This window comes from Mauremys mutica, chromosome 4 (assembly GCF_020497125.1).
Source record: "Mauremys mutica isolate MM-2020 ecotype Southern chromosome 4, ASM2049712v1, whole genome shotgun sequence".
Lineage (NCBI taxonomy): Eukaryota > Metazoa > Chordata > Testudines > Geoemydidae > Mauremys > Mauremys mutica.
Window position 1 is genome coordinate 94985987 of NC_059075.1, and position 224484 is coordinate 95210470.

Below are 224484 nucleotides of genomic sequence, written 5' to 3' on the forward strand. Positions count from 1 at the left end.
ATCCACTTCTCCCGCCTCCCAGGCTTGCAGTACCAATCAGCTGTTTGGCGCTGCAAGCCTGGGAGGAGAATTAGAACAGGGGCTGCGTGCTCAGGGAGGAGGCGGAGCAGAGGTGAGCTGGGGTGGGGAAGTGCCGCATGGCTGCGGAGGGGAGCTGCCGCGGGGGGGTGCCTCAGGGCGGGGGGGGAGCTGCCACGGGTGGGCGCCTCAGGGCGGAGGGGAGATGCCGCAGGGCTGGGGGGGGCGGAGCACGAGGTGGAAGTTTCGCCTAGGGCGCGAAACTTCCTTGCACCAGCCCTGAGCATAAGCTTTCGTGGATGAATACCCACTTTGTCAGACACATGCTCCAATACTTCTGTTAGTCTAGAAGGTGCCACAGGACTCTTTGTTGCTTTTTAAGGATTCTTTAGTTACTCTTCTCTCTCTTTCTCCAACCAGCAATGACTTGCTCTTGATCAGTATGTCTAGGACTTCTAAATGGACCAAATCAGGGGAAGGAAGGTGTCATGGTGTGGGACATGTACATGATGTTCAGTTCCAGGTATTTCAAGAAACCTTGGATATGGGTGAGCTCAGTGATAAAGGATGAATGCACCTCTATGCAAGAAATGCTAGCTTGTGTTATGTAGGCAGAGCGATGAAGCAACTCACGCCCACAGCTTTTGGAGCATGTTTGTAGGGAGAAGAGAAGAGAGAATCTATGAACACAGGCATGTAGAAGTTATTTGCGCTTCAACTTGTATGCCTCAGCTTGGGTTGTCCACCATCAGTAAACTAGTTTCTATCCATTTTTCTTGCTCTGAGAAACATAAAGATCCATATAGATGGGGGAGAGAACAGAGTAATTTCATAGCTATTGTACTGATATATCTACTTCCTCCTTCATGATTATACTTTGTGAATTGGGCCAAAATTGTAACCACAGATCTAGACCCGCTCAATTTACCAGGGTGTTCATATTCAAATTCCAGGATCCAAATCTAACGCTATGGTATTGGTTTCAAAACGACAAGCACATGAAAACTCATCAGCATGGCTGATCTTGTGACAACCCATAATTCAAAAGCATCACACCCTAACCCAAAGTTCTGAGTGTGTGGCAAAACGACATCGCTCCCAGCCACAAATTACAGCTGGTACGCCAATTAGTCCCAATAAAGATGACCACTAGAACAACACTGGTATGTCTCTGTTCTCCGGGCCCGTCTGTCATTCTTACTTACAGAAAGCTGTTTTGTAAACTCTTTGCAGTCTGACCGCTGGGAGGAGATGCCGGCCAGCCGAGTGGGTGAAACTGACAGCAGGCTAGCGACTGTCTGTAGGGTCCTACATGCCCCCCATAGCCACGTTAACAGAGGCCGGATGAGCCAAGGATCATCGTTCTCAAGCTTCTCGTCCTCCTCACCCGCTACCATCACCAAGGCCGCCAGCTGCCACGGAGAACTAAGAATCTCCCGGTTCTGAGGTTCATTCCCGCCCCCCATGGTCTGTAACCTGCTGCGCTAAGAGTGAGGGGGCAGCTCCTGCCCGTCAATCTCCCCCGGTCCACGCGCCCGCTCGACTCCCCCGGAAAACCTCCCCTGCGCGGCACCCCCAGGTCCCGCTCTCGCAGCCCCAACTCCCCCCACCCGCTCCTCCGTCGCTCACTTGCCGCTGCACCGCCCCCACACTACCTCCCCCGGCCTGTCCCACTCCTGCTGCCAGCGGCTCTGGGCACCACCCCGTCACCATGGGAACCGGTGACCTCCCGCTGGCACATCCGGCTGCCCAGCCCAGCCCGCCCCCTGGGGCGCCGAACGTCACACGGGAGACAGACACGCGCCTCGACCCGGGCTTCGCCCTCGCTTTCGGTTTCACCAGGCAGCGCCCCCCACCCCCTTCCGCCTGGAAAGCAGCAAGCCCCCTACAGTCCCCCGCACGATACCCGGCGTTCGGCGCAAACCTCGCGATATTTCACCCCTTTCCCGTTTCCTCCCTGCTCTCTCGCGAGAGGAGGAGCTTGCAGCGGCCGAGCCGAGGCCGAGCGGCCTGGAAGGTGCAGCAGCAGCCCCAGCCTGGTCGCGAGGCGGCCGTTGTCCCGGAACCTGGCGTGTAGGTGGGAGGTCGGCCGGGCCCCCCAGGGCAGGCGGGGGCTGACAGGGTGGGGAGAGCGGCTGGATGGCTGTGGGGGCGGGAGTGGGCCGTGGAGCCGGGCCGAGGGGGAGCGGAGCTGTGGGGGGGAGGAGGCTGGAGGTCCGGGCGGGGAGCGGAGGCTGCGGGGTTGTAGGGGTGACCAGATGTCCCGATTTTATAGGGGTCCTTTTCTTATGTAGGTTCCTATTACCCCCCACGCCCATCCCGATTTTTCACACTTGCTGTCTGGCCACAAGTGGGGTGTCTCGGGGGCTGGGGGTGGCGTGGCGGGGGTGTAGATAAATGACCCCCCCCTTCAGTTTCCTGCTTTGGGCCCTTTAAAGCACTGACCATCTCTCCCCCGCCCCCCCCCCCCCGGTAGTAGGTTTGCTGTGACTGTCTATAAGGTGCTACTTCGTTATAAATGACCGTTCCTTAGGTACTCCGCGTACACTTGATATCTTGCTTTCGGGGAAGATGAACAGTGGGTTTGTTTCCTGATGCCCTTGGTTGGCGAGTCAGACTAGTTGCTTTTGAATGAAGTGGTTGGAGATGCTATTAATAAATAGTGCTAATGAAGGTTTTCTGTCACGTGTCAGTTGCATTTCCTGTTGGGGATTGAAAGGAGCTCTGTTCTCTTGTGTGCCAGTGATTAAACTGTAAAGGGCAGTTCTGCAGGTTTCTATGAAATTAACATCCCTTCCATCCAGTGATGACTAGTGAACAGTGAAACATTCCTTTGTGTATAGTCACTTAAAGCAGGGCACTTAGCTTTTGGGGCTGCTCTCTCAACACCAAACTGAATTACTCTCAATGAGTGGCTAGATAAAAACAATGAGATGGTGGGGTGGCGGTAAGCCTGTAGCCTGTCCCTGATTCTTCTGGATTTGAGATTTGTTTTTGGTGATGCTGACTTTGTCAATATTTTACAGTGTAATCTGAAATTCTATTCTAGTACCATAAGACAGTGGTTTTCAACCTTTTTTCATTTGCAGACCCCTAAATTTCAAATGGAGGTGTGGACCCCTTTGGAAAATTTAAACATAGTCTGTGTGGACCCCAGGGATTCACAGACTACAGGTTGAAAACCACTGCCATAAGATATATAATGGTGAATGTACTGATTGACCAGCAACTCTGCCTTACCTTGATGAATTCTTAGTTCTGATGTTTTCTTCAGCAACTCCAGCTTTTCTGCTGAGCTTCCTGAAACTATTGAGAGTGCCTCCTTGCCCTGAAGTGTCTGTTTTCAAAGAGTTGCTTAGTAATGCTGTGGTGACACCTGAAATGTACAATGTTGTATTCTGACAAAATTGCTTTGACAAAATGCAATTGCAAGTTTTTGGATGAGTAAAATGCAGTTGATCACCAATGCTGCAAGCAACATAGCATAAAAACCCACTCGCAACCCCACTCACCTCTCCAGCTGTCACTTCATCTCCTTCCTCCATTTCAACTCTAAGCTCATGGAATGTCATCTAACACCTGTCTTGAGTTCTTTTCCTTCAACTCCATCCTTGACCCTCTCCAATTTGGGAAATGCCCACTTCACTTGTTACCCGGGGTTCTTTCAACTCAAAGCTCTTGGTAACTTTTACTCTGTGTGAAGTGGTGTCAGGAAATAAATCGGGAGACACGGCTGTCCGACCGATAGATGGCTGGCACAAACAGGACAACGCAAGAGTGCTTTCACTTAAAGCTAAACTTTACTTAGTCTCAAGCACTTACACACGTCCGCAACAGGTTAGTAAAACACCCCCAACCCTTGATGATTTCCAAAGCTGAGTGTGGCTCTTGAGGGAGAGAGAGAGTCCAGAGGGAGAGTCCAAAAGAGTCCAACTACCTCAAACTTGCTGCATGCTGCAAAACGTCTGTTAGTCTATAAGGTGCCACAGGATTCTTTGCTGCTTCTACAGAACCAGACTAACATGGCTACCCCTCTGATACTTCTGATTATTGATTAACCAGGTGTGGGTTTTTCCAGAGTTTGCAGCCCTGAGGCCCCAATAGACATTCCTGAGGCACATTCTGCTCTTCTAAAATGCATGTATCAGCAACTTCAACACAATTCTTATCAGGAAGGACGCGGGGTCAAGCTGCCCTTTCTGTGGCACCCCAAACCTCCTCCCCTCCTGCCTTGGTTAATCTGAGACTGCTGACTAGGCTGCTTTTAGCAATAAGCCATAGCTGTTTCACGCACTTTACTGGTTTTCCAAAATCTCCCTGTACACACTCATCTGACTAGTTCTCACCAACATTCATGAATAAGTACTCCATCTTTGTCATTCTTATCTGTTGACTGACTTTGACATCAGTCATGCTCTTAAAATCTTGTCCTTCCTTTGGCTTGCAATGGCTCTGCCCTCTACTGGTTCTCCTCTTACCTGAGACTGCTTCTTCAATGTTTCATTCACAGGATACTCCTCATCCTTGCTCCAACATTCATTGGGGGTACTACAAGGCTCTTGGATTCCTCTTGCCCCTCTACACATTATATCTGGATGATCTAATTCAAAAGCAAGGCTCTAGTTATCATCTTTATGCAGATTTACAGATCTTCCTTGCTACTTCAGACCTGCCTTTTTCTATTCAGACTAAAACCTTTGTACTTCACCTTATGTATATGCATCTGAGAGAGACAAGGTAGGTGAGGTAATGTCTTTTATTGGACTAACTTCTCTTGGTGGAATGGACTAGCATTCAAGCCTAATCTACCTTGTGTGTCTCATATCCTGGGACCAACAAACTACAGTAACATCACAAACAATGATGGTATATACATTTCTCAGTTCAACCTGACAGTGCAGCCAAAACTGAACTGTTTATCTTCTCCCCTCACTTCCCTACATTTCTCTCCCCTTTCTTAGTGCCGTTGTTGTCCACAGCTGCCATCTCTTTTACTCAGGACTGCAGTCTCGGTTTCATCTCTGACTTATTCTCTTTCCACTCCGACATATCCAGTGTGTCTAAATCTAGCAGTTTTTCCTTGTATGGCATCTCTAAAACGACATTTTCTTCCATCCACACAGATAAAACGTTTGCCCAAAGCCTTGTGTATGTCTACACAGCAAAGAAAAACCTGTGGCTGGCCTGTGCCAGCCAGCTTAGGCTCAGGGGCTGTTCCATTGCTGTGTAGACTTCTGGGCTCAGGCTGGAGCCTGAGCTATGGGACCCTCCTCCTGGAGCCTGGGCTTCAGCCTGAACCTGGCTGTCTATGCAGAAATGAAACAGCCCTGCAGTCTGAGCCCTGCAAGCCAGAGTTGGCTGGCATGGGCCAGCCGCAGGTTTTTCTAAGCTGTGTAGAAATACCCATTAGCTCATTGATTGCTGAAACTTCCTCCTTTATAAACCCTTCCTGGCTCTTGGGCAGTGAGTCAAAGTTTATGCCATGATCCTTTTGTCACTGGTGTTGAGTAGTATTGAACTAATTATGGTTCTGCTGGAATGGTATTCTCGCTTATTGAGGCAGTTGAACTGTTGATAGCTGTGACTGGCCTTTTGACATCTAGCCCTGCATATAAGTTTGGAGATGAGTGATTAACCTGTGAATTGCTATTCTATTTGGTCCTGCAGTAGCAGGCAAGATTTTGCTTTCATGTAGGATGAGCCCACTCCGGCTTCCATTGAAATCAATAGGAGTAGGCTGAGTGACTGAATTTCACAGAGCTGATTTAGTGATGTCCTTTGAAAAGTAGGAGGACAAGCTTTTAGGTGCGTGCTGTTGTGTGACTAGACACTTCTCTTCCATGACTCCTGCAGTAGGAATAAAGTGAAACTTAAGACTGTTCTTCTACATCTGCTGTTACACAGGTGAGAATGTTGTCAGTTTTACTCTACTGCCACCTATTGTTTATTCATGAGGGGAAGTTTTCTTAACATCACTGTAGAGTACATGGCTGCTATTTTAAATTCTGAATTACTTGCATCTCACCTAACCTAATGGTAGTTAATGCTGTATTGCAAGGGATGTTTATCAATTAGGCTTTGATCAGTGTCAATTTAGTAACATTTTATAAGTAATTATGATTGATATACAACCACATGAAGTAGCTTTTATATAGCTGATGTGTACTTAAGTCTACAGCAAATTTATTCAACAGACATGTATCTGCACTGTAGGTGGGTTAGGATGTGTGCGCCCACCAATGGCAAATGCTCACTTGGAACGTCTTATAAAGCCGATGTCATTGGGACTATAAGCATACCTGCTTATCTCCTCATCTCATCCCAGCTAAGGATATATAAAGGAGTGCAGTTCAACTGCTATTCATATTCTTCCGACAACTGTAGACAGTGAGCAGCAAATTGACTGTCTGTCCCTTTTTGGAAGTTTAGTATTTTAACTTAGAAATTTGGAATATTTAATAGTGTGACTTTTGTCAAAATTTTGGCCTCATTGGGCATTCCATTTTCCAGGCTCCAGTGAGACTTCCTTGTGCGATTGTGAGTCTGTTGTTCAGCTTTAAGATGTATACCTCTGAGGGTACTGTGTCTGCAACAGATGAGTTTTCTGTACCTACTCTGCTTTCTCTGTATTAGATTTTTACCGATCATACATCTAGGGCTTGGGGTATTAGCCTTAAATTCCACTTGTTGGCTAATTGAATATTGTCCTCTTACTGATCAACTGGAGCAGTCACTGTGCAGTACCTGGCCCCTATCTGGTGAATCAGGAACAGGCATCCAGCAGACTTCCTTGCCAGCAAAAGCTTGATGTCCAAGGACTTATCACTTACATTTGATACTGAGGGTTAGGCTAAGCTACCACCAAAGAACTCTTCAATCTCATAGTTGCCTTCCCCAAAATCTGACACCTAGAGTTGGAAGATGTCTGCTCTGTCAAGCTCAACACTGGCTTCAGTGTCAATGTGGAAAGACCTATTGAACCTTTAGAGGATTATTTGCTTGCACAGTGTTTATTTGGAGTTGAAGAAATGGAGCCATGTGTCTCACAACTTGATTTGATGTCACAGCCAGTGTAACAGATTAGTGTGCCACTGGAGGCCCGGTGCTAGCCGTCCCTGATTACAGAATCAGCCACACCTTGGCGAGATCACAGTGATTGCCCTATAAAGAGCAGTGGAAAGCTCAGTAAATTGTGGAGAAACTGCATAGTGTGTGAATAGCTCCTGCATGGAAGACTTGAGACCAAGGGAGCTGTGACAGAGAAGCACAGGGAGCAGAAGGCTCCTGTGGGGAAATTCAGATGGAGTTTGACCCTAGAAGTTTGGAGGTCTAGGAAGGTAGGCTCCAGATAGGAAGAGCTGGGAGGATGGGCTGTGAGAACAGACTAGGACAGAAGGAGAGCTCTGGCTGAGGAAGAAGACACCAGAGCAAAGTATGGACTGTAGTGTGGTGATGAACTTTTATTTTGGGATCCTGAGGATTGTTGAGCCATTTTTGTTAACACCCTTGCCTGGGGCTGATTTAATATCTACATGAAAATCTGTGTGCAGCAATTAAGTGGCTCACATGAGGAAGGTTAAAAGTGGCAGGGGGCCTGCAAAGTGACCTCTGGCTATGGGGGGGTGCTCATTAAATGGCCACCCCATTACAGCCAGCATGGTGCTGCATTATCTTCCATGCCAGGCACTTCTCTATGTTAGAGGCCTTCTAGCATCCGCTCCATCTGGTTTTGGACACCTTTGCTTCATTGGGTTTCAGTGCATCTGTATCAGGCCTCTCAGGGCTTCAGCATCAGTGCCTGAGGGAGGATTGATAGCATTATGTCCAGCTCCCAGGTGCCAAAGAGTCTGTTTGTTGCACTGAAAATTCTGACACTTCCACTCCTTTTTTTTTTCTTTCTTTTCTTTTTTTCCCTAGGATGGGTAACAGAGAGAGTTGTTATTGGGAGTTAAGTCTGTCTGCTGCCATTTTTACTCGGTTAGTTTTTTTCCTTTGTGGCACAAAACAGGGAATCTTCTCCTGCCTCTCCCTTCCATCTGTCAAATATACCACACCTTGGAGAGATGGATTCTAGTGCCTGGGATCAACTTCATTGCTATTCAGCATGGAGTCTGAGGTTTAGCCTGTGATGCTTTCCTTTCAAGAGCTATCAACTCTTTCAGTTCAGGTGATGCTGTAAGCACTTAAAAGGCCATATGTGGAATCCCTCTGCTTTACAATTAGGTGGCTCTGCTATACAGATGACTAGTCCTCTGGCCCTTTTGGGAGATGTGGGCTCAATGCCTGGAATCCAAAAGACAGATTGCCTCAAAAAAGCTGATAAGAGTTCATCCTGTTAGATTTATATATTGGAGAAAAATGGCTGCATCTTCTCAGCAGACGTCTTTGCCTTAACCCTTCAGGTTCATTTAGCTTTGAAGTGGAAGCTCAAGAGCTTAGATCATTGTTCCTCAAACTTTTTTGGTGATGTGCCCCCCCCTCCCCCAACCTGGTCCTTCTCACCGCTCCCCCCTCCTCCCCCAGAGTGGGGCTGTGGCCTATGGTTGGGAGCAAGCCTGTGGTTGGGAGCGGGGCTGGCACTGCAGTGGGGACCAGGGTCACGGTTAGAGTGGAGCTGGGGACAGAGCGTAGCTGGATGGTGCTTCCTCCCTGCTCCCCATGGGGGCTGGCCTGGGCCCTGCTGTGCCCCCCGAACATTCCTCTGTGCCCTCCTAGTGGGTGTGCCCCACAGTTTGGGGACCACTACTTAATATAAGCTTTTCATAAACTTCCTGCCACTGTTGTTATCTTTAACTCCAGGCAATTCTGTGGTCCTAATGTCAGTCTCTCCATCTCATATTTCATGAGTTTCCAGGAACATCTGAGAATGGCTGATAGTCTCTGGCTCTGGAGTCAGTGGTGATGGGAGGGTGCGGGAAAGAGGCAGAAATAGTCTTTCTGTTACCTCCAGTGAAAGAGGCTGTGAGAATAGCCAGCCAGTGAACGAAAGCACCAACTGTAGACTTCTTGTTGAGCCTGTACCTCCCCGTAATTGAAAGCTGACCAGCATTACCAGGTTACACAGAAAAGGTTCAAATATTCTTACCCAATCCCAAGTTTCTCAGTTGTGCAGTGCATACAACTCATGATGGGTCGAGAAAATCTGTTCCTTCTCTCCTGATCCTGATTGCCAAGATAAGATGTAGTATTCTGTCAAATGTGCATACAACTATCAGTTTGTTAGCTAATTTATGTCTTCCATATCTGGAATAAACTATCCCCCTTATTTTATCAACTGCTTGAGGAAGCTAAACCCAGGGCATCTAGAGACTAAGTTGCTGTTGACGCTGCAGTGAGAACAGAGGCAAACATAGTAACCACACACCCATCCTGGCTGAGGTATTCTGATTTGCCAAATGAGGTACAGAGTGCAATAGGAGTTCCTCCCCTTATGGACTTACTTACATTATTCATTGGCAAGACAGAACTCATTTTACCATCTTAAAGGCTAATTAGGTCCATATCAATGTCTGACCCTCTATGTATGCGGCTGTAAGTATATCTTTTGTGCACATCCCAGATTCTTACTGAAGATGATCCCTGGTGTAGGTGGAAATCTGTCATCATTTTTAATGTTGTTTTTCCCCAAGCCTATTTGTTACCAGGGGAGACTAATTGCAATAAAAGTGGATTTGCCTCAGTGAAATGTTAGCAAGATTAGTTATGATTTCTCAACTTGCAAATGTTTTCTCATTCAGTTCAGACTACCACACAGCTTCTCTCTGTGGTATCAACACCGTTTTTTATCTTTTGATACATTTCTCTTATGACCTGGTCTTATTAGAGCAGTAAGAGGTTAAATATGTCATTTGGACTGGCATAAACTTGAATAAAAAAAGCTGATGCAAGCAGCAATTTAGATGAGTAAAAATAACATCTGTACTTACACTAGCTATGATTTAAAAAAATTACAGTGGCACAAATCCTCATTCTTTAGGGCGTCACCTGTTTGCTAACTATAGTCAGGAAGTAAGTACTTTCCCCATGGTATAGTAATGCCACAGGCATTGTAGAGTTTTTCCTGTCTCTGAAGCATCCAGTTAAGGACAATGCAGGATCCTGGGAAGAATTCCTGTGTAAGAGGTTATTTATTATGTGCTACATTGAAACATTATGTTACAGTATATGATTGGGGACACTGGTAGGTTGGGCTTTCTTGGTGATGACGTAGCTGCCCACTGTCTCCCAGTGGTACAGAGATCTAGTATCTCAAACTTACTTACAATCCCTATGTCTGTTACATTAAATGAAGGGAGAGAGGGAATAGAATATCAGGGTTGGAAGGGACCTCAGGAGGTCATCTAGTCCAACCCCCTGCTCAAAGCAGGACCACTTCCCAGACAGATTTTTTGCCCCAGATCCCTAAATGGCCCCCTCCAGGATTGAACTCTCAACCCTGGGTTTAGCAGGCCAACGCTCAAAGCACTGAGCTATGATGGAGAGAACAAAGATGAATGTGGTGAGAGGGGTAAGGGAGGATGAGGAAACTGAAGGAGAAAAGGCAGATTTTTAAATTGCTCCTTTCCCTCCAGAAGGTTGGCTACCACTTCAGCTGCAGTTTAGTCCGTTTGACCTCTTTTGCATCACTTTCCAGTGTAAAAGTTAAATTGAGAGCTGTTTAATATTCAAACGTTAATTTTTATAAAAAGTTGAAATTAACTGCTGCATACTTATTCTGATAGGGTAGCTGGCTTGAGCTGGAGGGTAAGGTGCCAAGGCTAGGATATTTGTTGGCATGGCTGTGTCAGTCAGGAGTGTGAAGAGGCATGATCTCTGATGACACAGCTGTAAAACAAGAAGCCCCTAGTATTGACACAGTTACACTGGGCTGGTAAATCTGTGCTTTTATGGATATAGCTTGTTTTGCTCAGGGGGTGGTGTAGATTTACTATACTCATACAAAGCACAGTTTTGCTGTTCTAATTCTGTATGTGCTCTGAGCGCTTTGCTGGTATAAAAGTATACTGGTATACCTATACTTGTAAAGTTCTCCTAGTGTAGATATAGCCTAGAATAGTATAGGGAGCCTGTGATGGGTTAGACTCCTCCACCCCCTGTCCGGGATGCCACCTGATGTATTTGGGTTTCACTGAGCCTGCCTGCTTCGCTAGCCTGGGCTCCCTCTCCCTGTTTTGCTGAATCAGGCTCTCTGGCCTCTGGCAGCACACACACACAGGTAAGGACGCACCAGTTGTAGAATCACACAGAGTCTGCAAGCAGCTCTCTCTGGGAAGATTCAGCTAGGAAATTGCCCAGCACTCAAGTGCACACCCCCTTTTGGGGAGTAAACCCAGTGCATAGAAAAGTCTGCACAGTGCAAACTCATAAAAATTCACCCTCTCCCTCAATGTGGAGAGATGCACAGCTTCTTGCCTCCCCCTCTCCCCCCGATATGAATTGCACAAACTGGGTTATGTTATAAACAAGAAATAAGTTTATTAACTGTAAAAGGTATAAAAGGTAAATTTTAAGTGATTAAAAGGGATAGCAAACAGAAGAAAGCAGATTACTAAGAAAATAAAACAAAACATGCATACTAAGCTTAAGATCTTAAAGAGACTGGTTTCAAGAAATAATTTCTCACCCTAAATGTTGCTTTTGGAACAGGTTGCAGAAATTCTTAAAGGTTAGCTACCCTGCTTGCAGCTTAAATCTTCAGGTATCTTATTCACAGACCAGATGGATCCCACTTCCAGCCTGGGTTCAGTACTCTGCCCCCTTTCCCTTTGTCCTTGTCCCTTAGGTGTTTCCAGCAGTCATACTGAGTGGGGATTCAGTGAAGAGTGAACCAAGATCAACTCGCTCCCCAGCCTTAAATAAGATTTACATAAGGTGGGAATCTTTTGTTTCCCAGTCTTTACCTCCTCCTCCTTTTAGTGGAAAATTACTAGAAGTCCAAGGTGGTGTTTAGTACCAGGTGACAGGACCACCTGACCTATTAGTGTCACCGCAATGTCCTAGGATGCCATTTAGGAAGAAGAGAGATTAGTATCTTCAAAGTCTTATTGTTTCTTCCTAATGGCCCATCAAGGCTGTTGTCTGGTGGGTGTCTCCCATATACACATCCATACATAGTCAATATTCCTAACTTTAGATACGGAAATGATACATGCATAAAAATTGGATAATCACATTCATATAATAAATTATAACCTTTCCGACGATACCTTACAAGCCCCATCTTGCATCAAATATATCTGTTATGCCATATACATATCATAAGCATATTTCCATAAAGAATATGGGGTGCAAAGTGAGCAAGTAATTTGGAAAAACAACATTAACAGTAGTTATGGCAGGAGTGCTAGAGTATATAGGGTATAGGTGTTCTCAGCACCACGTCATGCTCAGAACAGATCTAAATGAGACAGGCTTTCAGCAATGATGGGGAGACAATACCTATGAATAGGGGTATTGGTGTTCTGGCCAAATTCTAGTGTATGTGACTATTTACGCTTCTGTCTGCCTGCCTAAATTCCTTGTGTAGTTTCAACTGGAAAAAGTACTCTTTACTTCCTGTCCTAAACTACACAGATACATTATTGCTAAACTTGCTGCTTATCATTCCAGAGGTGAGCCCACATTAATAATGGAATCAGTGATGCTTACAGTTTGTATCAATTCAAGGTGAAATGTGGTATGTAAAAAGTTCTTTTATTAATTAAATACTATTTGGGGGCTGAAAATATATGGCATGCTGCACCTATGAATTAACATTAAACAATGCTTTAGATTACTACTAAATTCACCATCAGCTCATACAGAAACAGACAGTATCTTATCCATATTTTTCTGAGTCTGAACTAGATTGCAGGTTCCTTTATTAAGCACCAAAAACATTGCTGTTTGATAAATGGTAAATACAGTAATGACATACATAACTTTAGGTTTGTTGTAAAATTGTCACATACACTTCATGTTTTGGCCACCTAAATTTTCAGTTAACATGTAAAATGAGTCATTGGGCTCTTTTACTGCTGCAGTAACTTAGCATCCCCTAACACAGGGATGGGCAAACTTTTTGGCCTAAGGGCCACATCGGGGTTCCGAAACTGTATGGAGAGGCAGGTAGGGAAGGCTGTGCCTCCCCAAACAGGCTGTCCCCTATCTGCCCCCTCTGACTTCCCACCCCCTGACTGCTCCCCTCAGAACCCCCGACCCATCCAACCCCCTCTGCTCCTTGTCCTCTGACTGCCCCCTCCCGGGTCCCCCCGTCCCTAACCGCCCCCCCTGGACCCCACCCCCTATCCAACCTCCTCTGCTCCCTGTCCCCTGACTGCCCCGACCCCTATCCACACCCCATCCCCTGGCAGGCCCCCCGGGACTCCCACATCTATCCAACTGACCCTGTCCCCTGACTGCCCCCTGGGACCCTCTGCCCCTTATCCAATCCCCCTGCTCCTCGCTCCCTTACCGTACTGCTCAGAGCACCAGGACTGGCAGCCATACCACCGCACAGTCTAGAGCACTGTGGCAGGCCAGCAGGAGGTTGCAGCCCCACCGCCCAGATCACTGGCGGCATGATGAGCTGCGCCGAGGAGGGACAGCAGGGGAGGGGCCGGGGACTAGCCTCCCCAGCTGGGAGCTTAAGGGCCAGGCAGGACGGTCCCACGAGCCGTAGTTTGCCCACTTCTGCCCTAATAACTAGATAAATTTAAGATTTTTTTTTCTTCCTGCCTCTTTGGGCAGACACACATTAACTTGTTTATCTTGACATCTAATTGTGAATCATGAGAGGTAGCAGTTTCAGCTGCTGCTTTAACCAGGTTTGACACAGATACTGTCAAAATGCTTTTTACTACCGAAAACTTGAATACTCTTGCTTCTATGTTTGCTTTGTGTGCTATACAGAGATGTTATGTTGATTTGTAGGATATGCTATAATTCTCTTGGTTTCACAAAGCTACGATTTCAAAAGTCAAACTGCTATGACTACAGGGCAAATTGCACCTTAGGCCCCTTTAGCTGTCTTGAGTGCACTACTTAGGTGACCTGCCTGGCTTCCTGCACCTCACTCAGGGTGTAACTGCAGTCAAACCACTCTTAAATGGGATTTCTGGGCTTCAGCTCCCCGATTCATGACCACGAAGACACAACTTGGTTTTGAGATCTGCAGTGGTTTCCATTCGAGAAGCTGTGATAGTATAAGTTTTCAGTGATATAGAAACAGTGTCTTCAAAACAAAGCGTTATTTATTTGTTCCTCAAAGGTATGAAGTGTGTACAGCACAGGGTAAAATCAATAGGGCTTACACACATGGGGCTTACACCTTAAACTTTCCTTGCCAGCTTTGTAAGTTCCCCTCAGCCCAGCTAACTGTCTCTGTCAGGGAGAAACAGCCTATCCTGTGGCAGCAGGCTCCCTGTCTTTGCATTTGTCAGTCCCTTAGCTTTCACTGATACAACTTGGGTAGCCTTTGGCTACTCACTCAGTCCCTCCTTTTTCTAGCATCTATGACGTTTGAGGATCATCTTTGATCCTAGGTTCAGCTGTGGGAAGGAGAAGCCATTCTGGCCTGGTTGAAGCCAGAGGGTTTTTTTTTGATGTCACCACCTCCCATTGTTCCCTCAAGGAACGTTGTATTTGCCATTGTTTGGTTTCCTGTGGATTTTTCCCCCTTCACAGCATCCTTTGATTTAACCTCTGGTGTTCAGGCAGGTTAATATCAGTGCATATGATGTTTATATTAAAAATTACATACAACTCCCTCCCTCGTTCTTCACACCAACCATTGATTTTTGTTAGTCTGTGTGTTTGGTGAAGAAGTATATGGAGGAGTTGTTGAACATTTAAGATACTAATCCTATAAACGCTTATGCATGTGCTTAACCATGTGTTTGAGTGGTCCCATTGAAGTTAAAAGCTTAAGCACATATATGTAAGTACTGATAATGGTGCAGACTAATTAAACAGCTAGCTGAAAAAGATCTTACATGTATTAAGTAGTTTTTCCAGTAAATATTTTTAGAACTATTTGTTCTTTTCATTTGTTAGAAATTGACATCACAAATTAGAAAACATACTTCACAAATTAATTTAAAAATGAATTGTGCTTTTCCATTCCTCTGCACTAACCGAATTCTGTCTTCTAAATTCTTAATTAACTCTGTCCAAGAGTCTTGTGTTTTACTGTTTATCTTTATTGGAAGTTTTTCCAAGCAACAAGACATTTTAAATTCTTCTTGGGCAATAGAAACTTCGACATTCTCATTAGTTTTGAGAGTAATTTTTCATTATTCAAGTTTCATCTTTTATATATTTTAATAACAGTGAAAAGGCAGAGGAAGACAAGATCACAGAATATTCAGCTTAATCTGGCCAAACCAATGTAGCAGATTCTTTCTGAAATAATTTTCTCTAGGCTTTCCATATCTTATGAAGACTAGAAATAAATTATGTTAACTGCTTACATGATTGGTAAAGCATGTCCTCCTCCTAATGGCGAAGAATTACTTGATTGATTGGAAAACTTTGCAAATCTCTCTAGAATGTATTGTCTACTCAAGATGTAGCTTGTTTTATGTCACTTGTTTTGGATTGACTGTGTCTTTTATCAGTCATAAGTTTAATGTTTTACCTAAAAGTGCTCTTAATGGATGAGTCACATACAAAACCATTTCTCAGTTTGAGAAACAATTTAAGCATGCAGGTTTGCAAAGTCTTTACTTTAAGATATTCACATCTAATTCTTATGTCTGTTCTAGAATTTGTAGGATTTTTCAGTATATTTAACATTTAAATAATTATTTCTGATGAGATTTTGAGTATAGGCTATAATGTCACTATTTGCTAACTATAAAGTTGGTGCTTTTAATTCTGTTTCAGCTGGATGAACAGTTAACTGTTCATTAACTGTTAGATGATAACATTTTATACCTAAGAAAATCCAAATCTGTTTCTATTCAAGGATTCCTGTAGTAGACAAATGGTTTGTTTCTGAATTATTTACTTTATGTAGTTAAAATTATATTGAAAAGTTTCTACTGTGCTTGTAACATCTAATTAATAACCTTTTGTCTGCACACAATGAAATTAATTAAATCAAATTTAAAGTTATTTACTAAAGTATATAGGATTACACTTCTTATAATGAAAACACAATTTTAGTGTCGATATCAGCAGGCCAGGTAGGAGATATAAGCTCTGTTTTGCACCATGGATACTGAAGAATATAAAAACTAGAATACACTGTATTCATTAATATAAACTAACAAAGAGCACTTTGAATTCTTAATATTTCTTTCTGTATGGCATTGTTAAAGATCGACACTGCTCTTTTAATGTAGGTTGAGTGCTGCATGTGTGCTTTTCAGAGCAATAGTGTGAGAAAGCTTGCAGTGGGATGGCAGGACGGCCTCATCCTTATGACAGTAACTCCAGTGATCCAGAGAATTGGGATCGGAAATTGCAAAATAGACCCCGTAAGCTTTGTAAACATTCAAGGTAGGTGCCATATACAATCTATCGCATCTCAGAGCTACAGTAAATCTCATTCTAAAGACAACTGTATTTGGCTGTGGCAAGTCCTGTCATGAATGTGGGAGTTCTTCTCTTTTTAACTCTAGTTAAAAATGTCACTTGAAAGAATTAGTTTTATTGAAACAATTATCAGTCTTCCTAATCTTCACTTGTATTTGTTTGTTTCTTAGTCTTCTCCAAATTAAATGAATTATGAATTTACTTAGTTGGTCGCTTTTGATGTGGATACCCGAATAGTTGGGATGGATACCCGACAGTTTATTCCCTGGTAATTATTTCAGTGAGCTGGCACTGTTTAACAGCACACTTGGGGTAATTGCAGCTTGCTCATGGGGATGAATTAATATTTGCTTATATGAATTTCACTCTTTATGGCTCTTTGTTTGCTTAGCAAACTTGCTTGCTTTTGACTGCTAAATGAGTTCTTTACCTAAATACAGATTTTTTCAAGTTGAGATGCTTTGTAAATACTCAATTTGAAGACAGTTTAGGGAGTAAATTTATTTTTCTGCTGTTGTATTCAGAATAGAAGCTAAACGAGACAATAGTTTAAGTTGCAAACATTTTTCTAGCAACATTTCTCTTCACATATATGTGTCTGTTCAAGGATTTGAGCCGTTATTAAACATTACTGTAATTATACCTCACAACATTCTGCTCAGCTAGGTAAGTGTTAGACTATCCATTTTACAGGTAGGGAAACTGATGCATTCAGTTGTTAAATGATTATCAAGTCACACAGTGATTCAACAGTTGAGCTAGAAATACAGTTCATAAGACCAGATTGTTATATTCCCATTATAATTGCTAAACCTTCCTCCCTCAGTAACAGGATATTGCTGTATCAAATAACTTAAATTTACAATATAAAGTTTAATATTACATTAGGAGATGTGGAAGACATGCAATTGGCATAATTGTTTTTCAGCCAAATATGCATCTGGTAAAACAGTTGAATGAATATTATTGAGCACTAATGTCTCTAAAATGAAGCATAAATTAAAGTAAGTTCAAGCAAATAAATGTTTTCTCTTAAAGATAAATAACCTGGTAGTGCTAAGTGCTCTACAGGTTATAGATCTGTATAATATGCCAAAAATATTCTAATGTACATTTTGAAGGGAAAACATTCAGACTAACATTTGACCATTGGATAATATAGCTAGCTTTTGGGAAACTTTGAAGGAGAAATTGACTTAATTGTTTCAGCTGACAGGAAATAACTTACATTGAAAAAGAGTCTGTGTCTTTGCCACATTGAGACATTGAAATATATGAAAAGTAGTGTGTTAGGGAAAAGGACTGAATTACTAGAAAACAATGTGTGCACCATCCAAAAGCTGAGCTAAAGAATAGAATTAGTATTTTTAAGTGACCAGTCTATTCAGTATGGCTCTTAACTTACTGGATGCTCTTTGCAAAAGAAGAACCTAAAATCTGCATAGAGCTAGTGGTGGTAGAAAAATGCTTTTTAGGGCACAAACTTAAGGCTTTCACTCACAAGGCACAAGCTTGTTATGAGGATTGGGTACCCCAGCCTCATTCATGTTGCACTTTATAGGATATACTTTACATCATGGTAGGGAAAAAATGTTTTGAGAAATTGCACATGGTAGTAATGTAACTAGACTGTATTCTACTCCATCTGAACAAGGGAGTAAAGTTAAAGTTGCATGCACAAACAAACTGGCATTTCCTGATTTGAGTGTGTAACCAACCAACCTTAGCATTTTTTATATAGTTTTTATACAATTTACTAGGTGTAAAAAAGAGACTGTATGATCTGGAACTATTTGCAAATTGTCCTGCACAAGGTTGATAATCGGACAAGGGCTACTTCAGAATTCTATCTCATTCACTTTGTGCCTTGCTAAATGCAGCAAATAGAATGTCGGGAATGTTGTTGGGTTATTTTTTGAACACAGAGAGAGTGTAAAAAGAAAATGGCTGAACAGATTTTGCCCAAGTTTAAAATATAAAAATAAAAAGCCTACAGGTAGAACCCAGATCTGAAATGTTTCAGTCCCATAAGTGAAGTTAATGCCTGTGTGTTCCCTTTCTGAGCTCAGTATTCAGTTGTGGTAGCTCATCACAGGGTACATCTACACTTCAAGCTGAGGGTATGATTCCCAGCTTGACAAGATGTACTCATGTTAACTCTCATCAAGCTAGGATGCCGCTGCTTCTGGGAGCCATGCAGAGCAGGGCAAGCCCCGGATCCCGTTCCCCGGTGGGAGCTCGAGGACCAGATAAAAGCATCTGAAGGGCTGGATTTGGCCCCCGGGCTGTAGTTTGCCTACCCCTGCCTTAAGAGCAGAAATTTCATGGTGCTTTATGGACACCCAGATTGCAATCCTGCCAGAAGAGCGAGGTAATTGTGACTGTCTTGTGTGATGTTTTTCTAATGTAATTTAATTTTTTTTGGAGTTGTCCAGTGTGACAGGATCCCTGGGGTACAACCAGGTACTGGGGTACTGCTGTGCCCCTTTAACTCTTCATCCTGAGCTGTCTCTCAGAATGATTTGCTAGTGGCAAGCAGCAAAATCAGCCACCTGCTGTTATCACTTAGCACAACAGCATGTGGAGCCCCAGCTAAATTGCCTGAATGCTCCCTGAGCCATTCACAAATCACACAGAGAAAGGCACCAGCAAATCTCCCATGCCCCCAGCCTTGCAGCCCCTGAATATACTGTCTGTCCCTGGTCAGAAGCCTGACCAGTATAAGTTCATTACCCAGTCTGCCTGTCCCTTGATGTGGAGTGGACACATGCTAGCCTTTGTCAGCTGAGAATTCCCAAGCACTTCAACCAAAACACACTGTTTTAGATAAAATATAAAAACACATTTATTAACTACAGAAAGATAAACTTTAAGTGATTATAAGTGGTAGGCAGAAAAGGTCAGCGATATTTACCAAAGAAAATAAAAGGTAAGCGCACAGTCTGAATCTTAAACCTTATTAGACTAGGCAGTATTTGGATCAAACAGTTTTTCTCACCCCACTGGATGTTGCAGGTAGTTTACAGTCCTTAATACACAGGCTTCCCCTTTAAGCCTGGGACCAGTCTCCTCAGTTCAAGTCTTTGTCTTTCCAGCATTCTTTTGCTTCCAGCATCCGTGGGGGAGGAGAAAGGTAAAAGCATGATGCCACTGTCCCCTATTTTGTATCGTCATTCCATGTGTCTGGAAAACACTAGCCCAGACATGTTCTGGTGGATTTTGAGTCAGATTTGAGCAATTACCCATTGTGTGATGCTTGCACAATTCTCTTCTAGAATTGTGAATCCCTTGCTTATAACTCCCCTGTCAATTAATGGTTGTTTAACACCCTCCTGGGTGTGGATCACCGCTTTGCTGTCACTGGAGAACTAGTGGTGGATGACTCCCAAACTTACAACATGTTTAAATGACAACCGTACAGCAAAGTCTCATAACTTCATACATGCTAATGATATACATATTTTGACAGAACAATGGGTTTCAGCAGAACATGACTTTTCATGTGATATCTTGGCATGCTTTGTATGAAATATCACAACCATATATGAATGATGAATATGGGGGTTGTAGGATGCTACTTTGGGGTACAGTATGTCACACCAAGGTAGGCTTTGAAAGTGATTGGGTGCCTACTGGATAGTGGGGTGGATGAATTTGACAACTCTATTCACTAGAGTTTGCTAATCAAGGATGCCACAGAAAGTTGTTGTGTTCTGGGCTGCGGTACTGAGTCCGGAAATGGAAAGAAGAAGCAGTTGGAAGGACAAGTTGAGGCTGTTTGGTTAGGAGCAGGAAGTTGGGATATGGAGAAGGCATGAGGGGTATTGAGTGCTCTGTCTCTCTCTTGTAGCTTAGTATATATGGAAAAGGGGAAATAGATATTCAGACTCTTGCCCATCCTATGGACAAGGCATCTACAGGATGAGTTGCTGCTTTCTTTACCCTGTTGTAGAGCTCTGGCTTGTTTTAATTCTGGGGGAATTCTGCACCACTGCACACAAGCAGAATTAATGTGCTGCACAGAATTCTTTTTCTGTGGCCCCAGAACAGAGAGCAGCAGCTCCCAGGTGGGAGCAGCCCCAGCTGCAGATAGGGAAGAGAAGAGGCTGTATTCCTCACAGTGCGCTGTCTGTGGGGCCAAGTCAGGAGGCACGGGATATGGGGGGACAGACAGTGTGGGGCACATGGAGCTGCTGGGGAGTTACAGACTGGAGTTCAGAAGGGCTAGTTGGGGGGACATTCTGGGATGGAGCTCAATGGGTGTGCAGGGACACATGGGAATTGGCAGAGAAGGGGTGCCGGCTCCCATGGGGAAGGGGTTGCTGAGTGGGGACATAGGGCCAGATAGGGTAGATGAGTGCAGGGATACATGAAGGGAGGGGGCTGGCTGAGTGAGAGTGCAGGGACACATGGGGATGGGGGGGAGGGGTGCAGAGACGTAGGGATGGGGGAGGAGGGGTGGCTGAGTGGGGTGCAGGGACACATGGGGATAGGGGCAGATGTGCCTGACTGAGAGAGGCTAGGAGTCAGCCAGGGTCTGCATGGGGAAGGCTTCCTAACAATCTCCCCTCCCCACAGCTCCCCTCCCCCCCTGCTTGCAAAAACAAACAAACAAAAAAACCCTGTTCAATAGCTCTCCCACCCACAACCCAACAACTCTCCAAGTTAACACTCAGGCTCTTTCCCAGCAATTACTTCCCTCTCCCTCAGCTCCTCTGTTACTCCTGACTCCCCCCAAGTCTTTGCACTGCTTTTGAAGGGTGCAGGAAATACATTTCTGTATTGTAGTTGAAATTAATTATTACTCAAAGTTCTGTATTGATATGCCTAGTAAGGACTCTATTTGTCCAAAAAAGATTCAGGAAATGTGGTTGTTTTTTTTTGTCTGTATTGTTACAGACATACTGACAGGTATTTTTAAATAAATTACCAAAATAATTGAAACTGGCTTTATTGTATTGTATTATTTTCATGAGTAAAATATGCAGAATTTTAAAACGTGAGCAGAATGCCCCCAGGAGTATTGTTTAAGCAGCAAACTGGTCTAATTTTGGAATCCATCAGTGGCTGTAGATTCTTAAAAATACTGATTGGGCCAGATCACATTTGCTAAGTGAATCAGTTCTGAGTCGGTTGACCTAGATATTGAGTGTCTCTACCAGATGTATGGCTTTGGTAGTGCTGCTGACTTACAAACAGAACATAGTAAACAATTTGCAGATCCAGTCGGTGCCACTTTTAAACTTGTCTAGCTCATAAATCTTGGGCTGAGAGGTTGTTCAGGTTGCACCCAGAGCATTTAGACTGGACTCCATGACGAACCCATAGTGGATAACATCAATAGAAATTGTGCTGTGAGGAATCAAGCAGCCTAACAATTCCCTGACATGATGCGATGGCAGATGGAACTGTTGCGGTCTCTAAGGATGAATGAGTGAAGAAGTGTTCTGAAATGAAGTCTCTCAGTACTGAACCAGTTAGTATGTCTACAGCGGTCTCAAAACAGAGGATGTCCAATACTATTGGATGAGAGGATCTGAAGGGTGGTGGTCTTGTAAACTACTGTAGGCATTCTTGATGTGAATGAACCTTCCCCTTTACTGTCTTGAAATGGGCTACCAAATGAGGGAGAGGCCAGTCCATCCTACAAACTTTTGCTAGCAAAAGCTGTGTCATGGGTGTAATGAGGGCTGATTTTTTGATGGACATGATTGTGCCAGCAAAAGGCCCTATAGTGGACACAGTTCAGACTGGCAAAACTTCACTTCTGCTTGTTTCACTAGGGGAGGGAGTCTGGAACTGTGCCAGCAAAATGAAGTTTTATTGGTATAAACTGCATACACACTAAATGTGCATTGCCAGTCTAGCATACCTATACCAGCAAAGTGCATCTACTGTAGATCTGGTCATAATGCTGGGGGGAATGGATGTGCAGAGAGCTCTTATCCATGTCTATCACAAATCCCAGAATGAAGAGTCACTGAACCACTAGGGAACACTACATCTTTAGTGGTGGACACTAACTCCTTCACCAGCTATACTTCCAAAGAAGGGGTTGCCTGAATGGTGCTTTCCCTATGGGCTGCTGTCACAACAACTAAAGTCTTTCAATATTCACTGTGCTGAGATGAGACCAAAATGAGAGGGAGGAGTACTGGAAATGACCCTTCCCATGGGCAAAACAAAGACCTCTGAGTGTATTCTAGAATATATATTTGAAGGTGAGCATCTTCTAATATGTAGACATTTGAAATTTGCCCAAACCACCCTGGATCAGAGGGATTATACTTCATATTTTTTGTCATGGGTAAAGTGACTCAGTCCCTTAAGGTCTGGGACTGGATAATTTGGCACTGATCTTCTGCTGACTGTAGATAGGATAGACTCTGAGGAACATGAGGTTTCTGCATCTTTTGGAAGATGAGTAAGAGGATGGCACTAGGTTTTTGAGAGAAAAGGAAGAGAGGACCCACTGAAAAGTATTAAAAAAAAATATTGAAATTTAATGTAGCCATTTGTTTGTTATGGATAAGATACAGCAGAGGTCGGCAACCTTTCAGAAGTGGTGTGCCGAGTCTTCATTTATTCACTCTAATTTAAGGTTTCGTGTGCCAGTAATACATTCTAATGTTTTTAGAAGGTCTCTTTCTATAAGTCTATAATATATAACTAAACTACTGTTGTATGTAAAGTAAATAAAGTTTTTAAAATATTTAAGAAGCTTCATTTAAAATTAAATTAAAATGCAGAGCCCCCCGGACCGGTGGGCAGGACCCGAGCAGTGTGAGTGCCACTGAAAATCAGCTTGTGTGCTTCCTTTGGCACATGTGCCATAGGTTGCCTACCCCTGGGATACAGGCTCAGAAGCAGTACTTGGTGCAACACGGACTGATCAGTTAGCAGATGTGTGACAGATATATTAGTTTGGAAGTTGGCCATGAGATATCTGGAAACCTGGAGCCTGGATGAAATTCAGGAAAGTCAGTTCCTAGAAGATTTAGCCAAGGAGGTCCCAGGTTTTTTTGGCTTATCTGAAGAAAGAAACATATTAGGATCAGCCATGTCTTTCATGTTCTGTCCCAGGGTATCCCTTCAAAGAAAAGGGCCACGAAATGGATGTTGAGTCAGTTGTTCATGATCTCTGCTGGAAGTGGCTGGCCCTAATGATGCATACCACTACCAGATTCAGGATCTTAAACTGAGTCCCTGGCAGCATTGTAAGGCAAATGTGAGGTGCTGTTTTAAAAAACTTTCTAGGCAGTCAGGATTGAATTTCCAGGTTTCTGAAGAGGTACTGAATCCATTTTGCTTTCAGAGGAGATACACAAGGAGAAAGCATTGATGTGCATATGAAAATGTAAGTGACAATTCATGCTGTTTTCTTAAGGTAGAGTCCAGTTCTCTGGTCTCAGGTTTTGAGAGGCAAACTCTAGTCTCTTACTGGAAAAGAGGAGAACATTTCTCAGATTGACCGACCACTGGGTCAATCTTTGCGGGGGGACTGCCGCTGTTCTGTTGTATCTCAGAGGATGTTGTAGAGCTTGTCATAAGTAGGAGAGATGGAAAAATAAGGATCTAGATGCTTCCAAGTCTCTATCTTGGAGTTCATGGGGGAGGGGGGAGTTAATCCTATAAGTCTTGTTAAGAAAGTATTCTTTCCTGTTCTTCTGTGAATCTTTGTTCTGGCAGTTCCTATCAGTTGTTGGAGTGTTAGTAATGGGCTTATTAAGGTTTGGGCCTTTGCTTGAACCTGGGTTGTCAGAATTGAAATGTCTGAGTTCTGGTCCTTCTGGGGAGTAGGCATGTCTACACTTAAAACACTGCATCAGCACAGCTGCACCACTAGCACTTTAATGAAGACTCTATGCTTACGGGAGAGAGCTCTCCCATCGGCATAGTTAATCCACCTCTGTGACAGATGGTAATCCATGTTGGTGGGAGAAGCTGTTCTCGCTAACATTGTGTTGTCTGCACTGGCACCTAGGTCGGTATGTCGCTCAGGGATGTAGATTATTCATATCCCTGAGTGATGTAATTATACCGAACTAAATCTGTAGCATTGACCTGCCCTAAGAGATTTCCTCTTCCTGTGGGTTGGAAGTCCCTACATCTTGAGTTCTTCCTTTTTTGGGCACTTACTTAGTGATTGGATTGGGAAACAGAGGAGGAGCCAAAGTACAAAGAAAGACAACAAGCAGACTTTCATGGAGGATGGTGCAGAATGCTGGATAACCTGACTCACTGAAGATAGGGTTTCTGTGTAAATCAACCTCCAGAAAATATTCCTCACTACTTGAAAAATCTCCTTCGTAGGGACCTCCGTTGACAGTATTTTGAAGTGAAGTAGATCTGAAGCTCTGAGTAATATGGTGGTACTCCATCCTTGGTGTGGGATACTGCCCTGAACTAGGGGTGGGGAACCACTAAAGGTTCTGTGGGTGCTTCAGGGTCCCAGGTCAGAAGGCTCTTTAGAGTACTGTTCTCTCTTGGTGAGGGAAAAACTTGTGGCACCACCAAGAAGAAGTGTAGTAGGTGCTTTGGAAGAGTTATTTGTGGGAGCCCTAAGGAGAGATGGACTTCTGCATCATACCTTTGAGACATCTTGTGGAATACGCTACCTGGCCTGAGAAGCGAGAGGGATCTGGAGCCTGACCTCTTAATGTTGACTACTCTTTGAGGTGCTAGGAGAGGGCATGTATTCACCTGAAACCAAGCAAAAAGGAGTTGTAGCCCAGTGCCCCTTGCATGGGTGTTGCTGTAAGAGGCCCTTTTGTTTGCCCTGGAAGGGGGAAGAGACTCCGAACTTGGGCTTACTCCGTTGCAGGAGGGTGAAACAAGGGTCTTGCAATTACAGCATTGTGAGCCTGTGGCTGAAGGAATTTGAGTACAGTTGCACCTGTGTTTCCTATCAGTTGACAGCTTCATAATGAGACCGATGACATCTTAAAATATGGCAGAAGACTACCTGAATAAGGTATGGAAGCCAGCCTGTAGAGGGCATAGGTCTGAGAGGGAGAAAAAGTATTGGAAGCCAGTGATAGTTGCTGTACCTGACAAATTAGAACAGCAAAGGGAACCCCATTGATCTAGATTTTTGAACCTATATGAGCAGAAATCTTTCTTCAACCCTTTGTAGCTTTCCACCTAGACTGTTGTTAGTCCCTTTTTTATTGTTCTAAATCCATATTCTTTAAATCCTTCAAGAGGTCTGGAATGCTGCAAGCTATTCTCTTGCCCCCGGTAGTAAAACCGTATTGTCTTGTTTCCTTTACTGGTTTTCTTTTTGTTTTAGAAATTCAGATTTGCTTTCCTGGCTGCAAATGCTTGATGAATTCTTAACTATATCTATTACCTAACTTCCATCATCTGCCCTTTAACCTTCTTTACTTTCCATATTATGGTTGTCTGTTTCCTGGGATTTACCTCCCTCTTTAAATGTAATGTGACTGTAAAGCAGTAGTCTGATATGATATGAATCAATTTAAAAAATAGTGTGTAGCATTCAGATCACCAAAAAACTTTCGGAAATATGGCCCTGAAACTGTTAAATATAGGCTTGGGATGCTTTTACCCAGTCCCGTTTTTGCATATGAGAAATTGGACTTGCAACCAAAAACTTAATGATCTATTTTGTAAGAATGCACTGGTCAGGAGACAATGAATTTGTTTTGTATCAATTACATACTAATATGCTTAGTGACAGGGAAAAGTACCATACTTTGCTATATAATCTCCTCATTCTCACATGCACTTTCCTAATCTGGATTTGCCAGAAGAAAGATTTCTGGGTCCAAAGGTGGGAGCCTATCGTCCCTCTCCCTCAAAAGTAAATTGCAACACATGTTTGTGGTCTCAGCAAAAGACTGTTTTAGTTGTAAATACTAATTTAGTCAGATTGTAAAATACCAAATGAAAGCTTTAAACTAATGCCTTGAATAGCCATAAAACCAAACATGAAAAATGTATGTATGATAAGAGAAAGTTAGCAACAACCTTTTCAGTGTGGTGTTTGCGTGCTGAAACCTGACAAACTGGCAGGACTAGAAATAGCTTCACAGATGGTACTTGGCAATATATCAAGCAGCTCTCCTCTCGCGCGCTCTTTACCCCGTCTGTCAATTTCATTATCCAATGGCTGCTTAGAGATGGCGAAATGGCAAGCATGAATTCAGCTCACAGGAGGCTGCGAGGTCAGACGTCAGTACTGCACTACGCACGGCTGAGTCAGTGACTGTGAGAAAATGAATCGAATTAATATCTAGGGGGGCTTGCGTCTCTGAACACTTAATGGACTGAATAGCTGCAAAAGGATTGTCAATCTTGAGAGAGAGAGGAAAATAGAAGAAAAAAGTAAGACTGGCTAATGGTGCAGTGGGCTACTGAGGAGATGATGGAAATATCAAATATGCTGAACTTAGCAAGTAATGCCAAAGGATGCTGAGCTGGCTTCCAGAGCTGCTTTCTTGGAAGGAGCAGATTTCTTTTGTACTCTGATTTCAAAATTATTTCAATGTTTTTGTATTTCTTCCTTGGTGTATACAACAGGAAGGTGCGTAACCATTGATAATGGGATAATCTGTGAGCAATACATAACAGGACGGACAGTACAGAGATGGAGATGCATTGTCCTTTGTGTATCCTGGTCAATTTAAACGAGCAGACTTCCAAGTGTGTGTGAGACTATTTTGTTACTTCTAAGATAAGTCACTATAATAAAAGCAGAGAGGATTTTCTCTTTTCAAAAAAGCCTTTCAAAAATGCGATGGTAACTTTGTGTTTAAAGATTGGCCTCCCTTTTCTGAAAGTGTTGATTACATGAATACAGTCACAATTCCGTGCAAGAGGTTAGCTATACATTAATATGTTAGGAAAAAAATTTAAATAAAAGCCTTAGAGAATATAGCAAGAAGATAAATTGTATTAAAGTTGGTTTTGTTATTGGCTCACTGTCATTGAACTGATCGTAAATTTTTGCTGATCATAGACATCAGTATACTATGATTCTATTTAAGTGATGCAATAAATTGCTTGTAAACCATTACATTTTATATGAGTCCATTAGAGTGTGGATTAGGTTGGCAATTTGAAATCTATGGCAGTTGCTTTGATGATAAAATTAATCCTTCTTCTTTAATTGTTTGGTATCTATCAAATGAATAATATTTTATTCCGAAAGGATAACATTTTTCTTTCACAATTGCATCCAGGTTTTAAATTGGAATAGGACTTTTGGCATTTATAAAAAATAATCAACTCTTGCCTGACTGCAGAAATACAAAACATACACATCATGACACTTTGACAAACCTGCCATTTTGACAAATTTAACGCTTTTCTTCCACCCAACTCCATTATCTAGTTTTCTGTGTTTAAGTAAAACTTTGAGCATGTTAAGTTTTGTTTGTAATGCAACTGCTTTTAAAGCACTTTAAAATATTTTATATATTTTAATATTTTCTAGAGGCACATTCAGTAGTGTAGTAGAGAGTAGGCACCAGTAAACTGAGTTTACCCACTTCTCATTTGGGGAATATGTTGTTTAGGTTAGTTTACCCACTTCTTTTTTTACCACTACACTACGGGGCAAAACATTCTAATCCAGTGATTGAAGGAAAAATAAATACTCCAGGTAGCCTGGCCCAAAAATTTTGGATGAGTGCACCAGTATTGTCCCAACATTCATATATATATTTTTTTAACTTCACTAGTTCTGAAAACAGTATAACAGACTATGCTGCTGTTCTATGTTGGCAACTTTAAAAAGCCAAATTCGTTTTATTGCCTTCTATAATGTTGTTGTTCACTTCATTTTCAGTATTGGGTCAATATAATTTTGATTTGGATCAAAACCGACTATGCAACAGTTGATTTCAAAATGTTAACTTTATTTAAAAATCAAAATAAGGAGACTCTACATTCCAAATTATGCTTTTAAAATTTACTCTGTTCCTCTACTGTGACCCAAACATGCAAAACTACCAAATCTAATTACTTTTTAAAATCATTTATTGATTATATTCAAAGGTGGGTTTTTTTGTTTTTTTTTTTTTTTTTTGAGAGAGAGAGAGAGAGAAGGTCAGAGGTGATTGTTGAATAAAAAAAGCACTTTCAGGTCTCTGTTAACTGAAAGTTCCCAGTTGCAAACTCTCCAAGAGTTTAGAATGAAAGAGAGACGTGCAGTTAAAGCGGGTCATCTGGACACTTGCTACAGTGTGATAAGCAAAACACCATAGCTTTCTTGAAGTTTGAAATTACAGATTAATGCAGTGTGACAGCTTGGTACCGTAGAGTAATAATTATTCTGGGGGTATTGGCTGTTAGTGACCGGTCACTGGTGTAGCTGCACTCGTGCAACTCCTTAGTGTAGACATGCCATGTGGCTATAAATTTAATTTATGTTGGCATGGCTTATCCTTGCTCGAAAGTGGGATAGGCCCTACTGGTGCAAGTCAGTTTTTCACCAGTAAAGCTCACTTACACTAGGAGTTTGCTGTGATAGAGATGTATCACTGTAGCTCTACTGCTGTAAAAATCCCCAGTGTAGACCCCTAGGGCTTGTCTGCAGCAGTGCAGTTATGCTGGTGATTATCCTCTCTATGTCAGTGGTCCCCAACCTTTTCGTCTGGCGGGCGCCAGACGAAGGACCGTTGCGGTGGTCAAGCATCTGCCAAAATGCCATTGAATTTCGGCGGCTTTTCGGCGGATGCTCAACCGCAGGCCAGGACGCGGGCGCGTTTAGATGCCCCCGTGGGCGCCATGGCACCCGCGGGCACCGCATCGGGGACCCCTGCTCTATGTGGACAAAGCCTAAGATTTGATTAACAAAATATACTACAGTGCATTTGCTAGTACACTTGGTAGTGTTCTCATTTAAACTATACCACGGTGGTAAAATTAATACAATGCATTTTGTGATGCGTTATTTTTGTTGTTTTTGTGCATTTACTAACGAGTGTAATTCATTAACTAAACCAGTCTCCCAGTGTTTGGTGTGAAACAGAGAGATTCTACTACATATGTTCACTAAGGATACAAGTAGCGATTGTTTAAAACTGGCATTTTTTTTTGTTTTAGTTTGAGATGATGATCACTTTCTGTATGTTAAGATTTTTGCTTAACCAGATTTGTTTTGTTTTTTTTAATCTATTTCTGATGGTTCTGGTATTTTAAATTATTTGTGTTCCTATTTAACACCTTTTACTGCTAAAACAATTTTACAAATCAAAATGATCACTGAATCACAAGTCATGTGGTTTGTTTTTTCTGTTTCACTCAACTTCACTTTCCATAGGCTCTTAGACTAGCCTCATGCTGCAATGTTCTGGCTCACAGTGTTGCAGGGCAAAGTCCAGTAAACTCTCTTAATTGACATTTATTTTTCTCCTAAATCTAACATATTAGGGTTTTTACCACCCTTTTCATTTATATAGCCCAAAATTTGGGGGTTAGCTTCTTGTCTCTTTTAACTGTCTTGCTTACTGATGAATATGCCTGTTTCAGTAATAGTATTCTATTTTGTAGTGTATGTGTTCAGATGAATAGAACTTTAAATGTTGCCAGGTATATTAACTGCTCAAGTAAATGCATTTTCTGAATTCGTCTGGATATGATTCAACAGTAACATTGACGTTTAAGTGGATGTAATTAAGATAAGTGTTCATGTTTCAAGTGGTGCTGTTTCAATCAGTCTGGCTTGTGTACTTAAGTCTTACATTTATAGAGTACCTAGCAGCCAAAAGAACAGGATTCTACATGTGAGAGTCTAATCTGTATGTGCATTAAAAATGGAAACGAGAAACCTTCAGCAGCCTATTATAGAAGAGGAGTGAAGGAACAGCAATTCCAGTTGAAACTACGTGGAGAATGTAGGTGGAATGCGAACATTGGGCCTGGAATCTTATCCTTTGTGACTCCCTACTTCTGGCATAAAGTGCCTTGGTACCTTTTAAAAGATCAGAGTACTGAAGATCTTGGTTTTACCACTTGTGTAGAAGAAGGCATTTCCAGTAACATAATGAGTGCTGTCTCTTTCATTAGGTGTTTGTTCAGGACTGACAAAGAGGAAAATATATGGCCTATTGAGTCACCAACACTGTAGCATTGAGAGACTACAGTGTTGGTGACTCTCTTTTCCTTAGAGAGTTCCCATTGAAAGATTAACCAGGGTCAACTTTGCTTTGCTGTGAGCTCTAAGAACATTGCCTGGGAGGTGGTGGTGGCTGTAGATATCTTGATTTGTTTTTTGAAGGACTTTGCTTCAACCTGAAAGATTGGGCCTTCATGTACAAAGGAATTTTAATTCCAGAGAATACAGTAAGATCTATAAATGTCCTTCCTTGAAGAACGGACTTTTCCATTGGCTCATGTCTCTAGAGTGCCAAAGCATGTAATCTTCAGGTACCCTGTTATAGTCTTGTCTCATGTCTCAGTAGTGCATTTTATTTGTCTAAAGAAATGTATTTCGAAACCATTATCCAAAAAGAAACATATCATGATGAATACTGTTACTATGAAATGAGGCACCTTTCACCACATGGTTAAAACTATTAAGTCAGGTCTACATTACCACTCACTTCAGTATAACTTACATCACTCCGGGGGTGAATAATCCACCCCCCTCCAGGACATAAGTTACATCAACCTAAGCGCCAGTATGGACAAAGCTATGTTGGCGGTAGAAGCTCTCTTGCCGACATAGCTACTACTGTCTCTCATGGAGATAGATTTTTTTTTTTATGCTGACGAAAGAGCTCTCTCCTGTTGATATAGAGCATCTTCACCAGATGCCCTACAGTGGTGCAGCTGCACTGATGTAGCGCTTCCAGTGTAGACTAGCCCTTAGTAACTTAGATGGCTAAGTGTTTTACTCCTGACACCTGCCTGGTCATGTACATGGTTGTATTCCTGTAATCAGTTTAGCACAGATTTTGGGGAACTGTTTCCAGGATAGGCAGGCCCCAGCCCCCCCACACTTCTCCCAGCCATGTTTGTGTCTTTCCTGCCTTCCAGCTTTTTTAAATTAGGACTTCCAGAATGTTTACATGCAGGGCACTCTTTCCCCTGCTGAGGCACTATGGGACAGCTGCTCATACTTTCCCATAATGCACTGATATATAAACCCAGTTAAGCAGTGGAGTAGTAGAATGCACAGTGAGATGGCAGAGAAGTGGCTGTAGGGACACTAACTAAACTGTTATTTGTACTGTGTTAGAATGATTCTTTATCAGTGGGTTTGTTTAAACTTGATTTTTTGAATGTTAGCATATGTTAATTAACATGATTGTGAAGTCTAATGTAGACAGGACAGACTTTTGTTGCTACCATGTTTTTAACCCTAGGTTGTAGCCTGTCACTTTTAATTTTTGAAAATATTTCATAGTCTTCCAGTGAAAGTAGCTGAGTTTATAAATGCAAATACTTAAAAGAAAAATAAGGCATTTGCAGATGTTCCCTCCCAAAATCTTCATGGAATCTAAAGGGTGGGGTTACAGATTCTTGTTTGCAACTTCTGCTGCAAGTCTCATTTTCTTGAAGGGCCAGTCTTATTTTACTTCCATAATGGGGGAGGCAAATACAAGAAGATATTTTTAAAGTCCTGAAATTTTGACATTCTAGAATACAAATTTATTTTATTACTTATTTTTAAAGTAGGCACTGTCTTCTGAAATCATCATTTGTTAATGAATCCATTTAGAGCTTGTTCATTTTGAAATGTGCATCTAATCCTTGCTACCCTCCAAAAATCAAGACTTGCAGTTTTTTACCTTATTCAGTAACCTCTTAGCCAACTTTACATCCAGAAAATGTGTCGTCTTATTGCAGCATATTTTAAGCTTAGCAGAAAAGTTTTGCAGTATTGCAGTAGTTTCTCTGCACCAATTTTTTGCCTCATTGGTAGAAACTTTTTCCTCATGGTCTGTATTTAAGTAGGATGTGGAGAAACTCTAGACCCCTTAAATTCTTTTTAAGATGTAGATTTTTAGGATTTTCTTGGATGTCTTTTAACTAGCATTGACCAACTCCTCTTGGAGAGTCACTATCCTTTTTTTAATTTGGTGGGGGTCTAGCATCAAGATTAAGCAGTGATGGCATGAGGCTTATCATTCTGTTGTGTTTAGGCTCTTATGCTACACCCATCACAGAAGGGGAAACATCTGTTATCTGCTGGCTACTTACCTTTTGAGTAGTCTTTGAGTCTCATCTCCACTTGGATAACTTCTAATCAGCCTTTTAAAAATATTTCAGAAACTGGCTTGTCAAGTTTGTGCCTCTAATTATAGTGGAGTGCACCGTCTAGTTTGGTAGTTCTTAATTGGATCATAATTCCTACCACCTTTTCTGGTGAGGATTGTTCTTGAATCTCTTCGCTTTTCTCAAGCAGTCCTTTCTTTAAGCTCTCTTGGTTGAGAGTACTGTTGTTTGTGGCAAGCTGGCAAGTAAGGGGATAATTCAAGCCCCATCTCTTGGGCACAAACAAGTAGGAAAGAGTGATTTTCTTTATCTGATGTAGGCCTCCTAGGCTGATTCTTTATGCCTCAGTAATTCAGTACCTAATTTTTAGAAAGTTGCTTGCATTCTATTATCAAATATGAAATCCTATAAAAGGATCAATTCATATCTTCATTCATGTCTATATTGGCAGCAAAGAGTCCTGTGGTACCTTATAGACTAACAGAAGTATTGGAGCATGAGCTTTTGTGGGTGAATACCCACTTCATCGGATGCATCAATCATGTCTATATTGATAGTCTTCCTAGAACTTTCAACTAAGTCAAGAGTGCAAAAAAGAAACTATGTGGAATCACTCCCATGCCAAGCTGTCACAGTAGTAATCTAAAATTTTGATGCATTTAAAGTGCCGTAAATTAATATAAGATTAAGACTATTATTAGGTAATTTTAGCTACCCTCTGGAATTATGGAGCTTGAAATCCAGTTCTTAGTACAAAAATATTTTCACTTGTATAAATAAAACTTTTTGTTTAAATGCTAAATGTGCCAGTATTAAGAAAACACATTCTGTTTATTTAAACAAAGAAATGTAACATATGACTTTTTATGTTGATTAAATCTTTGATCTTACACTTACAAGTTAAAATATTTTAAAACAAATTTCCTTGTCTGTTACTAGCACTGTAGATTTTTAAAAAACTTCTCAGCTTTAAGAAAGTAGCTTACTACTTTGCTTGCTGGGTTGCTGTGATTTGCGGGTTTTCATGTTTCTGTTTCTCTCAGTTTTGGATATCAAAAATTGAAATCATTTTCAGGTTTTCTTCAGTTGCTAGCACGAGGCTGAACACTTCAGGGGAATGTTTACTTCAGGGGAAAAATTAAATTTTAAAATAGTATGGTAATGTTTGTTAGTCTTACATTTTATAAAAGCTTTTTTTTACAAAACTCATTTTTTTGGGGCTAAACTTGACCCTTTTTAATTTCATGTTTTTTCTTTTGAAGGTGCATTATGCTATTTTCTTTTGTTCATATATTTTGTTGAAGTAATTAAAATATTTTGTTTTCACTTTAAAATGTGCTTCACTTGTAATGGTTGGTTTATCGGAGATCTGCAAGGGATTCTGTGAATTCAGGTTTTACAAACCAGGAAGTGATCAGTAGCATTTTTCTATAGGTTGATTTGCAGTGATATGAGAATAATTGTTTGATTCTCTAAATGATACTGCATAGATACAGAAATATGTGAATAATATAGCAATGAACTGGAGGTAAATAAAATTAATCTAGTTTTGTGTATCTTGAGTATAAAAATATTTAAAATTTTATATAGAAACATACTGGGTTATTTTTCAAAATCTGAATGGTCTTACAAGTTGCTCTAAGATTGTCAAATGCTGAATAGATTGTTTTTGGGTTTTTTTGTTTTTAGTACACCATCTCGTGTTGCTAAAGGAGTAGACAATACCAGAATGAGCCTACATGGTGCTAGTGGTGGACATGAGAGATCACGAGACAGACGCAGGTCAAGTGACAGATCACGAGACTCATCCCATGAAAGATCAGAGTCTCAACTCACTCCATGTATCAGGAATGTAACTTCACCAACAAGACAACACCATGGTGGTATGTTGGAGATTAATTTGTGTTTCAAAAACGTAATCTTTTAATCTACTCCTTTTTTTCTTTTTGTAGAGCAGACTAAGGAAAATTTTTCTTACAAGCAATGATGTCAGAATTATGGTATATATGTGCTCAAATTCCTCAGACTAGGAAAATGCCTCTCATGGACTAGAAAGTAATAGTAGTTTTAGTCCAAAACTCATGTTTTCCACTTAGGCATACTGTGTTGCTGATTCATGTTTGGCCTGTGGTTCCTGTTTTGATATGATGCCCTAGTACATAGGATCTGCACTATTCTGTTGAGTCATAATAACCAGAGAACTCTGCTGAAGCCTGGAGTGGTTAATAAATATATTTTCCCCTACTGTAGCACCTTAAATATTTGAAGGCAGGGAGTGTGTCTGGTAAATACTTCCATTAAAAAAACAAAACATTATCTTGTTTTGTAAATTGGTGAACTCTTTGAGGTATAAAGTTTTAAACTCTGGAGACTGTGTGATATAGTTGGCTTTTTTTAAAAACGAAAATTCAGCCTCTCCATACCTTTCAAAGACTGGCTCCCTGCCTTCTAGGAGGTGACATAGGAGAAGGAGCTGGTGTACCAGATGGAAACAGACATCGTGGGATGAACAAAATGCTAAATGTTTCTTTGAGTCTGGCACAGCTGCTGAAATATAGCCAGAATGACTTGTTGGATATGATTAGCCCTCATGTCATGTCAGTAATAGAAACATAATGTCAAACAGCTGGATTTTTATAGGATCTCAAATTTACACATGAAATCTTACTTGATTCTAGCTCTGAAGTAAACTGCATTTTTCCAGTTCCAAAAGCAAGCTTGGAAATGAGCATCCCTACCTTGCTGTTTGTGGGGTGTAAAACAGTCTAGTCCTACTAAAGTTTGTGCGTTAACATTTTAAGGCAATAGTGGAACTGTTGCAATACTGGGCAAAGCAGACTTTGAATTGGACTAACTTACTCCTAAATTCTGAACGCGCTTTCTTTCTGAAGAGCACAAGTAGCATTGCTTCCCCTACTACTATAGGGTTGAGAGTGAAAGTGAAGGTTTATGTTCACATTTTCATTCTTTGTTCCAGTAAAGCCATTGTTACTATTCTGCTTTAGCCATTGAGAACTATTTTCTATGAGATAACAGTAGATTGCGACTTATAAATAAAATCTGGTCTCTGGGATAATCCTCACTAGCAGAATGAGGAAAGTTAAATGGTGTTGGTGGAAGGACTGCTGTAATTTTTTCCCTTCAAAATGCTGTAATTTTTTCCCTTCAAAATGATCCTCCATAGTACTAGTGGTAGACATGAGAGATCACGAGAGAGATGCAGGTCTAGTCACAGATCATGAAAGAGCAGAGACGCAACTTACTCACATGTTTTTATATTTAATAGAGGTGACATTTTAAAGGTTTTTAAATATTTTCTGCAATTACTGGGCTGTATTTTCCTTTGCTGCACTGAGTATGATTTCAAAAATAGGTGATTGCGTATAGAGATGCTCACTCCATGTGGTGATTACTAGAGAGTAGCTGTTCAACCTTCTGTTTAGCTGTGACACCGAGTACCTTGCCCAGACTCTAAAGCTTGTCTCTCTCAGCAACAAAGTTGGTCCAATAAAAGATATTACCTCCCCCACCTTGTCTATCCAGAATTGAGGCAATTGAGAACAATCCTTAAGTCCCCAAATCCAACAAGTGCCAATGTCCTCTTCAGCAGTGTTCCATTCATTGTCAATTATAGGAATATTATCTGCCTCCCAGAACTTGAAGGATGCAAAGTCATCTGCCTCTTTGCTTTTGACAAAAGCTATCAGTTTTCTAAGTGCTACTTTAGGAACAATCCTGGCCTTTTCTAACATGCAATTTTCTGTTAGTTGCCAAGAAATGCAGTATTTGGTTTAAAAAAAACCCCACACACTTTCATTTCTTTTTCAGTTGGAAACAGATGACGCATACAAATTATAGGCCTGCATGTAGGGCCCCATCTTCTGGAGTCATGTGATTATATCAGAATCTGAGCTTTTATTTTTTTTAAGAAATATCAAATATCTGGCTATCACAGTTGTGAAGAAGAACTTGAATGAATGTAATCAATGCAGTGAGGTCTGCAGACTCAGGCAGGCAGAGTGAAATGATAGCTCTGAGAGGCGCAAACTTCCCATGCATCTCAATAGTAAGCTTAAATACAAAGTTCCCCCTTCTAGAGTAGGTATGTATGGGGGTGAAGGCGGTCCCCTGTCACCACCATTTTCTCTGTGGGTGGGAGAGAATACCTGCTACTACTCCTTCTGTTCCTGAATGGAAGTGGGCCCCTGTGCTTCTGCCCCTAAGAATGGAGGGGGTGACTTGGTCACAGTATAAGAACACAAAGCATGGTGGGTAAAATCCATGATATATATCTATTTTAAAACAAAGAAGCCAAAGCTGCTTTACTTCCCATTTTGTACTAAATTGCTAAAGTGGATGTTTTGTACTTGTAAGATTCCTAATTAGTGTCACTTTAGATTTTACATGGATTTTTTTTCTATGGAGAAATGTCATACTTAAAATACTCAACTGTGCCAAAAAAAGATAACTCCAGGGTCTCATTAACATTCTTACTGTGAAAGCAACAGAAAATTGATAAGTAAATAGCCGTTGTAGCTTTGTAATTAAATCCAACTTTTGACCTATAGAACATCCACAAATTAAGAAGGCTGAAATGATTCAACCACCCAACTCCTCCTCCTTCGTGCTTCTGAATCGCTTCAGTGCTTTTGAAAATACCAATCCTAGGGGTCTGACTTTACATGCCTGTTTTCAAACTTTTGGATTGTATATAAAAAAAATTCAGTAATTTTGCTAATGTATCAAGTCTCTAAACATTGCATTGTTGCTTATATTGTTCATTTTGTTTTGAAATGACAATGATTTTATGCTAGAAAGAAAGCTTTTAATAAAAATGTTAGCCCCTGATGCTAGAAACACTTACGGTTCGTGTTTAATCTTAAACACACAAGTTGTCCCATTTAAATCAATGGGATTATTCATGTGAGTAAAGTTGTGTCATCTGGCTGTTTGTAAGATCAGGGCCTTAACATTTAAGTTTTTGTTTTTTGCCTACAGCAGTTCTGTAATCTTAAATAATATATCCTATCATTAGTGATACTTAATACAATTATAAATGCTGTATTTTTATTATACATTTTAGTGTAAAATTCCATAGCACAGATTTTCAAATTAATTTTTACAAAGCCTCAACCTGATTTAAAACAGATTAAAAAAAAAAAATCAAGCGACTTTTAAATCATTGGTCCAAGTGGTATAAATGGTTAGAGGCATGGAATGGTATAAAGAGGGAAAAGACTGAGAAAGTTTAGAGAGGAAACACACGACAAGGGATGTGAGGTATACGAAATTAGGACTGGTATATAGAAAGTAAATGGCAATATTACAATGAAACTGAACGGCAGATGTTAAATTGATTCTCTCACCCCCACCCATGTATAAATGTTGCAGTATTTTGTCGCAAGATCTCATTGAGGTCAAGAGTTGCTTAGAAGTCAAGAGATTAGAGATTTTACAGATGAGCACATCCACAATAATAGCGAGGATTAAAATCCTTTTTTATAATGGATATAAATCCTCATGCTCCAGGGCTTAAGTTAACCACTGACTGATAGGGTTAGGTAGAAATTTCCCCTACAGGCATGTTATTCCTCATTGTCCACTATGGCCTTTTTTGTTGCTTTTTGTGAAGTATCTGCTGCTGGCCTCCACTTGGCAGGTAACGAGACTACTAGGTACACCACTAGTTGGAAGCATATAATAAGTCCTTTGACAGTTTCTGGTCGTTAGTGACTCACCAGAGAATAGTAACAGGGTTGATGCAGATGGTACAGAACACTGCAAAAGCTTAACTGCTGTTACAAAGCAGTATTTTTAAAATATGATGCCTTTGTTTTAATTTGCTGGAAACTCAACTCATACAATGCACTGAACCTCTCCTCTGAAAATGGAATGTTAAATTTTCTCAGGAACTCTTTCTGGGAGAAAAGGATGCTTATATCTAGGAAATGGCAACTTTGGTTGAAAATGTAGCAGGATTTGATGTGTTGTCAAATGTAAAATATTTGGGTTGTCTTATTAGTCTTTAGCTTTTAAGGGCTGGCTCTGCAAGCCAGTGTGTGAGTCTACTGCATACCAGCATGCTGCTCAATAACTTCCTATGTGGAAGTATTGGTATGTTAAATTCCACCCTGGGACCTCCACTGTGCTGCAGCAATGTCCACGCAGGATGTTACTGCATAGTAAGCTAATGTGCTTGTAAGCGAGTGGCCGGGGCTCGACCCTCTCCGGGGGGATGAGGGGAGCCACCCCGGCTCACTATGCTCCGATTGGTCCAGGAAAAATTGCCCGGCAGTCCTAGCGGTAGTTGCCTGCCCGGTGGGCAAGGGGCTCGGGGCCTCCGGCAGGGCGGAGCAACAGTAACAATTGAGGGCCCGGCCTAGGTCAGGGCAGGCAACAAACACAGAATCAAAAAGCTCAGGCCTTTGGTCCAGGCTGAGCAACGGCAACAGTTTTAAGGCCCAGCTCTTGGTCAGGGTGGGGCAGCAAACACAGAGTCAGAAAGCTCAGGCCTTTGGTTCAGGGCTGAGCAACGGCAACAGTTAAGGTAGTGGCCTCTTCAGGCCAGGGAGAGGGGGAGTCTGCCACCCCGGGGTGGGGTGGCAGGGGGGATGCAGGCCCTCTCACTCCACTGCGTCCCAGCCCGGGGCCCTAGCAGCGGCCATCACTCCGCTGGTCAGTCAGTGGGGATCCTGACCGCAACACACTGACATAGGCTCCGGTAAGGCTGCAGCCTGACTGGGGTCGGCTGCCCCCGGGCTACTTCCGAACTCCCCCTTGGGGCCTACCTGGGTCCTAACGTTGGCCTCTGGAGGGTCCACGAGCATGGGCTCGTTGCGGCCGGGGCTGGGTGACAGGTCCGGCAGTTCCTTGGGGTAGTCGGGCCAGGATAGCTCCGGCGGCTCCTCCGGGTAGCAGCAGGCGCGGGGAAGCTCCGGCGGCTCCTCCGGGTAGCAGCAGGCGTGGGGAAGCTCAGGCCAGTCTGGGCGGCTGCCCTGAGTCGCAGGGGCTTCCCAGTCTCGAGCTCGCTGAGGTACGTCCGCTCTTTCCGCCGGCTGGGGCCTGACTGAGTTCTGAGGGCCGGCTTTTATAGTTCCGGGTTGCCGCCTGACCCTTTGAGGGGCGGGCCCAGCGCTCTGTGGCTCCGCCCACTCTGGCCTCTGGCTGGGCTCTCCCTCCTCTGGGCAAGAGTGGAGCCACCCCGCCTCACTACAGTGCTATACTTGCCATGCAATAACTTGTTGTGTAGACAAGTCCTAAGACTTTTTTCAGTTAATCAGGCCACCACGTTCATGGTTGTTTGTTTTTGTTAAATAAGGTAGATGGTCTGACGAGCTCTTGTAAACCTAAAATTCTGACTTTCCTTCCCCTCCATTTCTGTTTTTAGATCGAGAAAAGGATCACAGTTCATCTCGGCCAAGCAGTCCTCGTCCTCAGAAAACTTCCCCAAATGGTTCCAATAGTAGTGTTGGGAACAGCAGTAGAAACAGTAGCCAGTCAAGTTCAGATGGGAGTTGCAAGACTGCAGGGGAAATGGTATTTGTATATGAGAATGCAAAAGAAGGAGCCCGGAGTGTAAGAACCTCTGAACGAGTTACTCTTATAGTGGACAACACTAGATTTGTTGTAGATCCTTCGATTTTTACTGCACAGCCTAATACAATGTTGGGCAGGTTGGTATCATTATTACTCTGCACGATACAGTACTCTAAACATTTCTTGAATCTATTTGAATTGCTTTTTTGTAAACAAATGTTGAACACTAATGTTTTTGTCTGCTAATGTTTTATCTTTAATTGTTTTAATATTTTTTTTAAAAACATAGTTACTGTGTAAGTTCTACTTTCCTGTATTTCACTTTGCATGATTTTGTGACTGAGTTAGTAACACAATTAGTTGTATCCAAGAGAGAACATCCTTGTGAAATGAATAGTTAAAAAGGTAGTTAGGAATCTGTGAAATGAAAAAAATGGCAAGCTGTTTCTCAGAGAGGAAATGAAGCATTCATCTGTTAATGGAAGCTTTGCTTCCCCTTCTCTTGCCGTACGTTGCTTTGAGCCAGTCTGTTTTCTCATTTTTCAGAAATGCAGTCCTGCACTGTAGTCAGTTTACAAAGCAACTGGTTTTGCATTGAACCAGTGAGCGTTGGGATTATCTGGACACTTGCCCTTCTTAATTCATTTTTTATGATAGCAAAGCAATGAACCATACCTAACCTCTGGGATAATAGAGTGAAGGAAAGCCATTCAGGAAGATATGGATTATCTTGTTCTAGTCAGTTGAAAAGTCAGAATGGTGCTCAACACCCACAAATTCCTGTCTTCTAAAGTGACATGCCCTGTTTCTATGAGACTGAGTGACATGGCCTTGCAATGCAGATAGTTGGCAGTGTTTATTAGCAAAGAGAATCAAAACACTTAAAGAAGTGGTAAATTGTTGAATGAAAAATTATCAGAGGCATTGCTTTAATATTCAGTGTTGACTTTAATATTTTGTGTATTTTTAATAAATTTAATGGGTCAGAAAAGAGCCTTTGGGTCAACCTGCCTGGCGCCAGGCACTTTCCCATTTCCTATGTTTAAGGGTTACTTTTTCTTCTTGATGAGACATTCAGGGGTCTCTCATGCTGGAGTACCAAATTGTTGTGCTACTCTGTATTTACCCTTGTGCGACATGTTCACGTGAAACATGGCTGTGTCTCAGCAGAGCACTCATGCTGTCATATTTTTAAATATGTCTGGATGGAGGTTCTTGCCAAGGTGTAGGTGGTAAAAATGATATCTCATGCTTTGTTCAAATGACCAATGGGAGGATTAAATAGTAACTTTGTTGTTGTCCTTTTGTGATTATGTGCCAAAAGAACAAACACAATGAAACAAAACAACTGGAATTAAGGCAAAACCAGTCTCTTTAACCGTCTTTATTCTTTATTATGAGGTGGCATAATAGATGAAAGGAAATGTTTTTGACATATGTGGGGAGTGGGTGGGAAACAAAATGCATTTCAGTATATAAAACAGCAAATTTGTCTCCTTTGTCATTGACTTAGGGGATAGACACCTAGTGAAAAAATACTAAAGCTCTTGTGTAGTTGAGACATCATTAGGTTAGTCTCTCCTCTAGGGATTGGTCTAATGAACAAGCTTATTCTGTACTTATTCTGTAGTTCAAAAGTAGGTTATTAGTAAAAATGTTGGTCTAAAAATAACATGTAATGTTGCTCCTTCTCCAGCACCAGTTGGCAGGGCATTGAGCAAGAACCACTTAACCAGAGTCTACTTGGAATTGAAAGTTACCATGGTGAAGACTTATTCTTTGCCTAAAGCCTAATAGAACCTATTGGACTCTCACTTTCATAAATTAAAAATATTAAACTCACTCATTAAACAAGGGCATGGATATGAATGTAAAGGCTGCCCTCCTATATTAATACAAAAGTGACTCAGACTAGGCATTTGCCCTTGATATGCAGAACCTTTTTTTTGGGAACTGGGTGCATTTTTAAAGTAATATGTCTAATGGTATAAGATGGATAAAAGCATAACACTTTATGCCTTAAAGCCTGTTTGTGGGTTTTAAAAAAAAATAAAGCAGCGTTTCAGCTTTGCGTCTGATATAAAATAATGGATACAGCTTGATGTTTATGAAAAGTGTAAAAGCAGTAGCTGGAGTTTTCAAAACTACTGAAAGTCTATCCTCTTTAAGATTGTGGTCTCCCTTATTAATGAAGATCGGCAGTTTTAACTGGGAAGCACAGCTAGTAAAACTGTACTTCATAGGAGATATTCTTCCATAATATGCACATAACTCCTATTAATACATTGAGTAGAGTTTTAAGAGCACTTGGATCACTATTTCCCCATGTTAAACTTACATTTTTAAAATGATAGCTCAGGAGAATTCCACAGTGGAGAATTGTGTCGGTGCTGTTTCACCACAGAATGCTTTCTCGGTTACATTAGGCTGCTACCAGCAGTGTTAATTGCAATGTGTGCAATCCTATTTACTTTCCCTTTACTGCTGCCAGTACTTGTCGATGTGCTATGTATAGCAGTGGCACAAGCAAAATCCTCCACTGGAAGCACTTTATGGGGGGAAATGGTAGGAACCAGAAGCAGAGGTAGGAGGATGAACTAAGAGATGTGAGCAGAGCCCAGTAGAATGGGGAGTATAATGATAATATACCTGAGAATGAGCTGGATACCCCACTTTGAAAACTGGGAATGCTGCAGAGGCAGTGCCCTCAACCTTCAGGAAGAATGTGTTCCTCTTATTATTGTGTACAACCACTCTCCGATCATCAACATGAAACATCAACATGAACGTTTTGTTTCAACATGAAACGTTTGAATTTTTTTTGATAGAATTTTTTTTCAGAATTTTGTTTTGCAGGAGGTTTTGAAATTACTTGTTTTCATTCCAGTTTGGAACTAAATCAAACTTTGAAATGTCCATGAATGGAAATTCCAAGTTTTGGCCAGCTCTGCTGAACAGTGCACAAATATCTCCTCTTGTATAGGGTCAATAACTTTCAAGCTGGAGTGTGAATTCTTTGCCATTACATCTGCAGTTTTAGCATGTTGTGCTTCATCTAAGTTCCTTGTAAATCTGAAGTGAGTTCTAACTGAATTGTCATTCTGTTCAATAGGATGTTTGGATCAGGCAGAGAACATAACTTCACCCGTCCCAATGAAAAGGGAGAATACGAAGTAGCTGAAGGAATTGGCTCAACTGTGTTTCGTGCTATTCTGGTGATCTTTTATTTTCAATAGTACAATTTAGCCTACAGGCGGTGTGGATTTTATAATCCCTGAAACTGGAAAAGCTGAACACTTTCTATATTTAAAAACTACACAGGCACATAATAGAAGTTTGACAGAGATCCTGGTGAGGCAATATTTCTCTGCTTGATGTGACTTTTTAAATACAATCTTCTATAAATAAGTGATTATATTTCCTTTTGAAAGAATACCTTGATATGGAAATGCTCCTTTTATTTTTAAGTGCAGTTGTGCTTCCAGCCAGATACTCCAGGGGTTTGGCTAAGCCTCAGGAATCAAGGATTATGAAAGATTTCACTTATTTTTAAACAGCTTTTTTGTAAACTTAAAATTCAAAAAGCCATTGTGGCTTTATTTTATCAGTTCTTGTTCTTGATTCTTTTGCAGTGGATGAAACAAGTTATTTCAACAGAACATACTGTAGGTGGCAGTTACACTTGCAGAAAAATGCGAAGTGCAGTCTGCAAAGAAAATTAGACTGCCTTAAACATTATCACAATGCAGTCCGGCTGCAATACTGCTTTGTTGGCTGAGCTAGAGTGGTAGAAGCTGAGTGACGTGTAAATAGTAAACCGTATAAATAAATGTCATACTTAAATGTTCGGTTTCAAGAATTTGAAATTTAAAATAAACTTAATACAGCTAAAACTTTAAAATGACTTTTCACTTGAGAGTGGCCCTTCTATTCTGGAAGCTCTGAGTCTGAGGATAAACATATTTTGAACATATTAATCATGTGGTTCAGTCTTTGTTTTTGAAGATTGCAATACAAAGCATTAGGATTTATGAATGTGGAAAAAGTCCTTTATTGGTGAATGAAATGTTTCTATCAGCAGACAGTTTAGTCTAATATTTGTGCTTTTTCTATTTTATAAGGATTACTATAAGACTGGGATAATACGTTGTCCTGACGGAATATCTATTCCTGAACTAAGAGAAGCATGTGACTATCTTTGCATCTCCTTTGAATATAGTACTATCAAATGTAGAGATCTCAGTAAGTATGGAATTTATTACAATAATTGTAGTGTACATTTGTCAATTAAAATGTACACATAGTTTACTTAGTCTTGATGTTACTGTAAAATATTGCAAGAAAATCAGATGCATAATCTGGAATGTGTAAAATGTTGTGGGGGATCAAACTTTCTCTTTTCTACTCCCTCCTGTGCACCAGATCAGCACAACCCTTGTAACAGGTGCCTCTTTAAAGTCCTTATTTATTCATGTATATCCTTGTGTAGACAAGTTGAGAAAGATCAGCAGTTGGTTGACAGCAGAGATCTTTTGGGAACAAATTCATAAGGTGAAGTTAATGAACAGATCTCCCCATCATTTGTTACTTAGAACGTTGGTCATTCTCTAATGTCAGTGTTTTTACAGTAAAAGTGACAAGCTGTCTTGATGAGACATGGATGTATAAAATACAGTGTTTAGCATCTATGACGTATTTTCCAGGCTTAGAAGAGCCAATACTTAAACAAGTCTTTTGGTCCAAATAGAGTAGGCACAAAATTTTTAATAAATAAAAAGTGTATCCTAGATAGTATTTCAAGTTTTTAAGCAATATACTGGCACACTCGTTTTTCCATTCATGAGTCTATATTTCTGATAGTTGTAATTTCATATTAGTGTAAATATCCCACCTAGAGGGAATTCCTCAGAATTGAGACCGGAAGAAGAGCTCTGTGTAGCTTGAAAGCTTGTACCTTTGTTAAGTAAAGAGATTCTTTTCCCCAAAAATCAGGCAAGCACAGACAATACTTAAGGGGGTTTATTCACGGTACCGGGAAGACTGATAAACAGCTTCAAAGGTGTGAAGTTACAGTGACCAATTATATACCTTTCTTTTATCACTTCATTTGCATTTATCTTGTTCTTACAGAGACAAGACAAACGTTTCAGAGACAGAGACTGCATTTAACATGACAGTGACAGGGACAGAACATAGGCATCAAACTGTTTTGATTACATCAATTATTCATGAATACCTTAAGGCGAAGGGGTGGGGTGGGGAGGGTGTGAGGGTTTACAATATCCAGAGGGCTGTGAAGGGAGGGTTTGTTCTGTTCTAAGAGCTGAGTTACTGGGCGGACATTTGACCATATAAGTTTATCAAGTATTTACAGTTGTCAGTATCCTTGGGCTTCTAAAGCATTCCTGCTTGATATGTGGTTTCTCTCTTAGCTGTTAGCTAAATTTTAACTCTTGCCTGACACCTTCTACCAACAGAAGTTAGTCAGATAAAAGCTATTACCTTACATACCTTGTTTCTCTCCTATCCTGGACTGCTAGGATACTGTAAACTTTTTTTTTAGCAAATACGAGGAGAATTTTACAAATCACTATCATACATGTACCAGAAATACAAGAAAAATGTTATCACTTAATGTAGAAAGACATGGTTGCATAACCTAGTTATCAGGTTACTCTGTTTGACAGGAGAATATCAAATTGCAAGACAATCTTTCCTACACAAACCTTGACACATTATTTCTGGCTATTTAAATTGAAAGGCAGTTCTGCTTTAGCTCTTACTAATAAACTGAAGGAAATCTATCAGGCCACTTAACAGTCAAAGAAATTGACTTATGCCTTGTTTTTTTCGTTATGGGCGGATGTGTGCCGCTGTTCAGTTTTAATTCCAGCCTGCAGTTCTCTACCACGATTCCCAATGTCAGTACGCTTTTCATGGGTTTGATTTCAGGTGCTCTTATGCATGAATTATCAAATGATGGTGCTCGCAGACAGTTTGAATTTTACCTTGAAGAAATGATTCTTCCACTGATGGTAGCTAGTGCCCAAAGCGGCGAGAGAGAGTGCCACATTGTTGTGCTTACGGATGATGATGTGGTTGATTGGGATGAAGAGTATCCTCCACAGATGGGAGAGGAATATTCTCAAAGTAAGTCTGATTTTATACTTGTATTGAATTTAGCTCTACCAAAGTGCTTTGTTGACAATGCATCAGTATTAAACTCAGGTACTATCAGAGTTTTACAAGATCCTCACTGCTACTAGTGTGCAGATGATTTGTATTTGGTGTGATGATATGCTGTATCAATTGAAGTCAAGAAAATGCAGCCATGTTAAATTGCACTCTGTTCAAAGACCGGAATAAAATAAAGGACACAAGCAGTTGAGGGGAAAAATACTTTCAAACAGAGCTAGTTGGAAAGCATTTGAAGAATGATTCCCATTTTTGGCCAGTTCTACTTTAAAATGAAGAATTGGTTTACAGAAGATAAATGGATCGAGTGCACGAGCCAGTGTTCTCTTACTTTGTTATGAAAACATTTTTAACATTTTGGTCCATAAATAAGTTAGAAGCAATTGATAACGAATTCCCTTTTGCTCATGCGCAGTATCTTTGTGCAGTTTGAAGTTCCTTTCCAGTCTGAGTACATGGATTCAATTTATTTAAAAAGTTGACTTTTTTGGCTCTAACAAAATAAAAGGCCCTCAAAGGCTTTCTTTAATCTGACACTATGCAAACCTCTCAAGTATCTTTTTTGTTAAAACTTTACCAAAAACTCAGTCAAGGTGAATTTTAATCTTGAGAAACTTGTGTTTCTTCTCTCTCCCTCCCACCCCCCTCTGTATATGAGGGAATGAAAATAGTTTAGTTGAAAATAATTTCAGACTGTATGTGTAGGCATGGCAGAATTTGATTTTTATTTTTTTTAATTTCAACGGAAAATACTAATGTTTATTTTTAACAATTTTTTTATTTTTATTAATTTAAATTTTCACAGTTGGAATTTATAGTCAGAGAATAGAGGGGTCAGACAATGACAGATGTTGAGATTCAAAAAGTTAAAGCTTTATAACTGTTAAAACACATGGTCAACGTGTCATGTCAAAATATACAAAATAAGTAAACTTAAATCACTAAGTTCTCAAACAGCATTTTTCTTTCTTTGCTTGTCTATAAATTTTAATTATTAATGGAAATATTTTTGTCAGTTTGTGTACATGGTGACATTGATGTTTACTGACATTTATCAATAAAAATCTAATACTTCCAAGCCCAAGTATAAGTAATGTCACTGTTCTAGCAGAGCAAAGCAAAGAAGACTGGTCAGACGTCTAGCGATCTTAAGGAGGCAATAACTGTCTCAATTAAAAAAAAAAAAAAAAAAAAAAGTAATGAGTTCTGCTTTACCACCAGGGCTCCACTCCAGCTCCAGGCAAAAACCTGCAGCTCCACTGCTCCGGAGCTGCTCCACGCTCCAGCTCCGCACTCCACTCCAAAGCCCTGTTTATTACACACTCATGTTTTCTCTGGGAATCCTAAACAGCTTGTGAAGGGGTCTTTTTTGTGTGTAAATCTCTGCAATTCCTGTTTTTCGAGAAGTAACATAGCTTGAAAACAGGAAAGGGTCGTGGACTACTAACCTAAACTACTGATTAGTCTCCTCTGTATTTAGTAGGCTACTTGTCAATGGAGTGTCTGCCCTTTTAGGAAACTTTTTTTCTCTAAAAGAAATAACCAAAGCTTAACTCTAATCCACTTGCTAAGTAGATTGCCCTGCACACATGTTAAAATGCTTGCCAATCTGTCCAGCTGCGGAACACATCTTACCTTTCTTGGGATTCATTGTAGTTTAATTTACACTACTGACTCTGCCATGTCTCCATTCTGAGTGCCTTCAAGAAAACATCAGTCTATAAAAACATGAATGAAATCAGTGGGAGAAACCATCCAGACCATCAGTTGACAATACCCTGTAACTGTTTTTGAAAATATGCCTTTATTTTTCTCCTATTTCAATCTTAGTTGACTTATAACATCCTAGGAACTTTTTCAAAAGTTTCAACTGGAATTATAGATTTAAATAGGATGATGGAATATGAGCTCATGATCCACCCATACGGTTGAATTCTAGGTAACTTTACATTGTGGTGTTTATCAACCCCCTCTGGCCTCATTTGTAAACACCTCTTAGACCATCTTCATTGTACAACTAACTAGAGGCTAAAAACTTCCAGTACAACTTTTTATTAATCTCTGAAATGCAATTTCCCCAGTTATTTACAGCACAAAGTTGTATAGATTCTTCAAGTATATTGAAAACAGAGATGTGGCCAAATCAGTTCTGAAGGAAAGGGGGCTCAAGAAGATTCGATTGGGTATTGAAGGTAAGAGTAATTTTCATTGCTTCCAAGCTAATCCTTTGGCAAAGGGTATTTCTGGGCTTCTGCCCCTCTGTACAGCCACTGTCCCTACCTTGCTATATGAGCTATTGTAAGTCAGTGGTATTAGCCTATTAGTCTGTTTTATGGTGGAAACTAATTTGTTCAGCCTGTTGACTTATCTTGTGTCCAAATTCTAACACACCTTCCCACTGCAGAGCTTTCTTTGACTTATCAATGAGTGGATGGTTGAGCTGCATGCTGTGATCTTAATTCTGGATTTCCTAACTTTCAAGTGTTTTCTTTGCAATCTAAATAATCTCATAATGGAGCTTTTTAATGTAAAATTATATATAAAAATATTTCCCATGACCTGCTCACATAGACAAACTGACCCCTCTCATAGTCTTCTATAGAAGAAAGCTGCCATGAGTGGGCTGTGGGGGAAGAGAGAGGAAGGAAGGAATTGGGTCACTCTGAACTGTAGAGAGCTTTAAGGATCTTGTCCTCTGCTGTCTACTCTGCTCGTAGAAAAATAGGAAAAGCTTTTTAAGCTTACTGAACACTGGTTTTCCATAAAGAAGAATTTTGTAACTCAAAAAAGCAGTAAGTCAGATTATGTGGAAATTGTCTAGAAAAATTCTCCCTCAAAAGTAGTTTGAACAGTGTTGGCCAGCTGTATTCATGACGACCTTCTTCTAGCCTAGAAGGGCTGGACTCTGTTCCGTTTAGACCTCATTAGCACAACTTTGGTCAGACAAAGGGTAGCTGAAGTGTTTAGTGTCCCTACATTTTTAGAGCATGAGTGCAGGAACAAGAACTGAGTTAGTCTTGAACTTGGCTCCCAGAAGCCCAGTAGTGGTGATTTAAGGAAAGTGAACTTGGTTATGATCTTAAATAAATAGTCCCACAAATGCAGCGTCTGGGCCCCGCTGGAGACAACTTTCCATACTTAGTAATGAGAAATAAAATATCACTTGACTGCATCTTTCTCTTCCTACCCCCAAAACAAATATGGAAACCAGTTTTGCTTTGCTGCAGAATTTATAGTAATGTACTATTGTCACTAGTCAGTGTTTGAAATGAGGGGAAAAATGCTTGGGACCCAGCCTGGAGAACTCATGACAGTATATTATTGTTTCACCACTCTGGGGGTTCACATCTCAAACCTCATCCCTTGCTCACCAGGCCAACAGTGCTATGAGGGAGCATACCAGCATTCTGTCTGGAGGGGAGAGTTACTAACATTACTTTTGCAGGCACTCTCTTCACTAGGTCTAGAAAGACTTACTTTAGTAGTAAATGGCCTTAGCATTTTTTCCCCTTGGATTTTGGCTAATGTTTATAAGTTTTTGTGTTTGGTTTGTAAACTGGGGAATGCCTGGTGTTTAAAAAACAAAACAACAAAACATGGTGGTGTCGGCATCATTCTGTATGCTAATCTGGAAATGGACTTGCTTATCTACATTTTGTCCCAGCCTTCCGGCTGGGTGGTTGTGCACATGCTCTGAATTTGAGCTGGTGAAGGAGAACTTTGAGCTAAGTAGTACTGGAAACTTTAATTGTCATTTTGTTCTAATATTTTTAGGTTACCCCACATACAAAGAAAAAGTGAAGAAACGGCCAGGTGGGAGGCCAGAGGTGATTTACAACTATGTCCAAAGACCATTCATTCGGATGTCTTGGGAAAAAGAAGAAGGAAAGAGTCGGCATGTTGACTTTCAGTGTGTAAAAAGTAAATCTATTACAAACCTAGCAGCAGCTGCAGCAGATATCCCCCAGGACCAGCTAGTGGTAATGCACCCCACACCACAAGTGGATGAGCTGGATATTCTACCTATTCATCCTCCACCCAGCAACAATGATGTGGACCCGGAGGGACTAAACCCAGCACTCTGATTCAGATTCTTATTCAAACAAAAGCATGCTACTTTGAAAAGTGACTCTCTCTCATACTGCACTGCAATTCCAGCTTTTCTTCATTGTGTAACACAGTGTTTAGGATATTGCAGAATGGGCTTTCTTAGAGACCAAAGGAGTATCTAATCGTGGTTTTTAAAGAGTACAACTAAAACATCCTGAAGTTCCAGTTATGTACATGTATTTGTTTGAGTAGGTTTGCGATATTGGTTATTTGTATGCTGGACTGTCCTTCTCATGCTAGGCCCATCAAAAAACAATGGGATCTGCTGGCTACTGTACATTCAATATTGTTACATGGAAGGCAAAATGCAGAATCAGAATTGATAGTAGCACTTTATGAATGGCTGCTTGATAAATGGATTCTCAAAGCCATGTTTTATAAATGTGTTGCACAATGCTAACTCTAACAAAGTGCTTCTATCAAAATCTTTCTACTCATTTAAATGTAAATAGTTTGCTCTGAATAGATGGATTCTTAAATGTATTGTATATGATTGAGCACAAAATGATTACCACTGGGGTTTTTGGATTGAGGATATTATTAAATTACCCGTTTAACATCCTGCCCAACTCAAATTTCTCCAGTGAATTTTTTCACTTGTTTGTAATGTGAGCTATGTTCAAGGATTGTGAACAACTGATAGGGGGATTTCTCTTAAATTTTGCCTTACTTGAATTTGTTGATGGAAATATTTATTTAGTAAAAGTTTGTAATAAGTGTCATGGAATAGAAAAATGCAGATGGTTCACTCTTCATTTATTAAATGATTGTAAATTCAAGTTTTTCATTCAAATAAAATTTCCATTATTTTAATCAGTTTGACACGAGTTATCCCTTACCAAAGATTATGTATACTAGGTAGAAATTCCAGTGACTGACTGTGCACTTACTCCTTCTCCACCTCTAGTCTTAGAGGAGGAATATAATATGTTAATGATGGAAGGAATGGTGTCAGTCTTCAATTTTTCCCTTCCTTATCAGCCATCAAATACCAATTAGGAATCCCAGCACTGGGGAATCTACCTTCTGAATCAAAATATTAAAAATTGTTCGCATCTTGACACCAACTAGATAAGAGGTTGTATTGCTGGGGAAGCTCCTAGAGAAGCTGTTTCGACTACAGGACATACTTACATGAGGCAAAAATGTCAAACAATCTGTTTCTCCCCCCAAAATAAAAACCTGATGACATTCCTCCATTAGGAAGTCATCGGTTGTGAAAGTAAGGCAATACAGTTAAACTATAATTCTCTCCATTTTTCAAATGGATGCACTTCCAAAGATAGTTCATGATCATTTTTAAGTTACTGGAATTATAGAAGAACCAAATCTATAAAAACGCTAACATCTTAGAAATGTGTATATGAAATTAGCTGAAAGCAATGAGCTGAGGATGAAGCCTTGGGACTGAATGTTTCTCTTTTTTTTTTCCATTTTGAAAGTAACAAGGCACAATCTGTGACTTCTACTGTACTTAAGCGGGGTCTTATCAGAAATTTTTTATTATAAAAAAGTAAATGCTGCATTTTAGAACAAGGGAAACGTATTTATTTTAAAAATATTTAACTGTCTAATACATTACACTTTAACAATATTTATAGTAAAGGATTCTGACAATAAAGAATAAACAGCTTTATGATACAATTAGTATAAGAAATATCCACATGGGGGACTTTTTTGTAGTGTAAAAACACATCATACATCTGAAATGACCGTTTGCATATAAAAGCTACCAATGATAACAGTGCTGAGTTGCACAGTGATTAAAAAAAATTCAAAAAGAACAGAATCCCAAAATATACAATTAATGCAAGCTATACACAGCTAACTAAATCCATAATGCAAGAACACTGTAGCATGTTTTATCTCCACTTTGTCTGAAATGACACATAGTAGGATGAGTTGTGTGTTCTGATATGGCTTTTATGAAATTCATACATAAAAGCTATTCTCATAATCCAAGCTTCACAGACTGTAGAACTCCACCAATAATGCACTTTGATATTCAGATGCTGAATTAATATGTAGCATTTACAAGGGCCATGGTAAGTCGCTAAAATCCACAGGGCCTCCGAGGCCTGCATCTGCTTCCAAAAGACTCATTATAACTGCCATTGCAGCTTCATCGTTGCTGGGGCTGCTTGATCCTTGGTCGTTGTCTATCATATCTATGCCTATGTGAGAGTTCTCCCCTGTGAAAAGTATTAAAAGAAAACTGCAGCAAGCATTTAAAATGATTTTGTATGTTGTATAAAGTGGTTGCTCAGAAAAATGTCAATCGTTAACTGTGTTGGAAGTGAGCATGCTAAACTACATTCTGATAGGTGGCAGGGGGGATGTTTGATGGCAAATGCCCTCTTCAGCATACAGTACAGAGCTGGGAACTCACTCCGATGACCAGAAAAAATCCCTATGGGATTTGTGCTAACTATGGGGCTGAATGGGGAGTTAGTGGAGGACAAGGGCTGTGGGAGGTGTCTGAAAGGGGGAGAATGTCAGGGTGAGCAGTTTCAAGTAACTAATGTGCCAGCCTGGTGGGGGGCCTTGGCCACTTCCAACTCACTCTATTTAAAAAAAATCCAATTTCATTTTTTCAGTAGAATGAGTTGAAAATGGCCATTGGGCTGTTGAAAAGAAGCCGAACTTCTGAAGGATAGTAAGTGAGGGGCTCAAATAGTCCAAGGAAAATGTTTGTGTTGAAAACCATACAGGGTAGATGTTTATAACACTATTTTCTTATCATTTTCCTAGGAATTTTCCTTCATATGGGAAAGATTCATTGTATAAACTACCATTTTATGTATTTTAATTGTTTTGTGAATGAGCAAGAGATCATGCCAGGGTGTGCATAGAGCTGAGGTATGTCAGACACCAGGTAAACAATAGGGTTTGCTGCTATAACCAATTAAGCTGTAACGTATTTATCAGCACCGAGCTTTAAAGGCATTTATTACTAATTTCTTTTTGAAGACTATTACTTGGTCTTTATGTCCTAAAATGTTCTTAAGCCTAATTTTATTCTAGATAAAGTTTTGTGTAAAGATGATGCTTGGAGATGGTTAGAGTTATGTTTGTCATACCTCTCCGAACTACAGACTTTAATTGTATGACTGTGCTTACCAAGAATGGAGGAGTTGTCGGAATATGGATAGCCAGAATTATCCTGGATCTGCCCAGATAGTAAACCAGCAGAGGGAATGTCTGGAGTTCCACCATTCAAAATCTAGAAACAAATGAAAAATGTAAATTTCTAGAGTCCTGTGGTACTCATGCTGCTCTCAGCCTTAACCTATGTAGCACATCTGAAAAAGGGAGGGCCTACAGCAAGTCTTAGGATCCAAACATATGAACTTAAGCTGCGGTCCAGTGAGACTTCACAGCAGGGTACTTTAATATTAATGTGGTGAAGATTGTCTCGCATCTCTCCCCCAATCTACTTGCAAACCAACTTTGTTAGAAGTTAAACACCACCTACAACATAAAATTATCTTAAAATGTTTCATGCTTACTATTGTATCAATAATTTTAAGCCTCAGTGAGGAATAGGCAAAGATTATTTGCCCAGTGAAGGTGAGACGTGTCAAAGCAATGTCAAACACTGGAAAGTAAAGGAACTGCTATAAAAGGCACTGTAACCAATGACCTTTAGATGGCACTGCTGTCTTCAGAAACACCTGCTTTTTATAAACAACATTGCTTAATTTTTTAATTTTTTTTTTTTGCAGCACTGGGTTCTTGCTATGGAATTTCTAAGTTCCACCATTTGTAAATTTCAAATAGAGCCATTTATAAAATGCATTTGAACTCCCACTACACACACCGCAAGGCCAACACTTTTAGAGATTGTAATGATTTTGTCTAACTCCTGATTCCTAGAAGGCGAGTATTTATTTGTAATCTGGGTAGTGCCTAGGTGCTGTGTGAACATACAGTTTACAGTCCCAGCCCTGAAAAGCATACAATCTCTAGTGTAATCCTCTTGCTACAGAGTGCCCTGGGGTTGCTCAGCGTGTTCTGGCTAGTAACATTCCATTGGTGAGTATCTGCATTACAAAGACCCTACCGGATGCCCTGAATAGAGATGGAGGGGGGTTGTTTTTTTGCCCCAACAGGAGCCTCTGCAAACAGCGGTAGCTATGTCCGCAGGAGAGTTTCTCCCGCTGACACAGCATTGTCCACACCGGCACTTAGGTCAGGGTAACTTATATTGCTTGGTGGGGTGGCTTATTCTCATCCCTGAGCAACATAATTTATACCGCCATAAACTGTAGTATGTACGTAGCTTGAAGCACATTCACAGGTAGAGCGTATCATAGAATTCAAATTCCCTAGGAGAAAATACAAAAAGCATAAAAAACCTCTTCCTTGGGAGGAGAACTCACCCCTCTCCAAACTAAAGTAAAATGTTACAACCTCTACCTATATTACATAACAAAACTTAAGTGATTGTAACCAGATGCTGTTTCTCTTGCCCCATGAGCCGCTGTTTGCAAAGGCTCCTGTTGGCTTAGATCATCTGCCCTATTAGCACTACAGCGGCAAGCTATGTAGTGTATCCATAGCTGTAGTTTGAAGGGATTTCTATGCTTCTGATGCCACTGCAGGGATATTTATAATACTAACTTGTTTAAACAAAGAAAGAGTGAAGTACATGGCTGCTGTCACTCACTGATTTGTCTTAAGTAACTTTATTCTCTTTCATAAGCATTTATTGAAAATGGAGCAAATAACTTCTGTTCTCTGTCTGTCATCTAGACCCATGAAACTGATAATCAGCTATAAATTCAGAATTTGAAGTATCAAAATGTTGTGCTCTCTGAGTCACTGTGGTTTATATTAAAGAGACTGCATTGCCAACCTTTTGAAAAGTAATATGAAATCAGCTGTACTATAGTTTACTATTTTGCACTACTTTGAATGCCTGGCTTGCAAACTTCTGTGCCTACTGATTTAACAGCATGATTGTTGTTGTTTTACAGTTATATTTTCCTTTTATACACTGGCTTAGAGATGTGTGAACTGCTATAGTTAGTACACTGCTGCCATTGTGGGTACAGGGAGAAGAAATTAAACTAGTAATTATTAAAATTAAATGTAGGGCACCACATCTGTATTGATTCTTGGCAAGGATATTTTCACACTGACATGTCTGGGTTAATACCTTAGCTATTTAGCTAAAGAGACGAAAATTCACCTCCTGACCAAGGTCATACTTAATCTCTAGTCTCTACCCAACCTTCTTATAAAACCACGATACAGATCAGCATGATTGGCTTTCAATGTTCAAGAGTACAGGACAGGCACAGCAAGGCTTATGTCCATTAGGTTACGTGACTCCAATCTCATTTTCATGACTCCTACAGTTACCACAAACCTAGCAAAAAATAAATCAGACTTGTTGAGTAGAAGCCTGGGGTTGTCATACCCACTCAACTTTGCAGCCTAAATGGATGGATCATCCATAGTCAAATGTATTTGTTGGAATGCAAAATCTAGACGAACACCTAGGTTCCAGGTGGTGATGGCTTGTAACTGCTACATGCTGCCTGAGGTGATACTATCCCAACACTGAAGCACTTTGAGTTTTAGTGCCTGAGCGTATGATTATGGAATTAAATTTTTCATAAAGAAAAAGCAGTCGGCTGCTTTTACTCCTTTTACTTTAGGTAACCACTGTTAAAGGATATACATGTATCCTAATGAAAGAATATAGCTAAATAGTACTTCCAAAGAAGCACCAAGGTTGCATGTAAACTTCTTAGTCTGCTTTCTCAGTCAGGCTCAGCATGTCCATGTCCTTTTCTAGCTGCAGCCCTTCTGTGCCGGGATACAGCACAGCCGGGAGAGGTACTGTGCAGCTCCCCAGCACCCCTGCTCCCCGTGGAAAGCCCCAGCAAGGGGCTTTACCTTCCTCCCCTCTGCTGCTCTGTCCAAAGCCACCCCCCTCCCAGCCTGTGGTGCCAGGCCTCCAGCAAGGGCTCCTCCTTTATGTGGGTGGCAAGTCCCCAGCCACAGGCAGGTTTGCCAAGCGCTTCCTTCCCTGGTTGCAGCCCCAGAAACCTGCCTGCAGCTGAGGCCTTTCTTCCCAAAAAAGTTCTCCATAGGCATCACACTATTGCCAATATCCAAATCTCATTAACATTAAAGTCAGTGGGATGAGACTGGTTCCTGGCAAAATGCTGCTAATAAGCAGAAGTTGTTAATAGCAGCATTGCTATTAAGAGGAATCTACTGTATTTTAGGAAACTTATTTGAAATAATATCTCTACTTTGATAAAAATGCATTTGGGGATGTGAGAACTGGCACACTAAGTGTTCCCTAGTAGGTGGCGCAAGACAATTTTCTTTGAAAGTTGACAATTCTTCAGCAAGAAAGATCTTGTGTTTATTTTCAGAAAGGGCAGAAAACATTATCCCTAATTTCAAAACAATGTCCAAATTTAAATAGCTGACCTAATTTTATAAGTTTACCTACCACCTGCAGCTCTCAATGAAGTAAATAGGAAATGCAGGTGTTCAGCATCTCTGAAAGTCAGATCCCTTCTTTAGTAGCCCCACTGTCAGCATCCATATTTGAATATTTGTTGGTCTGGGTGTATGTTTTATCATATTGAGACAATGTTTAAGGTGACCAGTTTTGTAATAATCTGGAGGTCTCATTAGTAGCTTGTTCTGCTGTAAGCTTCAGACAGTCACTGTACATAACAGAGTTTCTACATGAGAAAGCAAATGAATGGAATAGATAAGAAAACTATTTACTTAATGAGATGAGCCAAACCCAACATGAAGGTGATATCCACTATTGCTTAGCGTGTGTCTTTTGCTTACCTCCAGCAAAAACATGTAATCAGGGCAATGTTCTGCTATTTTCTGGGTCATTCCCTTGAACTGATACAACATTTGCAGTCTTGCATGCAGCATACATTGTTTAGTTCATTCAATAAAGGGACTTTGTTAAAAAAATTTTTAGAAGGGTACTAGAATATTTAGTATTCAGCATGCTTCCTATGGAAGTGCTTTTATTTCTGGAGATATTTAGCACAAGGTTTTTTACCATACGGTTTTTCAATTACCATTTTCACATCGACTCTTGTTGATATAGGCTTTTTTGTTAAGTACCTAATGCTTATGACACAAGGCATAATGGGAAAACATCAATATTCTTGTGTAGATCTCAGAATCCAGATTTATTCTAGCACACTAACACACCAATGCACATGGAAGAATCTGGATATCAAATGATAGAGTAATTTGATACATATGTAAATCCAGCGGTAAAGAGGCAGAATCAGTGTTGGGATATAGCATATAGCTCTTGATGGAATACACTGCTTTACCAGGCAGGACTGAATTAAAAATTCTTGGGGCCCTGGGCACAGAATATCTTGAGTTCCTCTCCTCTTCCCAACAGGATTAAAAGACATCATTTGAAGGATTAACAGAATAAGGGAACATCGCATGCACATATTGGTCTTAGATTGTAAACTCCTTCGGGCAGGGACCATCTTTTTGTTCTGTATTTGTATGGCACCTAACACAATGGTGCCCTGATCAATGACTGGGGCTCCTATGTGCTACAGAAATACAAATAATTAATAATTGCTTTCCTTCCTGCAGCTACAGCCGTTCTGGATAATGGCCTACTTCCTTACTTTTTCCCCACTAGCTGCTCTGGGAGATGGAAGCTAATAGTGGCTTGCAGTTCTATGATCTCTGATTAAATGCCAAGTGGTTTCACCAACAGTATTTTCCACAGCTCCTTGCTACAGAGAAGGCCCCAGGTAATCAGCAGCAAAATGAGCCTAAATTCTGCAGCAGTTTGATTCCAATATGGAGGTTTTTCATTAATTATGAAAATATCAGGACAGTAGTTTCATTGTTGATATTAAATTAAGTTCACACTATTTGTAGTTTTCAGTATGTCATGTTTTTGTACTGACAATGTATAATTGCACCAGAATAGTCTGTGGGAAAATTGGATCTGGACCTGTTGGGGTTTTGTCACCCGAGCAGGTATGTTAAGCATTTTGAGATGGTGCAATAAGCACATGTTGGATGTATCATCTAAAATGATAAATGGTGTTGACACTCTTAGGCCTGGTCTACACTACAAGTTTATATAGAATTTAGCAGCGTTAAACCGCATTAACCCTGCACCCGTCCACACAACGAAGCCCTTTATATCGATATAAAGGGCTCTTAATATCGATATCTGTACTCCTCCCCGACGAGGGCAGTAGCGCTGAAATCGGTATTGCCATTTCGGATTAGGGTTAGTGTGGCCGCAATTCGACAGTATTGGCCTCCAGGCGCTATCCCACAGTGCACCATTGTGACTGCTCTGGATAGCAATCTGAACTCGGATGCACCGGCCAGGTAGACAGGAAAAGCCCCGCGAACTTTTCAATTTAATTTCCTGTTTGCCCAGCACGGGTGACCATGCAATCCCAGAATCAAAAAAGAGCTCCAGCATGGACCGTCTGGGAGATACTGAATCTGATCTCTGTATGGGGAGATGAATCTGTTCTATCAGAACTCCATTTCAATAGACGAAATGCCAAAACATTTGAAAAATCTCCAAGGCTATGATAGACAGAGGCCACAGCAGGGACTCAACACAGTGCTGCGTGACAAGCGTAACGGAAAGCCAAAGAATCAAATGGATGCTCATGGAGGGAGGGATGGGGGACTGAGGACTCGAGCTATCCCACAGTTCCTGTAGTCTCCGAAAACCATTTGCATTCTTGGCTGAGCTCCCAATGCCTGAAGGGTCAAAAACATTGTCCCGGGTGGTTCAGGGTATATGTCGTCGATCTCCCCCTCTCCACTCTCCCCCGGTGAAAGAAAAGGGAAAAAAATCGTTTCTCGCCTTTTTTCAATGTCACCGTATGTCTACTGGATGCTGCTGGTAGACGCGGTGCTGCAGTGCTGAACAGTAGCATCCCCTCCCCTTTCTTTCCTGATGGCAGACAGTGCAATAGGCTTGAAAACCATCCTCATCATCCTGTGAGTGCTCCTGGCTGGCCTCGGTGAGGTCGGCCGGGGGTGCCTGGGCAAAAATGGGAATGACTCCCGGTCATTCCCTTCTTTAAGCTTTGTCTCCTGGAGTTTCAGTCCTGCCTGGAATATCATAGCAGCTGGAGGCTGCCTCCCCCCAGTTTTATCTCAATAAAGTCAGTGTTTCTTATTCATGTATTCTATTATTACTTCATCACACAAATGGGGGGATAACTGTCACGGTAGCCCAGGAGGGGTGTGGGAGGAGGGAAGCAACAGGTGGGGTTGTTGCAAGGGCACCCCCTAGCATGGCATGCAGCTCATCATTTCTGCAGGATGTCTGGGGCTCTGACCCGGAGCGGCTGTGCTCTTTGGTTCTTTAGTAGGCTTGCCCGATATTCTAGGACTGACTCTACCTTTAGACAAAACGTAAAGAAGGGAATGACCTGGGGAGTCATTCCCATTTTTGTCCATGTGCCCCCAGCTGACCTCAGCGAGGCCAGCCAGGAGCACCCATGACAGCAGCAGACAGTACAATAGGACTGGTAACTGTCATTGCCAATTTGCAAAGCAGCAGATGGTACAATAGGACTAGTAACCGTCTCTGCTACCTTGCGAAGGCAAGTGAATGCTGCTGTGTAGCACTGCAGTACCGCGTCTGTTAGCAACATCCAGTAGACATACGGTGACAGTGACAAAAGGCTAAACAAGCTCCATGGTTGCCGTGCTATGGCGTCTGCCAGGGCAATCCAGGGAAAAGGGCGCAAAATGATTGTCTGCCATTACTTTCACGGAGGGAGGATTGACTGACGACATTTACCCAGAATCACCCGTAACACTGTTTTTGCCCCATCATACATTGTGATCTCAACCCAGAATTCCAATGGGCGAGGGAGACTGCGGGAACTATGGGATAGCTCCCCACAATGCAACTCCGGAAATCGACGCTAGCCTCGGTACATGGACACACACTGCCGAATTAATGTGCTTAGTGTGGCTGTGTGCACTCGACTTTATACAATCTGTTTCCAAATACCGGTTTCTGTAAAATCGGAATAATCCTGTAGTGTAGCCATACCCTTAGATTTGAGTTAACGCCCTGTTCAGATTAACTGGAAATTCACACCTCTGTGGAATATTGTTATAGACTTTCTGCAGAAGTTAAGGCTTGTCTGCAGTTGAAGCACTGCAGTTGTACTTTTTCAGCGTAGACAGGAGGGGTTCTCCTGTCAGTATAGGTAATCTACCTCCCCAAGAGGCAGTAGCTAGGTTGACGGAAGAATTCTTCCATTAACCTAATGCTGCCTACATTGGGGGTTATGTCAGTTTAACTACATTTCACACCCCTGCACAATGTTATTTACCCCTTTGCATAACACAAGAAACAGAGATCACCCAATGAAATTAATAGGCAGCAGGTTTAACACAAATATTAGGAAGTACTTCTTCACACAGCGCACAGTTAACCTGTGTAACTTCTTGTTAGGGGATGTTGAGAAGGCCAAAACTACTGGTTTCAAAATATAATTAGATAAGTTCATGGAGGATAGGTCCATCAACGGCTATTAGCCAAGATGGTCAGGGACCCAGCCCTATGCTGTGGGTGTCCCTAAACCTCTGACCACCAGAAGCTGGAACTAGAAAACAGGATAGATCACTCGATAAATTGCCATTTCATTTATTCCCTCTGAAGCATGTGACATGGGCCACTGTTGGAAGACAGGATACTGGCCTAGATGAACCACTGGTCTGACCCAGTGTGGCCGTTCTTATGAAATAATTTTATAAAATGAAAAGTTTAGATGCTGGAGCACAGTTCTGTCACAAGGAGAAGGGGGATTGCATGGCCACAGAATTCTTGCATACAAAGGGTTCTAGAGCATCTGTCCAGAGATTTTCAAAGGCAGAGGTGCACAGAGCCCATTGAAAAATCTAGCCCATAAATGAGATTAAGCAAATACCAATCTGAAGCTTAAGGTATTGTAAATGCATTTATAGTTCAAATAAAGAACCAATGAAGGGAGAAAGACATTAAAACATTCCATTTAAAATCAGAAATAAAAGTTTGAGACACAGTACTAAGCAGGTACTACAGCTTCTCCATTATTGGTAAACATGTAACTTTAGGTCCCCATGTGACAGATCACCTCAAATTTAGTCTAATCCTCTCTTGCTGCAGCTCTGAAACAGCCACTCTAGCAGGACTTCTCCGTATGCATGAGAAGAGGAGCTAGAACAGGGGTCCCAAACTCAAATCACCACGAGGGCCACATGAGGACTAGTACATTGGCTCGAGGGCCCCATCACTGACACCTTTTCATATAAAGGTACAAATCCCACCTCCCACTGCCCCCGCCCCCACTCCATCCCTTCCATGAGGTCCTGCCCCTGCCCCCATTCCAACCCTTTCCCCAAAGTCCCTACCCCAACTCTGCCCCCTGCCTCCCCTATTCCAACCCCTTCCCCAAATCTCCACCCCTGCCCCGTTCTTCTCCACCTCCTCCCCGCTCCCTCCTGGAAAGCGATAAGCGCTGCCAAACAGCAGCACTTGGAGGTAGGCAGAGGAGCGGGGATGCGGCAAATAACTCTGCGGGCTGCATGCGGCCCACGTATTTGAGACCCCTGAACTAGAGGAAGAAATGAATGCTCATGCAGCTCTTGGAGGGCAGATGCAATGTGCTTGCTATAAGAAGTGCTGCTCAGCAGCCTTTATCTGTATGTACTGAACTTTCTTGGAGGGCCTGTTTTATCTCTCCAGATCTGTCCCCGCTCTACTCCAGTCCCAATATAGGTCACACTGTTCTAGACTTCGGCTGTCAAATGATATAAAAAATTAATCACGATTGATCCCGAAATTTAAACAAATAGTCCCGATTAATCACACTTTTAATCGCACTGTTAAACAACAACAGAATACCATTTATTTAAATATTTTTGGATGTTTTCTACATTTTCAAATATATTGATTTCAATTACAGCCCAGAATACAAAATGTACAGGGCTCACTTTTTTTTTTCTTTTTAACAAAATATTGGTGTTTGTGTGTTGGGAGAGTGCTGCCTCTTTAAGCAGAGCAATCAGGAACCTGACCACTTTTTCAGCCAGCAGCAGCTGCTATCAGCAGCAGATAGGCTCCCCCCTGTTCCCTGACCCCAGCTCAGCAGCCATCGGGTACATGGGCTGGGGGAGACCTACGCAACAGACAGGAGGCAGTCTCCCAGTCCAGAGCAGTTTGGCTGGGGCAGCTCTATGGTGGGGGTGGGGAGGCAGGAGCAGCAGTGGAGCAGGGCTGCCGCCGAGTCCTATCTTCAGAGGTGTGCGATTAACTCTTGTTAAAAAAAATAACGTGTTAACTATAAAATAATGCGTTAACTGCAATTAATTGACAGCCCTATAGGACTTCCAATTTTAGGGCTCAAGCTGATATGTATCATAGCAATGTGGGGGTCATTGAACAAACCAGCCAACCTACTGTCTTCATTTCTGATCAATCCTAAACTAAAATGCTTTGGTTTTCTCATGAAACAAACAAAAGCAGGCATTGGGTTAAACAAAACATTTCATTTTGATCTGGGGCATTTTTAAACACTTTTTGTTGTGTAAAAAAAGGAAATTTGGAAATGCTATTCCCAAAGCCACAAAAGGAGATTGTGCGCCCCACTTGCAACACCCTATAGCCCTGTGGTTAGAGCACTCACCTGGGATGTGGGAGACCTAGATTCAAGTCTCCACTTTGCCTAACTTGGAATAGAAATTTGAACTTGAGTCTCCCATATAGCAGGTAAATGCCCAAACCAATATGGGGCATTCTGGGACGGGTCTCTCTCAATCTATCCTGTTGAAGCTGTTTCATTATGTATAAATACTCAAAAACTTAAGTATGCTAGGTTCTGCTACCCCAGACTCCGGCAGCCAAGGGATCAGATACTCAGATTTATGAAACACGTGACAAAGAATTCAATTACTACTACGGATTCTAATTTTAAAAACTTTTATTCTCACCTTTTTGCCTCCTGGAGAAGACGTATCAGGGGGTGGTGTGCTGGTAATGTTCAATGGACTGGAACCACAGCTGGAAGGTGATGACCCTCTTATCCTTTCAAACCAATGTCATTAAAATTAGAAAGAGGCAATGCAAAATGATGCAATTAGTGTACTATTCATCTAGAGAACAATGAATCATGTTGGTGGATACTAGAATGTTCACTGCCAGCAACAGACTAATGGTCAAGTGAATCTCCAAGTGCAAGGCCTTTAACGTCAGGTTTATCCTCTGTGATCACTCTTTTTCTGTTGGTATGAGGTCGGTAGTGCTAGTCCGTCCATTAATTAAACACTGCTGCCACTATTACCCTCAACTACGTAGGTAGCTGAAACAATTACTTGAATTTGGCATATTCAAATTTGCTCAGATTATAAACTTCAGCTCTCCCCTACACCATTTTCTTGCACAGCCTCTGTAGGAAATATTTGTAAGCAGTACACAGAGCCAGATCCTCAGCTGGTGTAAATTTGCATATTTATATAAGCTGAAGAAAGGTCTGGCCCACAATGTCCAAACAATAAAACTGCTGTACAGGAGACCCAAAAAAGAGCCAAACTTACACAGTTTCTATATGCTTTGAGATGTTAGTAGGACAAACTTCTTCCTTATATTTTCCTTCCTAATATTTTTTTTCAATAAGCTATCGTGACATAGGTATACTCGTCATTTTTTTTTTTTAAATCCCTATGGTGTAGTGAGCATGCAGCAAAAGAGATGTTTCAAAGCCACACTATTTTTACTTAGTTCAGGGTTTCCCCAACCTGGTATACTAGCATTGAATGTTTTGCACATTAGCGGAAATGCTAGGGAGTTGTAGACTTGCTGGCTGTACAATTAGAGAAAATAGAGTGGGGTAGTTCCATGTGGTAATTTGTAAAAAGGATCCTCTTAGCATCAGAAGTGCCAAACTTTTAAAAAAAAAGTGGGAAACTCATTTACCATGGCAGAGTTTCAGTGGGAAGGTTGTGAACAGAAGGCAGTAGAGGAAAATAGAAACAGCTGGTGAAAGAGCACTGGAACTAAACCAGGGCTCTCTCCACTTGAAAGGAAAACAAGAGTGGTGGAGTGTATACAATCCAAAGTACTTTGTTTCTGTTAGTAAGATGAATAATAGTACAAAATGCTATTTAAAATGAGCTTCAATAGACCGTTTTACAGCTATTAAAAGTAGTGGAAACTTTTAAAGTGTTTGCTCAGCCTTGGATTTGGCTTTTTTAATTTAAAAAATGGGGGAGGGGGGAACGGGACAGGGAGGGTCACAAAAGCAACTATGTAAAAATGTTATTTTTCCTATATAACATTTTGTGTATCACTGAAGTGATAAAAACATTTCACTAGTTTTTACTCCTCTTGTGCCTTTAGCATCAACAAAGCTATGGGAGAAGGATCTGGATTTTTTCCTGGCTCGTGCATCAATCATGCAGGATTATGAACTAAAGTAAAGCTGCAGAATCATTATTGGATGTGTGAGATTTTCTTGTTTTTTTCCACTGGAGGATTCATGCAGCAAGAAACCTCATGTGCCAGAGAGCTCATTGTAACAGGTCCTGTGACAACCACCATCCCAGCTGCTAGTGAAGGGGAATTTAGCTGGGTACAGGGAACATGATAGGGGCCTCCTTTATGGCAGCTGGGGACCAGCCATATAAAACAGCCCCTTATTTAAGACTGTTGACAGTAGTGTAAATTAGAACAGCCTTCATGTTTGGGGCTTGACCGGTGGAAAGATGGCCCCTGAACTGGGGGTGTCTGCAAAGCCTTTTTTAATCCTTTCTGCACCCCGTCATCCCCATCCCGAGTCAGCAAGCTTTACTTTCAGAACCCAAGCTGAGTTTACAGGGCTGGCAATTCTAAAACACATTCAACTGACCAAATTTGGGCTGGAGTCAGACACACACAAACATGCCACCCTCCCATGCCAATTTTAAAGTCCCTTCACATAACATAACCACACTTCAAACTGGTCTTAGTCTAATTTTCACACTTCAGAAATGAATGTCAGAGAGTAAAATAATAGATTATTCCTGAAGTACAAGACAGTGAACTATTGTCTCCTATGGAGGACTAATTAGTGGTCTAATGCCATACCATTTCACTTTTAAATCAATTGCCACAAGACATCTGGTAGTCAACTGCATCCAGCCCATTGTGATTTGTGACCTCCAGGCCACTAACAATTCACTAACAAGCCATTTTATCCCAGCATGAAATATGGCATGGCTTGTGTGGCACCTGTGGCCACCTACTGGAAATATTTAGGACTGACATTCAAGCATAATGGGAAATTTTAATGAACTAAGACACATAACAGGAATTTATTCTCCATTGTTCCAAAAATGTTTATCCATTTTGCTACCTACTGGTATTGCCTGTATGAACAGAACTGACAAGGGCAGATACTATTATCTTAGAGCAAGAGGAGAAGGATGGTCCAGTGGTTAAGGCACTAGCCTCCTAGGAGATCTGGGTTCAACTTCCTCTGCCACAGACTGCTTGTGTGACCTTAGTCAAATCACTTAGGGCTAGATTCACAAGGAGTTTTGATGTCTAATTGAACCTTAAGTACTTAATTTCAACATTTAGACACCACTAGTGTTCACAAAATTGAACTCCCTTTGGGGGTGGGGCTTAGGCCATACCCCAGTATTCATCATTTCCTCCTGGCTAGCTTAAGTGGCTCCCCACTCAGCATGCTGGTTTCTGTGAATCCCAATTTTAGGCACCTAGCTCTCTCCATGCATTATATTACTCCTGGGGGAATTCTGCACCAAAAAATTAAAAGTCCTGCGCACAGTATTTTAAAATTCTGCATATTTTATTTGACAAAATAACACAATATAATCACGCCAGTTTCAATTATTTTGGTAATTTATTTCAAATTACCTTTCAGCAAGTATGTCTGTAACAATACAGACAACAAACATTTTCCCCCGGGAGTAGTGTGTTAAAGAAACTCCTGCGACAACCCAGTTCCTGTTTCTTTGTTATGCTTTTGTTGGGTGACTCAGTCTGGATGTGTCACACATGCCAGCTGGGCACATCTTGGGGGGAAACTCTGCCCCTCCAATCTTAGACACCCACAACCCCTTCTCCCCAGAGCCCAGCCATGGGGCACCCCCTGGCCCAGACCCACACCCCTTATTCCCCCAGAGCCCAGCTGCGGGATGCCCCCCAGCCCAGACAACCCTCCAGCTCTCCCTCCCCCGAGCAGTATCCTGTATTTGAGTCCTGAATGTAACTTCCATCAATTGATACATCAATTGATATATCACCTCTGCATTTGGTCCTAGTACTCCTTGTTCTGCTACAGGTTATCTATTAATCTTTACTTCTTGGTACCTATTCAACATTCTTTGGTATTCAGGGGCCATACAGTTTATGCCTGTGAAACTTAACTTTTTTTCCAGACTATTTTCTTCATTGACCTCTCTCCAGAGCTAACCTCCTTCACTGTTAGCTGCTCTCTTTCTGCCTCTTCCAAGGTTATTAAAATAAGTGATTACAGTGACTAGTAATCAGATTATTACAGTAATCATGCACACAGATTACTCTAAAAGACTAACCATAAGAAGAAACTAACTGAAAACTGAGAGCAAATTATATTTCTCGGTAATGTTGTAATTTCTGACTTGACTATGTTCGAGTACCCTTAGTACAGATAAAGTTCCACTGTAATGGAAAATACCCACTACACTGCAACTGCATAGTAATACTTGGTGCTTATGGAAATCAAAAAGGTAGGGTATTTCTTACTTTCCCCTTTAAAAAAAATATTATCTATTAAGTTAGAGCAGAATACCAGTTTCTCTCACCTATGAATCTCCATGATTTCCTCAGCAATCATTCTACCTATTTTACCTGCCCCAGCTCTTGTTCCACCTGGAATACCAGGAACTGTAGGATGGGTCCTTTTTGTGCCACCTAAAATATGGAACAATATTTGTAAGATCACACACATAATACGGGAAAGAGACTATGCAAGGTTTTTAAAGGGGAGGGAAGGAGAGGAGGCCCCAGGGCTGCTCTAACTTACGCTGGGGGTTGGACGCAGAATATGATGGGTGTAAATTCTGGGCCTAGCTAAGCTGTGCCTCTTAGGAGATGCAGCTCAGACTCAGGACTTATGTACCTAATGACACATCTATAATAACCAATGGCTTGCTGAATGAGTGAGCTGGCCCAGCCCAGCTGGGTGCACCTTGCCCAAACTGTTAGTGCTGAAGACTTAATTTATTAATATTAGCTGCTCATCTATTGTCTATACACATTTCAGTCAGGGGGAGGGAGGATTGACACACACTAAACACAGTAGTATCATGTCAGCATGTTAGCGGAACACCACTGCCAACACGGAATAATTCACGGTTACCTACTAAACGTTTAAATCAAGTCCATTAGGGTAACTGTAAATGTCTGACAAGGGAGTAAAATGCAACAGGGGCCCTGAACATTATGTTCTTGCAGTTTAAAATTGCTGTTTGTTATTCTAATACGGACTTCCCACTTGAATAGCACTTATGGGGAAGCCAAGAGGAATTTGCTCTATTCTAGGACACAATGAAGGAAGTAGAGGAAGGACGGACATAAAATGAACTAAAATAATAAGGAAGTGGTAAAGTATTGATTGTGTGCAATTGTTAATGGTCTTCTGTGTTAACAATTCATACTCAGACCTAGCAACCTTCCCAGGAACCCTTTAGGTCAAAGTCAATGGGAACTGGGGAAGCTCAGCACCTTGAAGAATCAGGTCCTTAAAGTCAGCTGTACAAATGACATCTCAACTCAGTAGAGGGCTGCGGGGAACAGAGTGGCTATATGGCAGGGCTTTGCCCTGCTTGCAACCACAGGACCACTCCTAGTCCTGCCTCTCTCTATGCTCCAGAGCCACTGCCAGTGGGAGTGGTATCCCCAACCCCGCTTCTACCTTTGGGTTCTTGGCATGGTGAGCTGCCTCAGGCCCTGCACAATGCCAGTGGCGCTGATGGTGGGATCTGGGCCCAGCCAGGGTGGTAAAGTCATTCTCCGCACTACTGATGGCAGGCATAAACTCTGAGCGGCACTGAGACCCCAATGCCACTCACCCAAATTTGGCCTGGCTGTCCTTCCATCATGATGGAGGGGTGGGTGGGCCAAACTTGAGTGGTGCTGCAAGCTTGTGTGCCAGGTCACAGCACGAATCACTGCTGGCCCAAACTTGACCTCATAAACCCATGCTAACGCCACCTCAACTTTTCCATCTGAAATATTTTGCTGCATATTTTCTAATAGGATTTTTTTCCTAATCTAAGAAGAAAAATAAATTTGTATTACAGATTTTAAAATAATAAAGCCTCTTATAAACCACCTTTCATCTTCAAAGATCCCAAACACCACATACTAAATGCAGCCAGAATTACTTCAATAAAGCCACATCCCTGCCTACACAGCTCAGCTCCTGTTCCTTTCCGCACCACCTCACAGGTCATACATTCTTGGCTAATCCTCTCTTCTTAGTGGCCAGTGCCCCTAGTCTTGACTCATTTTTCAGTACTTTGGGGCAGATTTCTGCTGCTCTATTTCATACAAAACTGTTGTAAAGCCAGCTAAACTGGCTACTACAGGATTTCCCCAGAACAGAGGGATCCTCATGTGGCATACAGTCACAATAGCAGCTCTTATGTCACCAAGCCTCCCAACCCTGTTGGTATGTGCCAATGAAATGACCAGGGTATCTCCTACGTATGGCTGATCTCTAGCTGCCCTAACGGCCCTTTGGGACTGTTGGCAGGAACAAGCACAAATTAGAGCAGCTTTTGTGTCTGGCACTGGACAAGTGGTAGGACAGATCTAGAACTGGGGGGATCTTAAAGATAGCATTAGGGATGCTAAGGATTAAGCTGAGTTGCACTATGTGCTCCTTGGCCACAACTCAGGATCAGAACAGGTGTCTTTTCCAAAAATAAAAAAGTGACCTACATGTGGAGCTGTCCTCATGCGGCAAACACCTCTCCTCTCCTCTCCTCCAAATCTTTCCTTACAACCTTCCACCACTGAGCCCTATGAGTGCATGCACTCACTCTGGCTCCTCAGTCACTATTTGTATGTTTCTATCTAAAATAGATTTAAACTCACTGGGGCAGAGCCCTTTCTGGAACTTATATATGTTAAGTTCAGTGTACACCTATCATCTTCCAAGTGATTAATAATCTCGGGTGGACGACAGAAACAAACTGGAGCACACAGGGTTAATTCAGTAACCAAGGAAAGTCTATTAATGATTGCTGTCTAGCAAGCCCAGTGTCTCACTATACTGTAGTTACCTTCTCCAGCCTGAAGTACACTGTCCATGCTGTGAGGAGAAGCTGCAAGCTGTGGAAATGCTGCATCTCCACCATCAAGTACATTGGTGCTGAGGAAATCAACAGGAATAAACCATGATAAAATAGCTGTAAGTGCTAAATATACATAGCAAGTTATAAGGGGGAAGCTTCAACGTTTGTGATTTATAAGACAAATTTAGTCATCACCATGGAGGTAACCATAGTGAATGACACATACGGTAGGGCTATATAAATCAATAAGAGTTCTGTAGGACACATTAAGTAGCAACAGCTGCATAATATACTAAAAACAATCCCAAAGGAAAAACAAAAACCTTATGGCTTGTCAAGCGTGCATTACTGAGCCCAAACTGCTTTTCTCCTAACAGGAGGGAGTAGCTGATCCAGAATCTGATCGGACAATTCATTGTGCAGGGGCACCCCCCTGCAACGTCACAGAATTCCAAAGAAGAAAATGGAGGCTCCATGTGGGTAAAGCAATGCACCCATGTACAATCAATGAAAAGATTAGGGGCCCAGTGTCTTACTCTGTACATTTATTTATTTAGATTTATACAAACTGTAATAAAAGATCAGTTAATTTCTAGATTTCATTCCTTTTGTTGTAAGGCTAGCCATTATTAAGCTCATACGCTTTATGTGATATACGATGTGTACACATTTTTGGAGCAACTCCCATGATCTTACACTTGAAGCATGGTTACACTCCTGATGTTCAAGGGCATCTTCTAGAAGAAAATACTTACGAAACAACTGTATTTGTTGAGACGATGTATTCTACTTCTTTGGTCCAAGGGTTCATGAAACTGAACCAGCGACTTCTCAAGGTAATAAAAGAGCCATCTTTTATTTTAAACTTGTAACAATTAGTTGTAATTTTTTCTCTTGTCTGTAAAACTAAAAATAGGGAGACGTAAAGAACAACCCTAGTTTTTCAGACCTACACACTGAATACATGAAGAGTAGAGATTTGATGCAGATCCTCCCTGTTTCATTTCCCTTTTTTTTTCTTGATGCAGAGAACTGTACTATTTCTAATAATTTTTTTAAATCTCTGTACCTGAAGTGCAAATTAGAAGACTCTATACTAATTTAACTTTATCTTAGGATATTTACACTTTTCAGTGCATATCAAACAAAGTCCTTTTCATGCAAGAAAAATCTAACATGGACTTTTTCTAGTCCAGACTTGAAGAAGAGCTCTATGTAGCTCGGAACGTTTGCAAACCTGAAAAAATCTTATCCCGTTGTTGTTATTTTTGTGTGAAATATCAGGAAGACTAATATATATTTTGATTGTTTTGACTTGCTGAAACCAAAACCCTCATTCTTAACACTGAATTATAAATCATTTTACCTTGTCTGTGGCATTCTGCAAGATGTCCTATATCATCTTGATGAAAATATTCATAACATGAAGTGCCTAGAAGTTCCTGTGGTAAATATGCCAGAATGGCCGTTGCCCTAAAAAAACCAAAACCAAACAAACAAACAAAAAACACCCCAAACAACAATTTTTTAAAATAAAATGGTACGTCAGTATTATTAAAATGTACCCATGCCCCCTACTCAGTTATAAAACAATACCGTAGAATATATTATTTGAACTTAGGGGAGAAACTGAAAGTTTCCATTATCTGTACCTTAATTTTGAAATACGCTAAAAATGACAAAAGCAAAAAACACATAATACCAATAACTTTCTCTGAAATAGTTTATACTGATGGGTCATCTACAGATACAAAACCACTTCCAATTACCAAGCCTTGGATGTAAATTGTAATTTGGAGTGTTTAGAATTGGCTAAAGCCTTCTGGTAGCAGGCCACAAGGTACTGAGGAAGCCTGAAGACACAAAATGCCATCTTAGCTAAAGATACAAGGTGGGTGAGGTAATACTTTTATTGGACCAACTTCTGTAGGTGAGGGAGACAAGCTTTCAAGCTACATAGCACTCTTTTTCTAGTCCAGACTTGAAGAAGAGCTCTATGTAGCTCGGAAGCTTGCCTCTTTCACCAACAGAAGTTGGTCCAATAAAAGACATTACCTCACCCTCCTGGTTCCTCTCATTTCCTGGGACCAGCACAGCTACAACACTGAAAACAATATTTTAACAAGAGCATTCAGGTTTCTAAAGTTCTAAAATCTGTTTTCTTCCTTTGTGTACCGAGGATTCTGTTGTGTCATAAAGCCTGCTTTTGTCAATGTCAGTATTTTAGATAGGAGTGTTTCCCAATCTTTGCTGAAAGGCCTTAAAGAGGAGCAAAAGATGACTGAGAATGAAAAAAACACACCTGAAAAAGTAAAGAGGAGATACGATGGATACATTTTACTGATTTAGCACTGATACCCCTGACTTTACGTCTTTACTACCACTATAATCAGACAGGAATATAGGAATGTGTGACATTATACAAGGCTTTTGTTTCACTAGAATTTTTTCTTCAAAGCCAACCTATTTTCACTTCCTCATCAGAAAACTTCAGAATTAACATAGCAAGATCCTGGAGTGCTTGGAGAGAGGTTTAGGGATATCTGGGTTTGACATTCCAGTAACAAGGATCTATATATATACTAAGCTTTGAGTCAATGCATGCACAGAAAATCCTAATGCATGATGGAAGTATTTTTTTAAACTGCTCTATACCTGTGCAGAATAATAGACTCCTGAATGTCACAAGACTACAGATTAAGGACTGAATCTTGCAATGTGCTGAGCACCCTTATTCTGATTCAACTTGTGCTTAATTTCTTTTCTGGATCAGGACCAGAGTGTGCAGCAACTTCCACGATGATCCTCTAATTTTTCTATGTATTGCTTTAGAAACTCTACATTATAAATACTCCTTGCAACACAGAGAACTGAATTCAAAATACCATACTCCTTGCATTACTACTACCGTGCATTAGCATGGAAATTACTTGCGCGCGAATAGTTTTACATTGTTAGGTCACTGAAACCAAAACCTAAGAAGGAATAAAATCAAACCATATTGCTGATATCACTAGTTTATGTGATTTTTGCTGAAGTATTGCAGATAGTTTCCATTTCAAAGATTCTGATACTTTCAGATTATTCATCTTTTAAACTCTATACCAGAGTCATTTATGAGAGATTCCCTATTAAGGCACGAATTCAGCTGAGCACTTTAAAGCACATCCTTAACTTTAAGCATATGCTTTAACTTATAAACTATTATTATCGTATATCTCCTTAGAATTTTCTATATGGAATGATCTATCAAGCATCTGCACAGCAGAATTCATCTTTGAATTTATTCATCTTTGTGGCAACCCAGGTTCCCAGCCCTTGTATTATTTTGTTTTTAAAATGTACAACATAATTTTGCTTTGGTTAGACTTGTTAATGAGTCAGTAGTGTATGATATGAGGGCATAAATAATTTATAATGCAATCCCATTGGAACTATCTTTACATGAAAGTAGTTTGTGATTAGTATTATTTATGAAGTACAACAGAAGAGTGATGATTTACAATTTTATTTTCATACTGATACAATGACTCTCTTGTGAACAAATAACTTACCAGGCTATGTAGCAAATAGCATGATACAATTACTCCAGTTACCAAGAAAATTGCAAACTTATTCTTACCTCTGATCTACAAAAACAAACTTCCCATCTATTGCATGTCGAGAGACATATTCTGTAGGTTTAACCCGGATCTCGCCATTGACTGGTTGAGGAACTACATGAGGATGTAACCGTCCAATTGCAACAAGACAGCTTAAGTTACAGCCTTCATTATCTGGCTCATTGTCCTCATCTAGTCCCATTTTCGTTGGCGGCCAGCTTTTTAAATATCCTGTGCTATGAATCGTGCAAAAGCTTTTGCGGTCTGCTATAAAAGAAAAGGTTAACATCATCAGCATTGCCTTCAGATAAATTTGGCCCTCAATCAGGTCTGCTAACTTGCAGTACTTCTCCTTTTATCTTGGAAAACTAAGTTGCTGCATACTCAGAAACCAATGCAGAAGAGGCATATATCAATGCACACTGCATATTAGAGACAAGTCAAATGTTTAGTGTGAAATTTACCATTGTGATACCACTGCTAATATCAGAACCCAGTCCGATAGTTCAACAATTGCAGTCAATATAAATTTTGCATTTTCCCGCAAATGACAAAGTTGCAATTTTAAGAAGTCACACTATGAGCTTTTTCATTAATAATTCTTAGCTCATATAGGACAAAACAAATCAGTGTGCAGAGGCATAAGCTATGGAGGAAAATATAATCTGAAAGTAAAATATTTTAGTTTTAAATTTCCAGAGGTTACAAAATAACAGAAAAGAGGTTTCAATTAAAAGAGAATACCACGGCAATGTCCTTCAGAATATATACTGGCATTCTGTACACAGGTTTTTAATTGAAAACAGTTTCTGTTACCTTTTGCAACAGAACAATTTAATATTGTCACATCTTCAAAAATATATTAATTAGGGCTGTCATGAGATTAAAAAAGTAATTGTGATTAATCGCACTGTTAAACAATAATAGAATACCATTTAAATATTTTTTGATATTTTCTTCATTTTCAAATATATTGATTTCAATTACAACACAGAATACAAACTGTACAGTGCTCGCTTTATAAAAAAACAAAAGAAATAGTATTTTTCAATTCACTTAATACAAGTACTGTAGTGCAATCTCTTTATCATGAAAGTTGAACTTACAAATGCAGAATTATGTATAAAAAAAACTACATTCAGAAACAAAACAATGTAAAACTTCAGAGCCTGCAAGTCCACTCAGTCCTACTTCTTGTTCAGCCAATCGCTCAGACAAACAAGTTTGGTTACATTTACATGCTGCCCACTTGTTTACAATGTCACCTGAAAGTGAGAACATGCGTTCTCATGGCACTGTTGTAGCCAGCATCGCAAGATACTTACGTGTCAGATGCTCTAAAGATTCATGTCTCTTCACGCTTCAACCACCATTCCAGGGGACATGCATCCATGCTGATGACAGGTTCTGCTCGAGAAGAATCCCAAAGCAGTGCGGACTGATGTATGTTCATTTTCATTATCTGAGTCAGATGTCACCAGCAGAAAGTTGATTTTCTTTTTTGGTGGTTCGGGTTCTGTAGTTTCCGCATCGGAGTGTTGCTCTTTTAAGACTTCTGAAAGCATGCTCCACACCTCATCCCTCTCAGATTTTGGAAGGCAGTTCAGATTCTTAAACCTTGGGTCGAGTGCTGTAGCTATCTTTAGAAATCTCACATTGGTACCTTCTTTGCGTTTTGTCAAATCTGCCATGAAAGCATTCTTAAAATGAACAACATGTACTGGGTCATCACCCGAGACTGCTATAACATGAAAATATGTCAGAATGCAGATAAAATAGAGCAGGGGACATACAATTCTCCCCCAAGGAGTTCAGTCACAAATTTAATTAACGAGCGTCATCAGCATGGAAGCATGTCTTCTGAAATGGTGGCGAAGCATGAACGGGCATATTAATGTTTTGTATATCTGGCACGTAAATACCTTGCAATGCCAGCTACAAAAGTGCCATGCAAATACCTGTTCTCACTCTCTGGTGACATTGTAAATAAGAAGAGGGCAGCATTATCTCCTGTAAATGTAAACAAACTTGTTTGTCTTAGCAACTGGCTGAACAAGAAGTAGGACTTAGTGGACTTGTAGGCTCTGAAGTTTTACACGGTTTTGTTTTTGAGTGCAGTTATGTAACTAAAAAAAAAAATCTGCATTTGTGAGTTGCACTTTCACGACAAAGAGATTGCACTACAGTACTGGTATGAGGTGAACTGAAAAATATGATTTATTTTATCATTTTTACAGTGTAAATATTTGTAATAAAAATAATATACACTTTAATTTCAATTACAACACAGAATACAATATATATGAAAATGTAGAAAAACATCCAAAAGATTTAATAAATTTCAATTGGTATTCTATTGTTTAATAGTGCAATTAAAACTGCAATTAATCACAATTAATTTTTTTAATCACTATTCTTTTTTTTTAGTTAATTGCGTGAGTTAATTGCAATTAATCGAGAGCCCTAATATTATGCCAGCCCTAATATTAATTGAAGATGGGTATACCGAATATTTTCGCATGATGCATTTGGCTGGAGATCACGTTCACGCTGAGGCAAAATCATCAGTGCATGAGACAGAGTAACAGAATATATGGGTTCTACTTCTGCTTTTGCCATTGGCCCATTCCATGACCTTATCCAAGGAAAGTACGTGTGAACCTGAGCATGCCTACTGGTTTGGGCCCTACTGGGGTGCTGTCCAGGGCAACAGTTAGTTTGACAATGCCCCTGAGGCTTAGGAATAAGTGAGGGCTCTAACCAGCCTGTTAGCAGTTGGGCAGCATCAAGACTTAGGCAGCTTTGAACATGCCTATCAAAGGAAACCTGGGGTGCCATGGGGACTTTAGACGCCTATAGTGTTAGGCAGCTGCTGAATAGTGGTTTTGAGAATGTCAGTGGTGCCTAAATGTTGGATTTAGGCACCCAAACAGGCAACTAGGCACGCAAGTACCTTTGTGAATCTATTCCCTAGGTACTTAAGAACTATTAACTTTGAAGCTTAGGGCTTACAGTTAAATTCAGACCCCCAAGTAATTGCACACACTACCATCGATTTCAACTAAAGCCATGCATGCTTCAGAGAGCAGAATTTTGCCTTATCCACTAACAAAATTTCTTTTTCAGCTCACGTAAATTTAGGACATCTACTTTTAGGGAGCTACAAAGAGAACAAGAGAGTAACAGACAAACCTTTACACACTCGCAACAGTGATGACTGCACTAAACACAGAGCAGCTCTATTCAGAAATTCTTTATAATTAACTGAAGGTTGTTTTGTTTTTAATCTGACAGTTACTCTTGTTGCTCTGGGAGGTGTTTCATATAGCAACAGTACAGAGAAAATAACTGTAAAACCACCATTATATTTGATAAAATGTACAAACATTACCTTTTTTCTTTGAGCAGGTGGAAGGAAAATCCTTGTCTTCTACTTTCACTGAAGGTCTGTTGCATTTCATCCTACAAAAGAAGGAACGTCTTGCTCCAGAACAAAGTCTTGATGGCCCAGGTGTTATATCTGTTTTAACTGGAAGTCCAGCTGCATGAAACAAAAAATTAAACTCAGTAAATGTTGTCTTTACTAAAATTAAACAAACTACATTCTCAACTCTCCAGTTATTTTAGTAATGTCTTTGAGGGGGAGAGTAATGTGCTCAGAAAATCTCATGGCATCTCAAATTGATTTTTAATGATCAGATTATATCCAATGCTGAGTTGCTGGGATTCACAGAGATGACACAAATACTTCTTGCTCCTTTAGAAGTTAAGAAGGGCTATTTTGTTGCTGTATGTTTCTTATTTTTTAAAAGATGTGTTAACCAGCCAAGCAGACAGCATAAATAAACAAACCAACCAACCAACCAACCAACCTGGTTGGCCACACTGGGTATAGGAACACCAACCTAGAATTAAGGGGTCCCAAATATGAAAGTCAGAGAATTGTTGTAAAAACCTACATTGTCTTGGCAATAGATTTTGTGATTCCTTAGAACTCTATAACTGTGCAGTTGGCCCAGACACTACAAATCATTAATAGGGCCTGTGGTAAACTTACAAGATATGTATGGCATTTGGGATTCCTTATTTGAGAACTTGGTGCAAGCATAACTCTATTAATGTCACTGGAGTTGTGTCTGCTTACACCAAGGCTGAATCTGGCCCTTAGAGTTCCTGGCACCCGGACTTCAAAATAATGCATGGGCCAAGATCCTGATAATGTGAGATGTTAATAGTATATATGGTGTTCAAATGTTTTCCAGTGTATACTGTTAATCCCAGGTTACTGTTAGTGGCTACCCCAGGAATTTGGAAACTTGACACGTCACAAAAAAAGCAAATTATGAGCTCATACTTTGTCATGTTTTTATATATAAATGTGGCATTAAAGTGGTATATGATGTACACAGTAACAGATACATTTAAATGATTTCAAAATCTCTCTCTCTCTCTCTCTCTAAATACTCAGGATATATGATACTTTCAATGGATCAGCATGTTCCTGCAAACATTTAAGCATATGAATATCTTTGTGCCTCACAAAAATAATTGGCCTTGATCCTGCAACCACAGAAGTTATTTATACATGTGCTTGCGAGGAACATAGACTTACTAGGTCAAATTTTCCTAAGTGGCTTCTAAATTTACAGCTGCAATTTTGTGTGTGCAAAGCACCACAACTGAATACACACAGATAATTTGCACACGAGGGAACCTATTAATTTCCCATCCTCAGAAACCACTCTAATGAACTTGCATGTGCTGCTAAGAGATTAGATCACCACTTTAAATAGGAAAATTTGCTTAATAAAACAACTTTCTTAAAAGTTAACCAGATCACAACATTTTAAAACAAAATGGTAACCTGGTTATAAAACTACTTATCCCAAAAAGCCATAGACCTAGGGTCAAAGTTCACACTACTCTGCCAAGTGCAAGAAGCTGCAGCTTCCTGCCATTCTTCCATTACAAGGATTTCCAATCTACAAAAGATGACAGCCAGGGTTAGTAGTAGCTTCCTAACTCACTGTTTTTTACAGCAATATGGCCAATCACAAAGTTCACTAGCTACCACCAAATTCAGGTACCTTTAACTGTATAAAACTCATATATTATCTGACTATACTATCTAAGTTGGATATATGTTATTTATATTGTCAGTTTCTTTCTCTTCCCAAGAAACAAGTCACTCCAAAGGTCACAAGTCCTTTAAAAAAGATACAGAAACTTTGAAACATTCCTTACTCCCTGCCACAGAGTTGTTTCAGGATTACTCCAGAATACATTCCCCCTTAAAAAGGGCTTCCAGTCAACAAGGAACAAACAAGTCATCCACACTGTTTAATTGCATCACCCCAGCCTCATACACGGGGTGCTTCTTCAGTAGGACGAAGGGTGTGTTCTTACTTCCAGTTAACTAACAAGAGGTAAAATCCTAGTAAAGACAATGTAGTTTGTAGTTTTCACGTGAGTTGGCAGGTTCAAGTGAACTCTAGTTTCTACCATAGTGTTCAACTCGACCAGCTAACTCACGTGATAACTACAGACTGCCTTGTCTTCTTTAGGATTTTACCTCATGTTAGTTAACTGAAGTTTACCAACATGTGGTAAAAACACATTGTTTTTCTTAGCAAAAACAAGGCCTTAGTGACAATGAATTCGTTTCCTTGAATATGCATTTCTCTCCTTTTCTGGGCAGTTATTCGATGCTACATTTTAAGCTAGCATTTAGACCACGAACAAGTTGGTTAAAGGCTCCTGTACCTAACAGATAATGTGAATAGATTAAGAAAAGGAAAATCTTAGGCTCAATATCATCAAGATCATACTGACTGCAAGATCTGTTTTAATGAGGATTGATGCTAACAGTTTCCCAATCACCACATCCCCCCCCCAAACCCTTTGAGAGGTCTGTCACAAAGATTAATAATGACCTGCATCATAGAATCATAGAATTGTAGGACTGGAAGGGACCTCAAGAGGTCATCTAGTCCAGTCCCCTGCACTCATGGCAGGACTAAGTATTATCTAGACCATCCCTCACAGGTGTTTGTCTAACCTGCTCTTACAAATCTCCAATGACGGAGATTCTACAACCTCTGTAGGCAATTTATTCCAGTGCTTAATCACCATGACAGTTAGGAAGTTTTTCCTAATGTCCAACCTAAATCACCCTTGCTGCAATTTAAGCCCATTGCTTCTTGTCCTATCCTCAGAGATTAAGGAGAACAATTTTTCTCCCTCCTCCTTGTAATGACCTTTTATGTACTTGAAAACTGTTATCATGTCCCTTCTAAGTCTTCTCTTCTCCAGACAAAACAAACCCAATTTTTTCAATCTTCCCTCACTGGTCATGTTTTTCTAGACCTTTAATCATTTTTGTAGCTCTTCTCTGGATTTTCTCCAATTTGTCCACATCTTTCCTGAAATGTGGTGCCCAGAACTGGACACAATACTCCAGTTGAGGCCTAATCAGCGTGGAGTAGAGCGGAAGAATTACTTCTTGTGTCTTGGTTACAATACTCCTGCTAATACATCCCAGATTTATGTTTGCTTTTTTTTGCAACAGTGTTACACTGTTGACTCATATTTAGCTTGTGATCCACTATGACCTCGAGATCCCTTTCTACAGTACTCCTACATAGGCAGTCATTTCCCATTTTGTTGCAATGCTTGCAGAAGAATTATCTTGTAGTTAAAACAACAGGAAAGGAAGTCTGGAGATCTAGATTCTATTCCTGGCTCTACTAAAAAGAATTCCTGTATGACCTTGTGCAAGTCACTTGACCTCTCTGTAACTCAGTCTCTCCATTTGTAAAATGGAGAAAATATTCATTAATCCATTTGTACAAATTAATTCATTAGTACTTGTAAATATTAATAGTTTGAGATCCTTAATTGGAAGGCACTATGGAAGTGAACAGTATTAACCAGCATTTAATTGATGTACCTGGTATTAAAAAAAAAGATGATAAAAATATATAAGTTTAAGATGCACAAACATTTCAAGGAAAGAAATACTCACTTTTTGCATCTATAAGCCTTTCTCGTGGTGCAGTATCAGAAGAAGAGAGCTGCTCCTTAACTTTCGCAATATCCTTAGGATGAAGGTAGTCAAACAAACTCTGACCAATCAGATCATTCTGTAGATATGGAATATTAAATCAGAAATTAAAAATAAACACATATGTTAAAATTTTTGAAATATTGTATAAATTTTTAAAAGAGTCACTTAGTATGTCAGTCTACAATGACAGCCTGTTCAGTCTATTACAGTCAAAGTTTGGGCCTCTTTTTCCCCCTGGAAAGGTTTATTCCCAATTATATATCAAATACTCATTGTAAAATCACAACTAAAACATAATCATGTCTCCCAAAGCTTTTAAAATATGTACCCTGAATGAAAGGCTGGCCAAAAGAATATTTTTTTGAATTTAGTTTTGAAGTTCATAGAATTTTAATGATGGAGAAGAGGGTACAGAAAATTAAGGATATGGTAGTATCACAAGAGGTTTGGTAAAAGTCAAGCCTTGTGTTAAGTGTACATTAAATCTGACTTTGGTATGATTATGCTGATTATTTTTCAATATAGCTTGACCTGTTAGATGGCAGCATAAGAGTAATTTCTACTTTGCTCAGATTCCTCATCTTGTCAAATCTCACCCATATTTAAATCATTCTCCCTTACACTGCTCCTCATAAAATACTGGCATTTTCACCCATATCCAGCTACTATCAACTCAAATGCATTTTGATTTGTTGGTAAACTGATTTAAATGCAACATAGTTTACACAGAGGGTTCCTGTTGCCTGATGGCAAAAGTTGACTCTCAGTACAAACGTTATGTGACTTTACTTAATTAACAAGAAGGGAAGGGCAATCAAGTTAGATAAAACATGAACTAAATGGAAATATTTTCCAGAACAAGAGTAAAATTTTCAAAAGTGTCCAACTGATGTAAGAGCCTAGGTACCACTTTCAAAATTTACTTAGGAGCCCAAGTCACTTAGGCACTTTTGATAATGTTATCCCAAGCCTTTTTAGAGGCAAAACAAAACAAAAACAATAGTTTTGTAAATGGTGAAGTAGAATAGATATTCCTCTGCACTTCCTGGTGCAGCTGAAACCAAAAGCAGTATTACCAAAAGAAGTTTTTTTCCAATCCAGCAAAAACCAGAAATTGTTGTAAATCTTGCAAGTTAGCGTGTTTCTGAAATAATTCTAGACTCAAACATAGACATTTCAGATGAATACTCCAAAGTTTAGATGTGTATCCAAACAAAACCTTTCAATCTCTTGAGGCCTGTCCATTATTAGTTCCAAAGGTACAGAACAATACCTGACTGTAGTTGAGGATCTTGAAGACAGATTCTGAAACAAACAGTATCTTCCCTCTGTCACAGCCCACAACAAACAGAAAACCATCTGCTGCCTAATTAAGAAAGATATTTGTATTATTTTAAAAAGACAATTACATTTTTTAAGCATTTAGGTACCTTTGTTACACAGTAGGATTTCTATATTAACATTAATATAGTTACATCTATACAAATAATTGAATTAGCAAAGTATGACATTATGATAAAAGCTTAAAAATCTTTTTGCACTTGGAATTAGATTTTTTGGCACTACTTTCCTTAATAATGACAAGAATTTAAAGACAATTTCAGAAGTAGTAAAAGCTCATATCTTCTCATGTAATATTATAGTTGTACACTAAGCAATTCCTTAAATTAATTTTAAAAAAATCAATAACTAATCTTCTTGTGTTCGACCTATGTTTATTTCATTTTAAATTCATTTGACTTCTTTTGGAAACTAAGTATGGCCCGGATCTTGCAGGCATTTCTATGCATGTGAGTAATTCCACTTAATTCAAGGGGCCTCATGTACAAGAGCATTTGTGAGGATCAGGCCCTAACTTTGTAAATTCATATAAATCACAGAACCATTTAAATAACTCAGTCCTGCATATACTCTATTTGGTCATTTAAATGAGATTTGTGAAGCACTGAAAGCCTATTATATCAATTTTTAAGTCTGTGCTTAAGTATTGGAACAAAAAGGCTATAGCTTATGTTTTTATAGTGCTGATAGAAGTATATAGATTTTATTTTTACAATCAGTTTAAATACACTTATTATGTTGTTTCCTCACCAATCTTAGTTATGACTTTTATGCATCAACTGATTATACACTGAAAATTGTATCAAATGATCAGGGCCATGAGCCAATAAGAAAAGACCTGAAAACAATGGTGTTCATTTATTTACTTCTAACTTAATTAACCCAACAACTGAAAATCCTAATGACTAGATGGTAAAGTGCTTTTATGTCAAAATGCTTTTATGTGAAAATATTTTGAACTGGCCACTTATTTTTTGGTCCCTCGATTTTTAGGTGCCCAGCTTGATACCCGTGGCTTGATTTTCAGGTGTTGAGCATCCTCTCAAGTTCCACTGACTTCAAAGTGGAGTTGAAGGAGTTCATCATCTTTGAAAATCAAGACTATCTGTCTCAAGTTGCACCATGGGTCTGGCTAAAGACATAATTATTGGGGTCTTTCCCTTCATGAGAATTAAATTCGTAAATTTTTTACAACCAAAGTTTTAAATCTAGCATTTTTAAGTTGAAACATACCCTGAGAATAAGATGTTTTAATTCATCATCTGACAGAAAAGCAGGTTTGTAGTTTGCTTCTGTATATGGGTTTGTGGCACCTTAAAGAAAAAAGAAAAGAGTGACTACCCCATGTAAATAAACTTAATATACATCCATTTATTATATATAATATACTCTTGTTTACAAACACTTTTTCTTCCATGCCTTTGGATGCTCCCTCATGTTTTTTTCCAGCTGTGCTCTAATTGCAAGTATCTTTTGCACAAGTGGAACCCAGCTGAAGACCACTCAGGAAAGAACAAACACTGGCTGGGAAATACACACTGAAGACAAGAACAGGCAGTAATTCCAAACATTAATAACCCTTTAGGGCAGGGTTTCTCAAACTTCAGTGCACCGCGACCCCCTTCTGACAACAAAAATTACTACACAACCCCAGGAGTGGGGACTGAGCTTGCCCGAGCCTGGCTGCCCCAGTTGGGAGGGCGGGGCGGGGGGGGAGAGAGGTGGGGGAAAGGGGCAAAGCTGAAACCCAAGGGCTTCAGCTCCAGGAAGGGGGTCATAACCTGAGCCCCGCTGCCCAGGGCTGAAGCCACTGGGCTTTGGCCCCAGGCAGTTGGGCTTGGGCTTCAGCTTCGGCCATGGGTAATGGGGCTCGGGCTTTGCCCGCAGGTCCCAGCAAGTCTAAGTCAGCCCTGGCGACCCCATTAAAATGGGGACGCAACCCACTTTGGGGTCCCGATCCACAGTTTGAGATCCACTGCTTTAAGGAATAAGAATATTCGTCTTCATGCAAACATGTTTTCCAAATGTTGTGCTGTGCCCTGTCCAAGTGTGCTCTCCACAACAGAACAAAAACTGAGACATTATTAAAGGGACTGATGTTTTCCATCTTTAAATAATTTCTTGCATGTAGACTCTAGTCAACAGTGGCTGAAAGTCATTATTATCTGATGGCTACTCAGTGGCCTATGTGAAATGAATTGGTGATCTCAATCCAATTCTTACTGTTCATGTCTCAGCAGAGGCCAAGAATTTGCATAAGAATTGAGAATGAAACTACCATTCACTTCTACAGGTGAGGCAGCTTCCAGTGCTGTCATGCCACCCAGGTTGTACCAATTCTAGAGTAATTCTTCTGACGTTATGTCCTTTGAAAAGCAATAAATTGAGTTAAACTGGTAATGAGATTGCTGATGGAAGATTATAGCCTTACCAATTAAAAGTAGCACAGGAAGTTAGGTTCTTTAACAGGGTGAGAGACAACAAATGTAATGTAAGATGTAATGCTTGATAATTCACAAGACAGAAAAAAAAAAACCAATGCCTCCTGGTCCTCCCCTGAGCCACCTTCCCACCTCAACTCCTGACAATAATGAAAGTAACCTGCATAGTAATGGTTCGTTCTCTCTCTCTCTCTCTCTCTCTATATATATATACACACTCTAAATAGCTGTCTTAAATAGCTATCTCTCTCTATATCTTTTCATTAACTTAGTTTCACTCTGTAACATCTCTGCAGTAAAACCCATACTAACTGTTTATATACAATACTTAAGTGCCATCCTCCCCATCCTCAGAGAAAAGCAGGCCAATCTTGTAAATTAATAAAAATTAATAAAAATAGACAGAGAATGCTATAGTTAGGGTTCTGTTATGAAAGTCTCTATTTAACCTTGTTTTGAGCTGCCATTAATTATCTCCAAAATTGTTCTTTTGGGTTAAAGATATCCATACAGTCTCAACTAAATTACTATTTCTTTGAAAGTTTGGCCAAAAGAGCTGGTCAGCTGTCTGAGTTAGCACAGCACTGAATTAATATATACTTTCCTGATTAAAAATTATCTAGATCTTGTGCATGGATAACTCAAACAATTAATCATGTAGATAAACATCTCTGAGGAACTGTCTTCAAATTAGTTTTTCAAAATAAAAAATCATCTATAAATTGTTTTTGTGCATATAGTGCTAAATTTCTAGTGAGTCGTTATTATTTGTAGTACTTTACATGACCATATTGTTCAGTAAATACATTAGCATCGATAGTTACATTGGGGTGGTTTGGGGAATCTATTCCACTGAAAAGTTCGTTAGTTGTATACGGTTTCCATTTTGCAGAACTTTAGCATTTATTTTTTCTTCTCCCTCTCTCCTGGTCTTTGGTGTTTGTTTTTCAGATTTTGTTTTGTTTTGTTTTAACAAAATAGATGTTAAATGTTAAATACTTGTTTTGATAAAACTATAGTTAAAAAGTTAACCACACAAATCTCAAAATTCAAAAGGTAATGCTCCTACAGAAACCTTAACTGTAATATTTTATACTTGTAGCATTTTGCAGTCCTGTTTTTTCTGGTTAAATATATATAATAAAATATACATTACAGCTGAAATTCACCCAGCTGGCATAAGAGCTTCAGCAACATATTAAGCCCTGGAGGGCCCAGCCTATGTGTCACAGAGGGGTCTCTGAGTGAGGATCTACTGGATCAATGATTAAATGGATCCAGAGACCCTAGTAGCCCATTTCTGTGATATGAAAGAGCAGGAAATGGCAGTAAACCATCTTATAGATCAGTGCTTCTCAAAATCGGGCCACCGCTTGTGCAGGGAAAGCCCCTGGTGGTCCGGGCCAGTTTGTTTACCTGCTGCGTCTGCAGATTAGGCCGATCGCGGCTCCCACTGGCCGCGGTTCGCCGCTCCAGGCCAATGGGGGCTGCGGGAAGGGAGGCCAGCACATCCCTCGGCCCGCGCCACTTCCTGCAGCCCCCATTGGCCTGGAGCGGAGGACCGCGGCCAGTGGGAGCTGCGATCGGCCAAACCTGTGGACGCAGCAGGTAAACAAACTGGCCCGGACCACCAGGGCTTTCCCAGAACAAGCGGCGGACCGGTTTTGAGAAGCATCATTATAGATGATACTCTTCTGTACACTGATCCTGGGTTTTGAGGGTGGATTTTTCCTCCCTACACTATGCATTATGCACATGGGTGAGTTACCTTTCCTGTAGAAAACCTGCCTTTATGTTGCCTGTCTTCCACATTGTTTAGCTGCAATCTTACATTGCCTTAATTAGTAAGCCAATTTCAGACTGCTTTTGGTGTCAAAGCAGAGTCAATTTGTGCCAGGATTCTACTACTCTATCATCCTTCACAGAGATTATGTCTGACAAGAGCATGAGTAATCCAATATAAATAAGGGATTCTGCAGAAGGTACATTGTTGTCCATGCTAACACATATGAACCATGCTCTCAGTTCATAAGCTCTAGACCAGAACACACCTCATAGCTCAATGAAGAACAAAGATAAGAATTTTTTTTAACTCACCTCGTAATGTTTTCATATGCTGAACAGCCATTCTCAGTACAGTAAGTTTATCTAGCTTTCGGGACATAGCATTGCACGTTGGTACCAAAGATGCCAATTCATCAATAAAACTGTTCATTTTATCTCGACGTCTTTTTTCAATCTGGCTATGAGCCTCTCTAAGCAATAACAAAAAATTAAGATTGAATAGCGTAATGAAGTTTCAAATGGTCAGAAAAAATAAAAAACAACTGATTTTAAAGTAGTAGACTACAAGGCCCAGCCTGCACCCCTTATTCATAAGGCCACACACACAAAAGTAGTCCCACTGAAGTGAATATTAAAAGTTAATTACTTGTGTGAATAAGGGTTATTCATGGGAGTAAAGGTGGCAGGATGGGGCCCTAATTTAGCATCAGATACTCATATCACAGGCAGCACTGAATGCTACCTTATTTACAATAAATACTGAAATTATCTGATAAGCAGGTTCGTTCTATCTTCAGGTTTTTATACTGCTGCCTTGGTATCTAAGCACATCTACTGAGGTACTACAGGAATTATGTAAAAATCAAGCTCAAGATCATAGATGCATTAAGTACCAGTGTGTACAGAACTGGATGAGATAACAATTTACGCCCAAAAATAGCATTAAAAAGTGTAAATATTATAATTCACTATAATATTCAAATTCTTTACTGAAGCATGTGCTTTATGTAAATAAGTTTCCTATTTCATCCTATAAATTACTGTTAAGAATATTTTGGAAAACAGGTCTAAACTGGGCTTTTCCTATTGGTTAGAAAAACTGTGAGGAGTATCATATCATTTTGACATTGCATGTTCAAATTCAAAGTGGCCTTTTTGTTTGTTCTGTATATATTACATAGAATGATAGAATCATAGAATATTAGGTTTGGAAGAGACCTCAGGAGGTCATCTAGTTCAATCCCCTGCTCAAAGCAGGACCAACACCAACTAAATCATCCCAGCCAAGGCTTTCTCAAGCTGGGCCTTAAAAACCTCTAAGGATGGAGATTCCACCACCTCCCTAGGTAACCCATTCCAGTGATTCACCACCCTCCTAGTGAAACAGCATTTCCTAATAGTCAATCTAGACCTCCCCGACTGCAACTTGAGACCATTGCTTCTTGTTCTGTCATCTGCCACCACTGAGAACAGCCTAGCTCCATCCTTTTTGGAACCCCACTTCAGGTAGTTGAAGGCTGCTATCAAATCCTCCCTCACTTTTCTCTTCTTCAGACTAAATAACCTCAGTTCCCTCAGCTTCTCCTCGTAAGTCATGTGCCCCAGCCCCCTAATCATTTTCCCCTTCGCTGGACTCTCTCCAATTTGTCCACATCCCTTCCGTAGTGGGGGGACCAAAACTGGACGCAATACTCCAGGTGGGCCTCACCAGTGTCAAATAGAGGGGAATAATTACTTTCCTCAATCTGCTGGCAACGCTCCTACTAATACAGCCCAATATGCCATTGGCCTTCTTGGCAACAAGGGCACACTGCTGACTCATATCCAGCTTCTCATCCACTGTAATCCCCAGATCCTTTTCTGTAGAACTGCTGCTTAGCCAGCCCCCAGCCTGTAGCAGTACATGGGATTCTTCTTTCATAAGTGCAGGACTCTGCACTTGTCCTTGTTGAACCTCATCAGATTTCTTTTGGCCCAGTCCTCCAATTTGTCTAGGCCCAATCCTCCAATTGTGCTACATGTACTGTAGCACTTTACAGCCTGGTAATGCTATAACACTTATAGCATGCAATGCTTTTGTTTCAGTGTAAAGGGAGTTAGCCATGCTATTTCTATTTAATGTTAAGGGGAATTGCTTTTTAACTACATATTTCCAATAAAAATATACCATATTAGTATTTTAATAAAATTGCATGCAGTTCATAAAAGAACAAATCTTTAAAACTTAAAACAGATGGAAAAGCCAAACAGAAAAAAACCCAAACATAAGCTTTTACTTTGGTGCACGAGGTCCCTAACATGATAGGAAAACTAGAATATCATCTTTTTTCAGAAAGTTAGTTAAGAAATAAAATAGTTTACCTTGCATTTTTTATTCTGCCTTGTTGGTCCGTATATTCCAACCTGAGGAGGAGGAAGTTAAATTACAAAATCACAGATTTATTGCCATTATTTTCTACATAATTTTCTAATAATTCCTTTTGTATACACTAAGTAGCTGTTGGTCTTTAGTTACAACAATATTTTTGGGGGTCATACTGAGTTAAACTGAGTTTAGAAAGGATTTTTATTTACAGTAGGTTTTCACGGCAAGTTTCATGTTACTTTATATTCTAGCTTTAACATTAGGCCCTGATCCTGCAAATTCTCAGACCCACATGGAGCCCAACCCCTGTGACTTCAGTGATATGCCACACAAATGAAAGAGTTCACCCATAAGGATCTGGACTCTAATTAAATCTCTTGGAATGCACATTTTAGTAATAGTGTAACAGTACCTTCCGTGTTGGTCATCTTTATCTGTATCCATACCTTCTCTACAAAAATAAAAACAAAACAGCATGTCAGAAATACAGTGAAATTAGCAAATGTCAACTTGTTTATGAAATAAGCATTTATTCATGCTTCTTAAAGGAAAGTCAGCCACAGTTATTGCAAAAAGTCATAATGAAATGTTTCTTTTGTCTTTAAACCCTTTAGTACAAAAATAATGCATCAATTTATTCAAAGAGAACATAAAAATGTTTCTGTGAAATAGTATGAGGGGACCACATCAATGGAATAAACCAAGATGTTCAAGTAATTGTACCAGGCAGTAAAACAGGCTTCAATTCAGAGAAGGCATCAGTGTTATTAAAATTTCCTTTAATCTACTGATACGTACTTTTAAGTTTTTCTTCTAAGCAGAAATACTTTTAATCCATTAACAGTCAACTTGCATTGGCAAAACAGAAACAAAAGATTCACAGTAGCAGATTCATTATGGATTCTAAAAATAGTCACTCTAAGTTCCACATCTTCAAACTTCAAAGTCTTCAGCTAACAGTCAACAGTTCTTCATGTTCGGTCTAATCTTTACTTCAGGTCACTTCTACACTGAACATAACTAAGTTATTTAGACTTCTCATTCTGTTTTAGATTCCTTTTTGACTCTTGGTGTTCACATTCTTGCATGGAGTCTGCAGGTGCAGATCAATGAAAGAGAAAAATTCTTTCTTTATACTCCTTCCCCCACCCCCATTCATTTAAAGATTTGTTCTTGATCTCTTATTTCAGAGCATCACAATTCATTTTAAATTCTTTACTATATCAGTTCCAGTGGGAATCTGGAAGTACCTCTCAAAATAGGGTTTGCTTTGAAATTCATCTGTGAGCTAATATTCATAGAGGACTTCAATACATTGATGCTAGGGAGCTCCTACCAGTGGATTCTAACATAGGGGTCTACCTGTAAAGATCTGAGGGTGCAGGTTCTCAGTTTCAGTGGGTCTAGAACCTGGGATGGTGGGGACCCTGAGGTCTGACACTCCCTCATCTCCACAAAGAGAGACAGATGAAACACCACCTCACAAATCCTGGAAGGTCAGACCCCCATAGGAAGTCCTATCAGAATGCCCAATTGGCTCATGCCCATTACGTAAGCCCGGAAGTGACCAGGGTGGGCTGTCCAAGCAACCAAGCAGAATGTATGCTGCTACCGGGTCAGATCCCGCTCTCACCCCTCCCCTGAGATCTGCATCCAACCCATTCCCAGTTCCTGCTCTGCTCCAGTTCTGTTCCTGCACTTACCCTCTGTTCCTGCCTTGCTCCATGCCTGATCCTTGTCTTCTTTCTGGCTGCTGTCCCTACACTCCTTTTCTAACAATTGGCTATCAGTTCCAGCTCTGACCCCATCTCATCTTCTTGCTACTAACTTCTGACTCTGAATCTGGCTCTGACACTTGGCTTGCCTCCTGATGCCTGCTCTGACCACTAGTTAGTTTGGGTCCCCGCTCCTCGCAGTACCGGAATGGAGGAGATGGGCTTCTCACTACCCATCAGTCCCTCTGTGGCATTAGACCCACAGGAACAAGTTAACCTGCTCCAGACTGACAATCTAGCATTGCATACCCAAGTGGCTTAGCCTGCAGCAGAAGTGTGGTCCCTCCAAGAACTACTTGCTTGCTCTCACAGAGGGCCTCTCTCATCCAAGCAGGGTCCTGCAGTCCCCCTACTGGGAGGATCACTTTGATGGCAAATCCCAGAAATTGAGGGGATTTTTGAATCAGTGCCATTTGCTTTTCTTACTTTATCCTTGCACAAATTCAATGGATCAGGCAAAAGTGGAACTGGTGGTGAGACAGGAGAAGCGCTGGACTGGGCTTTGCCCCTCTTGGAGGAGAGCAACCCAGTTCTGACCAACTGGGGTGCTTTTTTTGCAAGCAGTTTCTATTAATTTAATTTAATTCTAATTAAGTCTGTACCTGGGAAGCAGCACTACAGAAATTTTGGCAAGGGTAGGGATCCACCATCCAATATCCTGCTCGCTTTTGATGACTGGAGACAGATGTGGAATGGAATGAGGTGGCCCAGTTACACCTGGGGCTTGAGTGAAGAGGTGAAGGACAAGCTGGCCTGTGCTGAAAGTCCTAGTAGCCCTTCTCTGCATCTGTTCCAGTTTGAATTCATCTTTCTTAAACATGGGAGATCAGAACTGCACACAGTATTCCAGATGAAATCTCACCAGTGCCTTGTCTAACACTTCCTGAGCTCTACTGGAAATACCTCGCCTGATGCATCCTAGCATCGCATTAGCCTTTTTCATGGCTGCATCACATTGGTGGCTCACAGTCATCCTGTGATCAACCAATAAACCCAGGTCTTTCACCTCTTGGCACTTCCAGCTGATACATCCCAGCTTATAGCAAAAATTCTCATTGTTAGTCCCTAAGTGTATACCTTGCACTTTGCACTATTAAATTTCATCCCATTTCTATTATTCCAGTTTTCCAGGTCTTCCAGATCTTCTTATATTTGGTCCTCCTCCTCCCAACTTTGTATTATCTGCAAATTTTATTAGAACACTCCCACTTTTTGTGTCAAGGTTATGAATGAAAATGTTAAATAAGACTGGTCCCAAGACTGATCCCTGAGGAACTCCACTAGTAACCTCCTTCCAGCCTGACAATTCACTTTTTGGTATGACCCATTGTAGTTACCCCTTTGACCAGTTCCTTATCCACCTTTCGGTTCTCATATTAATCCCCATCTTCTCCAATTTAACTAATAATTTCCCATGCGGAACTGTATCAAATGCCTTACTGACATCCAAGTAGATTAGATCTACGGCAATTTTCCTTTGTCGAAAAAATCAGTTATCTTCTCAAAGAAAGAGATCAGGTTGATCTGGCATGATCTACATTTCATAAAACCATGTTGTACTTTATCCCAATTACCATTTACCTCTATGTCCTTAAGTACTTTTTCTTTCAAAATTTGTTCCAAGACCTTCTATAAGTTGCAGTCAAACAAATAGGCCAGTAGTTTCCCAGATCACTTTTTTCCCCTTTCTTAAAAATAGGTACTATATTAGCAGTTTTCCATTCATAGGTTATGACCTGAGTTAATGGAGTCATTAAAAATCCTTGCTATTGGGCTTGCAATTTCATGCGCCAGTTCCATTAATATTCTTGGATGGAAATTATCCAGGCCCCCCCCAATTTGGTCCCATTAAACTGTTTGAGTTTGATTTCCACCTCAGATGTTGTAATTTTTACATCTATATCCTTATTTCCATTAGCCACCCTGCCACTATCCTTAAGCGCCTCATTACCCTTATTAACACTGAGATAAAGCATTCATTCAGGTGTTGGGCCATGCTCAGATTATTTTTAATTTCCACCCCATCCTCAGTGTTTAGCAGTCCCACTTCTTTGTTTCCTTGCATTTCCAAGTTCCAAGGATGTGGATCTGTCTCAGATCTGGTCATCGCCATCCTCATCCAATGGTCTCTGATTGACTCTGGGGCCTCAGAGAGTGTCATCAATGTTGCACATTGCCTTGCACATCCATTGCCTTGCACATCCCTCTTCAGCCCAAGAGCACACTGGATCTTGTCAAAACTAATCAACAGGTCCCTCCCGTTGTCCAGGCTCCCAGGAAGATCCCTGGGCTTTAGGGGTGTATAATTTGACCTTCACAAGGTGTATAACCAGTGTAGATTTGATCAGGGGACAAATGGAAGACCGCGTTTCGAACACTCTGGCACTTGGCGTATCTGGTCATGCCATTTGGGTTAACCAATGCTCCTGCCACCTTCCAACACTTTGTCAATGACATGTTCTGGGACAGTCTGGACCAGTTTGTAATTATCTACTTTTATGATACACTGATATTTTCTGAGAATCCTGAGCAACACACTGATCACATCCAGTTCATCCTGGAAAGAAGCAAGGAGTGTATGTCAAGCTCCACAAATGTACGTTTGACCAGCCATCCTCTGAGTTTGTGGGGTATATAATTTCCTCCCTCAGGTAATTTGAATGGACCCTCAGAAAGTTGAAGCAATCCACATCTAGGCAGCACCCAGACTTTCTGGAAGCTGCAACACTTTCCGGGATTAGCAAAATTTTATCAGAGATTCATTTAAAACTTTTCAGGGCAAATGGCTCCCCGACTTCCCTTCCCACAAGTCCATTTGGTCATCTGAAGCACAACGAGCGTTGGATCAGCTCAAGATCACCTTCACAACCCCCTCCATTTTAGGACATCCAGGCCTCAATCAGCAGTTCATGGTAGAAACAGATGCTTCTAGTATAACTCTGGGTGCTGTCCTGTCCCAATCAGTACTACACCCATGTCACAGAGTCCCCAGGCGATGCTCTGGAGCTGCTCCCTATGAAGCCAGTCAGGACTCTGGTGAAGTCTCCTCTCTGTGAGCAGACTGTCTCCAGGGCAAGAAGCTCACACAGCTTCACCTTCCTGGGTCTGACCTTGGAGCATTCAGCATCCCTTGCCCCTCCTCGTGTTTCCCACAGTGAGTCCACCCTGGCAGAGTCCTGGGGAAGCCAGAAGGTCCTGCACCCCAACTTCGCAGTCAGACGTGACTCTTAGCCAGCCAGTAAAACAGGTTTATTAGATGACAGGAACCCGGTCTAAAACAGAGCTTGTATGTACAGAGAACAGGACCCCTCAGCTGGGTCCATTTTGGGGGGCAGTAAGCCAGACACCCACATCTGCACTCACTCCACGTCCCCAGCCAGCCCCAAACTGACACTCTCCAGCCCCTCCTCTCTGGCCTTTGTCTCTTTCCCAGGCCAGGAGGACACCTGATCTCTTTGTTCTTCAACACCTTCAGTTGGCATCTTTGCAGAGTAGGGACCCAGGCCATTAGTTGCCAGGAGATAGAGTGCCAGCCATTCTCTGTCCAGACAGTATCACAGGGGCCTTTTTGGGCTCTGCAACAATTATACACCCTGATCCCCCCACCTAGATACCTAAGAAATGCATAAGGGAAACGGAGGCACCCCTACAGTAGTCAGAGGAAACATTAAGAACATTCCCACTTCGTCACAATCCATGTGCACATTATTGATGCAGGCTTACACCTGCTGGATTTCAGAACTACGAAATACTGGACACAGAACTGCTCATCATTAAATCTACTTTCAAAAAGTAGCGACACTATCTGGAGAGGCTTGACATTCAGTACAGGTATTCCCCAACCAGCAAAACAGAAAAACATTTGGAACCTGAGCCAAAGACAGCTCCAGTGAGCACTATTCTTCTCCTGATTTAAAGTCACCATTTCATACCGTCCAGGAACCAGTAATGGGAAAGCAGACACCTTCTTAAGTAAAGGGGAATATTACCAAGGAAACGAGGAGCCCAACTCAGAACCACCCCATCTCCTGAAGCCCTGTAACTTTGTTAACACCGTGACCCACCTAGACCTGATAATCCTCCTTCAGACAGTTGCTAAAGAAGACCCTTCTGGAAGGCTCCACCTAGGAAAGGAATGGCCAAAGTGCAACAATCCATTCTGAGGGCCACACCATAGTTCCTATAATCGTAGGCTGACTAACTAAAATGGCCCATTTCATTTCCTGTGACTGTCAGCCTTTGGCCAAAACAATAGCCCAGCTGCTGGTGACACACGTCATTTGCTCCCTGACCAAATCATCCCTGACCGAGAGCCAAAATTTGTGTCTTGCTTCTGACAGGAGATAATCCACCTAATAGATGTTCATGCATCCACCCCCACTGCATATCACTCCCAGACCTATGGGCAGTTGGAGAGGGTAAAGTCAAGTATTGGAACAATACTTGTGTGCTTTATTAACTTCCATTGGGACAACTGGGTTTCCCCATTATTATACATCAAGTTCTCCTACAATGGTGCTGATCATGTTTCCACTAGGCAGAGCCCCTTCTTTTCAAATTATGGATATCATCCCCATTTCCACCCTGTGTTACCCACAGACTTCCCAAAGCTGGTGGCCATCGACTGGGTCCAGTGAATTCACCATATCCAAGATGAACTACGCAGTCACCTGGCTGAGGCTAAAAAAGCCTACAAGCTGTTTGTGGGCTGGTAACACCAAGAATGTTTGGTGTTTGTTGTGAGCCAGAAGGTCTGGCTCATTGCAAATCACATCAGGATGATCAGGCCTTCTCAAAAGTTAGACGATTAGTTCCTCAGTCCTATCCAAACCTGCAAATGGGGGCAGCAGAGTTGCATATAAGCTGCAACTTCCCCAGTCCCTCTTCATCCACCAAGTGTCCCAGGCATCAATTCTCAAGCCCTGCATAGAGAATCCCTTCCTGGATCAGTCTCAACAACCCATCAGTCAAGATTCAGAGGCACGAAGAATATATTGCGCACAACATCCTTGTCTCCTGTCTGTAGCAAAGTTGCCTCCAATACTTCATAGTCTGGAAAGGTTACCATCCCAAGGGATGATCCTGGGAGCCCATGACCCACATCCATGCCCCTGAGCTAGTGGAAAATTTTTACTGGGATCATCCCAACAAACCAGGCCCAGTGGCGCCCTGGAGGGGAGCATGCCAAAGTGTAAGAATCCAGGGGTTCGGGTCCTCAGTTTCAGTGAGTACAACCTGGGTCTCTAACACTCTCCCGTTGCCAGCAAGGGAGATAGTTGAAGCACCACCTCACCAATCAATGCTCATCTAATAAGCATATTTATAGCATGAGGAGTAGCTGTACATCAGAAGACATTCCAGTACCATCAAAAAAGAGCAGAACTTGAGTAGTTTGTTGAGGTCATCAGAGTCTCAATTGGAAATAAAAACTTTGTTACAGATATTCTGTGGGGGAGGGAACGAGAGATAGATTATTGTCTATACTTACTCAAAAGAAAATCCATCAAGTCTGGAAAGATAAAAGAAAAAAATATTACTCAATGTACAAAGAGCGTTAGTGCTTACTAGACTACATTCTGCTAATTGCTATTGTTTGTTTTAATTTCCAGTTTTTCCACATTCATAAACACTGACATGCAATTCTGTAGTCTGGAAAAGCAAATAATTTTCATAATCTAAAGTGACAAAATTGTTTATAACCTACTTCCAAAGGGAGCAACTCCCTTCTGGTTATGGTGTGTCTTATGGTCAGGAGAAGAGAACTGTGAAAGATTATTAAATTTAGGCTTTAAGGAACCAGTGTGTTTTATCACTTATTTAACTCTTAAGTACAAATACTACCCTTGAGATTAATGTGAGGACATATCCAAGAGCAGACTTTTCTTTCTGGAGGAAAGAAGGAATTCAGCAGTGCTACCCATTCAGAAAGATAAATATGGAAAAATGCTTTCTTGAGGTAGCAGAAGTTAATAAAATAAAGAATGCTCCAGCTAAATCTGCTAAATTTAATTTAAATTAGAACAGTGATCTTATTCCAAAAAGGCTGTCCAAATGAATATTGCAGGTGAAAATGTATACAGTACATATGTCCAGAGTCTCCAAAGACTACTAGAATTTTGAATTTGGATTTCCCTAAAGTAGAAACTGTCCTCACGGATCCTTCTCAAAGAATCTTAATTTACTTCATAACTGACATGCTCAATATGGATTTAAAAATTGTCCAGAGAAAATGGAACATTCCAACATCAGACTCGGGACGTAGGATGACAGAATTTGTACAGACTCGTGAAAACGGGCTATACTCCAAATGGAAATAATTGTGTTAAATAATTGATAAGAGCTTGCTGTAAGTTATTCTGATTTTCACTCTTTTACACAGTGATTTAAAGCCTTTGGGTTGGTCTTGAGGTGCTTGCTGCAGAATATGGATTATCTATTCTGAAATTCATCAGAAATTACTAAAATCTTCACTTTCCTAAAAATTTCCTACTTTCCATTTCCTCCTACTAGTTAGGCATACTACATCCTTATGGTTTAAATTATTTCCATTCATTAAGTTTCCCAGCTTCATATATCTACTGTAAGTATTCCTACAATATTGACAAAATTAGTTAAAAAAAAAAAGGAACATAATAGAATCTTTCATTAAAAACAAAGCGTTGTGTCCTGATCAAATTCCTACTGGATCAACTGCTTGGCTTAGCCTTGTTTCACCTGGGCATTACAGCAAATCATAGAAGACTGGTTAGGGCAAAGAACCAGGTAACAGGACATATGAGGTCTACTCTCAGCTCTGACATTGATTTACTGCATGACCTTACTTAAGATTTGTAACATTATGAAGTTGAAATACTATTTCTCATGTTTTTCTGCCTGTAAAGCCAGATGTACTTAGTACCACGAATCCAACTGTAGAGGCCCCAGATGGAGAGAAAAAACACAGTTTAGAAACTGCTATCTAAAGTTATCTAAAAAAAAAGTCTATACATAATGTTGCTGTTTGATATACCTTGCTTTAAACAAGGCTAGAAAGAAAAAGAGTGAGTATTTCTAAAGGCAAAACTTAAAAGAAAGCAAATGTGTTGCTATTTCTGTGTATAACATATACATATACACTCCGGGCATAAACATCCCAAACATGCAGTGGTGATGGTCATGTCAAAGTATGGAGTCATTGGATAACCAGTCAAGCACTTTGCCCAATCCATCTGCACCCGCATGACTTCTAACATTCCAAATCTCTGAGCAGTTTTCAAATGGTTTATGAAAAAATAAAACAAACTACTAGAAAAATGTTTGCCTTTTCCTAGGAACTTCACCCCAATATATAGAATTGCTCTGCAAATGTTGCCATTAAAATTACATTGGTCTGTGGTCTTGGAAGGACAATATTCTACTTTGGAAAAGTTACAGGTTCAAGTTCTGATATCCCTCAACACATGAGCACCAGAAATGGAAACTTTATTTTATTATAAAGCCAGGAATTTCCCCTTTCTGTTGGGATAAAGCTTTTATTTAAACAAGTTCTAATATTCATATAAACACAGGTTATCAAATGTGTTCAAGAAACTATGCCAAAACACATTACTTCTTCATAGCAAAACTGCAATAGGGTAGAAAAGATAAGTATTCCTCTCAACTGAGTTAAAATTAATAGAAATCATACTTACTGATAATCAGTAGAACTTCCTTTCCTTTTCCTATTGCAATCCATTCCTGAAGTGCTAAGGGAACTAGAGATTAGGTCGGTGGGTCCTGGTGACATAAAATCACTAATTGTAGAGGAAATGTCCATCCTTTGGTCAGCCATTGGATCGTCTGGAATTACCAAAAAAGAAGCATGTGGGTCCCTTACTTTTACATTCTATTTAAAAAGTAAAACACTACAAATTTTGTTTTAAACAAAGCAATCCCCCCAAAAAAACAAAGTTAAGAGAATTTGCTAGAGATGAATTTACATAATTGTTGTTCATTATAAAACCAGTACACTTATGAAATTTTGAAGAGAAATTAAATGTATTTTAGTAAACAGTGTCCAACAACACATATGATAAATATTTAATAGTATATAACTAAGACTGTTTTCTCTAAAAGTTGTATGATTTAAAGTCAAGCAATGTTTCATACTGCTGCCAGGATGTGCTGCAGACTAAGTAATATAACATGATCAATTTCTTAAAATGCTGTCTTACACTACATTGTTAACTGTAATCTGTTAAGTACAACACATAAGTAATAAGTGTGGAATACCTAGAAGAGGGGGCAGGCTTAAAAAACAGATCAAAGCACCATAACAGCTGTCTGAGGAAAAAGAAACAAGGCAGAAGATGTGGTGGAGGATGGGTGAACTGGATAAAAGGTACTAGAGAGGGGACTACGGAAAAACATAAAGGTGTAAGGTAGTAAAAAAAAATGGAGTGGAAAGAGAACCAACAAAACAAACAAAAAACTCTGAGATGGCTTAAAAAGACTAAGCAGAGGTGCAAAAGAAATCAATTAGCCTTAATAATGTTTTAGAGTACTATAGACCAAATAACCCACTTAATTATATTTTGCAAGGAACACTGCCAGAATACTGTACGTAATAAAATATTAGATACCCAAAGTAACTACACATCAGCAGCAACTAAATAACAATGGACAGTTCTTACCTTAGAACTTACTTTCTGGAAGCCTAGCTCCAACCTAGAAGAAAAGGCCTGCACTCAATCTGCTAGCTGATTCTGCCTCAGCAATCACCTTAAAACTTCTTTCATGCTCTGCAGTTTGTTAGTCAAGCTCTTTCAAAAACCTGAATGGGAAGAAAACAAAAAAGCCATATCACTTTTAAAATATGTCTGGTTTGTCCAACCAACCCCTTTTAAAATTAAGTTTGATAAACATGTCCTGGGAGGTGTTAGTGTGAAATAAAACAAAACAAAACAAAAAATTGCTGCTCAAGACAGCTACATTTTAATTCTCCTTGATCAATCACAAAATTTCTGTTAATTATATAGCACAACAGGAGTACCTGGCACCTCACAACAAATAATGTTCCTGCACAGAGCACCTTACAATATACTTTGAATAGATACAGTGATATTAGTGGCTGAATTAAAAGCAGGAGCACAGCTAAAGGAGACAAGCAATCAAAAATAAATCCAAAGAAATGGGTTTCAAATGGACATATCAACTTAAACACACTTCTACCAATTTTTTGGCAGAAATTTGCCTAGTGTTATGACAACATCTGAGATCACTATAAGTGAAAAGACATCAGTTTTATGTTGGGCATTTGAGAGCACTTGGTTTCTACTTAGTGTCACTATGTTCCCATTTGTTTACTTGTATCTTCAACACAGAAATTGTTAAACCAACTGGGAAACCAACTATTTTTTTAATACTAGGAAAACATGATTAACTCACTGAAATTTCTCCACATAAAATACTGAATTTGACCATGTTATTTCTAAATGGAAACCTGCTCTGTGCTGTCAAACAACTGGATATGGAGGGGAGGAACTGCTGGTCCAAGCAGAAATAGGAAATAAATGGGAGCAAGGCTTTTATTAGAGTCATGCTTAGTTAGGGATGAGGAAGCTTGGGGTAAGAGCACAGAGCCCTCCAAACATCCATAGGAATTTCCCTGGCATCTTTTGGGATAGCTACTGGTTAGGAGAGCTATGTTCCATGCCTGCTCTAGGCTGGTTGGGGACAAGTCCTGCACCATTTTGATGGCATGACTAACAGGAAACTCTTTGGACCCTGTACCGGGTGCAATTATCACATCAATGCACAGTGAGTGTAACACACTACCAAATCAGAATGGGGAACAAGCAGGGAGAACTAGAAGTCCTGGCACAGTCAGGGAATTATGATGTAATTGGAATAACAGAGACTTGGTGGGATAACTCACATGATTGGAGTACTGTCATGGATGGATATAAACTGTTCAGGAAGGATAGGCAGGGCAGAAAAGGTGGGGGAGCTGCGTTGTATGTAAGAGAGCAGTATGACTGCTCAGAGCTCCAGTATGAAACTGCAGAAAAACCTGAGTGTCTCTGGATTAAATTTAGAAGTATGAACAACAAGGGTAATGTCGTGGTGGGAGTCTGCTACAGACCACCGGACCAGGGGGATGAGGTGGACGAGGCTTTCTTCCAGCAACTAACAGAAGTTGCTAGATCACAGGCCCTGGTTCTCATGGGTGACTTTAATCACCCCGATATCTGCTGGGAGAGCAATACAGCAGTGCACAGACAATCTAGGAAGTTTCTGGAAAGTGTAGGGGACAATTTCCTGGTGCAAGTGCTGGAGGAACCAACTAGGGGAAAAGCTCTTCTTGACCTGCTGCTCACAAACAGGGAAGAAATAGTAGAGGAAGCAATAGTGGATGGGAACCTGGGGGGCAGTGACCATGAGATGGTCGAGTTCAGGATCCTGACACAAGGAAAAAGGGAAAGCAGTAGAACAGAGACCCTGGACTTCAGAAAAGCAGACTTTGACTCCCTCAGGGAACTGATGGGCAAGGTCCCCTGGGAGAATAACATGACGGGGAAAGGAGTCGAGGAAAGCTGGCTGTATTTCAAAGAAACCTTATTGAGGTTGCAGGAACAAACCATCCCGATGTGTAGGAAGAGAAGTAAATATGGCAGGCGACCAGCTTGGCTTAACAGTGAAATCCTTGCTCGTCTTAAACACAAAAGAACAGCTTACAAGAAGTGGAAGATTGGACAAATAACCAGGGAGGAGTATAAAAGTATTGTTCAGGCATGCAGGTGTGAAATCAGGAAGGCCAAATCACACTTGGAGTTGCAGCTAGCCGGAGATGTTAGGAGTAACAAGAAGGGTTTCTTTAGGTATGTTAGCAACAGGAAGAAAGTCAAGGAAAGTGTGGGCCCCTTGCTGAATGAGGGAGGGAACCTAGTGACAGAGGATGTGGAGAAAGCTAGTGTACTCAATGCTTTTTTTGCCTCTGTCTTCACAGACAAGGTCAGCTCCCAGACTGCTGCACTCTGCAGCACGGTATGGGGAGGAGGTGACCAGCTCTCTGTGGAGAAAGAAGTAGTTCGGGGCTATTTAGGAAAGCTGGACGAGCACAAGTCCATGGGGCCGGATGCGCTGCATCCGAGGGTGCTAAAGGAGTTGGCCGATGAGATTGCAGAGCCATTGGCCATTATCTTTGAAAAATCATGGCGATCGGGGGAGGTCCCGGATGACTGGAAAAAAGCTAATGTAGTGCCCATCTTTAAAAAAGGGAAGAAGGAAGATCCAGGGAACTACAGGCCAGTCAGTCTCACCTCAGTCCCTGGAAAAATCATGGAACAGGTCCTCAAGGAATCAATCCTGAACCACTTAAAGGAGGGGAAAGTGATCAGGAACAGTCAGCATGGATTCACCAAGGGCAAGTCATGCCTGACTAACCTAATTGCCTTCTATGACGAGATAACCGGCTCTGTGGATGAGGGGAAAGCAGTGGATGTACTATTTCTGGATTTTAGCAAAGCTTTTGATACAGTCTCCCACAGTATTCTTGCCAGCAAGTTAAAGAAGTCTGGGCTGGATGAATGGACGGTAAGGTGGATAGAAAACTGGCTAGATGGTCGGGCTCAACGGGTAGTGATCAATGGTTCCATGTCTAGATGGCAGCCGGTATCAAGTGGAGTGCCCCAAGGGTCGGTGCTGGGGCCAGTTTTGTTCAATATCTTCATTAACGATCTGGAGGATGGTGTGGACTGCACCCTTAGCAAGTTTGCAGATGACACTAAACTGGGAGGAGTGGTTGATACGCTGGAGGGTAGGGATAGGATACAGAGGGACCTAGACAAATTAGAGGATTGGGCCAAAAGAAATATGATGAGGTTCAACAAGGACAAGTGCAGAGTCCTGCACTTAGGACGGAAGAATCCCATGCACTGCTACAGACTAGGGACCGAATGGCTGGGTAGCAGTTCTGCAGAAAAGGACCTAGGGGTTACGGTGGACGAAAAGCTGAATATGAGTCAACAGTGTGCCCTTGTTGCCAAGAAGGCTAATGGCATTTTGGGTTGTATAAGTAGGGGCATTTCCAGCAGATCAAGGGATGTGATCATCCCCCTCTACTCAGCACTGGTGAGGCCTCATTTGGAGTACTGTGTCCAGTTTTGGGCCCCACACTACAAGAAGGATGTGGATAAATTGGAGAGAGTCCAGCGGAGGGCAACAAAAATGATTAGGGGGCTGGAGCACATGACTTATGAGGAGAGGCTGAGGGAACTGGGATTGTTTAGTCTGCAGAAGAGAAGAATGAGGGGGGATTTGATAGCTGCTTTCAACTACCTGAAAGGGGGTTCCAAAGAGGATGGATCTAGACTGTTCTCAGTGGTAGAAGATGACAGAACAAGGAGTAATGGTCTCAAGTTGCAGAGGGGGAGGTTTAGGTTGGATATTAGGAAAAACTTTTTCACTAGTAGGGTGGTGAAGCACTGGAATGGGTTACCTAGGGAGGTAGTGGAATCTCCTTCCTTAGAGGTTTTTAAGGTCAGGCTTGACAAAGCCCTGGCTGGGATGATTTAGTTGGGTTTGGTCCTGCTTTGAGCAGGGGGTTGGACTAGATGACCTCCTGAGGTCCCTTCCAACCCTGAGATTCTATGATTCTATGATTCACTTTGCACTAACTGTTCACTCATGTAAATGCTACACAAGATGCAATGATGAACTGAGCCCTCTAATTCCTGGCTGCCCCTTCTTCCACCCTCACCACATACAGAAAGGCTGATTTGGGCCCTTAATCTCAAATAAATAATGCAGGGATATATTTTGATATTCATATGCTAAAATCTTGCCATAATATTCTTAATTACATGACTTGTTTTAAAAAAGGCATGATGAACAGAAATTACAACCATACTGAAAAGAAATACTGAGTACTGGTTAGGGAGTGGTCTACAAAATAAGGCTCTGATCCAGCAATAAGGCCCCTATGACTGCAGCATCTGGGATTAAATTTGCAAAGTTCCGTTTCACCCTCAGATAAAACAGTAAGATTCTCAAACTTTATAAATGAAGTTGTGTCAGTTATCAAACATTCTAAACTTTTCAAAACTACTTACACCAAAACAACACTAACTCGGCAAGTTAGCAAATAGCATACAACACATTAACATCGTTTCTCCTCACTTCTAGACAAAAAGCATCCACTGACAATTCAAACCGTTCCAGAGTTTCATACTACGGACAGTCAAATCTTAATAGCATATTTTCGTGCCAGGCAAACATATCTTTTATAATCCAGTAACAATGCCAATTGCTAAAGAACAAAGGAGAAAAAATTACAGAAACTGAACTGGCGGTATGGCAGATTGATGGAAGAAAATAAAAAAAGTAGGAAACAGCCAGTTATGAGATGCACCATACATCCATCATGAAGGACTGAGAATGCTTTTAGCAGAATAAAGTTATGAGAAAAATGATGACAAAACGTTCATACAGGGAAGAGGATGTTTTCACTATAGCACAACTTTTTGCCATCATTACACAAAACTATTGCTTTAAAGCAGTCCTGATAGTTTATTAACTTGTCTCTGGCAAAGACTGAAAGAAGCAAACTTCTTCATAAATGGCTTCTTTAATTATTCTGGCACGATTAAAACTTAGAAGGCTTGTTTATACATAAATGAAGGTTTGTATAGTTCTGCAGGCAGTACAAGTCTGAACAACAACATGAAACCTTATGACTGACTCTGGTGGGCTTCAGCATCATGTTCTGCAGCTTTATCTCAAAATTAGAAATATTAATATCAGGAGTTTTAATAATCATATAGTTCTGGTTGGCCCTGTTAGTCTAAGTGAGATTTTCCACCTGCAGAGTGCATCACTAAAAAAATGACTGTTTAGTACTGATGTAATCTGCAAACATAGGTTCGGTTATACTGTAACACAGTGGTCCCCAAACTGTGGGGTGCACTCCCTAAGGGGGGCCCCAGAGGAATGCCCAAGGGGGCGTGCAGCAGGGCCCAGGCCAGCCCCCACAGGGGGCAGGGAGGAAGCGCCACCCAGCCCTGCTCTGACCCCAGCCCAGCTCCGGCCCCAGATGCAGCTCCACTCAGCCCACAAACCACCTTCACTCCCAGCCCCAGCTCCACTCTGCCTGCTGCTCTGCCCCCAGCTCAGCTCCGACACCAGCCGCAGCTCCACTCCACCCCCTGCTCTGCCCCCAGCCCAGCTTTGACCACAGCCACAACTCTACTCCACCCCTGCGCTGCCCTCATTCTCTATCCGCCTTTGCTGTAACATATTTATTGGTTCTACACTTTGTGGTTGTACGGACTCATGTTAATGAGGTTTTGGATATGATGTCTTACTGCAAAACTTTGTGAACTGCTCATTTACCAGATTTAAGCATATCTGAATGCTGATACAACCCAGCTGGACAGCAAATGAGAAATTATTGCTACTTAAGGAAGCATCATCACAGAAGATGAAAGCTCAGATGCTGAAGTCAGCACCAGAATAGCAAGAGCGAATAAACATCTGATGAGAAGGGACATAAATCTGAAGACTAAATTCCAACTCTTAAAAACATGCATTGGGTCTGTGTTAAATTATGGCTGTAAAACACAGACATTCAAACAAGCAATAATAAAGAAGAATGCTGTTATAGAAGGATTTTGAAAATATCACGTAACCAAGAAAAAAGTACTCGAGAGAACTGGAATTCAGCAAATGCAAGTCAGAGATCTTATGAAAAAAAAAAAAAGATTTGATTTGCAGGGCATATTTTAGGGGTTCAGTGGGTGATGTATGTGTATGAGCCCTGGAAGGGAAAGTTGATTGCAGGCCAATGGGAGCGCGGAGCTGGTGCTTGGGGTGGGGGCAACATGTGGAGCCCCGTGCCCCCCCGCATAGGAGCTGGACCTGCTGCTGGCTGCTTCCGGGGCACAGTGCGGTGTTGAAACAGGTAGGGACTAGCCTGCCTTAGCTGGGCAGCACCGCTGATGGGACTTTCAACAGTCCAGTCGGCGGTGCTGACCAGAGCTGCCGTGTCCCAGTCCCTTCCATTCCATGACCCAGTTCTGGGTCGCGACCCACAGTTTGGAAACCACTGGATTAGTCTCTTCACCTCTGCCTCTTCATCACTCTCCCATGTTTTACTTTGCCTCTCTTCTCTAGGTAACAGCTAAGCATCTAATGCTAGAAGTACCATCTCAGCCAGATGGTCATTATGCTGCTTGAATACTGTGCATCTATGGCACAATCCTCCAACCTGAGATAACTCTGAGCATCACATATAGCATCTAAAATAAACCAATTTAAAAGACCTGCAGTACTTAGGAACAAAAGATTGTTTTAGGAACAGCATGTTTTTATTTTGCATGAGTAAGTTTTCACACAAAAAGCTACATTCTGAAGTTCATTTCAAAATTCTATATATCTCAATGATAATAAACAATCAGTCTAGCAATTAAACGTTCATTTAATTCTGCTGCTACTAAAATATTTGTAAATATATAAAAATCAAAAGCATCTACCTGAAGGATTAAAAATGTTCCTAAAAGCAAACTATTTAAAAAGATCTGGGTAATTAAATGAAAAACAGAACCCCCCCCCCCCACAAAAAACCTTACTATATGGATTTATAACAAAATGTATAACTATGCTCACATCAGTCCTGAAAACCAGTCTTACATTTCAGTCTTATGTCAATTTAAACAGCCATGTTATAAATCCCTTGAAATGAGGTTTAAAATGGAAACACTGTCAACCCCACAATCAGTGCATTACCAACATCTCCCGTAATAAAATCTCAACTGCCTTGTAGTAGTTACTTGTTTATTACAATGCTTTTTAAAAAAATTGGTAAAAAGGTAGATTTAGTAACTTTTTTCAGCCTCCAGCTGCTAATTGCTCAACTGCACAAAAAATTCTATAAATAATGCAACACTACACTACTGTAACACACTATAAACACCCACAGACATAAACACAGCCAAATTCTTCCAATTATGACCCTGAGCTTGTTGCCAAGATACTTCAAGGACCTACTTGAAAGAATGCCATATAGGCCACTTCCTGATTAAACTTCCTTGTAGAAAAGAACCAAAGCATGGTGTCACTGCCCCACATTATGCATCTTTTCTCTGCAGTCTCTCTTTATATCTGAACACTTCATTATTTTTCTTGTATTTTATCTTCATTCCTATTAGCTGCACTGAAATTCAAGAGGCAAATCAGACACTAAAAAACAAATCCTAACTGTTCATCTGTGTTTTGTTTTGTTTTCCTTTTAAGTGCCAGTTGTCACGTGATTGGCTTAATCATGCAGCAAAGCTGATCACAAGTACACAAACACCTCACTGAGCAAATCAAGGTCAGAGCAAAAGTAGGTCAACTAACTCTGCCTAGGCACCCATCTGGGAGTCAAGACCTCTTTACGCAAGCACTGCCAGCTTCAGCAATGCCTAGGGCAAGATTCAACTACTGCCATCATACAACAATTATTTATTTAAAAAAAAACTTCACTCAGCCTTGTTGTGAATCACAAGCATGTAATAACATAAAAACATTCTTTCACAATTACAGAATAAATTTGTGGTATGGTTTCCATGAGAAATATATCTTGTTTATAGAAAGTGCCTGGACCAAAAATAGTCAAATAACTGCATCTATCAGGGAAATTCTTCATTTTCTTTTCACAGTAATACTTCATGTCTCAGAAGTTGAAAATTGCACAGTATGGACTAGTTAAACATATAAGAATATTTTAAAAATTGGCTTAAAGTAGACCAACTGGGTTTGATCTTGGATATTTTGTGTTTTCAATTTCAAAAAAAATCAATTTTACTTTAAAAGAAAGGTGAAGACATTTCACTCACCATGACATCCTGAAATTTCGCACAGCAATAATGTCTAACTGTAAGTGTATGACAATGTTAATAGTTATATTTTGTATTTAACTAGGGGCACAGGTGTTAACTGGGACTAGTTTTAACAGGAATTGTAAAATCTATGCTGGCACTCTGGATTTAATATTCACTTACTTCAGTCCTTCTACAGACTCTTTTTTTGTTCATGTGTGGGAGGGGAAATAGTACTTGGCTCTCAACATTAAATAAATAAATAAACAGGTAATATATACTAAGGGATTGCAGACTCTTTAAAATGCTGTGGGCCAGACTCATGTTGAATAGCACCTTATCAATTGACACTGCATCCTATGTACCAACCACAGGAGAGGGGGATGGCACAGGATTCTGCTCCAGCAGCTCTGAGCTACCTAAAGGATCCCTTGTAGCTAACAGAGTGATGCAAAGCTGTCCTAATGTGTGGGCACATCTGATTCACAGCATTTCTACTGTAAGTAAAAGTCTGATCCCAAGCCCACTGAAGTCAACTTTTTCCATTTACTTCAACCAGTTTTGGATAAATAAACAGGATACTTCAACAGATTTTGGATCAAATCTCTTAGCAAGTGAGAATGCCTTGGCTCTGATAAATCATCTGATTTGCACATACTGAGCCATGTCGCTCCTGATCTGCTGCCAAAAGTAGAAAATCTGCTGTCTTTGGGCCATATTATACCGTTTACTCTAGTGGATTTGAACAACACTCAAGTTTTAAAAAAGGGGAACACTTTATGTAAGTCAACATTTAGATACAACACAGCCACTTACTTTATTTTCCAGCCCTGCTCCTTCACCAAGGATAGTTTTGAACACTGAGCGTTTTGCTCTATGAAAATGAAATTCCCTCATTATATGTTATCAGTCATCACAGATCCATATCCCAGGAGGAAAACCTAGCTTACCTTGCTAGCTTTTGTGTGGAGGATGGAAGAGATATTTACAAATTTCATTTATATCTTGATAAAGTAGATAGGTTTCTTACGTACCAAATCCATAGAGTAATCTAATGACAATAGATGCTTCATCAATTGAAGGAAATGAAGTTGATACATACATTTATCTATCCTCTATAATGACTCCAGATCTTTTTGAAAGTCAGAAACTTTAAGCCACAGCTAATTGTCATGGATCTTCATTTGGCACAGGAGTTTTGGCTTTCCTTTCACATGGAGGAATAAATGATGGAGCCAAACATACCGAATGCTAGACACTGTTATGTATGGAAATTTGATAAGTAAGAAAATTGTGATTTTTGCAGTTCATGCCATATTAGGCTTATTCAGGAGGACTGTACAACTGTCTTACTGTAGTACTTTTGTCCAGTATTACAATATTTATTAGAGAGGTATATATCCTCTGCTCCTCTTTGACATATGCCTTGGTTTACAGTATGTATCCATTTAGTACTACTTATTTGGCAGGGTTGTTTTTTTTTTAAAATATTGTTCTATGAAGAGGTTGTATCTATGTGCTTTTTTAAAAAAATGTATTTGCCTACTTAGCTGCGTAAGGTATTCAACATTACATTTGTTTTTCATCCTCTTTATAAAGTGCAGGACTAATTTTTTTTCCTGCTTATACATTATTCCTGGCAAAGGATCTTTGCAGAGATTCTTAAGTTTCCCATCAGTCCTTTTTAGCTATGTTGAGTATAATTCTTCAAAATTCAGAATTTCTGTATTTCTTATTAGCCTACATTATATATAAAACTGTACAGAAATAAAAGTAATAGATCAAAATTTTCCATTAAAGAGGCTGATATGATTATAACAGTTTGGGCTATTTAAAACACATCCACAACTCTACCACAAATAAAAGCTTATTGCCAGAAGTGATGTGTGTGCATTCCTGCTCCTATGCCTACAGGTGAACAAATAAAGTATTCTATTGCACCTGGGGAAGAAGACGTGACATATAATGAGGCCCTACATCCTAGATTTCTACCCTTTTATTCCTCAAACACCATCTCATTTCAATTAAAGACATATCTGGAAGAGTTGAAAATTTGACATTTATATTTATGGTTGTGGATTCCTTTTCTGATTTGGATGATAATTCCTGGAGGCAGGTTCGAAAGCTTTCACAAAGTCTAAAAGAGCTTCCTACTCCTTCATATGAGTCAAAAGCCCTCAGTAAAGTGTTCTGCTCCTACACCCTCACCACCAACTGATCTCTGGTCAAAAAACCCTCTACAATATCATCCTAGTTTGTTTTAAATAAAAAAAAACAAAGAGATACATTACATTTTATGATCCATCAATCCTCGAGGATAAGTTATCTTAAAATGAGGTAAACATAGAGAACAAATATTTTATTATATTCAACACTGCTCATAATCAAAAACTTGAAGGGCCATTTTTGGTATTTTAAAATGTACACTAAATGGATTTAAATACAAAGTTCATTCAGTTATAGATGTGATTGTTAACAACAGGCTAATCATATTCTCCTTTTCTCAAACAGTAGGCTAAAAAGCATACTCTTAATTATACTCAAAAGACGATAGGAAAAAAATCTCAATATTTAATTGTTGGAAGAAACTTCAAATGACTGCTAATTCCAAAAGTCAGGATATTTAAGAAAAAAGCCTAATCTTTTATTATGTTTCTCTTTGTCGTCCTCAGCATTCTTCAGCATCCAGATGTACTGGGAAATGTCCTTCTGTTAAAGATTTAATTTGAAAATATAGTGGGGCATTGGGCTTATTTGGTCAAATGACGAACATACATAGCATCAGTTATTGCTCAAAAACTAAGAACGTTACACAATGATATTGTGTTCTCCTTATTTATCAGGCAAGTAGCCCTTCATGATTTGCCAGTTTCCATATATACTGGCTATAAAAGTGCTGTAGGTAAATCACTTGAAGTCAACACCATATTCACGGTGGCACAGACAGAAAAATCTCCTCCTTCTCAACCTTTCCCCCTAGTGTTTTAAGCAAGGCTCTTGACACATTTCTACTGTATTTCACATACTTGGTACACTACCTGGATTTCTCTGTTTCAGCAGAGGTTGCTACATAGTGCTCTTTATTAACCCCCTTCCTACTGTTTTGCATCACTACCCATTCCCTCTGGAATTTTCCTTGGATCCTTCTATTAATATTAATAGGCTTTCCTTTTAGACATTCCAAATGTACTACTTTATCTAATGATTCTGGTGGGGTGGCTGCCTTCTTTCCAATATTTTAAAATGGTCATGTTTAGATTGGGGCAATTGAGTCAAGGGTTCCTCACCCACTCTTTAGGCATTGGTTCTACAGCAGTGGCATCTTTTGTCCTCCTGGGGAATGCCTACAGCTGACAGCAGCTCAGACTTGGAGCACTTCTGATGAGCCATGTTCCACTTATCAGCACATACATACTCCAAGGCTGATGTCTTCAAATCATCAGCCACATGACATTTATCTATTAAAGATAAATTTGGGTGCAAATTTTAAGTTATAGACAGAAAGGTTATGGGAGGAGGATTCCAAAGCTAAATTGTTTTAAAATAGCAAATGTAAGATGTTCCTTTAAGTCATCATTGGAATTGAAAACAATATTTTAAAATTGCTAGGACCTCATTCATACATATCAAATTGAGATGGCTATTAATACAGAGAGCATAATGATACATGCACTATGAACATTTAGTGCATTTACTTAATAGATCTCTATACCATGCAAACATCCTTGACTGTTATAAAAAAAACTTCCACAGACAAAAATCAGAACAAAACCATAAAAGCAAAAAGAAAGGTTCTTGTACAGATAAATGCTAAGTTGATTGGAATAATATCTAAATCATCACGTGTCTACTACTGCACAGGTGGTTTTACATTTTGAGAAAAAATAAAAGCAGTGGAGAGGAATACAGAGAAAAATCTATATTTGATTAAATGAGTAGGGCAGACAAATTGTCAAACCTATTGTTCTCTTCCAATGTTCCATGACCTGTGAAGTCTGCTCCTGATGGAGCTGGGGAGTACCAGGAGGCAGTTCATGCTCTTACATAAAACTAGCACAAGAGTTTTAAGTGTCTTATTTCTGCAAGTTGCATATTTTCTTAACTAATGTTGATATCAAATTGACAGGGTCTCACTCGGTTATGAATGATTATGGTCATTAGTAGTTTCAACTCTTAGCCAAATGTTTAGTACTTATATACCACTTGACATCTTCAGAGTGCAGTATACACATTAACAAATGGAAAAACACTTCTCGTATCCTTAGAATATCAGGGTTGGAAGGGACCGCAGGAGGTTATCTAGTTCAAACCCCTGCTCAAAGCAGGACCAATCCCCAACTAAATTATCCCAGCCAGGGCTTCGTCAAGCCTGACCTTAAAAACCTCTAAGGAAGGAGATTCCACCACCTCCCTAGGTAACTCATTCCAGTGCTTCACCACCCTCCTAGAGAAAAAGTTTTTCCTAATACCCAACCTAAACCTCCCCAACTGCAACTTGAGACCATTACTCCTTGTTCTGTCATCTGGTACCACTGAGAACAGACTAGATACATCCTCTTTGGAACCCCCATTCAGGTAGTTGAAAGCAGCTACACCTCTACCCCGATATAACGCCACCCGATATAACATGAATTCGGATATAACGCGGTAATGCAGCGCTCTGGGGGGGGGCGAGGCTGCGCACTCCGGTGGATCAAATCAAGTTAGATATAATACGGTTTCACCTTTAACGCGGTAAGATTTTTTTGGCTTCCAAGGACAGCATTATATCAAGGTAGAGGTGTATCAAATCCCTCTTTATTCTTCTCTTCTGCAGACTAAACAATCCCAGTTCCCTCAGCCTCTCCTCATATGTCATGTGCTCCAGCCCTCTAATCATTATTGTTGCCCCCCGCTGGACTCTTTCCAATTTTTCCACATCCTTCTTGTAGTGTGGGGCCCAAAACTGGACACAGTACTCCAGATGAGGCCTCACCAATGCCGAATAGAGGGGAATGATCACGTCCCTCGATCTGCTGGCAATGTCCCTACTTATACAGCCCAAAATGCCGTTAGCCTTCTTGGCAACAAGGGAACACTGTTGATTTGTATCCAGCTTCTTGTCCACTGTAACCTCTAGGTCCTTTTCTGCAGAACTGCTGCCTAGCCATTTGGTCCCTAGTCTGTAGCAGTGCATGGGATTTTTCTGTCATAAGTGCAGGACTCTGCACTTGTCCTTGTTGAACCTCATCAGATTTATTTTGGCCCAATCCTCTAATTTGTCTAGGTCCCTCTGTATCCTATCCCTACCCTCCAGCATATCTACCACTCCTTCCAATTTAGTGTCATCTGCAAACTTGCTGAGGGTGCAGTCCACACCATCCTCCAGATCATGAATGAAGATATTGAACAAAACCAAACCCAGGACTGCCCCTTGGGGCACTCCGCTTCATACCGGCTGCCAACTAGACATGGAGCCATTGATCAATACTTGTTGAGCTCGACGATCCAGCCAGCTTTCTATCTACCTTATAGTCCATTCATCCAACTCATACTTCTTTAACTTGCCGGCAAGAATACTGTGGGAGACCGTATCAAACTTTGCCAAAGTCAAGGAATAACACGGCCACTGCTTTCCCCTCATCCACAGAGCCAGTTATCTCATCATAGAAGGCAATTAGGTTAGTCAGGCATGACTTGCCCTTGGTGAATCCATGTTGACTGTTCCTGATCACTTTCCTCTCCTCTAAGTGCATCAGAATTGATTCTTTGAGGACCTGCTCCATGATTTTTCCAGGGACTGAGGTGAGGCTGACTGGCCTGTAGTTCCCCAGATCCTCCTTCTTCCCTTTTTTAAAAATGTGCACTACATTAGCCTTTTTCCAGTCATCCGGAACCTTCCCTGATCGCCATGAGTTTTCAAAGATAATGGCCAATGGCTCTGCAATCACATCCACTAATTCCTTTAGCGCCCTCGGATGCAGCGCATCCAGCCCCATGGACTTGTGCTTATCCAGCTTTTCTAAATTTTATATGTATTCAACGCAAACACTAGTCAAAAAGTGAGCTCACAGGTCTAACTTTCCTTTTCTCTCCTACGCTGAACATTATCCTGCAGTGCAGCACCACTTACTCTTCCACCCAACCAAAAAAAAAATGTTTTATTAAGCATCTGATCTTCAATATAGCAAACAGGAAACTTTATATTCAAAGAAGAAAGGAGCAAAATAAAATTAACAAGAACTAGATTTTGTAACTTCTTGAGTGCTCACTAAGCATTTTTGACATTCCTAGCTGAGAAAATACTGTGTTTTCCAATAGTGTCAAACATATGACATGAAACTAGTAGGAGTCAGGCCTGTGTCTCTTGACTAGACACTCTAAAGTGAAATATTACATCTTTATTAGAAATAAGTATTTGGATTACCTTTCCATCTATAATGAGAAAAACCCTATAGTTTTAGAGTCCTAAACATCAAATTCCCAAAAATAAAACTGAAAGTTGAATGGCACTTTTACATTTTCTTGGTTACTCGGATGACTATTCCCCTATTTTCCTCTGGAGCAGTTTGACTAAGGGTTGAAAAGTTGTCCTATGGCTCATAAGTGTTCACAAATTGAATATATTATTACTAATGCAAAACATAACATAGATATGAAATTGTGACCTATTCAAAAAATTAAGCATGTGATTTCCTACCTACGAATGGAAAAACATGATTATTGACTAATGTGACATTTGCTGCCATCACATTGTTCATTTTTCTTGTACGCATCCCTTTTCTCTTTCCTGTGTCAGTCTTGTCTATTTACACTGTAAACTCTTTGGGGCCGGGAATGTGTTCTACTCTTTGTATGATGACTAGCCCAATGGGGCCCCAGTCTCATCTAGTCCCTAGGCACTTCTGTAATAAACATGATTAATAATAACTAGTGGAACCAGAACATCACAAGAGAACAAAATCTGAGAGAGAGAAAACGTCAAACTTAAATTTTGGGACTTTTTGTCTTTAATCATCCACTTTAATCAAATGCCTGAAACCCTGTAAGGGAAATTTTCTTTGAATAAAATACAAGAATCACTAGATCTGAGCTGCATATAGATCACTAGAGTGGGATTACAGCTCTGTTGCATGGAAGTGAAAGGCAGGTACTGAAGAAGGCTGAAGAAAGCCATATTGACATTTGCAATTCTTGTTGTCTCCATCAGCTGCTCCATATAAAGTGGCAGGACAAGACCAGAAACAAGGATATTCAAAGCTGAAACCAGCAACCACCTCCATCAGCATGGTTTGGTTTCACTGGCTTTCTTGGTATGGACATATAATAAATAAGAATGGGACACCAACAAATTCCAAAGCATGTGTACCAACGAATGCTACTACTACTTGGCCAGTGATCACATGGGTGCCAAAAGCTTTGATGGCACGATATGAGTGCCAGTGACAGACAAACTGAATATACAATCAGACCACCTTAAGCACCTTGCCAGAGATTGATCCGGGTGGTGCTCAATTTGCAATGAGGCAATCTCTCTTTGGACTCTGCCATGATAGTGATGATATGGATTGCATCAGAGGCTGGATTAGACAAATACAAGACAAGTTTGAGGAATGTAGTAATATTACTACTTTTACACTTACAAAGTGCCATGTATTCAAGAATCACAAAAGCAACTTAAACACTAGTGAGTAGATTTTCAACATTCTGTATGTGAGGCATTTCCCCATTTTACAAATAGAGAAACTGAGGAAGAGGTGAAGTGACTTGCTCAAAATCACACCGTAAATGCATAGTTCTGAACTCCCTGACCAGCAAACACCTCAGCAGGCAAACAGGTGCAGCTAATAGGGGAGTAATTTACACAGGGATATTTATGCAAGCACAAATGGGAAAGGAGTAAGCATACTCAATCACTAATCACAGAATCATAGACGTGTAGGGCTGGGAGGGACCTTGGGAGATCATCAAGTCCCAGCCCCCTGCAAGCTTTTCCTAGTATTTAACCTACACATCTCTCTTGCTGCAGATTAAGCCCATTACTTCTTACCCTGCCTTCACTGGACATGGGAAACAACTGATCTCAGGCCTCTTTATAACAGCCCGTAACATATGTGATGACATATCATGTGCCCACTCACTCTTCTTTTCTCAACATGCCCAGTTTTTTAAAAAAAAACTTTTCTCAGAGGTCATTTTTCTAAATATTTTATCATTTTTGTTGCTCTCCTCTGGCTTTTCTCCAATTTATCCATATCTTTCTCAGATTGTGGTTTCCAGAACTGGACACAGTACTCCAGCTGAAGCCTCACCAGTTTCAAGTAGAGTGGTACAACTAACTTTCATGTAATATACCCCTGAATAATTTTAGCCTTTTCGTGACTGAATCTCACTGCTGACTGATATTACATTTATGATCCCCGATAACCCTCCAGATCTTTTTTAGCAGCAAAACTGTCTAGCTCAGGGATCTCAAAATCAAATGACCACGAGGGCCACATGAGGACTAGTACATTGGCTCGAGGGCCGCATCACTGACACACACACGCCCTGCTGCCCCTGCCCCCACTCCACTCATTCCATGAGGCCCCACCCCTTCCCCGCCCCCATTCCAACTTCTTCCCCAAATTCCCGCCCCTACCCCGCTTTTTCTCCACCTCCTCCCCTGGGCGCGTGGCTCCCTGCACCTCCCCTCCCGGAAAGCGCTAAGCGCCACCAAACAGCTGTTTGGTGGTGGAAAACGCCTGGAGGTAGGCAGAGGAGTGTGGACATGGCACACTGGGGAGGGGGCGGTGGGTGAGGGGAGCTTGGCAGCCGCATGAAATAACTCAGGGAGGGGTCGGGGGAATGGGGAGCTTGGCGGGCCACAGCAAATAACTCCACAGGCCACATGTTTGAGACCCCTGGTCTAGCCAGTTGTTCATTTTGTAGTTGTGCATTTGATTTTTCTTCCTAAGTACAGTACTTGGCAGTTGTCTTTACTGAACTTCATCTTCTTGATTTCAGACAAATTCTCCAATTTGTCAAGGTCATTTTGAATTCTAATCCTGTCTCCAAAGTGCTTGCAACCCTTCTCAGTTTGGTGGCATCCACAAATTTTACAAGCATACTTTCCACTCCATTATCCAAGTCATTAATGAAAGTATTGACTATTACTGGACTCAGGACAGACCCTGCGGGACCCCACTAGTAACGTCCTCCCAGTTTCACAACAAACTGTTGATAACTACTCTTTGAGTATGATCTTTCAACCAGTTTTGCACCCATATTATAGTAATTTCATCTCGAATACATTTCCCTACTTTGCTTATATCAGAAGGGATCATGTCAAAAGCCTTCCTAAAATCAAGATATAGCATGTCTACAACTTACTGCCTATCCACTTCTTTCTACAATCAAAGAAGGAAAATAGGTTGGTTTGACATGATTTGTTCTTGACAAATCCATGCTGGCTATTACTTATAACTCCATTATCCTCTAGGTGCTTACAAACTGATTGTTTAATAATATGTTCCAGTATTTTCCCAGGTATCAAAGTTAGGCTGACTCGTCGATAATTCCTTGGATCCTCTTTGTTACTCTTTTTAAAGATGGGTACTATGTTTGCCCTTCTCCATTCCTCTGGGACATCACCCATCCATCATAAGTTCTAAAAGATAATTGCTAATGGTTCGGAGATTGCTTCAACTAGTTCCTGAAGTACCTTAGGCCCTGATGACTTTAATACATCCAACTTATTTAAGTATTCTTTAACCTATTTTCCCCATTCTGGCTTGCCTTCTTTCCCTCTTATTGTTAATATTAATTGTGTTAAGAATCTCGTCACAATTTCCTTTTTTAGTGAAGAAGGAAGTAAAATAGGCATTCAATACCGCAGCCTTCTAATAATGAATGACCTGAAGCTCTCCTTCCCCTAAAAGGCAAACACCTTTAGGGATAGCTCAGTGGTTTGAGCATTGGCCTGCTAAACCCAGGATTGTGAGTTCAATCCTTGAGGGGGCCACTTAGGGATCTGGGGCAAAAATTGGTCCTGCTAGTGAAGGCAGGGGGCTGGACTCGATGACCTTTCGAGGTCCCTTCCAGTTCTAGAAGATTGGTATATCTCCAATTATTACCTATCTTTCTCTTGCTCCAAATGTATTTAAAGAAACCCCTTATTACCTTTTATGTCCCTTGCTAGGTGTAACTCATTTTGTGCCTTACCCTTTCTGATTTTGTTCCTACATGCTTGTGCTATTCTTTTGTACTGAGCCTTAGTGATCTAGCCATGTTTCCAATTTTTGTAGTATTCCTTTTTGACTTTCAGGTCATGAAAGAAATCTCGATGGAGTCACACTGGCCCCTTGCAGTTTTCTTATATTTTCTTCACTTCAACATAGTTAACTGTTGCACCTTTAATATTGTCTCTCAGAAACTGCCAGCTCTCCTGAACTCTTTTTCCTTAGATTTTCTTCCCATGAGACACACCAGTTTTCTGGGTTTACTAAAGTCCATTTTTTTGAAGTCTATTGGCCTTATTCTGCTGCTCGCACCTTTCGTTCCTTAGAATCATGAAATTATCATTTCATTCTCTCTTTCACCCAAATTACCTTCCTCTTTCAGAACCAAGTCCTCCCTATTGATCAGAATCAATTCTAAAAAATTTATTGGAAATTTTATGTTTTGCCTTATATTTACCCAGACATCTGCTGAAAAGTAAAAGTCCTGCATTACCAGGTCTTGTGTTTCTGTTTGTTCTAGAAATGACTCACCCACCTCCTTTTTCCTTATTTGGTGGGCTATAATGGACCCCCACCATGATGTCACCTCTATTTTTACCCCTTTTATATCTTTATCCAGAGACTTTCAACTAGCGTGCCTCTTGCCTCCTTCTGGACCTCATAACTAAGGCTACATTTTAGTCACAGGTATTTTTAGTAAAAGTCATGGACAGGTCACAGGCAGTAAACAAAAATTCACGGCCTGTGACCCGTCCATGACTTTTACTATATACTAAAATGGGGGAGGCAGCTCAAGGGAGAGGCCCCTGGGGGTGCCACAGGTGCTGGGGGAGGTGGCCTAGGGGGGCGCTGCAGTACTGGGGGGCACCACGGGTGCTGGAGGGCGGGTGCTGAGGGGAGTGTGGGCCAGCCTGGGTGTTGGGCAGGGGCGCATGGCCCAGGGGGATGGCAGGGGCTGGGGAGGGGGGCACAGCCCAGGGGGGCACTCTGGGTGCTGGTGGCACAGCCCCAGGGGCATCACAGGTGCTGGTGGGTGGATTGGGGGGGGGGGCGGCTGGGGCAGACTCCCTACCTAGCTCCTATGAAATGGCAACCCCAGCTTCTAGCTCCACATGGTGCCTCTGCTCCACCCCAAGCCCCAGTTCTGCAGCTCCCATTGGCTGGGAACTGAAGACAATGGAAGCTGCGGGGGCGGTGCCTGAGGGCAAAGGTAGCACATGGAGCTAGGAGCTGAGAAAGGGGAGTTGCTGTCGTCCTTCCAGGGAGCCCCCCCGCAGGTAAGTACTGCCCCGCACCTCAATCCCCAGCCCTGAGCCCCCAAAACTCCTGCTGCTAGGGGGTGGGAGAGCCCAAGACTGCCCCAGCAGCAGTGAGTGCAACTGGCCCAGGGGCTGCCCAAGCTGCTCAGGCAGCTCCCAGGCCAGCCACACCAGGCTGCTGCAGAAGTCACAGAACCCATGACTTCCATCACAAACACGGAGTCTTACAAGTGTATATATTCTTGATGTATAATGCAGCATCTCCTCTTTTTTCTTGCCTGTTCTTCCCTTCTCTATCAGTGTTCCACGATAAGATTTATCCCACCAAGTCTGTGATACCAATTAAGTCTTACTTTATCTTACATATTATAATGACCGAGAGTTATGCAGATCAAAGGGCAGTCCCGATTAGTGATCAGCATTCATGCAAGGAGTCCAATCATCATGAGACCTAATCTAAGGAGACAATACAGCAAGGCAGCTGGCAGGGTCAGGGTTGGGCAGCAAGGCAGCATAGGTGAGGCAGCAGGGCAGGCTCAGATGCAGGGGCATGGCCAGGTCAAACAGGGCAGTAAGGTAGGGTCAGGTGAGTCTGAGCAGCAACCAGCAGGCAATGGCTTGTTGCTCGGGCAAGGCCAGAAGAGAGTAACAGTTTGTTTATGTTTGGATTCTCTCAGAGACCTTTTTTCATTTAGTTTCCCCAGAACTCAGTTTGACTTGAGCCCTTGTCACTCAGGTAACTTTATTTGCCATACAGCATTCCTACACTGATTTAGATTCAAACAGAGCGATGATGGATGCAGAATACATCACAGTTCTAAAGTTACACAGAAACCCTCTCCCTTTATATACACATTACATATTTGATTGCATTTACTATACATTGCATCAAACATATTTGGCTTGGCTACTTTGCAGTAATGCCTGTGCAGAATGCACTGTCCACAGTTAAACTTCCTCTTTACATTCCTAACTTATTTTGTCCCTTGTTATCTAGTTAATAGTAAATAAGGCCCTGAGTGTTCTCCCTCTTTTCTTAGTTGGCTCACACATTCTGGCTTTTTAGCCTACTGACCTATTTACTTATCTTATTTAGCACACACATCCTGTTTTCAGCCTAATGATTCATGTACCTCCCTAATCCTAACTTTCAAAGAATGAGGCCTCCTCCCCTGTGTTACTCACTCATGTCAGGCCAGGTCTCAGCTACAACCTATTGTCACCAGCCACTCAGGGTCAAGACTGTGTGGCCAAATCAGGAAGCAGGTCACAGAATCCTGGAAGCTGGCCCACCCAAGTCTCTGAATTCTCTGGTAACAACCCACTGTGTCAGCATGACAGCCAACACTATTTCCTGAAAACCCAATGGGCCTAAGTTAGAACCAGGGTCTTGACATCACATCCTCCCACTTGGTGCAACTTCACACCAGAGGTCCAGGCTTCTCCGGGTGTGTTTTTTTTTTTTTTAGGGGTATGTACATGGTATCTGGTTCCCAGCTCCGCTCCTCAGGGACAACCAATAAAATACCACAACTTTCCTTTGCATATCTGGGAGTCCACAGCTCATGAACTAGATACTCTTCTTGTCTTGAATCTGAATTGGTGTGAAAGGAGGTTGTTTTTGGTTGGGGGAGGGATTGTGAGAGAAGGAAGCATGAAATACAGAATGCAGCTTTAGGGTTAGGGAAAGCTGAAGCTCAAAGATTACTAGGTTGATTTGTCTGCAGATCTGGTAAGGACCTACATATTGGTGGTCCAGGTTGTGGGCAGGTTAGTCTGTTTTGAAGTTTTGGCCATACCTTCTGCCACACTGTGTAAATGGGACCTTCCTGGCTGGGGTGATAAGCATAATGCTGGTACACCACTTTGGCGTCTCTTGAGAGTTTGTGGGATGTCATGTATAAGATCTGAGGCTGTGGGGAGGAAGTGCAGAATGAAAACAATGTTGAAAATCATAGTTAGAAAAAAAAACAGGCTCACCTGAGTCAAGGCATCGTCCGCATTATTATATGTGAATTCTGTGTATGGAATCAGTAAGGCCTAGTCATTATGGTGGAAAAATATGAAGCACTGTAAGTACTGTTCCAGTATCTGATTCCCTCTTTCTGATTAGCTATCTGTTTGCAGATAATAGGTGGCTGAGGTATGAAGATGCACCACTAGTAAGTTGAATACTGCCCTTCAAAACCATGAGACAAACTGGGGTCCCCCATCAAAAGTAATGTGGTCTGGGCAGTCATGCAGGTGGAAAACGTGGGAGATAAAAGAGTTGGTGTCCTCAGCAGTGGGGAGCTGAGCACAGTTGTAAGAGCAGCAGGACTTGAACCTAGGCCTGCAGGACCAACATCCCCATACTGCCACCTATTGGCAGCTGCAGCCTAGCCACTCCCTGTGACCCACAATCTGTAGAGCCTGCATGCCACAGGAAGTTCAGCCTTGAATGATCTGACTGACAGTTGTCTTAGTGATTCCTGTTACAATCAAGGAACCAATACGAGTAGGGTGGTCTGCATAGCAATTAATGGGCAATGGGTTGCGGCTCAGACAAGGCCTGAAGGGAAGCAGTACACTTAAACACAGTCACCTGCCATCAGGATCAAGACTGTGGGGGCCCATCAGGAAGCAGATCATGGACCCCTGGAAGCTGGCCCCCTCAAGCCTGTGAATTCCCTGGTAACCCAAAAAGTCAGTACGGCACGACAGCCAAGGTTGCGTCCCAAAAAATCCAGCAGGCCTGGCTTTGAGAACAGGGTCCTGATGTTTATTAATACTTCCAGTTCTCCCTGTTTATTCTCATACGCTTTGGATTTGTGTACAGACATTTAAGGTATTGAGTAGATTCCCCTGTTATCGCTCTTGTTGCTCCTATGACTCTAGTTACTTTCCATTTCCCTCCCCTTTAGCGCTCTGTTAAAGCTCTTTAAAAAAAAAAAATCATCTACCTGTGGGCTTTTGTCACCTGCCCCTTTGAACCTAGTTTAAAACCCTCCTCCCAAGCTTGGTGAGCTGGTGTGTGAAGATGTTCTCCCCCTTCTTTGTCAGGTGGGTCTCATCTCTTCCTTCCCAGCATAGCATCCTATGATTGATGAAGGCAAAGGCCTACGATCAACACCATCTGTGCAGGCATGCTTTCACCTCCAGAATGCATGGTCCCTGCCTGGGTGCTTATTCTCAACCGGGAGGATTGATGGACCACCACCTTCACCCTTTCTCCCAGAGCCCTCCTGTCACCACTGATCTGATCAGGATCATCTGCTCAGGATCATACACTATCATTTGTACCCAGGATGAGCAGCAGGGGTAGCGGTCAAAGACAAACGAGCTTTGGCAACCTCTTGTAATGTCTTGGATGCAGGCTCCAGGCAGACCTCACAGTTCCTAGTACATCATGTCAAGGTCAGCAAACGAATGCCTCTGTCTAGAGCCCTACGCAGATACGAATTTTGTATCTGCATTCAATCCACAAAAATGGTCCACGGATATCTGCAGATTTGCAGGGCTCTCCATTCGTCCTGCTCAGAAGGTAGTCCCTGACCACTTCTACCTTATGTCTCCTCCTTGTGTGTAGCCTTGGGGGGCAGGTGGCTCCTCTCCTCCTGCTGCCAATACAGCATACCTATTACTACTTTCATCTTTCCATACATCACTAACGTAATGGGATGTGTTTCATGGAACTGTCTAAAGGTAGAGTACATATGAAAATTTGTGAACTGCTACTTTAAAATATGCTTATTATTCTTTTACAACTTCACTTTAACAAAATATCAGCTAAACATATAAATCCTCAATGCACACAATCATCAGGCAAACAAGAGCTTAAGTGAACAGATGAGCATTGCCTAATATCTAGACAAATTTGGATTTGATTAATCCACCATTCTATAGTCAGAATAATAATGAGAAAAAGCGTATTGCAACTGCTCTCTCCTCACTTTTTCAGTATATTTAGAAGATTACAAAAAGGCAAGCAAAAAGCAGTGGAGAAAACTATACAGGGAAACAAGAATTGAGATACACAGATAGTAAATGACTGCACCTGCTGAGAGTGGAAGAGGATGGATTAGATCAGCCAGAGAAAAGATTTTTAGGAGTACCTTTTGGCAAAATGTGTAAAAAAAAATAGATTTACAGAATAAATAACCATTTAAGAGAAGCTTGCTGTATACTATTGCCATCAAGCAACAGATCCAGCCAATTTACATCATGGGAAGACTAATCTGCATTTGAAGGTGGAGAGCTACAGCATCCCACTGCAAACCAACATTAAATTTTACTTGTGGGGAGAAATTATAAAATTAGTTTCCTTCTCTGTAATTCTTCTTCATTAAATAGGAATCTGCTGCTCCATCAAGCTTGGAACCACTGGTTTTATTCCTACCTTTTCCAAAGTCTTTAAGGCTAACAAGAAGTTCCTCTCTTCCCTCCCAACCCTTCCTTGCAGTGTGCTTGTCAGTACCCTATGCAGGCATGCCCAGTGAACTGCACTGATACTGCTCTCAAGCCATGTTGCCAGAACTAATGAGAAAAAAACAAAAAGATTAAATTTTGAGACAACAGGTTGAAAATCTCCATCCCCCTTTCCTCCTTCAGGACAAGAAAAGTATGAAATAAAAGCAGATATGCTATCTGTCTCTGTGACAAGAAGTCTCAGTTACCAGAAGTTCAGAAGTTGCTGAACATAAATGCTCTGTGAGGACCCAGGATTATTCTCATTAGAGAAGACAAAAAATGATAAGTAAAAAGTATATTAGTCTCTCATGGGAATTCACTGATCCATTATGCTTGGAACTACTGGGAGTTAGCAAGCTATAAGGAATATCCAACTGGGAGACAAAAGAGAAAATGCCTTAACAAGTGGAAACATATCAAATCAAATGACAGAACATTTATTTTTTTTTAAAAAGGATCTCCACAGATGACCTACAATGAACAAATGAAGGATTTTACATCTGAAAGCCACCTCAGATGAAGAAAATTACATGAGTTTTGTAGGACTTCATGAATAAAAGTATATGGAAGCCTCAGTAGCTGCCCAGCAAATCTCATCCGAAGAGACATGGTATTTTTTCCACTCACAAAATAGCGGTAACTCTGCTAGGGTTATACCTTTAGGAGACTCATTTAGATGCCTTGTTAGCTTGGAAAATAGACAATCCATCTAAAAATGACTCTGCATCACTTACTAAGTCTCTAATAAAATACCCTAGAACATCTGGCTTCCTCACTGTTCGGTTCTATGTAAGTAAAGTTGTATTGTCCTGCTTGTCTCTGAAATGTGCAACTGTTTGTCTTAAATTATATCATGGCCTCGAAAGAAACAAGATAGTTGATTGGAAAGAAAAATTGTGCCTTCCACTTAAACCATTCTCTGACTTTAATTAACCTTATTTGGAAAATAAATTGAAGATAAGGCTCCAAAGTTTGTTAAACCTTCAAGTATATGTGACAGCAAGAAAGGAAAGTAAACTTTCAGGTCAGGAAATACAAGGACATTTCTCACAGTGGCTCAAAAAAGGGTTTAGTAAAAGATGGCACTGTTCCACTCAGCAAAGGGCAGTCTTTATACCAATGTTGCTTTCAGAAAATGGGGCATATAGATAAAGCAACAAGCTAGAATCGGGAAGACAAGACATCTTGCTCAAGGCTAAGAATTATTCTCTGAAGAAACTAGAGCTCAGAATCTTACGGGAAAAGAAAAAAAAATTGAACAGTCTAGTAGAAAGTTCAGAACACAGACAATCTTCTTTCTAATATACTAGATTCCAGGTCCTCCAAATTCCCCTGTAAGATCAGTTGATGGAAGTGTTTCTGGATAATGTCCACTTTTATAAAAGTGGTCATTCTGACAGTAACCATCTAAGAGACATGGTTGTTCAGAACTGGAAGTATCAAGTGACCCTGATGAATGAGGTCCTGAGAAATTGGCAGTATCCACATCTGACATACTTACATGTGCATCTGGGGCCAGGAAGTAAGACTTAAAGTTCAATCCTAGCTGATCTTTCTGGCCACCCTAACTATAAGGAGATAAAGAATGGAAAAGCATCTCTCTATAGATTCAGACAGAGAAACGACAGAGTGTCCATTCTTCAGGCCTGTGGGTGCCAATGCCAGGACAAGGACTTGGTAATCGTGTTGGTGGATTTACGGAAGGACCAACAATGGAATCTGATTTATACCATCAGGTCTTTACTTACTTTCTCTCACATTTGGCTTCAATGCTAGGCCAGTTGGCCTGACTGATGGTCTTGCCAAGGACAAACGTTAGAATCTTCTGCACTTGAAACACTGTCCTCTGGCTTTCATTTTTTGGTCCATCTTGGTGGCTGAGCTAATCCATGGTGGTTGCTGTAGCTCTCCATATGAATGATTGCAGTTCCTAGAGGGACCCTAAGAAGAAGGCTGACAGCTCATTAGGTTGATGTTGATCTGGAATTCCAAAGGACACCACCTGTCCTGAGCCATGTAAGGCCCATGTGTCCATCCCATCAGTCATGCAAACCTGACAAAGGTTTTCCCACACAGAGATAATACGGTGATCTCCACCAGTAAAGTAACAACTGGACATATGGAGGGACTGTCAATAGGAAGTCCATATCATAAGTTTAATAGCTGCAGTGCGGCCTTTAACAAGTGAAATTATCAAATTTAAGAAGACTTGTTACTGATGAACCAATTTGTATCAGGGATGGACACCTGAAGTCAAAGGTGAGGTTGAACTGGCTAAGCTATTTTAATGAATGGAGTGAATCAATTCAACCAAGACCTTCATGTCTGTCTTCATTAAGAAAGAGGCAATCTAAACCATCTGATTTAAAGCAGGAGCAAAGTTACCCTTCATCAGCAGAGGACTGCTGCAGACACTTGTGTCTATGGGAATACTCAGAAGAAGAGGCTCATTTCCATTTTTGGAGGTATGCTGAGGAAAAGCTTCAGAATAAACCTGGAGAAGCTGTCGGTGGAGGTTACTAGTGCAGGAAGCCAAACACTGGAATTTGGAGACTTTTGTTGCCAGCTGGGACCTACTGACCCATTGACATAGCTAAGGCTATGTTGCCAGGCAAGAGGAGTCTCCAGTCATCTTGCTCCCCTTGGGATTCATTTCCTGTCAGAGACCAGCTGCAAAAAGATGGAGAAGTTGGTTTAAAGACAAAAATAAATAAATACCCCAGAGATAAAGCCCTCAGACAGCTGCTGAGAAAACTTGAGGAAAAGGAAAAAATGGGGGCACCAGGCAACATCAGTATGGTTCACCAGGTGTGCCCACAGCAGATGCCAACAGGCAGATAGTATTTCCTATGTAAATTAATTGAATGTCTTGTATGACTAACTTGGAATGGGGGGAGGGGAAAGAGAAGAGAGAAACCACAGCAATTTCAAGCCTGATGCAGCAGATTCCCTGGATTAGGGTTGTCAACTGTCTAATCACACAAACCCAGACACCCTTGCCCCACCCTTCCCCAAGGCCCCACCTGCATTCACTCCATCCCCCCTCCCTCCATCACTTGGTCTCCTGCATCCTCACTCACTTTCACCAGGCTGGGGTTGAGGTGCAGGCTCCAACCAGGCAGCGCTTACCTTGGGTAGCTCCTGAGAAGCAGCCAGCATGTCTGGCTCCTAGGCTAAGGGGCGGCCAGGCGGCTCCGCGCACTGCACCTGCCTGCAGGCACTGTCCCCGCAACTCTCATTAGTCCCAGTGCACCGCTGGACTTTTAGCAGCCTAAAAAAAAAAAAAAAAAATCTACCGGATTGGCTTCAGCAGCCTCTGGGAGATCAAGCCTGATTCCCAGAGAATCCCAGACAATCCAAGAGGGTTGGCAACCCTATACTTGATACAAAATTAACAGCATAGACCAGGATAAATCAGGTGCTGCCATATTATCTCTCTCTCTCTCACACATTTAGAAAATGGGGACATCCTACCAAATTGAAAAGTAAACTTTAAAAGTGATTTATAGGACTCATTTCTGTAGTACAACACATAATTAATCTGTGCAACTCATTGCCAAAAGATATCACTGAGGCCAAAAGCTAATTAGTAATCAAGTAGGATTAAAAACACAAAACCATGCACTTGCACTTCAGGGCATACACCTACCACATATGCCTATCACTAGCTTCCTGGGAAGAATTTTCCCATGGTGGGGCAGGGGGTGTGGTATGTTAAATTAATTCTATGTAGGGAACTAACTTATCACTACTATTTAGGGCTGTCGATTAATCACAGTTAACTCACACGATTAACACAACCAAATTAGGGCTGTCAAACGATTAAAAAAGTAATCACATGATTAATCACATTGTTAATAGAGTACCATTTATTTAAATATTTTTGCATGTTTTCTACATTTTCAAATATATTGATTTCAATTACAACATAGAACACAAAATGTACAGTGCTCACTTTTTTTTATTACAAATAGTTGTACTGTAAAAAACAAAAATAGTATATTTCAATTCACCTAATACAAGTACTATAGTGCAATCTATTTATATTGAAAGTTGAACTAACAAATGTAGAATTATATACAAAATATAACTGCATTCAAAAACAAAACAATGTAAAACTTTAGAACCTACAAATCCACTCAGTCCTACTTCAGCCAATCACTCAGACAAATAGGTTTGGTTAAATTTGCAGGAGATAATGCTGCCCAAGTCTTGTTTACGTCATCTGACAGTGAGAACAGGCATTCACATGGCACTATTGTAGCTGGCATCACAAGACATTTATGGGACAAACTTGCTAAAGATTCATATGTCCCTTCATGCTTCAACCATCATTCCAGAAGACACGCGTCCATGCTGATGACAGGTTCTGCTCGATAACAATCCAAAGCAGAGCGGACTGACGCATGTTCATTTTCATCATCTGAGTCAGATGTCACCAGCAGAAAGCTGATTTTCTTTTTTGGTGGTTCGGGTTCTGTAGTTTCCGCATTGGAGTGCTGCTCTTTTAAGACATCTGAAAGCTTGCTCCATACCTCGTCCCTCACAGATTTTGGAAGGCACTTCAGAGTCTTAAACCTTGAGTCGAGTGCTGTATCTATCCTTAGAACGCTCATATTGGTACCCTTTGCGTTTTGTCAAATCTGCTGTGAAAGTGTTCTTAAAACGAACATGTGCTAAATCATCATCCAAGACTGCTATAACAACATGAAATACATGGCAGAACATGGGTAAAACAGAACAGGGGACATACAATTCTCCCCCAAGGAGTTCAGTCACAAATTTAATTAACGCATTTTTTTTTAAAAGAGCATCAGCAGCATGGAAGCATGTCCTCTGGAATGCTGTACAAAGCCTGAAGGGGCATATGAATGTTTAGTACATCTGGCACGTAAATATCTTGCAATGCCGGCTACAAAAGTGCCATGCAAACACCTGTTCTCACTTTCAGGTGACATCGTAAATAAGAAGCAGTCAGCAGTATCTCCAATAAATGTAAACAAACTTGCTTGTCTTAGCAATTGGCGGAACAAGAAGTAGGACTGAGTGAATTTGTAGGCTCTAAAGTTTTAAATTGTTTTGTTTTGAGTGCAGTTAGGTAACAAAAAAAACAAATCTACATTTGAAAGTTACACTTTCACTAAAGAGATTACACTACAGTACTTGGTCCTGCTAGTGAAGGCAGGGGGCTGGACTTGATGACCTTTCAGGGTCCCTTCCAGTTCTATGAGATAGGTATATCTCCATATATTTTAACAAGCCACACTCTTTGAGTCTCCTTTAATAAAACAGGTTTTCCATTCCTCAGATCATCCTAGTAGCCCTTCTCTGTACCTGTTCCAGTTTGAATTCATCCTTCTTAAACATGGGAGACCAGAACTGCATACAGTATTCCAGATGAGGTCTCCCCAGTGCCTTGTATAATGGTACTAACACCTCCTTATCTCTACTGGAAATACCTCGCCTGATGCATCCCAAGACCCCATTAGCTTTTTTCACAGCCATATCACAGTCGCTGGCTCATAGTCATCCTGTCATCAACCAATACTCCGAGGTCCTTCTCCTCCTGTTACTTCCAACTAATGCGTCCCTAAAAATTCTTGTTATTAATCCCTAAATGCATGACCTTGCACTTTTCACTATTAAATTTCATCCTATTACTATTACTCCAGTTCACAAGATCATCCAGATCTTCCTGTATGATATCTTGGTCCTTCTCTGTGTTAGCAATACCTCCCAGCTTTGTGTCATCCGCGAACTTTATTAGCACACTCCCACTTTTTGTGCCAAGGTCAGTAATAAAAAGATTAAATAAGATTGGTCCCAAAACCGATCCCTGAGGAACTCCACTAGTAACCTCCCTCCAGCCTGACAGTTCACCTTTCAGTATGACACATTGTAGTCTCGCCTTTAACCAGTTCCTTATCCACCTTTCAATTTCATACTGATCCCCATCTTTTTCAATTTATAATTTCCCAGGTAGAACTGTATCAAATGCCTTACTGAAATCGAGGTAGATTAGATCCACTGCATTTCTTTTGTCTAAAAAAATCTTACCTTCTCAAAGAAGGAGATCAGGTTGGTTTGGCATGATCTACTTTTCGTAAAACCATGTTGTATTTTGTCCCAATTACCATTGACCTCAATGTCCTTAACTACTTTCTCCTTCAAAAATTTTTCCAAGACCTTGCATACTACAGATGTCAAACTAACAGGCCTGTAGTTACCCAGATCACCTTTTTTCCCCTTTCTTAAAAATAGGAACTATGTTAACAATTCTCCAGTAATACAGTACAACCCCTGAGTTTACAGATTCATTAAAAATTCTTGCTAATGGGCTTGCAATTTCATGTGCCAGTTCCTTTAATATTCTTGGATGAAGATTATCTGCCCCCTCCCTCCACCCCTGATTTAATCCCATTAAGATATTCAAATCTGGCTTCTACTTGGATGTGGTAATATCTACCTCCATATCCTCATTCCCATTTGTCATCCTGCCATTATCCTTAAGTGCCTCATTAAAAACTGAGGCAAAGTATTTGTTTAGATATTGGGCCATGCCTAGATTATCCTTAACCTCCACTCCATCCTCAGTGTTTGGCGGTCCCACTTCTTCTTTGTTTTCTTCTTATTTATAGAACCTTTTACTATTGGTTTTAAATCCCTTTGCAAGGTACAACTCTACATGGCTTTTGGCCTCTCTCACTTTATCCATACATATTCTGACTTCATTAAGGTAGTTTTCCTTGCTGATCCCTCCCTCTTCCACTCATTGTAGGCTTTCTGCTTTTTCTTAATCACCTGTCTGAGATGCCGGCTCATCCAGCTTGGTCTACAACTCCTGCCTATGAATTTTTTCCCCTTTCTTGGGATGCAGGCTTCTGCTAGTTTCTGCAACTTTGACTTGAAGTAATTCCAGGCCTCCTCTGCCTTTAGATCCACAAGTTCTTCAGTCCAATCCACTTCCCTAACTAATTTCCTTGATTTTTTTTAAAGTTAGCCCTATTGAAATAAAAAACCCTAGTCACAGATCTATTTTTGTTTATCCTTCCATTTAGTTTGAACTGAATTAGCTCATAGTCGCTCCAACCAAGGTTGTCCCCTACAATCATTTATTCTACAAGGTCTTCACCACTCACCAAAACCAAATCTAAAATGGCATCCCCTCTTGTTAGTTCAGCAGCTACTTGTTGAAGGAATCCATCAGCTATTGCATCCAGGAAAATCTGAGCCCTATTATTACTAGCACTTGTCCTCCAGTCTATATCTGGGAAGTTAAAGTCTCCCATGATCACACAATTCCCATTAGTATTTACTTCATTAAAAATATTAAAGAGGTCTCTATCCATATCCAAATCCCGGGTGGTCTATAGCACACCCCAAGCACTATCCCAGGGGAGGCTCTAGTAGCTTTCTTCCCCAGTGTGATTTTTGCCCAGCCAGACTCTGTCTTATCATAGAGCCATGACACTGAAAAGACTGCCCGGCTCCTGGCAGAGTGAGAGTGGGATGGGGGTGGCTTCTCACCCTGGCTCCCAGCTGAGGGAGGGAGGGAAGGCTCCCAGCTGGGACGGAGTCCATTCTTACTATGGCTACCAGCTGGGAGCCAGCCACCCAGCTCTCCAAGGGGAGGGGTTCTAGCTCCCCAGATTTCTTGTCAATTTCATGGCAAGACAGCCAACAGACATGTAAGGGACACAGTGTCTACACAGACACTGTCACCCTAACTAGACTGACATAAGCTTTATGCCACTTTTAGAACCACAGACAATGCTGACCTTTGTTTGGCTATTGGTGTACATAAATAGTTGATCACACACAATTTCTGTCACTGCAGAAATCAGGCACACAGCGGAGTACTTAAAAGCTAGATAATCAAACAATTTAAGTGACACCGTTATGCTTAAGAATTATCATCTTAAAGAAGGTTAGTTACCTGAGCTGTTTCAGGCTGTTTGCAAATTCAGAAAGAAAAGCATGCACTAGTTTACATTCTGCTCACATTTGAAAGGTTTTTCTAGCCCTTTTGGCTAGAAACAAAACACAAAGCACCACCACAATTCAATACTACCTCCTCTGCCTCTCAAAGAATGCTTAAATTATGTAGAATCTGGATCTGCCAAGGGGGACAAATAAATACCTTACAATAGCTGGATCCTCTGCACACTGGGTGTTTGACACCACTGTCCTATGGGCAGGTTATTCTATAATTGCCCCTAAGAGAAGGTTTGCACCTTCCTCTGAAGCATTTGGTACTCCCTGATGGCACTTAAGACACTAGACTCGCTGGACCACTGGACTGATGTCATATGCAAATCCTATGTTGAATATTCAGTTTACTTTAGGAACAACCAATTTAACTGTTATAGCAGCAATTAAAACAGGGAATCTATTTCACATAAAAGAAATGTTATGAGAAATAAATTAGAATAGCATGTGTCAATATCCTTAAGTTTACTGACAAATTTCCATACTACTGTGCAGCTACTGGGGGATGCAGCTAGCTATCTCCCCACTCCACTCACACAGCGTGTAACACTGCATACTGCAATGCTTAGTGAAGAATCAAGTAACAGACATCTGAATTTCCTCAATTACATGAGATTTAAAATCATGCCATGGAAGTCACTTGAACAGTGGTTTGTTAATTTTTTTTTTTTAAATAAAAACAAAATTCCTAAATGGAAATGTAACAGACACTTCAATTTGTGACACACAGAATCTGAAACCAGAAAACTTCTGTTTGTTTTTACATTCAGTTGTTGAAGGTCTGGCATAATCCACAAAAGCCACACTATGCTGGGTAAAGGCTGAAATTGGCCTTAACTACCCCTATTTTTCATTTCAGTGGGAAGTAAGATTTCCTACTGTCCTGAGGCTTTTTAATAAGAGTGCCATTTAGGAACGCTAGGTGCAAAACTATCTGCTACAGAGACTAAGTGATTTTCTGGGGTTCTGAATTAAAACCAAGACCTGAAGATAAGTGTTTTTAAAGAATGTCACTGTTACTTATGGTGTGTAATGTAGACAACTTTTTAATTTAATTCATTCAAGTCTGTAACAGTCTGTTGTATAAATCTACATTTAGGGACTGTTTTAAATTGTAGACTTGGCAGCAATGCATTCTGGGAAAAGAAGCAGGAGGAAAAAAGCAATTCCTGTTCCCCAGTGAAAGACAGAGGAGGGAGGGATCAAGACTTGCAGTGGTTCTTCTTCTGAGAGTTCATGGAAAATGGCCAGGCTGTGCTAGAGAGCCTGAAAAGTAATAGGCGTTGGATATCTACTAAAGGGAGGAGATGAGAAAAGTTACCCATGGCATTGTAATAGAGCACGCAGAGCCCCTGGAGGTGAGCTTCCCCTTTCTTTAGGGGCCCAGGCTTATGGTTTCTGAGACAGAAAGAGAAAAGAAAAAGAAGGAAGATATTCCTCTTCACCCAATCGCCACTGTGGTCAGATGGGAGGTGGTCATAACCCTGGCAGAGAGATTAGAACCAGACAAAAGAGACTGGTGGTGTCCAGTTTGAACCCTATAACCGAGGGAAGAAAATATGTGGGGAATCCCAGTATAAAGGAGAATATATCACACAAACCTTAGGGAAAGTACTGTGGCCTGGAGAGAGCAAGGAATGCCAGACACTGGTTAGAGCCAATGTTTACTTTGGACTTTTTGTTAGACTCGTTTCCTCCAGAAAGGGTGTAGTTTTCCTAAAACAGAGAGCCAAACTACATAATCACCTTAGCACTTAAAAGCAAAGGGACTGGGCACGTTCAGTCTTAAGAAAAAACTGGTGGGGGAGGAGGGGGACTGCTAGTCTTAAAATGTGTTAAAGTCTGTTACAGAAAGGGTGGTGATCAATTGTTCTCCATGTCCAGTAAAGGTAGGACAAAAATTAATATGTTTTATCTTTAGCAAGGAAGATTTAGGTTGGATATTAGGAAAAACTTTCTAACTGCAAAGGTAGTTTATCTCTAGAATAGGCTTCCAAAAGAAGTTGTGGAATCTCTATTAGTGGAGGTTTTTAAGAACAGGTTAGACCAGGGGTCTCAAACTCAAATGACCACGAGGGCCACATGAGGACTAGTACATTGGCCCGAGGGCCGCATCACTGACACCTCCCCCTCACCGCCCTTGGCCCTGCCTCCATTCCACCCCTTCCATGAAGCCCTGCCCCACCTCTTCCCACCCCTTCCCTGCCCCCATTCCAACCCCTTCCCCGAAATCCCCACCCCAACTCCATCCCCTCCCTGCCCCTAGGGGGTGTAGGAGGGGTGTGGGGTGTGGCAGGGGCTCGGGGCAGGGAGTTGGGGTGCAGAAGGGATGAGGGGTGCAGCAGGGGGTTCAGGGCATTGGGTTGGGATGTGGGGTGTGAGGTGCAGGAGGGGTGAAGGGTACGGCAGGGGTCAGGGCAGGGGATCGGGGTGCAGCAGGGGCTCAGGGAAGGGGGTCAGGGTGCAGGGTACGGCAGGGGGTCAAGGTGCGGCAGGGGGCTCAGGACAGTGGGTTGGGGTGCAGGAGGGGTGTGGCAGGAGGTCGGGGGTTTGACTGCAGGAGGGGTTTGGGGGGCTGGCTCTGGCCCGCTGTGCACAGGGGGCATGGCAGGCTCCCTGCCTGCCTGCCCATCCTGCCCCCGCACCGCTCCAGGAAGTGGCTGGAACGTGGGGGAGCAGAGGCACGGGGTGTGTGTGTTGCTGTTGCTTCAGGCACCACCCTCAGCACCTCCCATTGGCCAGGAACAGGGAACCATGGCCAATGGGAGCTGCTGGAGGCGGTGCCTGAAGCAACAGCAACACACACACACGCGCCTCTTCTCCTGCAGGTTCCGTCCGCTTCCTGGAGCGGCGCGGGGGCAGGGCAGGCAGGCAGGGAGGGAGCCTGCCCTGCCCCCGGTGCACGTTGGGCCGGAGCTGCTCTAGGTAAACACTGGAGGAGGGCGGGGGGGGCTGCAAGGACCTCGCGGGCTGCGTGTTTGTGATCCCTGGGTTAGACAAACATCTGTCAGAGGTGATCTAGGCTGAGTTGGTCCTGGTTTAGTGCAGGGGGCTGGACTTGATATCTTATAGTCCCTTCCAGCCTTACATTTCTATGATTCTATGAATATGGCAGGGATGACCTTCAAATTTCTCACTTATAGAGCCGATTCAAGAGAGATCCAAGCATAAATCTGAAACATTTTTCTCCTCCTGTCTTAGAACTAACTTAAACAGCAGAAAAGACTTAATCAGAAAGGTCTTCCAGAGAGTGTACCTATAGTCTTTTGAAAATAGTAAAATGGTCAATTTATTGCAATTCACAAAGTGAAGCTTTTCATTTATGGAAGAAACAGATGCACTTTAAGGTCAGCCATTTGCAACATAAAAAGAAAACTCCAGTCTCTGCACACTTTTAATCCATTACAAAGAATTCCTTTTTCATATATGACAGGGCACACAGGCCCCTCACTGGCCAGGGGGATTAATGAGGGCCTGTGGACCCAATCGCCCCACCTCAGTACACTTGTAGCAAACGTCAGGTGTAAAGAGGGTAGCTAAAAGAGACCCAGTTCATTTGGGGACTGCTACTTTGTTCTACATTATGATAAATGATCTCCCAGAAAGTGTGCAGATGGGATCAGGTATTTCCCTTTTCACTGACAACTGTGCTATATAGACTAAGCATAAAAGACGATAAGCAATATTCTATGGAAGGAAAGTTTATTTGGAAGTCTTTGATTCCAAGCCAACTCAATTTTTCCTTAAAGAGACTAATGAGAATGTCAGGGAGATGGAATAGGGGCAAGGGTGCGGGGGGAACGGAAGCCTTGCAGCATTCTTTCAGGACACCAGGCCAGTTATTTTCAACCTTTTTTCATTTGCGGACCCCTAAAAAATTTCAAATGGAGTTGTGGACTCCTTTGGAAATTTTAGATACAGTCTGCAGACCCCCAGGGATCTGCAGACCACAGGTTAAATCACTGCACCAGACTGAGTGCTCAGTCCCATAAGTAGTTCATGTATCATTAAAAATCAGAAGTGCAGTGCCACTCACTCCTGTCCTCTAAGATCTTACTGTGAAAGGTATAATTCAATGGTGGGCAACCTGCGGCCCATCAGGGTAATCCGCTGGCAGGCCGCCAGACTGTTTGTTTACATTTGCACGGCCGTCCGCAGCTCCCAGTGGCTGCAGTTCACCGTTCCCAGCCAGGGGAGCTGTGGGAAGCAGTGCGAGCCTGGCTGCCATTTCCCACAGCTCCAATTGGCCGGGAACAGTGACCCACAGCCACTGGGAGCTCCAGGCAGCCATGGAAATGTAAACAAACAGTCTGGCAGCCCGCCAACGGATTACCCTGACACGCCACGTGCAGCCCATGGATTACAGGTTGCCCTCCACTGGTGTAATTTGTCCACTCCATCTTCTCTCCTTATATTCCTCCTCAGTTCATTTCAGTACTTAGTCTTATTGACAGAAATGTAACAACACTCAGAAAACAGAAGAGTACAGACAAAGAAAGGCTGGCTGAAACTTTTATATGGACAATTATTTAAACTTAAGGTGTTCATATAGTAGAACTTTCCAGTCTAAGAATGGACTTGGGCTCTCTGTAATTTCCCCCCTGCAAAATGTTTGTATATTAAAGCTCTTCCAAGAGGAAGTTATTAAATATTCATATAGATGTTTAATGAATAATCGGGCTGTTTAAAGAATCCTTAAAAGAAACTACATTTCTTCGACTCTACTGGCATCTTGTATAAAACTGGAAAAGCATTTGATCACACTTTGTGCATATTCAGTTTCTCCTGTATAGTCAATAGACTTTTCCTGTTTGTGTGGTTCTCTTTCAACACAAAGGAAAGAATCAGCTAAAATATAAAAACAGGAAAATATGATTGGATTTTTTTTTTAAATTGCAGAGAGCAAGTGTAGTACTTAAAACTTCTTTTAACTCATTTTAAGTTCCCTATATCTCAAGATTACAGTGACCCCCTCTGTCCAATAGGTAGTTTAAAGACTGAAAACTCCTTCAGTTGTCTGGTCCTGAACTGACCATGTAAGATTACTTTTGAATGATAATACCAATGTTTAAGTAAGCTCATAACACTAGCCTAGAACAATTACATTCAACTCTGCATTTTTATTTTTTCCAGACTGGAGCACAGACTATATTCTGCATAAATAACTAGTCTGTTTAAAAAAGTCTCAGGGCAGAAGAAATACTTCATTAAAAAAATAAAGCTAATTGTATAGCATGCATTATTAGCTGAGTCTTCTTGGACATCTGAATTCTCATGAAAGATTCAAAACATAGGTTTGAGGGGAAATACAAATGGATTCATTCTGTAGTTACCAATTTTTCAGCTGTCCATGGTACCAAGATAGTCAAACAACTGCAGACAAAGGCACAAGTCATGTAGGTACTCCCTTCTTAACACACACACACAGTTCTAAGATGAAAGCCAACTTGCATAAAAAAATAAATAAATAAATCTAGTGCTCAATTACTGCATGGTATTTCTTTGAGTCTTAGCAAATTGATAATCTATAATATGGTAATTCACTGAAACTGCAAAAAAGCATGAGCCGAAAGATAATACCTCCAAATCGGCTTTCTATATAGAATCCTGTAACCAGAACACTGAAAACATTTAAAATACATAGATTACATTAGCCGTTTTTCCCTAAATTTCATTTTAAAAAATCATTGCTGAAGACTGTATTCTTTGAAATCTGTCATGTATCTGAAATCTAAAAACCTCAATGGCAGGATTGTTACAAAATGGCTTGGAGGATATGATACCAATGCAAACTGTTCAGAAACTGTGAAACTACCATTCTTTAACATGACAAGTGTTAGAAATACTCCTCCACAATGATACTGTAACTACTTAATGGGAATTATATTTCAACAGTAGCCATACCAGAAGTGTACCATTAAATATTTACCTTAAGAGTAAGCTTTCAGACAACAGTACTTCCTTCACATAAGCTGCTATTCAAAAGCCCCATATCAATGGAAAGCTTGCTAATTTAATGACAGGCAAGGAAATAGTTGCCATAAGCAATGACATGTTATGAAAAATAAATTTGTATTTTATCACTGTTTATACTTGTCTGTGTAGTCTTCTTTAGAAAGTTAATAAGAAATGTAGACTGACTGGGCCATTTAAAATGGATTATGCCATTTACTGCTTTAACTCCTGTGAATGATATTTTTTGCTCTAAAAGAAGCCTATTGGCATCCTTCCTACTAGAAATTCCTCCGCTCCCCCCCCCCCCAAACTACAGTGTGGCATCAGCCCAGGTACACAAGCTGTTCTGACTCTGAGTCAGCTGCCGGTGTTAACCTCTGACATCAGAGTCCTGTGGCACCTAACAGACTAACAGACGTATTGGCTCTTTGTCGCTTTTTACAGATCCAGACTAAGACGGCTACCTCTCTGATATCTGACATCAGAGACACTTAATACCAAGCTCTCCAAACAGCAGGAACTCAAAAGGTTACACAGAATTTGTATGCTGACTAAGAAATACCCATTGTAGTTGCAAATAAGAAAAACATGGAACATGGGCTAACAACAGATGACCTTCCTAGTACTAGGTTAGCGGTTCCTATCTTATGTTCATTTATGGCGCGGGAGAGGGGGGGAAGTTTTATTAGATTTTTACTCTTCAGATTCCTTAGTTAAACAAAAAGAATAAGGAGTACTTGTGGCACCTTAGAGACTAACAAATTTATTGGAGTATAAGCTTTCATGGGCTAAAGCCCACTGAAAATTTAATGTTATAATGTAGTTTGAAATTTGTTTATTAGCCACTGTCCAAATTAGTGCAAGGACAACTAGGTTAGCCATCAACTTTCTCAAAGGCCACAAATAACATCTTGTTCCAGTTTATTAAATTGATCATGAATCCATCAATCTGCTGAAACCTAGTGGTAGCTGCTTTGAGGTTTTGCATCTATTCTTAAAAATTGATTAGACAAATTGAGCTTACAATGTTGAGTGAAAAATCAGGTTTCCAAGGAGATGGAGCCTAGGCCCTGAATACGTAGCCTAACATTAAATTTATTTTCACAGATTGGTTTAAAACATCAGATAAAATACGTAGCTCCTATTGTTAGAGTTGTGCACATAATCTGATGTAAAAGGTGATGAAAATATACCCATGTGTCATTTTTATACAACAGGGTGTATTTAATGCAGAATCAGTCATTCAGAGTTGAGGGTAAAACAGTTAACTAGCCAGGGTTTTTATAAAAGAGGTTTCGTTATAGACTATATTAGATTACCTGGAAACCCAAGATATACAATTTCACCAACCTTTAAAACTACAATTTTTCAATGAAATACAGCAAAAGTTAGGATTTCAAATACATTGTTAACTTGTTTTTCCTGAATCTCACACATTTAAACAGCACTATATGAGGGTACACATTTCACCAGGAGAATTAGAACACTGCATGCACAGTTCTGCCAAGTTCATGTTTTGTGTTAAAAACTTTTTGAAATTTAGGATTTATATGCTAAATTCTTCAACCTTGCCATTAGATTTTGCATTTAACTTCCCCTGCTTTTGAGAGAGAAAAAACTAATAAAGGGAGCAGAAGGCAGCCATATCCGCAAGTATCTAAAAATTTGGAGCCAGTTTAGTCATCCCTGTAGAAAGACGAGTAGAAAGTGCTCTAGGTGTATGAGTGAAAATGCCACCTTTAAAAACTTGTTTTTAAAAATATGCAACTTTCTCTTTTAGCTTGGATAGTTTCTCCTTCAATAAGGCTTATAAAAACCACCACATTTTTATGCAGACTCATAACTCAACCTGAATAGATTGATCAAATTTAAAAAAAAAAGTTTTTTTTTTTGCTTGGGGCTAAAAATCATACCTGGAAAACTACATCCCAAAATGTTTTGATAAAGTTAAGAGGAACAGAAAGATGATAACTGTAACTCATTCTTATCTATTGTTTTTATAGTGTTCATAGTTAGTGAATGCTATAGGTCCAATTCCAAGAGCGCTCTCCCATCAACTTAATTATTCCAGCCCCTGGAAGCGGTGGTAGCGATGTCAGTGGGAGAAGCTCTCCTGCCGACATAAACACCAATGTGGACAACACTAAGTAGGCATAAGTTATGTCGCTCAGGGGGAGGGGTATGAATTAGCCACAAGCGACATAATTTATGTCAATTTAAGCTGTAGGGTAGCGATAGCGTCAGTCTATTCAACTCTCAAACAGATATTGGCACTTCTAAGCCAAAATCAAAAGGTACTGTTGGGGACTTTTGAGAGTTAATTTGGTATAATAGACCATAAAAAGATGGAGAGTTAGTGTATTTCCATTTTTCTTACTAAGTCTTAAAGGACAGTATTAAGATAGCAGTTCTCATTAAAGATATTCTAATGTTCATATTAGTTTTACGGACTAGATATAGTTTGTAGTCGCAAAAGCTTGAATATTATTCTTTTGGACAGTTATTATACTTTCAGGATTAGAGAGGCAAGGTGGGTGAGGCAATATCTTTTATTGGACCAACTTCTGTTGGTGAGAGACAAGCTTTCGAGCTTCCAGAAGAGTTCTGTGTAAACTCGAAAGCTTGCCTCTCTGACCAACAGAAGTTGGTCCAATAAAACAGAGGTTCTCAAACTGGGGGGCACAGAATGTATTCTGGGTGTGTGTGGTGTGTGTGAGAGAGAGAGCTTTAGGAGAGCAGTGGCTGCTGGCCAGGCACCCAGCTCTGAAGGCAGCACCACCGCCAGTGTCAGAAGTGCCATACCATGCCACCCTTAGTTCTGTGCTGCTGCTGATGACGGTATGCTGGGCGCTTGGTCAGCAGCTGCCACTTTACACTCAGCCTTCAGAGCTGGCGGTATATGTTCTTGTGTGGTGGGAGCAGGGGGAGGCATAAATGACTAGACACAAAGAAGAGGGCATGATCAAATAAGCTTGAGAACCACTGCAATAAAATATAATAGGTCACTCATCTTATCTCTCTGGTATCCTGGGACCAATAGAGCTACAACAACATTGCATACAACACTGATAGTTTTAGGATTAGTGAGTTTAGGTGGCAGGGAAGAATTTAGCCTCAAGGTCTGCAAAGGAGAACTGTGTTTCAGCATTTCAGTTGGAATTCAGTCTCTTCCTATAGTGTGTCTTGTAGCTTTTATTTTGTTTTTGAAAGTTAGTTAGCTAATACTTTAGACACTACTTAGAACCTAGTACAGAAAGGATCCATCGGAGGATTTTAGGATTGATCATGACCAGTTACCGGTAACTTGTTTTAAATGATGTTTAAACCCTGTTTACATTGGTGTGAAGGGGTGTCTAAAACTGTTCTTTAAAAAAAAAAAAAAAAGGGTAGTGAGGGGGAATTTTCCTAGTCTTAAATAAAGCTACCGTACAAGTCTCACAATTAGCAATAACTTTCTAAACTTTGATTCTTGTTTATGCATCCTTCATCTACATGACATATTGAAAGTTAAAGGGGGGAAATACAGGGTTTCTAAATTCTGGAATTTGAATAATTTAGTAGAAAGTTGAGGTATTTGAAGAGATGAGTTTCTACAGCTCTCAAATGGGACTTTTATAATTGGTAAACCAAAAATTTTTAAACCAATTAAAAATAAAAGTCATTGTATTAGGAAGGCACAGTAATTGTTCTCAGTACATTGGTACATTTTATTAAAGTGTATTATATTTACTTTCTCAACCTGTTCTTCATTAAATGCCAGCATCAAGATCAACAGAAGACACCATGGATACAAATAACAGCTACCACGGAACATCCTGAGCAGCAGTACTAAATATGACAACTTTCAAACAGCTAATCAAGAGTAAAATATATTTTTATTAAAAAAAGCAAGCACTGAAATATGATCAAACAGCAAGATTTTCTGGCCTAATACTCTTTGCCCCGCTCTTTCTTCTTCTGCCTCTGCAAAATGGTGAAAGAGTCTATTCAAATACTGCTTACAGGGAGGCTGGGAGCTCTCATACTTCGGAGAGCACACGAGGGGACCAAACCACACTTTGTTCCAGCACTGGACATTTTCCACACAGAATAATTATATTTACCTCAGATTTACAAGTAAAGCAAATTATTTTAACCAATGAACTAAGATAGACTCTAAGCACTAAGAACTGATGCATGATATCTTCCACCATGTAAACTATAACCAGTGGAATCCACCTGCAGCTTCTCCTTCTGTGTATTAATAAGTCCATTTCATCCTGTTTGAGTTCTTAGTATTTCATTAGGTTCTTATATATACATGTATGGTTAACTGTTGTCATTTATTACACCATACAGCAGGGGGTTATTTAACAAAAACAAACCCCAAGTCGAACCAGTCAGTATGCCTTAGCCATGGCTGGAAGAGAGGGGATGCTGCTCTCCACTCAGAAGGAGGGACTCTGTCTATTCCCCCACCTCTTCCCTCAGGAAGCCTTGAAAACTATATAGCCTGGGGATACACTGGACGGGGGGGAGGGGTGTGTGTCAGGGTATGGGGTTTGGGGACCTGTAATGTAGATACAGTGTGTGTGTGTGTATATATATATATATATATATATATATATATATATATATACACACACACACACACACACACTTGTAATATATATTTCTGCTGGGTGTCCACAATCACCCCCTCCTCCCATACAAATACGCCTCACCTCTCCACACACACCCAAACCCCCCAACATACAGCCCCACTCCCTTGCCACCACCCCTCCATACACCTCCACTCCTCCATATACACACACACACACACACAACCCCAGCATGCACCCCCACTCCCTTCCCCTCGCCCCCTCCATGTACACACACTCCCCTCGCCCCCAGTCTCTCTTGGACTCCGGAAAGGAATCGCCCCCCGTCTCTCGCCCCCGCACCCTCCCTGACGGTAACCTCTCCCCCCTCTGACAGGAGTCCCCCTCCCCGGCCCCCTGACCGGCCCCAGCCCCTCTTCCCCACCCCTCTCTCCTCACCGTATGGGGGGAGGGGGTCGGTGCCCCTCGGCGGCGCGGTGAGGGCTATGAGCAGCGCAAGCAGCCCCCGTCCCTGACCTACTTTCCGCCTGGCTTGCCACAGAACGTCGCACCACTAACCTACTTTCCAGCCAATGACTTCTTCCCCCAGCCCGAGACCTAGCGCCCCTCTCCGCCAATGAGCGAGCAGCTCACAAAAGTCGTCGTCCAATGGCCTTCAAGCGGGCCTCCAGGACCCGCCCCTCAGGACTCCGACCAATCCGCGCACGTCCAAGGAGAAGGACCCAATCAGAAAGGGACTTCGCAGTTTTCCTCCCGCCCCACTGAAGTACTAACTAGGGGCTGGGGAGGGAGAGGCGGGGCGTGAGGGTTCGATGAGGGGGCGGAGTCAGGGATTGCGTAACGCTTCGGTGCCGGGCGGGACCCGGATGTAGCGCTGCTGGTGCTGCCTGGCGCGCTTTGCCCCCATCGCACTCTGCGGAGCGCTTTGGCTGGCGGGCGGGCGCGCGGGCTGGCTGGCTGGCTGGCTGGCGGGGTGGGGCTCAGAACAATTCTTCCCCTGGGTCAGTTCACCACAGCAGGTTGCCGTGTCATCCCTATGACATCACCCACCCTGGCACGTCATTGCCATGACATCAGTTTGGGCCAGTACATCACCTCACCGTACATCGTCATTACAGTGTCACCACTTTCTAGTGCAGGGTCACTACCTTACACTATTACACCATCCCTTTGTGCGGCAGCATCATCACTGCCAGTGTGACATCACCCCCCCCATGCTTCTGTGTCCTCCCTTCATGCCACAGTAGCTGCTCACTGTTACTGATTGACTTTGCTGTGTCACCACATTGGCCTTCTGTATGGTTGCCAGGCAGGGCTGGCTCCAGACCCCAGCGCGCCAAGCGCGCGCTTGGGGCGGCATTTTGCCAGGAAGGTGGCAAGCGGCTCCGGTGGACCTTCCGCAGTCATGCCTGCAGGAGGTCCGCCGGAGCCACGGGATGAGCGGCTCCGGCGAACCTGCCGCAGGCATGACTGCGGAGGGTCCACTGGTCCCGCGGCTCTGGTGGACCTCCCGCAGGCATGCCTGCGGATGCTCCACTGGAGCCGCGGGACCAGTGGACCCTCCGCAGGCACGTCTGCAAGAGTTCCCCCGGAGCCGCAGGACCGGCTACCGCCAGCGCGCCTCCTGCGGCGTGCCCCCATGCTTGGGGCGGCCAAATTCCTAGAGCCGCCCCTGTTGCCAGGCATCCGGTTTTCGACCAGTATGACTGGTCAAAAAGAGACGCTGGTGGCTCTGGTCAGCACAGCTGACGAGGCCGCTAAAAGTCCGGTTGGCCACAGCATCCGGTTCCATGCAGCTCCTGGAAGCCTCCAGCATTTCCATCTGGCTCCTAGGTGCAGGGGCAGCCAGGGGGGCTGCACAAACTGCCCCTACCCATGGCGCAGACGCCACCCTGAGCTCCGGCTCCGCAGCTCCCTTTGGCTGGGAACTGCTGCCAATGGGAGCTGTGGGGGTGGCGCCTGCGGATGGGGAGCACATGGAGCCCCCGGCCACTCCTGTGCCTAGGAGCCAGAGAGACACATCACTGCTCTCCAGGAGCCCCCTGAGGTAAGCACCGCCTGGAACCCACACCTTGAACCCCCTCCCGTACCGCAGCTGCTCGCTGCTGCCCTGAGCCCCCTCCTGCACCCAAACTCCCTCCCAGAGCCCGCACCCGCTTATGCACCCCAATCCCTTGACCCAGCCCTGAGTCCCCTCACACACTCTGAACCCCTTGGCCCCAGCCCACAGCCCCCTTCTGCACCCCAAACCCTTCATCCCCAGTTCCACTCCAGAGCCTGCACCACCAGCCAAGAGCCCGTACCCCCTCCTGTACCCAAACCCACTGTCCCAGCTCAGTGAAAATGAGCAAGTGAGTGAGCGTGGGGGAGAGCGAGCAACGGAGGGAGGGGTAATGGACTGAGCGGGGAGCGGAACCTCGGAGAAGGGGTGGGGTAGGGGGGCCTTGGGGAAGGGGTGAGGCAGGAGGTGGGGCAAGATTGTTCTATTTTCTGCAATCAGAAAGGTGGAAAACCTAGCTTTGTCTCATGATGCTATATCATCCCCATTGTGTCACAGCATTGCTTCCACTGCTGCATCATTGCCTTGAACCATGATGTCACTCACAGCGTCATCAAAAGGTATCCTAGAAATCTGTTTGCCAGGGAATTTGCATTTTTACAGAGAATCTTTAGCTTTTACATTTGTGAAAAAATAAAAACATATACAGTGGACCACGATTATCTGATCTAATTGGGACTGGGGCCAGATTGGATAATCAATAATTTGAATAATTAGGAGAATTGGTGGGGCACAGGCTGTCAGGTCCATGCGGTCCAGCTTCAGCTTCAGCTGTGGGCAGTGGCACTTGGGCTGTCAGCTTAAAAATTGTAAATATATTAATAAAACATTGTGTTCAACTAATACCTATATATCAAGGCATGGGAAATGAAAGTTCAGCATTTCATTTAAATCAAGGGAAAATGCAAATTTTATGGGTTTTTTTTCATCAGAGAATTTTGGGGTTTTTATCACAGAAAACTAGGATCCCAGGTCATCATCTTGCACCACAGAACCTGCTCAGTGTTACTTCTTCAGGCTTCTACATTATCCCCTTACAATACAGCATCACTGCAGTATTACTGCCTCGCACTTATCCTTATCCTGGAGTGCTTGCACAACAGTGTCCTTGCAAGATTGCCTCACAGAGTCCATACAGTGTCACAGCAGTATACCCACAGCATCACCACCTCACAGCACCCCAGCTTTGCTACCAAATGCTATAGCATTTCACAATAGCCTCCTGTAGTGCCAAAAAGTTGCTGTGTCTTAGCCCTGGTCTACACACAGCCCCTAATTCGAACTAGGGTACGCGAATTCAGCTACGTGAATAACGTAGCTGAATTCGAACTACCCTAGTTCGAATAACTTACCCGTCCAGATGCCGCGGAAGCGAACTCCGCGGCTCCAAGGTCGACTCCGGCAACTCCTCCTGCCGCGGTGGAGTACCAGAGTCGACCGCGGTGCTTCCGGAGTTCGAACTATCGCGTCTAGATCAGACGCGATAGTTCGAACTCCGAGAAGTCGAACTCGCCGCGTCGACCCGGACGGTAAGTATAGACGTGGCCTGAATGCAATAGTATTATTATACAGCTCTTAAAGAGTGCTAGTCACTTTACAGAACATAGTAAAGCCACTCACTGCCCCAGTTTACAGTCTAAAGTTACACATGCTAAGAAGTGAGTAGGAAGAAACATAGACATCTCAGTACTTGTACACAGAGAGGATGTCTTGCGCCACTGCATAATCACAATGTTGTTGCATTCATATACTGTACCACACCCAAACATTGCATTGTATTATCATTACACCACTTGTAACACATTATCCCATTGCCTCAAAATCTCCTATGTTATCCTATCACGTCATCACATCAAAATGTCATCTAATGTTTATTAGCATCACATCGCCTCAGAAGCTCACACTGCAATATTATTTTGTCACAACATTGTCATTGTTACTTCAGCCCATCATCATAGAACCAGGGCCGGTGCAACCCATTAGGCTACCTAGGCAGTCGCCTAGGGCACTAGAATTTGTGAGGCGGCATTTCGGGCCCTTCAGCAGCGACCGCAGCGTCCGGATCTTCAGCCAGCCCGGTTGTCGTCGGCATTTAGGAGGAGGGACGTGGGGCTGGAGGGTGTGGGGAGGGCCACCTGCAGCAAGTAAGGGGGGGCGTGGCACGCAGGGGAACCGCTCCCCGCCCCAGCTCACCTCTGTTCCTCCTCCTCCCCTGAGCACACCGCCTCACTCCACTTCTCCCGCCTCCCAGGCTTGTGGCGCCAATCAGCTGTTTGGCGCTACAAGCCTGGGAGGGAGAGAAGCAGAGCAGGGCGGCGTGCTTGGGGAGGAGGCGGAGCAAAGGTGAGCTGGGGCAGGGAGCTGCTGCACGGCTCCCCAGGCCAGGGGGAGCTGCCGTGGGGGGGGGCGGGGGGAGCTGCCACAGGGTTCAGGGAGGGGGTGGGGCACAAGGTGGAAGTTTTGCCTAGGGCGCGAAACATCCTTGCACCCGCCCTGCATAGAACATGATTTCATCTCATGGCAGCATCAAGATCTGCTTGCTATTAAATTAATTTGGGACTTGTGAACATTGACCACAAGTGGCCTTTGCAGGATGCAGAATCTCCCTGTTCAAATCAGGAAGATCTTAAGTAGCAGCCCTCCAGCAGGTCACAGTAAATAGTATATTATGTATTTAGCAAATGAAAATACACACCATATGGGAAAAAAGAGGCGAAAATACATTGTTTGGCTGGGAAGTCTTAAAATATTTTTGAACACATACGGGTCACGCAGCTGGAGGAATTTCTCTGGCTTCTTATCCCTGAATTTTTGCAGTTTTTGCCACTGTTTCCTTCCACCTTAAAGAAAGATTCTCCATACATGCACACCCCATCATCTGGGTTAATGCACAGTAATTATTGGCCAGGCAATTATGCCGATTGCCAAACATACTGGTCTGCATCTATTCCTGTGGGAAAGCAGGTATACAGTAGGCCATATGTTGTGACTTCCCACCTATAATCACTTTACATTAGATAGTTTTTGTTACTGTACTTTCTATTAAAGAAAGTGACAACATCAGGTTAATCAAATCCCGGCTTTTGGTATCTGATGGCACATACCAACCATGCATTACTCTTTATTTATATTTTTTTAATTGTTAGATTAATCTTAAATTACAAGCTGTTCAGAGCAGGAAACATCTTGCTGCAAGTTTGTAAAGAACTTTATAAGTGACTATTATATATTAAAACTGTTATGGTTGCAAAGACAAGCTGTAAAGAATTAGGAAGTGATATATTTAAGATTGAAGTGAGTTGGGTCTGCCATGTTAGAGACCTAGATTCTACTCCCATCTCTGCCAGAATTAACATCGTTTCACCTCTCAAATACCATATTTGTAAAATGTGAGGTTGTGGGGGGAGATATAAGAAGGTATTATACTTGTCTGCCTCTTACGGTAGGGGCATCAGACTATGGTCAGTAATAAAGGTTTTGAAGTGTATAGAAATATTAACAGCAGTAGATAGAAGAGGAGACTTGAATTTATGGGAAGTGCACTTTCCCTTAGGCTAAAGGATATTCTGGTGGGGAGGTATCTCTCAAAATTCAGAACATACCTGGAAGTAAAGCACAGCAGAGCACTTTGGTCAGAAGTCTTTACAGTACTGGTAATCTGTTAGTGGATCACAACACTATCTGTCACTGACACAATCATGCCACTCTATAGTTCCAAAACAAGGTCTAATAACGTTTTATTTTTTAAATTTCATGTTATTCTTCATATCGTGCACTAGATCTCATTTCAGAGAAATAAGCTTCATGTATCTTAACCCTCATTTGTTCTCTCTCTGTGCACAAAAAAGCATTAGAAGACTTTTGAAACTTTGAGAGCAGCTGATATTTGGGAATGCTATATTTCAGGAACCCCCTGTTCAAGTGGCCTAAATTTTCCCCTAGGTACTCTACCCAGACCTGCACCCGACTTTACAATTTTCAAAGCTGGTGTGGGTTTAGAGAGGAAGCAAATTTTGGCTTTAAACAGAAATTTAGTTGCAACCTTAAGTGGTTGCTCCATAATAAATCAACTGAAGCCACTGCAGTGATTTTCTTTAATTAACATGAGAAATATAAGCGGATTAGTAGTTTTTAAAAGTTAATATTTGAAAAAAGGAGAGAAAGAGCTTCTACATGATGTTTGTCTAGAAAGTTGATGATGAAGGGGACATTTATCATGAGAATGTTGAATCTGTCTTTATTCTAGAGTATTCATTTTGACATTCATTTTGGGTTAAAAAAAGAATTAAATAAATTCATGGAGGATAGGTCCTTCAATGACTATTAGCCAAGATGGTAAGGGATGCAACCCCATGTTTTAATTGTGTTTTTTCTGAAACATGATTCCTGGTCTCAGTTAAAGATACAGAGAGAGAGAGAGAGAGAGAGAGAGAGAGAGAATTGTCACGTAAGATCTTGTGGTACATCCAAAAGTCTGGAAGCATTACCCTACATACACCTCTACCCCGATATAATGCAACCCGATATAACAAGAATTCAGATATAATGCAGTAAAGCAGCGCTCCATGGGGGAGGGCTGCACGCTCTGGCGGAGCAAAGCAAGTTTGATATAACGCGGTTTCACCTATAACGCGGTAAGATTTTTTGGCTCCCGAGGATAGCATTATATTGGGGTAGAGGTGTATTTATTTTTTTTAAATGTATTAATTCCAAATTTATTAGCACCTAACTGTAGACTCAGGACGTTTATTATTGCATTCAAACAATGATTTTTGTATTAGTACTTTTTTGAAGAAATACCTATCATCTTGTTCCTGCCATGGTGGTATTGCTAATCCCAAGCATTCAAAAATCATAAGTCAAGCTGCAAAATATCCTGAAATTGGCTTAAAAATAATAACTATTTGGTTCTTTTTGTTTGCCTTCTGTTTTCTGAGCTTTTTGGCACGCACTTTCTTCATGTTTACAAGGTTTTGTCTGCAGCCATGAGGGCTGGAAACTTACTTTTTAATGAAAGATTAGATTTTTATACAATCTTTTGATTCCCAGCAGCCTTAAGAAAAAAAACACTAAATATTGTGAGATTGATGATAAAATCACGAGAGCTGGCAATCCTGCTGTCCTGTAGTGTGAAGAGAAAACAGGAAAATGAGGTTACAGTACACAGACCTAAGAAATTATAATCTCCCCTTCTCTGTAATATTTGTTTATTTATTAGACAAAGGCCCAAGACACAACATTTAAATCTGGATATGGATTCAAAGCTTCTCAAAGTTTGAGAGTTTTGAGATTTGGTCCAGCCTATTGAAGATTCAGAAAGTAACTACAATGGTCAGATCTTGATCTGAGCTGTCTCAGAGCTTGAGAGTGTCCACGTTCAGGATAGCACTGATTGAAAATTTTCAAATGCAACATTTTTTAAATAGAAAAATGGCCCTTATTTCAAAAAAGAGAAAATTTCACAAAAACCTTGACTTTTAAAAATTATTTAATTTTTACTAAACCTATCACAATTTATTGAAACACTCATCAAAACTTTTTATTTACTGAAAACTATTGTTTCTGGTAAATGAAAAATGTTGATAACCACTTTAATAATGCTTTTGATACCTCCTACTCTCATGTTCTTTTACTTTTAAACTTGATGCCAGAACCAGGATTGATTCTTTCCTTGTTACAAAAAAACAAAAACAACAAAAACCCAACAACATTTCTATAAGTAGTTTTGCTATAACAGAAGATGGTCTATCTTGCAAAAAATCCCTCTTCTTTACCCTGGGATTGCTGGCAATGTCTCTTCACACCTCGAAGGGGGCACTACAGCTGGTTGGAATCTTAGGGAATCACTACCTTCACTCTGGGATTAGCTAATCTTTATGACACATGGGCAATTAGGAGCATCTTTTAGTAAGAGCTTGTCTACACAAACACTTAGTTTGCAGCAAGTTGCAGCTAATCTACCCCTCACTAGCCTGTTGCTCAACATGTGTCCACCTAGATCTTGCTGCCATGCACTAAAAGATTTCTAGTGCACTTTAATCTACTACCGTTTCAAAGTGGGGTAGGTCAGAGCTCAGTATGGAACTTTTAGTGTGTGGCAGTAGGATCCACCTGGACACAGTGTATGGCAGGCTAATGCAGAGTAGACACACCCAGTTTGCTGTGAACAGATGTTAACGTAGACAAGCTCTAAAACTAATCTGACTCCTCTTCAGCAAGTCTGAGGCCAATGTGTTTCTCTCTACTCTTCCTCCTCTACAGAATAGTGGCAACTTCACAGGATCTGAGAAAGAAAAATTCCCTTGGAAATGCAGTAAATATCTATCTGGTAGGTGGTAATTACTGCATTTCAAGAGAATTAGAACAGATGGCATATGATTACAGTAGAGTAAAACTGGAGTAAAGCTTTGCTATAAGAGAAGCAAAATCCATTGAACCAACAAGAGACACTCACCCCACATGATTTCAAGCCATGTTTCACACTATAGGCAAGGGAAAGGAGATGTATGTTCATCTATGATTTGAAATGAAGGAAAGGATCAATAAGATGGAGAATAGCATGAAGGCTTTTCCTGGGGGCAGAATAGCAGAGAAGGCTTTAACACCATTTGTGATAAGATTGTTTTAAGGGCTAAAGAGGAAGCCCGTGATAGATAAAGAGCTAGCTAGAATCATAATATGTAACTAGCATTTTACATTTTCAAAGTACTACATTAACTAATTAATTTTCACAACATCCTGTGAGTTAAGTATTTTCCCCATTTCACAGACGGGGGAAACAGGCACAGAGTGTTATGAACCAAGATGCGGTCTGGCCTAGTAGTCAGAGCCGGAGTCAGGTCTAGTAGGCAGAGCAGGCATCCATGGTGGCGAATGAAGTCAAGGGTCAACACCAGAGTCAACTGCCAGTTACCAGAGCCAAGGGTCAAGCTATCTACCACTCCACCATAGTTCAGGAGTCCCCTAGCTGCAAAGCCATCCATTATGTCCTGCACATTGCTGAGAGTCACAGTCCTGCATAGAGGAGATGATTAAAGGCCCTGTATGCTTACATGACAACAGCCCCTACAGTGGATCTTTCAACTCCAAAGTGATATCCCATTGACTGGTAGTAATCTGGCATTGCAAGTTTCCACAGTGCAATCACCAATCGCTTCTTCACTGACAACACAGTTCTCATTCTGGTGTCCCGAGGCTGGAGAGTGGGGGTGAGCTTGGCACATAGATCCAGGAATGTGGCCTTGTGCATCTGAAAGTTCTGCAGCCCTACTTGTCATCCCAAGTCTGCAGTATGATGCGATCCCACCAGTCAGTGCTCATTTCTCGGGCTGAGAAGTGGTGCTCCACCATTTGCAGTTGCTCCATGAACTCCATTAACAATCTTGAATTGGTTCTCACTGTGTCCCACAGCAATCTGCCCTCCAGGAAATCATCATGTTCCCTGCCACTCTTCTTCCGGCTCTGCACATACTGGAGGATTGTTCACCCTGTACTTACAACACTCCTGACAATAGTGCAGAGCTATGTAGGCTCCATGCTTCTGTCAAAGAGGTGGACAGTGAGAAATCCCATGTGGGTTCTTGGGGTTTGAAAATAGGAGAGAAAATTATGGGATAGAGATGCCATTATGGGGTGGAGAAAGTTGCATGATGGGAACTTGACTCCAAAGTTCTAGTCACACCTGCGCACGACTCATTTTTTGCTACACCATGCATTGCCAAAATTTCCCAAAAGACAGTGCGCTGGATAGTGGCGAGTTGCATGCTGGGATACCTACCCATGGTGCACCGCACTGGGCATCAAAACAAGCACTCCTGGTGAGTATATACAGTGCCAATGCAAGGAGCCAAGTATGTACATACACAAGTGATTTACTAACTGCAGCAGCAAATGTTTGTAGTGTAGACGTGTGCTTAGTCACTCACAAAGCCAAAATTAGAACTAGAGGTTTCCTTGCTGTCAAATATGTGTACAGTCCATTTGGGCTAGGAAATATCTGTGGCTATTATTTATGTTTATTATTTATATGCAGCAGCATCCAAATATGCTAGCCATTTTCCAAACACAGAAAGACACGATTCCTGGTCCTTGCATATTGGAACACGCCAGGAATTGCTTAATAACTAGGGGTCAGATTCTGATCTCAGATACACAGGTATAACTCTGTTGAAGGCAATGGTAGTTCTGGATTTCCATTTGTGTAACTGAGATAAGGATTTGGCCTAAGGAAAAGGATTTTGTTTGTATTATCTATTTTTTAAAATGTAACTATTCAATATTTACTTATTCACTACATTTTGGCAAGCAGGGGTGGAAGTAACTTAAAGGACTTACCGGTACACCGGAGTCCTGACAGGGCGTGGCCTCATTGGGAAGAGGCGTGGCCTCAATGGGAAGAGGCAGGGCCTTTAAATCACCCCGGAGCTACCAGCTGCAGAGGCGGCTGGGAGCCCCAGGGCTCAGGGGCGAATTAAAGGGCACAAACAATAGGATGCAGAAAAGAATGTGGCAAAATATAGAGTACATTGCCTAAAAGAGCAACAAAAAGAACACTCAATAATAATAAAAAAGATGGGAGAAATCTAGTGAACAATACATATAACAGAAGAGCCATTGTGTATTTATCAATCATGTGAAAAGCCAAGCAGCATACATGATTTAGCTCCATTTCAGAAATTTTAATTTACATAAGTAGAAAATGGTTGCCAGGTTTCAACAAAGTTTAGATACTGCAATCTATTTGTACAGTAACTCCTCACTTAACGTTGTAGTTATGTTCCTGAAAAATGCGACTTTAAGTGAAACGATGTTAAGTGAATCCAATTTCCCCATAAGAATGAATGAAAATAGGTGGGGTTAGGTTCCAGGGAAAGGAGCAACACATGGCAGTGGGGGGAGGGATAGCTGCAATTGCTAGCCTGCTGGGCGGCTGCAGCACAGGGAACTTAGGGGAGTGGGGAGCTGATAGGGGGAGCTGATGGGGGGCTGCTGGTCCACCCTGGGTCCAAACCCCCACCAGCTAGCTGCAACAGGCTGCTCTTCCTGCAAGCAGTGGACAAAGCAGGCGGCTGCCAAATGATGTTAGAAGGGAGCATTGCATAACTTTAAACGAGCATGTTCCCTAATTGATCAGCAACATAACAATGAAACAATGTTTACCGGGCCGACTTTAAGTGAGGAGTTACTGTAGATACAAATAGCTTGTCCATTGTCATGATGTTCCAGGACTTTTCCCATCCATCCATTCATTTAAAAAGTTAGTAAAGTCCTTTTTCATCTGAAGCTACTAAATTCTTAGCCACCCCTAAAAGCTGTCTAAAAGCTGACCACAGAGGATAATGGCTCCTGATGAGCGTAGAGGGAAGGGACAAGATATCTGAAGAAAGTGGAGGAAAGTCATGTGGTTATTGAGATATAACATTGATGGGCACAGTGCAAGAACCTAAATGGATTATTTGGCCATATTCTCAACAGAAAAATCTTAGGTAGGAAGGGCAATGAAATATACGTATTTTAAATTATATATTTGAAAATTGGTTAATTTCATGCATGTTTTATTATTGTATACAGTAGAGATTGGCTGTTGTTTGTTTCATACTTCTAGCTGACTTCTGCTGGAGGTTGCAGGCCACTCCCTCCAATAACTTGAGTACCAGTGCCATACTGGTTGACAACACGAACAGCAATCCCTACTAGCAGGTTTCTCACCAAGAGTGCAGCTGCTGCCAATTACCGTGTCAGTGGCAGCACAAAAGGGAGCAACCTGAAGCTGACCGACTCCCAATGGGAGCAGAAAGCCAAACTTGGCAGTGTTCACTGTGTGTTTTTGTGAATCTGCCAATAGACTGAAATTAAATTGGCAGTCAGTATTTCCAGTTCTACAGTAGGATCTTATCATGTTTCAGTAATTTTGTATTTGAAGTCAGGGCTACAACATATGATAATAGGTCTCTCCCTCTCCACACCCATTTCACTGTACTGCAGAGACTTGATTATTAGTGGTATGGCGTTTACTGGGAGTGGCATACATCCTAACCATTATTGTGTATTACACTTATTTGAACTCCACCTGACATTGAGCATTATATTTCCACCCCTGATTGCAAACTTTAAGACAAAGGGCTTTCTAGTGCTCTTAGTGCTATTGGAACTATTTCCCATGATTTTCAAGAGCAAATATTTCCCCTAGGCTCCTGAATACCTAGGCAGAGTCCGTAGGCAGAGTGGCGACAAAAAGACTGAGTTCTTCCATATTGGAGGATCAGATTGTGCACAGAGGGGACCTATCACACTATTTACCTCACCCAGACCCTACACTGGCCTCTCCACACATCTGTGGATATGTGTTTGGGGACAAGCAGAAAGGAGTGGGAGGGCCAGTAGAGCTCTGTGGAGAATGCACGTTCTTCCTCCAGCCCCTGGAGAGTCCCTGGAAAAGATGGGCTGTGGGTTCAGACAGTCAGGGGGAGGCCCTTGTAGCATGACTTCAATGGAGTGTATATGTAGAGCTACCACTCAGTCAGGCACAGGCAAGACTCCCTCACCATGGAGGCAGGGGGTACTAGAGGGTTAGGGTGCCCTGAGAATCATCACAGTCTCCTCTCTAGTGTCTTTAGAAAATCAGCCCTCTTCTCAGTGTGCACTTTCTTATGGCCATATACATATTTCATTATTTGATATTTTCATTAATGTACCTTCAAAGTATTCAAACGACAAGTGAGTCATAACTGGCAGCTTCAAGTAGACTATCATTTTGGATTTCTTCAAGCTTGCTATGTTATCATCGTGCTGTGTCACACATAATTACATTGATGGATACAGTGCAAACTTTTCTAAAGCATTCTTCTAGTTTTGTCCTACAAAATAGTATGCCCCTCAGGAGCAGCTCCCGCAAATGAGGGCAAACAGGGCTAAGAGGTATAGTGTAATGATCTGTGGAGTTTACATCTGCCATTATCTGAATAAACAAATACTATCAAATATTATTTAATCACAAGCATGATTTTACTTAAATACAGTTTAATTACTGTAAGTACAGATAGCTTCATCACAATGGTTTTAGGATGTATGCTGTAAAAAGAGTCTGCAAATGCTAGAAAACAATATTAGACGGCCAAATACATTTGACATATGACATGAATCAAATATGATTTCCGACATTCAAGTGGAATAATAGTGTGCTTTCTAGCCCACTTGGCTAAGTATTAGAGCTGTTTAGAATTTTTGTCTTGTGGGCAATTTTGACATTTTTTAAATTAGTTTCCATTATGAATTGGAATGAAAAATGGAAGTGTTGATATGTTTGTGGAACAAAAAATTTTGGAAAGTTTTGAATTGGAAATATCAAAATGATATTTTTTTTTACATTTTCAATTGAAATGAAACAATTTTGACATTTTAAAATAAAAACATTTCAAAACAAAAAATGTAATTTTGTTTAAAAATGTAGACTCAAAACAATGTTTTTTGGTTTAATTCTCCCAATCAAAAATTTGGAAAATTTTGTCTAAGTAGACATTTTCTAGCAGAAATTTTAAATTTTAATGAAAACACATTTTCTAATGGGAATTTTTTCCAGTATATATGAACTAGTTACACCGAACTTATACCTGATGTCATTAACTTCAGTGGAGTTACATTTGGGGTGGATAGCCTTGTTAGCTTTTATCATGCCTGTTTTTCTATTCATAGAGAGAGGAAGGAGAGAAAATGTTAGTAAGCACCTCATGGAACTGTCTAATGGTACATACTCTTCCTTGTTTGGTTAGTATTTAAGACACCAAAGCAATATTTGTAGTCTTGGCCGATGATTGAAATACTTCCTTTCCATCCTTTATATGAATAAAAACTGCAGCACAAATGAATAAAAATATAATTGCTGGGCCAAATTTTGAAGCCCTATACTCCACTGTCCATCCATTGCTCTCAAACCACTCCAAATCATATAAACCTAGCAAATCCTATGTCTGCATAATGGAACCACTACCCACGTTCGTCTGGGGTACTGGATGTCAGCACCTTTTAAATCAGTATTTGGTGTGAGGCAGGGTTGTGTTTTGGTCCCTGCACTCATTTGTCAGGCAATGGATTTCATAATGCAGCATTCTGTCAGGTTCACAGGCATTGAGATCGGTGATCTCTCGCTCACAGACCTTGACTACGGTGATGGCGTTGTTCTTTTAGTCCAGAGCCCCAACAGGTTTCATGAGGCACTCCAGCATATAGAGGAGCAGTCAGCTAAGATTGGTCTCCATATTTCATGGTAAAAGACAAAACTGAAAAATCCAGGACCAGGTCCACTTCCAACTCCAGTCTCTTGAAAAATGAAACCATTAAATCAGTTTCCACCTTTTGCTATCTGGGTTCTATACTTACCAATTCTCACACGGAGGTTCTCCATCGGACTGACATTGCAGCATCTGCAATGGGCCATTTACAATGGATATGGAATCAACATCATCTTAGTATGACAACTCAATTCAGGATTTATTTGAGCTGTATCCTTTCCATACTGCAAAACATGGCCACTACACTGCTCAGACTGGACAAAGCTGGAGGCTTTTTGGGCCAAAAGAAATCTGATGAGGTTCAACAAGGACAAGTGCAGAGTCCTGCACTTAGGACGGAAGAATCCCATGCACTGCTACAGACTAGGGACTGAGTGGCTAGGCAGCAGTTCTACAGAAAAGGACCTATGGGTTACAGTGGACAAGAAGCTGGATATGAGTCAACAGTGTGCCCTTGTTGCCAAGAAGGCTAACGGCATTTTGGGCTGTATAAGTAGGGACATTGCCAGCAGATCGAGGGACGTGATCATTCCCCTCTATTCAACATTGGTGAGGCCTCATCTGGAGTACTGTGTCCAGTTTTGGGCCCCACACTACAAGAAGGATGTGGAAAAATTGGAAAGAGTCCAACAGAGGGCAACAAAAATGACTAGAGGGCTGGAGCACATGCCTTATGAGGAGAGGCTGAGGGAACTGGGATTATTTAGTCTGCAGAAGAGAAGAATGAGGGGGGACTAGATAGCTGCTTTCAACTACATGAAAGGGGGTTCCAAAGAGGATGGATCTAGACTGTTCTCAGTGGTACCAGATGACAGAACAAGGAATAATGGTCTCAAGTTGCAGTGGGGGGGGTTTTAGGTTGGATTTTAGGAAAAACTTTTTCACTAGGAAAGTGGTGAAGCACTGGAATGGGTTACCTAAGGAGGTGGGGGAATCTCTTTCCTTAGAGGTTTTTAAGATCAGGCTTGACAAAGCTCTGGCTGGGATGATTTAGTTGGGGATTGGTCCTGCTTTGAGCGGGGGGTTGGACTAGATGACCTCCTGAGGTCCATTCCAACCCTGATATTCTATGATTCTGTGATTCTAAGCGTGTCAGAGATTCCCCTTGGGATAACAAGCTTGGTACATATCAATTTCTTTGTTAAATTGACAAACTCATATAAGCTTGCAGCGTCCAGCAGGCATAACTGGACACTGCAAGATGGAGGTTCCTAGGGTTGTGTCTGGGACTGGACATATTGGCTAGTGTCATTCGGTTGCACAATCCAAGGAGCAGTTTACATGCCAGAGGCTGTGCATGAACAGCCCAGGAGCAGCAGAGCAGGGTAAGGCTGGCTCCCAGAGTCAAGGATTGGAATGACCTAGCAGATCACCAGGCCAGGTAACACCAGAGAGGAACATCACAGAGGCATATCAGGGATGAAAAGGGGCATAAATTGGAACACAGCCAGTGATCCTGGAGAAATGAAATGGATCCTAGAGGGCAATTCCAGCTAGCACAAGTTCATGCGGCCTTGAAACAGCTCTGACTTGTACCTGGTGCCAAACCAGTCCCAGGCAAATGTTAATATTGGAGAAAGAGACCAAAAAGTTTTGGAAAGCCATGGATGCACCCCAGCCAGGTGTGGCAAAGTACCTGCTTCTCCCCAGCTGGCTCAGTCCCTTTTTGCCTTGGGGACACAGGCTTGGGCAAAGTAAAAACCTTCCCAGTCACGCAGGGTCTGGCTGATCCTCCTCTCAGTCAGCCCCTTGCTGTTTTTCTCCCCTTCTGGGGACAGAGTGCAGTCTTCCTTGCTGGAAGAGGGCAGACCCTTGCTGCACCTATTTGCTGGCAGCTTCTCTGCTTCTCTCACTCCCCCCCTGTTTCCCTGCCAGGGAGGGTTTAAAAAGGTCACCAGCAATTGGGGCCAGCTGAACCAAATTAGTTCCCTGGTAACCCTTGTTCCAGCTGAACCTAATGTCTCACAGCTGCCTCTCCTCAATGGATAGGGAGAAGCCTTTTAACCCCCCTGGGACTAATTCCTACCCCCCCCTTTGTAGCCATTTGGCCTGGGTTTGCCACATATCCCCCCCCCCTGCTCAACACTACGGGGTTGGGCTACTTGGGTCGGAAAGCAGTGCACCCTTGACAGGCCATCTGCATTGCCATGTTGGGTTCCAGACCTATGTCGTACTTTGAAGTGAAAGGGTTGAAGCGACAGAAACCATCTTGTTACCCTTGCATTTTTGTCCTTGTTTTGGTGCATCCACTGCAAAGGGGCATGGTCCGTCACCAGGGTAAACCGCCGCCCAAGTAGATAGTAGCGGAGGCTTTCTATGGCCCACTTTACTGCCAGGCATTCCTTCTCCACTATGGTGTATTTCCATTCCCTAGGTAGGAGCTTTCTACTGAGGAAGAGGATGGGGTGTTCGTCATCTCCAACCATTTGTGAAAGCACCGCCCCCAGCCCTACTTCCGAGGCATCCGTTTGTAGGATAAACTCCTTCCCCCAGTCCGGAGCTACTAGTACAGGGTCTGTGCAAAGGGCCGTCCTCAGATCGACAAAAGCGGCTTCTGCTGCAGCAGACCATTTTACTATGTCTGGGCCCTGAGCTTTGGTTAGGTCTGTTAATGGGCATGCCCTGGTGGTGAAGTGGGGAATGAACCGCCTATAGTACCCCACTAGTCCCAGGAACGCTCTGACCTGTTTTTTCCGGAGTGGTTGGGGCCACTTCTGTATAGCTTCCAACTTGTTGAGTTGGGGCTTCACCACGCCCCTCCCCACTACATACCCCAGGTACTTGGCCTCAGCTAACCCGAGTGAACATTTGGACGGATTTGCAGTCAGTCCTGCCTTCCTCAGGGTGTCCAGGACTGCCTCCACCTTCTCCATGTGCGTCTCCCAGTCGGGGCTATAGATAATGATGTCATCGAGATAGGCTGCCGCGTACTTTCCGTGGGGTCGTAACAGTTTGTCCATTAGCCGTTGGAAGGTAGCGGGAGCCCCATGCAACCCAAAGGGGAGAACAGTGTACTGATATAGTCCTTCTGGAGTTGCAAAGGCCATCTTCTCCTTGTCGGCCTTTGCCAGGGGGATCTGCCAATAGCCCTTGGTAAGGTCAAGGGTAGACATAAACCGTGCCTTTCCCAATCGGTCAATCAGCTCGTCTATCCTGGGTATAGGGTATGCGTCGAATCGGGACACCTCATTCAGCTTGCGGAAGTCATTGCAGAACCTCGTACTGCCGTCCGGCTTAGGCACTAAAACCACGGGACTGGACCATTGACTATGAGATTCTTCGATGACTCCTAAGGCCAGCATCTTCCTGGCCTCTCTCCTAATCTCTTCTCTCTTGGCCTCCGGGATCCGGTATGGCTTGAGGTTCACCTTCACCCCGGGCTCTGTGAAGATGTGATGGTGAACCTCAGTCGTCCTGCCTGGTTTTTCTGAGAACACATCCTGGTTGCGTTCTATCAGGCTGATCACTTCTGACCATTGTTCCGGAGTCAACTCCGAGGATATTCCCACCAGGTCGGGCTGGTTGCTTGTAGGGGATGGTGCCCCCAGCGCAACCACCGGAGTTTCTCTATCCTGCCATGGTTTCAACAGATTTATATGGTAGATCTGCTCCAGCTTCCGGCGACCTGGCTGTCGGACCTTATAGTCGACTTCTCCTATAGCCTCTATTACCTCATATGGCCCCTGCCACCTGGCCAGGAGCTTGCTCTCTGCTGTGGGTATGAGCACCATCACCCGGTCCCCTACCTGGAACTTCCGGGTCCTCGCTTGACGATTGTAGTACGTCCGTTGTGCCCCTTGGGCCTTCTCCATGTGTTCGCGCACAAGGGGGGCGACTCGGGCTATTCTGTCTTTCATCTCCAGCACATGTTCCACAACGTTTCTCCCCAGGTTCGGCTGTTCTTCCCAGTCTTCTTTAGCCAGGTCCAGTATGCCCCTGGGGTGGCGACCATATAACAGCTCGAAGGGGGAGAATCCAGTGGAAGCCTGAGGAACCTCCTGTACAGCAAACAGGACATAAGGCAGGAGGGCATCCCAGTCTTTCCCATCACGACTAATCACTTTCCGTAACATGTTTTTCAATGTCCTATTAAAACGTTCAACAAGGCCGTCGGTCTGGGGATGGTAGACCGACGTTCTAAGGGTCCGTATATGGAGCATGGTACATAGGTCCTTCATCAGTTTAGACACAAAGGGGGTCCCTTGGTCTGTTAGGATCTCCTTAGGTATTCCTACTCTGGAAAAAATTTGGACCAATTCTTTGGCTATGGTCTTGGACATGGTATTCCGTAGGGGTACGGCCTCGGGGTACCGGGTGGCATAATCTAGCACTACCAGAATGTACTGATGGCCCCGGGCTGACTTCTCCAATGGCCCTACAATGTCCATAGCTATTCGCTCAAATGGAACCTCGATAATTGGCAGAGGTACCAAAGGGGCCCTTAAGTATGGTCGGGGCCCATGTATTTGGCATTCCGGACAGGAGGTACAATATCGCCGGATGGCCGCATAAATGCCAGGCCAAAAAAACCTCTGTAGGATCCGATCAAGGGTCTTATCTACCCCTAGATGGGCCCCAAACAGATGACTGTGGGCCAGATCCATTACCGCCCTCTGATGCTTTCGGGGGACCAAGAGTTGTTCTATAACTTGGTCTTGGACCCGGACTACTCTATATAGCAGATCTTCCTTAATCATGTAATATGGCCCTGGGCCCTTAACTCTCCCCTCCACTGGGACCCCATTTACCTCGACTACTTCCTTGTGAATATTGTGGTATATGGGATCATTGGCCTGATCCTGACCAAAATTCCCATGTGCGGTCCCCATTTGACCAAATTCTGGGGGGTCTACCTCCGTCTCCTCCTCAGGGACAGCCCCTGGGGAACCAGGCCCAACGATAGGGTTGTTGATGGCCGACCCAGTCCCGCTGTCAGACGAGCCCCTTCTTTCCCCTGCCAGCGTAGACTTCTGGTACCGGGTCAGGATCCTCGTCCCCCTCCTTTTATCCGCCCTCTGTTCCCTCCGAGTCTTCCTGGGCTTCCCCGGCGGGGAGAACAAATCCTGGCTAAACTCATGGAAGGCTGGGGAAGGGTCATCTATCTGGACCACGCCTTGGGTCCCAGGGTCATTATTTTCTTCTACCTCGTCCCCGGGGAGTAGACCATCAAACCCCGGGAAATCTCGTCCGATAAGGACAGGGTACAGAAGTTTCGGAACTACTCCCACTGTCAACTTAGTGGGGTTTCCGAGAACTTCTATGCTTACGGGGATGGTTGGATAATAGTTGACATCCCCATGCACACAGGATATTCCCGAGCGTTTGGCCCGGGATAGTTGGTCCTGCCTGACCAGCTTCCCCGAGACTAATGTGACTGCACTTCCCGAGTCAATTAATGCCGTGGTCTCTATACCGTTCATCTTAACAGGCCTAGTGTATCTATGCGGGACCATCGCAACCCCAACCAGACTTATTAGATCACATAGTCCCCTTATATCTCCCAGTTCACACTGCATAGGCTCTCCTAGATTTGGGCATTGGGCAGCAATATGCCCCAATTCGCCACAGGCATAGCATTGGTACCCCGCTTGGGGCAGCCCCCTATTTTTCGGGCTGCTGGGATTTATCCCCCGAGTCTTTCTCCCCCAGTCCTCCAGCCTCTCCGGGACTGCCGGCTGCTCTCCCGCCTCCTTCCTCCTCTCCATTGTCCAGCCTGGCGTTAGGGCAAACCGGGGCCTCGGCGCAGAGACTGGTCTCCGATTCTGGCGCCTCCCTTCCTCGGTGGTCCGAGAAAGTTCTTGGGCTGCCAAGTGTCTCTCTACGAGAGCAACTAGTTCATCACAAGAGGAGGGATCATTTTGGCAGACCCACCCTCGTATGTCTGGCGGCAACCCCCTCATGTACCTGTCCAATACCAGGATTTCCACTACCTTCTCTGGCCCATGGGTCTCAGGGCGGAGCCACTTCCGGGTGAGGTGTATCAGGTCAAATAGCTGGGACCTTGGTGCTTTGTCGTCCCAGTATTTCCACTCATGGAAGCGCTGGGCCCTCATGGCCGGCGTCACGCCTGTCCTCGCCAGGATTTCCGCCTTCAGCTGGGGGTAATCCATAGCTGCGTCTGCGGTCAAGTCAAAGTAGGCCTTCTGGGCCTCCCCACACAGGAATGGGGCCAGGAGGCCTGCCCACTGGTCTTGGGGCCAGGCCTCCCGCAGTGCCGTCCTCTTGAATGTGAGGAGATATGCCTCTATATCGTCATCTGTAGTCATCTTCTGTAAATAGTTGCTAGCCCGTAGCAGCCGGGTCCCCTGACCCTCGTGCGTCAGCGTGGCCAGGGCTTTCAGCTGGTCCACTACTTCATTCAGGGTGGCTCAATCTTGGGCCGCCTGGTTCATCAGCAGCTGGTTGGTCTCCTGTTGGACACGTACTGCCTCTTGCTGGGCCGCCGCCTGTACCCTGGTAGCCTCTTGCTGGGCTGCAGTGGCCTGTAACAGCGCCTTCACAACATCCTCCATTTTTTTTTTAAATTAATTATTTTTTATTTTTTTTGTGATTTACCTTGCCCTGAGGTGGCTTGCCACAGAGCCACACTCACTAACACATCCCACTCCTGACACCACGTGTGGCAAAGTACCTGCTTCTCCCCAGCTGGCTCAGTCCCTTTTTGCCTTGGGGACACAGGCTTGGGCAAAGTAAAAACCTTCCCAGTCACGCAGGGTCTGGCTGATCCTCCTCTCAGTCAGCCCCTTGCTGTTTTTCTCCCCTTCTGGGGACAGAGTGCAGTCTTCCTTGCTGGAAGAGGGCAGACCCTTGCTGCACCTATTTGCTGGCAGCTTCTCTGCTTCTCTCACTCCCCCCCTGTTTCCCTGCCAGGGAGGGTTTAAAAAGGTCACTAGCAATTGGGGCCAGCTGAACCAAATTAGTTCCCTGGTAACCCTTGTTCCAACTGAACCTAATGTCTCACAGCTGCCTCTCCTCAATGGATAGGGAGAAGCCTTTTAACCCCCCTGGGACTAATTCCTACCCCCCCCCTTTGTAGCCATTTGGCCTGGGTTTGCCACACAGGTCAGATGCAGCAGAGGACATACACCAAGATTTTTAGCTTAAAGGTCCTTTCGGTCTTTTTGCAGGAAGCATGACATAAATTGTGTAGTTTTCAAGGAAATTGGAAGTGAATTTCTTTGCAGCACCATTGGGCACTGACCTGTATTATGAATATATGTTTGTTTGCCTGAAGGTTTTCAAATGTTGATGGGAAGCAGCAGAACAAAAGCCAAAAGTTGTTTCCTTGTGTGTCTGTGTAATCTTATCTGACTTATTGGACACAGCGTACAGCATAGTTAGTAGTGCACTGCAGATACATCATATTGCAGACACAGTAATTGCTTATAGCCATGGGTACCAGTAAATACTTGTTATCTTCAGGCTGTTCTCTCTAAGCTTACCTGAAAAAAAGATTCAGGTTACAAGCATTCAATCTGAATTAGTTCAAGCACAGAAGGCTCTTACTTAGAAATAACATTAAAATCTTTGAAATTGTCAAAGGCTACATTTTTAACTGTGCTTTTTGTAATGTAAATGTCAGAAAATGACATTTTATTTGAAATTATATTGCTGAAGCATCATGACTGTTATCTTAATTGCTTGAGGTGACTGTACAAACAATTCCTGCTATATCTCTAAATTCATAAGACATTAAATTGCATTCAGAGTATGAAACTTCAGTTTTATAAACAGTAATTAGTAACAGTAAACAGCAACACAGGTCAATGTTTTAAAGAAAGACATTCACAATAAAATATTTTATAAGTTTTACATCTGAATTCAGCACTTGAAATAAACCCTTTTTATCTACATTGTGAACTCTTCCTTTTATGTATGTTTACAATACTAGACATAATAGACATCCAACACTACACTAATACATTGCAGTTCTGTATTGATATGTATCAACATAAACTACCAAATAAGGCCCCAATCCTGCAAACATCCACACATGGATTTATAGTGCAGTCCGACAAAAATGTAATATTGGGCGTATTGCTTTACTACTGTGAGTATTCCCGCTGTTTCTGGGACTACTCATGGTAGTAAGCTGTATGCCTGATAGTAAGTATTTGTAGGAGCAGGGCCTTACATGGTTAGTACAGATATACTTTTTGTTGTAAAACATGTAGAAATCAAAGTAAAAAGGCTTCAGATTTCCTAGTTCTTTATTCCCTTTAGTGCTGCTTTCTTCACATCATTCGGATTATCGTATAGTGTACCTTAAGTATTATTTCAACACCATACTGTACACTAACCAAAATAATGTGTTCTGTCTCCTAAATGCTCAAAGTGATGCACAGGAACACTTAGTTGTGTGACCAACCTTAACACCATAGAAAACTTTTATTTATTTATGTACAGCTTTATAGTTTGAAAATGCTTCACAAACTACCTGAATAGCTGTCCAAGGCATGCTTTATGCTGGCAATGTGGACCTGAGGGCAGAAGATCATCTAAACAATCTATTTTGTTTTTCACTAACCATGTTTTTTGTACTTTTCCCAGGGTTAGTTCAGAGTTGCATATTTTGTTGAAAGGTGATAAGGGACACTGATACTGATAATAAATTTTTTTTAGTGGCTTTCCATTTACACATTCAATTCACACAGAGCTGGCCATATTCTGCTCTCGTTACACTTGTGCAACCCCATTAAAATCTACAGGATTATGGGATTATATGTGTAAACAAGGGGAAAATCTGGTTCACTGTGTTTATTTCACATGCAAACAAATGTAAAGTTAAAATGCATTTCTTATGATGGTGAGGGTTTTTTTTCCCTCTTCTCAGACTCTTTAGATTAATATTATAGCATTTAAATTGTGAATATGATGATTCCTCAATTCACAATTAATGCATATCTAGTGATATTCATACAAATATGATTCCATAAATTAGGTGGGATACTGGAAATTTGAAATGATTGGGCACTGTCTCCCGCTGCTCAACCTCCTGCCTCCTTCCCTGATTTCAGTTAGATTTAGTCACTCTTTTATTTTTTAGTTAATGGGGACACATATCACTGCTTCATAGAATCATAGAATATCAGGGTTGGAAGGGACCTCAGGAAGTCATCTAGTCCAACCCCCTGCTCAAAGCAGGACCAACTCCCAACTAAGTCATCCCAGCCAGGGCTTTGTCAAGCCTGACCTTAAAAACCTCCAAGGAAGGAGATTCCACCACCTCCCTAGGTAACCCATTCCAGTGCTTCACCACCCTCCTAGTGAAAAAGTTTTTCCTAATATCCAACCTAAACCTCCCCCACTGCAACTTGAGACCATTATTCCTTGTTCTGTCATCAGGTACCACTGAGAACAGTCTAGATCCATCCTCTTTGGAACCCCCTCTCAGGTAGTTGAAAGCAGCTATCAAATGCCCCCTCATTCTTCTCTTCTGCTTCCCCATCTGCTACCTCTTGGTGAGGCTTCATGTAAACTTTAGAGACCATCTTCCCACTGTCTTCCCCTTCTTGATTCACTGCTACGTCTATTCATCAGTTCATAGCATATATTGAATTAACTGGTACCCAAACAATACCAGTAAATTCATCACACCCAAAACAAAAACAGAAGGAGAAGCTGAGATTCTTCTGGAACACAATGGTCCATATTCTGTCTTAATTAACATCCCTTGCAACTCCACTGAAGCCAATCCCAATTAGGACTGGGGTCCAGTGTACAAGGTGCTATAAAAGGACAAATGAAGATAAGGGGTAGCATTTTTACAAGTGCCTAAATCCCCAAGGAACCTAAGTCCCATTTTCCAAAAGTGATTTGGGCACTGAGGGGGCCTAATTTCATTGAAAGTCTATGGCCATGTCTACACTACAAAATTTTGTTGACCTATCTTACGTTGACATACAGCCATCACTTAACTCCTTGTGTCGGCGATGCGCATCCTCACTAGGAGCGCTTGTATAGGTTTTATTATCAATGCGGGTCATTGTGGGACAGCTCTGAAAGCCAATAACAATCAATGTAAGCAACACAATGTCTGCACTGATACTGCATTGACATAATTACATTGATCGTGACTCTACGCTGCTTGGGGAGGTGGTGTTACTAAATTGGCGTAGAGAGGCACTTATGTCAGCGGGAGCCAAATTTAAGTGAAGACACTTCTACAGCTAGGTCAACTCAATGCGGCTTACATTGACCTAACCACGTAGTGTAGACCAAGCCTATAGGACTTAGCCTTCTGTATTCCTAAATCTCTTTTGAAAATGGGACATAGGTGTATCTGAAAAATTACCCAGGTTTGTTATCAAAACAGCTTACAATCTAAGTATCAAATTCAACTCAGTAACCCAGTTCCTGATGCAGCTATGGAATGCTTGACAGAGCTCCTTGGGGTTGCAAAGATGGCAATAAGTCATCTAAGTGCTCCCCGGGTGTGCACTGATGTCAATTTAAGAACATCCAAAAGGCTCTTCTAAGTCTTACCAACTGCCAGTAGTAGCTGGGAATCATCAGCTGGTTGTACAACACTCACTCCTGCTTTCCTTGGTTTATTGGTGGCATGCTTGAATTGTAAAGGAGCATGGCTGCACTCCAGTAATCCCTGGCTGGCATACTAGCTCTTTGGTACCACAGTCAGGTGGTATATGCGCTATGCTGGGGATAGAGATGGATTTATTTGTGACTTCCTACCTCAGCTGCACCTAACACTTAATAGGTGCTGATGACCATTTAAACCTTCAATGTAATGTGAGGTTATCTTTGTTTTTACATAGTACAAAACTCCTTTTCAATTTCAAGCTGGGAGGAAGGCCAGGAAAACTTTTTTTATGTTCTTGAAATTAATATTTTAAAATACACAATATTTGTATTCATAAAAATACTGTATGTATATGTATTTAAAATAATTTAAAATAATTAGTATTACGTTCTTTTGATCTTAAAAGTATTTTATTACTATTATTATTTAATTAACCCTGATCACACAGTGTGTGTTAAATAGGTTTAGTACACCCATTTTTCAGACATAGAAAGTGAAAAGGAACATGTAAATGACTTGTCTAGGGTGATAGAGAGGTCACAATCAGACTGGGATTAGAACTCAGGTGTAGAGCTGGTCAGGAATTTTTTGATGAAATGTGTTTTGCTGGAAAGTCCTGATTTGTCAAACCCAAACCTTTCCCCAGAAACATGTAGGTTTCAGCAAAGGTTTTGTCAGGAAGGGTTCTTAGATCCAGAATGAAATCAGGGGGAATGACCAACTAATGTCAGTAGTTAAGGCACTCACCTGTGATGGGGGAGTTCAAGACCTTGCTCTGCCTAATTTGGAGGAGGGTCTTGAACCCAGGACTCCTACATCCAGGGTGAGTACCCTGGACTAGAGAACCAGTCTCTTCCTCTCTGACCCAGTGAATATACAATTATTTAAACAAGATGTAAGAGCTCCACTGCAAGAAATTGACTGTGTAGCCTGATGGAGACCCAAGTTTAAATCCCTGCTCCAAATCAGGCAGAGCAAGGACTTAAACCTTGCTCTCTCACCTCCTTGGGGTGTGCCCTAACTATTCTTTTTTCATGAAAATTTTTGGAAGGTCTCAGTTTCATTCCAATACACAATGAAAACAAATATTGAAAACTTGAAATATTTTGCAAAATGGAATTCTTGGTTTCTGGCCAACCCTAAACAGGACATCCTACTTTCCAATCCTGTGCTCAGACTACGCCTCTATCAGATTACTATATCACATATCGGGAATACAAATATATGCTTTTGATTTGCACAAATGATTCATCCTAAAACATTATACTCAAACTGTCATATTTACTTTCTACTGAAAATAATAATAATGATGGAATAAAGAGCTTATTTTTCCTTTTTGAATTGTTATTTTAATGTTGCTGGGGTTCTGTTGTAATATTAATTATGCATCAGGGCACCTAGAGCTTTTTATAGGTATGAAATAGAAATAAAAATATCTTTCTCTATACTATATATGATATGTTCTGTGCATTCATTTACATTAACTGGAATTTCCTGTTTAAGATTCCCTGATATGCAGGAATGAAGTTTTAGATAATGACTATAACTTACCAGACTGATGTGCACCAGTAAATAGGTTATACTTGGAAGCACACATTGAGCAGCTCTACATCTGAAAAACATAATTTGCCTGGCATTTGCTAAAAGGATGTTGTCTAGACAGCATCTTCTTTGCTGATGGATCTAACTGGAACATAATTTACAAATTCAGCTAAAACTTGAGAAGAAATTGTGGTAAATGAGGAAAAACATGAAACAGACATAAATTTAAGAAACAGGAAATACACATTTAATCCAATTAGTGTAGGCACAAAAAGTCTTAGTAATTGTTTTTGGAATACAATTAGTCCTTATTTTAATGTTTTGTGTTACAGTGTTGTGCCTGAAATTCCTGGCTTCTTATCTAAGGCTCCCGGTGCTCTCCTTCCTTGGAAAAAAACTCGCAAGAAAGGAAAACTACTTTTAAAGCTCTGTTAGTTTAACCTTCCATTACTTTCTTGGCCTTAGAAGTGTACAGGTGATGCATCCTGCAAGCTGTTTGGATCTGAAGGATCCATGGCCATCCCTGAGGATGATCTTCACCTCAATTCTGCTCTCTATTCCCTCCCTGCCTACCTGTAAGGCTCTAAAAAACTTGGTTCCGCTGGCTGTTACATCTGTGGCTGTGCGATACACTCTTCTCTAAAGTGGGGGAGAAGCTTAACTGTGGAGTTAATACTTTTTCTAGGAGTATTACCTTCCCTGTAGATTTCCAATTGGGAATCTACTCGGTACATGGGGGAGCATGCTGCAGAAACCAGCTGCTCCCTTATTCCCTGCTCTCCTTTGTGACACATGCTAGGTCTGTGGAGATGTTCCCTAAAAGGAAATAGTACGCTGTGGTGCCCTTCTCCTTGTTCTCTATCCTAGCTGCAGAAACAAAAAAAAAATTTCACTTTCATCCCTGCACAAAAAATGAGATTGGAGCTCTGAAAACTTTCTTGCCAACACAAAGATTCTATATCACCCAGAAGACAATTTCCTCTTTGAGATCCTAGCATTGGACAAATGTGCAGCTTTTCTTACTGCTGTTAGGCCTTATGATGGCTTCATGCATTCACATGACACAATTTATTAAATTATGTCCAAGGCTTCTGCAGAGCTGGTAATGAGAGGTGTACCATCTCCATCTTGATAGTATGGACATGTGTGTCACAATGTCTTAGGACTCCCTGCTGTGGGAGATGAAGGAGGAACATGTCTGGCAGGGAGCTCCCTTCTTGCCTCCCTTGTTTTCTCCAGTAAGTTACAGATGCTTTGGAGCTGGCTGAAGTACTCACCTGTATTTCCTCCGTCTTCCGGGTTTCTGGAATCTGCAGGAAACAGGGCTCCACATGAATGTGCTGGAACTGGGAGCTATTTGTGTGGCTTGCAATGATTTCATCAATTCGAAACCTATCCAAATTTTGACAGACTACAATATGGTACTATTACACCAATTACCAAAGAGGGGTTTGAGCTATCAGCTATGACATGTAATTATTTTGCTGTGGAAGTAGGGTGACCAGATGTCCTGATTTTATAGGGACAGTCCTGATTTTTGGGTCTTTTTCTTATATAGGCTCCTATTACCCCTCACCCTATCCCGATTTTTCACATTTGCTGTCTGGTCACCCTATGTAGAAGTGCAGCATTCAGCATCAGATAACTCAAATGGGATCTTCATCTGCCAGGAAAGGACAATGTTTTGGCAGAGCCCTTGATAGTAAACCCAACAGCACAAAAGGTCCCTTAGGCACTCAGTCCTTCATTATCTGTTACATAAGTGGGGCAAGCCCCAGAAGATCTCCTTGTCATCTTAGAGGGTGCCCATTACCTTCAGGAGCAGGTAGCAGGCTTCCCCTTCACCTGTTTGTGAAAAATGGTATCCTCTGCTGGCCTCCTTAAACTGAAACCACCACAAGCAATTGATTAAGAAAGAGCACGAGAAAATGAAACAAATTCAAGAAGTTGAACATGAGGCAAGAAGAGAAATGGTAAAAAGAATTAAGATGGGACTGGGATTAGTGGAGTTAGGCAATACATTCAATTTCTCACACATGTGGAGAGGAGAGATGGGGCAGGGAGGTTAACAACAATATCAGGGCAACAACTGGCAATAGACTAGTCAGGACTGTCTGAACTCTGATGCAGGTGGTCCATGCCCCACTAGGACATAATTCTTCATTCTGCTGATGCAGATGCCTCTATGCCATTGATAAACCTGGCATACCAGCTGCCTAGTGCACTCCAACACCAGCAATCATTATGTTTATGTCAAGTCATGCTTGGCACAAAGTCTGTTAAGGTATTCCAGCTGCTCGCCTCCTAAGTAGGAAAGTTGGATAGGAATTCCCACTCTGGTACTGTCTCTGAACTGCAACAGGGAAGAAAGACAAGGAGGAGGGCCTGGATCACTATACGTTTGTCTAGTGATGCTAAGTTTGGTGTTGGTGGGGCAGGGTTCTATGCAACCATGTAGGGTAGGGTTAGCACTGATCAGGCTGATATATTTGCCTTTTTGAATCACTGTGCACTATAAGCCAATGGGAGTGCAGAGCTGGTGTTTGGGGCGGGGGCAGCATGCGGAGCCCCGTGGCGCCCCCGGCCTAGAAGCTGGACCCCCTGCTGGCCACTTCCGGGGTGCAGCGTGGTGTCGAAACAGGTAGGCACTAGCCTGCCTTAGCTGGGCAGCACCACTGATGGGACTTTTAATATCCCGGTCAGCGGTGCTGACCAGAGTGATCAATGCCTGACATGCCGCGACCCAGTACTGAGTCATGACCTGAAGTTTGACAAACACTGTTCTAGTGCCCTTTCAAAGCAGATGTCATTTATGGGTATGCACTGCTGGAAAGGTTTTCCCTGTCAACAATCACATACTATAGCAAGGAATGCCTCTTTTTTGCCAGTTCCCTCCTCTTTGAGGATGTATGTCTTTGAGGACCATAATTGTGGTTGGGTAAACAATGTCTGGGTTTGGTCCATCACAAATACAGCAATCAAATACCCAGCATAATTATATGGCTCATAAGATGCTTAGTTAATGACATCATCAGCTGAGTGGTGGCTGTTGCTGATCTTTTCTGTGTCTATTAAATTCAGGACTCTCTTCAGCTGGTGAGCAAGCAGTCAGATGTCATTTGACATAGACTAACTAAGACGTTACTAATCATTAGCTACATAAGCTCCATAACTCCAGTTTTACCCTTTGAGAGAAAACATTCCATCAGCTATGCCTTTTTATTCTTTTGTTGCACATTGTTACTAATCCTTTTCAAAGACAATAGCCATTTTTATTTCATTCCTTTAAACCAGCTCAGACGCATTGTGTGCCTAATCCCAAGCCTTCAAAGGCATTTCCTGTGTTTTCAGTGGGAAGCAATGACATATGCTGTATACCTAATACACTCAAAAGGCTTCCTGGACTTTTTTTTTGTCCTTAATGTAATTGATAATGAAGCAGTCAGCTTCAATGTGTGGAAAATTAGTCATATGTCTGTTTTATGCTTTTAAGCACTCCTGCTAGTTTGGTGTTGGTCTCTGATTAGCTCTCTTTTCATTTCCATGGTTACTAGTAGTCACCAGAGTTCTGCTAACCCCAAAAGATATACTGATTATTCCTTTTTTCCCAAGAGTGGCACAAAAGTAAAAGATTACTTTAAAATGACAATTAGGCTTCCCACATTATCATATGGGTCATAGATTATTTCTGTATTGGTTGATTTTTCTCTACAACAACAGCGGCAGTCAATAAGGTATTTTTTTCCACCTTCTATACTCAGAATTATACTCTGAGTCAACTTATTTGTAAAGTTGAATTTCTGTTCCATTACCTTTGAAGGTTAAAACTGTTATTCCTGATTCTTATTTTTTAATTTGGAGTGAATTTTGCAGTAGCTATATTAAATGCCACATGTAGAACAAACAATGTAGGATCAGATCCATTCTATAATACATCTCTGTATTAAGCATTATTAAAAAATAGTAATAATAGTAAAACTGGCAAAAACCCTAACTTGCCAAAGACAATAGACAAGTAAATGAGAAAGTCAGGCTTAGACTTTAGGAGCTCCTGATTCCCTGTTCTGTGCTCAAAGCATTAGATCACTCTCATAAGAGACTATCACAGGGTGAGCAGGCCCTTAAGGGTTTCAAGTTTCATCTCTGACCAGTGCCTGCATTCCCTCCCACAGGTATGGGTGAGAGCCAGGCCTGCTAAGAGATATAACTCGATAAGTGAAGGGAGTTGGTATGAGCAGATTAGTGCTGGGAAGTTTTCTGGAGACAAGGGTTGAGGCAGGAGCTGGTATGGGACTCTACTAAAGGAATGAGGGAATGAGTTATGTAGCAGCAGGCTGTTGGGATCAACAGCCAGGGATCATCAACCCAGGTATAGGGTTGCCAAATTTCTACTTGCACAAAACCGAACACCCTTGCCCCACCCCTCCTCCTCTGAGGCCCCGCCCCCACTCCAAGGCCCCACTGCTCACCCACTCCATCCCCCACTCCCTCTGTCGTTCACTCTCCCCACCCTCACTCACTAGCTCATTTTCACCGAGCTGGCTCAGGGGGTTTGGGTTTGGGTGTGGGAGGGGGTGAGGGCTCTGGCTGGGGGTGCAGGCTCCGGGGAGGGGCTAGAAATGAGGAGTTCAGAGTGTGAGAGGGGACTCGAGGCTGGGGGGTGGAGCCAAGGGGTTCAGAGTATGGGATGGGGCTCCGGGCTGAGGCAGGAGGTTGGAGTGTGGGAGGGGTTACGGTCTCTGGGCTGGGGTGCAGGTCCCGGGGTGGAGCCAGAAATGAGGGGTTCAAGGTGCAGGAGTGGGCGCTGGGCTGGGGTGTGGGAGCAGGTGAGGGCTCCAGCTGGAGGTGTGGGGCCAGTGATGAGGGATTTGGGTTGCAGGAGGGGGCTCTGGGCTGGGGCAGGGGGTTGGGGTGCAGAGGGTGTGGGGGCTCCGGCTGGGCGTGCAGACTCTGGGGTGGGGCTGGGGATGAGGGGTTTGGGGTGCAGGACGGTGCTCCAGACTGGGATCAAGGAGTTCCGAGGGTGGGAAGGGGATCAGGGCTGGGGCAGAGGCTTGGGGCATGGGAGGGGGATCTTGGGTGCAGGTTCTAGGCAGCGCTTACCTCAGTCAGCTCCTGGAAGCAGTGGCATGTCCCCTGTCCGGCTCCTACATGGAGGCGCAGCCAGGCGGCTCTATGGGCTGCTCCATCTGCAGGCGCCACCCCCGCAGCTCCCATATGTTCTTGGCCAATGGGAGCTGTGGAGCTGGTGCTTGGGGTGGAGGCAGCATGCGGCGCTCCCTGGCTATCCCTACACCTAAGAGCTGGAGGGGGGACATGCTGCTGCTTCTGGGAGCCACGCAGAGCCATGGCAGGCAGGGAGCCTGCCTTAGCCCCGGTGCGCCGCCGATCGGACTTTTAAAGGCCCAGTCAGTGGTGCTGACCGGAGCTGCCAGGGTCCCTTTTTGACTGGGCGTTCCAGTTGAAAACTGGACACCTACCCAGGTAAGGCACCCAGGGGGGACTTTGAGATCAGAGAAACAAGCTAGGCCTCTGGCAGGACTTTCCAGTGCAGAAGAAGCTATGGCCTGAATAGAACCGGCAGGGAGTAGCCTGGGAAGGGCTGTATAAAAGCCAAAGATGCCTTGAGACAGGCTACAGAAGGACTCTGGGGAGGGTTTCATGCATTTGGGAGCCAAAGGAGAAGGCATGACTGGTGATAGTCATAGTAGCGTAGCTGGTGGGATTCAGCGGAAGCAGCTGCTTCCCCTCAGGCCGGCAGGTGCGGAAGCGGTGCCTGCCGGCCGGCGCTGCCAGCCACACGGCTGGAGGAGCCGTGGGGCGGCAGGCCGGCGTGGAAGCTGCGCCTGCCGGCTGGTGCAGGCACAGCCGAAAGCTGGGACAGGAGCTGGGGACAGGCGGCAGAGCAGGAGGGAAGGTGGGGGGGAGGGGTCTGGTCTGGGGGCGTGGCCAGAGGGGGAGCCAAGGGGGGGCGCCTTTTTAATGTTTTTTGCTCCCCCTACGCTGAAAACCTGGCTACGCCACTGGATAGGCACTGTAGGAAGTGTCCTTGGAAACCAGTGGAGCAAAGCCATTTTGGGTAGAGGGTAGATTACTGTTGCATAACTTAGTTTGTTGGGGAGGGAGTTACCTATAAAATTGGTGAAACAAAACCTGCAGCAAGAGGGCTAGGATTGTTCTCCATAGGGAGAAAAGGACTTTCTCTTGTCCTTCCCTTCTGGGGCTTTTGCTCTGGCTGGAGGCACCAAAGCACTAAAATCACCCAATCACCAATAGTGTAAGAGGAAGTGGAAGCAGTGGATACATCGCTGCTGCTACACAGACCTTGTCAAAATACAAAAAGACTACTTGTTGCAATAATTAGCTTTTAAAAGGGGGAAAATTCTCCAAAGAATGTCTTTTCGATCTAATTCAAAATGCAGGAATTCCTAATTACACTTCGTTAATGAATCCTTACGAGTGTGAGGTACGCAAGCACTCTGTTAACATGTTGATGTGCCTGTATGAAAACTGATAACTGTATAATACACTTAAGCCCTTCTAAATGTATACTTGAAAAGGCATAAAGCTAGTAAAAGACTATACTCCTTAATTATCAATAACTAAATCATTAGAACTTTGACCTGTGACTTTTCTAGAACACAGTTAGATAATGTTTTTGCTATAGTATTGTACATTGGCTGAGAAAATTTGAGCTGCTGTACAATTTGGGTCAAATCCTGTTTTCTGTTTGCAAGGAATTAGTCCCTTTAAAATCAATCAGGCTCTACACCTGAGCAAAATAAGCAAGACTGGCCCTTTGATTGGAATAGTGCGCTACAGAGCAGTCCCTCCTTACTTAAGCAGCTGCTAGTGAGATTATGCGAGTGAGAGAAGAATTTGGCTTTTTGTTTAGTAGACTGTTCATTTTCAACAACAGGGAGCAGCTGTAGTCAAGAGGGCACCTTTCCATCTCTGCTTAGTTAGATAGATATAACCATTTATTTCTGAATGAAGACCTTGATGCAGTCATACAGCCTATTGGTATTCTATTGTTTAACAGTGCAATTAATCACAATTAATTTTTGAGTTAATTGTATGAGTTAACTGCGATTAATTGACAGCCCTAGTAATTAGTTAATTAGGGCCAAAGCAAATGGAAGTAAAAGTCACACTAGTTCATTTAAAACAAGTGGAATCCAATACATTAAAAACTCAGAAGACATTGAGTGCTGCTGACACCACCACCATCCATTAACCACAAACCATAAATATTCCCTAACTACACCTTAAACTCTACAACCTCCCCCCTCTCAAAGTGCCTTAGAAAATAAATGGGCTTAGCACCATGCCCACTACAGGTTTTGGCCCTCATGGGCCAGGAGTACCCTGAAAGCAGCCATCTCCTGAAGGAGTCCAGCTGAAGCACTGTTCCTAATCTCAATGATAACTGTAACTGTGGGGAGAGAGACAGTCTGTCAGGTAACCAGGTCCAAAAATATTTTTTACTTACTCCTGCCTTGAGTGCAGGGGACTGGACTAGATGACCTACTGAGGTCCCTTTCAATCTATAATTCATGCGCTGTAGCAAGGGTGGGCAAACTACGGTCTGCGGGCCACATCGGGCCCACCAACCGTTTTAATCTGGCCCTCAAGCTCCCCGGGGAGCGGGGTCTGGGTGCTCGCCCTGCTCCCGCGCTCCAGCTGGGGAGCGGGGTCTCGGCTGCTCCCTGCACGCATGCCATGGCTCACGGAAGCAGCGGCATGTCCCGTAGGGGCGGTCGGGGGGATCCGCACGCTGCCCCTGCCCCAAGTGCCACCCCCGCAGCCCACCGCACGGTGCCCCTGGGGCCGTGTGCCCGGGCAGCCCGCTGGCTCCCCCTGGTGCTCAGAACCCAGAATGCGCCCACTCGCCTCTCCCCCTCACGTGACCTTTGCCGGGCGCGAGCGGGGAGCGGCCGCGGGTTTGAATGGGGCTCGCGCCGGGTAACGGCCGCCCCCGGGTAGTTGGACGAGTTCTGGTTTGCCGGGGTCGCAGCCGCGCTCCCCTCCCTGCAGGTACCGCCCCGGGCGCCCTCGAGCCTCATTGGAGCGGGAGCCGCGGTCGGGGCGGACCCGGCTCCCTGCCGGCGGGGGGCGCCTGTGGCTCCTGCCGGGCCGCTGTGGGGAGAGGGGCGCGGGCGGAGTCTGCATCGCCAGCCGCGAGCCCCCAGCCGGGCTCCCGACAGGACGCGACCGAGTGGCTGCAGCCCGGCTGGGGGCCCCGCTTTGCCGTGTCTCCGGCCGCCTGTGGGGTGGCGCCGTGTCCTGGCCCGCGGGTTTCGGCTCAGCTGCGGGAGGCGTCGGAGGAAAACCCCAAAGAGCCCAAGACCGGCGATGAGCTCACACCAGGGTTAGGCTGGCAGCAGGCTGCTCCCTGTAAGTCATGCACAGCTGGACCCCCGGCTTGTAGGGCTGCCCCGGACTGGGAGAAATCCATATACATTTTCCCCATCTGGTTAACGCACAGACCCAGCCGTTTAGCAACATACATAAGGTACAGAGGAAACTTGTAATATAGCTTCTTCATACAGATATCACAGTGCTCTCCGGGGAGGAAGGATAAATGCATAATGCCTTTGGGGCTGGCACAGTGATTCTCAGGGCATGGCCACACTACAAGCTCAAGTTGAGTTACTGTCACGGCAGTAATTACTGTGGTTTTTCAAGTCCACGCTAGCCTCCTTCTGTCGGTGGAGCATGTCTCTATCAGGAGTATTTGCACCAACTTAAGAGGGGCAGTGTCGGGGGCTGAGAGCATGGGCTCTCATCTCCCGGTGGAGCTTTCTGCTGGAAGTCCGACTGCTGCCCAGGCTCCCCACTCCCCACAGGGATCCCTGCTGCCACCTTACTCCTGGCTTTGAGCTCAGGTGGCAGCTGGGCTCCACCTGTAGCCCCTACAACTGCCCCAGGGTGGGGGGAGTTCAGAGCAGGGAGCCTGTTAGCTTTTCGTGTCAATTTCACAGCTCCAGTGCAGAGCTGTGAAATTGTCAAGAATGACAGCCAACAGCCAATGTAAGTAACATAGCGTCTACAACAGGGGAGGCCAACCTGTGGCTCTAGAGCCACATGCGGCTCTTCAGAAGTTAATATGCAGCTCCTTGTATAAGCATAGACTCATAGATTTTAAGGTCGGAAGGGACCATTATGATCATCTAGTCTGACCTCCTGCACAATGCAGGCCACAGAATCTCACCCACCCACTCCTGTGTCTGAGCCACTGAAGTCCTCAAATCGTGGTTTAAAGACTTCACGCTGCAGAGAAAGGCAACCCCTCCCTCCCCCCAGGGCTTCTGCCAATCTGCCCTGGAGGAAAATTCCTTCCTGACCCCAAATATGGCGATCAGCTAAACCCTGAGCACGTGGGCAAGACTCACAAGCCAGCACCCAGGAAAGAATTCTCTGTAGTAACTCAGATCCCACCCCATCTAATATCCCATCACAAGCCATTGGGCATATTTACCGCTAGTAGTTAAAGACAAATTAATTGTCAAAATTAGGCTATCCCATTATACCATCCCCTCCATAAATTTATCAAGCTTAGTCTTGAAGCCAGATATGTCTTTTGCCCCCACTACTCCCCTTGGAAGGCTGTTCCAGAACTTTACTCTGATGGTTAGAAACCTTCGTCTAACCTTCAACTCTGGGTCTGGAGCTACAGGCGCTAACTTTCTGGGGGGTGCTCACTGCTCAACCCTTGGCTCTGCCACAGGACCTGCCCCCACTCCACCCCTTCCCACCTCCTGAGCCTGCTATGCCCTTGTGCCTCCTCCTCCCCCAGCCTCCTGCACACCACAAAACAGCTGATCGGGAGGCAGGGGGGAGGCGCTGATCAGCAGGACTGCCAGTGGGCAGGAGGCACTGGGAGCAGCGGGGAGCTGATGGGGGGCTGCTGATGTATTACTGTGGCTCTTTGGCAATGTACATTGGTAAATTATGGCTCCTTCTCAGGCTCACGTTGGCCACCCCTGGTCTACATGGATGCTGCATCCTCCTAACTACACCTACCAGGGCCTGCTTTAGGGAAAATGGCACCCTGGGTGAACTGGGCTTTCCCCCATCACCTCTGGGCCCTGCTACTTCCCCCCAGTGTTTAATTTGTATTGAAAGAGATGCCAGAGCTCAGCCCTGGCACAAATTAAGCACTGACAGGGCGGCCTGATACTGGCAGTTGCTGGCTGCATAGGCGCTGACTCTGTGGGTGCTCCGGGGGTTTAGCACCAGAGGCTAATTACGCTGAAAGGTAATGTGGCCAGGGAAAACTTTGTAATGAGTAAGAGGACTTAAGGAGAGAGCAGGATGAAAAAAAGAAGTCTCAGTGCTCAGAAAAGAGAAGGCGCTCCAGACTGGATGCCAAAATGGGAGAAGTGGCAGCTCAGAGGGGTGCATTAGATAGCATGATTACTTTGTCCCTTTTCTTTCTCCCCTATTGTGGAATAGTTGTAGTGGAGCTCAGAAGACCTAGAGCAGTGAAGAAATAAGAAGGTGTGAGGTCACAAGTAGAGTGGCAAGAGTCCACAAAGGGTTTTTGAAAACTAGGATATGTCTACACTGCAATAGACACCCACAGCTAGCCTGTGCTGGCTGACTCAGCTAAGGAGCTCAGGCTAAATGGGCTGTTTAATTGCAGCGAAGATGTTCAGGTTCGGGACTCTTGCACCGCCACTACAGCTATTCCATAAAAGGGCCATTTGGATTTGAGTAAGAGATAATAAGTAGGGAGTCAGTGAAGGTGAGTGGGATGAGTATAGTTCTGCTTTCCAGAGAGAGAGTGAGTAATCTGGCTCTTGTTTTTTCATCTGAAACTTAGAAAGTAACAAGCTTAAAATATCCACTCTTGCAATTATTTTTATTATTATTATGACATGATCAGTGCACATATAAAGATTTCAACAGAGGAAATACTGGGATAAGGAAAACTTCAGACAGCAGGCTGGAAATTTTGAGGCAGTGTTGGCTCCCTACTTGGAGTGCCTATCAATAGCCTGACCGTAGTATTCAGTGACACATAGTTGAGGCACGTTAGCTTAAATAGGCATTTTGCACCACTTTTGCTTTTATTATTTATCTTTCCTTTCAAAGCCACTACTTAGTAGTTGTTTAGATTAATTGAATCATCACATTCTTGACCTCATGCATCCGACAAAGTGGGTATTCACCCACGAAAGCTCATGCTCCAATACGTCTGTTAGTCTATAAGGTGCCACAGGACTCTTTGCTGCTTTTACAGATCCAGACTAACACGGCTACCCCTCTGTTTCTTGACCTCTTAAGCTACTTACTCTATATTTTTATATACCATATCACCTTCTTGTGCAGTATGGAAAAACAAATATTAATTGTTTATTTCCACATAACATACCGTACACAGGACCATGTTTTGCTTTAAATCAGCCTTGTAATTTTGAGCAGGACCTCACTGTTTTCAAGGTATGATTTGTAGAGAGAGGTGTTATCAAGTGGAAAATCACTTGTGAATGGGAAAGTAGTAAATAGGGTACTATAAAACAAAATTTAAAAAATGGATTTCCAGCCATTGCACAGTACTTTTATGTATCCCTTGTAATCAAATTATTTTTTTCCAGTTATCCAAAAATCACTTCTTACAAACTGAAAATATGGTGCAAATTACTTGACAGTTGGAATGAAGCTAATTCACATTTTATGAACTTGGTATCATTGTAACACTTGCTAAATTTGAAGTACAGCGAATTTATCAATCTTACTAGTACAAAGCAGTTTATTATTCTTGAAAAACCAAACCATTTGCCTTACTTGTTCCTTTCATTTATCGCAGCTAGCCCTTGTTAAATAGATGTTTCCTGCTCTGAAGTGCTTACAATCTAATCTTAAGAAAAGACACTAGTGGGTTTAACAAATAATAAGCAGCAGAAGGGGTGATGATAGTGATATGGTCATTCATGAACATGGGCTTGATTGAGCACAACTTGTTGCTTCTGATTCTGTTAACAGTGTGTGTGTGTGTGTGTACACACAGGGATTTAAAGCTACTTGTGCCCTTAGTAAAAATGGCCACTACCTCACTGGGGAGGAAGAATGTCCTTAATAAAGATGGCTGATTTTTCCTATTGTTTCCAGTGAGACTGAAACTTCCCCATCTTCAGGGAGATCAGGGCCATCTTTTCTAAAGCCTTTACAACATTTTTAATCTTCAAATTTTCCAACATATGGCATGTTCCATATGCATGGGAGGAAAAATGACTGAAATGTAGAACATACGTATGTTGTGCATTATACTATCATTTATAGATAATGGCTTTTCACTGTAAATATTCTTTTTAAGGATATTTTCTCAGTCTGAATTAAATCATTTTTTGAAAAATATAACACCAAGAATTCATTTTTTTCTACCATGTATAATAATAAATTCCTATATGGGTCATTTGAATGTTGGCCTTTCTGATCTCTAGTCCAGGTTGCTCTTAATTGAGCTGCAGTAAGAACTCTTTGCAGCTATGTGGAGAAGCCACTTTGCTAGAGTTACATCTCCTTGCTAGACAGCAGTAGAATACTGTGAATTGAGACTTTAGGGTTCCAGTCTCAGCTCTGAGATGGGGAGTGTTGTCTAGTGATTAGATCAGAGGTAAGTGACACACTGATTTGACAGTTCTTTCTGACAGGAAGTATGGAGAACACTGGGATCTATTCTTGGTTTTGTTAGCCATGGCTTTCTATGACCATTCAGTTACTTTCTTTGTAAAATGAGGTGGTTGATACTTGACTGGTTAAGGTAGGGATATGAAGAATTGCTCAATAATAAGATCTTAAGTGCTGTTTATATTTGTGCAGTGAATGGAATAGGTGAGATGGTACTGAACACTTGAAGAACAGCAGTTTCTCCTTGTTCCCCAATAGTTTACTTAAATTTAAATAGGTTTTTTCTATTACTACTGTTCAATTGGGAAAACTTTCTTTAATACACTTAAAGTAGCTGGCCTATCTGTATTGCCAGTTGGCCTAGGCAATGCTTATCACAGAACTCCAACAAAGAAATCTCTTCCTACCTCAGTTTGCTAGAGCCCAGTTCTGTTGACCTGCAGAGCATGAGACAAAACTTGCTTGTTTGCACAAGTTATTTTAGGGGGTGAGTAAGTGGGGAGAAGTTATGATGGAGGCCAGGAGGAAGACTTTGGCTGTCGAGGGGAGGTCTTTAATTTTTTTGTTAAGGTTTCTTATTTAGTGCTTCCCATATTACATTAAAATTTATACTTTTATGTATGTAATGCATCTAGAGTTTAATAAGGGATCTATGAAATCTAAATTAACACACCTTAAAGAAGGAGACCTGGGAAATAATCAGTATAGTGCTAGAGTAAAGCAAATGTTTCCATTGCACAAAGTGTAATGAGAATCCTGATCTTTTGCTTACTAAACAGTAGGAAAAAATAGTTTTAAAGGTTTAGAGCTGTGTTTGTGTTTGTCTTATTACCTAAGTAACCCTTGTGGTAACATAGAGAAAGTTAGACAATTAATAGTAAATAAGGCTGCATGTCTGTCATGGAGGTCATGGTAGCCCCTGGGCCAGCAGCAGCAGTTTGAGTGTGTGGGGAGGGAGCTCAGGGCTGGGGCAGGAGTGCGTGGCGACGCTTACCTGGGGGGACTCTCCAGCTCCCACTGGCATGTCCCTGCAACTCCTAGGCGGAGTGGCTGGGGGCTCCGTGCACTGCCCGTGCCTGCTGGTGCCACCCCCGCAGCTCCCATTGGCTGTGGTTCCCAGCCAATCAGGGCTGCGGTTCCTGGCCAATCAGAGCTGTGGAGCTGGTGCTTGTGGCAGGAGCAGCGTACGGAGCCCCCCTGGCCACCGCTCTCCCTAGGAGCTACAGGGACATGCTGGTCAGAGCCGGGTAGGGAGTCTGCCAGCCCCGCCAACCCCTCTCTCCCCAGCACCAGCGGGGGTCCTGGGCCACCGCCCCCCAGCACCCAGAGCACCTCCGCCCTCCCCCAAGCACCCATGGTCCCCCGTCCCAAATTTTAGATAGGGGTATATAGTAAAAGTCATGGGCCATGAATTTTTGTTTACTGCCCATGACCTGTCCATGACTTTTACTAAAAATACCTATGACTAAAATGTAGCCTTAATAGTAAATAACTCATTTAACAACCATAAAATAAAACATCACTGAGGGGGTTTCTGTCAAAGGTGTGCTGCTAACAAAATAGAAAATAATAAATTTGTAGTGAGTTATAGTTTGCTTCTCTTGCTCAAAGGTATAATTCCATATTTCTCTTGCATTTAGAAAGATCCTTTCCTACCCTTTTTGGGTAAAAGCCCAGAGGCCAGAGAAAGTCAGGCAAAGCTTTTCAGGGTCCTATCAGCTTATGCAAAATACAATTCTCAAATAGGCTACAGCCAAGGTGAGAGATGCAGAGAACTTTGAGGTGAGTTGGGGAAGAAATCTTTATCACCTTTAACAGCAAGTCTATATGATATGTAAACTAAGCTTACTATTTGGTCACCTTTCTTATAATAAATCTCTTTCATGTGTGCCAAGTTTAACAGAAGGGGGCAGAGTTGTATAAGTATAGTCACTCATGTATGATTGTGTTTTAAATAGTAGGAACCTATATTAGGAAAGTAAGTGAAAAATGATTTGTGTAAAAGATTTGATAATGAAAATGCAAGTTAATGTTCATTTAACTTTTTTGGTTTGGGGGCCTTTACCATTTCTATTATTTGGCAACTGCTTATCTGTTCTTTTTATGTATGTCCTACATTGTTGCTATGCTACTGATGAACATGTGTGAAGAAGATGCTTTCTGGGCCCTAGTAGAACTGCTAGAGAAAACTAAGTACTTAGATGGACTATTCAGTTATTCTCTTGATAAGTACATTGTCATTTTCACTAGTGAGTCTAATCTGTTGATTCAGTGTGTTTGCATTTAAAATTTGACTTCAAGTTGCAATCCCTACATTCATTATAGAACACTTCTATTTGGCACTTTATTTATTTTATTTATGTACTTAGATTTAAAATAATAGACTCCTATTGAAGGCTCTAGGCACTCTAATACTAATACTAATAAATCTAATACTAATACATCATTAATTATGCAATAAAATACCAGCAATATTAAAGTAACTGTAAAACATACACCAGAAGTTGTATTCTTCATGAAAGCTTTGCTGAAGTGAAGGTAACAGTAACTTATTACTTATATAGGTCCTGATCCAAAGCCAACTGAAGTCAATGTGAGTCTTTTTGTTGACTTCAGTGGGATTTGGATCTGCAGGGCTATAGATGTGCATAGTGCTTTTCAAAACAAAGACGGAGTCTCTTCCTCAAACAGTTTAAAGTAACAACAAGAAGGGATGACAGCGAAGGACTGGTGGGTAGAAGACAAAGATGTAGACAATAAGTCCTGTGGTTGCTTGGAAGAATGTGTATGTCTTGACAACTGTAGCTTCCTGAAAAGGCAACAACATACATATTTGTAGTAGTTTTGGTATTTTTATTGAATGGAGCATAAATACTGTGAGAACAATTTTCATGTCATCGGACATAAATTTTAGTAATTTATGAATGGTATTAGTAATTCAAAAGTAGTTATCAATTGATATTGACTAGCAGTCCTTAGTCTGCTGCCTAACACATAGTTTCTCAACCTGTGTAGTCTATGGACTTTATTTTTGTCTGCATGGTACTTCTCTTCCTTGTTTTCAGCTGCTTTTCTTTATAATGAAGGGCCTGGACACTCCATTCTATCTGTCTCCACTATGGGTGGAAGCTACAAGAGGAAGAGAAAATGAAACAGGAGCTGCCTTCAGGAACAGGAGCCACAACGGGGACAGGAGCTTCCTGCAGAGAAAAGGGGACCAGTCAGGGGACTAAGGGAAAAGAGAGTCTGGGTTCCATGTGTTGTTGTGAGGGACACAGAGACAGGAAAAGGTATGAACAGATCAGGTGGAAAGGGTGGGAGAAGAGATGAATATTTCCTTTTCCCTAAAAGGACATAACACTACATTAAAGATAGTTAATAATAGCTGGAAACATTACAAAAAACTTTCAGTATAGATAAGGTTCTAATAATTATATACAGTTAAATACTATATTTCAACCTCCTGAGAAATGAGGCTTCAAAAGACCACTTGCTTATTTAATGACTACTGAAAAGCTAATGAGTAATTCTAGAGGATCCAAAGTCAACATTTCGAAACTATATATTCTGAAACTCAAACTTGATATAGAAGACAAATGTGAATAAATGAGGAAAGGCTTTAGATAAATTATTTTAGAGCACTGACCATTTATTTGGCCTAGGATAATTTTCTCCTCCATATGTGTTTACAGTAAAAGAAATATGTTAATTCAGTGGTTAGTGATACTCTCATTTAAGGAAAATCTACAAAGATGCATTGGTTGACAGCTGAATCGAATGTGGAATGAAAGGTACTTTTATCCATATTAAGTTGAAATACTCCAGAGTACAGATATGTTAGTCAAGAATTTGAAATCTTATAATAGATAAAACAAAAATGAAATTACTAGTGGATCCTTTGATTCTGTTTTTGGGGCACTCAGAGAAAGATATCCATTGGATAATACAGAATTCTGATAGCATCAAGGTGTACTCTTGCAGAATTTTAGAAAAAGAGTAAGCCTCTGATAACCTCTTGTTTCAGAAGAAGTTGACATATTCTTATAATGGAAAAAGATTATAGGTGATCTGAAACAAGGGGCTAGTAGCCTTTCTAAGATTAAGCCGCCATTTTTGGAATATAAAAAAAGACAGTACGAAATAAATAAACCTGGGTAATACAGACATTTTGTTTTACTGTAAAACACTTAATCTTTTCCTTCTGTTCTAGTATATAGACAAAATTATAATATGTAGAACTGATGTATGTTAAACTTCAACTCTTACTACAAGATTTTTCAATATGGTAATGTAATTTGAAATGGAACAATGATTTTTCTTTTATCTACTCTGTCTGAAAAACTATGAATAAGACAGTTAAAATATCTAAATACTTTGATATTACTCTTCAAAGTAAGCAATTACTCTATTAACTTGATGAGTGTTGAACTTTATTTGTCTTAACACATGCATGCTCACAGCTGTCTCATGCAGTATGTAAGTGTAGGTTGCTATTTGTCATGCATATTCAGGTCAAAATTCATGCAGCTTGCGATTTTTTAATGCACATTCATGGCTACTCCTGCACACAGTTGCACTCATGCAACCAGTTAAAATTCATGCATGAATCATGTGACACGCTCATCTTTACAAGAGCTCAAATCTTGAAATGGTACTAACTGCTGTTTGTCTCTTACTGGCCAGCTTTATAGTCTCTTATTAAAAATACAAAATGTAAGGCACTATTTTTTTTCCTGTTAAGGATTTGTCTGTTTAAGGTCAAGTACACTCAGAAGTACTGTTAAAATGCCTCTAATTTATACTTTTTTTTCTTACTAGCATTCAGTTGCATAATAAATCTTTCAGCAACTACTTAAACATAGCATACCTAAATTATGGCAGCATCTTGTAAGTATGACTTCAGTTAGGGCTACTTACATATTTAATTATAAATGTAAACCAATCAGTTAACTTTTATGATTTAGACTAAAAGTGTTAGCATAATAAGAAAAAGGTCATAATATTTGCTAGCCATTTATCTTATTTTGGGAAATATGATAGAAGAAAGAGAACTGGGTGAGCAAAATGTCTGTGTTGGAGCTGATGTGTTCCTTTTGAATCTCTTGACCCCTCTCCAAACTATTTAACAGTAGACATCTCCAATTTACTGATTTAGTATTTGGAAAAACCCACAAAGGTCTGATCTTTGAGGCTGGGTTGAATGGCAACAGATATATGAAGATGCATCCTATATGTCTGTTAGCAGTAATAGGTTTCAGAGTAGCAGCCATGTTAGTCTGTATCCGTAAAAAGAACAGGAGTACTTGTGGCACCTTAGAGACTAACAAATATATTTGAGCATAAGCTTTCGTGGGCTACAGCCCACTTCATCGGATGCTTAGAATGGAACATATAAGAAGAGTGTGTGTGTGTGTGTGTGTGTGTGTGTGTGTGTGTGTGTATATATATATATATATATATATATATGCTTATGCTCAAATAAATTTGTTAGTCTCTAAGGTGCCACAAGTACTCCTTGTTAGCAGTAATGTTACTTCTAGAAAGCTGCTAGACCACCTGGAAGCACTGTTGAGCAGTACTGTTTTAAAAACAAATTAAACAGTTACTTGTTAAATATGGTGGAATGCTGATGTCTTTATTATTTGTTTTCATAACATAAGAATAATCTAATAATCAATGCATTAAAATACATGACAATTACAAAACTAGAACAGTAATGTCTGATTCTGTAACCTCTACTTACACATAAGTAGTCTCATTGAATTCAATGAGATTGCTGGCACAAGTACAACTTGTGAATAAAGGGTGTAGAACTGGGCTCTGAACTTACATCAAACATGACCATATTTTAAAAACATATACTGATTCTCATTTAAAAGGAATGATACTCTCTGTGTTTGTTAGTTTACTCAGGCTTGTGCACCATTTATATTGTTTAATAATTCATGTGTGTTCTATTTTAGAAGGATCAATCTAAAATCAACAAAAAGGATCAACAAAACTTATCCTTGTTTATGAATAAATGTATGCTTTGCGTTTCCTACTAGAAATGTTACAGGATTCAAAGGAATGTTGCCATTCTGTATCCCATTAATATCTTTAAATAACTGTATGAAGGATTCTGTTGAATGATTATATGTAGTACAACTATTTGGTTTCTTTGTAAGGTTATAATTGAATCTATACTATTCTATTGCCAGTCACTTCAATCCCAGAAAGCAAGAGGGGAGTTTCTAATGGAAGATTGTATATAGCCTGTTTTGGGAAAGACTCCATGACTGATTATTCTATCTTAATAAATATTATAGGTGTGGCAAATTAGGTGTGCCATTATTTATAAGAGCTACAAGAGTAAAATTAAGCATTCATGTAAGGGTTTGCAGCATCAAGACCTATTTGTGGAACACTCAACTGTACTTACCTACTGTAATTCCATTTGTCTAAAGTGTGTATAGTTATGCTTAACTTGCAAACACCCTCAAAAGCTTATGTTCCAATACATCTGTTAGTTTATAAGGTGCCACAGGACTCTTTGTCACTTTTTATAGTTCTTGACTGGAGACTTGGCTTTAAACCTCATGAGAACTATAACACAACTCCATTGTCACATTGCATTGGCTTTTTTAAAAAACAATACTACCACCCGTTGGATTTATAATATAGAATTGCAGACAGATTGGTTTTCAAATATTGTGAAAAAAGTGAGTCCCTTTACTGCTTGATGACTGATATACCTTTAAAATACATTGATGTAATCATTCATTTCAAAAATCTCTCTTCATCCCCAGCTGAACCTCACCTTTTTGTCTGGGTTCCACTATGCTCTCTGCACTGAAGCCATGTCCCCTTCTTAGCAACTTCCTTCTCCCTAACTGTTAGAATTACACACCTCATCCTGGTCCTAAAGTCTGCTGGCTGGTATAAATTATGGTAGTGCTGCAGCTGCACTAAATATTTAGCATGTTCCACATGCTTTGAACTATGTTAAGAATTGGCCAAGGGATGGGGCCTGACTACATTAAAGACTGTCTATTCACAATGCGGTGAGATAACTATGTTTATCTTGGGCACGGTATCTTTAACAGGTCCTGCGGTGAAGCCCTGAGCTGTTGGAGCTAAAGTGTGCTTAGTCAAGAGCTTCAGACTGTGAAAAGACTTATTGGAGGAGATTAGAAGGAGCCCATCCTTATAATTTTCAGACCATGCTGCAAGGCTCATCTTTTTCTTACAGCCCTCCTCTAAAGTGCCAAACACTGTTGAAACCCTGCACATTTAAGTCTTTTTAAAAATTAACTAACCCAGGAGCAAGCCAGAGTGGAGTCCATTATGGACATTCCCATGCAACTCTTAAATCTTGCAAATCCAAATTATGGTATATGACACTAGGTGCTATATGATGTACTAGATGTTCCAAACAATCTTGTCCTGCTTTGCCCACACTTTTCCTCAGGTGTTCGAGGAAGACTTGTGAGCGCTTAGTGCCTCTCCTTGCCATTGGCTTTGTTTAGGGTGACCATACATCCCATTTTGGCCAGGACAGTCCCCTTTTCCAGCTCTGTCCTGGCCAAACTGGGCATTTGTCCTGACTGCAAGGCAGAGCGTAGAGCAGCGACTGCTGCCTAGGGTAAGTTGAAGGCAGCACAGGGGAGCAGAGAAATTTGCTGCTGGCAGGCAACACTGCCTTCAGAGCTGACCCCCAGATGGCACAGAGCTCAGGTGGTCAGCCCCAGCCCCTTCTGCCGGCGGCACGGGGCTCAGCAGGTTAGCCCCAGCTGAAGGCAGCATGGCAAGAGCGGCTCTGGCAAACACTGTCCACGGGGGTGGGGGTGGGGATGGGAGTGGGCGGAGCAGCTCGGGCATGCCCCGGATTTTTCCCGTTTTTACTTTAAGAAATATGGTCACTCTAGTCTTTTTTTATCTCTTGGCCACTGACTTCTGGAATTGCAATAACATAATGGATGATTAGAGCTATTCAGATGTAACTCCTACAGCTTTGTCTTAAATTCTAGAGTAGAGAACATGGTCACAGATTATACAAATATGAATGTTATATAACAAATACATAGTAAAAGTTTTAACCTGTGCAGCTGAGTCTTGTCTATTCAGCTTCTTGTAGAAAAGTTCTGGTTCAAAGAGTTTGATCAGTCAATACAGATTCCTAACGAATAGGAAAAGAAAATAATGTAGTACATCTTTGTGTATCATAAAAATCTACTCCTTGACCACTAAGTGACCTAATAAGTCTTTTCATGTGTGAAAGGAGCCTAATTTTATGCATCCATGTTTCCTGAGAACAAGATTGTTGAATGCAAGATGATAGTTATATCTAGCCTTGAGTAATAGTTGTTTGTCTGGAGAGGATAACTGTGGCTCTCTACCTACCAGGCCACCATGTTAATGACTGTTCAGTGAACAGTAATGGTAAGGAGACTATACTACCTATCAAATTTAGCCAGGTTGAGCCAGAATTTCACAGGTCTTTAGGTGCCCATTTTCATCTTTAGGTGCCTAAATACCTTTGAAAATCTGGCCTTTAGTTCTCTGCAGGCACAGGGATAAAATTGTGCGTATTGGCTTTCTAGCTATCTAGAGAGAGAGAGAGATTGACATTTCACACATTGTTATAGGAGATTATTTACAAATTACTAGAATTTTATAATCCACAAAAAGCTTATAAATTTGTGACATTTAAAAATAGTTTTCACATGTGGTTTAAAATCTGCTCGTGAACATCAAATTTAACAGTAACTTCTTCCAGCAATGTTTGTCCCAGAGTGCATTAAACCTCTTCGGGGAGGGAATGAAAATTATAGTTATGAAACTGCATTTTCCATCAAAATTTTGAGTTAAAATTTTTATTATGAGAATCTTGTTTTCTGTACACATTATTGTTATAAGGGATTATTTATAAATCTAGAATTTTTACTATCTACTTTCATGTTATCTGAGAGAGAGAGAGAGAGAGCTTGTAAACACTTTAAGGTGCTTTAGATCGCATTCTTGAAGTCACAGATAAAGATGGAAGAATCAGCAGCTTGTGCCTTGGTTGATCTAAAATTATACATTTCCCAACAGGAAATAACTGGAAATAGTAAAGAATCCTGGATTTAATGGATATTTCTAGAGTTTTACTATTTAAAATGGGAAGACTGAATTTCCTAAAAAAAGGTAGATAGCATCTTACCTCTCCCAAGGTTGTCTAAGCGCATGAAGAATGCTTTATATTAAGTATAGGTAACTTGTTGAGAACAACCCTTATTTTGGTCTATACAGTAAAACAAATATAATTGGTGGCTTGTACTGCTGTACCTTAACAGGATTGGGGGAATCTCTGTGTTTCTGTCCCGTACGTTGTGAAGAAGTAAATTGGGATACTATTCAACTTAACTTGATGCTAGAGTACTTCATAGCCCATTTCTTGTATTGAAAATTAACAAATTTAGTTATAAAACTGTGTGAAGCATTTGCTCACATGTGAAATTGTTTGCATGCTTCTATGAATGGGCATTCCTTGGTGCCTAGAAGTGTGCAGTCTTTCTTGTGCGAGTTTGCTCTTGCATCTACCTATGAGCATGCTGGGGCTCTGTATAGGAGTGTTATCTGGGTCAATAAAATGCCTAGTTAGCTAAATGAAAAGGCATATTTGCTGCACCATTAAGTCTTCTATTATTCCAGGGATTTGTAGTTTAACTTGAATCTGTTATTTAGTTCATCAACTTCACCATTAGAGCAGTAACAACATTTATTAAGAGCCATGAAAGCACTGGGCACTTTACAGTATCTTCTCCAAGGAGTTGGAGAAGAGTTCTCTTCTACACTGAAGTTGCATAACATGAAGTTACATATTTAATCTCATTCACTATTTCTACTGCTTAATCTGTCCTAGACTGCAGCAATTTTGCTCTGCAGGACATCAAGCTCAGTGTTAGTTATAGTTATAGTAGATTTCACTTTTAGAATTTCCATTGATGCTTCTAAAGAAATTATTTCAGGAAATGAACAATAGACTGCTTTATAGTCCGGGCTTGGTCCTCTGTCATATGAAAGTCTCAGTAATTTTCTCCTTTTAGACCTAGGTGTTTATATAATAAGCCACCATTCTTGTTCTTGCCTGTGACTTTTAATTTCTACTTGCCTTCATTCTAGTGAGGATGATAATAAAAATAATTCCTGTGGAGATAGCAAAAGAACAATTAATTACTTCAGTGGGAAGAGTAAAATGCATGTATGTAAAGCGCTTTAATCTGTGACCTCTCCCATAATTTTTACCCTCTGAATTTCAGAGTTAAGGTTAACTAGATTTGCTTATAGGCATAGTTTGACTTCTGTATTTGGGGGGCAACTGCAGTCAGGCAAAGGGAGCTGCACATGGGGGCCGGCAAATTCTGTGCCTGCCTAAGGCAGTTCTTTTTTTGGGGGGTGGGGAGGGAGAATGCTCTTCTCTCTAGTTATTTTATTTACTTTGCCTACTTGTTCTTTAATCTGTCTATACAGATATATATCACAGCCCCAGTAAGAGTAACAAATACTACTGTGGTATTAAAAGCATCTTGTTGGTTGTGTATATAAAAGCATTAAAGAGGGATTTCAAACTGCACTCAGAAACAAAACAATGCAAAACTTTGGCGCCTACAAGTCCACTCAGTCCTACTTCTTATTCGGCCAATTCCTAAGACAAAGAAGTTTGTTTACATTTGCAGGAGATAATGCTGTCCGCTTCTTATTTACAATGTCGCCTGAAAGTGAGAACAGGTGTTTGCATAGCACTTTTGTAGCTGGCATTGCAAGGTATTTACATGCTAGATATGCTAAACATTTGTATGCCTTTGGCCCCCAGAGGACATGCTTCCATGCTGATGATGCTCATTAAAAAAAATGCGTTAATTAAATTTGAACCCCTTGGAGGAGAATTGCATGTCTCCTGCTCAGTTTAACCCACATTCTGCCATGTATTTAATATTATAGCAGTCTTGGATGATGATGCAGCACATGTTGTTGGTTTTAAGAACACTTTCACTGCAGATTTGACAAAATGCAAAGAAGGTACCAATATGAGTTTTCTAAAAATAGGTACAGCACTCGACCCAAGGTTTAAGAATCTGAAATGCCTTCCAAAATCTGAGAGGGATGAGGTGTGCAGCACACTTTCGGAAATCTTAAAAGAGCAACACTCTGATGCAGAAATTACAGAACCCAAACTACAAAAAAAGAAAATCAACCTTCTTCTGGTGGCATCTGACTCAGATGATGAAAGTGAACATGTGTCGGTCTGCACTGCTTTGATTCGTTATCTAGCAGAACCTGTCATCACCATGGACCCCTGTCCTCTGGAATGGTGGTTGACGATGAAGGCACATATTTGTCTTTAGTGCATCTGGCACGTAAATATCTTGCAATGCTGTCTACGACAGTGCTATGCAAACATCTGTTCTTGCTTTCAGGTGACATGGTAAACAAGAAGCGGGCAGCATTATCTCTTGTAAACAAACTTGTTCGTCTGAGTGACTGGTCAAACAAGGAGTAGGACTGAGTGGACTTGTAGGCGCTAAAGTGTTACATTGTTTTATTTTTGAATGCAGTTTTTTGTGTGTACATAATTCTACATTTGTAAGTTCAACTTTCATGATAAAGAGATTGCACTCCAGTACTTGTATTAGGTGAATTGAAAAATATTATTTTTTTTGTTTTTTACAGCACAAATATTTGTAAGCAAAAATATAATGTGAGCTATTTCCCTCACTCTGCACCCTCACACTTTACTTTCCTTCTGTCTTTTTCCTTTCTTTATTGCTCTCTCTTCTTCCATCCTCCCATCTTGTACTATTTTTCCACTCCTGGGGCAGCTCCAGCAGAGTCTCCATTGTGTTGGGAGTACAGCAAATGATGGTATGTTGAAGTAAAACCGACCAACTCTGGTAAGTTTTATTTCCTAAAATTGCTGGAGAAACGAAGCAAAACTTACAAAAAGCAGATCAATTTTATTTTTACATCCTTTCCTCTGATGTCCATTGGGCACAATAGGGACATTGCTGGAAATGGAAGAACAGAATGGATGTTGGGAAGTGGAACTTTTTGTGAGACAAATGAAGGCTTATGGAGAAAGGCCTTAATGTGAGAGAAGGTGGGATTGGAGGACATGACTAAACTTGCTGTCTGTACCTTGAAAACGTTACTCCTTTTAAGCTCAGCAGTCTGGTTAATACACTTAATTTACAATAATAAAATTACAATATAATAATACTACTGAAAATAAAACATCAGTTGTAGTTTTTATTTAAAAAAATTGCAACAAACTTTGAGCCATTCTGGTCTTTATAAGAAGCAGGCAAATGAGGGTTTTGTGTGTGCGTGTGTGGTTAATCTAGCCTCATACAAAGAACGTTTACACCACAGTTGTTTCACTGGCAGTACATTTATAACTTTTGGCCCTTGTCCACTTGTGAAAACTGATGATTATTATCAGCTTAAAACCTTAGTGCAGCAAAGTTGAAAGCCATCTTTATAACTGGGAACAGAACAGCTTACTGCATGTTGCTGACTTTTGGTAGGGCTGTCAATTTCCCTAGGGCAGATTGAATTTATTTTTTCAGTATTTCGTACTAGTCGTCTTTCATATATTTATACAGTCAAATCCAATGGCTAACTTTCTGGTTTTTACTTGTAAATACAAATTAAAACTTTTATTCTTTCTAACTTGCTTTCAATAATCAGAAAATTTGCTGGCAACTGTGAATTCTTGTCCCACACCTGTGTCTTAATGGCAGATTCCCCTTCCACTGTTTCAGATTCATAAAGGAAGCTGTAGCAAAGAGTAACCTCCCTCAGCATTTTAGTTTGATATAGAAAACTGAATTTTTGTATCTTGGATACAAAACCCACACCTACCCACAGCAACAGTAATGAGAATTTGAGAGATGGAGTCTTGCATATCTCTTCTCTTTAGGTCAGCAGTCCAAGAGTGATGTTTCTGTATGTAAGCAGAGTTTGAATGAGCTACTTTGAGACTGTCCAGTGTGCACCAGCAGTGAGGCTCCCTCACTAACAGCTGAAATCACCAAGAACTGTGTTAAGTGTGTGTGTGTGTGGGGGGGAGGGGCTGATGACACCTTGGTGAGTGGGCAGCTGGTGGAGAGGTGAATCAAGGGGCCAGTAGGGTGGCTGCAGGAGAGGTGTGGCAAGCAGCCAGCAGGGCAGCTGGCAGAGAGGCGCAGCAAGCGGCCAGCAGGGAGGCTGGTGGAGAGGCATGGCAAGCAGCCAGCAGGGCAGCTGGCAGAGAGGCGCAGCAAGCGGCCAGCAGGGAGGCTGGTGGAGAGGTATGGCAAGCAGCCAGCAGGGCAGCTGGCAGAGAGGCGCAGCAAGCAGCCAGCAGGGAGGCTGGTGGAGAGGCATGGCAAGCAGCCAGCAGGGCAGCTGGCAGAGAGGCACAGCAAGTGGCCAGCAGGGAGGCTGGTGGAGAGGGCCAGAGCAGAGCCCCGCAGAGGTGCAGCAATTGGCCATTGGGGCCTAGCAGTGGAGCATGTAGGGTGCCTCCTTACCTCACTCCCTCCACACAGAGTGGAAAATGAACTCTGTGGATGAACCTCTGAACTCTGGGGCTGCACTGGCCAAGGACAGCAACTGTGAGTGGGGTACAGAGAAGGGATGGGCACATTAAAGGGTCTTTTGGGTTGCTGGACTTAAGATCCTATGGGGAGAAGGACACTACCCAACTTGCTTGGGGGTGGGTCTTTTGCTCATGGTTTGTGTTTATGAACCCTAGTTGAGGTGTTTTCCCAAATTATTGCTAAGTTACTTGCCTCCTTTTATTAAAAGTTTTTGCTACACTGAAGTATCAGAGGGGTAGCCGTGTTAGTCTGGATCTGTAAAAAGCGACAAAGAGTCCTGTGGCACCTTATAGACTAACAGACGTCTGATGAAGTGGGTATTCACCCACGAAAGCTTATGCTCCAATAGGTCTGTTAGTCTATAAGGTGCCACAGGACTCTTCGTTGCTTGCTACACTCAGACTCTGTGCTTGTGAGAGGGGAAGTATTGCCTCTTAGAGGAGCCCAGGGGGTGGTGTGTAATTGTCTCAGGTCACTGGGTGGGGGCTCGAGCTGGTTTTGCGTTATATTGTTGAAAAGGAACCCCTAGATACTGAACCCAGCCCTTGTTGCTGCTGGCTCCGCCTGGCAGAAGGGTTACATGTATGTTAAATGTATGTTCTTATAGTAGTTTCTCATGTTGAAGCCTCTCTCAATTTTCCTTTTGTATATTTGTACATACATTTTATTTATTCTTTCCTGCTTTGCTTCATTTTAAAAAGTGTTCTTTTGAAAATCCCTCTCAGAAGCCAAAGGATTAATTAACTTTAACATAATTGCCTTCAAAGCACTCTAATCAAATTTTAAAAGGGATTAGTTGAGACAGCCCTTAGCCTTGGAAAATGTAGACACTTAAAATGAGTAATTTGATAGTAGTGAAAATCTAATTTAATACTCCCTGTATTGTTAAAATGAATCAAGCTGCATTGTATTGTTGGTTAGGTATTAAAGCTTGTCATAACACTATGATTGCTGATGATGATAGAATCTTTTTTGGATGATGTAGATGCAAACTTTGAAGGTATTGTTTAAGTCCCGGAAAACGTAAGTGAAAATTAGTCTTGCTGAATTGCAGGATTCTGAATGCATGAGCATCTACCTTCTTGTTCCAATGTGAGTTCTAGATAAACTTCCTAAAAGTTCTCATAACTATGTGGGTTTTTTTTCTGTATCCATCATAACTTGTGTTGAGATAACACGTTAATCATGTTGTCTTCTGATAATTAACGAACAGTAAGTGTTTATTTCTACAAATAGGAAATTGATTTTCTGAGCATATGTTTTTAAGAAAATAAATCAGCCTCTATATATCTTTATAGCTGTAGTGACTAGCTCTTTAAAATAAAAGTTTGCAAAGTATTTTAACATTTTAATTGACACTTCTTTTTTAATACAGGTATAATGGTAATTTTTAGTACTGGTCTGTGTATCCTTGCAGCTTTTGGAATCCAAACTACTGGGAATGTCTGATGTGTTTCAGATTTTACCCATTCTACTATGGGCACCTGTTGAAATGTAAGATTGCAACAAAACTATCTGCTATAATTCCATAGTTCTCAGTACCTTTTGTTTTGGTTGTATTTATTAAACATTAATTGAACGCCTTGGTGTTTGGATTTAGAACTCAGTTTTTTTGCTTTTGTTTCCCAGCATTTTTTTAAAATGAAAAGTATTGCATAACCTAGGCATTATTTCTGCTGTGACTATTAAAACTACATTGTTTCAACTTCAAAGACTAAAGTTTGTGATATTTACAACTTTGTGGGTTGTTATTTTTTAACTTTTTATGTTAAGGACCAAGTCTTTCTAGTCTGATGATTAGAAGGAAGTTTTCAAGCAGTATTACAGTTCCTGAATTTAGCTATTTTACTGGAAATTTTATTTTCAGCTCATTGGTGGTGGTTTTCAGTGCTTTATGATGTCATGAGAATACTGAGGGGCTTGTGTTTGCAGGTAAAGCCTTTTTTATACTTCATTTGATCTGATGACATTTATGAACAGCAGTTCATTGTTTGGGTTTGTGGAGTCAGAATTTAGAGTTGGCTTACACATTTAATATTATTGTTCATTTGGGTACTGTAATTCTGTTTATGAAAATAGTGTAAAATGTTTCTGGTTTGCTCTTAACCATCTAAAAGTGTATATTTCATGCCTGTTGTGCCACAGCTGTGAAATGCAGTGTATAGAATCAACAAGGGGAAATTGGCTAGAACATTTGAAAACTGGGACAGATAACACTGATAAATATTTTTCTATAAAAATTTGAAACTATTTATCTGAGCATTATGAAAATAGCTTGAATAGATATTTATCAGTCAAAATAATTTTTCACTGAAAACCAAAATCAGTAGTCATGATAAAACCAGCTATGTTGTTGGATAATACGTATTTTATAGATCTTAGTATTCTACTCCTGAATCATTATGCTTTTTGCTATCTCCCTGGTTTGCTTTGTCTTAGACATTTCCGAACACTTTTTCCCTTGATTGGAGTACAGATGATCAATTATTAATATGATTGTTGAATTTTAGCTGTTTGCAGAGGTCAGAGCAGAATATCACACCTCTGTAAATTAATGTCGCAATTGGATGTTTTGTTTGTTTTAGCAAAATCAAAAACCATGAGAGTTTTTTGTTTGTTTTATATTAGATTACATATGATGAATATTTATATGGTTATAACGGGCAAGTCCTGCTTCTGCAGCTGGTGCGGTTCCCTGGTGTGGTTCTGCTGTACAAAAGAAGACAGGAGGATCTTGTTAGAAGGTCAGTTCAGCCTGGGGCCCTTGTTGACCAGCACAGATGGTGAGGCAGAGCTATCCCAAGGAGACTGAGGGCTGGAGAAGCCACTGCTACATGTGTCAACGATTCTGCCCATATGGATGTGGCATACAATGATGCCTGAGCCACTGTGTCCCGCGTGGGAGTCCTCATCCTAACATGAAGCTGCCCAGGATTTTGGCCTACAAGTACATTTTACTGTGAATGTCATTGAGTATGGAATTGTTGAAAAACACTTTTCATATTATCAAGGTATATACATATATAAGAGAAAAACTGAAAAGCAATGCATGACTCTTACATCTCCTTAACTTATGTCTTGTTACAATCCTTTTCCTCCATTGGGTTCTGCTAGCATGGAGCCCTGGGCCTCTGTGAAGTCCTGTGGAGTATAATGGATCTCCATATGAGCGTGAGCATCTGTGTCAGCAGATCCTGAGGCTAGTTTGTGGCCTAGAACTGAATTAATATAGTATCAGTATGCTCTACACATGGAGGTACTTAGCAGTTCCACGCCTTGTTTTTGTCTTTAAGAACTGTATATAGTAACCATCTCAAAAAAATTGCAGAACATGTATGTAGCATATTGTTGCAAATGAAATGTATCAAACTGGTTTATAACAAATTAAAGAAAAAACAATTCTTTCAACTGAAGAATTTTTATTTTAATGGCATCTAAAAATAAAAATATTTTAGAACATAATGTTTACCTGTTTTGAAAAAAACATAAAATATAAGATGTTGAAGTGTTATAAATTTAGTGATGCCAAGCAATTCTCTTACAAGCAAAATGATAAAATCCACAGATGAAGTATGACAGAAAATCTGCTCAGAGCCACAAGTCAAAGGGTTGTCTGTAGTTGTGTCAGGTTGCTTTATAAGCTTGTGATTTTAGTTAGTAGGGTGGGAATGTCATTGTGGAAGCAGTGTTTATTCCCCAAAATACAGGCACCTACCTTAGCCAAGCTTATAAAGCTATATGTGAAATGGTCTCTTTGCTTTCACTTACTAGGACCCTGTTCACCTTTCTGCTCTACTGAGCACAACTTCATGACTTCACAGCCCAAGAGATAAACCCAGCACACAAAGCAGCTTTACTAGTAATTGTCTGCAGATTAAATTAAATAACTGTTCTTGTGCAATGTTTCCAAATTGCATTGGAACCCACTTCTCTGTTCACCGTTTTTGTCTCTGTCAGTAAGATGCGGCAACTGTGAAAGGTTCCAAATGAATGCAACATATCTTTCTACAGTAATTTTAAGTGAAGTATCTTGGACTTCACTGAGTTAAACACTACTTGTGCTTTGATAGCTAGAAAATTAGCATAGTCATACAAAATAGCTTAATCGATTTTTATTGATTTGAGCTACTGCCTTTATTGTAGCATACTGTGGTAGTTTCAATTAAGGTTGCAACTTATGTTATAAATTCCTACTTTCTCAAAAATATCCTTTTAGCCTGCAACTTTACATGATTGGTGGTTTTTTAAAGTTGTGATGTGTGAGTAAAATCCAGGCCACCAATTTTTAATTAGATGAACAAGGAAGAAAATAATGTATGTTTTCTGGTTTAAATAATTCAAGACATTTTCTTTGTATTTAATACTTCAAACTTTGCATGTGGCTAGTCCTCAAAAAAGATTATAAAACTGCTAATTTTGTCAGAAAATATCACTAAACTGTCATTTAGGTAGCTGATTTGTTTTCAATCAGGTGCATTAACAAACTTCTGTTAGATTTTGCGTGTCATGATAGTATTCTGTACTATGGAGTTGTGTAACTATTGCAAAACTCCTTAATATGCTGCAGCAGCTTGTCTTCTACCTATCAGTTTGCCTGTTGCAATATTTTTAAAAAACTAGGGGAGATTTTCAGAGACACACTTGGGAGTTATATATCTAGTTCCCTTTTGTGTGTTTAAAAATCTCCCTCTAATTCTTCTAAGTTGGGTGCAATAATTAAAATACTATGGTATCTTGTATGATATGCTGTAACTTGCACCTATGCTGACATTATATATAATCAAAGTATCTCATTAATGAACTTTTTGTAAAACAGTCTGGAGAACTGAAAAACATGCCATCATTGATCAATCAGGTTTCTTTAGTTTTATCCTAGGACTTGTGGTTGAAGTAGAATGGTTTCTTTATTTGTATAAAATGTCAAAGATCACTGCTTTCAGAGAAATGGTATAATCTCTGATGATCAGACAAGCCATTAATATGAGTTGTTTTTTGACATTGGCGTTATAATTCCTTTGAGGTTTAACAAATTCTTGTGAGGCATTTTAAATTGATAGGATTACCCGGAGCCATTTTGAGGGGTGAATCAAGAAAAAAGTTACTTTTGAATTGCCTACTGCTTTCTAGTTAAAAAAGAAGGCAGTGCAGACATTTGAAAGCTAATTTTGTGTTAATTATAGCCTTTCTATCAGTCATTTAAGTTTTTAAAGCATTATAACTTTGTAGTAATATTGGTAAAGTATGAAATTACTAAAAATATTTTAGTCTCTTAAAAATTGTTTAAAGTGACTTGTATGTATTCTGCAAGGAATCCTTTGTGATAATACTAGAGGGAAGTCTTGCAGAAAATAGGGGTATCCTAACTACCTCAGCACACAGACATCCTCTAACATCTTTCTTCTCCCTTTGTTGTGCTCAGCCATTCTGGATATAGCTGCTGAAGAGGCAGGAAGGTGGGGTTGCCTTTCTAAAGGCTTCTACCCTTAATGTCTTCTTGTTCTGGCGCCTCAGTTCCTCTTCATTCCTGAGACATGGAGAACCTTTACTAAGCATTTCTGAGGTAATAGGGTGTGCATATACATCCTTTCCTGGACAACCTTCCTAGAGGATTTACTGGGTGAGCCACAGATACCAACATAACAATTATGGCTTTTAAAGCCATTATCAGACATTGGAAGGACAAGATCACGTCACCCAAACTCTGAGCCTGCAGCAGCTTAGGTATAATGATAAACAGATTTGATCATCAAGGGAAGATGTTTCTATCTCAAGAAAGAGAATTGAAGATATGGGAAATTATAAGGGGCTGGCTCAGCTGCTGTTGCCCAGCAATCTGTCACACACACTCTGACTCTATCTGAGGCTATGCTTGTGCAGGTTAAAGTTAGGGCGCATGCTAGCCACCATCGTACGGATGTCGACCTCCATCATTGCTCGAGTACTGCAGGAGTCCACTACTCTAGGCACTTATTTGTACTCTACTGTCTGGTTCTGCACATCTCTTAATGCCAAAGTCCTCTGGGTCACCAATGGTACCTCTCTCATCAAGACCCCTAGATTCACCAACTTCTACCATCCAGGGATTATACTGACTCTCAATTCTCTGTTTGGGGATTTCCTATTTATTCAATGGGATGTTACTCTCCTCCACATATGGAGAGAAGAGACAACCTGGACCTCTGATGAGTTGGAGTGACTAACACTGGCTACCTCCTCCTATGCCTTATGGTCCACTGTTGTGGCCTCATTAGGGCATGATACAGTCAACAGTTCCTGAAGATTCTGAGTTCCCCCTGCAGGGAATATAGGCATTTTCGCTCTCTCATACCTTCTCTCCCTCCTCACCAGTCAGAACAGAAGGAAAAACCAGAGGCAAGGGCTGATATGGAGGTAACACCTCATATAAATATTTCATTGTCATTGCAGGATGAGGCTATAATGCCTCGACCACCACCCATGGCATATGATTTCAGGAACTGATTAAGCAAATCAGTGATTATACTTCAGATTCCACCTGAGGAAGTTCTGGACTTTCATTGTAAACTCTGGCACATTTTACACATCTCAGCTTTCACGTATGTCACATTCCTGATTAATAAAGCTCTTTTAGAGCCAGCCAGCCAGCACCATCTGACAAATTCCAGCTATGGCAACCCTGACCTGCAAATTTGCCAACAAGAAATACCATGTCCTAGGCTAGGATTCGGAATTTTTATTTTCATATCCATCTCCAAATTTCTTGGTTGTGTATGCAGTTAATGAGCATGGATGGTAATACAACACACAAGCTACTCTCTATAGTAAGGACTAAAAGCGCCTTGATCTTTTCCATCACAAAAGCTATTTCTTTGCAACACTACAATTCAGAATAGCAAATCATCAAGGTCTCATGGCAAAGTATGACTACCTAAACTATAATAAATTTAACACCTTTATTGAACATTTGCCAGAAGACCATTGGGAACAATTCAAGGCCTTTCTGGATGCAGCTCATACTGCAGTCTGCTCCATATCCACTGCGATCATGATGCAATGCGCATCTTGGCTCCAGTTATCCAGTTTTCCGAGGGAAGTACAAACTACTCTAGAGGATATTCTCTTCAATTTTTTCTGACTCACTTCACACCCTGAAGGATTTGAGAGCCACTCTGATTCCTAAGGATCTATATTCCTGCAAATAAGAAAAATATAGCATGTCTCAAACAATGTAGAGTTCATGGCCAGACCATATTTTTGGTTTCTGTAGATCACCTGAACCATTGGCTAAGAAACTGAGGTATTCAAAGAAGAAAACACCTATATCTACAACCACTTAATCACAGTCACTTGCATTGTCCAAGCATTAGTTTTGATGGCTTGGCCAAGATTCTTAACTACCTGCTTTACACGAATCTACTGCTGCACTATTCAACATTCTTCCTTGCCCCACCTTTGGATTCTGCCTCTCCCAATTTTCATCTGCTTGAGAAAGAATCAGACAAATGGGTTTTGGAGGTTGTAAAAATCTGGTTATTCCATCTAGATTCTGGGGATTTGTTTGCATCTCTTGATCTCCAAGGCACACATTTCTGTGTTGAGATGCACTCCTCTCACAAAAGGTTTCTTTGATATACAGTGAACCACAACCACTTTCAATACTGAGTGTTTTCTTTTGGCCTCTCCTCTGCCTGAAGGGTATTTTCAAAGGTCATGGCAGTTCTAGCCACTCATCTATGTCATCTAGTCATAATTGTCTTCCCTTATCTTGATGACTGGCTACTCAGGGAATGATCTATCAGGAGGTCCTATCGGCAGTACAAATGATGAGGTCCTTGTTTCACATCTTAAGCCTCCAGGTCAATCTTGAAAAGTCTATCTGTTGAAGTGAGATCAAAACAGATTTTTATGGGAGCCTCTCTAGATGATGTGACAGCCAGGCCTTGCCTACCTGTAGACAGGTTTACTAATCTGCAGAATCTTATTGCAAAGATTCATTTAAGCCCGATAACTTCAGCAAAGAATTGTCTTTACCTGTTGGGCCATATGGCCACGTGCATCTCTGTGACCCAGCATGCCAGATTTCATCTCCAGTGTTTCCAGGGATGGCTCAAGACAGTCTCAAACAAGCACAGTCTCAATGAACAGGTTCTGGACTCCCCATCAGGTTCTGGACTCGCTCAGTTGGTGAAAGAACCCCTCCATAGTCTCTACAGGAGTCCTCTTCTTTTAAGCCCCTTCTACTGCCATTGTCACCTCAGATGCATCCCTCTTGGAATGGGGAGTTCATCTTGGTCCTCACGCCATCCAGGGCATATGGTCATCTCAAGAGAATCTACTACACATTAACTTTCTAGTACTGAGAGCAGTTTGCTCCCATTTCTTCCCAGTGATCAAAGCTAAGTCAAGATCATGACAGACAATGTGTCTTGCATGTTCTACATCTATCATCAAGGCAGAGCATGCTCCCCCTCACTTTGTGCCAAAGCGATAAAAAATCTGGAATTGCTGCAGTCATCTCAGCTTCTTATTGACTGGGTATACAGAACACCACGGCCAATGACCCCAGCAGACACTTTTTTCAGAGTTATGACTAGTTTTCAATAGCACATTTCTAACTTGGGGAATTCCTAATGTGGACTTTTTTGCCAATGCAACCAATATATGGAGCAAGAAGTTTTCCTCGAGAGGGAAACTCAGTCCTCAATCACTAGAAGTGGCCACCTAATTGCATGGACAAAGGGCTTTCTTCACGCTTATCCCCCAATGCTGTTGCTCTTGAACATTCTCAAAAAGATCAAACAACACAAAGACAAGGTCATTTTGATTGCATCAACTTGGCAGAGACAAGTTTGGTATCCTTACCTCATTCACTTGCTTCATGCTCTCCATGCTTCGCCTTAACCTGGAGATTCTGCAGCTTCAGAATTTTCTCCCTTCCTAGGGTTTTGACCTGTTAACAAAGAAACTTACAATTATAGCTGGTCAGAAATTTTTGGTTGAAATGTTTTTCTGTTGGAAAATGCCAATTTGTCAAAAGCAAAATATTTAGCAGACATGGGTTTGATTTTGACAATCTAATTTTGGGAAAAAAATGGAAGTGTTTTGAAAAGGTCAAAACATTTCCTTTAGACATCTTTGGAATGTTCCTCTTTTTTTATTTCACAATGACTTTTTGTTTGAAATATTATATTATAAAAAATTAAAACATTTTTTAAAAGTTAAAATTGGAACAAAACATGAAATACATCCTAGAATACCTAATCAGCTGACTGAGGAGATATCTGCGCCATTAGCGATTATCTTTGAAAAGTCATGGAAGATGGGAGAGATTCCGGAGGACTGGAAAAGAGAAAATATAGTGCCAATCTATAAAAAGGCTAATAAGGACAACCCAGGGAATTACAGACCAGAAGTTAAGTCAGCTTAACTTCAGTACCCAGAAAGATAATGGATCAAATAATTAAGCAATCAGTTTGCAAACACCAGGAAGATAATAAGGTGATAAGTAACAGTCAGCATGGATTTGTCAAGGGGGGAAGTGGTAGATGTGGTATATCTTGACTTTAGTAACGCTTTTGATACTGTCTCGCATGACTTTCTCATAAACAAACTAGGGAAATACAACCTAGATGGAGCTACTGTGGGGTGGGTGCATAACTAGTTGGAAAACCATTCCAAGAGAGTAATCATCAGTGGTTCACAGTCAAGCTGGAAGGACATATTAAATGGGGTCCGTAGGGATTAGTTCTGGTTCTATTCAAAATCTTCATCAATGATTTAGATAATGGCATAGAGAGTACACTTATAAAGTTTGCGGCAACACCAAGCTGAGAGGGGTTGCAAATGCTTTGGAGGATAGGACTAAAATTCAAAATGATCGAGAGAAATGGTCTGAAGTAAATAGGATGAATTCAATAAGGACAAATGCAAAGTACTCCACTTAAGAAGGAATGATCAGTTGCACACATACAAAATGGGAAATGACTGCCTGGAAAGGAGTACTGCAGAGAGGGATCTGGGGAGGTCACAGTGGGTCACAAGAGAAATATGAGTCAACACTGTAACACTGTTGCAAAAAAACCCCAAACATCATTCTGGGATGTATTAGCAGGAGTGTTGTAAGCAAGACATGAGAAGTAATTCTTCCACTCCACTCCATGCTGATTAGGCCCTAACTGGAGTATTGTGTCCAGTTATGGGTGCTGCATTTCAGGAAAGATGTAGACAAATTGGAGAAAATCCAGAAAAGAGCAACACAAATGACGTAAAGATCTAGAAAAGATGAGGGAGTGAAAAAGTTGAATTTTTTTAGTCTGGCGAAGAGAAGACTGGGAGGGGACATGTTATCAGTTTTCAAGTACATAAAAGGTAGTTACAAGGAGGAAAGAGAAAAATGGTTCTTCTTAACCTCTGAGGATAGGACAAGAAGCAATGGCTTAAATTGCCGCAAGGGAGGCTTAGGTTGGACGTTAGAAAAAATGTCCTAACTGTCAGGGTGGTTAAGCACTGGAATAAATTATCCAGGGAGGTTGTGGAATCTCTGTCATTGGAGATTTTTAAGAGCAGATTAGACAAACACCTGTCAGGGATGGTCAAGATAATCCTTAGTCCTGCCATGAGTGCAGGGGACTGGACTAGATGACCTCTTAAGGTCCCTTCTAGTCATACTATTTTATGATTTCAGTTTGATTGAAACAAAATATTTTGATTGATCCAAAATATATTTTATTTAATTTCATTTTACTGAAAACTTTGATTGTTTTGGTCTCTTGTTCTGTTTAAAAACAGACAAAATTTTAAAATTGTGGAATTTACTGCAAAATAGATAATCCAGTTCCCATCCAGCTCTTATTCCAACCAATTAAACTTTCTATATGGGTTTGATTTTTCCTGGAGTTCCTCCCTGTTTACACTAGACTCAAGACCATCACAGCTGCAGACCCTGATCCTTCAGTGAGGTCATCCCACTTCTGATCCCTTGTTATTCCTTACAGACTTGATGTTGCTGGCAGCTTGGGTTTGTGGGTTTTTTGTGTGTTTTGTTTTTGTTTTGGTGAGGGACAAGACAAAAGCATTTCAAACCAATTAAGCTCTTGACTTGCTACAACTCTGGGTTTGTCCCTTCCATACGTCACAAATATAAACTAGCTAGAGCTGAGATCCATCAGACTAGTCCTAACAAATTACAAGCATCCTAAAAGACAAATGTCAGCCAACACAATGGCTATCATTACTATGACATATAAACTAACAGGGTTTCATGAAATCATCGTCTTCTCATTAAATTAGTATATATTTTAACATAGATGAAGGGGAACCTGCTATTAGTAAGGACAGCCAAACCATCTGGCCAAGCAGAAAACAAATAGAGTAGGAGAAATTAGTCTATATCCAAAGATGTTTACCCACATATCCAGGCTGAGTCTAAATCTTTTTTCTGATCCAGCCTTTCCTATCCATTCACTTAGCTAAAGCTGTCAAGGTCCTTATCATCTTGTGTGTCAACTCTGCAACCTCCTTTTTTCTGGCTTTGACAAATGACAACTTGCTGAATTTGTAGCCATTTAAAACGTTGCAGTAAAGTCTGTTTTCTTGGCTTCTTGCATTGACATTCCTCTTTGCGTTTGTCCACTGGTTCCTCCTTTTGTAAACATAAACTACTTGTTTTAACTTTCAAGGCCTTTCATAACCTAACCTCACCATAGCTATCACCTCTTATATGCTGCTGAGCTGTTGACTCCTGCCTTTGTGCCACAAATGATGCCAACCTTTATTGCCAATATGTCAATCTTTCTAACAAGCATATTTTCATTTTCTCATATGCTATCTAAGGTATGACACTCCCTGCAAAGCTATCATATTGTCCTCTTTCCAGTCACATGAGTCCTCTTACAACTCAGATTTTCTGTGATGTCTACAAAATATTCTTTGATAGCTAAGATGCTGGTGTGCTGTGACAGTTGCTTATCATAGAGTGATAATACTTATCTCAATAAATAGCATATTGGGGCCCCAATCCTTGATGCGGGTCTCTAGATGTTACTGGGTACTAATATTTAATAATAATTTGTGGAGATTATGGCAATACTGGGCTAGTACAAAGTGGTGCTATTTATTTTGACAAAGAATCATAAGGCATAAGCCAAATAGAAAGATCCTGCAGCAGTGGGAATTGATATTCTTTTTCAGGCTTGGAGGACAGAATTTCTCTATCCCTTTCCTTCCGATCCATAGTTCTTGTATCCAGAGTCAAAATTAAGAATGAAGAAAGACAAAGTAATCCTTACAGTTCTTCATCGAACCAGTAGACCACAGTAGTCCAGCTTGTTCTACATTTCCATCTGCATTCACAGATAGATTTTTTTCCTCCAGGGACCATAGATACATCTGCATTCAGGGTGTCTGAAATTGACAGCTGGATGTTAAGTGACAGTGTCTAAGGGGAGGGGGGGAATCCTGAGGAGTTAACGAGAAACGTTAATGGCCTTACACAGAAAATCAATTTAATTACTGACTCAGAAATTTGGAAGAGATTAGCCAATTGGTGAAGGAAAAGAAAGATCAAAGCTCTTGTTAGCTGAAATATCACAGACCCTAGAATAGGCTAACTCAGCCTTTAAATTAGACTAAAGGGTTAACTATATAAAAGGCCATATTAGCAACAATAGACAGTGTCCTAAGAATAATAGATTTATTATTCTTTCATCCAATGGCTCATAGAAGCTGTGGAAAATATCAATCCAACACAAATCCAAAAAGTGCTTTCTTGAACTTGATATTCCAAGGTACTATTCAAACCAATTAACTACAGGCATACCTGAACCTAGGTATAAGCCAGTGTGATTTCCACTGAATACTATCATGGATGGGGCTGTGACTGAGAGTGGAAACTTAGTTCTTGCATTATAATTTCCTTTTTTGTACCAATCCTGCCTGCTTGTGCAGTCCCATCCTAATCCTCTCATTAAGTGTAAATACCAAGACATATAATCTTTGGCTGTTGGACAAGGGGAGAAGAAATTCAGGTCTATTTGTCTTGCATAATAGCACTTAACTAATTCATTACATGTTATTTGTTCAAGTTACAATTGATACCAAGTTAATCTCATTAGTATTTCTTATGTTTCACAGCTTTGGAAGTGATCACCTGGGAGGCTTTTGGAGTAGGTAAGCTACTATTTAAAGGTTTCACACTACCTTCAATGTAAGCAATATAAGCTTCAATATAAGGGAAGAGTAACCCCAGAATGAAGACTGTTAGATGGAACCATAACAAAAAAGAAATTTTAATATATTTATTGATAATAGAAAATTTGTTCTTATATTTATCACCACTAAATAACAATACATCAGGTTATCAGGGATAAAAAACTTCAAGAAAAGAAATAAAACTGACCTCAATGTTGTCAAGGTTTGTTGAAGTTTTATTAGCTTCATTGCTGCACCTGGATTTATAAGTATTGACTAATGGCCAGGAATGACTTTTTCATGTGTAGCTGTGCAAGAAATTGTTGCTCTATTTTTTATTTACTGTCCTTAATATGTTATCCATGCCTTGCCATCTCAAGATCTAGACTATTATCATGCACTCTATTGGTATACAGCCACCTCTCTTTTAGAGCACATTATACAGTACTCAGCACTGGCTGCTAACTTGGTTCTGGGTGCAATTCAAGGTAGTGTCTATTTTCTGCAAAATCCTATGGTGATCTAAGACCCAGTTGTCTTGAATTTCTTTCCTTATGGAGACAATTTTCCATCAGCGATGCATCCAAAATTGTTGAGACTTTAACTCATTTCAGAGGCTCTTCAAGGCAGGGAACACATCTCACTTCATTTGAAAAATACCATGTAAGTTTGTGGTTTGATATAAATGATCATTACTACTACTAATCAATCCTAAATGTTGTTAAAGATGCCATTGTTTCAGTACAATAAATCTTAGCTCTCAGCACAGAGTTAATTTTGAAGAATGAATTGTATTCAATATCTCAAGTGATTTGGTGAAAATTTCAATATGATCTGGGTAAAGTTGTCTTTTGTAGAAACCTAAAATTATCTGAAAGATAGAATTTCATGGTTAGTTAATACAGTGAGATAATGAAATCAAAGTAGAATCTTTAAATTCACCAAAATATTTGACAGAAGACAATTTTAATGTGTTTAATGGATTTACAAACATGTACAGCAGGATTATAGATAAATAATCCCTGACAATATTTACTATTAGGAGAAGGAATGCAATTTTTTTGGGAAAGGCACTGTAACACCTCTTGTAATTTTATTGTAAAATGATCAAGATAGTCCCCATCAGTCATTGGGGATATACAGCTTCATTATAGACTATATCACTAGTGCCTCTATGTACATAAAATATGTATGGGAAAGAGACTTCAAATTTTAAAATGCAGGTAAGTAAGAATTGGGATGGGATTATGAGAAAACTGGAAATTTAATGAGTCCACAATAATATTAATTAAAAATATGTGAAATTCAAAATTGTCCATAAACAACACTAATTCATAGTACTTATAGGTGTCAAACTACCATAAATGCCGATATGTGAATACTCTCCAACCTTTTGAATGTGTTAGGAAATGCTTGGGTGACATTTGACATATCTATAGTGTGACAGGGTTGGCCCAGATGGCTACAGGAGAGTGATAGAAGGCAGATTTATTAGCTCCAGGTTAAGCAGGTCCCCCTTTTCCCTGGGTAAGGTAATAGGGGCAGTTCCAGAACAATCAGGAACTTGCTGAAACCAATTAAGGCAGACAGGCTAATTAGGACACCTGGAGCCAATTAAGAAGCTGCTAGGCTCAACCATGACAGGCAGACTAATCAGGGCACCTGGTTTAAAAAGGACCTCACTTCAGTCAGTGAAGCACGTGTGTGAGGAGCTGGGAGCAAGAGGCTGAGAGTGAGTGGGTATACTGCTGGAGAACTGTGAAGTATAAGTGTTACCAGACATCAGGAGGAAGTTCCTGTGGTAAGGATAAAGAAGGAGTTGGGAGGAAGCCATGAGAAAGTAGCCCAGGGAGTTGTAGCTGTCACACAGCTGTTACAAGAGACACTGTAGACAGTTGCAATCCACAGGGTCTAGGCTGGAACCCAGAGTAGAGGGTGGGCCCGGGTTCCCCCCATCTGCCTCAGCTCCCTATTTGAGACAAGAGGAGGTGACATGGACTGTGGGTCCCACCAGAGGGGAAGGCCTCTGGCCTATTCCCCGACCCACTATGTGGGTCAGCAGAGACTGCGGGGATTGTTCTCCCTTTCCCCATGCTGGCCAGTGATGAGGTTAGCCTGAGTAAATGGCAGGTTTGAGCCACTTGCAAAAGTAGCCAAACTGAGGGCTGCTGTGAATCTCTGAGGCGAGCAAATCTGCCAATAAATGCAGGACCCACCACGACAGAGGAGGAACTTTGTCACAATAGATACTAACATTAAGGAATATATTCCCCCCAAATCTGCCTTTGCTATACTAGATAATGTTTCAAAACTCAGAGTTCCCTCATGAAAAAGTAAAATGGATCCCTATTAAGCTTGATGGTAGCAAAATACAAATCCAATTAAGGCACTGAAAAGATAAAGAAAGACCATCTGCGAAGGAGTTTGTCACAGATCTAATTGTAACCGCTTCATCTGAAAAATTAATTTACTGTAATTTGCAGGAGATAAATTAGAGGAGTTAGAGATCATTTAAAGGTATGTTAGAAAAGACTCATAACCATAAGTACCAAAACAAAAGGGAATGAGTCTAAGCTAAATAAAGATGAGGGCATGAATGCACTTCTCTTTTATTTGATTGTAGCTGTATATTCCACCATGTATATCTTGGGAGTGCTTCAGCCAGTGATGTGGGTGACATGTCTATTGTGATTTGTGAAAGCCAGCAGTGAGAGTATATGTTAAAGTTTGACTTTTCTCTAGTTTTAGACCTTAATTTGTCAGAGAGATGATAGTAGTGTGTGTAGTAATGTGTTCTTTGAATAGTGTCCCTAGGGGTGCTCCACTTCAGGTGTGCATGTGTATGTTGCTGAGCTTCAAAGGAAGGTTTGAAAGCTCGAAGCCTCTGGTAATTGGCTGAGCCTTAATCAGTGGGCGGGGCATTCTCTCAGGCCAGGGCTTTATAAAGCCGCGCACAAGCGACCAGGGGCTGCTAACAGGGAGTTTCGCAAGGGAGTTTGGAAGGGGAGTGGGAAGGGAGCAGCTGTCCCTTGTCGGCCTATCTCTTCCCCTGTAGTCCCCTTAAAACCTATAATCCAAACCACTTTTCAAAACCTCTTTCTTTAAACCACCCTTCCATTAATTAGGAGACAATGCAGGCAGAAGCCCAGCAGCAGAGTGGGGGCTATCCAGTTTATTGCGCTGAGTGTTGCATGTATGATTACCTGCCCTGTGGGCGAGTGGCGTATGTGTGCAGTCGGTGCAAGGAGCTCCTGGCCCTCAGAGACCATGTACGGACTTTGGAGGCCAGGGTGGCGGAACTGGAGGAGCTAAGAGAGGCAGAGAGGTATGTTGATGAGGCTTTCCGGGACACTGTAGAATTGTCCCACCTCCGCTCAGACAGCCCCTGTGCTGTTGAGGAGGAAGAAAGGCCCAGGGAAGCATAGCAGTCAATGGGAGCAGAGGGAAACCTTCCCATAGTTGGGACCCTCCTTCCAGACAGTGCTGGGGTTGCCTCTCGCACTGAGGTTACATCTCCGGGGGAGGAAACTCCAGTTTCTAGGAAAAGGCAGGTGTTAGTAATGGGAGATTCCATTATTAGAAATGTAGATAGCTGGGTTTGTGATGACCGGGAGAACCGCATGGTGACTTGCCTGCCTGGTGCGAAGGTTGCGGATCTCTCGAGGCATCTAGACAGACTTATGTGTAGTGCTGGGGAAGAGCCGGTGGTCGTGGTACGTGTAGGTACCAATGACATAGGGAAGGGTAGGAGAGATGTCCTGGAAGCCAAATTTAGGCTGCTAGGGAAGAGACTGAAATCCAGGACCTCTATGGTGGCATTCTCAGAAATGCTCCCAGTTCCACGCGCAGGGCCAGGTAGGCAGGCAGAGCTTCAGAGTCTCAATGCGTGGATGAGATGATGGTGTAGAGAGTAGGGGTTCACGTTCATTAGGAACTGGGGAAACTTCTGGGATGGGGGGAGCCTATACAGGAGAGATGGGCTCCACCTAAACCAAAGTGGAACCAGACTGCTGGCACTAAAAATTAAAAAGGTTGTAGAGCAGTTTTTAAACTAGGAGATGGGGGAAAGCCAACTGCTGCAGAGGAGCATGTGGATCAGATACAGACTTCTCTTAGGAGAGAGTCTGATCATAGGGAATCTCCAGGTTATAGTCAGGAGCAGAGGACAGAAGAGGATAATGTAAGGTCCGGATCAGATGATAAACAGTCACATAAAAAAGAATCTGGCACATCAGAAAAGGGCAGACAAATAAACAGGGACAAGTTTTTGAAGTGCTTGTACACAAATGCTAGAAGTCTAAATAATAAGATGGGTGAACTAGAGTGCCTTGTGATAAAGGAGGATATTGATATAATAGGCATCACAGAAACCTGGTGGACTGAGAGCAATCAATGGGACACAATCATTCCGGAGTACAAAATATATCGGAAGGACAGAACAGGTCGTTCTTCTTCGAGTGATTGCTCCTATGCATTCCAGTTAGGTGTGCGCGCCGTGCATGCACGGCTCTTGGGAACATTTTTACCCTAGCAACTCCGGCGGGCCGGCTGGGCGCCCCCTGGAGTGGCGCCGCTATGGCGCTGGATATATACCCCAGCCGGCCCGTCCGCTCCTCAGTTCCTTCTTACCGCCCGTGATGGCCAGTTAGAACAGTGGAGTGCTCTCTGTCCTCCACAACCCTAGCGTTCGCTACCTTTGTATGTATATAGTTGTTGAGTACTTAGTGTTAGATAGTTGAATAAGTTAGTTAGTATAGTTTAGGATAAGGGAATAAGGGGGGTTTACCCCTCTTTTTCCGCAACCGGTGTGGGCTCATGCCCAAGGCACCGGGCTTTAAGCCCTGCGCGTCTTGCCAGCGGCACATGCCGGTCGGGGATCCGCACGACTCCTCCCTGCGCTGCCTCGGGGAGACTCACCGTACAGATAAGTGCCCTATCTGCACGGCCTTTAAGCCCCGAACACGAAAGGAGCGGGACAGTCGCTTAAAACAGCTCCTCATGGAGGCAACGCTCCAGCCCCCGGCACCGACCGTGCCGGCGCCGAAGTCTTCATCGGCGCGCAGCGCACCGGCGGCCCCGAGCCACTCCGGCACCGAGGCTCCTCGACCTCCGCAAGCGGCACCAGCGACCCGGCACCGTTCCCTCTCACCATCGAGGAAGCGTAAGCCGGTGAAGGCAGCTGCAAAGACCCATGCTCAGGGTCATGTTGCCCAGCCACCACCACCACCTCCGGTACCGGCTGTGGCTGTGCACAGGCCGTGCACCGTGCTGTTGACTCCGGCGCCGCAAGGGCCGTCGAGTCCGGTACCACCCTGCTCCCCGGTGCCGACCGCGGTCGAGCTGCAGCTGCCATCCACGCCCGAGACATTCTCGACGGCGAGGGAGCTCATCGAGCTCACAGAGGCACCGAGCCTCCGGCCCCCGGCACCACCGGTGCGGGCTGTTGTGTCGGCGGGTAAGCCGGCTATGATGCGGCCCCCTGCCCCGGACGGATGGAATAGACGGCACTCCAGGTCCCGGTCTCGCTCCCGGTCCCGAAGACGGTCACCGTCGCGCCGCTCGAGGTCCCGGCACCGCTCACCATCGCGGTACCGGTCGCCTTCTCGACGCCGGTCGCAGTCCCGGTACTGCTCAACATCGCGGTACCGGTCGCACTCCCGGAGACGCTCCCGGTCCCGATCGCCTTCCCGTCGGCACCGACGAAGGTCCGATTCCCGGCACCGTTCCCGGCACCTTGACTCCCGGAGCCGCTCCCGGCGCCGCCGGTCGAGATCCCGGTCGAGCTCCCGGCACCGCGGCGGTCGATGGTCTCGTTCGCCATCTCGGTACCGCGACGACCGGCACCGATCCTTGGCACCGTCCGGGGACAGATTGCCAACCTCGACGGCGCAGTCCATCAGCGCCTCCGCACCCCCGTGGCCATCTCGGCACACGTCGGTCCCTTCAGGGGCAGGCAGCGATGGTCGTCTTCCGGCTGCCCCACAAGGTCAAGCCCAGGGTGCACAGCAGTGGGGCTTCTGGGTCCCCTGGGCCCAGTACGAGACTCAAGGGATGGCTTTCCCTCCGAGGGCCCCTGCCTCTGAACGCAGGGTACCGGAGGCCACAATAAGCAGACCGCCCCCTTCACCACCAGGTTCGGCTCAGTTACCACCTGATCCCCAGAGGCATCCTCAGCCCGAGTCAGCCGCCCACCCCTTAGAGGAACCACCCGCAGAGGCCGTGGTTCAAGGCCTATCCTCGTCGTCTTCACCAGACGAGGCGGTGGCCGGGGCTTCTATGACTGACCCTCCACCGATTGACTTGCGGGCCCACCAGGACCTTCTTCGCCGGGTGGCGAAGGCTATCGACCTCCCCGTGGCGGAGGTCACGGAGGACGAAGACCCGGTGACAAATGTGATTGGAGCGGAGGCTCCAGTGCGGGTGGCCTTGCCATTCATCCGTACCATTCAGAAAAACGCCACTACCATCTGGCAGTCACTGGCGTCCGTCCCTCCCACCGCTCGCGGGGTCGAAAGGAATTACTCCGTCCCCCCCACAGGGTACAAGTACTTGTACACTCATCCTGCCCCAGACTCGTTGGTCGTCCAGTCGGTCAACGACAGGGAGAGGCATGGCCAGCCCGCCCCGGCGCCGAAGTCCAGGGAGGCGAGGCGTATGGATCTGTTGGGCCGCAAGGTCTATTCTGCAGGCAGTCTCCAGCTTCGGATCACCAACCAGATGGCCCTCCTCACCAGGTACACCTTTGACATCATGGTGTCCCTGGCGAAATTCGCAGAGCTGATCCCAACAGCTTCCCGCCAAGAGTTTTCGGCGTTGTTGGAAGAGGGGAAAAAGTCTTCCAGGTCCTCCATCCAGGCCGCCCTCGACTCCGCGGACTCAGGTGCAAGAACCCTGGCCTCAGGAGTGACCATGAGGCGCATCTCCTGGTTACAGTCTTCCACACTGCCGCCCGAGGTGCAGTACACCCTGCAGGACCTGCCCTTCGATACTCAGGGTCTGTTTTCTGAAAAGACTGATTCCAGAATCCAGACCCTCAAGGACGGTCGCATAGCCATCCGCACTCTGGGGATGCATACACCTGCAACCCAGCGAAGGTCATTCAGACAACAACCCTACCGGCCTTTTAATCAGCCCAGGTCCCGTCCCTATAACAGCCGACGGCCCGGCCTGAATCGCCGTAGACCATCGGGCAACCGGCGCAACCAAACCCATCCGCCTTCCAAGGCCCCCCCAGGGCCCCAAACAGGCGTTTTGGTGGGACGCCCGAGGACGGCCCATCAGTCTCTGTACCGGATCCTACCCGTTTATTTTACAACCGCCTTTCCCATTTCTTTTCGGTGTGGTCCCAAATAACAACGGACAACTGGGTGCTTCAAACAATCCAGTCTGGTTACCACCTTCAATTTGTTTCGCCCCCCCTTCGCACCCACCTACCCCGTCCCTCTTCAGGGACCCCTCTCACGAGCAATTCCTCCTACAAGAGGTCAGGACTCTGTTGAGCTTGGGGGCCATAGAGGAGGTGCCGAACGACATGCGGGGCAGGGGATTCTATTCCTGATACTTTCTCATCCCCAAGGCGAAAGGAGGTCTACGTCCAATACTGGACCTCCGGGAGCTCAACAAGTACCTGCTCAAGCTCAAGTTTCGCATGGTCACCCTGGGGACCATCATTCCCTCCCTGGATCCGGGAGACTGGTTTGCCGCCCTCGACATGAAGGACGCGTACTTCCATGTCGCGATTTACCCTCCCCATCGACGCTACCTGCGTTTCGTAGTCAACAACGCACACTACCAGTTCGCAGTGCTGCCATTCGGCCTATCCACCGCGCCGAGGGTTTTTACCAAGTGCATGGCAGTGGTTGCCGCAGCCCTCCGCCGTCGTCATATACACGTTTATCCGTATCTCGACGATTGGCTGGTTCGCGGAACGTCCCAGCGGCTGGTAACGGACCAGATGACAGAAATCCTGTCTCTATTTCGACACCTCGGTCTTCTCATCAATGCCGAGAAGTCCACCTTAACTCCGTCACAGCGGGTGGAGTTCATTGGAGCGGTTCTCGACTCCAATTTGGCCAGGGCCTGCCTCCCGCGATCTCGGCACCAGACGATGGTCTCCATCATCCGAGACCTCCTCACCTTTCCCACGACAATGGTTCGGTCCTGCCTCCGCCTCCTGGGCCACATGGCGTCCTGTACGTTTGTCACCGCGTACGCGAGACTCCACCTTCGCCCGTTCCAGTCCTAGCTAGCGTCGGTGTACCGCCCACATCGCGACCCCATCGACATGGTGGTCACGGTCACGAAGCCCACCCTTGAGTCACTCAGCTGGTGGCTGGACCCAGAGGTAGTGTGTGCAGGAGTCCCGTTCCACCCTCCTCGCCCATCCGTCACTCTGACCACGGATGCCTCAGCGCTGGGGTGCGGGGCTCACCTGGGCGACCTTCACACCCAAGGTCTTTGGTCGCCCCAAGAGCTCGCTCTTCACATCAACATCCGGGAGCTGCGAGCGATCCGTCTGGCATGTCACACCTTCCGCACCCGCCTGCAAGGCCACTGCGTCGCAGTGTTCACGGACAACACGACGGCAATGTTCTACGTGAACAAGCAGGGCGGAGCCCGCTCCTCCCTCCTCTGCAAGGAGGCGATGCTCCTGTGGGACTTCTGCGTGACCCACTCGATTCACCTAGAAGTGTCCTTTCTCACAGGAGTGCAGAACACGCTAGCGGACCGCCTCAGCAGGTCTTTCCTCGCCCACGAGTGGTCTCTTCGACCGGACGTGGTGCACATGATTTTCCAACAGTGGGGCTTTCCCCAGATAGACCTGTTTGCCTCCAAGGAGAACAGGAAGTGCCACCAGTTCTGTTCCTACCAAGGTCGCTCTCCGGGCTCCCTGTCGGACGCCTTCCTGTACTCCTGGACGGATCACCTCCTTTACGCCTTCCCTCCGTTCCCGCTCGTCCACCGGGTGCTGCTCAAACTTCGGAGGGACCGAGCCCACCTAATACTCGTCGCTCCGGCCTGGCCGAGGCAGTATTGGTACACCCTGCTGCTCGAGCTCTCCGTTCGGGAGCCCATTCCCCTCCCATTATGGCCGGACCTCATCACGCAGGACTTCGGCAGACTCCGCCACCCGGACCTGCAGTCCCTCCATCTCACAGCTTAGTACCTGCGTGGCTGACCCACGCGGAGAGAGGCTGTTCCGCGGCAGTACAGCGAGTCCTTCTTGAAAGCAGAAAGCCTTCCACCCGCTCCACTTACCTCGCGAAGTGGAAGCGCTTTGCCCTCTGGTGTGATCAACGAGGCCTCAATCCCTTCGTAGTCCCTCTTTCTACAATCCTGGACTACCTGTGGTACCTTAAGGAGCAAGGTCTCGCGGTCTCCTCCTTGAAGGTACACCTGGCAGCCGTGTCCGCCTTTCTCCCATCCATAGACGGCCGATCCATCTTCTCGAGCCAGATCATTTCCCGCTTCCTGAAGGGCCTGGACCGGTGGTACCCGCCCATAAGGCGTCCTACCCCAGCCTGGGATTTAAACCTGGTTCTGGCCAAGCTTATGGGAGCCCCCTTCGAGCCTTTGGCCACGTGCTCCCTCCTCTACCTGTCATGGAAGACGGCCTTCCTCGTCGCTATAACTTCAGCGAGACGAATGTCCGAGCTTCGTGCCCTAACGGTGGGTCCACCTTATACCGTCTTCCATGCAGACAAGGTACAGCTTCGCCCGCACCCGGCCTTCCTCCCGAAAGTCGTCTCGGCCTTCCATGTCAATCAAGAGATCTTCCTCCCGGTCTTCTTCCCGAAGCCGCACGCCTCACCTCGGGAGCAACAGCTTCACACCCTGGACGTCCGCAGGGCCCTCGCTTTTTATATCGAGCGGACGAAGCCCTTCCGGCATTCGACCCAGCTGTTTGTAGCGGTTGCCGATCGCATGAGAGGCGAGCCGGTCTCCTCGCAGCGGATTTCCTCCTGGGTAACGGCGTGTATCCGGACATGCTACGAGCTTGCTCGCGTGCCACCATGCCGCCTCACCGCTTACTCGACGAGGGCGCAAGCCTCGTCGGCCGCCTTCCTGGCCCATGTCCCCATCCAGGACATCTGTAGAGCGGCCACCTGGTCTTCTGTCCACACTTTCGCTTCCCATTACGCGTTGGTGCAGCAATCCAGAGACGATGCAGCCTTCAGCTCAGCAGTCTTGCACTCTGCCACGTCTCACTCCAACCCCACTGCCTAGGTAAGGCTTGGGAATCACCTGACTGGAATGCATAGGAGCAATCACTCGAAGAAGAAAAGACGGTTACTCACCGTAGTAACTGTTGTTCTTCGAGATGTGTTGCTCCTATCCATTCCAGACCCGCCCTCCTTCCCCACTGTCGGAGTAGCCGGCAAGAAGGAACTGAGGAGCGGACGGGCCGGCTGGGGTATATATCCAGCGCCATAGTGGCGCCACTCCAGGGGGCGCCCAGCCGGCCCGCCAGAGTTGCTAGGGTAAAAATGTTCCGAAGAGCCGTGCACGCGCGGCGCGCACACCTAACTGGAATGGATAGGAGCAACACATCTCGAAGAACAACAGTTACTACGGTGAGTAACCGTCTTTACAGGGGGAGGAGTGGCACTATATGTGAAAGAAAATGTAGATTCAAATGAAGTAAAAATCTTAAGCGAATCCACATGTTCCATAGAATCTCTATGGATAGAAATTTCATGCTCTAATAAAAATATAACATTAGGGATCTATTATCGACCACCTGACCAGGACAGTAATAGTGATGATGAAATGCTAAGGGAAATTAGAGAGGCTATCAAAATTAAGAACCCAATAATAGTGGGGGATTTCAATTATCCCCATATTGACTGGGAACATTTCACTTCAGGACGAAATGCAGAGATAAAATTTCTCGATACTTTAAATGACTGCTTCATGGAGCAGCTGGTACAGGAACCCACAAGGGGAGCGGCAACTCTAGATTTAATCCTGAGTGGAGCGCAGGAGCTGGTCCAAGAGGTAACTATAGCAGGACCGCTTGGAAATAGTGACCATAATACAATAGCATTCAACATCCCTGTGGTGGGAAGAATACCTCAACAGCCCAACACTGTGGCATTTAATTTCAAAAGGGGGAACTATGCAAAAATGAGGGGGTTAGTTAAACAAAAGTTAAAAGGTACAGTGACTAAAGTGAAATCCCTGCAAGTTGCGTGGGCCCTTTTTAAAGACACCATAATAGAGGCCCAACTTCAATGTATACCCCAAATTAAGAAACACAGTAAAAGAACTAAAAAAGAGCCACCGTGGCTTAACAACCATGTAAAAGAAGCAGTGAGAGATAAAAAGACTTCCTTTAAAAAGTGGAAGTCAAATCCTAGTGAGGCAAATAGAAAGGAGCACAAACACTGCCAACTTAAGTACAAGAGTGTAATAAGAAAAGTCAAAGAGGAGTTTGAAGAACGGCTAGCCAAAAACTCCAAAGGTAATAACAAAATGTTTTTTAAGTACATCAGAAGCAGGAAGCCTGCTAAACAACCAGTGGGGCCCCTTGATGATCGAAATACAAAAGGAGCGCTTAAAGACGATAAAGTCATTGCAGAGAAACTAAATGGATTCTTTGCTTCAGTCTTCACGGCTGAGGATGTTAGGGAGATTCCCAAACCTGAGCTGGCTTTTGTAGGTGACAAATCTGAGGAACTGTCACAGATTGAAGTGTCACTAGAGGAGGTTTTGGAATTAATTGATAAACTCAACATTAACAAGTCACCGGGACCAGATGGCATTCACCCAAGAGTTCTGAAAGAACTCAAATGTGAAGTTGCGGAACTATTAACTAAGGTTTGTAACCTGTCCTTTAAATCGGCTTCGGTACCCAGTGACTGGAAGTTAGCTAATGTAACACCAATATTTAAAAAGGGCTCTAGGGGTGATCCCGGCAATTACAGACCGGTAAGTCTAATGTCGGTACCGGGCAAATTAGTCGAAACAATAGTTAAAAATAAAATTGTCAGACACATAGGAAAACATAAACTGTTGAGCAATAGTCAACATGATTTCTGTAAAGGGAAATTGTGTCTTACTAATCTATTAGAGTTCTTTGAAGGTGTCAACAAATATGTGGACAAGGGGGATCCAGTGGACATAGTGTACTTAGATTTCCAGAAAGCCTTTGACAAGGTCCCTCACCAAAGGCTCTTACGTAAATTAAGCTGTCATGGGATAAAAGAGAAGGTCCTTTCATGGATTGAGAACTGGTTAAAAGACAGGGAACAAAGGGTAGGAATTAATGGTAAATTCTCAGAATGGAGAGGGGTAACTAGTGGTGTTCCCCAAGGGTCAGTCCTAGGACCAATCCTATTCAATTTATTCATAAATGATCTGGAGAAAGGGGTAAACAGTGAGGTGGCAAAGTTTGCAGATGATACTAAACTACTCAAGGTAGTTAAGACCAAAGCAGATTGTGAAGAACTTCAAAAAGATCTCACAAAACTAAGTGATTGGGCAACAAAATTGCAAATGAAATTTAATGTGGATAAATGTAAAGTAATGCACATTGGAAAAAATAACCCCAACTATACATACAATATGATGGGGGCTAATTTAGCTACAACGAGTCAGGAAAAAGATCTTGGAGTCATTGTGGATAGTTCCCGGAAAATGTCCATGCAGTGTGCAGAGGTGGTCAAAAAAGCAAACAGGATGTTAGGAATCATTGAAAAGGGGATAGAGAATAAGACTGAGAATATATTATTGCCCTTATATAAATCCATGGTACACCCACATCTTCAATACTGTGTACAGATGTGGTCTCCTCACCTCAAAAAAGATATTCTAGCACTAGAAAAGGTTCAGAAAAGGGCAACTAAAATGATTAGGGGTTTGGAGAGGGTCCCATACGAGGAAAGATTAAAGAGGCTAGGACTCTTCAGCTTGGAAAAGAGGAGACTAAGGGGGGATATGATAGAGGTATATAAAATCATGAGTGATGTGGAGAAAGTGGATAAGGAAAAGTTATTTACTTATTCCCATAATACAAGAACTAAGGGTCACCAAATGAAATTAATAGGCAGCAGGTTTAAAACAAATAAAAGGAAGTTCTTCTTCATGCAGTGCACAGTCAACTTGTGGAACTCCTTACCTGAGGAGGTTGTGAAGGCTAGGACTATAACAATGATTAAAAGGGGACTGGATAAATTCATGGTGGCTAAATCCATAAATGGCTATTAGCCAGGATGGGTAAGAATGGTGTCCCTAGCCTCTGTTCGTCAGAGGATGGAGATGGATGGCAGGAGAGAGATCACTTGATCATTGCCTGTTAGGTTCACTCCCTCTGGGGCACCTGGCATTGGCCACTGTCGGTAGACAGATACTGGGCTAGATGGACCTTTGGTCTGACCCAGTACGGCCATTCTTATGTTCTTATGTTATGTTCCTATGTTGAGCTGTGGATTGGAGATTTTCAGTTAGCAGTGTGCATTCAGCCTGCATATGTGTCTTATGCTATCTCATGCTGGATACTGAGGCAATATAGGGGTGCGGGGGCAAACCGCCCTCAGTTCCTTCTCAAGTGCGTGAGACAGAGGCCTGGCGTGTCCTGCTTGAGCATGCCTTGGCTTTTCTAATATTTCTAGAGTGGTTAAGATAGTTTGCATAGTTAATTGGTAGTACAGTTTTAATGAGTTAGATAAGTAGTGAGAGGATTATTTTACTCCTCTCCTTCTCCTTGGAGAGACTTTTTTTTTCCCCTGGCAGGGCATGCGTAGCTTGCCAGGTTTCAAACATTAACTCTCTTGCTGAGAGGCTTTACCTGTGAGCACACTTGGCGACTCTAAGTGTGCCTGAGAGGCTTTACCTGTGAGCTATGGCCAAGTGTGTCTGTTGTTTGGGGGAGTCTCACATCTCCCGGACATGGAACTTCTGCCTGGTCCTAAAGTCCAGAGAAAGGAAAAAACAGGGATATTAAGCTTAAACTACTAATGATGGAATGCTCCCTTTGGCCAGCTTGTGTCAGGTCAGGTAAGGAGATCAACCCCCATATATCTGTCTCCAGACAGATCCAGTGCCCCTTCTATCTCGGCACAGGCTATCCCTAATCATGGGGAGACTCTGGAGCCTTCAGAGAAGGCTTCTGAGAAGAACAGCATGGACTCTCACCTTAAGGAACCAGAACTGAAAAAACCCAGGTCCCCAGAGAGATTTACTGTCTCCAAAGCTTTGACCTCTTGACTAGGTGCCATTAAATCGAAGAACTCCTTCTTGGGTACTGGCAGGCAGTGCTTAATTTGTGCCATGACTTGCCAGTGTTGAGCCCTGGCACTTCAAGGCTTGGCAATTCATAACCCTTGCACCTCTGAGGTTGCTGCATCAGTTATGAATTTTAAAAAAATGGCTTGAGCCCTGGCATCTAATTGCTTGAGCCCTGGCACTTCTTTCATTACAAATTAAGTACAGTCAGCAAGGCTATAAAGTCCTGGAGCACGAAGGAGAGACACAGTTCTGATAGGGCCTTGATACCTTCTAACAGCAAGAAAGGCAAGCAGACACTTGGAATTTCCACCATCAAGTTCAGCCAAGCCATCGGAACCACAGGAGTTCAGATATACAAAGGATCACTCAATATTGAATGAACCGAAGTATCTGCTTGGGTACCAAACATCTCTTGATACCGAGACCCTGATCTTTCACCATTTTCTGTGTGTGTTCCTCCATTGGATGAGATGGAGGAGGATGAAGGAGCTTTCCAGTCGGCCTGCTCTATTTCTTTTCAGGGTTCTCCAACATACCCCTTCAGGAACCCAGTCTCTGAAAGTCATAGAGAAGGTCAGGCTCATTATCAAGGCTGGTGGGAACCAACACTGCATATCACTGCCACTTCCTTTTGGAGCCCCCAATAGCCATAATGGGACCCCAGGCTGCATATCAACAACAATTTGCCAGACCTTCTCATAGGGAGGCCAGAGACGTACATTTCTCTTTTTCCCAGCCAGCCCACCAACAGGAAAAGATGTTTGAGGAGCAGGAAGCTAGAGCAAATAAGGAGGCCACCCCTCAAACACCTATTTCATTCTTGTTTCTGGATGAGCTGGTTATGCCTCAGCCACCATCCAGAGCTGCTGGTTTTCAGTGATTTCAAGACCTCATAAAGAGGGTAGCTGACACTCTTCAAATTCCTCTCAAAGAGATCAAGGATTCAGAGCACTAACTGTTAGATATCTTGCAGTCAACAACACCCTTCAGAGTGGCACGACCTATCAATCTGCACTACTTACCTGTAAAAATGGAAGAGATTCTTCCATTAGGGCTGGTGTCATTGCCTTCTGCCTGATTCAGTGCCACTTTCAGTCATCCTCGGTTATCTGTCAGATCTAAAGAGTTCAGGGTTACCAGTTAGTTTGATTAAGGTCCATTTCACCACAATATTAGCCTTTCATCCTGTGGTAGAAGGATTCTCCATATTTGGTCATCTGGTATTGTCTAGGTTTAGGAGAATTTCTATCCTCAGATTAGAAACCCTACCCTGATCTGGGATCTCAGACTGGTACTAAATTATCTTATGAAACCTCCATTCAAACCAACGGCAAGATATTCTCTGTTGCATTCATCTATGAAGGTGGACTTTCTAGTAGCCATCACATTGGCCTATAGGGTTGGAGAGATTGGAGCCTTGATGGCAGATCCCCCCTCTTGTAGTGTTCTTTAAGGACAAAGTCTCTTTACATCCACACCCTAAATTCTTACCTAAGGTTCTATTGGGGTTCCACATTTAATCAATCCATTCATCTACCAGTATTTTTCCAGAAGCTACATAGTTCTCTACAGGAATCCTGTTTATATACCCAGGATGTCAGAAGGGCATTTCTAGGTAGATAGGACCAAGCAATTTAGAAAGTCACCTCAGCTATTCATTTCCTTCACTCAGAGACTATTGAGATGGATACCTGGAAGTATCATCACTGGTTATGATGCTATGGATGTTCATTCCCCCCAGAATGAGATAGAACATTCAACCAGATTGCAGCATTACTGAAGAATGTACCAGTGTCTAAAATATGTAGGGCCACTACATGGGCTTCAATACATATATTTTCAAAACATGATGTCCCGATCCATGCTGTCAGATCCAATTCAGCACTTAGTTCTGTAGTTCTATCATCAGTTCTGGACTCTGTTCTGAAGCTCCCTCATCCATCTGCTTGGAAGTCATTTGAAGTGGAGCGTCCACGGGGACACTACTTGAAGAAGAGGAAGAGGTTACTTGCTTAGTGCAGTAACTGCACTTCTTCAAGATATGTCCCCCAATGGGTGCTCCACTACCCACCTTCTTTACCGTCTGTTTTGGACCATTCCTTAGGGGACATTTAGTTGGAGAAGGGACTGAGGGTGGATTGCATGCTCGCCCCTATATAGCCTGAGTATCTGCAGGGCTGGTGCAAGGATAATTTGTGCCCTAGGCAAAACTTCCACCTTGCGCACCCTCCAAGGCACATCAGTTCATTGAGGGGCAAATCCCAATGAGCCTTTATAGACCCCAGGGGCCAGTCTGCCCAGGGGCTGCTCCCCAGACCAGGTTCCCCCCTCCCTGCCCCCTGAACCTCCCTGGAGGGTGCACAGCCCCTCCGCGAGCCCTCCCCACCCCGGTGGCCTCTGCCCCGAGTCCACTCACTGGCTTTACTGGGCTTGGGGCCACTGCAGCAGCTCAGCAGGGAGGAGCTGCCTTCCGAAGGCACTGGAGAGCCAGAGCATCACGCTTGTGACGGCAGTGAGCCCCAGCCATGGAGGAGCTGGCACGGCACGGGGGGAAGCAGCCCTGCAAAGGTGGCAGCGCCTCTAGCGGGGAGCAGCCACACCCCCGACCCTCCTGCCCATCCTCCGGCCTGGAACCTCCCCCCGGGGGCTTCTGCAGGCTGCAGTGGATGCATGTGGGCAAGGGCCCCCATGTGCCCCCCAGATCCCCCTCACCGCACTCGGGCTCTGCGGCTCCTGGGCATGTGAGCCACCACCGCCGGAGTGCGGGGCCCTGAGCCTGCTCCTGGAGGAGCAGCAGCGGCTCACGTGCCCGGGAGACGCAGAGCCTGAGCATGGCGAGGGGGAAGCCATGAGGTGCACAGGGACTGCTGACTGCATGC

General features: G+C 42.3%; 2 protein-coding genes and 1 long non-coding RNA gene across 15 annotated transcripts; 2 read left to right on the forward strand and 1 right to left on the reverse strand.

The window, feature by feature from the left end:
- Positions 1 to 1805: 1805 nt before the first annotated feature.
- Positions 1806 to 51381, forward strand: BTBD10 (BTB domain containing 10). Of its 10 annotated transcripts, none has more exons than XM_045012845.1 (9): positions 1957 to 2091; positions 16344 to 16500; positions 34417 to 34610; positions 40115 to 40400; positions 43376 to 43478; positions 44385 to 44505; positions 46216 to 46413; positions 48540 to 48650; positions 50233 to 51381. In XM_045012845.1, exons 2-9 carry the CDS (start codon positions 16400 to 16402, stop codon positions 50541 to 50543), a joined length of 1425 nt encoding a protein of 474 aa, XP_044868780.1. In that variant the 5' UTR covers positions 1957 to 2091; positions 16344 to 16399; the 3' UTR covers positions 50544 to 51381. The 10 variants fall into 10 exon arrangements, with proteins under 10 accessions (XP_044868788.1, XP_044868789.1, XP_044868780.1 ...); XM_045012846.1 differs by having other exon boundaries at positions 1958 to 2095; XM_045012850.1 differs by having other exon boundaries at positions 2020 to 2035.
- Positions 51382 to 52070: 689 nt separating this feature from the next.
- ARNTL (aryl hydrocarbon receptor nuclear translocator like) lies at positions 52071 to 142472 on the reverse strand. Of its 4 annotated transcripts, XM_045012840.1 has the most exons (20): positions 141980 to 142103; positions 126147 to 126288; positions 98948 to 99087; positions 97967 to 98114; positions 95785 to 95805; positions 88934 to 88972; positions 88518 to 88559; positions 86469 to 86626; positions 83164 to 83243; positions 81863 to 81955; positions 80548 to 80665; positions 76915 to 77064; positions 73544 to 73790; positions 71288 to 71394; positions 70677 to 70827; positions 69910 to 69998; positions 67423 to 67531; positions 63568 to 63661; positions 53689 to 53791; positions 52071 to 52760 (listed from the first exon to the last, which is right to left on the reverse strand). In XM_045012840.1, exons 4-20 carry the CDS (start codon positions 98104 to 98106, stop codon positions 52600 to 52602), a joined length of 1902 nt encoding a protein of 633 aa, XP_044868775.1. In that variant the 5' UTR covers positions 98107 to 98114; positions 98948 to 99087; positions 126147 to 126288; positions 141980 to 142103; the 3' UTR covers positions 52071 to 52599. The 4 variants fall into 4 exon arrangements, with proteins under 4 accessions (XP_044868775.1, XP_044868776.1, XP_044868778.1 ...); XM_045012841.1 differs by lacking the exon at positions 126147 to 126288 and having other exon boundaries at positions 142100 to 142472; XM_045012843.1 differs by lacking the exon at positions 126147 to 126288 and having other exon boundaries at positions 98960 to 99087; positions 141980 to 142094.
- LOC123368235 lies at positions 69307 to 77032 on the forward strand. The gene is made up of 3 exons (XR_006578720.1): positions 69307 to 70037; positions 70299 to 70397; positions 76932 to 77032. It is a non-coding gene; the product is annotated as an uncharacterized LOC123368235 (long non-coding RNA).
- Positions 142473 to 224484: the final 82012 nt, after the last annotated feature.

Bases quoted from the DNA above. Each gene is read 5' to 3' on its own strand.
- ARNTL (XM_045012841.1), bottom strand. From the start codon at position 98,106: ATGGCTGACCAAAGGATGGACATTTCCTCTACAATTAGTGATTTTATG. The intron at 73,791-76,914 runs GTAATGTTTGTA...TTTCTTTTATAG, and splicing joins CACCTGCTCAAAGAAAAAAG to CAGACCGCAAAAGCTTTTGC. The intron at 63,662-67,422 runs GTGAGAGAAACT...TTGGTTTGAAAG, and splicing joins GAAATCATGGAGATTCATAG to GATAAGAGGGTCATCACCTT.
- BTBD10 (XM_045012845.1), top strand. From the start codon at position 16,400: ATGGCAGGACGGCCTCATCCTTATGACAGTAACTCCAGTGATCCAGAG. The intron at 44,506-46,215 runs GTAAGTATGGAA...GTTTGATTTCAG, and splicing joins TATCAAATGTAGAGATCTCA to GTGCTCTTATGCATGAATTA. The intron at 46,414-48,539 runs GTAAGTCTGATT...CAATTTCCCCAG, and splicing joins GGGAGAGGAATATTCTCAAA to TTATTTACAGCACAAAGTTG.